At 51.2% G+C, this 247,507-nt stretch overlaps 2 long non-coding RNA genes across 4 annotated transcripts; one reads left to right on the top strand and one right to left on the bottom strand.

The window, feature by feature from the left end:
- Window positions 1–18,733: 18,733 nt before the first annotated feature.
- Window positions 18,734–173,554, top strand: LOC138849723 (uncharacterized). 3 transcript variants are annotated; one of them, XR_016234334.1, is made up of 6 exons: window positions 18,734–19,254; window positions 34,628–34,708; window positions 122,263–122,539; window positions 159,865–159,976; window positions 160,129–160,299; window positions 172,943–173,554. It is a non-coding gene; the product is annotated as an uncharacterized LOC138849723 (long non-coding RNA). The 3 variants fall into 3 exon arrangements; XR_016234333.1 differs by lacking the exon at window positions 18,734–19,254 and having other exon boundaries at window positions 34,157–34,708; window positions 172,943–173,025; window positions 173,272–173,554; XR_011388835.2 differs by lacking the exon at window positions 18,734–19,254 and having other exon boundaries at window positions 34,157–34,708.
- A 62,058-nt stretch (window positions 173,555–235,612) lies between these two features.
- LOC149126849 (uncharacterized) lies at window positions 235,613–243,369 on the bottom strand. The gene is made up of 3 exons (XR_016234350.1): window positions 242,080–243,369; window positions 241,442–241,618; window positions 235,613–236,438 (listed from the first exon to the last, which is right to left on the bottom strand). It is a non-coding gene; the product is annotated as an uncharacterized LOC149126849 (long non-coding RNA).
- Window positions 243,370–247,507: the final 4,138 nt, after the last annotated feature.

Here is a 247,507-nt window from a genome sequence, read left to right as displayed (position 1 = left end):
CTTGCTCCAGGGGGTCTCGGGGCTCAGGTGCAGCCGGCTGCGTGGGCGCCTCGTCCCGCGGGGGAGCGCAGGTTCTGTCTGCTCCTCGCAACCCACGCCCGGACCCCAGAGACTGACCCCCGGAAGCCTCGTGCTTCCTGGAACATCTTAGGATCTATTTAGCACGTTCGGGGCCTTTAGATCGCACACCTGCGTTTTGAGTTGGTCTGTCACGCCGCGGGGTGTGAACTTGCATGTTTTCAGGAGTTTAAATTGATCACTCACTGATTTCCTGGTTCCTCACGCCTTCGTTTTGATGAGTTCAGGGTTGCGTGTTTTCATATGCTTCCTCATTTTCAGGCAGCACGGTGTGTGCTCAGTTTAACGTGTTCATCAACTTTGTTCATCAGAATATTAAGTAGATATTTACATAATTTGAGAATAACAAAGAATGCGACAGTTATTCCAAGAACCGTGAGGGTTCCCTTAACAAAGCCTTGAAATATTCCCAAGGGCGACCGTGCGCCAGGCAGGTGTGCCGGGCAGGTGTGCCGGGGGTGACAGCTCTGCACACGGAACCAGCCACGCTGCGTCCCCTGTGGGTGTTCTCACCGTACTCACCACAGGCGATTTTGTCTTTCAGGATGTGTAGCACTTTTGGAAGCCGAATGTCATTTTTACGAGCCATTTTTAGGTGTTTCATGGTTTCTTCTGGTAAGGTTTCTAGGGCTTTTACAATTGTGTTTAATATGGTCGTTTAGTTTTATTTTTATTTTTTAATTAATTATTTAATTTTTTGACAAAGTTAGACAGTGAGAGACAGAGAGAAAGGTCTTCCTTCCGTTGGTTCACCCCCCAAATGGCCGCTACAGCTGGTGCACTGCGCCGATCCGAAGCCAGGAGCCAGGTGCCTCCTCCTGGTCTCCCATGGGGTGCAGGGTCCAAGCACTTGGGCCATCCTCCACTGCACTCCTGGGCCACAGCAGAGAGCTGGCCTGGAAGAGGGGCAACCGGGACAGAATCCGGCGCCCCGACCGGGACTAGAACCCGGGGTTCCGGCGCCGCACGCGGAGGATTAGCCTAGTGAGCCGTGGCACTGGCCTATTAGTCTTTCTAGTATAGATTGCCATAATTATTCTTTGGCTCTTAGGTTGCCAGTTGCAGCTTTTATTTCTCTTGTTGTGACATAGGAATTTCGGATTTGTTGTTCATGGTGACATCCCACCTGCTTAGAGCTTGTATACATTTATGTTTTATGGTGACTTTTTTTTTTGGACAGGCAGAGTGAACAGTGAGAGAGAGAGACAGAGAGGAAGGTCTTCCTTTTCTGTTGGTTCACCCCCAAAATGGCCGCTGCGGCCGGCGCACGGTGCTGATCCGAAGCCAGGAGGCAGGTGCTTCTCCTGGTCTCCCGGGTGGCCATAAATCATGACTGTGGTGTTTTCCTCAGAGCATATAATAAATCAACTTTCCCTGGTCTGCTACTCTAGCCGTCTTGTTGCGATACGTAGGGATGGTGATGTCTGGCTGGGACTACCCGTCTTAGATTCTTGTCCGTCTATCCATAGTGCATTCAGCTGGTGCTCCTGCCGGAGTCTCTTTGGAATGAGCATCGTCTTGTGCGCAGTAACCTTGTTTGTTGTTGAAATCTGTGGTAGGTGGATTTCCCAGGTTTCAGGTGGGCCTCCAGGTTCTTCTGCAGGTGTAAGAAGGCTTGTGAGGTGGGAGTTCTTCGTGCTATTCCAGTTGTAAACATCTGTCTGACTTCATCAGCTGCTTGATCCACTCAGCGTCACCCTTGTAGACAGGTGGTTTGTTTACCCATCATCGGTAGTTGTCCATCAGTTTTTTCATCAGCTTGTTGTTGGCTCTGGTATGGTGTTTGAATGGTGTCTAGATATTGTATGTTGTGTTTGTAGGTTATTTAGCAGGGCATCACGGTTCCAGGTGAGGTGGATGGGCGTGACTGCGTTATTTGATCAGTTCTTACCTTGGTAAGTGTCACTCCCCCTCTTCGTGGAGGAACGACACAGGACCCTGCGCTGTTCTTTCGTCTGCTCGGCCCTCCCCGGGTTTGTTGCTGGTTCTTCCCGGGTTGGCTGCCGACCCTTCCACCTCCGTGGAAGGGCGGTTCCCCCTGCCACTTTCCCCACTTCCACGGGGGAGCGGCACACCGCCGGCTGGCTCTCTCGGGGGCTGCACAGGTGTTCCCCTTAGATGTTCCCCTTAGATGTTCCTGGTGCATGCCGTCTCTCTCCTCCTTTATAGTCCTCTTCACCAATCTCAACTCTGCTACCCACACGCCGAGTACGCTGCCCTCCTCCAATCAGGAGCAGGTCCTGCTGTTTATTGGTTGAACTGGAGGCAGCTGTGTAGAAGCTGTTTCCTCCTCTCCCAGCGCCATATTGTGGGAAAGCAGATGCATAGAATAAGTCTTAATTCCAGTAACTTAGTCTAGTCCGAGTTGCTCCAAGTTGCTCCCCACAGGTAAGCGTAGTGAGTTCTGTTCTGAGTCCCTCAGTTTTTGCTGCATTTGCAATTTCTCCAATCCATTCAAAGATTCCTAGTAGTCGTTTTTGTGGTTTATTGAATTTTTTTTTGGTAAGATTGGGATATTTATAAATCCGTCTTTTTGGCAATAGTTTACATTTTCTTGTGGTATTGATGTTTTTATGAAAAAGTTACTTTTATTTTAGTTATTTGGGGATTTATAATGACTGTAAGAGGGATTTTTGGTTGGGAGGTATCATTGGTGCTTCTCTGATGGTTAAGTTACCAATACTGTCTTTCCAGGCATATCCCGCTTAGTAATGTGTGGATGTTAGTTTGTGCATACTGTTAAATTGTCCTCTTTCCACATGGTTTTTATGATCCTCTTAATGTACCATTTTCCGAAGGAAATTGGAAAAACGTAGATTTTTTGGTTGCGGATCTTTTGCCAGTTTCCAATTGGTAATGTGTGATTAAGAATAGGTTCTTCGGGGCTGGTGCTGTGGCGTGGAAGGCAAAGCCACCACCTGCAGTGCCGGCATCCCATTTGGGCACCGGTTCGAGTCCTGGCTGCCTCACTTCCGATCCAGCTCTCTGCTGTGGCCTGGGAAAGCAGGAGAAGATGGCCCGAGTGCTTGGGCCTCTGCACCCATGGAGGAAACCCAAAGGAAGCTCCTGGCTCCTTGATTTGGATCAGCACAGTTCCGGCCAGTGTGTCCATCTAGGGAGTGAACCAGCGGATGGAAGACCTCTCTCTCTCTGCCTCTGCCTCTCTGCAACTCTGCCTTTCAAATAAATAAATAAATAAATCTTTAATTAAAAAAAAGAGAATAGGTTCTTTAATCATTATGTCCATTTCCCGTAATGGGGTGCTAGTAATTGAAGAGTAAGGGAGGGTTGATAATTGCTGTGATAGGATGTTATGGAGTCTTTGTGCATATGTTGTTAAAAGTGGGCTGATTGTTGTCTGCCTGTGATAGGTGATATTGTACAGTCGTCAATGTTGGTGAACTGTTCTCTGGACACTTCGGTAGCTGTGAGTGTTTGGTTTGGATTTTTGGGATGGAATAATCAGTGATGTTCGTATTACATGCAGTATTGTGCCGAGTGCTGTTCTTGCAGCCCCTGGAAGTGGTGTTTGTTATTTTCACGTCCAGTGGTACATGCGGGTCGAGGACTGCTGTGTTTTGATTTTGTGAGTCATCGCAGACTAGGAATGCATAGTCAGGAGGCATGCATTCAGGGTTTGGTTTGTAGGTTGATCTGGCGCCATGGAAGGATAGTGAGTCAAGGATTGGAAATGTTCTTATTTAAGTGCCACTACCTTGTGATTTTTCATCTATTTTTTCCAGTAGTTTAGTGACATTAATGAATTTCTGTGATATTTAGTTGAGCAATGTGGACAAGATTGGTTCTGCAGAGTCCAGTTGAGTTAAAGGTGAAGTTAAGATTTTCCTCATTGAGTGTGTATTCTATTGTCATGTTTCTGTCTATAATTCTTTTTTTTCTGTATGTCTGTTTTGTTTTTTTGTTGTCAGTTGGACGGTTCTGTTGACCCATGTCCTTGATTCACTTCCCAAATGTGCATGCCATCTAAATTTGGCGCTGAAGGATGGTGATACTGTCATATTGATTTGTGGGATGCAGATGATGGTTATTTTTGCATTCCACTGCACTGGTTGAGTGATTCCTCTTGTATATCTTCAATCCCAGGTTTATGTAGTCCAACCAGGCAAGTGTTAGAAATATGTTTGCACTGGAGAGTGTTTTTAGTATTAAGCCCATAATGTATTCTTGTCTGTTTGAATCCTTGTGGAATGGTTTCTGTTAATACAAATGGGTATGTCCAATACCGCATTCCTAATCTGATAATTTTCCATGAATTTTCTACACTTGGTTGTGAGACATTCTTTATCATTGGGCCCATTGTTGAACTGGTGTGAGTTAGTATGTTTAGTTGTCCGAAGTATGGTAAATTAAGAAAGTCAACTACATGTGATCTAGTTGTATTTTCCTTACACTGTTCTTGAACGTGCTGTGGGCATTCCAGTGCGTACGGGAAAGGTACTGGTTTGATGGGTGCCTCAAATCTTGCATGCTTATATGGTGCATGTGGAGTTGATGCAGGCTGTTCTGTTGTGATGGAGGGTGCAGTGGAGGGTGTACTTGTTGATTCTTCCTCTTCATCTTCATAGCTGTAGTCCTCGTCTGATATCATGTCTGGCTGGTACCAGAACTGGTTCCGTGCTGAGAAGAATTTGAAGTTCATGGCATTTCTACAGTTAAATTATCCATTAAATGTTGTGCCCTCACTCGTATCTTTTTCTGTCACATCTCTGGTTATATTGAAAATGTATGTAGCGAGTCCTGTTTTTTCATTAATTGGTTGTATTTCTGCTACATCTTTTCCCAGTATTTGCTGGTAGTATGGATATATTGCTTTGGATACAGTGACTTGCCACCAGACTTCCAGTTCCTCGCATTTGTGTGGGTCAGCTGAATGCACTGATGGTCCTCCATTTGTGGTGTCAAAGTGTATGTAATGCCAAACACTGTATTTTTTATTAGCTTTATAATGTTCTCCGCATTGGTCTTCAATGTGAAGACAAAAAGCATATTTTGCATAGAAACTTCTCATGTTGTAAGAAATATTTTTGGCAAGCTGTTTGTGGTCAAAATATCCGGCTATTTGGGTGAAGTTTCTGTCCAAGTAAATCCATTCTGTTGGTTCAGCTGTGGGTTGGGGTAATACCAGTTGTAGCTGTGTTGGCGGTTGCATCTGCATTTGCACTAGATAGTTGCCAGGCGAGATGAAGAATGAGGAGGCTTATCAGGTTTCATTGTTCTGTTTTCTCATCCTGTTGGAAGTGGTTGTAGAGCTTGTCAACATGTGTTTCCATTAACTGTGCCAGAAGTTGGTACAGGAGAGTGAGCTCATGAATATTTAGTTCTGGGAGTAAGTCCTCAAGGCAGGCTATTAGTTGGTGTATGTTTTCTTGAACTAAATTTTCAGCATCAATACTGTTGTCAGTTATGATGTTGTCATCTGTTTCCATGCATTCCTGGGGGGTGAGACTAGGTGTACTATCTTCGTTATAGTTGGGGATAATGATTGTTTACCCAGCTGGTAGCTGGTCTGATTGGAATGGTGAGGTGGGGAACCCGTGTATGATGCATCCGGGTCCTGTAGGTCTACTGTGTATAGGAGAGGGTTAGCAGAGACTATGTTCCAGTTATTTGTATCCATCAGCGTTGTGCCGAGGTTTCAGTTAGGCACAGAGTCTATCATAACCAGCTTGTTTTGCGGGTCAGTATTGCTTCGCTCCTTGTCACCTTCTGCAGAAGGGATGGTGTCCTGTGAGGACGATTGCTGTGAGATCAGGCGGAGTGGGGGTGGGGGGGCAAAGATCACGAGTTTCATTAGCTCTGCGATTGATTGCAGGGGCTGACCCTACATGCAGGCGTCCCATAGTCAGAGGACGGGAGGTGTTTCAGTGCTGTCCGGATGGGTGTGCCGTCAGCTCCCAGGTCTGCATTGTCGGGTAGTTTTCAGGGTGTCTGTAAGGATGGTTAGGAGCTGGTTTTCAGTGCAGCAGCCAAGGGCGAGAATGTGATTAGGAGAGTAATAGTTACGTCTGCCGTTGAAGGGTCCAGGTTGATAGGGTTAAACAAATGTGGGTTAGTCCTTCTTGAGAGTTCTAACTGCCCATTATTGCCGGTGGTGCAGTAGGCATTTCCCGGTCCACTGGCAATAATTCCCTGTGGAGAGAACCTTTGCTTTCTTTTTAATGCTTTTTTAAAGTTCCCTTCTATGGTTTTATTCTAGTTTTGAGTCTTGTTGTGGTATCATTTCTAATAAGTGATTAGTGTTCTGTGTTATGCTTTCCCTGTGTGGGCTTTCTCTGTTTATCTTGGGCCTTAAATTTGATTTGTAAACTGCAATGTCTATGGAGTTTTCTGATTTTTTATTGTTAGATTGGAGTATTTTATTTTTTATTGATCCATTGAATCTTTGTATGTTACCGCTGGCTTGTGGGCTGTATGCCATGTGCTAGTTCCATGTTATGTAAAATTTTCTGCCCACCTTTTTACTGTAGATCCAGTAAAATGGGATCCTTGGTCACTCTCAATAACTGTGGGGATGCTGAAACGTGAATCTGTGTCCTCAGGTGTGAATGCCGGATGCTTGCGTTCTCTAGCGCTTCCTATCCTGTTCCTGTATCGACCATTGTGCAGGGCATTTATTTTGAAATTTAGGTGATGGTGCTATGAAGTCGATTTGTCATAGGTAGGTACATGTTCTAATTTTATAATTTGATGGTGGTTCTCTGTGTCTGAATCTAGGTTTTAAATTTGGACAGTCTTTATATATATATATATTATTTTATTTTGACAGGTAGAGTTACAGAAAGTGAGAGAGAGACAGACAGACAGACAGAGACAGACAGAGAGAAAGGTCTTCCTTCCGTTGGTTCACCCCCCAAATGGCCACCATGGCCAGTGCTGCGCCAATCCGAAGCCAGGAGCTAGGTGCTTCCTCCTGGTCTCCCAGGCGGGTGCAGGGCCCAAGTACTTGGGCCATCCTCCACTGCCTTCCTGGGCCACAGCAGAGAGCTGGACTGGAAGAAGAGCAACCAGGACAGAATCCGGCGCCCATATGGGATGCCAGCGCCGCAGGCAGAGGATTAACCAAGTGAGCCAAGGCACCGGCCCCAGTCGTTATATTTTTTAATAGCATCTTTGCACTGTTGCCACGTAATAAGTAAGTTTTTATCTATTTGTAGATTCCACGCGTTCCAATGTGTCCTAACCATTGGTGTAATTGAATAATTTCTCCTTTTGTTATTTTTAGTGGATCTGTGTTGACTATTTTCCATTTAGGTTCTCTTTTTAATTTTAGTGTATTCCTTATATTTTCCCTCTTCTTTAGTTATTTTTAACTTAGTTATGTCGATTTTCCAATGATTGGGGTCTGTCTTAATTTTAATGGCTGCTACCTGGGATATTGCACTAAGTTTATCTGCCACCTCATTATATTTTGTTTCATGGTCAGTTTTGTAAGAGTGGGCATCCACGTGGGTAATCATTATTCTAAGGTTTAAATCTGCTGTTTCAGTCCAGCTCTCTTTGGACCCGTGTGTTTTTGCCACTCATTGGCCAATTATTTTGTTTCCATTTACTAGGCCAGGTTGTGATTCCGTTGCGTGCACACCATGAATCACTAAAGATGTAAATAAGTTTTAGTCCCTCCTGCGTTGTTTTTTCTAGCCAGAGTGCAAGGATCTCTGCGTGCTGTGCCGAGTTGCCTATCCTCTCCTTTGTCAAGATCGGTCTGGTCTGTCCGAGGGTCTGTAGGCCGCAGCTTTCCAGCGCAGCTTCCCAGTGTCTGCCAAGGCTGAGCCATCTGTAAACCAGGCACTCGGAGCTGCTATGACCATGTCGGTCCCCGTGTCTCCTTGATTTTTCACATAATGGAATACAGACAAGCGTATCAGTTGAATCTATAGTGATTAAGTATTTAGGATTGTCCATAGTAGTTTTATTCATAATCTTGTCTACTTCTGGTAAATTTCCTGGTATGGTTGGTACATTTTTGTTTAAATTTCTAAAATCTACTGTAAGTCTATAATGACCATTTTTTTTTTTAATTGGCCATACCGGGCTATAAAATTGAAGGACTGGGTTTGTTCTGTTATTTCTTCTTTTGGAAGCTCTTCTATTTTAGCTGTTATTTCTTTATGTCCCCCCTTTAATGAGTATTGTTTAGTGAAGCTTGGTTTTAGTAATCAGTAATTCAATCGGTTGGATTTACTTACTAACAACTAAGGATTGTTTTCCTAGTTTTTAAAGGGGAATATCATCTTCAAATATTATTGGGATGCAATTCATTCCCAAAATATTACAAGGGACAAGTGCCAAGATTGCTTTTCCTGAAACATCTTCCCTATCAAAATTTTTAATTTTAATCGAGATTTCATATCCTTCTATGGTTTGTCCACTAATGCTCTCAATGTTTAATTTATTTTTACTTTTTGCCTCTATATCTCTAATTATAGTTACTGGCTTCCTGTATGTATTAAAAATTTAAATTTTTTTATAATCTACATTTTTAAAGTTTATCACTAGATTTATATATGATCTGTTATCTATATAATCACATTTTAACTGTATTCTCAGGATTTTTGTCTCCAATTGGGAATTTTGAATTTCTGTTTCCCCACCGAGGGTTTTATTGTTCCTGCCATCCCGTGGGTCCCATCTCTTTCCTTGGTAGGGGAGGCTGATACAATTTGGTGACCTCATGGGGATATTTTGTGATCTGGGGCCCACCGGACCTGCACCATTTCATAGGCTGCTCCTGGGCCCCTGTTGGAATATTTTGGTATATTTTCTATAAACTAATTAGTTGGAATTTTAGTTCCATTGAATGCTTTTGAATCTCTCCCCGTTAGGTTTTGCAAAGAAGGTGGCAGCTGAGTTTGGGTTGTAATGAATGACAAATTCCAGCCCTCCTTAAGGTCTCTAGCCTGGAGGAAGTAGCCAGCAATTTCCTGCATTACCCAGGCCCCCAGGAGGGCGGAGGCCACAGTGACATGGAGATGTTGTGGTCCGAACTTTAATGATCAAATTTTTAATGCTTTGACCTGCAGGTGCCATCCCTGGGGTGGTCGCCTCCTGAGACTATGTCAGCACGCTGATTTGCCTGCATCGTCTTCCAGCTTGGTCCAGGCTCCGTTTGATCTGGGCATTGAAGGAGGCTTGCTGCCAAGCTTCTGCTGCCTGGTTGAAAGTCAATTGTTCATTTGTTACAGGTTGTCCATTATCCGACAAAGTGTGCCATGTACTACCGGAGTTTCTGCTACTCTGGCTAAAATATTCATTTCTCATCCATTCACTATAACGCTATTGGTTCCTTCAATCCAGAGCTTGTATAAGAACTCGACGTCTCAAGTCCCCTTTTATGCAAAAGCTTGCCTATATATATATATATATATATATATATATATATATATATATATTTTGACAGGCAGAGTGGACAGTGAGAGAGAGACAGAGAGAAAGGTCTTCCTTTGTCTGTTGGTTCACCCTCCAATGGCCGCCGCAGCCGGCGCACCCCGCTGATCTGAAGCCAGGAGCCAGGTACTTCTCCTGGTCTCCCATGGGGTGCAGGGCCCAAGCACCTGGGCCATCCTCCACTGCACTCCCTGGCCACAGCAGAGGGCTGGCCTGGAAGAGGGGCAACCGGGACAGAATCCGGCGCCCCGACTGGGACTAGAACCCGGGGTGCTGGCGCCGCAAGGCAGAGGATTAGCCTAGTGAGCCGCGGCGCCGGCCGTACTTGCCTATATTTTTGAAGTTCAGCGTGCGTAAATTCTCTAGTTTCTGTGCTGACCCTTGTTCTTTGAGTCCTAATTTCCTTACTGGTTGTTACTGGTAAGCTGGACTTGGGTCTTCCGTCCTCTACAAATGGATTATTTTTTGAAAACAGGTTTGTTTTAGTGTTCTCTAGTACGCACCTAGCTAGTTCCTTTCCCTTCACTCCATCTGGGACAGTGTCTGCGACAGAATGCATAGCACTGTGGGGCCTTCTTGGGGGTTGCCCTTGCTAGGGTTGGTTCTGCTGTCTCCGGAGATTGTAACTGAATCGACATGGTCCCCTTTTTGCTCCTAGGAAATTTCTCAATAATTAATTCTACCTTACGCCAGGGGTATTGACTGTCAACTCCTCCTCCATCTTTTTCTCCCAGTTTTTCATTCTCTCCAGATCTTCTTCTTCTACAACTTGGGGAAAGGCAAGGGTGGCCTGAGCTGTCCAAGTGGCCAGTTCGCTTGGCACCATAACTCACCTTTTCCCCAAACACCATCTAGCGCTCCCACACAGCTCTAATCCGTATAGTGTACAGTTCCTGCTCTGCGTAATTATGTATCCATCTGGAGGCTGTTACTCCGGTGCTTCTCCCTAAGTAGACCCAACTTCAGGTGAGTACGGGTTCGCCCCTGCCAGAGCCATTTTTTTTTTTTTTTTTTTACAGGCAGAGTGGGCAGTGAGAGAGAGAGACAGAGAAAAAGGTCTTCCTTTTTGCCGTTGGTTCACCCTCCAATGGCCGCCGTGGCTGGCGCACCGTGCTGATCCGAAGGCAGAAGCAAGGTGCTTCCTCCTGGTCTCCCATGGGGTGCAGGGCCCAAGCACTTGGGCCATCCTCCACTGCACTCCCTGGCCACAGCAGAGAGCTGGCCTGGAAGAGGAGCAACCAGGACAGAATCCAGCGCCCCGACTGGGACTAGAACCCGGTGTGCCAGCGCCGCAAGGCGGAGGATTAGCCTAGTGAGCTGCGGCGCCGGCCCAGAGCCAATCTTACCACAGCTCTAGGCCACGGACGTCTTTGGAGGTGGCTATGCCAAGATACTCACCCTGAAGACTGCCTGGAGACGACTGCACCAGGATGTTTAATGTGCGTGTCCTGCCGACTGCACCAACTGTCGTGAGCCCAGTAACTGCATCCAGGCGGTGTTGGTTCCAGTGGGCATTTTCATTCACCCTTCCCAGTTCACACAGCACACGGGGCAGACCAGCCGCTCGAGGTTCCCAGCATGCCCTCGGTGCTCCTCGCTGCGGAGAGCACTCGGGCCCATAGTGGGTCCTGAAGCGAGGCTGAGTGTCCACGTGGGGTGCTCGGAGTCCCGGTGTCAGGTGAGCGCAGGGCGGCCGGGAGGCTGTCTCTCGCGGGAGGGCCTGAGTTAGCGGCTGGTCAGCCTGGGGGCCGGGTACCGCTCTCAGGAGAGTCTTTGCTTGCTGCCTGTCCAGCTTTATTTGCCTCACCGTGGTCTCAGGGGTCAAAAAGGTGCAGCCTGCTGCGTGGGTGCCTTGTCGGGTGGTCACAGCTCATCTGTGTGGGACGGAGCAGGCCAGGTTCTGGGTGCTCCTCTCAACACACTACGCCACAACACCGGCCCGAGTCCACGTCTTAAGTAACTTCTCCATGCTGGTGGCCTGGGTTCCATCAGGCAGATCTGGGCGATAAAGTGAGGACAAGACAAAGCCAGGTGTTCCAAAACCGTCCCCTCATACTGCCAAGGGCTGGCTGATGGCTGAGCCGAGCCTGCCATGATTGGGACCACTCCCGGATGGGGTCAGGTGGCCTTGGGAAGTGTCACAGATGTGCTAGGCAGAAGTGGCGGATTCTTTGATCTCAATAGTGAGTCAACTTTTACAAAACTACTTCACAACTCCAGAGTTGGTGGGCGGAGGTGGTGGTGTGGCACAGTAGGTCGAGCCTCCATCTGCCACCCCGGCATCCCGGGTGAGCATGGGCTCGTGTCCCGGCTGCTCTACTTCTGATCTAACTCACTGCTGATGTGCCTGGGAAAGCGGCAGAAAATGGCCCAAACACTTGGGCTCCTGCGCCCATGTGGGAGACCCAGAGGAGTAGTTCCAGGCTCTTGTCTTCTTCCAGCCCAACTCCAGCCATTTTGGCCATTTGTGTAGTGAACCAGTGGATGGAAGATCTCTCTCTTTCTTTCTCTGTTAACCCTACCTTTTAAAGAAATAAACCCTTAAAAATATATCCTGGCAGGGCTTGGAGAGGAGTTGGGCGTTTGGAGCAGAGGTTAAGACACAACTTGGGGGGCCGGTGCTGTGGTGTAGTGGGTAAAGCCACTGCCTCGAGTGCTGACAACCCATATGGGTGCTGGTTCAAGTCCTGGCTGCTCCACTTACAATCCAGCTCTCTCCTATGGCCTGGGAAAGCAGTAAAAGATGGCCCAAGTCCTTGTGACCCTGCATCACGTGGGAGACCTGGAGGAAGCTCCTGGCTTCAGATCAGCATAGCTCCGGCCATTGCAGCCAATTGGGGAGTGAACCAGAGGATAGAAGACCTCTCTCTCTCTCTCTCTCTTTGCCTCCCTTTCTCTCTCTGTGTAATTCTGACTTTCAAATAAATAAATAAATCTTTAAAAAAAAAAAAGACACAACTTGGGAGAGCCACATGCCATATCCCAGTGCCCACTCCTTTACTCCTGATCTGCAGTAGGCGTCCTAATGCTCACCCCGGGAGACAGCAGATGATGGCTCGAGTACTAGGGTCCCTGCTACCCACGTGGGGGACCCAGATGGAGAGCTGCTTCCTTTCTTCCACTGTGAGTGAGCAAATGGAAGATCTCTCACTGTTTGTCTCTCTGCCTTTCAAATAAAAAATGAAAATAAATACATGAAATTTAAAAACTCTTGCCAGTAAACATATTTGGATAGTGAAACCATTCATAATGCAGGCTTATAGCTACCAAGTTTCAGATATAGGGAAATTAGCTATTTCTGTCAAAGTATAATTTTAAAAATGTAGAAGAAGCATGTGTAAGAGATGTAGTTAATTCATTAATTAAGGGTCCGGCATTGTAGTGTAGTGGATAAAGCCACCATCTGTGACCAGCAACCCCTGTGGACACTGGTTTGAGTCCCAGTGGCTCCACTTCCTATCCAGCTTCCTGCTAATGAACCTGGGAAGGCAGTGGAAGATGGCCTAAGGAAGCTTGGGCCCCTGTCACCCCTGTGGGAGACCGGGTTGAAGCTCCCTGCTCATGGCTTCAGCCTGGCCCGGCCCCGGCCATTTGGCCATTTGGGGAGTGAAACAGCAGGTGGAAGATCCCTCTCCCTCCCCCTTGCTCTGCTGTAACTCTGACTTTCAAATAAATAAATAGATATTCAAAGATATTTATTAATTGCGGAACCATCAGGATGGTAAAGTAAAACTTGAAACACCTGTTTATATAATCAGTGTAAAAAAGCAATATCCAAATAGATTGTAAAGCAAGAACAAATCTGGTTAACGTTCTACAACCATACTCTCTGGAACAGTTGTTTTTTTTTTCAACTGGACAAATGATTTGCATCTCCACCTTTGGTCCATTAAACTCTCCAGGAGACCTTGCAAGGCAAACATGGCTTCCGTGGCCCTGTGGATGGGGGCCGGAGGGGAGGGCCCCTTCTCAGCCACAGGGAGCCACTGTGAGCTGGGTAGATTCTCCATCTGAGCATAAAAATCAGCGTCCAGGCTGAGGACGTCGGGTCCTGGGCTGAGGGCCGTGGCGAGCCATTGAAGGTGCGGTTGGCACCCCTGGCGCCCAGGTCTCCATGCAGTCACAGACTCCCAGCACGGCCTGGGCATGTGACACCCTGCTTAGGAGCACAGAAGACAGGAGTCCAGTCCAGGCCACCCAGAGCTGTCCTCCCTGCCGTGTTGGACGTCCAAGTCCTCCTGGCGTGTGTGACCACCTTGGAGGGGGTGTGTCCAGTCCGGTTGGAGCCGGTCTTGGAGTATTTCTTTCAGGAACCTGGTGTTGCCCAGTACAGAAGTTGGTGCTGTCCTGGATGTGGAGACTGCCAGAGTGTCCTGGTGGTCACAGGTGCCCGGGAGGTGGTCTCTGGCTACAACAGATCTTGGGGGGCAGGCTCGCTCTCTGTGTCTCCCTCTCTCTCTGTCACTCTTCCAGATAAGTAAATCAATCTTTAGAAAAGAAGAGGAAGAGAGACAGGAGCTTGCCTGTGCCTGCTCTGTCCCCACGTGAGGCCCTGCACCGTGCTGGGGCACGGCTTCCAGGCCCTCATCGAATGCCAGCCCCTTGGTCTTGGCCTTCAGTGTTAGTCGGCTGTTCATCTTTGCAGTGAAACACCCGGGATGAGATACTGACGCCCGGCAGTGGACTGTGTTTTTGGAGGAAGGGTCATGTGCTGAGTCAGGAAACAGAGAGAGAGAGAGAGAGAGAGAGAGAGAGAGAAGGCAGCCCAGACTCAGGGCTTTGTAACAACTCTCACAAGAGAGGAACACAAGTGACCTGTGGGCCTTCCGCTGTGCTCACGTCTGAACGCCATGGTTGGATGAAGTCTCTACTCTCTTAGTTCCGTTAGCCTGACTCTGGGGCTTGATGCCCTGCATGATTTTGAGGACAAGTCAACCAGGGCAGCTCCCCGGCTTCCGAAACGTGTGCTGTTATCACACTGTCCGTAGGCTGCCTGAGCTGCACCACAAACAGAGGATGCTGACGCCACTCAGAATTCTCCCCTGATCTCTCCCGTCTCAGACGGCCCCTTTTGTCTTCTGAAAGGAAGTCCAGATTGTTCTCCTGCCCGCCCGCCCCATCATTTCCCTCCGACCCCAGACTTGCACTTCCCATTTCGGATGAACTTGGGGTGCTCAGCTTCTCTGAGCCTCCACACTTTCGCCTTCTCTCCTCCTGGTCTCCTGCGGTCTCCCAGCTTCTCTGCTTCCTGAGACCTCGGTCACCACGTTCATGTCTGCTCAGGAATTTGTCTTCTCCCGCACTCAGGGGAACACGCTGGGAAGAAGTGACCCATCTCCCGGCACGCGGCTCGACACCGGGCACTCCGAACGTTTGCTGAATGGTGGATGAGCTATGGAAAGTTCCCATGCTTTCCACAGCGGGTAATAAGTTGTGGGTCAAGTGGTGCCTTTGTTAAGTTGTCAGGGGGTGTCGACATGAGTGTTTCTGAAGTGTTGGAAGGAATTTGACTGCTGCTGGGCTCCTGTGCTGAAGCTACCTGGGAAACCTGAATCCAAGGGAACTGTGGTTTCATTGAACCGTACATTTCTGGGCAGGGAGTCTATTACAGCTTCTATTAGTCATTACGGATTATGAGTCCATGTTCTATGCTCCGCATCATAGAGGTTTCCTGCTTTAGTTCAGTGACATTGCTTGAGAAAATTAAACCTGTGCTACTATTGTTCTTCTTTACAGAATTAACCGTCTGTGTCACCTTCCTACACAGTGTTACACGTTCACGTCAGAGATCTTAAAAATGATAAGTCTGAGACTTTTTTTTTTTTGACAGGCAGAGTTAGACAGAGAGAGAGAGAGACAGAGAGAAAGGTCTTCCTTCCGTTGGTTCACCCCCCAAATGGCTGCCACGGCTGGCACCGCGCTGATCCGAAGCCAAGAGCCAGGCACTTCCTCCCGGTCTCCCATGCAGGTGCAGGACCCAAGCACTTGGGCCATCCTCCACTGCCTTCCCGGGCCACAGCAGAGAGCTGGACTGGAAGAGGAGCAACCGGGACAGAATCCGGCGCCCCAACCGCCACCAGAACCCGGGGTGCCGGCGCCGCAGATGGAGGATTAGCCAAGTGAGCTGTGGTGCCGGCCAAGTCTGAGTCTTACCTGCGTCTGCATGTTCTTTCTCATTCGTCATTGATCTAATTTAGAGGAAAGACATTACAGAAGCCAACATCTGATTCTTCTACGAGCCCCTGCCCAGATCCCTCCCCCCTGGGAGATCTGTTCACTCACCCATGGCTGTTCCAGCCGCTCCCTGTGGTTGCGGCACAAGCTCACCCAACCTTGTGCCTGAAGATTATTTCGCAGCCAACCTTCAGCAGAGCGCCTCCCTCCCAGAGCCTCTGCGAGTGATTGGGACTGGGAGACGTCAGTGTGAGACAGGGCTGTTTGCCGGAGTCAGGGCGCTTCTTGTGTTCTCCAGCCCCTGACTTGCAACCTGCCCAAATGCGTAGAAACCAGCAGGAGGCCTGGCTCCAATAAAGTCCTCTGAGTGGAGTCCAGAGGCAGTGATGAGATACACATGAGGCCCAACACTGTGTCAGCGCATTCACTCAAGGGCGAGAGCGGTTGGAACGGTACGGGCAGCAGTCCACTTTGGGTTGGAGACGCCTGAGACGAGCTGCTTATGAAGGAAGGAGGGGTTAATTTAGCCCACAGTTTTGGAGGCTGGAGTCCAAATACTGTGGTGCGGGCTTTAGCTCTGACAAGGGGATCCGTGGCGGAAGGCACATGGTGACTGGTGAATCCAGAGTGAGGATCACACTGGGGGCGCAGGAAGCTGAGTGAGTGGGTGGGCCCAAACTCCAGCGGTTTTAACAACCCTCCCAAGGCCGGCGCCGCGGTTCACTAGGCTAATCCTCTGCCTGCGGCGCCGGCACACCGGGTTCTAGTCCCAGTTGGGTCACCGGATTCTGTCCCGGTTGCCTCTCTTCCAGGCCAGCTCTCTGCTGTGGCCAGGGAGTGCAGTGGAGGATGGCCCAAGTACTTGGGCCCTGCACCCCATGGGAGACCAGGAGAAGCACCTGGTTCCTGCCATCGGATCAGTGCGGTGCGCCGGCCGCAGCACACCAGCCGCGGCGGCCGTTGGAGGGTGAACCAACGGCAAAGGAAGACCTTTTTCTCTGTTTCTCTCTCACTGTCCACTCTGCCTGTCAAAAAAAATTAAAAAAAAGATCAGACTCTTAATTTCATGGACAATAATGTGATACTTACCGTGTGAGAATCACACGACTGCTTTGCATACAGTTTCAAAGTGTACACAGATTGGGGCACAGAGGTTAAACGCTGGGGTATGTCTGACAGCATTTTCAACTTCAGATAAACCACATGCAGAACTTACATTCAGATATGAGCCAATCTGAAAACTTGAATTCCCACAATATAAAAATGATGCTTTTGAGATGCATTTTTCACTAAACTAATAAACATTGAAAATAATGATTAAAAACTCAGAATTAGAATTTACAAACATCAACTAGGAAAATATATTGCCAGTCACTTTTCTTATAAAGGTCCCATTCATTACATTACAAAATAGTCTTTAACATAAAATTACCTTAATAACTGTACTACTTTAAGATCTGATAAACCTTACATTAAATTGACTATAGAATCCTCTTGGAAAAACTTTAGGGTTTTTAAAAATAATATGTAAGGGCCTGTAAACTTTCCATCCTACTAAAGCACAACAAAGTAGGTGACAGATATACAACTACACACAGGCTACAGAATCAAACTAATAATTTATTACCTTTTTTTTTTTTTAACAGGCAGAGTGGACAGTGAGAGAGAGAGACAGAGAGAAAGGTCTTCCTTTTGTTGTTGGTTCACCCTCCAATGGCCACCGTGGCCAGCGCGCTGCGGCTGGCGCACCGCGCTGATCCGAAGCCAGGAACCAGGTGCTTCTCCTGGTCTCCCATGGGATGCAGGGCCCAAGCACTTAGGCCATCCTCCACTGCACTCCCGGGCCACAGCAGAGAGCTGGCCTGGAAGAGGAGCAACCGGGACAGAATCCGGCGCCCCAACCGGGACTAGAACCCGGTGTGCCGGCGCCGCAAGGCAGAGGATTAGCCTAGTGAGCCGCGGCGCCGGCCTTATTACCTATTTTTAGAAAGTCACCATTACCAGAGCAAGCAGGAAACAATGTAAAACTATCCGACAGTTAAATGGTTCCCTTTCCATTCGGATCTTAAAAAGTTATAAAATCACCACACTCCGTTCGTGTCTCTTGGAGGCTTTTCAGGACAGGCTTTCAAAATGGTCAGCCCAGTTCGAACCCCGCTCAGGGCAAACAGACACACCCATCTAGATGCCCTGACGGTGGAACAAGCATGCATAATCAGACCCAGAATTTGTCTTTTAGGAATGCACTGAGCTTTTCTTTTACAATTGTAACTTAGAATTTTTTGGCAGAAATAAAATACACATACACACATACACACAACTGAGCACATTAAATGTCAGGAAACAGTAGGAAATGCAAACCTGTACGGTAAGTTGGTTTATTTATTTATTTATGATTTATTTATTTATTTGAAAGAGTTACACAGAGAGGAGAGGCAGAGAGAGAGAGAGAGAGAGAGAGAGAGAGAGGTCTTCCATCCGCTGGTTCACTCCCCAGTTGGCCGAAATGGCCGGAGCTGTGCCGATCTGAAGCCAGGAGCTAGGAGCTTCTTCAGGGTCTCCTATGTGGGTGCAGGGGCCCAAGCATTTGGGCCATCTTCTACTGCTTTCCCAGGCCATAGCAAGAGTTGGATGGGAAGTGGAGCAACTGGGTCTTGAACTGGCGCCCATATGGGATGCAGGCACTGCAGGCCAGGGCATTAACCCGCTGCACCACAGTGCCGGCCCCCAGCTGATTTATTTTGAAAAACTGAGTTTACTTCATCTTATTTTGGATTGACAGCTAGTGTTACCTAGAAGATGTTTGGTTCTTGCTTCTTGTGTGTGTAATTTTAAATAGCTTCTCATTGTGCCTCTAGCTTCCTTGGAGTCATTTTCTACTTAATCCTCTGTCAACAGATCTCTTGGATAAGATATTTGAGTTGAAAAAGCCTAAATAAAAAGTTCACTTTTGACCTTTTAATTTATGAAATTCCGCTAAAGATAAATCTAATTTTTAGGCAAGTCCACAAAAGTATTTTCATTTTTTTTTAAAGATTTTATTTATTTATTTGAGAGGTAGAATTGCAGACAGTGAGAGAGAGAGAGAGAGAGAGAGACAGAAAGGGAGGTCTTCCATCTTCTGGTTCACTCCCCAGATGGCTGCAACAGCCAGAGCTGAGCTGATCCGAAACCAGGAGCCAGGAGCTTCTTCCCAGTCTCTCAGGCAGGTGTAGGGGCCCAAGTGCTTGGGCCATCTTCTACTGCTTTCCCAGGCCATAGCAGAGAGCTGGATCGGAAGAGGAGCAGCCGAGACTTGAGCCGGAGCCTATATGGGATGCCGGCACCACAAGCGGAGGATTAACCCACTACGCCACAGCGCTGGCCCCTTTTCATTCTTAACACTCAAACATGTTCATGGGAATAAAAATCCTTTAAAAGTTTTGCATCTTAGAGTTTTATTTAGATTTTCCTGGACTGCAGCTTGATTTTCCAGGCATTTCACACATTCTTTCCTCTCTCTGCAGCATTCTCAAGCTACTTCTCTGTTTTTCATCCACCTGGTTTTCTTTTATGCCGTGGTCATCCGTCTCAGGCATCGGACATGAGGAGTCACAGGTGGGTCACCACCCCACTCTGCAGCAGTGGTCTGGGTCTGATACAGCTGCGTATCCCCGATGCAGGGTACCCTCTGCCGCTCCTTTGAGAGATGGGAGCTGGAACACACAGCGGAGACTCCGGGGTTTTCTCCATCTCCTGCCCTCCCCCATGTGTCCCCAGCAGACAGGGCTCTGCAACTGTTTCTGTGAGGTGGGTTTCTTGCTGGGTTCCGGGGGCTGCTTGAGGAGCCTGTGCAGGCAGGGGAGTCCTGAGACCCCTCACTTCCTGATAGAGATGATAGCTGCTGAGAGAGGAGCTCCCGGAACTGCACCAGGCTGAGCTGTCTGCGAGAGCTCCTCTCGTGGGGGTCTCCCGTCGTCCACTGTGGCCGCTGCCCTGCTGCTGTCCCTCTCCCAGATGGATCCGAATCCCCCACCACTCTGCTGGCCAGGATGTGCCTGTCACCAGGGTGACGACCGATCGTCCTGGACTACCTTCTCTTCAGTCAGGGCTGCCACTGGAGACCTGTGCACACCAGGCGGGGCCTGAAGCCACACTTCCTTCCTTCCGCACGTTGAGGATTCTCCTCCATGCCTCTGTGGTTCCCGATGAGGAGGGCTCAGTGCTTGCTAGCGTTTGTGGTGTTCCCCTTGACGACTTCCAAGATTCTCTTCTCCATCTTTGCTTTTCAGCAGTTTGATTTGGATGTGTGTAAGTTTGTCTTGCTGTGAGTTTGTCTTGCTTGGGTCCCAGTGAACTTCTTGAATTTGAGAATGTATGTCCTTCAGCGTATGTGAGCAGTTTGCAGTCATTAGTTCTGCACAGTTTTGTCTGTCTCTGTATCTCTCCTCTTCTTAGGGACCCCAGTGTTGTTACGATTGTCTCACAGGTTCCCATCGCCGTCCACCTATTTTAAATCCTTTTCCCCTTTGTTCTCTTTCCCACTGACCTGGCGTCAGGTGCACTGCCATTTCCTCTGCCCTCTGCTCTGCTGCTGAGCCCACCAGGTGCACTCTTTATTTCACGCATTCTACTTTCCAGTTCTCAGATCTCCGCTGGCTGTTGTTTGTAACCTTTTCCCTCTCTGTTGACAACTCGTATCTCTGCTCTCAGTTCAACAGGGCCACATTACCTCGTGGAGGGGAGTTATAACAGCTGCTTTACATTCCCGAGCACCATTGGCTTGATTTTACACTGCCGTGTGGGTTTGCAGTCTTTCATTTGATCCTGTGGATTTTCTCTGCCTTTGATGCACCTGCTTTGGGACTCCCGTATTATCTTCTGGGCTCCCCTGGCACTGCCCCCCCCCCCAGATACTTCCTATTTTGGGCATTCTTGCATTTGACAATATCATGTCAATGGTGTGTCTTGGGCCTCCAGCTAGGTTATTGGATCTTTAACAGTGTCTTTGATCATACTGAACAAATTGAATCAAGTTCAAGTAAGTGGATTAATTGATAAAAAATTCGCAAGTTCAATATAGCCAATATAATAATTTCCCTTTTTAAATTAAAGATTTATTTATTTGAAAGAGTTAGAGAGAGAGAGAGAGAGAGAGAGGGAGAGAGGGATCTTTCATTTGCTGGTTCACTCCCCAGATAGCTGCAACAGCTAGGGCTGGGCCAGGCTAAAGCCAGGAACCAGGAGATACCTCTGGGTCTCCCATGTGGCTGGCAGGGGCCCAAGCACTTGGGTCATCTTCCACTGCTTTTCTCAGGCCACTACCCAGGAGCTGGATTGGAAGTGGAGCAGCCAGGACATGAACTGATGCCTCTATGGAATGCCGGCATTGCAGGCGGTGACTCTACTCACTGTGCCACAACACTGGCCCCTCCATATAATACTTTCTTTATTTCAATGTGATTGTTTTCTTGAAGGAGTCCTTTTCATTCTAAGCATGTGTGGCATTTCATAGAGCCAACATTTAGTCCATATTTCATACTTTCCAACATTATAAGCCAAATTACAATTGCAGACAGCTCTCATAAATCTAATTAGATGCCTTGCAGACTCCATAGGTGCTCGGGCCAGGTGGAATTAACATAGTAGATGTTGCGATCAATCACAGGACGTTAAGACCAATAATTTACATGACTGGCATAAGATGTGTGCTCTTCCAATCCTCAGCCGTGTTCACCTGCTTTATTTAGTCTTGGCAACATTCAGCAAGTTTGGCAAACTGACAGTGTTCAGTCCTTCCTTCAGCGGGTATCCCCTAGTCATCTGCTGTGAGCCAGGCAGCTGGGTGCCCCAGTGCAGGGTGGGATCTGCTGTGGAGAGGCGGATCTCTGCTGATACAGAGGAAGGAGGGGGCTCTGCGTCTTGGAGTCACAGCGGCTCTTCAGCCGCAGTGTGGCACACAGTGCACACTTATCTCCGCGAGAGGTCAACCCGCTTTGCAGGTGAGGAAGTCGAAGTGCAGAGAGCCTGAAGGGCTTGCCTCAAGTCTCAGGAATTAGTGCACAGCTCTGACCTGAAGCTCAAGCTTCTTTCTTTCTTTCTTGAAAGATTTATTTATTTTACTTGAAAGGCAGAGTTACAGAGAGGCAGGAGCAGAGAGAGCGAGCGAGAGAATGAGAGAGAATCTTCTACCCACTGGTTCAGTCCCTCAATGGCTGCAAAGGCCAGGGTTAGGCCAGGGCTGGGCCAGGCCGAAGCCAGGAGCCAGGAGCTTCATCCAGATCTCCCACGTGGGTGCAGGGGCCCAGGCACTTGGGCCACTTTCCACTGCCTTCCCAGGTGCATTAGCAGGGAGCTGGATTGGAAGTGGAGCAGCCAGGGCTTGAACCGGTGCCCACAGGGGATTCCGGTGTTAGAGTAGGCGGCTTAATCTGCCACGCTACAGCAGCAGTCCCTAGGCAGTGGATCCTTAAGCTTCGTACTCAGCTTCATTCATTTTCTTTTCTTTTTTAAATTTTATTTATTTATTTGAGAGGTAGAGTTACAGAGAGAGAGAGATAGAGAGAAAGTCCTCCATCCACTGCTTCATTCCCCAGATGACTGCAACGGCCAGAGCTGGGCCGATGCGAAGGCGGGAGCCAGGAGCTTCTTCCGGGTCTCCCACCCAGGTGTGGGGCCCGAGCACTTGGGCCATCTTCCACTGCTCTCCCAGGCCACAGCACAGAGCTGGATCGGAAGTGGAACAGCTGGGACTCGAACCGGCAGCCATGTGGGATTCCAGCGCCACAGGAGGAGGCTTGCTTACTATGCCACAGCGCCAGCCAGCTTCATGCATTTTCAGGAGTCAGGACCAACTGTTCTGTTGCTGTCATCCTGTTTTTGCAATCATATTAAGCACTACTTGCTGACTGCAAACCCGCGTAAGGTAACAGTACATTTTGTCCTGGAAAACCGTTCCCTTTTAGTGACTTCATGTTGAAATGTTCGGCTATTGAGCACTGTCATTGAACCTTTACCCCTTAGGGTTTCTCAAGGAAATGTTTACTTTCTTTCTTTCTTTCTTTGAAGACACACAAACACTCGGAGTTGAAGTTTGCTCTCTGCCTCTCCAGGAGATGTTTATCGAGAGGCCTGTCCTGAGCGCCAAGGTCACGGGGATGAACCAGGCACAGGGAGCTTCAGTTCCATGGAGCCCACGTTTCAGTGAAGGGAGAACAAAACAGCGATGAGGAGACAAACACACAATTCCAGGCATTACATGTTATGTAGAAATTTTATATATATTAAAATTATATTTCATATATAATATGTATTTCAGGTATTACATATTATGTAGAAAATGCGCAGATTATTTAAGGTCTTGTAGGCTATATACAGCATTAGGATTTTATCCTTTCTTTAAGATTTATTTATTTATTTCCCTAATATTTATTTATTATATATTTGAAAGGCAGAGTTATAGACAGAGGGAGGGACAGGGAGAGAGAGAGACTTTCCATCCACTGGTTCACTCCCCCAGTGGGTTCACCAACCAGGACTGGGCCAGGCTGCAACCAGGAGCCTGGAACTCCCTCCCACGTGGGTGGCTGGGGCCCAAGCACTGGGCCATCTTCTGCTGCTTTCCCAGGTGCATTAGCAGGGAGCTGGATCAGAAGTGCAGCAGCCGGGACTCCAACACGTGCTCACATGGGATGCTAGCATTGCTGGTGGTGGCTTAACCAGAACACCAGCCTCTAGATTTTATCCTAAGAATAAAGGAAAGTTATTGAAAAATTTAAAGTGGAAAGCATGACGTAAATTCATTCATTGCACACCGGTTACCAAGTTAGCTCAGTCAGAGCAGCTGCACATGTAACAAGTTAACACGAGTGATTTCGGTACGGCAGTACTTCAGAAAGTTTGTGGAAAATGGAATTAAATGTCATTTATTTTGAGGAAAACTTTTTTATTTAAAAAGGTGTGCTTCAGTCCCTTTTCTGCTGCTAAAACAATATTACAGACTGAGTACACTATAAACAATAGAGATTTATTTGGCTCAGGTTTCGGCAGGCTGGGAAGTTCAAGAGCGTGGCACCAGCATCTGGCTAGGGCTTTTGTGCGGTGCCATCCCACTGCGGAAGGCAGGGGCAACAGAGCTCACGAGCTGGACGGGAAGCGGAGCCCCAGTCCCCGAGCAGGCCGGCTCAGGGCTCCCATGGCAGCGGCATGACCCCTTCCAGAGGGCGGTGCTCCCATGCCCAGTCCCCCATGGGAGGGCCCCCTCTGAAGTCACTTCCACCTCAGTTCTGGAGGAGATTCAAACCGTGGTGGTGGACAAGGGGGGGTCAGTGTCCAGGTCAGATGACCTTGAACCCAGGTGTGAGCAGTGCGCGTGGAGAAAAGAGGGGGACTCTGAACCTCAGAGGAGGGTTTCGGATCCCCCGGGAACGCACTTGCCTCCAGATAACGGTACGCACTTTCTTTGCCCTGCTATTGCTGTAACTCCTACTTCTGTTTCATCTTGCTTGTGTCGACTATAGTTTCTGAAGTATAAAATGCAATGATGGTAGAGGGCTTCATTTAGGATTTTAAAATAGGAGACTCATTTTCGTATTCATGTGTCACTCTGGCTCTGGAGTTTGGAATGGTGATGGATTTCATAGAATACTTTCTTGGTATTAATGAAAGGATTCCATTTATTTTACTGGTTCATTGAATAAAATGAACTCATTTCTTAACACTCTATTTTATGTCTCTGTGAATTTGACTTTCTAGGTACCTCGTTAAGCAAAATCACTCAGAGCTTGTCTTTTATTGAGTGGCTAACTTCACACAGCACGTCTTCAAGGTTCATCTATGTTGCACCATGTACCAGAATTCCCTTCCTTTTAAAGGATAAATCATACTCAGTTGTATCGCACCTGTTTGCCCGTCCATCCACTGACGACACTTGCGTGGCTATTGTGAAAAATACCGCTATGAACAGGAGTGGAAGTATCTGACTCCCAGCTCGCAGTTCTCTTACGCATACACCCCTCCAGTAGAGTTACTGGATCACGTGGTAAGCGTATTTTAAGCTTTCAAGGACCTGCCATAGTACTTTCCAGAGTGGCTGCGACATTTAACATTACACCAGCAGCGCACAGGGGGTGACTTTTCTGATTTTCCTTGTGATCTTTATTTCCTGATTTTGGGAGTAGCCGTCCAAACCACGTGAGATGGGTTGTACATAGCATCCTGAATCCATAGCACCAGGGCTGTGGGCAACACAGACGTGGCTTGTTTAACGATGAGAAGCCGTCGTTAGGTGGTTTTGTTACGTGAACACTGTGGCGTGCACTTCAGCAGGCTAAGCTGACGCGATGTCGGGGGGCGGTGAAGCGTCATGGGGCCGCTGCCGTGCACACGCGTGCTGCTTGTGGACGGAAATGTGCTTACGCGGCTCGGGGCTGCACAGAGAGGGATACGCAGCTCCGGGCTGCACAGAGAGAGAGATGTCCTTACGTGGCTCGGGGCTGCACAGCGAGGGATACGCAGCTCGGGGCTGCACAGAGAGGGAGATGTCCTTACGCGGCTCGGGGCTGCAGAGAGAGGGAATGTCCTTATGCGGCTCGGGGCTGCACAGAGAGGGAATGTCCTTACGCGGCTCAGGGCTGCACAGCTAGGGAGATGTCCTTACGCGGCTCGGGCTGCACAGCGAGGGAGATGTCCTTACGTGGCTCGGGGCTGCACAGCGAGGGATACGCGGCTCGGGGCTGCACAGCGAGGGAGATGTCCTTACGCGGCTCGGGGCTGCACAGCGAGGGAGATGTCCTTACGTGGCTCGGGGCTGCACAGCGAGGAAGATGTCCTTACTCAGCTCGGGGCTGCACAGAGAGGGAGATGTCCTTACTCAGCTCGGGGCTGCACAGCGAGGGAGATGTCCTTACTCAGCTCAGGGCTGCACAGCGAGGGAGATGTCCTTACACGGCTCGGGGCTGCACAGAGAGGGAGATGTCCTTACACGGCTCGGGGCTGCACAGAGAGGAAGATGTCCTTACACGGCTCGGGGCTGCACAGAGAGGGAGATGTCCTTACGCGGCTCGGGGCTGCACAGAGAGGGAATGTCCTTACTCAGCTCGGGGCTGCACAGAGAGGGAATGTCCTTACGCGGCTCGGGGCTGCACAGCGAGAAAGGAACGAGAACCCTGTGTGGTCAGAGGATACTCACCTACTGAAAATGCTTACGTGTTTAGTCTATGGTAGATCATTTACACTAAAAATCGGTTCCCTCTCATCCCTTTCCCTAAAGCCATCCAGTTCCAGCTCTCCAGAGACAAGCCCTCTGAACACTGCTGGTTGCCCTTCAGTGTTGTGAGTGTGAATGCAGTGATCCGAAGAACTCCGCTCAGTGACTCGGGAAGCTCCAACACCCTGTCTAGTTTTGAGACCTCCTAAAACCAGGTTATAAGCTGAGGTCAAAACTGTCTCCTGTTTCAATTATTTCCACTTGATGGAAGTATCATGTGTGGATTTAGGTCTCCCATTTTATTATTTGTGTTTTCCCCTCCGTTTTTCTTCTGTTCTCTCTTTCCTGTATTTTGCATTATTTGAATAGTATTTAAGTATTGCATCTTTATTTTGAGTTTAATATCTTTTTGTATTACTTTTGTAGTGGTGCTCTAGGGAATAAAAAAAATACAAACTTGACATTTCCAAGGAATTTGGAATCAATATTTGGGGCCAGTGCAGTGGTGTAGCAGGTAAAGCTGTTGCCTGCAGCGTTGGCATCCCATATGGGTGCCGGCTGGAGTACCAGCTGCTTCTCTTCTGATCCAGCTCCCTGCTAATGCGCCTGAGAAAGCAGTGGAAGGTGGTGCAAGTGTTTCGGCTCCTGCCACTACATGGAGCTCTGGTTCCCGGCTTCGGAACAGCCCGGCTCTGGCTGTTGCAGCCATTTGGAGAGTGAACCAGTGGATGGAAGATCTTCTCTCTGTCTCTCCCTCCCTCTCCCTGTAACTCTGCCTTTCGAATAAATAAATGAATCTAAAAAGGAAAAAAGAGTCAACATTTTACCATTTCAATTAAAATGCAGGAAACAAACCAATGTTATTTGCTTATGGTTTATGTTGCCTCTCTCTGTTTAGTTGTTTTATACATTATATTACATATTGTATATTGAGAGCATATAATAATTATACATTATGTTTCATTGTTTTATACAACTATAGACACTGAAAACTCCATCAGACAACGTTGGGGTCCTTTCTCTAGACGTATTTTAAGAACTTAAGAGTAATGTATTAGGTTAACCCAGACACTCACCTCTTCTGCTGTTCTTTCTGTGTTCCTGAAGTTCAAGTTTCCTTCTGGGGCTATCTTCCAGCCTGGAGAACTTGTTTAGTTGTTTTGTCTTAAGCAGATCCACTGGCCACGACTTCCTGGTTTTCCTTCATTAAAGCATGAGCTCATTTCCCAGAATTCTGAGTTTACAGTTCTTTTCTTCAGGCCTTTCCTCATGGTTTCTTTGTAATTTTGTTTTGAGCATTATTATTATTACTCATTTTAAAAAGTGTTTTTTATTCATTTGAAAGACAAAGTTACTGAAAGAGTGAGTGTGCACGGGAGAGATTTTCCTTCTGCTGGTTTTCTCCCCAGACGGCTGCAGCAGGAGCCCCGGGCGTCTTCCGGGTTTAACCTGCAGAGGTTTAACCTGCTACGCCACAATGACCGTCCTGAGTATTATTATTTTAATTATACATATTTTTTTTTTTTGGACAGGCAGAGTGGACAGTGAGAGAGAGAGACAGAGAGAAAGGTCTTCCTTTGCCATTGGTTCACCCTCCAATGGCCGCCACAGCCAGCGCGCTGCGGCCGGTGCACCTTGCTGATCCGAAGCCAGGAGCCAGGTGTTTCTCCTGGTCTCCCATGGGGTGCAGGGCCCAAGCACTTGGGCCATTCTCCACTGCACTCCCTGGCCACAGCAGAGAGCTGGACTGGAAGAGGGGTAACTGGGACAGAATCCATCGCCCCGACCGGGACTAGAACCCGGTGTGCCGGCGCCGCTAGGCGGAGGATTATCCTGTTGAGCCACGGCACCGGCCTTAATTATACATCTTTATGTGCAGTTATGGAGTACACCTTTATGGAGTACAAAGGGGTAAGTTGATTCCTGCGTACAGTGTGTCATGATCCAGTCAGGTGAGCTAGCACTTCCATCTCAAACATTAAAGTTTTTTGTTTTGTGATTAGCACTTCATAACTGAACATATTTGGGGGCACAGTGTGATAATTCATTACATCTGCACAATGGATAGTGACCGAACTAGGGTAATTGACATTTCTGTCTCTTTATCATTAGAGACTTGGAGCTTCCCTGTTCTAGCTAATCATAAAACGCAGGCTGTGTGAACTGCAGCGCCCCACCGCGCTGGAGACCAGGAGCTGTTTCCTTCTAACTGGCTTGTTGTCTTGATCCTGCCCGTCACCGCCTCCCAGACTCCAGGAATCACTGTCTGTCTGCTTTCACGTAGCTGGCGTAAGCCTTCACGTAGGAACGGAGCACGGAGGACTTGTGTTTCTGTGTCTCACTTGTTTTACCGGGCATCTGCCCGTCCATTTTGCTACACATGACCGGTGTCACTCTTTGTTAGGACTGAATACTGTTCCCTTGTGTAGGGACTGCACATTTTGGTTATAGGTGGGCATGCAGCTTGGCTCCATGTCTTGGGTAATTTGGATAATGCTGCAGTAAACACGGGAGGGTAAGAGGTCTCTTTGATGTGCTTGCCTCATTCCCCTTGGGTGTGTAGCCGGAGTAGGGCAGCAGCGGGGTCAGCTGACAGGCCTACTTGTTGTTTTCTGAGCTCCTCCATATTGTTCTTTATAGTGGTACACTAACTTACACCCCCGCCAACAGCAGAGGTCCCCTTCCCCCTCATCCTCTCCATATTTATTTTATTTTTGAAAACAGACGTTCTAGCTAGGATGAGATGCAGATGTCACTGATTTTCATTTCTCTTGCAGCTAATGATGTTGGACATTTTATTCCCCAGAAATTTAGTGGTTATTTGCCTATTCGAAGAATTTTATTTAAAAATGTGTTTTAAAATATTTAAGAGGTGTAGAGAGTGAGAGAGAGGCAGAGACTGAGATAGAAAGAGACAGAGAGTTACACAGAGAAAGAAAGAGACAGAAAGAGAGATCTTCCACCTGCTCACTCACTTCCCAGATGCCCGTGACAGCTGGCCCTGGATCAGGCCAAAGCTGGAAGCCAGGAACTTGATCCAGGTCTCCCACATGAGTGGCGGGGCCCCAACCCCCCGAGCCGTCACCTGCTGCCTTCCTTAGGAAGCTGGGATCAGAAGCAGAGCTGGGACTCACATCCAGGCACCGTGACATGGGGTGTGGGCATCCCAAGTGGCGCCTTAGCCACTGTGCCGAATGCTTATGTTCTGTGTATCAGTCCTTTGTCATGACAATAGTTTGCTCGTTTTTTTTATCTTGGAGGTTTACTCTTCATTATGCAGATGTTTTTCCTCTTCTGCACAGAAGCTTCCTAGTTTGACTTAATCTAATTTGCCTATTTTTGCTCCTGGGATCCTATTAAAAAATAAAACACCGATTGCCTATACGATGTCTTGGAGCGTTCCCTTGTTTGCTTCTAGTGGCTCCATGGTTTCAGGTGTTAGGTTTGGGTGAGCAGTGAGTGGGGGTGTCTACATATGGACACCCGGTTTTCCCATCACCTCCTATTAAAGAGGCTATTCCTTTCTCCGCTGTGTGTTTGTGGTGCCTTGGTCAAAAATCCGTTGGCTGTGGATGCGTGGATTTATTTCTGCTGTCTTCATTCTGTGCCATCGGTCCACCCATCTGTTTTTAGGCCGGTCCTATGCTGTTTTGGTTATGAGAGCCCTGTCCTGTGTCGTGAGACCAAGTATTGTGATGCCTCCAGCTTTGTTCTTTTGCTCAAGGTTGCCTTGACTGTTTAGGGTCTCTCGAGCTCACGTGAATTTTAGGATCACATTTTCTAGTTCTGTGAGTAATATCAGTGGCATTTTTATTGTGTTGAATCTGTAAACCGCTTTGGGGAGTACAGACATTTTAATAATATTAATTCTCCCAGTCCACGAACATGACTGGTGTTTTCCATTTTTTGGACATTCCATCTCTCTCATCAGTGTTTTGTAATTTTCATTGTAGTGGTCCTTGACTTCCTCAAATTTATTCTGAGTTTTTTTTGTAGTTATTATGAATGAGACTACTTTTATGATATTCTCAGCAAATTTATTATTACTGTATAAAAATGAGACTAATTTTTTGTATATGGATTTTGTATCCTGTAACTTTACTGAATTCATTGATCATTTCTAATAGGTGTCTATGCCTTTCTTCTTTTTACCCCTTCTGGGAGCCCCGCAATTTGAATATTTGTCCATTTGATGGTGTCCCAAAAGTCTGGGAGGTAGCCTCCATTCTTTTTAGTACCCCCCTCCCTTTTTCTTTTATCTAACTAGAATCTCTCTCAGGACCTGCCAGTTCAGATCGTCTTTCTTCTACTTGATTCCATGTGCTGTTGAAGCTTTCAAGATTTCAACTATATATATATATTTTTTTAACTTGAGTTGTCTATTTCCAAGATTTTGACTTGGTTCCTTTTCTTTCTTTCCTTCTTTTTTTTAAGATTTTATCTACTTATTTGAAAGGCAGAGCTACAGAGAGAAAGAGGGAGAGACAGAGAGAGAGGTCTTCCATCCGCTGGTTCACTCCCCAGATGGCTGCAACGGCAGGAGCTGAGCATTTGAAGTCAGGAGCCAGGAGCTTCTTCCAGGTCTCCCACACAGGTGCAGGGGCCCAAGAACTTGGACCATCTTTTACTGCTTTCCCAGGCCATAGCAGAGAACTGGATTGGAAGAGGAACAGCCAGGACTCAAACCAGCGCCCAAATGGGATGCCGGCGAAGTAGATGGAGGCTTAGTCCACTACACCACAGGACAGGCCCCAACTTGTTCCTTTTAAGGGTCTGTGTCGTCTCTTACTCAGTATCTCATTCATCCTAATTTCATTTAACTATGTGTCTCTGTTCTCTTGCATCTCATTGAGTTTCTTTATAATCATTCTCTTGAATTTTTTTGTCACTCATTTTGCCAATTTTCTTTTCTTGGAGTCTTTTGCTAACAAGTTATAGTGTTCCTTTGGAGGCATCATGCTTCCTTGCTTTTTCATATTTCATTTTTTTAAGATTTATTTATTTATTTGAGAGGTAGAGTTACAGACAGAGAGAGGGAGAGGCAGAGAGAGAGGTCTTCCAATCTGGTTCACTCCCTAGATGGCCGCAACAGCCAGAGATGGGCTGATCCGAAGCCAGGAGCCAGGAGCTTCTTCCGGGTCTCCCACGCAGGTGCAGGGGCCTGAGGACTTCGGCCATCTTCTACTGCTTTCCCAGGCGGTAGCAGAGAGCGGGATCAGAAGTAGAGCAGCCGGGACTTGAGCCGGCACCATATGGGATGGTGCGCTGCAGGCAGTGAACGGCTTAACCTAAGCCACAATCCAGGCTGAGCCAGAATCCAGCCTCTGGGGACAGCTTCTTCAAGACAGCAGCCCGTGCTCTGGGGACACCATGTGAGTTTCCTGTCAACAGCAGTTACAGCGTGCCGCACGTGGCTCCTCTCACCGGGCTGCAGGTCTGTGACGCACGTGGACTCCTCCTGGAGTCCAGTGGGAGGCATCGTGGGCCCTGCTGGGCTCTCCCGTCTCCCCTTCCCCTGCAGTGGGAATCCCCTCTGGCCCGGGGCTGGGGTGCGAGTGCTGTTCCCTTTGTTCCTCTCTCTGCACCGCCATCCCAGGTCTCCACGTCCTGCGGGGTGCTGGTGTTCTCCCTCGGGGGCCCGCCTGGCAATGCAGCCATTTGTTCATTGCTTCCGTTCTCCAGGGAGGGGAGGTGGACGCTGGCTGGGCCGCTGTACTCAGCCGCGGGAGAGTGGCCCTCACACCTCCTATGACAGAGCTGTGGTTATGCAAGTGGGCAATCCTCTGTTGGCAGCGCACTGTTCCTCTCTGGCTGCCTTCCGGGTTCTTTTTCATTATCTTTGCTTTTCAACTATTTTCTGACGGTGCATCTGGGCCTGGGTTTCTTGGTATTTGTCCTGCTGTGAGTTCACTCGGCTTTTTACACCTGCAGGTCGTATCCTTTGCCGCACTTGGGAAGTTGGCAGCCGTTGCTTTTTTTGAGGGTGTTTTCAGCATTTCACTCTTTTTCCTGCACGGCTGGACATCACAGCTTTTACTGCCATCCCACTGGACCCTCGGGTTCTATCAGGGTCTTCCCCAAAATGTTCTTTCTCTCTCTCAATCTGTCTTCAAGTTTGTTAGCTTTCCTCTAGCACATCATTTGTGGTGTGGAGCCCATCTAGGGAGTTTTCTTCTCTTACATTGGTTGTTGTATTTTTCAGATCTAAAACTTGTGTTTTGTCCTTTTGTGTGTCTTCTGTTTCTTTAGGGATATTCTGTATTTTGACTTGCAGGAGTGTCCATGGGGGCTGGCGTTGTGGCACCGTGGGTAAGCTGCTCGTGGAGTGCCTGGGGTTCAAGTCTCACCTCTTCTTCAGATTCAGCTTCCTGCTGGTGCAACCCTGGAGGCAGTAGACAGTGCCTCAAGTGCTTGGGTTCCTCCCACCCACGTGGGAGAGCAGGATGGAGTTCCTGGGTTCCTGGCTCCTGGCTTCAGCCTGGCCCAGCTCTGCCTGTTGTGGCCACTGGGGGAGTGAACCAGCAGATGGAATATTTCTCTCTCTCTCCTTCCCTATCTCTCTCTCTCTCCTTCCCTATCTCTCTCTCTCTCTCTCTCTCTCTCTCTCTCTCTCCCACTCCCACCCCCTCCTTCCCTCCCTGTCACCCTGCCTTTCCCATAAATTAAAAAAGATTTTTTTAAATAAAGAGTATTTATGACTACTCATGACCAGATAGTTCCAGCATTTGGGTCATGTCATCTCTTTGCATCTTTTGATTGTATTTTCCTGTGCACGTTTACACTGAGATTTCTATGGGACTTCATATGCTGAGCAGTGTGATGTTTGGCTCAATGCAGGTTTGGGGGTCCCACCAACCTTCTCTGGGTGCTGGTTCCTGAGTCGGTTCCGTCTTCAGGGCTTTCAGATCTGTCTCCTGTGTGCACCCCATCTGGGGCCTGGGGCCTGGGAGGAGCTGTCAGTTCACTTCCAAAGGTCTTTGGAACGCTACTTCGAATCGGAGCCACAGGCTCGGGCCAGGGGCTAGCTCGGGAGGTCCTTACCCTCTTTGTGGGGTTGCCCTGTGAAGCTTCTCTCTCTTTGGTAGCTGCAGCGTCTCTGGTTCCCTGAGGCTCCCTTTTATGGCTGTCCAGCCAGTGACGGCCACTCGGGGGACTGCACTGTAGCAGAGGGGAGAGGCAGCGTTGGATGCCCCCTCCCTGCAGCTGCAGCTCCCCTGCCCCTCTGTCATCGCTCCCCTGGCTTCCTGCTGCTGCCCTCTGTCACCACTCATGGACCCCGCAGCGGGCTTCTCCGAGGACTGGGACCCTGGGAATGGAGGACCTGAGCCGCCCTGCGCCTGGTGACTCGTTCGAACGTCCACGTCCTGGCAGAATCATCATTCCCTACGTCTCTCCCTTCTCTCTCCTTTAATCGTTAGCGTCATCTCGTGGCCCTCTTTGGGGGCTGTTCTCATGACAGGTGACATTTTATCACTTCCTGCTGGTTGCGGAGCCCGCTCAGGGGGGCAAGGCCACCTGTCTCAAGGGGGCTAGGGTGGCCGGCCCACTCACTGGCCGGATGGTTCATGGTAGCATCTGCCATGGAACTTGGGTGCCGGGAGAATGACCCAGTGTTCCATGTCGTGTAGATCCTTGCAGAGGCTTGAGAAAACAGACCTGTGTGCTCGTGAAGAGAAATGACAAAGCCTCAAGTCACGGATGGCGTTCTGAGACTTCCCCAGGCTCTGGTCCATGTGTGTCTGGGAGATTCAGCCCTGGGGTTTTAAGGAGAAGGTTGGAGGTCGAGGTAACAGTCCCTCCTGGTGTCTGTTTTCTCTGGGGGTTGAGTCCTAGCTGCTTCAGCAGTCCTTGAACTTGGGTTTCCAGGAATGGGTTGATGAGTAACGGACCTCCGCTGGGCTGGGGCGGTGACCCTCAGGGCATGTGTCCAGGAATGGTGTGTGCTCTCAGGAGTAGACACTGTGTAACCAAATTTTCGGCTTTAACGGAACAGGACGCTAAGGCCAACAAGTGCGGGAAGAACCTGTTGGTGGTCACGTTAGGTGGCACCTGTCCCTTCCCTGCTATGGGGACACCTGGCAAATCCCCACGTCCTGCGTCTCACTGGTGGCTTCAAAGCTACGGACGGAACCTCGAGATGAAATCACCCACCTCTGGAACTTTGGAAGCGGAACCAGAGTGGCCGTATCCTCATGGGTTTTGATCTAGTGTCATGTCCACGGCAGACACTAGACACAGGCATCCAGGGTGATGGAGCAGGTTCAAGAGAGCGTGTGTTTTGGCAGGTCAAAGAGTGTACACATGGTGGGGGGGTGGGGAGTTTGCTAAGAGGACTCATCCATCACCTGCCGGCTCCATGCAGCTGCAAAAAGCCAAGAGCGGCTCCCTGGGCTAAGGAATGGACACGAAGGCACTGGGGTCTGTGGAGAGTGCTGGCCTGAGGCTGGTGTGCATGTGGTCAGTCATTCGATGATTTCACCCCTACCGCATGCAAACTCCTGAAGACCCAGTGCTGAGCACAGCCAGACTGGCCCCCCACTCCTGGCCGCGTTTGGTGAAGGCCAGGAGGTAGACGTTGATGGGATGAGCACCCGGTGAAAGTGAGATCACGGTGGAGACCGAGGCCGCGGAGACAGGCGCCACAGAGCAGCTCTTGCAGCCGGGGGTCGAGTGGTGTCGGCTGCGTCCCATCTGTAAAGGCCTTGCGTCTGTGCGTTGCGGAATCCTGGAGGTGGAAGGGACTTGGGTCATCTCCTAACGCAGTATCCATCATTCCTCATGTAGGAAACACCTCACAGCATCCTGCCCTGGAGGTAGACTCGCTTCCAGACACGGAGCAGCATTGGATCCTGCGGTTCTCACGCGGTCAGTCTCCCTGTCTGTGAGCGCTGTGTCTGTGGACTCGGCCAACCCCGGTGCAAGACATCAGGAGAGGAGGCTGCGTCTGTGCACGGCACGTGCAGACTTGCCTTGTCGCGATTCCCTAAACCACGCGGCAGAGCAACCATTTCCGAAGCACTTACCTCGTGTTGGGTGCTCCAGGGAACTGGAGGGCTCTCTGAAGTACGTAGGTTATAGGCAGACACCCTGCCACTCTGTGGAAGGGACTTGGGTGTCCGTGGACTTGGCACCTACCGGGTCCTGGAAGCCATCCCCTGTGGATACCCTAGACAACTGGACATTGGTAAGGCTTTCTGGAGCACTGTTCTTTGCTGTTCCATGCAGTCCGAGCAGACAGCCGCGGGTATTCTTGAGCCCCAATCCACACCTCAGATATCTGAGACCAGAGTTAACGCAAATCCACACTCAGAAAGCTACCAGCTTTAAAACTGGGTTGTCACGACTGCGCAGGGCCACGAAGGACCTGGTGTACACACGGGACAAAGTGCGTTTGGGATCCAGCAGGCTCCCGTGCCCCCCTGTGTCCCGCACCCCAAATCCTGCCCTATGCAGTTGGTAGTGGTGTTTTAAAATCAGTTTTACACTATGGGGGTACTTGTGTTTGCAATTTAATTTTTTTAGGGGCAGGCAGAGAGAGAGAGAAAGGACAGAGAGCTCCCATACTCCAGTCCACATCCCAAATGGCTGCAACGGCCGGGGGCTGAAGCCAGGGGCAGGGACAAGGCAAACGGCTTCCCTTTGTTTTCGATGTTAGTAGATGTAACAGTGGTTTGACACACTGGAAGCCAAGAGGACACCAAAACAAAGTTAGTTATTCGTCGGTCTACCCCCCCCCCCCCCAAGGCCAGGAGTGCCAAGTCCCATGTGTCCCTCTGCTGCCACCTAGTGGGGACAGTGTGAATGCAACTGCACGGTCCACTGGAAGAGTTTTGAACCAAGCTGCCATTCTCTCTAATTCTCTAATTTGACTAAAATGAACATATTTTAACTCTCAACTCTTATGAATATCCTTTAAAAAGTCCATATGCTGTAGGGATAGTGTATCCTGACTTTTAAAAACCTAGAAACTCTGCCAGCAATTCAGAGTGCAAGTCTCTTTAACAATGCCGCTGTATTTATCCAAAAATGTCTCTGGTTCATGAGCACTTAAACTCCATTGTATCCCCTGGGTGCAGCCACCTGAAAGCTAGGGGCTGCCCAAGCACACCTACTGGGCGATCGATAGCTTTTTGTTAATTGCTTCTGGAAGGATTTTTTTAAAAAAAGATTTATTTATTTATTTGAAAGTCAGAGAAGAGACAGAGAGAAAGACCTTCCATTCTCTGGTTCACTCCCTAGATGTCCACAGCAGCCAGGGCTGGGCCAGGCTGAAGCCAGGAGCTTCATCCAGGTCTCCTACATGGTTGCAGGGACCCAAGCACTTGGTCCATCTGCTGCTGTGTTCCCAGGCTCATTAGCAGGGAGCTGGATGGGAAGTGGAGCAGCCAGGACTCTAATCGGTGTCCACATGGGATGCTGGTGCTTTACCTGCTAACCCACAATGTTGGCCCCCTGATGTCTGGTGATATTTCCAGTTGTGAGGAAGAGAGACAGAAGGGACATGGCATTCTGGCTGCTGATGGCAATGGAGGGGCAGGGGCTGGCCTGTCTCATGGGTGGCCTGGGTTGGGCTGCAGCTGTGTGGTGTGGTCTCTTCCCGCTGCTGTCCAAAATGCCACATGGTTGGAGGCCCTGATTCCTGCAGATGGGTGAGGTGGGCATTGGCGGGCTGAGAAGGGTCACAGCAAGCCCGAGGTGGGGGCATTTCATGCCACAGCTGCCCACCTGCTCCCCATTTTTCCTTCTGTACCACACGCGACCTGTCCCAGAAACCTTGCTGGAAGGAAGGCAGTAAGCAGGAGCCGACTTCAGGTCTTGGGGCAAAAGATCTGGACAATACTGCTGAAGATAAGCCCAGTGTGTTAGGAGAGAGAGAGAGAGAGAGAGATAGAGAGAGAGATAGAGATAGAGATAGAGATATATAGAGAGAGATAGAGAGAGAGAGATAGAGATAGAGAGAGATAGAGAGAGATAGAGATAGAGATAGAGAGAGATAGAGATAGAGATAGATAGAGAGAGATAGAGATATGTAGAGATGTAGATAGAGATACAGAGACAGAGAAGGACAGAGACAGAACTGTAGATACAGATGGTGTAGAGATAAAGGTAGAAATAAAGAGTGCACCTACGGGGTCGGCTGGTTCAATTGCAGAAGCTCGGCAGGTTCCGAGCCAGTAGGCGGGGACTCGGGAGAGCTGCAGTGTGATGTGGGAGCTGTCCTCCCCCAGGGGTGCTTCCTGTTCAGGAGAGCTCCATCTGTGCAAGTCAGGCCACCGCTGGCCGGTGAGGCCCGGCTGCATTGCGGAGGGCACCCTGCTCTCTCGGCCCACTGAGCACACGTTGGAAGGAAGGGAGGACTCGTGTGGTCATTTCTGCTGCTGCTCGTTCGTACTTGGAGGTGGGTGGGATGCAGGGTAGGAAGACCCTGGGAAGTCTCGGAAGACCTTCAAGTTGAACGTGACCCAGACTGAGCTGCCTCCATCCTGCTCCCTGTTGCTTCTCCCCTGACACACACTCAGCCACCAAGCCAGGAACCCCGTTCCCATCTCTGGCTGCCCTCTCCCCCTTCCCATGTTCAGCCATCAAGTCCTAAGGTCCCACCCTTGTGGAGCTCTTGCCTTGTCCCTGTGCCTCCTTGCGCCTGCCCAGTTCCTTAGCACTCACCGCCTGGAGCCCACAGTTGCTTCCTGATAGATCCCCCCTCTCCTGGCCAGTTCTCTCTCCACCAGGGGCCTTCTGCAACGCTGGTCTCATTGGTCAGCTCCCTGCTCACACCATCCCGAGGTGCTGCAGGCTGTCCCCACGAAGCTAAGCTGCAAAGTGGCCCCGGAAGTTCTGGGCTCTCCCTTGCCTCCCCTTCCTGCTTAGTTTTGACCCTCCCTGACGTGAGACCTTGGCTCCGGTCATACAGGACAGCTGTTTCTCCACCAAGCTGCAAAGACCTCCCCTTGCTCCCCGCTTTGCTGGGCATTCCTTGTTTTGTGATCAGCACTTCTGCCTCCCAATTATTTTTAAAAAGTGTTTATTCATTTATTTTCTTCTACTTAAAAGGCAGAGTCACACCCGCACACACACACACAGAGTTCAACATATATAAATACAGATGGATAGATGATAGAATGATTAGTCTTCCATCTGCTGATGCACTCCTCAAATGCCAGCAACAGCCAGGACTGGACCACGCCAAAGCTAGGAGCCAGAAACTCCATCTGGTTTTCCCACGGTGGGTGGCAGGGACCCAAGCACTTGGGCCATCATCTGCTGCCTCCAAGAGGCATTAGCAGGGAGCTGGATGGGAAGTGGAGCAGCTGGGACTTGAACTGGCACTCCAGTATGGGAAGTGTCTGTCCCCAGGGGCAGCCTAACTCACTGTGCCACAACATCCACCCCTTTCAACTCTTTTTTTTTTTTTTTTAAGATTTATTTATTTATTTGAAAGGCAGAGTTACAGAGAGGCAGAGAGAGAGAGAGGACTTCCATCCAATGGTTTACTTCCCAGATGGCTGCAACAGCCAGAGGTGTGCCAATCTGAAGCCAGGAGTTTCTTTCAGGTCTCCCACACAGGTACAAGGGCCCAAGCAATTGGGCAATTGGGCCATCCTCTACTGCTTTCCCAGGCCATAGCAGAGAGCTGGATCAGAAATGGAACAGCCGGGACTTGAACCGGTGCCCATATGGGTTGCTGGCGCTAGAGGCTGAGGCTTTAACCTGCTGCACCAGAGCGCTGGCCCCACCCCTTTCAACTCTTTAGGGGGCATTTTCTCTCTGCTACTGTTTGCAGGGTTGTGAGTGGGCCACTTGTAGGCACTGCCCTCCCCTTATGAAGAATAACCTCACGAGTCCACCCAAAGGATGGACTCAGACCTAGGAAAAGGATGGACTCAGACCCAGGAAGTGCACAGAGACTGACGCTTTAACGGTCTTGCAAGATCGGGTGTCTGGTGGCCAGTGTACCCGGGATGATTGACAGCAAGCTGTTTATGTCCTAGCATGCAGGTCCCTCCCCCAGCTCCTCCGTGGCCAGTACTGTGGCATTAGGATCTTCCTGCATTTGCTTCCCCTGTTTTGGCCACTCCTAACATCCTGTTTGCCTACGACTTTCCAGGTGCATGTAGCCTAGCTGTTGCACTAGTGGGCTACGTGTGACACCTGTAAACTGCTATGTTAGCTAGTTGTCTACTCAGCTAAATGCCTCACTTGGAAAATGAACCACATGTTCAATTCTCACGATGTCATCTCTATCTCTTTTTACAGTTTTGGGTCTCGTTTTCATTTTTATTTTGATGACCTTCAGGTATTTTGTGGAATGCCAGGGGGAAGGGAATGACCAGTAGAACTAAGCACAAGTCCCGGTCCAGCTGGACAGGAACAGGACACGGAGGTTCCTCTTTGCACAGTGCTGCCAGACATCAGCCCGGGGGTCTAAGGAGGGCTGAGTAGTTCCTGCCGTCAGGGTCACAGTAGCATTAAGAGGCTCCTGCAGGCCCACAGTTCTCCCACGGGCGTATTGAACTTGACCTACAGCATGGAGAGGCGGGAGAAATTGTCCGTGTTCCCATGGGGAAAGAGGGCGTTGCCCTAACGCCTGACCTTTGCGGCATGGGGGAACACAGCACCAGGCTTCTTCAAGTCTTGTCTCCTGGCCTCCTTGTCCCTGGCGTGGAGCCAGCATGCGTCGGGACCGTGTCCCATCCTGGGGAACGCAGCCACCTGTGCCTGAGGGGAGGCCTACACTGGAAAGCTGACTGCTCCGACCCAGGCGTTCCTGTCTGCACACCCATCTCAGTGTGTGTCCCAGCTGCTCCCTCCCACAGTCCATACGAATTTTTGAGGACTGAGCGAACTCGTAGTTAACTTGTTCAAGGTCAGGTTTAAGGGCTGTTTGGGTGATCCACACGCTTCCACTGGTCTTTCTTCCCCTCTTGGGGTCTTGCTTACCAGTCCCTGTGAGCAGTTCCTACGGTGGCCTCCGTGGTCAGGAGCACCTGGTAGGGCCCTTCCCAACTGGGGTGGAACTTGGCTGCCTTCCAGGTCCTGCGCGGTGGAAAGTGAGGAGCTGAGGGCCTGGGAGGCGGAGTCTGGGCGAGGGAGGAGGCGGAGTCTGGGCAAGGGAGGAGTCCTGTTAACCCGAGGGATGAGCTCTCTCCCGCCCTAGGCATTTCACAGCCCCTGCACACCCACCCTGTGCTGATGCAGCTGCCCACACACCTCGTCCCTAAGGACTGCATCACACAGAGCTTGGGGACCCCAGTGGCTCCCCTGACGTAATATGGAGATGATGAGCACAACATAGACTGGGCATCCTTCTAGAGCCTCACAAGTATTTTCAGTGGTTCACACCATTTGGCCCAAATAAAACACTCCATTTTTTTAAAAAAATATTTTATTTATTTATTTATTTGAGAGGTAGAGTTACAGATAGTGAGAGGGAGAAACAGAGAGAAAGGTTTTCCTTCCATTGGTTCACTCCCCAAATGGCCGCAATGGCTGGAGCTGCGCTGATCTGAAGCCGGGAGCCGGGTGCTTCTTCCCAGTCTCCCACATGGGTGCAGGGGCCCGAGGACTTGGGCCATCCTCTACTGCTTTCCCAGGCCACAGCAGAGAGCGGGATAGGAAGAGGAGCAGCTGGGACTAGAACCAGCACCCATATGGGATGCCGGCACTGCAGGCAGAGGATTAACCTACTGCGCCACAGCGCCAGCCCCCAAAACACCCCATTTGAGATTCAGTTTCCCCTAACAATCAAGACCCAATAACTGCAAAAGAAAAGCACATGCCACCTTTACCTAGGTTACTCACAAAAGCACAGCAAAACTTTAATTAGCTTGTGACATTAGCATCCGGAAACAAAGAGGTAGATCAGGTACTCCAGCTCTTCGGACCTCTAAGACCCACCTGGTCTCACGCAGCATTTAACTTCTGTACCCCTTTGATGACATTCCTTCAGTTTCTCTTTGTATCCTAACCTCTTGCACCAAGAATTCATTCTATGCTTACGGCTTTCTTACCCAAAAGTTGAAACCTGGAGGTCACAGGCAAACCTTAAGCCTGGAAGACGAAGCGTGTAAGCATCCTCTCTGGTAAGCTGGGCCTTCATGTTACTGTTCTCCGCTGCGGGCTGTCAGTCCCCTCTGTCTGGATTCTTTAATTCCAAAGCTCGAGTCGGAGCATACAGTTCACGTGAGGATCAAGCAATTCGCTCCCTCTGTGCTGGCTGTAAACCCGTTCCCCCTTACCTTTGTTTGTCCCTGGTCTCCTAATCCTACGCCTAAACTCACGATCAGGTCTCAGCCCAGCAGATCCAGCCCTGCTGCGGGTGTTTACAGAAATGAGCCCTGCGCGTTGTTGTCCCAGGTATTGGCTCCATCAGAAGCGGGAGGTGGGGGGTGGGGAATCATCCTTTCTTCTTCATCCTCTGGACAGGTCCTGTCTTCCTCCCCCGGGTGTCCTCTGACCGTTTCAGGAGCCCCTGTCTGCGTTTCCCTCCTAGCTGCCGTTGGCATTTGGGCTTTCCCCACCATTTCTTTTCTTTTTTTTTTTTAACTTTTATTTAATAAATATAAATTTCCAAAGTACAGTTTATGGATTACAATGGCTTCCCCCCCATAACTTCCCTCCCACTCGCACCCCTCCCCTTTCCCACTCCCTCTCCCCTTCCATTCACATCAAGATTCATTTTCAATTCTCTTTATATACAGAAGACTAATTTAGTATATATTAAGTAAAGATTTCATCAGTTTGCACCCACACAGAACATAAATTGTAAAATACTGTTTGAGTACTAGTTATAGCATTAATTCATATTGTACAACACATGAAGGACAGAGATCCTACATGAGGAGCAAGTGCACAGTGACTCCTGTTGTTGACTTAACAAATTGACACTCTTGTTTATGGCGTCAGTAATCACCCGAGGCTCTTGTCATGAGCTGACAAGGCTATGGAAGCCTCTTGAGTTCGCCGACTCCGATCTTATTTAGACAAGGCCATAGTCAAAGTGGAAGTTCTCTGCTCCCTTCAGAGAAAGTTACCTCCTTCTTTCCACTGGGATCTCACTCATAGAGATCTTTCATTTAGGTCTTTTTAAATTAAATTAAATTTTTTTTTTTTTTTTTTTTTTTTTTTTTTTTTTTTTTTTTTTTTGCCAGAGTGTCTTGGCTTTCCATGCCTAAAATACTCTCATGGGCTCTTCAGCCAGATCCGAATGCCTTAAGGGCTGACTCTGAGGAGTGAACCGGCTAATGGAAGATCTTCTCTATCGCTGTGTTTCTCTAACTCCGATTTTCAAAATAAATGAATAAATCTTTAAGAAAAAGTGAGAGAAACAAAAAAAGATGGAGAGACACAGAGATCTTCCATCTGTTGGTTCACTTCTCAAATGGCTGCAAAGCCTGGGGTTGGGCCAGGCCAGATCCAGGAGCCCAGAGCTGCATCCAGGTCTCCCATGTGGGCAGCAGGGCCCAAGCACTTGGCCATCTTCCTCTGCTTTCCCGGGTGCATTAGCAAGAAGCCGGATCAGAAGCAGAGCAGGATCTGACCTGGTGCTCTGATGTGGGTTCCAAATGTGGCAGGAGGCAGCTTGCTCACTGCCCCACAATGCCAGCCCCTTCTTTGTTTCTTCTTAATGCAGGAATGCAACAAGCACTTGTCACTTGTCACTCAGAGGCAGACCCGGCGAAGCCTTGCGCAGCACGCACAGGAGACCTGCCGGAACTCAGGATCTTGTGTTAAGTGCTTTGACATGACCATTTAGGGGCGTCTTTGGAAGCAGAAGAGGGGGGTTCTCTGTCAGGTTTGGGAGTCTGGAACCTTCTGGAAGCTTCTTGTAGAGGGTGAGAAGTGTGTGGATTTGGGTTTTTGACTGCACGCAGAATCTGACTGTCTCGGCCTACTGTCTGTTGCTATAACTGAACACCTGAGCCTGACTAAGATAGAAAGAAGAGAGGCCTATTGTAGCTCACGGTTCTGGAAGTCCGGGAACATGGCACTGGCCTCTGCCAGTTTCGGCCTCTTGACATAAACATGGGGAAGGCATCACATGGTGGGAGGTGCACAGGTGTGGCAAGCAGGCGCATGCAGAAGAGAGACTAAGGAGCCAGACCCTGGAGATGGCGAGCCCATGCCCAGAAGGCGGCATGAACCCGTTCCTGAGTCACAGGAGCCATGTGAGTGACAAAACCTCATCATTACAAGAGCAGATTACACTCTCAGCTGCATGGGGGGGGGGCACAGTAAGGCCTGGGACCCCCTACCATGTCCATGCCTCCCCATGTCCCTCAGGGTGGAGGACAACAGTCAAGGGGCGGGAGTAGAAGAATCAGGTGAAGTGGGATCCGGGGACCAAGAGAAAGTCAAACCAACAGCCTCCTTAAATTCTCATCTGAATTTTTTTTTTTTTTGATAGGCAGAGTGGACAGTGAGAGAGAGAGACAGAGAGAAAGGTCTTCCTTTGCCGTTGGTTCACCCTCCAATGGCCACCACGGCTGGCGTGCTGCGGCCAGTGCACTGCGCTGATCCGAAGGCAGGAGCCAGGTACTTCTCCTGGTCTCCCATGGGGTGCAGGGCCCAAGCACTTGGGCCATCCTCCACTGCACTCCCGGGCCACAGCAGAGAGCTGGACCGTAAGAGGGGCAACCGGGACAGAATCCAGTGCCTCGACCGGGACTAGAACCTGGTGTGCCGGCGCCACAAGGCGGAGGATTAGCCTAGTGAGCCGCGGCGCCGGCCCCTCATCTGAATTTAAGACAGGAATTAAAGGACCTACAAACCCCCATGGCCTCCCAAACAGCAAACATGTAGCATAAGGAAGCTCGGGTTCCCAGGTAGGAGAGGGGTGATTACGGGGGCAGCCATGGCCGTTCAGGAAACAGGGAGGCCTCCCGGGCAGGGGCTTGACCGGCCAATGCTGAGCAGCGCAGAGGCAGCCTCTGAGAGCCAACAGGGCAAGGAAGCGGAGGCTGCTCCCAGTCACTAAACGTCCCGCAGGCTCTAGAAATTCAACCAAGGAAGACACGCCCCCTGCTTTTCCACAGGGACTGGGCCGTCCAGCGAGGGACTTCTCTGGAGCAAGCCTTGGGAAACAGGAAGCGCTGGCCTGAAGTCACAAGGACACGGCAGGCGATCGATGGGCGGATGAGAAGTCACGTGGGGGACTCTGAAGGGGAGCACAGAAAGCTTTCGTGACAAGAGAAGAAAAACGAAGCATGGTTCCCACTGTAGGAGAGGCGGGTAAAGAGAGATGGGTCAGAACCCCACCAGAAAAGATGGGATCAAGTGTTAAGTCGTTCATCGACAGTCAGCGCAAGGGCTGATCAAGTCACTGTTTCTCAGTGTCCATTTCACTTCAACAGGTTTCCTTTTTGAGCTCAGTTAGTTGTCGCCGATCAGGGAGAACATGTGATATTTGTCCCTTTGGGACTGGCTTATTTCACTCAGCGTGATCCCGATACCTCCATTTTATTGCAAATGACCGGATTTCACTGTTTTTTTTTACTGCTGTATAGTATTCTATACTATATGGATATGCTTCAAGATACTTCTAAAAGTTCATGGAAAAGTGGAGTGAAAAAGGTTAAGTTAGGGGCTGGTATTGAGGCACAGCACCTTAAGCTACTGCTTGCACAGTGCTGACTGGAGCCTGGGCTGCTCCACTTCTGATCCAGCTCCCTGCTAATGCTCCTGGGAGAGCAGCAGAAGATGGTCCAGGTCCTAGGGCCCCTGCCACCCACAGGGGAGACTAGGATAGCGTTCCAGGCTCCTGGCTCTGGCCTGGCACAGCCTTGACAGTTGCAGCCATTTGTGGGAGTGCTTGGGAGAGGAGAGGTCCTGTGGCATGACAAGAAGCCAGAGTGAGACTACATTAACCGGGGCCAGCGCTGTGGCGTAGTAGACTAAGCCTCTGCCTGCAGCTCTGGCATCCCATATGGGTGCCGGTGTGTGTCCTGGCTGCTCCACTTCTTTCTTTTTTTTTCTTTCTAATGGTTTATTTATTTATTTGAAAGAGTTACACAGAGGGAGAAGGAGAGGCGGCGGGGGGTGGGGTCTTCCAACTGCTGATCACTCCCCAATTGGCCATAATGGCCGGAGCTGTGCCGATCTGAAGCCAGGAGCCAGGAGCTTCTTCCGGGTCTTCCCAAGTAGGTGCAAGGGCCCAAGGACTTGGGCCATCTTCCACTGCTTTCCCAGGCCATAGCAGAGAGCTGGATTGGAAGTGGAGCAGCCAGGACTCGAACTGGTGCCCATGTGGGATGCTGGCACTGCAGGCAGCAGCTTTACCTGCTATGCCACAGCACCAGCCCGGCTACTCCACTTCTGATCCAGCTCTCTGCTAATGGCCTGGGAAAGCAGTGGGAGATGGCCCAAGTCCTTGGGCCCCTGCACCTGTGTGGGAGACCCAGAGGGAGATCCTGGCTCCTGGCTTTGGGTTGGCCCATCTCTGGCTGTTGCGTCCATTTGGGAGTGAACCAGCAGATGGAAGACCTTTCTCTCTGTCTCTCCCTCTCTCTTGTCTGTAGCCCTACCTCTCAAATAAATGAATAAAATCTTTTTATTTAAAGACTGCATTAACCCGCCCCAAAGGCGGTGCCCCTGTGACCTGACAGCTTCCCATGGCCACCATCTTCCACATCGCCACATGGTCTGAGGGTGTGGTGGCTGCTGTCATTGCCACACACTAGATGCTGCTAGGCGGATAGATTTATAAATGTGTGATATTAGAGTGTATGGAGCATATTAAAACCATCGCGGGCAGTAGGCATACACACTAGACTTAAAGACCATCAGAGAAGGAGCTGTCAGACACGCGTTCCGACACCTGTGCCTTTGAGATCATGCGCTGGTGCCCCGGCCTCTAAGTAGGTCTTGTCACCTCTGACCCCAGATGCCTTTGGCCTCCGAGGACCGTGTCAGCCTCTCCCACTTACAGCTGTCCTTGACCTCCAACGACTTCTCTGCAGCCCAGCCTCCCCGGCCTCCTTGCTCTTCCCCAGCATTTGACCATCTTTTGCCTTTGTGTGTCCACTCTGAAAACTTGAACAGACGCGTGCGTCTCAGGGAGCTTCAGCTCGTGGGCTGCCCGGAAGCCAGCCAGACTCTCGCTGGTGGAAAGACCTTCTGATGATTTGTGGAAATTCTTTTGTTTTTTTAAAAAAAGATTTATTTATTTGAGAGGCAGAGTTACAGAGAGAGGGAAGGACACACAGAGAGAGAGAGAGAGAGAGAGAGAGGTCTTTCATCTGCTGGTTCACTCCCCAGATGGCCTCAATGGCCAGAGCTGAGCTGATCCAAAGCCAGGAGCTTCCTCCAGGTCTCCCACGCGGGTGCAGGGGCCCAAGCACTTGGGCCATCGTCCACTGCTTTCCCAGGCCGTAGCAGAGAGCTGAATCAGAAGAGGAGCAGCCAGGACGTGAACCGGTGCCCATACGGGATGCCAGCACCGCAGGCAGAGGCTTAGCCTGGTAGACCACGGCACCGGCCCTATAGGAATTCCTAGGGGAAGAGCAGAGGCCCAAGAGGAACTGGGAAACTGGGCACAAACCATGACAGCGAGACCCCTGAAAAGTAAGAGGCAAAAGCAGCTGGAAGGTGAAGCTTTGGGGGCCCCATCTGGGTGTGGGGAGTGCAAAGGGGAGGTGTGGGTGGCTGCAGGGGACAAACCCCAGTGACACTGTCATCCCAGTCCTTGACTGTCCCAAGACTGGTGCAGCCTGGGGCAAGTCAGGCCATGCCACATGCCACGAGGCCAGCCCCAGTTTTATAATCCAGGGTGAGCTCTCCTTTCCTGGGTGGAAGGCGCCCCAGGGGGAGCAAGAAAGCAGGAGGACCGATCTCCTCCTGGGCGACACTTCCAGCAGTTCCAGGCAGCCACTGGAGGGACCCGGAGGGCAGTGCCACAGCCTGGGCGACGCTCAAGTGTAAGCAGCCCCCTAACAAGTGAACCACTGGTGCCAGCCCGGCTGCAGAAGTGGCGGGGGGGGATGCTGGATCGTGGGTGACCCTCCAGGAAAGAAGTTGCTAGAGACAGAGCCTAAAGGTGTCTGCAGGGCTGGCGCCGCGGCTCACTAGGCTAATCCTCCACCTTGCGGCGCCAGCACACCGGGTTCTAGTCCCGGTCGGGCGCCAGATTCTGTCCCGGTTGCCCCTCTTCCAGGCCAGCCCTCTGCTGTGGCCCAGGAGTGCAGTGGAGGATGGCCCAAGTGCTTGGGCCCTGCACCCCATGGGAGACCAGGAGAAGTACCTGGCTCCTGGCTCCTGCCATCGGATCAGCGCAGCGCGCCGGCCGCGGCGGCCATTGGAGGGTGAACCAACGGCAAAGGAAGACCTTTCTCTCTGTCTCTCTCTCTCTCACTGTCCACTCTGCCTGTCAAAAAAAAAAAAAAAAAAAAGGTGTCCGCAGAGGCCTTCCAAAGGATGACCAGGTAGTGCAAGTGCCTCTTCCCCAGTCTGCCCTCGGCTGGACCGCGATCCGTCACCTCCGTGCAGCTCGGCCTGCAGGAAGCCCGCTCGCTCTGCACCCATCAAGTCTCCACACGGGGGCTCCGAGTGACCAAGTCCCCTCTAATCCTGTGTTCCAAGCCGGCCCCGAGGACATCTGCGGAATATATTTCCAGTGTACGTAAGGACCTATTTCAGAATTGTCCTCTGAGTGAAATACAGGCTTTATTTAGCTCTTGCAGTGCAGAGATGGGGTAGTGGCGTGGAAGGTACAGCGTGGGAGTGATACGAACCCGAGACGTGACAGATGGGAGCCGTGAAAGGCCCCTGCCCCCCGTCGGCCCATGAGCCTGCCTCTTCCTGGCTTCTTCTGTCAGGAGTGTGGAGCCCCTGAGACTAGTGTGCAAGGGGGGGTTCTGTGTCCACTCGGCCCTCTGGGACAAGCACCCTGGTCTCCAAACCCAAGGCCAGCGTGCTGCTACAGATGCTGTCAGAGTCACCAGGGGGACCCCTGCCCCTGGACGAGCGACCGAGAGAGAAACGCGGGTACCTAGGGTCCCTAAATGCTTGGACCAGCAGCCGACTCCATCTGTGAGCTTCTGGAGAGGCAGGCAGGGAGGGTGACTGGCTGCAGGGACAATAATCGCTCCCTGGCCTTGGTGATGGGCCCCAGTCGATAATTCTGAGCCCGTAGCGACAGCTCAGCACAATCAGCTTGTGGTGAATCAATCCTTTAGTGAATTTGGTCACTTGGAGAATTGCATTTTGAAGAATGGATTTTTTAGAAATGGACGAGAGCTCTGCAGTCTCTCAGCTTGGTAGACGGAGTTGGGTGGACAGCGCTGCCCTGAATGAGCGGGAGTTCAGCTGTGCTGTGGTGCAGCTGGGGCCCCCGTACCCTGCCATTTGTCCATAGCTCGGAGGCAGGGCTGGCTGGCTGCCTGCAGGAGTCAGTGAGCAAAATCAGCAGGCAAGAAGACTGCCCTTGGCAGTGCCACGGAGCCAGGCCGTTGGGGACAAGAAGACAGGACTGCGTTGCACCGCCGCTGGGAGTGGGAGGGGCAAGGCAGAGCGCCGCGCCTCCAAGCTGTGGCAGGTGGGGGTTTGCTGCTATCCAGGCGTGTTCCGTCCTTTGCCATCAAGGTCACTGCCGGGTAGGCCCGCCGGGCTTGTCCTGGCTCTGGTTGCTGTCTACACCCACCAGCTCCCCCTGTCTGGCCTTGGTGTAGATTCCCCCCGAGCCCAGGAGCTGTCACTGCTGCTGTTATTTAGACGCCATTCCCAGCTGCGGCTGCTCCCAAGACGCCCACGGCTCCTGCTGTTCCTCCTCGCATCCGGTGAGGTTCGGAGAGCTCCAGCTATTCCTCCGTTTGTGCAGCGGAGGAGTTGGGGACACGGCTCCGGAGCCTGCCCTGACCAGGGCAGGGAGACGGCTCTCTGTGTCTTCCCTCTCTTCCTCTGCTGTGGGAGTGATGGGGATAGACTCACATCATCCGCACATGACCCGCCGCCCCCTTTTACTTTGGTTTTGAAGCCACTTTATGGAGGAACAATTGACTGTTTCGATCCTGTGAGCGTGGGGGAGGTCTGGTGAGATCAGACAGGGATAGAGAAGGACAAGGCAGGGAAGTGTTGCAGTTCTGTGCTCAGGGTTCCTGGGAGGAAGGAGTCAGCGCAGGGCTGCGCCCGGGAAGCCCCGATCTGGGGGGAGGCAGCTGGCAGGGGAGACCCGTGGCAGGCGCCCTCACTGTGGTCCCTGCAGGAGCAGGATCGGGCGAGGCAGGGCCAGCAGGGTTAGGACCGGCTGCTTTGGATCCCTTCAGGGTTTGGCAGCTTGAGCTGCTTGGTACCTGGCCCTGGGGTGATGTGGGCAGGGGTGTGGTGGCCCTGAGTGCGAGGGCTCAGTGATGGTGTGGGGTGGAGTATGGACTGGGTTAGCTGCGGGAGGAGGGAGCTGGCTGGCTTCTAGCAGGTCTTCAAATCTGGATGCAGACAGCCATCAAAAGGAGTGCACCACATCCACGAGGGGTAGACTGCATGTGTCAAAGTCCGCAGTTTGAGATTACTCGGTCTTACTGTGGTCTCAAAATGTTCTTACCCAATGACTGGGGGCTGAGCACGTTTCACGGCCTATTTGCCGTTAGTCTGTCTACTTTGGTGATTTGTGTGTTCATGTCTTTGGGGTAATTTCGCCATTAATTTTCTTGAATCCTTATTGTGGAGTTGTAAATACAACCCTAAATCCATATTTTTTCCCAAATAAACATTCTATTTAAAGAATACAAACTTCATACATTTCATAAGTACAACTTTAGAAATATAGTGATTCTCCCTACTATACCCACCCTCCCACCCCTCCTCCTCCTCCCTCTCCCATTCCCAGTCCCATTCTCCATTAGGATTCATTTTCAATTAACTTTGCACACAAAAGACCAACTTTATACTAAGTAAAGACTTCAACAATTTGCACAAAATAAAAAAAAGAAAAACTGTTACTGTCAACAGTTGAGATGGGCTGTTCACATGTCCCCTAACTTCCCTGAGATCCTAAATCCATATTTAATCCTTACATTTAAACTTCTTGCTCCATATATATATATATATATATATATTAAAGATTTATTTATTTACCTGAAAGTCAGAGTTACAGAGAGGAGAGGCAGAGAGAGAGAGAGAGAGAGAGAGAGAGAGAGAGATCTTCCATCCGCTGGTTCACTCCCCAGTTGGCCGCAACAGCTGGAGCTGTGCTGTTCTGAAGCCAGGAGCCAGGAGCTGCTTCCGGGTCTCCCATGTGGGTGCAGGGGCCCAAGGACTTGGGCCATCTTCTACTGCTTTCCCAGGCCATAGCAGAGAGCTGGATTGAAAGTGGAGCAGCTGGGACTTGAACCGGTGCCCCTATAGGATGCCGGCACTGCAGGTGGCAGCTTTACCTGCTACACCACAGCGCCAGCCCCTCCATATATATATTTTGTAGATATTTTCCCACAATCTCTGTCTTACTTATCGGAAAGGCAGAGAGACAGAAAGAGAGGGAGAGATCTGTCATCTGCTGGTTTACTCCCCAAATGACCACAACAATAGAACTGGCCCAGGACAGAGTCAGGAGCCCGGAACTCCATCCAGGTCTCTGATGTGGGTGTCAGAGACTTGAGCCTCCACCTGCTGCCCACCAGGGTGCACGTTGGCAGGGAGTTGGGAGCATGAGTGGAGCCAGGGCTTGACAGGAGGCCTCCCAGTATGGAGTGTGAATGTCTCAGTGGCACCTTAGCCACTGTGTCGCATGTCCACCCCATGTATCCTACTTTTAAATGTTCATGTTCATTTCCGTTGGAAGGGTAACAACTTTAACTTTGGTAACATAACCTTTTTTTGTGCATTATGTGTTGAGCTCTTCATTTTGTATTTAAGACATCTTTGCCCAAACGAAGGCCAATATATTTTCTATTGTGCTTTCTTCTAGAAATTTTACACTTTTAACTCCTATATTTAGGTCTGTGACCTACTTTCAGTTAACTTTTGTATCTCATGTCAGGTAAATATCAAGATTGATTCCTTGAATGTAAATATCTAATTATTTTAACAAAATTCATTGAGAAGATTATTCTTTCCTTTATGAATTTCCTTTGTACTGCTGTCAAAAATCAATGGACTATAGTTATGTGCATCTATTTCTGAAGTCTTGTTCTAGTTATCATCTGTCTTTCAACAATTTTTAAAAAGATTTATTTATTTTATTTGAAAGAAAGAATTAGAGAAATTACAAAGAAAGGCAGAGAAAGAGAGAGAAAGCGAAGGAGAGAGATCGTCTCTTTGCTGACTCACTCCCCAAATGGCTGCAATGGCCCAGGCTGGGCCAGGTCAAAGCCGGGAACCTGGAATTCCATTCTGGACTCCCACGTTGAGCGCAGGGACCCAAGCACTTCTGTCTTCTGCCGTTTTCCCAGGAGCGTTAACAGGGAGCTGGGACTTGCTTTAAGGAATGCTGGCATCACAGGCGGTGGCTTAACCTTCTGTGCCATAGCGCTGTCTCCCCCCCGCCCCCATCTGTCTATCTTCATACTAAAACTATAACACCTTGATTGTTCTAGACTGGTCATAAGTCTTGAAATCAGGTAGAGTTAGTCTTATGGCCTTGTTCTTCCTTTTCAGAGCTGTTTGGATTATTCTACAGTGGATTCTTTGGCCTGTGCCAACAGCACCTTGTCTTAGTTACTGAGTTGACATGATAGGTCTTGACATGTATCAGGGTTAGTCCCCTTGGGTGTGCTCTTAACCACTCAGGACAAGGGTAGAGCTCGAGTCTCCTGAGCCAGGGGAGGGTCTAGGACAGCAGAGTGGGGTGTGCGGGAGGGAAGACCCAGCCTGCTTTTTTCTCATGGGGAGTTTTTGAGGGAAGGGTACTGCTGAGTTGGCTAAAAAGCCAACTTCCAAATGGAAAGAGCAGGTCAAATTCTGCCCCGGAGTTCTCAAACTCTGAATATTTCAGACCAAAGAGCACATTTGTTTTGGGAATGAGACTGAGTTGCATGGGGGAAAGATGAGGGGAGGTGCCCATGACTGAAATTCTTTCCCCTCAGCACGACAGGATTTGCACAGAGTTTATTGGCAGGCTCTGGAGTAGAATGAGCGAGCCAGTGTGGTTACTTCAGGGTGTCCGTGATCATGCATGTGTCTGTCAACTTTCCTTTAAGGACCACAAGCGCTATATGAATGCTGCGTTGCCCAGATGGCCGCCAGGCCTCCAGGACTTCTTGTGAAATGAATGCCGTTGAAGGCTTCAGATGGGTGCCCACGGCCTCTCCTCTGGCTCACCCATCCCCAAGTGCACACTGGGTGATAGCAAAGCCCATGTTCAGGTGCAGGTGGAGTGCAGACGGGGCCCCCAGAGTGCGTGCCCACAACCCCCACCATCCACATGAGGGCCGGTCCTGCACCAGGCTCGCTGACGCACAGGTATTTCCCCGACACACGTAAGCATCACTTGGGAATCAGACCCCGCAACCTCTGCAGGCAATCCAGTCTGTAGAGAAGTACTTTGTTTTTCTATGAAAATTTCTGTTTTGTGCATAAATACCTCATTCCATACATTTTCACATCTATACATTGTTCCTAAGGAGAGAGGAGGTATACTTCAGTGATTGTCTTTACAGAAACCATAGAATTTTATGGCAGGAAAGGAAATTTGTCATCATCCTATTTTTTTGTTTTGTTTTACGAATGAGACCACTGATGTAAGGAAATATGAGTAGCACCTGTCGCTGTAGACAGAGCAGAGACAGGCTCTGGAGTCCCTGTTGAGAGCTCTTTCCACTGAGGGGCCAGTACACAGCATGCATTCCCCAGTCCCTCACACACCTGTCCATGGCAGACATCCACAATCGATCCCAGCACAGTTTCCACCCAGCCCCACCATCGTCTTCCACCAGAGTCCTAGGCAGCCCTTCCCCTCAATAGGAGTGGGCACAGGTGTTTGAGTCAGATTTAGAGTGGAGTCTTGCCGCTGATTGCTGGGAGCTTAGACAAATCTCAGTCCTCCTGAGTCTCAGTTTCTTCATCTATAAAATGGGGACGAGAGCCAGTCCTACCTATCCCGCTGGTCCAAGCAGAGCCAGGTTGTGTCAAGCCATGTGGAGCAGTGGGCTTCTGTGAGTGAAGTCCTTGTGGCTGTGATTTTGGTGATGACCACGACAGTGACACTGACGATGACTTCCTTGTGCCACCTCTTTTGTCACATCTGCAGTGAAGTGGGTGACGCCAGCCTTTCACCCATTCTCCTGGGTGCACCAAACAAAGGAGCGGCTTGGCTCTTTATTATTATTATTTTTTTTGGCCAGAGTTAGACAGTGAGAGAGAGAGACAGAGAGAGAGAGTTATAGACAGTGAGAGAGAGATAGAGAGAAAGGTCTTCTCCCCTAATGGCTGCTACGGCCGGCGCGCTGTGCTGATCCGAAGCCAGGAGCCAGTCTCCCATCGGGTGCAGGGACCCAAGCACTTGGGCCATCCTCCACTGCCTTCCCAGGCCACAGCAGAGAGCTGGACTGGAAGAGGAGCAACCGGGACAGAATCCGGTGCCCCAACCGGGACTAGAACTCGGGGTGTTGGTGCCACAGGCGGAGGATTAGCCAAGTGAGCCATGGCGCCAGCCTGGCTCTTTATTCTATCTCTTCCCCAGCTCCTGGAAAGTGGACCCTGTGGTGCGCCTACCTGCTGGCCGAGGCTGCCTGCAGACCCTACCCTCCGTGTCAGTCTGAGACTGTGTCAGGGGCTGTACTGTGTCAGGTGTTGGAGTCCTAACCCCCATGACCTCAGTTTGTGGCATTACTTGAAATCAGGGTCATTGCAGGTGTCATCAACGGAGTTAAAATGAGGTCATAGTGAAGTAGGGTGGCCCCTCAGCCTACAGCACTGCGTCCTTGTAAGAAGGAGAGGTTGCCATGTGAAGTTGGAGTTACTCGGCCGGAAGCTGGAGACAGAGCTGCAGACAGACACACCCTGTCCTGGGACTTCCGGTCTCCAGAACCACAAGCCCACAGGTGCTGTTGTGTGAGCCACTCCGTTCATGGCGCTTTGTTAACGCAGCTCCCGGAACCGGCTCGGACTCGCAATGATCATGCGCCTTGGGCCCAGCTTCCAGAGGCCCCGTCCCAGTGGCCGTGCCCACCCCCACCCAAGGCAACCTAGTCTCTCTCACTGTCAGGAGGCCCCGTGTCTGGAGCCCTGGGGGAGTCCTCGGTTTCCCAGGTTGGCTTTCCCTGAAGTCCGTGAGTGCAGCGGCTGCGCGTCTGATCCTCCAGTGAGGCCCTGGTTTGCACCTGCACTGCGCCCGGCTGAGACGGTTCTCCCTGGCGGCGGGCTCTGCTTGGGCATCGGCAGCTGGAAGGTGGGGCCCCTGGCGTCTGGGTGAGGCTGCTCCGTGGCTCTGTCCACGCGCTGTGCCCACGCCTCCCATCCTGTGTGAGTCTGTTTTTCATGACTATGAGGAGACACCCGAGGCAGGCTAAGTTCAAGGAAGGAGGTTAGTTCGGTTCAGTGTCGGGGCCTGAGAGTCCAAGATCAGTCTGGCCTGGACGTTGGTGAGGGCCAGCAGCATCCTGGCAGGAGCGCCTGGGAGAGCAGGAGGTCAGATGCCAGGGGCCCCAGGGTGACTGGGGGTGGGACTTCTCCTACAGTCGCCCCCTCTTGGGAGAGCTCCAGGATCCCTTCTGAGGGCATCGACATCTCCTCGCGCCCCCACGAGACCCCGCCTCTTAAAGGTTCCGCCAGCTACTGCGTTACCACACTGAGGACCAAGCTCCCAACACAATATCGCTTGGGGGACACTCAGACCACAGCATGCACTAACCGCTTCAGGAGCCGGAACTGAGCCCAGGTGCCCGTGCTGCGTCCTGCTCGGCTGCATCACTGATCCCCGCTGCCAGGCAACCCCAGAGCTTCCTGAGGGCTGATTCCGGGGCCCAGCACCCCGCAGGGGCTCCCCCAGGAGACCCTGGCGGTGGGACGATGGAGACTGACTGATTCCGGGGCCCAGCACCCCGCGGGGGCTCCCCCAGGAGACCCTGGTGGTGGGACGATGGAGACTGACTGATTCCGGGGCCCAGCACCCCGCGGGGGCTCCCCCAGGAGACCCTGGCGGTGGGACGATGGAGACTGCGATGGATCAGATATTCTGCCCGACAGTTCATTGCATCCTTAATTGTTAGACACGTTCATCGTCGACTAGGGCCTGGGGAGATGGGGAGATGGGGAGTGGGGTGGGGCTTGGAGAGAGGATGGTGACAGGTGCAGGGGTCAGAGGGCTGGGAGGACTACCAGTTTATATTCTGGAGCACAGAAGGGTAACTCTGGCGGACCACCGTGAATTGAATATTTCAATGTATTTCCGGCATAACACATTTCCGAGGTGATAGATGTGCTAGTGACCCTGATCTGATTATGACACATTGTTTACATGTATTGACCTCTCACACAGTACCCCATAAATATGCATAATTACCATGTATGTCAATTTAAAATAAAATACATAGAAGGGCCGCCATTGTGGCACAGTGACCTAAGCTGCATATCTGAGCCCAGGTTCAAATCCCAGCTACTCCACTTCCTATCTGTGGGGAGCAACCTGGACTGGACTGAGTTACTGGAATTAAGACTTATTCTATGCATCTGCTCTCCCACAATATGGCGCTGAGAAGGGAGAGACGGCTTCTGCACAGCTGCCTCCAGTTCAACCAATAAACTGTAGGACCTGCTCCTGATTGGAGGAGAGCAGCGTACTCGGCGTGTGGGCAGCCGAGTTAGGATTGGCGGAGGAGGACTATAAAGGAGGAGAGAGACGGCATGCACCAGGAACATCTAAGGGGAACACCTGTGCAGCCCCCGAGAGAGCCGGCCGGCGGTGTGCCGCTCCCCTGCGGAAGTGGGGAATGTGGCAGGGGGAACCGCCCTTCCACGGAGGTGGAAGGGATGGTAGCCAACTCGGGAAGAACCAGCAGCAAACCCAGGGACGGCCGAGCAGACGAAAGAACAGCGCAGGGTCCTGTGTCGTTCCTCCACGAAGACGGGGAGCGACATAATGGTGCCGTGACTCGGATATGAAGCCTAGGCAGGGCTTAGTGTCGTTCCTCCACGAAGAGGGGGAGCGACACCTATCCAGCTTCCTGCTGATGCACCTGGGAAAGCGGCAGAAGATGGCCCAAGTGCTTGGGTCCCTGCCACACACGTGGGAGACCTGGATAGAGTTCCAGACTCTTGGTTTTGGCCTGTTCCAGCCAGCCATTTGGGGGAGTGAACCAGCCAATGGAAGATTCTCTCTCTCTCTCTATCTGTAACTCTGCTTTTCAAATCAGTCAATCTTTAAACATGTTTATGGTAGAAAAAGGAACAAAAAGAAATAAAAATAATAGCCTGTATTCCCATTGCTTAGAGACACACACACTGTTAGTATTTTTGGCTGAAATTCTTTTAGACTTTTTTCTCTCATTTCACTTTTCCTTTGTTACTTAGTTTGACTTTATCAAGCACAGAGATTTTAAGCTTGGGCGTCCTGAGGGCGTGTGTAGAGGGCGGCAGTCCCTCCTCTCCCAGCCCCAGTCCCCTCCCGACTGCCGAGCCAGGGAGCAGCACTTTGTCTGCTTTTAGCTGTCTGCTCCTTCTACACCTCACTTCCCAAGCCTGGACACTCTCCATTGATTCCCCTGGTAGTGAAGACTTAGCTTCGTCACAGTGTCTTGCTCCCCATTCTCCCGCCTGGGCACGCCGGCTGGCAGGGACGGCTCTCAGAATATGGGAGACACGTGTGGAGGCCGCCCTGATCCCGTCCTGCTTGCTGCCTCTCCTGAGAGTGACAGTGACTGATGTCGCTATTCACTTACTGTGATCCATGCTCATTCTTTGCACACACCCCACAGTGCGCTTGTCCCATCACCTGGTGTGGCGTCTCCACCCCCCACCCCAGCATCCCATCCAGGGGCCTCCCTCTCATCTCCCTGCTCACCCCTGGGGCTCCCTGACCAGCTGCTGGCCTGAGGACTTTTTCCCCTTTGCTCTAATTCCTGGAATTGCTGTGTGCTTTTCCTGTGCCGTGCTCCTGGGTTTCTCCGTCCTGCGTCTTTCCTCTGTTGTGTGTATTTGGGTTTATTTCTGCCGTATGTGGTTTGTTCTCTATTTGACCCAGCCATTTTCTGCTTCTGTTTCTCTTCCTTTCTTTTTTTTTTTAAATTTATTTGACAGTTAGAGTTATAGACAGTGAGAGAAAGAGAGACAGAGAGAAAGGTCTTCCTCCCATTGGTTCACCCCACAAATGGCTGCTACGGCCAGTGCTGTGCTGATCTGAAGCCAGGAGCCAGGTGCTTCCTCCTGGTCTCCCACACTGGTGCAGGGCCCAAGCACTTGGGCCATCCTCCACTGCACTCCCGGGCCACAGCAGAGAGTTGGCCTGGAAGAGGAGCAGCTGGGACTAGAACCCGGCGCCCGTATGTGATGCTGGCACTGCAGGTGGAGGATTAACCAAGTGAGCCACGGTGCTGGCCTCTCTCTTCCTTTCCTTTGGATGAGCCTATTTCCACACTTTTCTGTTTTCTGTCTGCTGTCTCCGCATCTTCCTTCAGTAGCAGCACCAGGCTTATAGGAAACTTAGGACAGGCCGGCACCGCAGCTCACTAGGCTAATCCTCCACCTTGCGGCGCCGGCATACCGGGTTCTAGTCCCGGTCGGGGCGCCAGATTCTGTCCTGGTTGCCCCTCTTCCAGGCCAGCTCTCTGCTGTGGCCAGGGAGTGCAGTGGAGGATGGCCCAAGTGCTTGGGCCCTGCACCCCATGGGAGACCAGGAGAAGCACCTGGCTCCTGCCTTCGGATCAGCGTGGTGCGCCGGCCGCAGTGCGCTGGCTGCGGCGGCCATTGGAGGGTGAACCAACGGCAAAGGAAGACCTTTCTCTCTGTCTCTCTCTCTCACTGTCCACTCTGCCTGTCAAAAAATAAAATAATAATAATAATAATAATAATAAAAGGAAACTCAGGACAGAGAAATGCTGATTAGTTCACTACTTCCCTGGGAGTCCTGGGACTTACGAATACACTTAACATATTTAACACTATCATCCCTGCCCCCGCACTCTTTTCTTACATTGGATTTTAATTCCAGGTGTAAGTTATGATTGAATCGTGTCCCCTACTCCTCACATTCATATTTGAAGCCCCATCCACTAATGTGACTGTATTTGGAGATACGACCTCTAAAAAGGTAATTAGGGAGCTGACACTGTGGCCTCATGGATAAAGCCACCACCCGCAGTGCCAGCATCCCCTGTGGGTGCAGATTGAGTCCCGGCTGCTCCACTTCTGATCCAGCTCCCTGCTAATGTGCCTTGGAAAGCAGCAAAAGGTCGTCTAAGCCCCTGGTCCCCTGCACCCATGTGGGAGACCTGGAAGAGCTCCTGGCTCCTGGCTTTGGCCTGGTGCATCCTTGGCTGTGTGGTCATGTGGAGCGTGAACCAGCAGTTGGGAGACCTCTCTCTCTGTCTCTCCTTTTCTGTCTGTAACTCTGCCTTTCAAATAAATAAACTAATAAATCTTCAAAAAATTTTAAAAAGTAAGTAAGGTAAAATGAGGTCATGAAGGTGGGGCCCTTATACAGCGGAACAGGCATCCTCATGAAAAGAGAGAGGTGTGCACACATGCAGAGGAAAACTATGTGAGGATGTGATCTCTAGAAGGCAGCCGCTGGGAGCCAGGCACAGAGGCCTCCGAGGAACCACACCCGCTGACCCCTTGACCTGGGACTTGCAGCGTCCAGAACATGGGAAAACACATTCCTGTTGTTTCTGCCCCCAGCCTGTGCCATTTTGTCATGATAGCCTTAACAGGGAAATGCGATGTATTATAAACCCTGAAGGACAAGACTGCTGCTGCTTTGTGTGGGCAGCATTCATGTTACGTATGTTTTTCTGTGTACATGTGTGTGTGTCCATCTTCCATTACTCCACATGATCACAACGGCTGGGACTGGGCCAGGCTGAAGCCAGGAGCCAGCAACTCCACCCAGGTCTTGCGCAGGGTTGGCAGGGGCCCAGAATTTGGGCCATTCTCCACTGCATTCTCTGGCATGTTAGTGAGATGGAACCCCTGCAACATAAGGGCAGCACCCGCCCTCTCTGTCTCCCTTAGCCCAAGGTGTCCTTGCCTGTCCTTTACCAAAAGAATTCACTGCAATGAGAGAGGTACAGCTGGCTCTACAAGGCTCTAATCACCACACTCAAGGAGTCCTGCGCCTCTCCAATAGATAAAACCTCGTTGGCCAGCACTGTCCAGAGGGGTTCGTTTAGGAGAATTCCAGGTCTAGGCAGGGAAACTGCAGGTCTGGGCAGAAGGTAACTACCACGTACTTGTAACCCCCAGACCATCTGGAGCCCACCCGGCCATCATAAAGTCCCTGAAGAGCACGGCATCGCTGACCAATCAGTGGAAAGTCACAGCACCACTGACAAGCCCATCATGAGCTTGCTCACAGCGTCAACTTGAGTGTAGCAAGAAGGACAGATGAAAACCTAAAGCATTTCTCCCCCCAGTCTGGGCAGAGGGGGACCCCAGCCTGTGGGTGACCGGCCCCTGGGTGCCCATAGGCGGGGGCTCCTTCACAAACAAGACGGTTCTCAGACTTCAGGGTGGACAGCAGAGCTGTGGTGCAGCAAAAACGGTTTTGATGCCAAGTACCATGGAGATAAATAAAGGTTTTTTTAAAATATTAATTTTAAGACAGAGTGACAGAGAGAGAGAGAGACGGAGGACAAGGGAGAGAGAGAGGGAGACTCTTCCACTGATTCACTCCCCAAATGGCCACAAAGCCAGGAGCCAGGTACTTCATCCGGGTCTCCCATGTGAGTGGCAAGGGACCAAGTACTTGCGCCACCTTCCTCTGCATTCCCAAGAGCCTTAGCAGGGAGCTGGATCGGAAGTGGAGCAGCCAGGACAGAAACCAGTGCTCCGATACGAGATGTCAGTGCCAAAGGCTGCGGGCCGGCTCCCGCTCTGATTCTTCATCTTCTTCTTTTCTTTCTTTTTTTTAAAAACTTTATTTATTTGAGAGGCAGAGTACAGACAGAAGGAGATGGAGAGAAAGGTCTTCCATCCACTGGTTCACTCCCGCAACGGCCAGAGCTGAGCTGATCTGAAGCCAGGAGCCAGGTGCTTTTTCCAGGTCTCCTACATGGGTGCAGGGGTCCAAGCACTTGGGCCATCTTCTACTGCTTTCCCAGGCCATAGCAGAGAGCTGGATGGGAAGTGGAACAGCTGGGACTCGAACCAGGTGCCAATACGGGATGCTGGCTCCACACACGGAGGCTTAGCCCATTACACCACCAGTTTCAAGATTGAACATTTTTTTTGTATGATTATTGGACACTGATTTCCTTCTCTGTGAATATGCCGTTTCTGCCTTTTGCTCATTTATCAATTGTCTCACTGCCTTTTTCTTATCAATTGAAAGGTTAAGTTAGTATATTATAGACACTAAGCTAGTTCTGTTGGGTCCTGATAACTTTACTAAATCTGCAGGTTGGTTTTTAGGTGTTATAATTCCTTTATCATGTATATGATTTATTATTTAAAATTATGGTAAAAACTCAAAACATTACCTTTTTCATGTAAACCATCTTTCTAATTATATGTGTATTTGGTATCTGAAAAAGATCACCTTATAAATGAGTGAGAAAAAATGGGTTATTCAATAAATGATGTTAGGACAAATGACTATCCATATGGCTAAGATAAAATTAGTTCCTTATCCCACACACTTCACAAAAATAAAGTACAGATGGATTAAAGACCTAGATGTAAAAGAAGAAAAATATATATTAAAAATCATGGGCAAATACATATATCTTTACAGCATCCACATATGGAATGGTTTAAGATGTGAAAATTGAGAATTCTGAAGGAAAAATACATATTAATTTGACTTTAAAAAATTTTTTTTGTTTATTTGAAAAGAGAGTTATAAAGAGGCAGAAAGAGAGAGAGAGAGCGAGAGCGAGAGAGAGGTCTTCCATCTGCTGGTTCACTCCCCAGATGGCCACAACGGCCGGAGCTGTGCCGATCTGAAACCAGGAGCCAGGAGCTTCCTCCGGTCTCCCACATGGGTGCAGGGGCCCAAGGACTTGGGCCGTCCTCCACTGCTGTCCCAAGCATTTAGCGCAGTGGAAACGAAGATGCCGACATCCCGAATCGGAACAGCTGCTGGGTTTGATACCTGGATCTGGCTCCTGATTCCAGCCTCCTGCTAGTGCAGACTGGGGGAGGCAGCAGGTGATGGCTCAAGTAAGCGGGTTCTTGCCACCCCTGTGGGAGATATGGACTGAGAGCCTGTCCCCTCTCTAGCCTGTTAAGTGGGCCTTTGGAAAGTGAACCAATCGGGGGAACTCTCTGTCTCTGTCTCTTTCCAACAGAAAAAGTAGCAACACACCTGGAAAAAACTCTGTGGTCCTGCTGCACACCAGTGTAACACACACAATGCTACTGAGCGGTAAGAGGATACTCTGAAAAGTTCATCGAAAAATAGCATTAAAGGAAAAGCGCATTGTGCTCCTGGAGGATTCCAGTTGCCATTATTTGATCTCGGGCCTGAGGACTTTTACAGAATAGAGAGGCTGGAATTCTGAGGATCTCCTGTGGGGGCAGCTCACAGGCAGAATCAAGGAGTTAGCCTCACAAACAGCCCGGCCCCTCCTCCCTCTGCGGGTTCAGGTTCTTTTTTATTTTTATTTATTTATTGTTTTGACAGGCAGAGTGGACAGTGAGAGAGAGAGACAGAGAGAAAGGTCTTCCTTTTGCCGTTGGTTCACCCTCCAATGGCCGCCACGGCTGGTGCACTGCATTGATCTGAAGGCAGGAGCCAGGTGCTTCTCCTGGTCTCCCATGGGGTGCAGGGCCCAAGCACTTGGGCCATCCTCCACTGCACTCCCGGGCCACAGCAGAGAGCTGGCCTGGAAGAGGGGCAACCGGGACAGAATCCGGTGCCCCGACCGGGACTAGAACCTGGTGTGCCGGAGCCGCAAGGTGGAGGATTAGCCTAGTGAGCCACGGCGCTGGCCTAGGTTCTTTTTTAATTTCCATTTTTTAGTGCATGATCACTCTCTGGTTTTATTTATTTATTTATTTTTTGTTTTTAGTTTATTTTAAAGGCAGAGAGACAGAGGTAGAGAAAGATCCTCCATCTGCTGGTTCATTCCTCAAATATTCGTAACAGCCAGGACTGGGCCAGACTGAAGCCAGGATCTGGGAACTCCATCTGTGTCTCCCACTTGGGTGGCAGGGATCCAAGTACTTGAGCCGTCACTACTGCCTCCCAAGGTGCACATTAGTGGGAAGCTGGAATCAGAGCGGAGCCAAGACTGGAACCTGAGCCTTTGATAGGGGATGCAGGCGTCCCCACCTGTGGTTTTAACCACTGCGCTGAATTACCCACCCTCTAAGGCGAGATGGTTCCAAGACATGCTTGCTGTCTCTCCCAAGGAAAACAGTTCCCAGCCCACTGTGTGGCTGTCTTAGCTGTTTCCCTCGTGCCAGACGGCTCGCTCCTGGTCTCGCTTCCCCGAATTTCCCAAACTGCCAGCCCTCAGATTCCTGCCTCGGGGCTTGCTCCTAGAGGAACTGAACTGAGGTGTGTGGGTGCACGTCCAGGCCCCGTGTTCTGTCCAGGCGTTCTGTGCATCTGTCTCTGAGCCATGTGACTCCTCGTGCTGTCCGTGCAGCAGGCTGGCTCAAGAACAGTGTCAGCAGCCCCCGTGTTGTCCGGAGCCCTGCCCTCCGTGGCCCCGTGTTGTCCGTGGCCCCGTGTTGTCCGGAGCCCTGCCCTCCGTGGCCCCGTGTTGTCCGTGGCCCCGTGTTGTCCGGAGCCCTGCCCTCCGTGGCCCCGTGTTGTCCGTGGCCCCGTGTTGTCCGGAGCCCTGCCCTCCGTGGCCCCGTGTTGTCCGTGGCCCTGCCCTCCGTGACGTGCTCCATCTGTCAGCTTGCTTTCTGCTTCCTCCTGACCCTCCTGGCTGCCTGGCTCCTCCCCTTACTAGCCGGCCCCGCGCCATTTCCTGGCGTGCCTGTAGGTTGGATCCACTTGAGAGCATTTGGATTTTCCTGCATGCTGCAGTCTCTGGCCTTGTTCATGTGTTACACAAACAAGTCCACCCAAACAGCTTAAAAAACAAACTGGAGAGGGAAAAGGTGCACATGATGGGTAGTTTTCTACAGGGCACCCTTGGAGTCCTTGGCTTTTCCTATCGTATCTTGAAGAGAAAGTTACCATTCCCCCATGCAAAACGGTAGAACCACGTGATGATTTCATAACTGACTTTGTTAATTTCATGCGTTCTCTACTTCTCTGCCAGGCTTTGAAATGCTTCTGTGCCCCCTTCCCCTCCACTGCTGGAGCTCCCTAAAGCAGTGTGACCCAGAACTTTCTGATCATTCTTCAGAGCGGAGCACTCAGGGACAGCGTGGAATGCCCAGGAGGGAGGAGGGCGCGGGCTCATCGTCCGTAGCGTCTTAGGAGGAATTACAGATGGAGCCAGAATCTAGTGTACCTCCCTTATTGGCGTATATTGTGATTTGTGCGTAATTCTTGTTACATAATTATGAATGAGTCATTCTCAACTAGTACTTCTGTTGTCTGCTTAGAGTCTTGGCCTTGTTTTCTTAAAAACACTGCTATTGTGATTATTGTGTGTAAATGCTAGCTAGCCCCACTGGGTGCTTTCCCCAGAAATAATAGTGAGGATTCTAAAGTCTATAGAGTAAGCAAAGCCAGGAGTCCAGCTCCCTCATGCGTTTCCTCTCTCCGCGTGTTTCATTTCTGTCTAACAGAACTGTGTCTATTACAAATCAGGCAGAAAATCTAGAAACAGCCAGTGACTGTACAACCACTGGAAGTGTTGCTGGTATCAGAGGAGGAGCGGGGTGCATACGGGTGGGGAAGATGAAGGGGGAAGAAGAATTACCCAAGTCAGCTGTGGACAAGACGTGAACACACAGGAATGTGCTTAGCCTTTGAGAACCCCAGCTCTGCCCATGTCACTCTCCGTTATTTCTTCCAGAACTCGGCCATGTGATCCTTTGCAGTGCTGAGTGTGGCTAAGTTAAGTTACAGTCCCTGAAGTATACGCTATGATTGCAGAGTGTCCCAAAGCTCAGAGAATTAGTGTTGCAAAAGAAAAAACGTATTCAATGACATTTGTTAGAGCACCGTAAGGGAGACCTTATTCAGGACCGTGGGGGTAGGACAGGGTTGGTACAGCTACAAGGCCTAGTGCAGTGGGGTCCTGTAGTGGGGAGAGCCATCGGGTTCAACTCCAAGTACAGGCAATTGGGAATTTATAGGCAAGGAGCAGCGTGGGATGAGTGAAAGGAAAATGACTCAGAGGGAGCCTCGGGGATGTGGGAGGTTCTGCTAAGCTGGCTGGTGTACCAGGATTCCCGGAGAAGGCAAATCAGGATCATCCGACAGGCCCCAGGGGTGGTGGAAGGGGAGGAGCCTGATCAGACCCCAAGAGTGATGAGGTGTGGAGTGTCTGGCTGAACCTGCTTGGCACAGTTCTCTTGCTAAAGCTGGATTTTATGAGGCAGTGCACAGAGGAGCCTAGGAGAAGGTTTGGAATTCCAACCACCGTTTGGCCAAGCCAAACGTCTATTCCAGTCTTCAGCCTCTTGTGTTAACTGGTGTTATTTTTTGGTAGGTGGTTATGTTGTTATTGATGGACATTAAACGTTGTTCTTGACACAGACACGGGTTTTACTTATTTTTACATCAATGTCTCCCAGGTTAGCTTCAGACATTTTGTTGTTGTTTCAGTTCTTGCCATTTTTGTCAAGAGTTACCCACCCACTCAGGCTGTTCTCCCACAGTCATTTCCAGTGGTTTTCCTTTGTGTCTGCTGTGTGGTTCCTGAGCACAGCAGTGGTACTGAAATCTAAAGCACAAACTGTCCAGCGTGGGCCAGATGTGTCGCTCGGAGCTCCCTCTCCTGTTCCTGGGGCCTTAAATCACACTGCTATCCCAAGGAAGGCCCCTGGCTCTAACTATGCGAGCCGTTATTTCTGGCAAGCCCCGGTGGCTTCAAGGCACTGTAATTATGGGGCAAAGGATTTCTTTTCCAGTGATTGAAAGGTGGCAGCAGAGACCAGGGAGTCACATACTTCGAGGGTCATGTCTGGTGCGCGTTTTCCTCTTAAAAGCCATGCTCCTTGCCCGGGCCTGCTTCCCTCCCGGAGGGCCAAGGGCACTTTCAGTTCACGGTTTTAAGGATGGGACTTGCATTCACCCGGGGATCTCTGCAGCGCTTGAAGGATCCCGTGGTGCTCTGCGGCTCGTCCCCAGCCTTCTGAGCCAGTCTCATCTGCCTCCCCGGGTTCCCAGGGCCACCAGGGGCCATCGCTGCGAAGTGCCAAGCTTGCTCCTTTCTTGCTGTCTTCCCCAGCATGAGGAAGGGGCTTTTCTGAGTTCCCACACCATGCTGTCCTGCTTCTAGAAATAGCACTCCCCGCTCTGCTTTGTAATTACCCGCTTGGCTCCCACGTCCCAGGCCACTCGGGCACTCTCCGCGGAGCCACATCTTCTCTAAGCCCTGGCTTAGCCTGCCCTTCCTCCTGGGTTCTCATCCCGCTTCACCTCTGCATCTTCAAGCGCTCTCGCTGCACGGGTTCGACTCTCCGCCCCCTCCCCTCTCACCAGCCTCAGAACCTACCGCACGCCTGGTAGACAGCGGGCCCTCAGTCCTGGGGTCATTTTATTATCGTTTTCCTGCCCCTTTGGGGTGATTTGGTGGAGGACAGACTTCCACTCCAAAGTGCTACGTGCAGCTCTTCCAGGGACCTTGGGCAGTTGGCACTCTTGGCAGAAGAGTTCCCACCACTGTCTGTTCTTTCATTTGTGCAGCCCTTCCCTGGGCGAGATTCCTGCAAGACACGTGTTCTCAACAGCTGCACTAGAGGATGCTTGCGGTCCCTCCTGGAACTGTCTCTTCATGCCAAGACCAAGTTCTAGACGGGAAGCCAGGTTCATGACAAACATCTTCAAGGTGTCCTTCCCCTAACCTTTGTGGTGCTAAGGGCTCGAGTCCAGCAGGTTGAATTCCCCTCACTGGTAAAACGTGCACATGTGGGGGTCGATGTTGTGGAGCCTCGGGTTGAGTTGCACTGGCATCCCATAGGAATACCGGTTTGAGTCCTGGTTGCTCTATTTCCTATCCAGCTTCCTGCTCATGTGCGTGGGAAAGGAGCAGAAGATGGCCCAAGTGCTTGAGCCCCTGCCACCCACATTGGAGACCCAGACAGAGTTCTTGCTCCTGGCTTCGGCCTGGCCCAGCCCTGGCTGTTGTGGCCAACTAGGGAGTGAATCAGTGGATGGAAGACCGACCGACCGATCTCTCTCTCTCTCTCTGTCACTCTGTCTTCCAAATAAAGAAATTTTGAAACACGCACACACACACACACATGCAGGAATAGAAGAAGAAACACCCAACCATTCTTTGTGTTTTCTGGATCTCAAAGTTGAAACTGGCCCTGGGGTGGGCGCTGTAGTGGGTAAAGCCTTTGCAGTCCCCGCATCCCATATGGTCTGGTTCGAGTCCAGGCTGCTCCACTTCTGATCCAGCTCTCTGCTAATCGTCTGGGAAAGCAGTAGAAGATGGCCCAAGTGCTTGGGCCCCTGCCACCCTTCTGGGAGATCTGGCTCCTGGCTTTGGATAGGCCCAGCTGTGGCCATTGTGGCCATTTGGGGAGTGAACCAGTGGATGAAAGACCTCTCTCTCTGCCTCTGCTTCTCTGTAACTCTGCCTTTCAAAAAATAAATCTTTTAAAAAAATTTATTGCAGCCAAATCGCTATGCAAACGTGTTTTAGCAATACCATGAAATAACGAGGGGGTAATGAAAGAGACGGGGTATAATAAATTAAACAGTCACAGTCGTTACTGGAATAAGAGTCCAGAAATGTCAGACAAACAAGGAAGAGGAGGAAGCAGTCAAAGAAAGCGAGTTACTTTGTATGAAAAACAGGACTTGGACTTTGAATGTTACAGACTTTGAATCTATCAGAGGTCTGTCCGTATTCGCTCCCTACAAGGATACTTCAGAACGTTCATGGGAAATGGAATTGAAAGATAAGCATAGAAGCATTTTGAAATCCACACGTAGTTTCCTCGTAACACATTTCTCATGAACTTTGTGAAGACCCCTTACGGGATGCTGCTCCCACATGTTGAGTTTCGGTTTAGAAACTTTTGTCTCTGGACTTGCTCAAGTGCTCTGGCCTCAGTGGCTCGAGGGACTTCGAGGGTGAAGCTTCACTCATGCAGTTTGCTGGGGTGGGGGCACTGGGATACCCCTGGGACACTGGGAGGGCGATAGCAATGCTGGCAGCTTTGGGGAGGCAGCGCAAGCTGCTGAGTCAGAGTTGAGCCTGTGAATCTTTTTTTTTTTTAAAGATCTATTTTATTTGAAGGGCAGAGTTAGAGAGAGAGAGAGAGAAAGAGAGAGAGGGGGAGAAAGGTTTTCTTCTATCTGCTGGTTCACTCCCCAAACAGCCACAATGGCTGGAGCTGGGCCAATCCGAAGCCAGGAGCCGGAAGCTTCTTCCAGGTCTCCCACGTTGGGACAGGGGCCCAAGCACTTGGGCCATCTTCCACTGCTTTCTCAGGCCATAAGCAGGGAGCAGGATTGGAAGTGGAGCAGCCGGGGCCCAAACCAGTGCCCGTATCATGCTGCAGAAGGCGGCCCTGCAGGTGGTGGCTTTACCCTCTACACCACAGTGCCGACCCCAAGCCTGTGAATCTTCACATCACTAAAGGATGCCCAAAGTAGGGACATCCCCTGTAGACCCTTGTTTGAGTGTAAATACTGGTGTTCAGAGTCATGGCTTTCCCCCAGGAGGACTCATGCAGATAGATAGACCATCCCAGCCTCTGAGCACTACAACCACCCTCTGGTTGTAGGACCATCCCCACACGTAGATTTTGAGTTCATAGACGGAAGTCACAAGTAGTATTTATCTTTGATCCCTCCATGTCTTGTATATCACATGTGTGTGATAGGTAGAAGCTTCATAAGTATATTTAATAATGAATCAGAGACAGGGAAAGGGTCTCTCCGCCACTGGGGGTGGTTTATTGAAAAGTTTGCAGCTCTGTGCAAAGAAAGTAGGCGGGCTGGCCGGCGCCGCGGCTCACTAGGCTAATTCTCCGCCTTGCAGCGTCGGCACACCGGGTTCTAGTCCCGGTCGGGGCACCAGATTCTGTCCCGGTTGCCCCTCTTCCAGGCCAGCTCTCTGCTGTGGCCAGGGAGTGCAGTGGAGGATGGCCCAAGTGCTTGGGCCCTGCACCCCATGGGAGACCAGGAGAAGCACCTGGATCCTGCCATCAGATCGGCGCGGTGCACTGGTTGCAGCGCGCCGGCCGCGGCGGCCATTGGAGGGTGAACCAACGGCAAAGGAAGACCTTTCTCTGTCTCTCTCTCTCACTGTCCACTCTGCCTGTCAAAAAAAAAAAAAAAAAAAAAAAAAAAAAAAAGAAAGAAAGAAAGAAAGAAAGAAAGAAAGAAAGAAAGAAAAAAAAGAAAGTAGGCGGGCTTAGAGATGGACATTTCCGCTTGGGAGCTGCGGTGATTTCTGAGAATCCTGAAATACAGCTGGGCACGTGCTATTTTTTAAAAAAGATTTATTTTATTTGAAAGGCAGAGAGCAAGAGTGAGTGCATGTGAGAGAGAGAGAGAGAGAGACAGACAGACAGACAGACAGACTTCTTCCACCTGCTGGTTCACTCCCCAAATGACCACAACAGCTGGGACTGGGCCAGGTCCAAGCCAGGAGCCAGGAGCTTCCTCTGGGTCTCCCACATGGGTGCAGGGGCCCAAATACTTGGGCCGTCTTCCACTGCTTTCCTAGGTGCATTATCAGGGAGCTGGACTGGAAGTGGAGCAGCCAGGACTTGAACCGGTGCCCATGTGGGATGCCAGCACTGCAGGTGGTGGCTTCACCTGCTACACCACAGAACCAGCCGCTAGGCATGTGCTTGCTTTCTTTCTTTCTTTCTTTCTTTCTTTCTTTCTTTCTTTCTTTCTTTCTTTTTTTTTTTTTAGTTCAAGGTAAACCAATTCCATGTATTTCATATATACAGATTTAGGAACACAGTGATACTTCCCACCCTCTTCTTCCTGTCCATGCGCCCACCCTTCCTCCTCCTTCCCTCTCTTAATTTTTATGATGATCTACTTTCAGCTTACTTTATAATCATAAGGTTAGCCCTAAACTATGTAAAGAGTTCAACAAATAGTAAGAAAAAAAAACTGTTCCTCCACAGAGGAGACAAGGGCTATAAACAGTCACTGGATCTCAAAAAATGTCAGTCTCACTCCTATACATTGCACTTTTGGGTGCTCTGTTAGTTACCACAGATCAGGGAAAACTTACGGTATTTGTCTTTTTAGGACTGGCTTATTTTCCTAAGTATAATGGTTTCAGTTACATTAATTTTGTTGCAAAAGACAGAGTTTCATTCTTCTTTACAGCCGAGTAGGATTCCATTTGTATACATATCATAATTCTTTATCCAGTCATCAGTTGATGGACATCTGGGTTGATTCCATATCTTAGCTGTTGTGAACTGAGCTGCCACAAACATGGGGGGCCAGCCAACTCTTTCACATGCTGATCTCATTTCCCTTGGGTAAATTCCCAGATGTGGGATGGCTGGGTCATATGGCATATGGCTTTCTGAGGTATCTTCATACTGCTTTCCACAATGGCTGTACTAGTTTATGTTTCCACCATCAGTGGATTAGGGTACATTTTCCCCCACATCCTTGCCAGCATTTCTTGTTTGCTGATTTCTGTGTGAGAGCCATTGTAATTGGGGTGAGGTGAAAACTCACTGTGGTTTTGATTCACATTTCCCTGATGGCTGGTGATCCTGAGCATTTTTTCATGTGTCTGTTGGCCATTTGCATTTCCTCTTTTGAAAATGCCTGTTCAAGTCCTTTGCCCACTTCTTTTTTTTTTTTTTTTTTTTTTTTTTTGACAGGCAGAGTGGACAGTGAGAGAGAGAGACAGAGAGAAAGGTCTTCCTTTTGCCGTTGGTTCACCCTCCAATGGCCGCCGCGGCTGGCGTGCTGCAGCCGGACCACCACGCCGATCTGATGGCAGGAGCCAGGTGCTTCTCCTGGTCTCCCATGGGGTGCAGGTCCCAAGCACTTGGGCCATCCTCCACTGCACTCCCTGGCCACAGCAGAGAGCTGGCCTGGAAGAGGGGCAATCGGGACAGAACCAGCGCCCCGACCGGGACTGGAACCCGGTGTGCCGGCGCTGCAAGGCGGAGGATTAGCCTAGTGAGCCGTGGCGCCGGCCTTGCCCACTTCTTAATTGGATTTTTTGTTTTGTTGTTGCTGAGTTAACCCTTTATCAGTTGCATAGTTTGCAAATGTTTCCTCCCATTCTGTCAGTTGCCTCTTCGCTTTGCTGGCAGTCTCTTTTGCAGTGCAGGAGCTTCTCAGCTTGATGCAATCTCATTTGCATATTTTGGCTTTGATTGCCTGTGGGCAAGTGCTTTTGCCTCCCACCTCTTCTGACAGTTTATTTCCAAATACCCCCAACTACCTGGTTGAACAAGAATGAGTTCATAGGGTCAAGAGTAGTTTTAAGGTGTATGCACATTTATCTTAAGGTTTAATTAATTTATTTATTTGAAAGACCCAATGATAGAGAGGGAGAGACAGAGAGATCTTGCATCTGCTGGCTCATTCTACAAGTGGCCACAGTGGCCCTTGCTGGTCCAGGTCGAAGCCAGGAGCCTGGGACTCCATCCAGGTCACCCACGTGGGTGTCAGGGTCCCACGTACTTGAGCCATCTTCTTAGCAGGGAGCTGGATCAGAGGTGGGACAGCCAGGACTCAACCAGTGCTCTTATATGGGATGCTAGTAGTTTAACACTGCACCACAATGCTGGCTCCAATGTATGCGTATGTTAAAAACACACATGACATCATTAGAAGTTAAGACAGCAATTACATATCTCCACCAGTCCCTGTTCACATTGGCAGTAAATTTACACCACACCTGTGAGGTTGCGTCTGATGAGTCCTAGTATAGTGGTGGACACATCCAGGTGGCCTGGGCGCCTCTCCTCACATGAACTCTGGCCCTCCAATCACAACTTCCTTTCCAATGTGCCAACATTCCTGGATTCTCTGAGGTTCTCCTTCCTTCCTTGAAGGCTGACAGCTATAAGGCGGTTCGTTTTTTTCCCTCCTGGAGATAATGAATAACCTTTTATTGAATCACTGTGACCCCTTGTGGGCCTGGCTGGGAATTGCAGCTCAACCTCTGATTGTTCTAACAGCCCTCCGGCTTGCTTTGGGGCTAGCGTCTCTTCAACCCCAAGGCTTGAAGTCGCTTCCTCTCCTCCAGCCTCACTTCCTGAAAAGCGAGTGACCTAGAAGAGCGGCAGGGTGGCAAGGAGAACCTGTTAAATTGCTGCTGCCTTCTCCGAAAGATAGCTTGTGTAGACACGGGGCTGGAGTGGGATGCCGCGTTAGCTTCCCCTGGAGTTGGCACAGCTCTTCCCAACCCCCTCCACGTCCCGCAGTGGCTTGTGGTGTCCCTTCGGAAAATGCACTTTTCTCCCCCAAGAGAGAGGTCTCCATGGAAACCAGGCCCAGAGGCAGTTTGTCAAACCGGGTGTGGCTGAAGCCACAAGAGGGGTGTGAGGAAGTGGTTGTCTCTGGACCTCTCGTTAGCCAGGAGGACAGACTCGCCCCCAGAGTTGTTCCTCAATGGGGGCATCACTGAACACCCCCTGTGTGCAAGGCACATGCAGAGTGCTGGGAAGGGTGGGGGTGGGCAGGTGGGACCCCCCCCCCAGCCTCCTGGGGGAGGTGATAGGCACACACACACACACACACACAGTGAGGCCACCCCCAGTCTCCTGGGGGAGGTGATAGGCACACACACACACACACACAGTGAGCCCCTCCAGCCTCCTGGGGGAGGTGATAGGCACACACACACACACACACACAGTGAGGCCACCCCAGCCTCTTGGGGAGGTGATAGGCACACACACACACACACACACACACAGTGAGGCCACCCCAGCCTCCTGGGGGAGGTGATAGGCACACACACACACACACACAGTGAGGCCACCCCAGCCTCCTGAGGGAGGTGATAGGCACACACACACACACACACACACAGTGAGGCCACCCCAGCCTCCTGGGGGAGGTGATAGGCACACACACACACACACAGTGAGGCCCCCCCAGCCTCCTGGGGGAGGTGATAGGCGCACACACACACACACACACACAGTGAGGCCCCCCCAGCCTCCTGGGGGGGGTGATAGGCACACACACACACACACAGTGAGGCCCCCCCAGCCTCCTGGGGGGGGTGATAGGCACACACACACACACACAGTGAGGCTGGGTCGGAGCCTGCAGTGAGTGGGCCCTGCAGGACCGGGGGGAGGCAGGCCCGCTCTTGCCCTCAGCCAATCCAGTGTCCTCCCGCAGCCCACAGGTACAGAGCGGCAGCCTGGGTCTCGACTCCTGTGGTGTGGGTGTGGGGTCGAGTTCTGAAATGCGAGAGAGGAAGGCAGGATTCTATGGTCCTGGTGATGGTCCAAGAGGACAGAGTGGGAGAGAGGGGTGAGGCGCGGCTCACGGGCACGTCCTGAGTACCACAGTGCCGGCCCCACCCCGCAGGTTCTGCTGGGCCTGGGCCGGGGCTGGGCCGGGGCTGGGCCGGGGCTGGGGCTGAGCTGGGGCTGGGCCGGGGCTGGGCCGGGCTGGGGCTGGGCCGGGCTGGGCTGGGCTGGCAAGCTTGACCACTGGGATTTTTTTTTTTTTTGACAGGCAGAGTGGACAGTGAGAGAGAGAGACAGAGAGAAAGGTCTTCCTTTGCCGTTGGTTCACCCTCCAATGGCCGCCGCGGCCGGCGCGCTGCGGCCGGCGCACCGCGCTGATCCGATGGCAGGAGCCAGTAGCCAGGTGCTTTTCCTGGTTTCCCATGGGGTGCAGGGCCCAAGCACCTGGGCCATCCTCCACTGCACTCCCTGGCCACAGCAGAGAGCTGGCCTGGAAGAGGGGCAACCGGGACAGAATCCGGCGCCCCGACCGGGACTAGAACCCGGTGTGCCGGCGCCGCTAGGCGGAGGATTAGCCTAGTGAGCCGCGGCGCCGGCCGACCACTGGGATTTTTAAACTGTGCAGCTGTGTTTGGAACCAGTGGAAGATCCTACTCCTAGCACCTTCCTCCTCCAGCTCCTGCAACACACACACACCACACACACACACACACACACACCACACATACACACACATACACACCACACATATACACACACACATACACACACACATACACACACCACACATACACACACACACACTCACACACATACACACACACATACACACCACACACTCACACACTCACACCACACACTCACACACTCACACACCACTCACACACACACACCACACACACTCACACACCACACACACACATACACACTCACACACCACACACACATACACCACACACACATACACACACATACACACCCCACACACATACACACCACACTCACACACACACCACCCAATACACACACCACACACTCACACACACCACACACACACACCACACACATACACCACACTCACACACACCACACACATACACACACACATACACCACACACACATACACACCACACACATACACACACACCACACACACATACACAGACACACACCACACTCACACACACACCACACAATACACACACCACACTCACACACACCACACACACCACACACACACATACCACACACATATACACCATACACATACACACACTCACACACACCACACACACCACACACACACACATACCACACACATATACACCACACACATACACACACACATACACACCACACACACTCACACATACACCCCACACACATACACACACACTCACATACCACACACATATACACCACACTCACACACACACCACACACACACATACACACCACACACACATACACACCACACACACCACACACACACATACACATACACACACCACTCACACACACACCACACACACACACCACACTCTCACACACCACACACATACACACACATACACCACACACATACACACACACCACACACACACATACGCACACCACACACACACACCACACTCACACACCACACTCACACACACCACACACATACACACACATACACCACACACATACACACACACCACACACACACATACACACACCACACACACACACCACACTCACACACACATACACACACCACACTCACACACACACCACACACATACGCACACACCACACACATACACATAGACACATATGCACACACCACACACACAGACACATACACACACCACACTCACACACACATACACACACCACACATACACACACATGCACATACACACACCACACACATACACACACCACACTCACACACACATACACACACCACACATACACACACATGCACATACACACACCACACACATACACACACCATACTCACATACACACTCCACACTCACACACACACATACGCACACACATACACATAAACACACCACACATACATACACAATACACACACCACACTCACACACACACCACACACATACACACACATACACATAAACATACACACACACTCACATACACACACACACACTCACACACACACACACACACGCCTGCTCTGGTACTTGTCATTATGCCAGGAAATAAAGCAGATGTAAACGGAGGGGCAGAGATTTCAGAACACTCTGCTTCGGCAGGCAGGGCATTTTCGTGTGATGTGCCAGCGAGGGGTGATGTGGCACCGCCACGATGGATTACGGGAAAGACCAATGAGCGGTCGCTGTGGTGTGCCTGTGACCCCAGCCAGCCGTGACCCTGGCTCTGTGCCAGCGCCAGCAAGGGATGACCCTGGTGTCCTGGCCGGCCGCGCTCGCCCGCGTCCCTGTGCCCCTTGGCTCTGCCCGCATCTTCTGTGTGCCTGCCTCTCCTCCCAGGCCTTTCCTCCTCAATCTCTGTCCAAAGCCAAGTGGGTGGCAGACCTCGGCACGTGTTCTGTTTTCCGACGATGGCTGACGTGGCCCCGGCAGTGAAGAATGGGCTCATTTTGTGTTTTCTGGTGTTAGAAGGAGGAACAGCACCACTCAGGAGCGCATCACCGTGACGCAGGGCGTTCTACAGGTTGTCCTCGGCTTCCTGGTAGCTTGCTGCAGTCCGTGAGGCCGCACTCCTGATGCTGGACGTGCGGAGAAAGTCCAGTCTCCCCTTCCTGTCCCTCGTCTTTGTTCAGGAAGCTTGGCCTGGCTGGACGCAGCAGGAGTCGGGGAGTCCCTGACCCGGGGGGAGAGAGGCGTTAGAGTCACTTGGTGTTGGGCTAAAGACACAAATAGGCTTTATTAAAGCAGTTCTCTCAAGAGAGTTGCTGGGCCAGCACTGTGGCTCACTTGGTTAATCCTCCGCCTGCGGCGCCGGCATCCCATATGGGCTCTGGGTTCTAGTCCCGGTTGCTCCTCTTCCAGGCCAGCTCTCTGCTGTGGCCCGGGAGTGCAGTGGAGGATGGCCCAAGTGCTTGGGTCCTGCACCCCATGGGAGACCAGGAGAAGTACCTGGCTCCTGTCATCAGATCAGCACAGCTCTGGCCATGGTGGACATTTGGGGAGTGAACCAATGGGAGGAAGATGTTTCTCTCTGTCTCTCTCTCACTGTCTATAACTCTACTTGTCAAATAAATAAATGAAAAAAGAGAGGTGCTTATTCTGTTTTTCTCTCTTTTGGCACTTTGAATGCCTTGTGCACATCTGCTTGTTATTATAAAACACTATAGAAAATCTGGAAAAATATAAAAGTCTTACAATTACACCACCTAGAGATACCACTCTTAACAGTTTGAATTTTTCTCTTAAATTTTCCTATTTGGATGTGTATTTTTTGCATATAATTCATGGCCAACAGTTTCTTATGTCCTTCGGTCATCTTTGAGAGCATGATTTTTAATGGCTGTGCAGTAGTCCATTATATGGATGCACCCTAATTTACTTAGGTTCTTTAACTGTTCCCCAATATTTTCACTATTGTAAATAGCACGGCAGTAAAGGTGACTGTATATAGACGTCACATGTCACTTTGCTCTTCTTTAGTGTTAATTTCTGGAAGTGGAATGTTCACACTAAAGAGTATTTTCGAGGCTCTTACTGCATATTTGTGTTGCAAAGACTTTTGACACATGTGCTCAGACTTTTCCCTATGAATCGTACGCCACCAGCGTATGAAATTCCAAACTTTTTTATATTGCGGTGAACTCTGAATATTTTTTTAAAACATCTTTGCCAGTCTGATAGACAACAAAGAACTGTCACTTTTTTTACCTGAATTTTCTAGATTTCTAGGATGGTTCCTGGTTTTATACACTATAGCCACTTGTCTCTCTGCCCCTGGTTATAATGGGTCAGAAGAGCCATTTGTTATGATTTCTAGTGTTACTTTTTTTTTTTTTTCCTAATTTGGTGTTAAGGGATCCGTCAAGAGTGGTCATAATCCAAGAGAGCTGGGCTCTTGGAGGAGAAGGGAAAGTTAGGACCCGGTGAGGCCTAAGGAGGAGTTGAAGCCTAGTTGTGTGCAAGAGAAGCTGCGTCTGACTGACAGGTCCCGAGAAGCCAGGAGGTTGGAGGCGAGGGGGCCATAAGGACCCCAGAGGTGACAGCTCAGTCAGCAGGTGGGGAGAGGAGGAGGGCAGGAGAGAGGAGAGAGAGAGGACAGACCCGTGCGGCCACACCTTCGATGACGTCCGCCGATGCTGTCTCTTGGGCTCTCTGGTGGGTTTAAAGACAACACTTGCAAAGCGGGGGCTTATTCCCACGCCTCCGGGGTTGGGAGGTTTGAGCACAGGCAGAAGCTGGGGAAGTCTCGGGGTTGGGGTGGAGAAAGAACAGGCGGGCTTCGCCGCAAACACCATGCAGGGAGAGGCGGCCATAGGAGACAAGCCAAAGGCAGTGGGCTACGACTGGGTTTCCAACCACGGACAAGGCAGCAACTACATAATATATACACGCACACACACACACACACACATATATATACACACATACACACACACATATATATTAGCAACTATATTAAAGAAAATTTCTGAGAGTATTCTCCAGATATCCACATGTCACAGTGCTCAAAGAGCGGCTTCACTTGTAATTTCTACGTCCTCCTCAAAATGATTTATTGAAGCAATATTTCCAATGAATACACATTTTACTGAGTTAATTTATGTGTGTATATATATCTTCGTCTAAGCATTTCAAGTGGTATTGTTAGGTAACAGGACCATTTCAAATACTGTGAAATAATGAACGGTCACCGAATTTTCCTTCACTCCATACTTGCTAAACTCTTCAACACAGCCTCGTGAAGTGGGTGTGGCCCATTGGCCAGGGACACAGAGCCAGGGTGACGCAGGTGGGACTGAGCGCAGGTCCCTCTGAAGAGAGTCCGCCTCTGAACCGCTGTGTGCTGTGTCTGTCCATCACCCAGGGGGTCGTGACACTGCTGGAAGCCTTGGAAACAGTACCGACGTCCAATCCCATAATCCAGACAGATTGCCCTGGAATCTCCGTAGCGGGGCCCAAGCATTCATGTCTTATGGAACATGCAGTCAAGGTCGAGAACCACTGCCTGCAGTTACCACCCTGCGTGGCTACGGAAGCAGTCCTGACTTATTAAGCTCTAATCTCCAGTGTTCTGTGCTGTTCACAGCCCATCCCGTGTGTTGAGACAAACCCCCTTTTCCAGTTCAATTCACTGTTCTCATTCTTAATCACACACACACCCTGCTTACCCCAACCTGTGTGTCGGGACAGGTCCCTTTCTTTTCTTCCAACTCAGCTCTGTTCTGCTAATCACACACAAGCTCGGGTCCCTCCTCTCACGAGCAGTAGTAGGGATTTCAGGCCCAGGTAGGGCTGTGTTTTCTGGGCGCCCAAGTCAAACGTGGAAGTGGAATGCCAGTCATCCAAAGGCGACTTGAGAAGCAGGACTTGGAAGCGCCTGAATCAGAAGTTTGGCAGAGTCTTCCACCCGGAGGGGAAAGACAGGAAGCGGCAGTCTGGGGATGAGGTGTCTGGAGATGGGACCGGATGGTTCGGAAAAGGGATTTTTAAAAGTACTTATTTATTTAAAAGACCGAAACGCACACACACACACACACACAGAAAGAGAAAGAGAAAGAGAAAGAGAAAGAGAAAGAGAAAGAGGTCTCCTATTCTTTAGTTCCCTCTCCAGAACACGCCCCCTGCCGCCCCCACTTTGGCCTGGGTCGGGCCAAAGTCAAGAGCCGGGAACTCCCATAGTCGCTCCTGGGGTGGCAGGGATGGAAGCAGCCAGCCGTCACCGCTGCCTCCAGGTGTGCGTTACCAGGAAGCCCGAACTGAGAGTGGGGCTTGCGCTCTAACCAGGCTCCGACGTGGCTGCAGGTGTCCCAAGTGGCCTCTTCACTGCTGACCCGAATGCCCCTCTGCACGAGGGGTTTTTGTAGCGTTGCTGGCATCAGACCTGGGTCCAAGGGCACCACACCTTAAATATGGAAGTCGCTAGGTGCTGGCCCGTGGATGTGTGTCGTCCGTCTTGCACCAACTAAAAACTTTTGAGCCCAAATCCAAAAGCTACAAGATTGCACACACAAACCGAGATTGTGGCTTTGCAGAATCCGAAGATTCGACCCCAGCAGGTCCTTGCGGGGACAGGGCTCCCGCCAGTGGCTATGGCGGTGCCTCCCCCTCTCCGTGGGGTCAGGACTCGAGCTCACCGCAGTCCCCACGGGGCTCTGGGCACTCACGGAGGTTCGGTGACTGCCAGAACTGACGTCCCTGGCGGTGGTGGCTTTTGACGCACCCCTTGGTGGCTAAGTGTTCATTTCCTGATATCTGTGGGCCTCCTTGCTTCCCTCCAGGTATTTTTCCACAAGATAGTATGAACGTCTGTTTCATTAGTGAACAGACTTGCGGCACAGCGCACAGCTCTTTCCCTGTGCCGTTCATAGGCGTGCTGCCTTCAGCCCCGGTGTGTTCCCTCCGCATGCAATCCCCTGTGTGATTAGTTGGTACTGAGTGTCCAAACCCCTTTCCGCTCAGAGTCTGAGCATGGCATGACCCCCTGCGTTGCACGTGGGACCCTCCCCCACCCCCACTCTGCGGCAGCAGACAAGGGAGGAGGCATCTCCATTCAGTCTGGGCACCAGCAGATCCGTGGGCTGCCTCCGCACCTGCTCTGCCCTTCCTAACCACCCTTTCTAAACTCCACAGGCAAATTCCTTGAAAAAGTCCAATGAACTTTTAACTATTCCTCTCAAGGATAGGGTTTGTTTTTCTTTAAAAATGTTATTTATTCCTTTATTTGAGAGGCAGAGAGAGAGAGCGAGTGAGCCCCCAAGCACCGCTCAAATGCTCACAATGGCCGAGGCTGGAACCACCGTGTAGGAGCCTAGTCCAGGTCTCCCTCGTGACTGGAAGGGACTCGGTCACTTGAGCTGTCACCCCTGCCTCCCAGGGTGTGCATTAGCAGGGACCTGGAGCTGAGTGTTGAAGCCAGACTCTGCTGTGGGCTGGGAGTGTCTTGATTGGCCTCTAAATTACAGCTGGGTTCAATGCCCACCGCAGGTGAGTTTTTGTTTTTGTTTGTTTTTATGCTTTCTGTGAGCTGGCCTAGCCTGTGTTCTTGAAGGTCCATTTCTCTAATTTCTTTTAAAAATTTGTTTATTTATTTATTTGAAAGGCAGAGTGATGGAGGAAAAAGGAGGGAGAGAGAGAGAGAGAGAGACTTCCAATTGCTGATTCACTCCCCAAATGGCCACAACAGACAGGGCTGGGCCAGACTGAAGCCAGGAGCCAGGAGATCCCTCTGGGTTTCCATGTGGTGGGGACTCACACGCATGTGCCATTAGCAGGAAGCTGGATTGGAATCGGAGCAGCCGGGACTCAGGCCAGGCACCCTGATGTGGAATGTGGGAGTCCCAAGCAGCAGCTTACCCCGCCGTGAAGCCAATACCCACCCCTAGCTTGTAGATTTTTTAAGGCAGAACTGATTTTTATCCAGTAGAGATGCAACATGATTTCTCCTCATTAGAAAAGATAACCATGGAGCCGGCATTGTGGCGTGGTGGGTAAAGCCACTGCCTGCAGTTTCGGCATCCCATATGGGTGCCAGTTTGAGATCTGGCTGCTGCTCCACTTCAGATCCAGCTCTCTGCTGTGGCCTGGGAAAGCAGTAGAAGATGGCCCAAGAGCTTGGGCCCCTGCACCCACGTGGGAGACCTGGAGGAAGCTCCTGGCTCCTGACTTCAGATTGACTCAGCTCTGGCCATTGTGGCCATTTGGGGAGTGAACCAGCAGATGGAAGATCTCTCTGTCTCTCTCTCTCTTTCTCTCTCTGCCTCTCTCTGCCTCTCTGTAGCTTTGCCTTTCAAATAAAAAATAAATAAATCTTAAATAAAAGACAAGATAAGCACAGGATAATGGTTCTGTTGCTCTGTGGGCTAGGAACTGGTATGGCTAACCTAGCAATCTTATCCCAGCATTACTTCTTCCAGTGCCTAGATATGTTCAAGTCTTTCCAAACCCTTTTGACTGAACCGACCATTTTTGTTGTTTCTTTCATGAACGAGTGAAGCAGATAGTTGAAACGTGTTCATTCTCTATTTCTCTGAGAATCAATTCTGACTTTAAAAAATTAAAAGCCGGCGCTGCAGCTCAATAGACTAATCATCCACCTACAGCATTGGCACCCCGGGTTCTAGTCCCGGTCGGGGCACCAGATTCTGTCCCGGTTTGCCCCTCTTCCAGTCCAGCTCTCTGCTGTGGCCCGGGAGGGCAGTGGAGGATGGCCCAAGTGCTTGGGCCCTGCACCCCATGGGAGACCAGGAGAAGCACCTGGCTCCTGGCTTCAGATCAGCGCGGTGCACTGGCCGTGGCGGCCATTGGAGGGTGAACCAATGGCAAAAGGAAGACCTTTCTCTCTGTCTCTCTCTCTCACTATCCACTCTGCCTGTCAAAAAAAAAAAAAATTAAAAAATTCAGCCTAGCGATTTTCTTTTTTGCCGCTTGGGCTGCCTGCATTCCACACTGGAGTGCCTGGGTTCGAGTCCCGGCTCTGCTCCCTGCTCCGGCTTCTGGGAGGCCGCAGTGATGGCTCCAGTACTGGGTCATGGGAGCCGTGGATCAAGTTCCTGGCTTTTGGGTTCAGCCAGGCCCAACTCCAGTCATGGTGGGCATTTGGGGAGTGACCTGGCAGATGGGAACTCTCTCAAAATAAATAATAAATACATAATTTTTTGGCTGGCGCCGCGGCTCACTAGGCTAATCCTCCGCCTTGTGGCGCCGGCACACCGGGTTCTAGTCCCGGTCGGGGTGCCGGATTCTGTCTCGGTTGCCCCTCTTCCAGGCCAGCTCTCTGCTGCGGCCAGGGAGTGCAGTGGAGGATGGCCCAAGTGCTTGGGCCCTGCACCCCATGGGAGACCAGGAGAAGTACCTGGCTCCTGCCATCGGATCAGCGCAGTGCGCCGGCCACAGCGCACCAGCCACAGTGGCCATTGGAGGGTGAACCAACGGCAAAGGAAGACCTGTCTCTCTGTCTGTCTCACTGTCCACTCTGCCTGTAAAAATAAATAAATAAATGAATAAATAAATAAATAAATAAATAAAAAATAATAAATACATAAATTTTTATAAATTAGACTCTGACCCTAGCCTCAACCCTAAAAGAGGTTTTGGTGGCCCGCGTCCCCTGTTCGCCTGAGGGCTGCCCCAGGGGATGCTTTGGAATGCTTTCGTAGTCCGTGCACAGGAGGAACACTTTGAGGGCGGGGAGGAGGATCAGTTAGTTCCAAGCCAGGGGACGGACAGCCAGATGGTCTTATCCATCGGAGCCTTTAACGATGGTTCTGTGCAGCACAAACACAGCCTGCATCCTGGCCACGGTGCTCACAGGTTCCCCTCTGCTGAGGGGAGGAGGCAGACCGTTCACTGACTTCTCTTTGGAACACACGTCTCTGGGGTTCTCTTTACCCATTTGACTATTTCTGTGCACCACAGCATCTGAGGGGAGCAGGTTCGTTTGGCCTATGCCACTAGATGGTTTCAACAAGCTGTCTAATGGAGACACTCCAAAAGGCTAGGGTTCAATTCATTCTTAAACATTCTTCTTTTAAAAGAGTTGAATGATTGCTGTGTTATCAAGAGAGTAGATTGCTTGATGTGGGTAAATCAGTATAAAGCTCTATTCCAGTACAGTGTTATTGTCTGTTTGGATACCTTTAAGTGTATCATAGAGGGAAGAATAAGTCATGTCTTCCAAGTATTGGGATAGGTTTGGAGGGTAAAACAGCAAAAGATTATCTGTCAAATGGTATATCAAAAAATGAGTGTTTTGCAAGCGATGTGGCCTTATATTTTCATACAGATGTTATCAGTGCGGTAGTTATAATGCAGCCTGAATGTCCCAAGTGTGTGTGTAGATAACAGATGTCACTATTCCTTTTACATCCAAGTAAAATGACTGGAGTCCACGTCTCACATTTGAGTCTAGTAAATTCAGGCCTCTCCTAGGTATTTCTGAGAATTCCCAGGGAGTATTTGTCCACTGCAAACTCCAGCTGTCAGAGTATTCTAGACCACTTTTAGGTTCTGTCCCTGGTCCTTTTTTTTTTTTTTAAAGATTTATTTATTTGAAAGCAGAGTTATACAGCGAGAAAGAGGGAGCCACGAGAGATCTTCCATCTGCTGGTTCACTCCTCAAATGGCCACAGCAGCTGGAGCTGGGCCGATCAGAAGCCAGGAGCCAGGAGCTTCTTCCAGGTTTCCAATGTGGGTGCAGGGGCCCAAGCACTTGGGCCATCTTCTACTGCTTTCCCAGGCCACAGCAGGGAGCTGGATTGGAAGTGGAGCAGCGAGGATTCAAACTTGCGCCCATACGTGGTGACAGCACTGACCCCTCCATATTCTTCATGCTATGCTTCTTTATTGCTTTCTGGTTTTCCCTGATTCAGTTCGCCCACCAGAATAAACACAGCTCTGCCTTTATTTCATAAGTGCTAAAACAAGCCTGACATTAGTTAAGCAGTCCCGGTCGGGGCGCTGGATTCTGTCCCAGTTGCCCCTCTTCCAGGCCAGCTCTCTGCTGTGGCCCGGGAAGGCAGTGGAGGATGGCCCAAGTGCTTGGGCCCTGCACCCCATGGGAGACCAGGAGAAGCACCTGGCTCCTGCCATCGGATCAGCGCGGTGCACCGGCCGCAGCGTGCCGGTCGCGGCGGCCATTGGAGGGTGAACCAACGACAAAGGAAGACCTTTCTCTCTGTCTCTCTCTCTCACTGTCCACTCTGCCTGTCAAAAAAAAAAAAAAAAAAAAAAAAAAAAAAAAAAAAAAGCTTGCTGAGCGATTGGAGACAACAGGGAGAAGTCAGATGGATACAAAACAAGAAACAGCTCTAGACTCTCCCTCCTCTAGCTCTCTTCCTGCGTCTCCCCCTGCGACTGAGCACCCTGGTCGCACCTTTCATAACCAACAGCGCCACCATTGGCTCCCTGGCAGATTGTCTCACCTAGCGAATGTGGAAGTTGGTGCTGTGGATTTGTGTGAGGAGGCAGATGCGTTGCCAAGGGCAGGGAAGGCCTGGAAGCTCGTTTTTAGGGTGTGTGACTCCACCTCCTCCTGCTTTGATTGTAGTGTGTTGACTGTGCCTCCAATAACCTTTCCATACTCCATCATGGAATCCAATGATTTGTGGACCGTTTTGATTATTTTATGTGCACAATCGTCATTTTCACGGGAGAATTTTACATTATTCTGTAAAACCTTTATATATATATATATTTTCTGGATTTATTGTATTGATTAAGACAACCGATACAAAGTTGAAGGGAGGAAAAGTAGTGGCTGCTTTTGATTCTGAAAGTCAGGGGGAAATGTTTGATATTTCAGCTCTAAGTGTGTATTTTGCTTTGAAAATTTATTTATTTGGAAAGCAGAGTCATGAGAGAGAGATCTTCTAGCCAATGGTTCACCTCCCAAATGCTCTCAACTGTTGGGTCTGGGCCAAGCCAAAGCCAGGAACCAGGAACTCCATCTGGGTCCCCCACGTGTATGGCAGCGGCCTACACTCATGGCTCATCCTCTGCTGCCCTCGCAGGCACATGAGCATGGAACTGGGTTGGAACTGGAGCAGCTGGGATTTGAACCTGTGCTCACAGGGATGCCGGTGTTGCAGATGACAGCTCAACACGCTGCACCACCATGCCGGCCTCCCTAAGTGTGTTGTTAACTGCGGGTGTGGATCTGTCCTTTATCAGAGGCAGTTTCTTTCTAGGTTAGTTAGCTGAGGGTGTTTTTAAATGATTATTATGAATGGGTAGAGTTTTATCAGATACATCTTTCAGTAGATCAAGAAAAGGTATGTATTTGTTCTTTATCTGTTAATGTGAATAATCAATGAATTGCATTCATTATTTTTGAGTGTTAAATCAATTTTTTTTAATGTATTAGGACCGATGTTGTGGCATAGTGAGTAAGGCTTCTGCCTGCAACACCAGCATCCCATATGGACACTGGCTCTTCTTTTTTTTTAAGATTTGTTTTATTTTTGAAGGCAGAGTTAGAGAGAGACAGAGACAGAGAGAGAGAGAGAGAACGAAGTCTTCCATCTGCTGGTTCACTCGCCAGTTGGCTCCAACAAGCTGGAACTATGCCAATCTGAAGCCAGGAGCCAGGAGCTGCTTCCGGGTCTCCCCACATGGGCGCAGGGGCCCAAGGACTTGGGCCATCTGCTTCTGCTTTCCCAGACCGTAGCAGAGAGCTGGATTGGAAGTGGAGCAGCCGGGACTGGAACCGGCGCCTAATTGGGATGCCGGCACTGCAGGTGGCGGCTTTACCTGCTACGCCACAGAACCAGCCCCTAAATCAATCTTTTTTAAAAAAGATTTATTAAGAGTGTCAATTGTTAGTTAAATCAACAACAGGAGCCACTGTGCACTTGCTCCCCATGTGGGACCTCCGTCCTTAATGAGTTGTACTATGAGAATTTACGGTAAAACTAGTCTTCAAACAGTACTTCATACTTTGTGTGTCTGTGTGGGTGCAAACTGTTGAAATCTTTACTTGGTATAGAATTGATCTTCTGTATCTAAAGATAATTAGAAATGAATTTTAATGAAGAATGGGATGGGAGAGGTAGTAGGAGGTGAGACAGGAGTGGGGGTGGGAGGGCAGGTATGGGGGGAAGAACCACTATAATCCAAAAGCTGTGCCTATGAAATTTATACTTATTAAATAAAAACTTTCTAAAAAAGATTTATTTAGTTATTTGAAAGGCAGAGTTATATCGAGAGAGACAGAGAAAGAGAGAGAGACAGACAGAGAGAGAGAGGTCTTCCATCCGCTGGTTCACTCCCCAAATGGCTGCAATGGCTGGAGCTGGGCCAATCAGAAGCCAGGAGCTTCTCCCAGGTCTCCCACGTGGTCGCAGGGGTCCAAGCACGTGGGCCATCTTCCACTGCTTTCCCAGGCCATTAGCAGGGAGCTGGATCGGAAATGGAGCGGCTGGAACATAAACCGGCACCCATATGGGAGGTGGCACTGCAAGCAGCAGCTTTACCCGCTGCGCCACAGTGCCGGCCTGTGAATCGTGCCGGCCCGTGAATGTCAAGTCAATCTTGTGTTCCTGGGATAAGCCACACGTTCTGGGCTTGATTTGTTACTATTTTGTTGTGAAGTTTTGCATCTTAGTCTGACAGAAATTGGCCTATAATTTTACTTTCTTATAATATCCTTGACAGATTATGGTATCAAGTCCTCGTAAAACAAGTTGGGAAGTGTTTCTGTGTTCTCAGCTTTGGGTTTGTAGAAGAGAGGTGTGATTTGTTTCTCAGTACATGGAAGGATTTACTGGTGATGCCAATGACGACCAGAGTTCTCTTTGTGGAAAGCCGTTTGAATTATGGATTCAATTATTTTGACACATATAGGACTATTTACACTTTTAATGTGTGTGTAACTATTGTAGAAAGCTGTGCTTTTCAAGGAATTCATCCATTTCATTTAGAAGTCGTCAAATGTACGGCATAAAATTGCTTCTTATCATTTTATTGTCTTATGTATGTATCTGTATTGTCTTTTCAGCATATGTTGAACTTGTTATTGGCAGTTTGTATTTGTCTTTCTTTTTTCTTGGTAAGCCTGGCTAAGGAGTTTGTGATCGTTGAGTCTTTTTTTTTTAATTTTATTTTTTGACAGGCAAAGTGGACAGTGAGAGAGACAGAGAGAAAGGTCTTCCTTTTGCCGTTGGTTCACCCTCCAATGGCCGCCGCAGCCGGCACACCGCGCTGATCCGAAGGCAGGAGCCAGGTGCTTCTCCTGGTCTCCCATGGGGTGCAGGGTCCAAGCACTTGGGCCATCCTCCACTGCACTCCCTGGCCACAGCAGAGAGCTGGCCTGGAAGAGGGGCAACTGGGACAGAATCTGGCGCCCCGACCGGGACTAGAACCCGGTGTGCCGGTGCCACAAGGCAGAGGATTAGCCTAGTGAGCCACGGCGCCGGCCCATTTAGTCTTTCTGAAGTCAGATTTTCACTGTGCTCATTTGCTTTCCACATCAGTGCTTTCTCTACTGTCTTGTTTTTGGTAAGATGTATTTATTTATGTACTTGAAAGGTAGAGTGACAGAGAGAGAGAGAGAGAGAGGGCGGGAGAGAGAGCGCACTTCCATCTTCCGGTTTACTCCACAGACAGCCAGGTCTGGGCAAGGATACAGCCAGGAGCTGGTGACCATCCTGCTCCCTGTGTGGGTGCAGGGACCACGCTGGGCCATCTTCCACTGCTCTCCCAGGCGCATCAGCAGGGAGCTGGATTGGAAGTGGAGCAGCCGAGACTCAAACAGGTGCTCAGGAGATGCTGGCGTGGCAAGCTGTGGCTACGTTGCCACACCACCATGCCAGCCCCCTCTTATCTTTATTACTGCCACCTTTTCCTTCTATTTGTGCTTAATTTGCTATTTTTCCTCTAGTTCCTTGAGACAGACGTTTGGATAATTGCGCTTTCAACCATGCGTCTTTCCTGTGTAGGCTAGGGCAGACCAGAGAGGGGCCACTTTGGTGCTTCTTCAACAAAGAGCTCTGCCCAGCAGCTGTGTGTGTGGTCCCCTGACAGCTTCCCGCTGTCTCCTCCCTCGGCGTCTGCCTTAGGCTTCAGGTCAAGGCTGAGTTTTTCTCGGAGAGGCCTCCTGGCCAGTGTCTGAGCAAAGCAGCGATGGCTGACTGCGTGCTGCTCCCTCTCGGGGTGCCCTGGCCTGAGCACGGTGGTGGGATGAAGGCCCAGCCACTTCAGTCCAACAGGGCCCTTCTAAAGGGCAGTCTTTGACTGCTGCCCTTTCTTGGGTGCAGGGTCTTGGAGTAATTCTGCATCGTGGTCTGTGTTCCCCCTGCTGGCTTTTGTCCAGTTGCATGCATGCTTTACAGGCTGTGAAGCAACAGTGAAGGAATTTTTTATTTTTTAAGAACTGAGGGAAGGGGCATGCAGAAATGGATCTGTTTCGTGAGGTCAACAGGCCCACGTGCACGGTGCAGGCTGGGGCTGACAGTAGGAGAAGCCGCACCAGAACAGGGCTCACTGATGGTGACTGGGCAGTGGCAAACAAAGCAGTGGACGCCAAGTGGCACTCCTCACCACCCGGAGCTGGGCGGTCATTGTCACAGAGTGGCCACCAAGGGGCGGGACCTGCAGGAAGTCAAGGCAGTTTCCATAGAACATGGCCTTTGTGGGCTCAAAAGAGCTGGCCCCCAGGAAAGATGTGTGTATATTCTGTGTGTGTATGTGTGTGTGTATGTGTGCACACATGTTTTTATTGGACAGAAAGCAAGAAGGACGCACAGGAGCCTCAGGGTGGTCACCCCCTAAAACAAATATGATCATTTGCCCAGTTTTGGGGGATTTTCTACTAACTTTTTTAGAAGTTAGATTTTTTTGTTTAATTCCATACTTTGTATGCAACCCTTTGAAATGTGTTGAGACTTGCTTTTTGGTCCATCTTGATCAATGTTCTGTGTGATTTTTTTCCCTAAGAAGTAAGCAAGTTGTAGTTTTATTTTATTTAATTTTTCTTATTTTTTAAAAGTATATATAGATACATATATTTACAGTATGTGACAATTTTATTGATATCTACTAATTGTACATCTTTATGGAGAGCACAGTGTGATAACTTGATACATGTGTGCAACGTGTAGTGACCTAATGTGATGGTTGATATCCATATAAGTAGGAAAGTGATTATTACAGTCAGGTAAATTCACATCATCATCTCACATGGTTGTGTGTGTGAGCGTGTTAAGAGGACCTAACATCAACACCCCTGGTAAATTTCCAAGATACAAGTCAATATTGCTAATTATAATCTTCATATTGTATACTGGCTATCCAGACTCATTCTGCCAAAAGAACGGCAAATGGGTACCTCTGGCCTGTGTTTCCCCCACTCACCCTGTTCCCAATGCCTGACACCGTCTGGTCTACTCTCGGGGTTTTGGGATTTTTATAAGTGAGACTATAATATTACTTTGTCTGGCTATTCACTTAGCATAAATTAATCTAGGTTCATCCATAAGTTGTAAGTGGCAGGATTTCCTTCTTTTAAGGGTGAATTTATATGTATTTACACACATACACACACACACACACACACGGGGCTCTGAAAAAGTTAGTGGAAAATAAACCTTATTGTTTAGTTCCATTTTTCACAGACTTTCTGAAGTTCCCAGTGTCTACCATCACTTCTGTATCTGTTCTGCTGTTGACAGGCACTTGGGCTGTTTCTGTGTTTTGGTTATTGGGAGTGAAGCTGAGATGAATGTGGGAGCGCAGATAAGGTGGTGACTTCGTCTGCTTTGGGTATATACCCAGAGGAGGAGTTGCTGGGTTCTCTGGTTACTCTATTTTAATTCCATTAAGAGCCTCCCCCCTATTTCCAGCACAGGCCATACCAATGTGTGTTCCCATTCACAGTGTACTGCAGGTTCTTTATCTGCATATCCTTGTGAATACCTTTTGTTTTTAAAGAGATTTATTTATTTGAAAAGCAGAGTTATAGAGATGCAGAGAGAGAGAGAGCAAGAGCGAGAGTGAGAGTGAGAGCAAGAGAGGTCTTCCATCCACTGATTCGCTCCTCAGACATCCGCAACTATCCGAGCTGGGCCAGGCTGAAGCCAGGAGCCAGGAGCCAGGAGCTTCTTCCCGGTCTCCCACATGGGTGTAGGGGCCCAAGGACTTGGCCATCTTCTACTGCTTTCCCAGGCATGTTAGCGGGGAGCTGGATTGGAAGAGTTGCAGCAGGGACTTGAACCGGTGCCCAAATGGGATGCCAACACTGCAGGAGGTAGCTTTACCTGCTGTGCCACAGCGCCAGGCCCACCTCTTGTCTTTTTGATGATGGTCATTCTAGCAGGTGTAAGGTCATATCTCGTTGTGGCTTTGTTTGCACTTCCCTGGTGTTAGTGATGCTGAACATATTTTCTATACTTGTTGGCTTTTTGTTGTTGTATTAAAATTCTATAAATTTTTTTTTTAATGTTTATGGAGTCAGGAACATAGGGAAACTGCCCACCCTACCCTCCCTCCCACCCACGCTCCCTGGTTGGCTGTTTTCCTGTTTTCTTCGGGAAAAAGTCTATTCAGGTCCTCTGTCCGGTTTGTAATCGGGCTGTTTACTTTTTTGCTATTGAGTTGTTGGAGTTTCTTATAATTTTTGATATTGGCCCCTTGTTGAATAAATAGTTGGAAAATATTTTCTCCCATTCTGCAGGCTGCCCTTGTACTTGTTGATTGTTCCTCTGCTAGTGGAAGCCATTTAATATTACGTAGTCTCACTGATTTAGTTTTGCTTTTGTTGCCTGTACTTTTAGTGCCCAAAAAGTCATTGCCAAAATCAGTGACAAAGAACTTTCCCTCTATTCCTATTCCTTCTATGGATTCAGGTCCTTACATTTCAGTCTTTTTTTTGAGTTGACTTTTGTGATGGTGTAAGATAAGAAGCCAGTTTATGTTTTCCAAAGGAGGAAAGGCAGGGACTGTCCTCTCGCGTTGTGTCTGTCTGGGGGCGTTGTCGAAGACTAGTTGACTGTATGTGCTTGGTTTTATCTCTGGAGCCTCTATTCTCCTCCACTGAATTCTGTGTTGGCTTTTAGGTGAGTTCCATAGTGTTTTATGACCATTACTTTGTATATAATTTGAGTCAGGAAGTGTTATCATCTCCAACTCCGTTTTTCTTCCTCAAGATTGCTTTGGCTGCTTAGACTCTTTTGCAGTTCCATATATATTTAAATTTTTTTCTATTTCTTTGAAAAATGTCTTTGGAATTTTGGTGGAGATTGTATCTAATTTGTGTCCCATATTGATTAATATTGGCATTTTAATATTAATTCTCCCAATTTGTGACTTTGGGATTTTTTTTTTGTTTAGTTGTGACTTTTTAATTTCTATCATCCATGTTTTACAGTTTTCTGAGTACAGCTCTTTTACCTTTCCCCCACTGAGAAGGTTTGTCCAATTAATCCATCATTTAAAGGCATTAGTATATACATTATTTTCTTGTATTTTGTTATTTTTGGTGGCGAACTCCTCATTTTTTTTAGAAGATTTATTTATTTATTTGAAAGAGTTACACAGAGAGAGAAGGAGAGGCAGAGAGAAAGAGAAAGGTTTTCCATCCACTGGTTCACTCCCCAATTGGCCGTAACGGCCAGAATTGGGCCGATCCGAAGCCAGGAGCCAGGGGCTTCTTCTGGGTCTCCCATGCGGGTGCAGGAGCCCAAGGCCTTGGGCCATCTTCTACTGCTTTCCCAGGCCATAGCAGAGAGCTGGATCAGAAGTGGAGCAGCTGGGTCTGAAACTGGAGCCCATACGGGATGCCAGCACTGCAGACCAGGGCTTTAACCTGCTGCACCACAGCACCGGCCCCTCCTCACTTTTTATTAGGGACTGATCTATGGAGATTCTCTGAGGCCTGGGTTGTAGCTGAGGATGTCCTGCCAGTCCCTTCGGGGCAGTGCCCACCTCCAGCTAACATTTCCTGCTGGAGGTTTTCAGCTTACGCGGAAAACAGGGCCACAAGTCCACGTGGCCTCTGGTTATTTGTTTCACTCCTTCCAGCCTGGGGATTGTTAATTTTCTCCTGTTCTATGGGGTCTCCCTGTGGATCAAGCCCCTCAGAGAATGCCTGGACTGTATGTGAGTCTCGTTGTTCCCACCTTGAGTCTGCTGTGGTCTTGACTTTGCCCCCACACCCACCGCAGTCTCACCGAAGTTCTCCGGGTGTGTGTTCTTCCAGAGTGCACTGGCTCAGCTCGCCTCGGAGATCGGCGAACATTCTAGCCGTACACACCTTAGTGTGCAAAAACAGTTTCATAGATCTCTGCTCTAGTGTTTGGGTTCTTCTATTTGGATGGTTGGTCGGGGTATCCAATGTAGTATCTTGCAGGAAAAAGAAATATCTAGCAATATATAATTTCCTTTTATAAACTTTTATCTTTTTAGTGCATACCTCTTCATTGAATGTGTTATAGTCTTGCGATATTTCATAAATAGCATATTTTATCTACGTGGGGTATGTTCTTTTCCGAATAGCTTGAATTTCCTACTTTCACTTTGCTGTCAGCTTTATTGTCCCCTCAATGAGCCTTTAGGAAGCTGTGCGGTCAGCCTGCTGTGATTAGATGTCATGAATGTGGCTTGATGCTCTTGGCTGCATAATCGCCTCAGGTTCCTTGCCTCTGGGTGGAGATTTAGGGGAGAGAAGGTGGAGATGGGAGGTGATTTATGGTCTTCTTTACACACAAAGTGAAGAGCCAAGCTCATTCTCCTCTGAGCTGGGCGTGTTTGGGAGAGACTGTCTCACAAAAAGCAATGGGGTCGTGCGCTAAGAAATGAGAACAGCATGAAGACGGAAGGGTTCTTCCAGCCAAATGAACGCAGTTCTGGGAGATAATTATAACAGAGCGGAGGAAGACGGCCTGTTCCCAGACCCACTGAGCGTCGGCCTGAGTCAGACTCAGCGGACAGCCCAGGAAGATCCACGCCCATCTGTCGCTCCCCCTCTTCGTGGAGGAACGACACAAGACCCTGGCTAGGCTTCATATCCGAGTCATGGCACCATTATGTCGCTCCCCCTCTTCGTGGAGGAACGACACAGGACCCTGCGCTGTTCTTTCGTCTGCTCGGCCCTCCCCGGGTTTGCTGCTGGTTCTTCCCGGGTTGGCTACTGACCCTTCCACCTCCGTGGAAGGGCAGTTCCCCCTGGCCACATTCCCCACTTCCGCAGGGGAGCGGCACACCGCCGGCCGGCTCTCTCGGGGGCTGCACAGGTGTTCCCCTTAGATGTTCCCCTTAGATGTTCCTCATGCATGCCGTCCCTCTCCTCCTTTATAGTCCTCCTCTGCCAATCCTAACTCGGCTGCCCACACACCGAGTACGCTGCTCTCCTCCAATCAGGAGCAAGTCCTACAGTTTATTGGCTGAACTGGAGGCAGCTGTGTAAAAGCTGTTTTCTCCTCTCCCAGCGCCACACTGTGGGAGAGCAGATGCATAGAATAAGTCTTAATTCCAGTAACTTAGTCCAGTCCGAATTGCTCCCCACACATCCACGCACATGCGTGTGCACACACACTTGCATGGCTGCGCACACACACACACACACACACACGTAAGCAAGTGGTTACCCAACCGGGGGAATTCTGGCAAGTGAGTCATTGGGTTTTGCTTTTGTTTTTTATCTCCCTAACTCTCAGGAAATTTGCATTCGTTGGAAAAACACTGGAAAGTCCAGAAAAATCATTGATCATGGATCGTGGCATTTCCCGGTAAAGCCGATGGCAGTTTTCTGAATGTTTCTCTCTTCCTTTGCACTTGTTAAATTGGCTTTTGAGAGCCATTGCGCCAGACTGCTCTTCTCCACTTCTAGTTCTGTGTTCTTTCCATCCCCGTGTTTCCAAGAAGTGCTTTAATCCCGGCCACGCGCTCTTTTGTGTGGGTGGTTCACAGTTGCCCTAATGTCCTCTTTTTGGTGTTGGAGATGTTGACAATTTTCCAGTCGTGCAAGGAAGCTCTGTTGTCTTCTGACTTGATCCTGGCAGCATAATTGAGAGTTACCTTCCAGACGGAGCGACCCCTCTGAGAGGTGCAAGTTCAACCTTCGGCCTGCCATCCCGCGTTCTCTGTGGGTTCTCCACCTCCCACTCCCACCCTTACGTGTGCCCCAGCGAGCTGTTGGAAGGACGTCTCCCAGCCCTGAGTGGAATGTGTGAGGAATATCAGTAAATTCAAAATACTCCTCATCGCATTGTCTGTCAGGTGTTCCTTAGTCTCCTGCTGTGTGCATGATGCATGAGCCAGGCACCGAGAGTCGCCTTGGCAGGGTACCGGAGTACTCGGATCTGCACTGTCCATGAGCTGCTGAGATACGGCTGCTGAGCTCTTAAAATGTGGTTCTTTCAACTGAGATACTCTGTTCAGTGTGGAACATGCAGCAAATTTCAAAGACCTGCTATAATAAAATTATGTAAATCACTGATGATATTCTTTATATTGATTATATGATGAAATGATACAACTTGGACTATATTGGTTTTTATTGAAAGTAATTGCAGTTTTTTCTATCTTCTTAAGAATCATTTTATTGATTTCAAAGGTGGAGTGACAGAGAGAGAGGGAGAGACCAAGAGAGAAAGAGAGAGATCTTCCATCTACGGCCGCAGCAGTCAGGGCTGGACCACACAGAAGACAGGAGCCTGGAGCTGCATCTGGGTCCTCCATGTGCGTGGCAGGGGCCCAAGCACTTGGGTCTTCTTCTGCTTCCTGTTTCCCAGGAGCATTAGCAGGGAGCTGGGTCTGAAGTGGAGCCAGCAGGACTGATCGGCGCTCATCCGGGATGCTGGCATCACAGGCAGCAGCGTAACCTGCTGAGCCGCAGTGCCGGCCTCTCCTTGTTAAAATGCGACTATCGGAAAGTTCCGCATCACATACGGGGCTTGTTGTGGTGGTGGGAGATCTGTGGGTCAGCTGACTTAGCGCTTCTTCTCTCTCCTACCCCACTTTAATCACTCCTTTGGCAACCTCCCCAAGGCTCCCTCGTGCCTGCTTCCTGCAGTCCGGAGCTGAGACCCCACAGGCCTCACTGCCATTTCAGCCGCTGGGCAGAGAACACACGGCACGCAGCAGAGCGCCTTGCCCAAGCAGCTGGAGAGGAGGAAGTCACAGCTGGCACGTCTGGATGCAGCCGGAGCTGGGATGCCGAGCCCGTTTATTTAGATTGAGCAGTTTTCTAGGCCTGCAGGGACGCTGCAGGCTCCCTGGCAACCCAAGGACTTGGAGAGAAAACGCGGAGTTCAGGGGGGTGGTGGGCAGCAGGCCCAGTTCCCCCCACAGCAGCGTGTCTGCGTCCAGGCCCGAGAACAGCACAAGGTCCCGAGGCTTGGAGCGGCTGCTCCTGCTCCCTGCACTGTCAGGACCGCAGGAGCAGCTGAAGTTATTTGCTGCTCTAAGTCCACTAGCAGAACGGTCAGGCTCCCGTCCAAGCCAGGGTTGTACCTGCCCTGAGTGATGTTGAGGGGCACCCCTGCACACCCAGAGACGTACGCTCTGCCACGTTGGTTTCGCCTCTTCCCTCTGAGGCTGATGGGGGCACCGTCTTTCCTGTGGTTGATGCCAGCTGAGTCTCTCCCAGGAAGGGGCGTGGCAGTTTCTTGGAAGCCGGAGCTGTCAGGCCACGGAATTCCGAGGAAATACAGCCTGGGATAGGAAACAGACACAGGGTATTCCCAGCCGTGCAGGAGACAAATGCTTCATGCCTCTTTGGCGGGGAGCTGAGCCCCGTGCGAGCCTCTGGGAGCGCTGACGAGTCAGGCAGGCGTGAGTCCGGGCAGCTGCTGTTCGTGGTTGGTGGGAAGGGCCGAGTGTCCCCGCCGCTCTCCCCACAGGGAGCTCGGGAGAGCAGGCAGAAGCGGGAGAAGGGATTTTGGAGGCTTCCCGAAGGTGATCTGAGCTGGCGCCGAAGGGCAGGGATGACGTGGCAGCCCTGCGGGGCTTCGCCGTCGGCGCTGCTGGCACTTGGAGCTGGACAGTTGCTTGCTTTTCTTTCTTTCTTTTTTCCTTTTCTCAGAGGAAAGGTTTGTTGACTCGTGAGAGTGGGCGTAGACTGCAGGAAGGCTGGCTCCCCAGAGCACACAACTGCTGGTTGTCTGCATCGCAGGAGGGTTACAATATCCCCGGCTTCTTCCCACAACGTGTGAACAGGACCCGGTCCGGTTGTGACAACCAAGACTATGCACAGGTGTTGGCAAACACCAAACCATTGCTGGGAAGAAATATGCGAAAGGATATTCTAGAAAGAGTGGACAACATGAGCAATGGGCAGGCCCTGCAGGTGACTCCATTTATCTGGATTGAAGGGCTGTGAGGACGCTCAGGTAGAGCAGTGGGAAGTTAGAAGGTAAGGTGTGTGTGTGTGTGTTCCAGGCACTCAGCACAGAGCCAGGCACATAGTAGGAGCTCAGTGCCGTTTGTTGAGTGGAAGGTAGTCTAGGGTCACTTTACAGAGGCACGGGAACACAGGAGCACAAGGGGAGGATGTGGGAAGGACGTGGGAGGTGCTGAGTTGGGGTTCGGGTTCTATACACAGCCAGGTAGAGGTATGCATGAATATGGTGGAATATGGCGGCTGAGCTCATGAGAAAGCCAGGGGGTGAGAAACGGGGGCCTCACCTGCACACAGGCCACCCAGGAGCCCCTGCCAAGTGTGGGTGCGAGGACAATGCGTGGTGGCGCCTGCATCGTGGGTGTGCAGCAGGACAGCGCTGGCCTGCCCTCTTTCCGTTTTGGCTTCATTGAGGTGTAATTCATCCACAGAGAAGCACACACGGTACACACCTTGCTGAGTCTGGACATGCATGTCCATTCAGGTACCAGTCCAGGATTATCCGTCATCATCCATGTCTTCTTCTTCCACAGTCACAGAACCGAGATTTTCAGTTGGGCACAGAATTGTCTAAAGCAAAGACTATATCGCGGCTTCTTTTGTCATCAGGGGTAGCAGTGGAACTAAGTTTTGGCCCCGAGATTTAGGAGTAAGTGTCATAATCACTTTCAGGAACCTGTCCTAATAGATACTTAGTGTTTTCTCTCGGTCTCCCCTTGGGATTCTAGTGTGAAGGGCTGGAGTAAATGCTCACCCCCGAGGATGAAGCAACAGAGGCTGCCAGGGGGCTGTGGCTCCAGACGCCTGGGTGGACGCACTACACCAGCCCTGGACACTACTCCCAGGCCGTGACAGGACGGGGAGGGGACTGCTGTCTTGTTTAGGCCACTGCTGTTGTTGTTGTTGTAAAAAGCTGTATCTCAACCGCCAGCTTGCAGAAGAGTGGACAGAGAAGAGTGGACAGAGAAGATGGTCAGAGAAGAGTGGACAGAGAAGATGGTCAGGGATAGTGGACAGAGAAGAGTGGACAGAGAAGATGGTCAGGGATAGTGGACAGAGAAGAGTGGACAGATAAGATTGACAGGGAAGAGTGGACAGAGAAGATGGACAGAGAAGATGGTCAGGGAAGAGTGGACAGAGAAAAGTGGATAGAGAAGAGTGGACAGAGAAGATGGAGAGGGAAGATGGACAGGGAAGATGGGCAGAGAAGAGTGGACAGAGAAGATGGGCAGAGAAGAGTGGACAGAGAAGATGGACAGAGAAGATGGTCAGGGAAGAGTGAACAGGGAAGATGGACAGAGAAGAGTGGACAGAGAAGATTGACAGGGAAGAGTGGACAGAGAAGATGGGCAGAGAAGAGTGGACAGAGAAGATGGTCAGGGAAGTGTGGACAGAGAAGATGGACAGAGAAGAGTGGACAGAGAAGATTGACAGGGAAGAGTGGACAGAGAAGATGGACAGAGAAGATAGTCAGGGAAGAGTGGACAGAGAAGATGGACAGAGAAGATGGACAGAGAAGAGTGGACAGGGAAGATGGGCAGAGAAGAGTGGACAGAGAAGATGGACAGGGAAGAGTGGACAGAGAAGATGGTCAGGGAAGAGTGAACAAAGAAGAGTGGACAGAGAAGAGTGGATAGAGAAGAGTGGACAGTGAAGATGGACAGGGACGAGTGGACAGAGCATTTGAACAGGGTGAAGGGTCAGTGCTTTGGAGGCCAGGAAGGGGCAGAGTTTCAGACAGGGAAGAAAACGAGACGCTGAATGTGACAGCTCAGAGGAGGCTGCAGGCAAACACGATCCCAGGTCAGCTGTAAAGCAGCTGTGAAGGGGCTCCTACAGCCTCACAAGCACCCAGCGCACCCAGGCCCTCACAGCATCACAAGCACCCAGGGCACCCAGGGCCCTCACAGCGTCACAAGCACCCAGGGCACCCAGCGCCCTCACAGTATCACAAGCACCCAGGGCACCCAGCGCCCTCACAGCATCACAAGCACCCAGCACACCCAGGACCCCTCACAGCGTCACAAGCACCCAGGGCACCCAGGGCCCTCACAGCCTCACAAGCACCCAGGTGCACCCTGGGACCTGGGAGGTGCCCGCCTTGTTCTGTTTTCTGTTGCCTCAATGAAATGCCGAGATCGGTCGTGTATAAAGAGGTCGACTGAGTTCACACACTTGGAAGCTGGGAGTCCAGTACTGCGTGGCCCCATAGGCTCCCATGGCCACATGGCGTCGTGGTGGAGGCCTTGGGAGAGGCAGGGAGCACAGGGCAGAGGAAGCTGGAGCATTTCGGGGCGCAGCCTTGTCCTTTGATTACTCACTCCTTTGGGAGCTAACCGGGCCCCTCCAGGGACTCCACGGATCCCTCCAGAGGGAGGCACCCAAATGACCTCACCATGTCCACCTCTGAGAGGTCCCCCACCTCCCCAGACCGCCACACAGGGCTCAGGCCTCCAACACACGAACCCCTGGGGGAGCAGACTCACTTTGCGGGTATAGACAGGATCAGCCACATGGGGGTTAGAGACGCATCATCGCGGGGCGGCGGGGGTGGGGGAGGTGAGGTCATGGAGATGACCCCAGAAGGGGTCCCTGCCAAGGGAGAAGAATGGCTGAGAGCAAGTGCACTTCCTGTTGCCCTCTTCTCAGCCAGCGCTCACCAGGCGTCAGGTCCCAGCCTCGAGTCACCTCCCTGCCCCCAGCCTCCTGTCACCTCCCTGCCCCCCCAGTCTCGCGTCACCTCCCTGCCCCCCAGCCTCCTGTCACCTCCCTGCCCCCAGCCTCCTGTCACCTCCCTGCCCCCAGCCTCCTGTCACCTCCCTGCCCCCCAGTGCCCCTCTGTAGTCAGAGCTTCCAAAGCTTTCCTGCCCTGTTGCCCCCAAGTTGTACCGGCACGGCAATCTATCCAGCGTCTGTTTTCCTTAGTGGCCTGTCGGGTTTGCTCACGACCAGGACCTGGGGGCCTGGCGAGGAGGGGAATGAATGAAGTTTCTCCCTGCAGGGAGGGCACACCCGTGCCCAGCGTTTCATTCATTTGTCCTTGGTGTGTACGGAGGGAGGGGTTTTTCATGGTGCTGCCTCTGACAAGTGCTGGGAACGAGGGGAATGTGCTATCTCTCCTCACCCCAGCCCTCTGCCCTGCAATGAGAGCTGTCCCCCGCCCCCACATGCCTTGGGCACTCCCTGCTCTGTGCCTGGGTTCCGACAGTGCCCCTTCCTGACTTCCCTGACCCTGCCTCCCAAATGCGACCCTGTGACAAGGCTCAGGTGAAATCCTGTCCTCTCTGGGCGGCCTTGGCCACCCTCTCCTGAGCGCCAGCGGCACCTGCTGCTGACCTGCCTTCGGAGGCCAGCACCTTCTTCTCGTGGCGTCGCTCACTCCGCTTTCTGAAGGCTTCCGTCGAGGCCTTGGCTAGCAGACCGCCTCGCACGGAGGCCACACCAGCTGGCAGCTGCTGGGACACCGATCGCGTCCCCTGCTGCAGTGCTGTCAGGGGTCTCATCCCCGACGGCCAGACAGACGCTGCAACACACAGGAAGCCTCACTGATTCCCTGTCTCAAAAAAGGGATAATAACTAGCACTGGCCAGTAACGTAGACTTTGGAGATGACTGTAAGTGAGATGCATGCCTTTGCATCAAGCTTTAAATAAACTCATCTATTTCAGTGCCTCTCTCTCTTTTTAAAGATTTATTTTATTTACTTGAAAGGCAGAGTTACACACACACACACACACACAGAGAGAGAGAGAGAGAGAGAGAGAGAGAGAGAAAGGGGAGGGGGATCTTCCATCTGCTGGTTCACTTCCCAAATGGCTGCAACAGCCAGGGCTGGGCCAGGCTGAAGCCAGGAGCCAGGAGCTTCTTCCGGTCTACCCACATGGGTGCAGGGGCCCAAGGACCTGGGCCATCTGCTTCTGCTTTCCCTGCATTAGCAGGGAGCTGGATGGGAAGTGGAGCAGCCAGGACTTGAACCGGCGCCCATATGGGATGCCGGCATTGCAGGTGGAGGCTTAGTCTACTGCGACACAGCACTGGTCCCAGATTGCCAGTTCTCTCTCTCTCTCTCTCTCTCTCTTTATTTATTTATTTGACAGGCAGATTTAGACAGTGAGAGAGACAGAGAGAAAGGTCTTCCTTCTGTTGGTTCACCCCCCAAATGGCTTCCTCCTGGTCTCCTACGCAGGTGCAGGGCCCAAGTACTTGGGCCATCCTCCACTGCCCTCCCGGGCCACAGCAGAGAGCTGGCCTGGAAGAGGGGCAACCGGGACAGAATCCGGCGCCCCGACCAGGACTAGAACCCCGTGTGCCGGCGCCGCAAGGTGGAGGATTAGCCAAGTGAGCTGTGGTGCCGGCAGCAGATTGCCAGTTCTTATTTAGGTTCCCCCATGTTTTTAACTGCTATGCTAATTTTAAGTGTGTTGTAAAAAGTTACGAGCTGCCAAGCCCATGCTGTTATCGCCAGCTTTCTGGTTAAAGCAGGCTGGTTCAGAACTGATTAATATTAGGACTTAGTGGAGAGGAAAATGAGTTCCTCCTGATAGCAAGAATAGCCCTAACACGGAGGGCACTGGGCCTCCCAACAGCACGCATGTGAGCAGGGGGCAGGAATGAACGTCTCTCCTTTAGCAGAACATAGACTAAGGAACTTCAGTACACTTGGTTGTCAAAGATAGGACGGATAATTCAAGAAGGCAACGTGGCGCCCTTCATATGGGAGAAGTTAGCAGGACCTCGCTTGCTAAGAAAACGACCAAACAAGCAAGAGTTTCCAAGATTGGAAGAAGGCTCCGCAAGGGTTTTGTTTCACGGGAGAAGCTGCTTTGAAATGGTTGGTGTGCTGTAGACAGTTGCATCTGCTCAGAGCAACAGGAGAGGAATTAAGCTGTGATGAGCAGCGGCTGGCCGTTTGCGTGTTCTCCCGTGATGTCTAAATCTCGTGACTGAAGCGTGGCTGCTCCAAGTGTGGATTCGGGAGCCGGAAGCACAGTTTGCATTTAGCCCCTGGCTCCGACGTGCACAGACTTCAATGTCTGTGCCCCAGTTCCCCTAACTGAGAAGTGGGAGTAGATTTAGTGCCCACCCAAGACAGATTTGAGGGACCCGGAAAATTAGCGCCTGGGGACCCTCACTGCCAGGCCTGCCCACGTGTGTGCTGCTGTTACTGCTATTTTTATTCTCAGAAGCCAGGGACAATCTTAAAGAATTCTGGTTCAGAATTTTTTTTTGACAGGCAGAGTGGACAGTGAGAGAGAGAGACAGAGAGAAAGGTCTTTCTTTTTCCGTTGTTTCACCCCCCCCAATGGCCGCTGTGGCTGGTACGCTGCACTGATCCGAAGCCAGGAGCCAGGTGCTTCTCCTGGTCTCCATGCGGGTGCAGGGCCCAAGCACCTGGGCCATCCTCCACTGCACTCCCTGGCCACAGCAGAGAGCTGGCCTGGAAGAGGGGCAACCGGGACAGAATCCGGTGCCCCGACTAGGACTAGAACCTGGGGTGCCGGCGCCAAAGGCGGAGGATTAGCCTAGTGAGCCACGGCACCGGGCAGTTCAGAATTTTGAAGAAAAGCAATTTAGAGCATGGACCCCAAATTTCATCACAAGTGTAGGCTCTGCTGGCAGCTGTGGACTTCAACAAGAAATTTGCATACCTGGCTCTCTGTCCCCGGGTTTGGGTCAGCCAACGACAGATGGGAGCAGGGTTCATTAAACCTGTGATGGTTGCGTGTGTACAGAACATAGAGAGTCTCCCCCTTGGTCCTTGCTCCCTAAACAAAGCAGAGTGCTAGCTATTGACGTAGCTTTTACATTGTATTACGTATTGTAAGTCATCTGGAGCTGGAGAGTGCGCAGGTCACATACCAGCACTACACCAGTGCAGAAGGGACTTGAACATCTGCGGAGTTTGGTGTCCTTGGTGGGCCGTCCTGTAACCAAACCCCTGAGGGCGTGGAGGGGCAGCTCATTTGTCTACAAAATGGGGTGATCGTCCTGGAGGTGTAGTGACTGAACACTGAAGGCCTGAGCGGTACTCAGCGTCGTCTTCACACACAGTGACATGCGGGGTATGAATTATGTTTCTTAATCACTACCTTGCTACTTTACAGTCTTTAAACATAATCGCAGAGGTGCTTCTCGGCTTAAATGTAGTGACTTGCATTCTTTTGGATACTTAGGCTTATCTGTTGTAAAATAAAGTATTGTTTTTCAAATATAAAATGAAATGTATGGGAAAGGGAGAGTGCTCTCCTATTCTCATTGCCAGCGCCCCGGCTCACTGGGCTAGTCCTCCACCTAGTGGCGCCGCGCCGGCACACCGGGTTCTAGTCCCGGTCGGGGCCCTGGATTCTGTCCCGGTTGCCCCCCTTCCAGGCCAGCTCTCTGCTGTGGCCCGGGAGGGCAGTGGAGGATGGCCCAAGTGCTTGGGCCCTGCACCCCATGGGAGACCAGGAGAAGCACCTGGCTCCTGCCATCGGATCAGTGTGGTGCGCTGGCCGCAGCGCGCTGGCCGCGGCGGCCATTGGAGGGTGAACCAACGGCAAAGGAAGACCTTTCTCTCTGTCTCTCTCTCTCACTGTCCACTCTGCCTGTAAAAAAAAATGTACTCAGCACTAGGCTAGCATAGTGGGTAAAGCCACCGCCTGCGCGTCCTTGGCTTCTGCGTCCAGCTTCCTGCTGCTGTGGACCTGGGAGGCAGCAGGAAAGCCTCAGGTGATTGGGCTCCTGCCATCCACTGGGAGACCTGGACTGAATTTTCCACTTCCGACTTTGGCCCCAAGGCCCAATCTCAGCCACAGCAGGCAAAAAGTTGGGGGAGTCACCTCGTGGAAGGGTGCTCTATTTCTCTGCCTCCCAAACAGATAAACTAAAAAAGGGAGAGGTGCTGAAATAAGGAAAATACGTGCAACATATTTAATAAATAAGGTCATAGCTTTAAAACAGCTATAAAATGTAAAATAGAAAAGTACATGTGTAGTGATTTTTAAGTCAAAAAGAAAAAATGAACAGTACCGGCCACAGTCCACAAATCACCAATTCAGTGGCAAAGAACTGTGATTGGCCATGGAGTTCATGAAAACTGGACGCAATCAAGGAAGAGCAGGTTGAAATGATGCCACTATCTTTTTTCCAGTAAAATGGCAAAGGATTTTTCTTTTATAAAAGATAACACTAAAGGTTGATGAAATTATAGGGAAAATGGACTCCTATGTTCGAGTGTGAAGTAAGGTAAGTTTTGTAGAAGAGTTTTGGCTCTGTGTGTGTGTGTGTGTGTGTGTGTATAATTGTACTTTCCATCTGACCTAATCCACTTCTGGGAATTTTTTCTTAGGAAGTAATTGAATAAAACAGAAAGGTGTGGATATAAGGATGTTCATGGCAGGAAATTTGGGAACAACCTGTGAACAAAATAGGAGTGGTTAAATAAAGTAGGGTGCATACTCATGGATATATTGTTAGGTAGGCATTGCGATATGAATTAGGATTGTGTTTGTCGACATGGAAGCAGGTTCCCAACTGAGAAAGACATCAGAGTGAAGTGGAAAGGTAGGAGCCCCAGCCCAAGGCTTACAGGGTGAGCAGCACGAAGCTGAGTGGTGAGCGCACCACGTCGAAGACCTGTCAGCTCTCAGGCTGGAAATAACCCTGGAGGGCGCAGGTCACTCACCCTGCAAATGCTGGAGTCCAAGTCCAGGAGGGAGAGAGCTGGAAGCCACACAACCAGTGAGCTGAACCAGAAGACCGAGTTTGGAGTGACAAAGTCCTCTTCATGGCTCCCATCCCTCTCGGACAGAGGCCCCCAGATGCTGTCTGGAAGGCATTCCCCACCCCAGCTGGGGTAAGGCTGTGCCCATACCACCAGGGGCTATGAACTCCAAGCACTTCGGCCATCACCCGCTGCTTTCCCAAGCACATTGGCAGGAAGTTGGATCAGAAGCAGAGAATCTGAGGCCTGGCTCAGCTCTCTGAAACAATGCGTGGCATCCCAAATGGTGCTTTAATCCTCTGAGCCGCGGCGATCCCTTCTCCCAAATATTTTAGATCCGGGTTGGTTGACCAGGTGCACATGGAGAGCTGACTGTGTCTGATAAACAGATGGCGAGGGTGGTGCGATGACACCAGGTCCAGGCTGTGTTCTGAGCGGCTGAGCGAGAGCAAGGGGGAAAGCAAGCATTTGCGTGCTGAGATGGCGACATTGCCAAAATGCGGACAGGACAAAGAGGGCAGGTCACTGGTGAGCCAGAGCCGATGCCATAGAAGAACGGCTGCGGGGTGGTCCAGGGGCTGCAGTGCTGAGCAGAGGGACAGTGGCGGTTGGCCTACTGCAATGGAGTGAGCTTCGAAAGAAAGTCATGTCGTGAGAGCCAAGGACAGTGTGAAGGGCAGCCAAGGACAGCACTTAGTGACCTCTGACCCCCTAGGAGCCTTTGGAGGAACCACACACCTGCTCTAACACCTACAATTTTCACCTTTAGATTACATAGCAGCAAAGGATGTAATTTCTAGGATGTTGCGGATACTGATTTTTCAAATAAAACAGTTCTATCTCTGCTTTAAATGTGTCCAGGCTAAATGCCACTCCTCCCCAACAGCTATCTGCACAGCTTTTCTTCAACAGGGATTTTTTTCCAGCATTCTTTCTAGAATGCTCTTCACAGAATTCTCGTGCCACTGTCCCATCTTAGAGTTCTGAGAGTCTTGAAAGCTTGCAAGTCTTCTATTGTTGGCCCTATCCTATTTCCCATAATAAACGTATTTACATAACCTGAAATAAGATTAAAACTATTTTTATGAACAGTAGGCTCTGAATATTAACCTCTTCTCTTTCTGTGGATTGAGTTATCATTGCGTTCTGTGAGTCATGGATTAAAACGGCATCCACGCGCGTGTATCCTTGGGTAAAGTTGGAGAAGGACCGTTGTGAACAGGAATTTTGGGAAGACGTGGTGAGACACAGGCATATTTGGAAGGAGACCGTTTCAGAAGAAGCACTGTGTGAGGCTGAAACATCAGTCCCAGTAACACGAGGCACCCACGCTGGGTGTGCGTCCTCTTCCTGGGCTTCGGCTTCGTGCAGGGTCTTGCCTTTCCCAGGGGGATGTTTGTGGAGATGGTGTGAGCAGAGGCTAGGGCTGGTCCACCCAGAAACCAGAGAGGCCGGAGCTGAGACTCTACACCCCTGGCGTGTACTTTGCCAGGCTGTCAGAGTTCACTTACAGAACATGAAGCTAAAAGCTCAGGTTCTAAAATTAGTTTTCTGAAGACCACGCATGCTCATTGTCTCCTTGAAAGCCTCTACACACGCTCAAGGATGCATGCTGCTGGCCTAGAGGTCAAAGGTTAAGGGAGTGAGCCACTCAGGTGTCAGCCACAGAATCCTAGATTTGGCGACCTCAGTGGCACAGCAAGTCTGGGGAGGGCCAGGTAATGGGATGGAGGGTGTGAGCTGGAGTTGACTTGTTGTGATGGCAACTTGGGTCCAAGGGGATGTGAGGGCAACCATTAAGGGCATTATGACTTCATAGTTATGCACATGGGCTTGCAGTAACACAGGTGACCTGGGTTGGGGTCCCGCCCAGCCCCTCACACTCGCCTATGTGATATGGGCACTCTTCTTGTCCTCCTTGTCCCTGGAGGGCTTTCTCTTCTTTATCTGTAAAAGAGGATGCCACAGGGCAGGTGCTGTGGCGCACTAGGTTAATCCTCCACCTGCGGCGCCGGCATCTCATATGGGCACCGGTTTCTAGTCCCGGTTGCTCCTCTTCCAGTCCAGCTCTCTGCTGTGACCTGGGGAGGCAGTGGAGGATGGCCCAAGTGTTTGGGCTCCTGCACCTGCATGGAAGACCAGGATGAAGCACCTGGTTCCTGGCTTCAGATCGGCGCAGAGCCAGCTGTTGCGGCCATTTGGAGAGTGAACCAATGGAAGGAAGACCTTTCTCTCTGTCTCTCCCTCTCGCTATAACTCTACCTGCAAATTAAAAAAAAAAAAAAAGATACCACAGTACTTCTTGCTGTGGTTTGAATGTGTGTCCCCTCGTTCATGCACCAGGAGTCTGGTCCTCGGTGTGGCAGGGTTCAGGTAGTGGGACCTTTAAGAGGCGGAGCTTAGCACACAGTAGTTAAGGCTTTGGAACTGTTGCCCTCAGAAGGAGGTGATGTAGTTCTCATAGGATGCTGCTTAGTTCTTGCAAGAGGGCTGCTATAAAAGAGCAAGCCTAACTCCTCTGGGCTCTCTGGCTTCTTTCTGGCCATGGGATTCTCTCTCTCTCTCTCTCTCTCTCTCTCTCTCTCTCTCTCCCCCTCTCATGCACTATCAGCGTTGTGACGCCATCCACGGGGCTGTGACACAGCCTTGGGGTGGTTCACTGGAGACGGAACACAGGGGCTGCCTGAGCTCTGACTGGCAGCCCCGGGTCGGTCATTCTCACAGCGGCAGGAAGAGACTAAGGCGTTACTTTGTAGCGTTATTCTGAGCTTCAGGAAGCAAATCCATGCTAAGGGCTCAGTGCATCGCCGGGGTTTTGTAACACTTGACAAGTAGTAGCTATTTGCATTAGGTGCCTGTCTTAGTGTGTTAGAGCTGTTCTGACAAATTATTCCTAACTAGGTGCCTTAACACAGCGGAAACTCGTCCTCTCTCAGTTCTGGAGGGCGGGAGTCTGACCCGAGGGTGTCAGCAGGGCTGCACTCCTTCCAGGGGCGCCAAGGAGAGTCCATTCCTTGCCTCTCCCAGCTTCTAGGGGCTCGTGGGTGCCCTGGCTTGCGGCCACAAGGCCTCCTCTTCTGTCTTTCGAATCTTCTAGGCCTTCCTGGTACAAGGACACTTGCCACTGGCTTTAGCACCCACCTGGGTAATGTGAGATGATCTCAATTTGACACCTGCCACTTAATCACATCTACAAAGCAACCCCCCCCCCCCCCGCCCGCCATAGGTCACATTCACGGGTTCCAGAGATGAGGATGAGGATGACATACCTTCCAGGGCAGCCCATGACCAAGTGTCCAGGGAATGTGCTGGAAGCATCCATAGGCCAGAAGAGGCAGAGAGGGGTGGGGCCAGAGGAAGAGGTTTGGGGATGACAGATGAGTAATGCTGGGAGGTGGCAAGGGCTGGCTTCACCTCCAGCCATGCTGGGCACGCAGCATCCACTCCTGGCCAAGGACGTCCACACAGGCACTGCTTACAGTCAGGGTGGAAGGAGGTGGGGAGGAGCACAAGCAACTGCATCTGTAGCGGGTTCCTGGAGGGAGGGCAGCGTATGCCAAGCTGAGATGGACCGGAGCAGGTGAGCAGGACAGGCTTCAGACCCGGCAAGAAAATGTCAGAGGTCAAGGCTGCCGTCTGGTGAACCAATAGCCGGCCTCTCCACCCCCTCGGCCAACTCCTACCCTCATCTTCTGCCCACCTCGCTGTTCCTCCCTCGCCTTGGGCTAACCTCAGACGCTCCCTACGCAAGTCTGCTCTTACAAGGTTTCATCTGCCCTGTGGTCCCCGTGAGCAGCGGCGTGGGCCTGGTTGGTATCCAGAGAATGCTTGAGCCTTTTCTATTTTTTTCTCTCCCTGATCTGGAATGTCATTATGCAATTCCTACAGAGGAGAGCCTGGCTTTCTTTTGTAGTTGATACTATATCTGTATCAATGCAGTTAAATATATCTTCCCAGCTCTTTAGACACTTTATCACACAGGCCCATTGTGCTAATGGAAGGATTTAAATCAGTCCTGAAGGGAGTGATTAAGGTTTACAGATAAGTGTGCTATCAATTGGGATAGGTTATCATAAGTAATTTGCATATGTAAAGACCACTGAGGAATATTCTGACTTCTCCCTTCTTGAATTAATATTTGAGAAGAAGAGAACAATGAAAGTGTTCTACAGAGGGACACGTGCAGAGTCCCAGGGTCTGTAGATGGCTTTGTGTTACGTTCTAAAGAGAAAGGAAGGAACGTAGCATTAGACAGGCCAGCAGGAGCAGAGAGGACGTTTGGGAAAAGAAAAATGGTCCATGATGTTGCTTCTTAACCCGTCTTGGGGGTTCGAGGGTGCTGACACAGGGGTTAGAGTGCGAGGACGAACACACAGGAGCACACGCACAAGAAACTCCGCCCGCCGCCCTGGAGACTGCTCACGGCTCGGCCTCCCTGAAGTCCACCCACGAGCTCCAGGGGGCAGGTGAGGGCCCCTGGACAGGACGTTCTCAGAGAGCTCTAAAAACAGCAGCTCGACAGGGCAGTGGAGAAGGTGGGTTCTACTGACAAGGACAGGGGCGTGTGTAGTGGGGGTGGGCGCTGTCAAGATTTTGCCAGGATGCACATGAGAGAACCGAAGGAGGTCTCTCAGCCATCGGCCCGTCAGCTTTTTGGGCTTTCAGTGGGCCCCTCTGCAGAGGGGGATGGCAGGGCGTGGTCTCCCCGCTTCCTAGGCGTGTGCTAACGCACGGAGCTCCTGCAAAGGAAGGTGTTTGGTAAGCCCTTCAGGTTACCAAAGGATAAAGTGCGCTTTAAGACAGTGAATTGCGTTGTGTTGTGATGGGTGTATCCACTTCCATTCCTCAGCTATGAGGCAGGGATGCTTCATGTGGCTTAGTACTGTTAGGACAAGAGATTGAGAAGGCCCAGACACATTGCAAAGTACACCAGGGCAATGGACTTACCATTTTTGAAATGAAAGGTAATTCTGCAGATAGAGTGTTACCTTTCAGTATGAATGGAGAGGTCTCCAGTGAGGTCAGGGAAAAGATGAGAAATATTAATTCTGAAAGCCCCTGAATTTTTCCAGATGGCAAATGAATTAGATTCTCTGTGAATTGTAGAATATTAAATTTTATAACCAAACTAAATTGATGTCTTATGCTTGGACCCAGTGCACGGCAGATCCAGAGGGAACGGCTTAGATTATCTTCACTATTGATTCATGAAAAAGCTTTTGGCAAATGGTCCCAGACGAGGAATCCAGCCAGGAACAGCATTTGTTAGACCAGATGGGTTGACTCACTGTTTGAATGGAAACATTCACCTGAAGGCTGTCGAGTGGTCTACGGCAAGGACGGAGGTCGTGTGTTTACTGTGCATCAGTGGGCAAGGCCTGATCCTCCAAAGCCTGTGAGCTTCTGGAGCACTTCAGTCCAGGGCTAAGTATTGCTTGTAAAGCTGCTGTTTTGAGAGGCAGGCTTACAGAGGGAGAGACAGAGACAGAGACAGAGAGAGTGAGAGATAGAGAGAGAGAGAGAGATTTTCCATCTGCTGGTTCATTCCCCGAATAGCTGCAATGGCCGGAGCTGGGCTGATCTGAAGCCAGGAGCCAGGAGCTTCTTCCAGGTCTCCCATGTGGGTGCAGGGACCCAAGCCCTTGGGCCGTCCTCCACTGCTTTCCCAGGCCATAGCAGGGAGCTGGATCGGAAGTGGAGCAGCTGGGACTGGAACCAGTGCCCATATGGGATACAGGTGCTGCAGGCAGAGGCTTAGCTTACTACGCCACAGCGCTGACCCAAGAGCTGCTGTTTTACGGACACTAATAAAAAGTCTATTTGGATGACAAAAAGCCATTTGGCAGAAGAGATGGGAAGTTGACCCATAGCTGCTTTGGGAGAAAGATGTTCTAGAGGTTGAGCAGGTGCTCCCGGCAAGGCACAGGTGAGCTCAGCCCTGCACAGGATTATTTACAGGCAGGATTTCCCTTGTTTGCGGACCACAGAGGCTTTGGTGTCTTAATGCCAACAGGTCGCTTCTTAAAAACGTGTTTGGGGTCAGAGTTGTGAGGATGGCGCTCTCCTCAACCATGCTTTGCTATTCCACACCTCTTATTCAAGGTGAGGTCAAAATGCCACCTCCCCAGGCCTCCCTGAACATCTTCCCCAGGCCTCAGTCCCATGTCCTGGCCTCTGTCACGTGGCCTTGTCACCGCTGCCGAGTCGCACATGGAGTCTGCCCCTTGCTGAGGGCACATGCACCCTGTGAGCACCCTGTCTTGTTCACTGGCGTGTCCTCTGACCCCTGTTTGCTGATGGATGAATTTGTGGAGTTTTCGGAATATTGAAGCAAATGCAATTTACTAACCAGTGTTTAGACTTCCAGATATTGTCTCCTCTTAATTCTTTTTCCAAAAAAGATTCACTAAAAAGGGAGCATGACAGAGAGAGTGAGCGAGAGGGATAGAGAGAGATTTTCCACCTGCTCGTTCACTTCCCAAATGGCTGCAACAGGCTGGACTGGCCCAGGCTGAAGCCAAGAGCCCAGAACCCCATCCGGGTCTCCCATGGGTGGCAGGAGCCCAAGCACTTGGGCCACCATCCACTGCTTTTCCAGAGACAGTAGCAGTGGGCTGGGTGGGAGGCGAGCAGAGCCGTGGGACTGGAACCAGCACTCTGATATGGGGTGCCGGCTCCGCAAGGGGCGGCTTAACCCTCCACAGCACAACACGGCCGGCCTGTCTTCACTGACGGGGCTTTTGGCGTCTCTTATTACATGTATCTCCCCGTTTGCATTGCTGCTGCCCTAATTCAGATTTTTCTTAACCAATAGACCCTTGCCTTGGCCTCTCAAATGTGCTGTCTGCCTGAGGTCTCCATCCGGCCCAGGCCTCTCTGTAGCTCCCTGCAAGATCAGTTTCCAATTTCTTCTTTGAAAAGCAAGCTGGCCGGCACCGTGGCTCACTAGGCTAATCCTCCGCCTTGTGGCGCCGGCACACCGGGTTCTAGTCCCAGTCGGGGCGCCAGATTCTGTCCCAGTTGCCCCTCTTCCAGGCCAGCTCTCTGCTGTGGCCCGGGAGTGCAGTGGAGGATGGCCCAAGTGCTTGGGCCCTGCACCCCATGGGAGACCAGGAGAAGCACCTGGCTCCTGCCTTCGGATCAGCGTGGTGTGCCGGCCACGGAGGCCACTGGAGGGTGAACCAACGGCAAAGGAAGACCTTTCTCTCTGTCTCTCTCTCTCACTGTCCACTCTGCCTGTCAAAAAAAAAATTAAAAAAAAAAAAAAGAAAAGCAAGCTGTTTGTTGGTCTGACATTCAAGTTCCCTCTTAGATGTGGGCCCTTCAGAAAGTTCATGGAAAAATGCAACGAAAGAATCAATTAATTTGGTGCAAAAAGTTTTGAAATCCATGCATACAAGGAGTCTTTAAAAATTTCACCAAAAATATGTATTATGAGAAAAGTGTGCATGGATTTCAGCATGTTTTGCACAGAAATAAATGTGTGTAGTCCCAGTTTCCGTGAACATTTTGAGGTTCCGTCGTCCCTGCCTCTCAGCCCTGTCTTCACGTGCCCTCTGAGTCCATCAAGTCCACGCACTCCTCCGTTTGGCAGACACAGCCTGCATTTTTCACGTCCAAACTTCGGCCCAAGTGATTTTCTTTACTTGCCCAAATACGAGCCGATTTCTAAGGTCCAAGTCAAATGTTCTCTCCTCCAAGGAGTTTCCTCTGGGTCACTAAAGTGAAAGTGAGCGCTACCTCTTTGAACCGTCCTGACACGGCCTTGGTCCCTTTCCCATGGTGTCAATGTCCGACCTTGTCCAGCAGTCCATGAGGTGAGAGCGAAACCCTGGTCATCTTTGCCTTCCATGGAGACTTAGCTCAGAGCCTTGTGACAGGAGGGGCCTGGTAAGAGGGGTAGAACGAGGGGCCGTTTCTGAATTCTTGTTTGGGTTCGATTTTATTTTGTGGCCTGAAAAGTGCAAAACCTGCTGGAATATATTAGTCATGACTGTTTCCAGGGGCACGGAATCTGTCTCTGATTTGAGGATGGATTGGCGATGGATTATGGCCTGGCTGGCAGACACAGGCCCAGACCGTCCCCGTTTGCAGCAGGTTTTCAAGGGCTTGACTTCACCAGGTCTCCCTAACCTCGGGAGGGGAGCAGGTGCCTGGCAGCTCCCTCCACGTCGCGGCGGAGCAGCTGCCTCGGAAGGAAGAACTTGCGAAAGGGGAACAGCAATGGTGCTCAGGTCTGGCGACTCCCGTTGGGGGGACCTTTCCCCTGTCCCCTTCTGTCCTCATTCCGGGGATGGCGGCCATGATGAATTCTCACTGCATCTCTCAGAATGGCTCCTGAAACTCCTGTGTTTCCAGAGGAGCTTGGCCCTGGGTGAGAAAGGTGGAGGAGGAACGAGGCAACTTTGCGTTCAAGACGCTGGACTGAGAACGGTGCTGACAAGTTGCAGGGTTTGGTTAGGTCGTGTTTGACACGGGCTACGCGTAGAACGGAGAGGACCCTTCCCTGGGAACTCCCTGCCTGATTCCTCCTTTCTCCAAGACTACGGAAGGCAGGTGCCATGGCTGGAAGGTGGTTTGCCCCTCAGACATTCCTGTTCTGGAGGCTTGGTCCCCAGTGTTGTTGGGCCTGATGGCAGGTACTGGGTCATGAGGGCAGCAGCTTCGGAAGGGACCGAAGGCTCCGTGAGGTGGGTTAGGTGTTGTGCCACCGGATTAGCTGTCGAGAACAGGCAATTACAAAGTGTTCAGCCACCTCAGCTTGCTCTCTGGTCCCCTCCCGTACCCTCTGATTTCCTTTGCTACACATAATGCCCTTGTCAGGAGTGATGCCAAGGCCATGCTGTTGGGCCTCCAACCCCGTGAGCCAAGATGCACCTCTTTCCTTTATAGAGTAACCAGCTGCAGGCACTTTGTGATAGCAACACCAACAGACCAAGTGCGTTCCCCGGCAGTGGGGGATAAAGGAAGGAATTCAGGTGTTAAATCTAGGGAGACCTGGGTTCAAATCCCAGCCTTTCCACTCGCTGGCCTTCTGGCTTTGAGGAAATTGCTTGTGTGAGCCTACACCCCCTTGTCTGTAAATGGAATGCCCCTGTAACCATGTCTCAGATACTATAAATCCCTTGTTTCATTCAGTTCTTCCCCAGGCCCTAAGAAGTAGGTATTATCCTATAATGTTTGCAAGTTTTCATTCCTTGGTCATTCTGCAAATAAGACACGGGTTCACAGCTGGCACTGTGGGCACATGGATTAAGCCACAACCTGCTGTGCCAGCATCCCATATGGTACAGGTCCTGGCTGCTCCACTTCCAATCCAGCTCCCTGTTAATGCATCTGGGAAAGCAGCAGAAGGTGGTCCAAGTCCCTAGGACCCTGCCAGCCCCTGCTGCCTATGTGGGAGACCTGGAAGCAGCTCATGGCTCTTGGCATTGTCCTGGCACACCTCTGGCCATTGCAGACATTTGGGGGCTGAGCCAGCTGGTGGAAGATCTCTCTCTCCTTCTCTCTCTCTCTCCAACTCTACTTTTCAAATAAATAAATACATCTTTCAAAAAAATAAGAAATAAAAGAAATGGGTTCAGAGAGACTAAAAGCCATCTGCAAGAAATTGCTAAGAAGATAGACGTTGACCAACTCACTCACCCTCTAAATACCAGCTTCCATCTGTAGAACACAGGAGGGAGACCTCCGCAGGGCCCCCACAATGCTCAGATAAGAACAGGTACTGGAAGTGTCAGGATGATATGAATGAGATTCCTGCTCGTGTCTTTTAATGTGTGTGTATAAGTAACTACATGCAGTTATGTGCATTTCTTTAAATCAGGTTTGAATGATCAGTCCTTTGTTAAATGGTGATGATCAGACAGTCAAGTGTTTTTCAGCACAGACATCCTCACCATTCAGAAAACGAGACGGGACCAGGCACCGCCCTCCACCCAGGGGCAGCAGATCTCATTGGCTGGGAGAGGCCCAAAGAAGGCGGGGCACAGCCTGTGAAGTCCTGCTGCTGCAAAAGCAAGCCCACAGATGATGACACGTCTCGTCAGCACAGTAGTGAGCTGTGTTACCTCTGGCGTTAATACTTACTGAGGTTAACCAAGGGAAAGAAGCGGGAGAAGAAAATGTCGTACGGGAGAACTGGTGCTTCTGGATAACCTCAAAACTATATCGAAGATGAATGTTTTATTTTTTAAATGATTTATTTAGTTAGTTTAAAAGTCAGTTACAGAGAGAGAGAGAGAGAGAGAGAGAGAGAGAGGGACACTGAGGCCAGGAGCCAGGAGCTTCATCCAGGTCTCCCTCTTGGGTGGCAGGGACCCACTTGGGCCATCTTCAGCTGTTCTCTCCAGGCCGTTACCAGGCAGCAGAAGTGGAGCAGCTGGGACAAGAACCAGTGCCCCTCTGGGGTGCCCGTGTTGCAGGCGGCAGCTTAGCCCTCTAAACCACGACACCGGCCCCGACGATGAGTGTTTTCATCTGAGACTTTCTTACTCCTCCTAACGACCACTGTAGCGTCAGCACCCTGGGTGGATGCTGGTAGCAGGGGATGAGAGGACATCATAGAGGGGAGAGGACTCGGGGGACCTGGAAGCGGGCGGAACCAGCTGGACAAGAGCAGAGGGCAGGCCTGGTTTTGAGTCTTCGCTGCGCCCCTGTTAGCTGTGTCACTCTCCCTGACGTGCTGCCCTCCTGGGACGCTGAGGCAGAGGCGGCTGGTCCTTTCCCTGCTGTTTCCTTTTCGAATGGGCGCACAGGAGGCGCTCGGGGCAGCCCAGGACCGATGCTAGCACGCCTGCCCTTACTGGGATGCTGGCATGTGCTTCCCTCCCCTCCCCCTCTCCCCCTCCCTCTCTCCCCTCCCCCTCTCCCCCTCCCCTCTCCCCCTCTCCCTCTCTCCCCGTCTCCGTCTCCCCCCTCCCTCTCTCCCCCCCCTCTTCCTCTCCCCCCCTCTCCTCCTCTCTCTCCCTCTCTCCCCCCTCCCTCCCCCTCTCTCCCTCTCTCTCTCCCTCTCTCCCCCCTCCCTCTCTCCCTCTCTCCTCTCTCCCCCTCTCCCCCTCCCCCTCTCTCCTCCTCTCTCTCCCTCTCTCCTCTCTCCCTCTCCCCCCTCCCTCTCTCCCTCTCTCCTCTTTCCCCCTCTCCCCCTCTCTCCTCCTCTCTCTCCCTCTCTCCTCTCTCCCTCTCCCCCCTCTCCCCCTCCCTCTCTCCCCCCTCCCCCTCTCTCCTCCTCTCTCTCCCTCTCTCCTCTCTCCCTCTCCCCCCTCTCTCCCTCTCTCCCCCTCTATCTCCCTCTCCCTCTCCCTCTCCCCCTCCCTCTCCCTCTCCCCCTCCCTCTCCCTCTCTCCCTCTCTCCCCCTCTCCTCTCTCCCTCTTCCTCCCCCTCCTCTCTCCCTCTCTCTCCCTCTTCCTCCCCATCCTCTCTCCCTCTCTACCCCTCTCCCTCCCCCCTCTCTCCCTCTCTCCCTCCCTCTCTCTCCCCCTTTCTCTCTCCCTCTCTCCCTCTTTCCCTCTCTCCCTCTCTCTCTCCCTCTCTCCCTCTTTCCCTCTCTCTCTTTCCCTCTCTCCCTCTCTCTCTCTCTCTCTCTCTCCCCCTCTATCTCTCCCTCTCCTTCTCCCTCTCTCTCTCTCTCTCTCTTTCTCTCTCTCTCTCCTTCTTCCTCTCCCTCCCTCTCCCACCACCAGAGGAAGGAGAAGGCTCCACGCCCTCAAGGGGTGCAGTACCACTGATGCAAGGGGCCAGGGTCAGGAAGCACCATGCATGGGCCTCACGCAGGGAGTGTCTGCGAATGGACCAGTATGTGAGTAACAGGGTCTCCATGTCTGCACCACGCCACGACTGTCTGGGCACGTCTGTTATCGCACCAAGAGTTCCTGTTAGTGACGCAGGTTCATTGTTCTAGTCTGCACCATGGGGGCAATCATGACTCCCACGTCAGGCGTTCTGGGGATCAGGAGGAGCGCCGTATGGGAAATGTGACAGGTCCTCACTGGCACCTGATGGACCAGCCTGCTCCCAGAGCTCCCAGCCATCGTGAGAGCCACGGTGCCCTTGTCACTGACTGCTCGACCCTGGGCTGGGCTCTGCAGCGGCAGGAGTCCTGGAGCTGCCACCGCTCATGTCCGGCTGACGTAACTCCCGCTTTCTCTTCTCCCTAACAGAGGCTGCAAGCAGGACTTGAGGCCAGTTGGCTCTAGCAAATTGCCATGGCACCTCTGGGGTTTCGTTAGGTTTATTCTAAATTTTTACTCCTGGAATCCTCCTCATCCCAATCCCCGCCCCCTAAGGATACACACTACTGTAGTTTGTCCTCTGTTGGGATTTTGGTTTGTTTGTCCGCATGTTGGGATTTGGTTCCCGGTGCAGCAGTGCTGCAAGTGGGGACCTTGGGTGGAGGACTGGGTCACCAGGTCTTGGGCTTCTGGAGGAATGAGTTGCTGTGGTCGTGGGTTCGTTACGAGGAGAGCGCCCTCTAGTGTGCTTGTTCTGTCTCGCCGTGTGCCACCTTCTGCCATGTAATGATGCAGCAAGACGGCCCCCTTTGTAAAACTTTGTCATACACGTTTCCTAGATTTCATGTGTGCATGTTCAGGAACTTAGTGGGGTTTCCCCACACCCTCCCGCCCCTTCTCCCCCTCCCTTTCGGATTCCCACTCTTAACCTTTACCATGATCTATTTGCAATAAACTTAATGATCATAGAGTTTACTTAAATTACTTTAAGTAATGGAGCTTTAAGTTTACTTAAAAATTACTTTTAAGTAATGGAGCTCGACAAATAGTATGAAGAAAAAGAGGGGCCAAGCCGGCGCCGCGGCTCACTAGGCTAATCCTCCGCCTTGCGGCGCCTGCACACCGGGTTCTAGTCCCAGTCGAGGCACCAGATTCTGTCCTGGTTGCCCCTCTTCCAGGCCAGCTCTCTGCTGTGGCCAGGGAGTGCAGTGGAGGATGGCCCAAGTGCTTGGGCCCTGCACCCCATGGGAGACCAGGAGAAGCACCTGGCTCCTGCCTTCGGATCGGCACGGTGCGCCTGCTGCAGTGCACTGGCCGCAGCGGCCATTGGAGGGTGAACCAACGGCAAAGGAAGACCTTTCTCTCTGTCTCTCTCTCTCTCACTGTCCACTCTGCCTGTCAAAAAGAAAAAAAAAAGAGGGGCCAGCACTATCATGTGGCGGGGAAAGCCACTGCCTGCAGTGCTGGCATCCCATATGGGCACCAGTTCGAGTCCTGGCAGCTCCACTTCCAATCCAGCTCTCTGGTGTGGTCTGGGAAAGCAGTGGAAGATGGCCCAGATTCTTGGGCCCCTGCACCCACGTGGGAGACCTGGAAGAAGCTCCTGGTTCCTGGCTTCAGATCAGCGCAGCTCCAGTTGTTGCAGCCAACTGAGGGGTGAGCCAGTAGATGGAAGACCTCTCTCTCTCTCTGCCTCTCCTCTCTCTGTGTAACTCTGACTTTCAAATAAATAAATAAATCTTAAAAAAAAGAAAAAGAAAAAAAAACACAACAAAACTAAACAAAATGCTGTTTTTCTATGGAAGAGACAAGGGCTATAAACAATCATCAAATCTCAAGATGTCTGTTTCAGTCCAATACATTACATTTCCTTTTCTTTTTTTTAAAGTTTTATTTATTTATTTGAAAGAGTTACACAGAGAGAGAAGGAGAGGCAGAGAGAGAGAGACAGAGAGAGAGAGGTCTTCATCCGCTGGTTCACTCCCCAACTGGCCACAGTTGCTGGAGCTGGGCCGATCCAAAGCTCAGAGCCAGGAGTTTCCTCTGGGTCTCCCACATGGGTGCAGGGGCCCAAGGGCTTGGGCCATCTTCCACTGCTTTCCCAGGCCTTAGCAGAGAGCTGGATCAGAAGTGGAACAGCCAGGACTCAAGCGGGTACCCGTATGGGATGCCAGCACTGCAGGTGGTAACGTTACTCGCTAAGTCAAAGCGCTGGCCCCATACATTTCAAGTATTCTATCAGTTGCATTGAATCGGGGGGAACATATGATATCTGTCTTTTTGAGATTGGCTTGTTTCACTAAATATAATGGATTCCAGTTGCAACCATCTTGTTGCGAAAGACAGGATTTCTTTTTTTTTTCATTTTTTTTACAGATGAGCAGTACTGCATAATGTATATACGTATCATAATTTCTTTATCCAGTCAACAGTTGATGGACATCTGGATTGGTTCCAGATCTTTGTTATTGTGAATTGTGCTACAGTGAACATGGGGTACAGATGAATTTTTCATAAGCTGATTTATTTATTAATTTATTTTTTGACAGGCAGAGTGGACAGTGAGAGAGAGAGAGAGAGAGACAGAGAGAAAGGTCTTCCTTTGCCTTTGGTTCACCCTCCAATGGCCGCCAGGGCTGGCGCGCTGCGGCCGGCACACTGTGCTGATCCAATGGCAGGAGCCAGGTGCTTCTCCTGGTCTCCCATGGGGTGCAGGGCCCAAGTACTTGGGCCATCCTCCACTGCACTCCCTGGCCACAGCAGAGAGCTGGCCTGGAAGAGGGGCAACCGGGACAGAATCTGGCGCCCTGACCGGGACTAGAACCCGGTGTGCAGGCGCCACAAGGCGGAGGATTAGCCTAGTGAGCCGCGGTGCCGGCTGATTTATTTTTGTTTGGGTAAACTCCCAGGAGTGGGATGGCTGGGTCGTATGGTGGGTCTGTATTCAGATCTCTGAGGTGTCTCCATACTGTCCTCCACAGTCTTGTCTTCCACAGTGGCTGGACCAGTTTACATTCCCACCAGCAGTGGACTGGGGCACCTTTTCCTAGACACCCTCACCAGCATTTGTCATTTGATGATTTCTGTATGAGAGTCGTTCTAACTGGAGTGAGGTGAAACCTCATTGTGGATTTGATTTGCATTTCCCTGATGGATAATGGTCCTGGGCATTTTCGCAAGTGTCTGTAGGCCATTTGAATTTCCTCTTCTGAAAATTGCCTGTTCAAGTCTTTTCCCCATTTCTTCACTGGAGCATTTGTTTTGTTGATGTTGAATTTCTTGAACTCTTTATAGATTCTGGATGTGAACCCTTTATCAGTTTTATTTCACTGATTTTTTATATTTTTGTTTTAATTTTGTTTATTCTGTAGTTTTTTTTTCAAGAAAATGTTTTCTTGAACAAGTTTTTTTTTACTTATTTTTTACTTTTTTTTTTATTTGACAGATAGAGTTATACAGTGAAAGAAAGAGACAGAGAGAAAGGTCTTCCTTCCATTGGTTCACTCCCCAAACAGCCACTACGAAGCCAGGAGCCAGGTGCTTCTTCCTGGTCTCCTAAGCACTTGGGCCATCCTCCACTGCCCTCCCGGGCCACAGCAGAGAGCTGGACTGGAAGAGGAGCAACCGGGACTAGAACCTGGTACCCATGTGGGATACCGTCACCGCAGGCGGAGTATTAACCAAGTGAGCCAGGGCGCCAGACCCTCTTCTCTAGTTTTTAATTATTTCTTTCCTTGTACTAATTTGGGTTTGGTTTGTTGTTTTTCTAGTTCTTTGAGATGCATTGATAGCTCATTTATTTGATACCTTTCCACTTTCTTCATGTAGGCATCCATTGCTATAAACTTCTCTCTTAGCTCTGCTTTTGCTGTGTCCCGTAAGTTTTAATATGATGTGTTGTCATCTTCATTTGTTTTGATTTCTCTTTTGACTTCTTCTGTGACCCACTGTTCAATCAAGAGCATGTTGTTCAGTTTCCATGTGTTTGTGTGTGATCTGCAACATGGCCCTTGGCAGAGCCAGGACATCTCTCTGGAGCTTTCTGCAAACGAAACATACCTCTTTTCTTTATACATTTATTCAGTTATAACAACAGAAAATGGATTAAGACACATATTTGTTGTGGAAAATTTGAAAGGAAGATTTTAAAGTGAAAATATCCACCCACTAAAGATGATCATTACTAATGTCTTGGTATATTTCTCCCCATATTTATTTTTTTTTTAAAAAAATAATTGTTTTCATTTTGTTAGAGAGAGAGAAAGAGAGAGAGATCTTCCCTATGCCGGTTACTTCAAATGGTCACAACAGCCGGGCTGGGCCAGGCTGAAACCAGGAGCCAGGGACTCCATTCAGGTCCCCATATGGGTGGCAGGGGCCCAAGTACTTGAGCCACCTTTTGCTGACCCCTAGAATGTACCTTATCAGGGAGTTGGATCAGAAGCAGAGGAGCTGGGACCCATGTCAGGAACTCGGAGAGAGGCCATGGGTGCCCCAAATGGTAACCTCCCCCCTGGTGCCCCAAACGGTAACTTCCCCGCTGGTGCCCCAAACGGTAACCTCCCCTCTGGTGCCCCAAACGGTAACCTCCCCCCTGCACCAAAACCTTGCTCCTCAGCCCCAGCTCCACATTTTTTTAAGGTAAATATGAGACGTTTTCAAAACGTCCAGAGGAAATTTGTATTACGAAGAAACTATTCATGGATTTCAAAATATTTATTCAAAATAAGCTTATCTTTTAATTCCATTTTCCATAAACTTTTGGAAAGACTTTTGCACACTTTCATCACAGTTGAGAACACAGTACACACAGGATTTGGTACCTTGCATTGTGTATTTTGCTTGCCATTATCATAAACAGTTCTTCAAAACACTGAAAACCCGTTATAGCCATTATTTTCAGTAGTTCTGTACTGTTCCACTGTATCTCATCATTTTCCTCACCGGTTCCTTATTGTTGGATGATTCGTTTCCAGGGCTCTGATCTTAATAAACGTTCTGCAGTGAGCGTATTTGTAAGCTTTGGGTGCTTCCCGGGCAGTGTGAGTTCCTGAAGGTCACCCAGGTTCGGCCTTGGGTAACAGGTAGAGGCCCATCACACTTGAAAGGCACAGTCTGGCTTCTGGAACGTAACAGCATGGGAAGGTCCAGTGTGGGCCACCAAGAGGTCCTGGGGGTGGCTGAGGGTCTTGGAGACCGCAGGAAGCCCTTTGCACTAAAGCTGTAGTGGTCATCGAAGGTGTCAGCTTGCCTGGATTCAGGGACACCCAGATAGCGGGTGAAGCACTATCGCCTCTGGGTATGCCTGAGAGGGCGCTTCTGCAAGAGACTGGCATTCGAATCTGTGGCCTGAACAAAGATCCACGGTCACTCAACGTGGGGCGGTGCCGACCAATCCCTTGAGGGCCCAGAGAGATCACAGAGGCAGAGGAAAGACACGGGCGTCCTGGGGTCATGGTGGCTTCCAGCAGGATTTTCAAGGATATCCCGAGGAGCCATGCGAAAGTTCGCAGCAGAGTTGGAACTCCTGCAGGGAGCCCCAGTGGGGCGATGCCTAACAGAGCTGGGGAGGGGAGCTGGAGAGGCGACTGCCAAGGGTCGTGCCCGGCATCGTGCACCACCTGCCTGGGAAACCGACTGACATCAGCGAGCAGTCTCGGAGAGCAGCCACGTGGGCAGAGACCAACAGAGACACGGAAGCATGGAGGCCTCCACTTGGGTTTCATAAGACATCTCAGACAACCTGGGGGCCCAGGCAGAGAGCTGTTGAGGGTGGGGGGGCGGAGCCGCTGCAGAGCACACGCACTAGAGTAACAGAGTGGAAATGGGAGGTCCGAGCTGCTGTGCAGAGTTCCCACCAGCACGAGGCCCAGTGGAGCTGCAGAGATGAGGTTTCAGTGTGCAAGGACTGGGCTGCAGCCAGCAAAGCCATGGGCAGGGCTCCCACGTGCCCTACACGGGGCTTCAGGAGCTCATGTTTGCCCCGCGGAGATTCGGTCTTGCCTCTGACCAACTAGCCTCGTTTCTGCTTCGCCGTCTCCTCAGTTTGGAATGGAGGTGCACGCCCTGTGCCTGCCCTGCTGTTGTGTGTGGAGCTGTGTACCTGGGGTATTTGGAGGCCTGCAGATGGAAGAACTGGCTTTGAGTCTCAAAGGAGACGTTGAACTTGGACTTTTGAGCAATGCTGGGACATTAAGACTTTGAGGGAATGGAATGAATGCATTTTGTATTTGGAGGTGGACATGAACCTGTGCAGGTCAGAGGTCAGGATGCTGTGGTTTGGATACGAGTTTGGGTGTTGAATGTCCTCTAAAGGCCCATAAGTTGAAGGTTTGGTCCCAAAAGTCTTACACTAATGGCACTAAGAGTGCGGACACTTAATCCAATGGTGGTGCATCGAGGTGGGAGCCTTCATTAGCTTGGATTAGGTTGTTAGGCCGGGGGCCTTTGAATCCTCATGCCTGTATAAGGAGAGGCACAGGACCTGCATGCTCCCAGCATCCTGCCGTGTGATGTTCTGTGCCCCGCAGGACCCTGCCGGCAAGGACTGCATCACCAGAGGCTGAGCCGGTGGGGTCCACCCAGTCTTGGGCTGTGAACCCTCGGGACTGGCCGATGACTCTCGCTCAACATTCGACGGCTTTGCCTTTGGCTGCCCAACATTTGTGTATCTTCTTTGATATACATCTGTATTTCACTTTTGACTGTTCAATTCCCTTTCGCAGTTAAACATTTCTATTGTCTTTTGACTGCTTAAGAATTGCTTCTGAATTCCAGGCCCTTATAATAGAGTCGTTTTGCAAACGTTTCCTCATTCTATGGGTTGTCTTCTCCCCTTCTTGACAAAGAATTTAATTTTGACAGAGCCTGAATTACCTGCTTTTTTATTGTTCATGCTTTTGTGCTAAGAAACGGCTGCCGAATCCAAGGTCACATGTCGCTCCCCGTCTTCGTGGAGGAACGACACAGGACCCTGCGTTGTTCTTTTGTCTGCTCGGCCCTTCCCGGGTTTGCTGCTGGTTCTTCCCAGGTTGGCTACCGACCCTTCCACCTCCGTGGAAGGGCGGGCCCCCTGCCACTTTCCCCACTTCCGCGGGGGAGCGGCACACCGCCGGCTGGCTCTCTCGGGGGCTGCTCAGATGTTCCCCTTAGATGTTCCCCTTAGATGTTCCTGGTGCATGTTGTCTCTCTCCTCCTTTGTAGTCCTCTTCCACCAATCCCAACTCTGCTACCCACACGCCGAGTACGCTGCTCTCCTCCAATCAGGAGCAGGTCCTGCTGTTTATTGGCTGAACTGGAGGCAGCTGTGTAGAAGCTGTTTACTCCTCTCTCAGCGCCATATTGTGGGAGAGCAGATGCATAGAATAAGTCTTAATTCCAGTAACTTAGTCTAGTCCGAGTTGCTCCCCACAGTCACAGAGATTTAATCCTGTTTTCTTTTTCTTCTTTTTAGAAAATATCTGTTTACTTGAAAGTTGGAGTTACAAAACAGACGGAGAGACAGAGACCCGTCTTCCAGCCACTAGTTTACAAATGGCTGCAATGGCTAGGGCTGGGCCAGGCCGGAACCAGGAGCCAAGAACTTCATCTGGGTCTGCCATGTGGGTGGCAGGAACCCAGAACACATGGGCCGTCTTCCGCTGCTTTCCCAGTCCGTTAGCAGGGAGCTGGATTGGAAGAGGAGCAGCTGGAACGCAAGCCAGCCTCCATCCAGGATGCCAGTGCCGTAGGTGAGCGCTGGCCCAATGCTGTTTTCTTCTAAGAATGCCATAGTCTTAGCTCTTACACTCGTACCTCTGATTCATTTTGAGTTAATTTTGTGCTATACAACCTACATTCTTTAGCCTGTGAATTTCCAGTTATCCCAACACTGTTTGTTGGAAACACTATTCTCACCCTACTGGATTATCTTGGCACCTTTGAGAAAAATCAGTTAACCATAGACACAGGTTTTTATTTCCGGACTCTCAGTGTCCATCTCTCCTTATGCCACTTACCACCCTCTCTAGATTTATGTAAATTTGCAACACATTTTGAAATTGTAAAGTCTCTTTCTTCCAACTTGGTTGTTTCTTGAGAGTCTTTGGCCATTCTTACATCTCTGTGTTTGTTGGTATACTTATTTGTCTATTTTGAAAATTTCTATTTATTTACTTGAGAGGCAGAGAGAGAGAAATAGATCTCCCATTTGCTGGTTTACTCCCCAAATGTGCACGGCAGGACCTGGGCTGGTTCTGGTAACTCAATCCGGGTCTCCCACATGTGTGGCTGAGGCATCACCGGGCCTCCCAGGGCCTGGAGCAGGAGCTGGAGTGGAGTATGGAACCAGGTACTCAGCTGTGGGATTCAGGTGTTGGAACCAGAGTTTCAGCTGCCAGGTCGGATGCTCCACCAAGCAGAAACCAGACATTCAAACAATCGCTCCACTTCCCGCAGGAAAACAAACAGGCCCAGGTTCTCTCCGGGGACCACAAACACCGATTTCCGGCCCTGCAAGTCCTCGTTCCCCTGGCTCTGTCTCTGCGCCTTCGTGACAGAAGTGTGAGCCAGGTGCTCAGGTTGGATCTCGCGGGCCTGTGTCTATAACGAGTCACACGGACTCTAATGACAAATGAGTTACTGACCGCCCTCCCCCTCCCCCCAGAATCTGGCACGGTGTTCCTGGCTTGTTTCTGTGAGTCCCCAAACGGGGAATCCCGTGTGCAAGAAGATGGTCTCTCCGTGGGTCACTGGCTCCCTCACACCTGCCCCACTGCCTCTCCTGCACCTGTGCCTCTCCTGCACCTGTGCCCCTCCCTCCCAGTCTTGTTTCTGTAGAACCATGAGGACCCCTCCTCATCGCAGTACCACAACCAGGCCAGGGCTGCTCCACGAGGGCCATGTGAGGTCTCCAGCGGGTACTTGTGTTTGCAGACACAAGGGGCCCGTCGTCTTGCGGGTCACTGAACAATCAGCCTCCCGTGGGCAATGTTTGAGGGCAGGCTTCACCTCCGGGTGACAAGGAGAGGAGATGGTGGGACGTCCCCTCCAGAAGCTGCCTCCCTGGGGAGTGAGGAGGAGAGTGTCCAGGATGTAGGGGGCGGGGGCTTCCAGCTCAAGCCCTGCCCACCTTCATGCCTGGTCTGGGTACAGCCCTGAGCCAGCCTGCTCTGCGTCAGCCTTCCTGGGTTGACTGGGGCTCCGGCCCCTCCGAGTGCGGTGCTGAGAGATCAGCCTTCCTGGAGCACCCTCCGAAACAGGCTGTGATGGGTGAAGCGTGTCGGGTTCTCTGCCCCCGCCCCCGCCCCCACGCCCCTCTCCTAAAGCCCAGGGGGTGGTGTGAATCCACTAAAATAATGCAAATCCAGGCCCCAGCGCCCAAGAGACTTTTCTCCCAGGATTTCAAAATAGCAAAGTTGATGACGAGTTCCAGTCTCTGGCAGAAGGGACATTTATTTTCCAAACACTTCCCCTAGCCTGGTGGACACGTGCTTGGGTCTTGTGATTTCAGGGGAGCCTGGGGTGGTCCCTTCTTCTTATGGAGGTAGGTGGCTCCGTGTGAGGCCAGACAGACCAAACAGAGCCAGGATTCCTTCTGTCTCCGCTCACCTGGTCAGGCACGTGGGAGCAAGGGACCACTTCTGTGTGGTGGGCTTGGCCTGACCTGGGGTGGGAGGTGAACACAGGGACACAGAGGGTGTGACAGTCCACCCTCCCCTGCCCAAAGTCTGGGCGTTTTACTCATTTCTCCCGCTTCCACCAAAAAATCAAAGCGTGTTGCATCACCCAGGCAAGGCCCTTCCTGTGCTGTTACCCAGAACCTCCAGGGGCTATTAGGAAGCTGTGCTAATCCTTCGGCCAGGCCAGCCACACCCCAGCCCCGGCCCACACTTCAGCGTCACATCCCATGCAGGCCCAGTGCTGTCACTCCCTTCTCTTTCCTCCTCAATGTCGCTGCAGCCCAGGTGCCGCGGCCAGGCGTCCTGACTAAGCTGTTCACCCCCGGCCATCTGGCCAGACGCGCTCTGCGTGACGGCGCCTGGCTGTCCACCTGCTTCCCGGCGGCACAGCGCGTGGGTCTGATGCACAACCTCGCAGGCCCAGAAGGAATCAGAGATGCCAAACTGGGTTACATAAGTGAGTTAGCAGGTGGCGGCGAGGTGCGTGCTGTCAGGAAGTGAGTCAGGAGCCTGGCGACATGCATCCTCGGTTCTCCTGTCGGTTTCTTTTCGACAAGCAGTTCTGGGATTCCTGGTGTGTTCTCGGAGTGGAGCAGGGGCTCTGTGAAGCAGGCCCTGAGGACACAAACACACACAAGACACAGTCACCAAACAGAGGGCTCCCCGTCCACGGGCCACTCAGACCGGAAGCAGGAAGCGCACAGACAGTGCCGATGCGTGCTACTCGCAGCCAGAGACCGGGTTCTTCCTGCGGAATCAGCAAAGGCTTCGGGGACGAAGACCCGACGTCCAAGGCCAGCTCTGCAGAACGAACTCGATTCTCCAGGTGCGCGAGAGCACAGAACGTCCTTCTTAGGAGAACTGGGGAGAGGGGCCTTTGGTGCCCCCTGGAACATCGGCTACGGGGCTCCAGCCCTGGACACATCTGCTCTGCCCTTTCTGATCCTGTGTGTGCGCAGCCCTCTGCCTCTGGGGCTTGTGGGTTGCAGCTCTAGGGGGGGAGGACAGGATTGACAAGTCACCCCCGAGGCCTGGGCCAGGCCCCAGAGCAGACGGGACCCCAGGGCTTGGGTGCTGAGTGAGAGGACTTTGTTATGCTGGAGCTGACAAGCTGCTGGCCAGGAGGGGATTCCCTCCCCCGACCCCCTGCCACCACCCAGGGACTTGTTTTGTGGAGCTCTTATGGAGTCTGGAAAGTGCGCATCTTTGTGGCAAAGCTGGCATCCCTGGATTCAAAGCCCTGCCGTGCACGGGGCCCAGGTTCCGGCTGCCTCCTAGAAGCCTGGACCCTGCTCCTCACCAGTCCCCTGTGCGTCCTGGGAGCTGGCCTGGGCTCCGCGGGCCGTTCAGCACGCCCCCTGGAGGCAACTGGGAGTCACTGCACTTAAGTGGGAGAGCCCAGTGGTAGTATCTGGATTGGTAAAATGGGGGGGAGGGGGGGGAATTGAACTTGAGAAGATGGCTGGGAAGCAGGAAGGCTGCCAGTGAGCGTTAGAGGGAGGGGGCAGAATCCCCCACCCACACACATGCACACCCTTTGAGTATGCAAAACTGCTTTCTCCTCTTACCACTCTGAGTTCTTTGGTTTGCTTTTTAAAGTTTGTTTATTTACTTTAAAACCAGAACAACAGAAATAGGGGTAGAGAAACAGATGATAGACAAACAGACAGACAGACAGACGTAGATAGATCTTCCACCTGCTGGCTTACTCACCAAATGCTCCCGACAGCCAGGCCGACGTCAGGAGCCAGGAACTCCATCCAGGTCTCCCACATGCGTGGCAGGGGGCCGTGCACTTGGGCCGTCATCTGTTCCCTCCCAGGATGCATAAGCAGGAAGCTGGATAGGAAACAGAGGAGCAGGGAGTCAAACCAGCACTGATATGGGATATGGGCGCCCCAAGAAGCGGATACGTTCGCTGCACCACAATGCCAACTCTATTCTCTGATTTCCTCACCTGGGCCCAGTGCTGTGGCACAGCAAGTTCAGTTACCTCCTGCAATGCTGGCATCCCATATAAGTGCGGGTTCGAGTCCCAGCTGCCCCACTTCTGATCCAGCTCCCTGCTAAGGGGCCTGGGAAAGCAGCAGAAGATGGCGCAAGGTGCTTGGCCCCTGTACCCACATGGGGGACCTGAATGAAGCTCTTGGCTCCTGCCTTGGGCCTGGTCTAGACCTGGCTGTTGCAGTCATTTGGGGAGTGAACCAGCAGATGGGAAGATTCTCTCTCTCTCTCTCTCTCCCTCCCTCCCTCTCCTCTCTCTCTCTGAAACTCTGCCTGCTAAATAAATAAAATAAATCTTTAAGGGAAAAAAAAAAGACTTCCTAATCCCATATATAATTATTCACTTTCAACTTTAAGATGATTTTCTCTTGAGAATGAGAGAGAAGTACAAATCCCATTCTTCCTAGGCCTGCTGTTCCCTTCTGCTCCCATCTTAGAGACTGATTGGGGTTGCGGCCCAAGGAGAACTTCCAGTCCTGGACCATTGATTTTCTGACTTCACGGTGGCCCTTGGAGGATTAGGCTGCATGCGTTTCAAGCTTCTCCAGGGCTCACCCCCCATAGAAGCGGTGAAATATTTTTCCACGCTCAGCAAACATCTATTAATGAACTGGAAGGGGGGGGGGAAGAATTGTTAGGGAATAAAACAAGAGGCAGCACCGCCCCTGACCCAGGCCCTGTGTGTTCCGCTGCAAATCCCTTTCCAAATTGTACCAGCTTGTACAGGAGGGAGAGGAGAGAAGCGCTGAATTCCATTGCCCCCTCCAGCACTGGCATGCAGGCCACAGGGGCTGAGCCAGTGGGAGCGGCTCTGGTCTCCGTGACTGCAGCAGTGGGGAAGGCTTGCACGGTGCCCGCCAGGTGCCAAGCAGGTGAACGCCGGTGGTAGCGTTTGTCTGGCAGTTAATGGAGCCGGTCCTTGTGTGTGTTGTTTGAGCTATTTCCATCCACAGGTGTCGTGTCATTTACAGATCTGCCACCTCATCGAGTGCCACTTTCCAACACGGCACTTTTGAGTGAGATGATGTTCTCTGCGAGCGTGTGGATGACGAGCGTCTGTCGGGGTCAAGAGGAAGGCGGGCAGCCTCCTGCTGCGTCTTTGCTCTCCCGGGCTCAGAGCAAGGTGGCTGCTGGCACTCGGGTTTCTGTACAGTGGTCTGGAGGTGAGCCAGTGGCAGGGCCCAGGACAGAGGTGAGCCAGTGGCAGGGCCCAGGACAGAGGTGAGCGAGTGGCAGGTACAGTGGTCCAGAGGTGAGCCAGTGGCAGGGCCCAGGACAGAGGTGAGCCAGTCACAGGTACAGTGGTCCAGAGGTGAGCCAGTCGCAGGTACAGTGGTCCAGAGGTGAGCCAGTCGCAGGTACAGTGGTCCAGAGGTGAGCGAGTGGCAGGGCCCAGGACAGAGGTGAGCCAGTGGCAGGGCCCAGGACAGAGGTGACCGAGTGGCAGGTACAGTGGTCCAGAGGTGAGCCAGTGGCAGGTGCAGTGGTCCAGAGGTGAGCCAGTCGCAGGTACAGTGGTCCAGAGGTGAGCCAGTCGCAGGTACAGTGGTCCAGAGGTGAGCGAGTGGCAGGGCCCAGGACAGAGGTGAGCCAGTGGCAGGGCCCAGGACAGAGGTGACCGAGTGGCAGGTACAGTGGTCCAGAGGTGAGCCAGTGGCAGGTGCAGTGGTCCAGAGGTGAGCCAGTCGCAGGTACAGTGGTCCAGAGGTGAGCGAGTGGCAGGGCCCAGGACAGAGGTGAGCGAGTGGCAGGGCCCAGGACAGAGGTGAGCCAGTGGCAGGGCCCAGGACAGAGGTGACCGAGTGGCAGGTACAGTGGTCCAGAGGTGAGCCAGTCGCAGGTACAGTGGTCCAGAGGTGAGCCAGTGGCAGGGCCCAGGACAGAGGTGAGCCAGTGGTAGGGCCCAGGACAGAGGTGAGCGAGTGGCAGGTGCAGTGGTCCAGAGGTGAGCCAGTGGCAGGTGCAGTGGTCCAGAGGTGAGCGAGTGGCAGGTGCAGTGGTCCAGAGGTGAGTGAGTGGCAGGGCCCAGGACAGAGGTGAGCGAGTGGCAGGGCCCAGGACAGAGGTGAGCCAGTGGCAGGGCCCAGGACAGAGGTGACCGAGTGGCAGGTACAGTGGTCCAGAGGTGAGCCAGTCGCAGGTACAGTGGTCCAGAGGTGAGCCAGTGGCAGGGCCCAGGACAGAGGTGAGCCAGTGGTAGGGCCCAGGACAGAGGTGAGCGAGTGGCAGGTGCAGTGGTCCAGAGGTGAGCCAGTGGCAGGTGCAGTGGTCCAGAGGTGAGCGAGTGGCAGGTGCAGTGGTCCAGAGGTGAGTGAGTGGCAGGGCCCAGGACAGAGGTGAGCGAGTGGCAGGTACAGTGGTCCAGAGGTGAGTGAGTGGCAGGTGCAGTGGTCCGGAGGTGAGCCAGTGGCAGGACCCAGGACAGAGGCACACTCATTCGTGCCTGGGGGTTCAGGAAGCAGGTGCTGAGAGAGGAGCTTATTGGTGCTCTGAAAGTGAGGACATGAGATGGAGGCAGGAAGGCAGCCAGCGAAGGGTGCAGTGTTGGGTCAGCTGCCTCTGCGGGAGCTTAGCCTTGCTAGGGAGCGTTGGGGCCAGCAGAGAATCCATGGCTCAGCGCGATGTCACTCAAAGGGTGAGGGCGCCAGCGCTCCTGGGTAAGGCCTGCTCCCAGGGAGCGTGGATACCCCAAAGCTTCTCCTAGCTGCTGAAAGAGGCAGGGCGGGCTTTGGTGGCCAGAGAGAGCACTCGAGTGACGGAGTGCAGTGCTGGCAGTTGGCCGGGGGCCCACCAGAGAGAGACGGATGAGGCACGATGGTGGGGGAGTGACAGGGCCTGCTAAGTACTCTTTGAGGGCTTTCTGAGTGCAGGATGTCCACAGAACCATGGCCGAGGTAGATTCTGTCTCTGTGGGCACAGAGCTTACAGCTTAGTGGAGGAGATGACCAAGCAGCCAGGCAGAGTCCAGAAGATGGGGAGGGGGTGGTGGTAGGAAGGAGGGCTGTGTCTGGGGCAGATGAGGCTCTCAGCTGGACTTGAGTCAGGGCTGGAAATGTCCGTGGGTGTGGAAGGAGAGGGAGCAGCAGGTGCAAGGCCCTGGGGAGAGTGAGTTTGCAGCAGGTTTCGAGGAACTACACAAATTTTGTGTGGGTGGGCTGCAGAGAACAAGGGAGGAATGGCGAGAAAGAGGGTGATTGAGGAATCACGAGGAGGAGCCTCGTGGAGAGGTCAAGAAGACGCCTGGGTGGTTCCTGGCAGTTCCTCCCCAAGACCAAGCCTACTTCCTGCCAGGATTTCAAGTCCTTAAGAGATTATCCCTAGCATTTCCCGTCCTCTTTAGATCTTGCACACAACCTTTCTCTTAGACAGATTCCCCCAAACTTGATACATTTTCAACCCAAAATCTAACCAAGGGGTGCTTGATTTTTCCTGTGGATGGATATAGAATTGGCAAATTAGTTCTGCTCTTGGATTCAGTGGCTGAATCTCATTCAGTGATGGTTCAAGTCCCTCGCCTTGAGATACTTAAGGTATGTGGTGTGTGTGTGTGTGTGTGTGTGTGTGTGTGAGGGTGTTGTCAAAGGTGGCTTCAATGGTCCTGACCTCAGATGCTTTGGCTCACTTGCGAATAGAAATTGACAAGAGGCCAAACAGCAACCCAGACGAGGTTTCCCGGGGAGACGGCACAGTGGGAAGATTCCTGCTAGTTTTCCCAGGGGAGCTGGCCAGGCACTTTTATTTCACTGGGGGAAGCATGGCTGCTCCCCTCGGCGAATGATGCTCCCCTCTGCGCTCAGCACACTGTTCTGTGCGGGTGCTGTTGGGTTTTTGCACACGACTTCCTCAAAATGGTGATGTTGCTCACTAGCGCCACCCCAGGACGGTCACAAATGGGTCACTTTGGGCTGTTCCAGGCTGTGCAGTTGGGGACGTCTCTAACTGGGCAGACAACAGGGGGTCTTTTGTGGGTTTGTGCGGGGGTGGGGAACATCCAGCCGTGGGCCATAGGAGGCCCACGAAATCATCTGGTCTGGTTCTGACAAGGCAACTGCATGCGGGACTCAGAATCCAATGAATCTATAGCAGGCCAGCTTTAGGTGGGAAGTCTTGTATGGCCCATGAAGGAGGTTGTGAATATTCAAATGACTCTGACTGTTAAAATGGTCCCCTCCCCGAGTTTTGCTTCTGATTGGTTTGGAGCTGGAGCTGGACGTGTGGGTTGCGAGGGCTTCATGTAGTAAGCCTCGCTTCTCTCCAGTCTCCATGCCTCTTACTCACACACTTCTTATCACGCGACAGTGAGAGGTAGGCTCTCCATTCCTCCCTGCTGAATTGGGGACGGGCTCTGACTTCTCCGGTGGGGCTACGTCATCAAAGCCAAGACTGTCCTTGGTTTCCCAGGCGTATTTGAATCCCTTTAAGGAGCTGAGGCTGCCACACTGTGAAAGCCCTGGTCATACACAGAGGTCGTGTTTAACAGTGCTGGCCAATAACCACAGCTGAATTTAGCTCCCCTTGATAGTGCAGACAGCCAAACAGGTGGCAGATGATTCCTGCCCCCAGCTGTCGAGTGCATCCCAATCATGGAGTCACCTCAGCCTTGGACCCTGCCAGCCATTGCAGGACAGAGACAAGCCACACCCACCAAATCCTTGACCCGCAGAACCTATGGGATGAGCGAGTTGCTTGTTTCAGACTGTGCATCTGGGGGCCATGCACCATGCAGAACTAGGTAACTCAGGGTGGGAGCACGGGTTTATGCCGAGTCACGTGGAGCGCAGTGGACACACCTGTCATGGACCACGTGGAAGGAAGAACACTGGAAAGAGACTTCTAACTGTCTGGGGTTCATGGAGAAGGCTTCTTGGGGAAGTTTGGACTTGAACTCAGCCCTGAAGGGTTGCTGCCTACCTCCTCCAGAAGGAACCGTGCCTGTCCTTTGGCAAAGCAATCACTCTGCTCCCATTCTTAGCCATCTGGCCTCCCAGGGTTTGATGCCCCAGCCCTGGGGTGAGGCGTGATGATGATGGGGTTGCAAAAGGATGTCTTAGACAGAGACACTTTGCCTCATGTCTGGGGCAACCGGAAGACACTGCGGGTGGTGGGAGACTGGAGACAACCTCCACACACACTTCATAGTTGGCCTCTAGCTGCTGGGGAGAGGGTGTGGGCACTGAGGGGAAGCCCCGAGGAAGGAGGAGACGCAGAGACAGAAGCAAGCAGGCAGGAAGGAGCTGGCCATTGTGAGGTCATCTGACTTGAGCCCGAGACCCTTCTTCAGCCCCCCTTGTTACATAAGCCCTTAGTCGAATTTCCTGGGCTGCAACAGGAGGAGCCCCACTGATGGCAGAGGGTGGGGTTTGGTATCTCTCATGGAGACCAAGGGAAGGGAAACATCTCTCAGAGTTTGTGTCACAGGCAGGGGGTGGGGGTAGAGGGGACAGGGTATGTGAAAAAGCGAGAAAGTTTCCCAAGTCAAAGACACATCATTGGTGCAATGTTTTCCCAAGTTCTGATGTTTTCCTTCGTCCTTCAATACGTGTGTATAAGCCCACTATATGCCAGGCACTGTGTGTATGTTGGGTCTAAGACATTGGAAAGAGAGTTGTGGGGTGGGCATTTGGGACAGCAGCTAAGACATTGCGTGGGATGCCTGCATCCTGTATCTGACTGCCTGGATTTGAGTCCGGGCTCTGATCTCAGTTCCAGCTTCCTCCTAGGAGGTGGCCCGTGGTACTCAAATAGTTGGGTCCCTGCCACTCCCATGGGAGACACGGATCCAGTTCTCAGCTCCTGGTTTAAGCCCAGCCTAGCCCCGCCGTTGCAGGCATCTTGGGCTAGGAGAGCTCTTTGTGTCTCTCTGCCTTTCAAATATAATGCAAATAAAAACTGGAAAAAAAAAAAAAAGAGTCGTGGTCCCTGCCTTTGTGGGACGTACAGCCCCCAGGCAGCAGCAGCCTTGATTGTCAGGGAGATGAAGTGGTGCAGGAGGAGAGGAAGAGGCCATGGGAGCTATAACCGGAGCTTCACCTCGCTGGGAGGAGGCAGACGGGAAGCCTGCCCTGAGAAGGCGACGTTTAAGCAGAAGCCTAAAAGATGAGCCAAGATTCACTTAGTCATCGGGAAGAGGCTCTGGGAATAGTCCATGTAGAGAGGAAAGCGCACATTCCACTGCTGGGTTCTTCTTTTTCCCTTTTGTATTTGTTTCATATACTTGAAAGGCAGAGAGAGAGAGAGAGAGAGAGAGAGAGAGATGGAGTGAGACAGAGAGAGGGAATACCTTCCATCTGCTGCTGGTTCATTCCCCAAATGCTAGGAATAGCCAAGGCTGGGCCAGCTGGAAGCCAGGAACCAACTCCATCTGACTCCCCCATGTGGGTGGCAGGGCCCCAGGTCCTTGAGCTGCCATCTGATGGCTCCCAGGAAGCACTGGCAGGAGGCTGGTTTCGGAGCGGAGTAGCCAGCCCTTGAACCGGCGCTCTGATGTGGGTTGTGGGTGTCCCAAGAGCTAAGTCATCCTGCTGGGCCACGTTCTCCAGCCCTGTAGGACTTCTCAGCGTCTTTAATGTGCAAATCTCCAGGGGGTGGGGGTGTTCCCCAGACTCTGGCACGGGGCTTGGATTGAAGAGCGTCTTACGGGAGAGTATTTAGACTTTGCGGAAAATGAAATTAAAGGAACGTTTGTTTTGGTGCGGCTTTTAGAATCCGGAGCAGGTGTTTAGCTTAGTAGTTAAGACACCTTGTCTCACATTGCAGTACCTGGGTTTGAGACTCAGATCTGTGGGGAGCAATCCGGACTAGACTGAGTTACTGGAATTAAGACTTATTCTATGCATCTGCTCTCCCACAATATGGCGCTGGGAGAGAAGTAAACAGCTTCTGCACAGCTGCCTCCAGTTCAACCAATAAACTGTAGGACTTGCTCCTGATTGGAGGAGAGCAGCGTACTCGGCGTGTGGGCAGCCGAGTTGGGATTGGCAGAGGAGGACTATAAAGGAGGAGAGAGACGGCATGCACCAGGAACATCTAAGGGGAACATCTAAGGGGAACGCCTGTGCAGCCCCCGAGAAAGCCGGCCGGCGGTGTGCCGCTCCCCTGCGGAAGTGGGGAATGTGGCCAGGGGGAACTGCCCTTCCACGGAGGTGGAAGGGATAGTAGCCAACCCGGGAAGAACCAGCAGCAAACCCGGGGAGGGCCGAGCAGACGAAAGAACAGCGCAGGGTCCTGTGTCGTTCCTCCACGAAGAGGGAGAGCGACAAGATCCAGTTCCTACTCCAGCTTTTTGCCAGTGTAGACACTGGGAGGCTGCGGTGATGGCTCCAATAACTGGGTTCTTGCCATGCTCATGGGAGACCTGGATGGAGTTCCCGGCTCCTGGCCCAGCCTGGCTGTTGTGGGCATTTAGGGAGTGAATTAGTGCTTGGGAGCTCTCTGTCTGTCTCTCTGTGTCTGTCTCTTTATCTCTGTCTCTTTGTGTCTCTCTGCCTCTCAAATAAATAAGGGGGGGCGGGTCTTCCTTCCATCTACTGGTTCACTCCCCAAATGGTCACAACGGCCGGAGCTGAACCCATCTGAAGCCAGAAGCCAGGAGCTTCTTCTGGTGTCCCACACACATGCAGGGGCCCAAGGGCTTGGGCCATCTTCTACTGCTGTCCCAGGCCATAACAGAGAGCTGGATCAGAAGTGGAGCAGCTGGGACGTGAACCGGTGCCTAAAAGGGGTGCCCCCACTACAGGCAGTGACTTTACCTAGTAGACTACAGCGGTGGCCCCAAGCAGCATTCTTTTTATTTGTATTTTTTGTATTTATTTTTCTCCCCCCAAAGAAACCTTTTATTTAGGTACTACAGACCTCATGCGTTTCATAAGTACAACTTTAGGAATATAGTGATTCTTCCCACCATACCCACTCTCCTACCCCTCTTCCTCCTCCCTCTCCCATTCTTAGTCCCATTCTCCACTAAGATCTATTTTTGACTAACTTTATACACTTTATACACAGAAGACCAACTCTAAGCAAAGAGTTCAACAATTTGCATGGAAAAAAAATAAAAAAAAATTATTCCTCAACAGTCGAGACAAGGGCTGTTCAAAGTCATTGTTCAAAGTTAATTTCACTGTTTTTTTAGAAACTTAATTAAAGAAGCACCCAAAAATGATACATCTTTTTTGAGCACTTAGACATAATTATAATATAACTCTTTGAGGACAGAGGTCCTGCATGGGGAATAAGTGCACAGTGACTCCTATTGTTAATTTAACAATTAGCACTCTTAAGTATGATGTCAGTGACTACCCAAGGCTCTTGACATGAGCTGCCTAGGCTATGGAAGCCTTTTGAATCCAGACTCCATCAGTGTTTAGACAAGGCCATAAGCAAAGTGGAAGTTCTCTCCTCCCTTCAGAGAAAAGTACATCCTTTTTTGATGGGCCCCTTCTTTCCACTGGGGTCCCTCTCACAGAGATCCTTCATGTAGGACATTTTTTGTCAGTATCTTGGTTTTCCATGCCTGAAATGCTCTTGTGGGCTTTTCAGCCAGACCAGAATGCCTTAAGGGCTGGTTCTGAGGTCATAGTGCTACATAAAGCAATTGTCATTCTATGAGTGCTATGTGGACTGCTTCTCATGTTGGAACATCCACTCCTTTTTAATTCTATTTATTATTATTACCAGACCCTTAACCCTATCCATATGATAACTTTAATGCATAAGATAGTATTTTTACTACCCAGCTTAAGGGGATTTGGGGTCCTATAGCAAGTTTTTAAACTGTACCCTTAGAAGTAAGTCTGTAGGAATATATGCAGAACTATACAGCTCTATGGTTACAAACGTTATACACTTCATAATTACAGCTTTAGGAGCATGGTGATTCTTCCCACCCACACTCCCACCCCTCTCCCTCCTCCATTGTTCCCACCCGGGCAGCATTCTTAATAGATGAACAACCGAGAGTGGAGAGGAGCAGGAGGAAGAAGCATTTAGAAGCCGTTCTCTGCCGTGATTACTGGTTTACTGGAAAACTCCAGGTCCCCACGCTCCTAAGCATTTGCCAGCTGGTGGTCAGCAGCACTGGTCAGTCCAGCAGGCAGAGAAGACAATCATCCTGGTAAACAGGAGCTCAGAGGTTTTGGACAGATTTTTATTGTTAATTATTTAATCATTTGAAATGTGGAGTGACAAGGAGAGAGTTAGGGAGAGAGAGAGAACTTCCATCTACTGGCTCACTCCCCAAATGGCCACAACAGCCAGGGCTGTGCCCACGCCCTGAGCATCTTCCAGGTCTCCCACACTGGTGCAGGGGCCCAAGTGCTTTGGCCATCTTCTGCTTTCCCAGGCCATAAGCAGGGAGCTGGGTCAGAAGAGGAGCAGCCAGGACATGAACCAGCACCTGCATGGGATGCTGGGACTGTAGGTGGAGACTCAGCCCACCACGCTACAGTGCCGGCCCCTTTGGATAGATATTTTTGTAAAAAGATGTATTTATTTATTTGAAAGGCAGAGTGACCAAGGGGGAGAGTTAGAGAGACAGAGAGAGAGAGAGAGAGAGAGACAGAGAGGGAAACTTTCATCCACTGGTTCATTCCCCAAATGGCCCGAACAACCAGATCTGGGCCAGGCTGAATCAGGAGCCTGGAACTCCACCTGCATCTCACATGTGGGCGACAGCCACCCTCTGCTGCTTTCCCAGGCACATTAGCAGGGAGTTGGATCAGAAGCAGAACAGCCAGGACCCGAACTGCTGCTCCAATAATGGGATGCCTGCACTACAGGAGGCAGCCTAACCCGCTGAGCCACACCACTGGCCCCTTGGTGCATTTTAATGGCCTGATATTATCATTATTACATATTATATATTATTATGTAATTGCCTGATATTATCCTTCTTGCCCTGACACTGACCCTGTAGAGTGCTGCCTGTAGTTTTGCTCACAGCGTCCACGTGAGTGACACCATCTACCTCAAACCTGTGTAGCCACATTTCATGAAGGGCAGAGAGTGGCAGAAATTTCCTTTCACATCGGTGTGTTGGAACAGATGAAAGGGGAAGTTATTTAAGGGAAAAATAACCCGCAGCACGCCATTAGTCAGCTTCTCGCTCTTCCGTTGTGTTTGACCTAACGCCCTGACGCGTCAGTGATGAGACGGGGCGCAGAGGGTCCTGGGAAACGCTCTGTTCCAGAGCGGCGGCTGCGATGACCCCGCTCCCCCACTCAGGTGATGCCTTAGTTCCCGAGGAACCGGCGGGCTCCACTCCACATCAGAGTCAGGCCTGCCCCGGGGGGTTCCCTCGCTATCCCCACGGGATGCCCATTGCAGCTTGAAAGAAGAATCTCTTAGGAACCCACGACCTGGAATTCTTCTTGTCATTCCCCAGTAATTACAGTTAAGTTGACTGCTCCCCCCGGACACGAACGCTCTGCCAGCGCGCCCTTTGAAGTCGAGTGAAAGGCCATGTGGATGAGTCACGGTCACCAGCATCCCAGCTCATGGCCAGCCAAGGAGGCCAGTGGGGCGCTGTTGGACTGGGAACGAGCACCCTCATTGATTCCAAGTCAGGTCATAATAGGCAGCTCCTGTGCGCCACAGCACTCAGCGTGGGGTGTAGGCGAGTGAGGGTGACAGACAGAACAGCCCACACCATGACTAATCAGACTGCAGCCAGGTCATTGGAGGCTGAGTTGGGGGGCGGGGCACTGGGAGGGAGGGCTGACTTGACTTGAAGACTGAGAAAGGCATGGAGAGGAGGAGACCCCTGACTTTGGAGAATGAGTAGGATTTTTAGAGCAGGACAAAGACAGGTAAGGGAGAGCACGTGAGCCAGTGGTCTTGTTAAAGGAGACAAAAACCAGGAAAAGGAGCTTCTACACCAAGCAATGGTGTGGCCCCAAGACAGGGCATTGGAAATGTTACACTCACTTCCTTATGGACGTGAGCTGGATGTGCCAGGCGCATGGGTGCTGGGTGCTGCCCTTGACGCTCAGCCTACCGAGGCCCTAGGTGGTGTTTCCGTCCTGTTACAAGGAGGCAGAGGATTTCAGTGCAGTTCAGCCACCATATCTGCAGATGCAACCAGCCGCGAATTGAAATCATTCAAAAAAGAAAACAAACACTGCACCTGGCCTGCACCTCTGTGGACGATTTGACCCCTCGTAGATGCTGCAGTCCCCAGCTGGGTCTGTGCAGCCCTCAGGCAAAGCTCACCCCTTCTAACCTGCAGCCCGGTGTGCGAGAATTTCCAAGCCAGCGCCGCCGTGGCTCACTAGGCTAATCCTCCGCCTTGCGGCGCCGGCACACTGGGTTCTAGTCCCGGTCGGGGCGCCGGATTCTGTCCCGGTTGCCCCTCTTCCAGGCCAGCTCTCTGCTGTGGCCCAGAAATGCAGTGGAGGATGGCCCAAGTGCTTGGCCCTGCACCCCATGGGAGACCAGGAGAAGCACCTGGCTCCTGCCTTTGGATCAGCGCGGTGCGCCGGCCGCGGCGGCCATTGGAGGGTGAACCAACGGCAAAAGGAAGACCTTTCTCTCTGTCTCTCTCTCTCACTGTCCACTCTGCCTGTCAAATAAATAAATAAAAAGAATTTCCAAACCAGGTGAATTTTTAAAAACTCAGATCCTCTGACGCCACCGTCAGAAATGTGGTTTGTTGAGCTCGCTTTTAAAGGCTTCCCAAGTGATTTTGTTGGGGGGGGGGGGGCATGAGCCTTGCAGGTGTTTTCTGCCCAAACCCGCGGCAGAAAGGATGCTGGATAGGGTGCACGAGACAGGAGTTCTAGGCCTGTGCCTGCTGCCAGCCAGGTATGTGGTGTACGTGAGTCTCGTGACCTCTTTGGGTTTCACTCCTTTCCTGGAGTGGAAGTTAGGGAACCTGCTGGTTGTGTTGGTCTCTGGGGGCTGAGGGCTGCAGCTTCTGGTAGTTTCTGGAAATCTTGCCTGCTCCTTGGCTTGTAGAAGCATCACCCTGACCTCCGCCTACATTTTCGCATGACCTGGGTGCACTCTTCATGAGGACAACCAGTCAGATGGGGTAATGGACTCACCCTCTACCAGTATGTCATCTTCATGACGCCTTTGGCAACCCTGTTTCCAAAGAAGGCGCCATGCTGTCTGAGTTTGTCATCAGCTGCTCTACCTGAATCTGACAGACTGGGCAGTTTATGAGGAATCAGAGTTAGTTCGCCTGCGGTTCCGGAGCCTAGGAAGTCCAAGAGCCTGGTGCCGGCATTTGACAAGAGCCTTCTTGTTGCACTGCTACGTGGTGGAGGAGGCCACAGGGTGAGACAGAACCAGAGTGAAGTGCAGATCCCTCTTCCTCTTCTTACAAAGCCACCAGGGCCATCATGGGGACCCCCACTCTCTTGACCTCACCTCATCCTAATCACCTCCCCACCTCCAGACACCGTTAGCAGCTGCACATTCAGTGTCTGCCACATGGATGTCTGGGGAGCACATTGGAAGCACAGCCCGGGGCTGGGGCTTCAACACGTGAATTTGGAGAAGACCCAGCTCAGCACATGGACAAGGTCAGTGAAAAGCACCACTAAGAGGCACCAGAGCCCTCGGACACGGAGTTAGATTTCTGCACCACCAGGAATGTTTGTCACCACGAACAAAATCCTTTCATGCTGGTGCGCTAGAACAGAGTTTATGAAAGAGATGCTTTCTGATTCCACAGAGGCCTGGGTCAGGAAGGACTCCGTAGTGCCCGGTGACATTGCTCTGGCGCAGCCCTGTCTCTGTTGCCCCCAGCGTGGGCTCCTTCCTCCACGGTGCCCCCACAACCCCCAGGAGCCAGCACCTGCAGGGCCCGCTGTACATCATCTCCCTCTCACCAAGCCTCACACAGGTGTGTTGTAGGCTCTTCGTGGGAAAATTTGGAAAAACGACACTAAAACGGGCCGTGTGCACACCTATGACTCAGCAGTTCCACTCCTAACCTATGACTCAGCAATTCCGCTCCTAGGAAGCTTTTCCCTAAAGAAATAATTCAGTGAGTGCCTAGAAATATATTTAGAAATATATCTGTTGGGGCTGGTGCTGTGGCACAGCGGGTTAAAGCCCTGGCCTGAAGCGCCGGCATCCCATATGGGCACCGGTTCTCATCCTGGCTGCTCCACTTCCGATCCAGCTCTCTGCTGTGGCCTGGGAAGGCAGTGGAGGATGGCCCAAGTCCTTGGGCCCCTGCACTTGCGTGGGAGACCAGGAGGAAGCATCTGGCTCCTGGATTCGGATCGGCGCAGCGCCAGCTGTGGCGGCCATTTGGGGGTGAACCAACGGAAGGAAGACCTTTCTCTCTGTCTCTCTCTCACTGTCTAACTCTGCCTGTCAGAAAAAAAAAATCAATTAGCTGTCTTAACTGTAACATGAAGGCTAAATAAATAAGAGAAATCTACAATGTAGAGTTTCAACATGTATGTGCTTCAACATGTAAGTGCACAAATATACCAGTAGACATCGCGGATATCAAAGGCTTCACCGTGAAGTTTCCATGCAGAAAGACCGACTTCCTGTGTGTGCCCAAGGAGCCCAGACCTCAGTAGCTGCATTGCCACTGCTGATGAGAGCTTCCAAAATGAACAAAGCGAGGTCCACATTTCTTTCAATTCCCCTGGGAAAAGTAGCATATGTTAAAAACATGGAAAAATTAATTGTGTCTAAACTTAAGTTTGGATCTGGGCTCAGATTATTCTTAGCAAGCTTTTCAAAGACATGAATGTCTGGTGCGTTGATTCAAAACTATGTGGGGTAACCTCCATCAGAGTGACTGGTGTGCATAATGTGGGACACCCAGCACTCATGGACCCTTACCCACCAAATGCCAGGAACCCTCCAGCCAAAAAAGCCCCCACAGACTTCCAAGTCAGTTTTTAAAAAGATTTATGTATTTATTTGAAGTGGGGAGAGAGAGAGAGAGAGAGAGAGAGAGAGAGAGAGGCCCATCCACTGGTTCACTTCCCAAAAATGGCCACAATGGCCGGAGCTGGGCTGGACTGAAGCCAGGAGCCAGGAGCTTCTTCTGGGTCCCCCATGTGGGTGCAGGGGCCCAAGTACTTGAGCTGGATCAGAAGTGGAGCAGCCAGAACTTGAACTGGTGTCCATATGGGATGCCGGTGCTGTAGGTAGCAGCATAACATGCTACACCACAGTGTCAGCCCCTCCAATTCAGTTTTTAAAAATTATTAGAGAGAGAGAGTTTCCATCCACTGATTCACTAGCCCCAAATGGCTACAATGGCTGGAGCTGGGCTGGACTGAAGCCAGGAGCCAGGAGCTTCTTCTGGGTCCCCCATGTGGGTGTGGGGTCCCAAGCACTTAGGCCATCTCCCACTGCTTTCCCAAGCCATAGCAGGGAGCTGGATCAGAAGTGGAGCAGCCAGAACTTGAACTGATGCCCATATGGGATGCCAGTGCTGTAGGTGGCAACTTAACCTGCTACACCACAGCGCTGGCCCCTCCAATTCAGTTTTCAAAAATTATTAGAGAGAGAGAGAGAAAGAGAAAGAGAGAGAGAAAGGTATTCCATCCATTGGTTCAATCCCCAAATGATTACAACAGCTGGAGCTGGGTCAGGATGAAGCCAGGAGCCAAGAGCTCCATCCAGGCCTCGCAGTGGCAGAGACCCAGGCACTCGAGCTGTCACTCAGGTGTCTCCTGGGGTGTACATCAGCAGGAAGCTGGAGTCAGGAGGAGCCTGGGACTTGAGTCCAGGCACTCTTATACGGGATGTGGACATCCTCATTGGAAGCTTAACCACTAGGCCAAGTAGCTGTCCCACCCCACTCTTGGTGTGGCACAGAATGGCTTCTCTGAGAGCCAGCTGCCATGATCTGTGCTTACTGGTAGGGAAAGAAGTCTATGAGACATGCTGTGAAGCACGACAGATGGTGAAATAAAACGAAGCCTTCAGTGTCAACATCTAGCAGGATTACATTTTTTAAAATTTATTTTCTTTATTTGAAAGGGAGAATTATGGAGAGAGAGAGAGAGAGAGAGAGAGAGAGAGCTGGGGCTGGGCCAGGCCAAAGCCAGATGCTTCCTCTGGGTCTCCCCCGTGACTGCAGGGTCCCAAGCACTTGGGCCATCCTCTGCTGCCCTCCCAGGCACATTAGCAGGGAGCTGGATCAGAAGTGGAACAGCTGGGACTCGAACCAGAGCCCATACGGGATGCCGGCATCAGAGGAGACGGCTTAAAAAGCTGTGCCACAGCGCCGGCCCCAATGATTACATTCTTGAAAAGTGGGAGAAAAGGACTGCACGGGTGAGAAGTGTGTGTGTGTGTGTGCTTGTGCACACAGGGGAAACCCGAATGCATGCACACAGTGCGTTAGCCACGGTTGTCTCTGGTGAGCGAGCCTGCAGGTCATGTTCACTTCCTAGTGTCTGTTTTTCTGTACTGATGAACTTTTTTATAATGACCATCAGAAAAACAAAACTCTGTCCATTTGGAAAGTAAATGAAAGGAGAAGGCAATAGAGCAAGTTTTTTTCAACACTGGCGGGACAGTAAGCCTGCGCCCTTGGGTTTTGCACCTGCAATTTCAACCAACTATGGATTGAAAATGTTGTGGGGGGGTGGATTGCATCTGCACTGAGCACGTGCAGAATTTTCCCCCTTGTCGTTATTCCTGCGTAACAGCCGTTTACATGGCATTTACATCGTATTAGGTAGTAAACGTAATCTAGAGATGATTCAAAGTATATGGAATGTGGGTGCGGGTCATATGCAGATACCATGGCATTTTATATAAGGGATTGGTGACATCTGTGGATTTTGGTTCCATGAGGGATCCTGGAACCTATCCTCCATGGATACAGAGGACCAGCCGTATTGACATTTGGGCCAGTAGTTCTCTTCTAGGACACAGTCTGGTGCTTTGTAGAGTGGGTACCAGAAAAGCCCTGGTCTCCACTGGATGCCAGGAACACTGCTCTCTGCCCAAGTTCTGAGGACCACAAACGTCTGTGGACATTGCCAGGAGGCTAAGTCATCCAGTCGAGTACCATTGCTACACAGGTTAAAAACTCAGGTCTGCACCTGCTGCCTGGGTTCTGATCCCAGCAGCACCACCTGGACCTGCGCAGGCCACTGAGTGAATCAGCGCCATAGACTCCTTGTCTGTACAATGGCTGATAGTATCTTACAGCGTGGCTGCAAAGTTAAATTTAACACGTACATTTAAGTGATTAGCATATAGGAAGATGCACAGTTAATGTGGGCTTTAAATATCAAAAGGAAAATGTGTAATCCTAGACAGGGGAAAGGAAATGTCATACTAGATAAACGTGTGTGGTGTGAAGGGGAAACTGGATGCAACAGGCCACCGTCCCCAGCGAATGTCCTCAATTTTCCAAACTGGGCCCCAGAAATTGCTCTTGCCAATTGCCTGATATATTAGTCAATGTTTTGTTGCTATAATGAAATGTCTGACAGTGCGTAGAAAGAATATTTTGGCTCATGGTTCTGCAGGTTCAAGTCCAAGATCAGGCAGCCCCAGTGGTTTGGCCTCTGAGGATCGCAGCAGTAATGGAAGCTGGGCGTGTGTGCCACAGTCTGAACATTTTGCTCTTTTTGAAATCTCTTCCACCAAATAAAATGACCCATCATTTTTCAGGGAGTTATTTTATTTATTTGAAAAACAGAGTTACAGAGAGAGAGAGAGAGAGAGATAGGGAGAGAGAGAGAAATCCTTTATCTACTGGTTCAGTCCCCAGTTGGCCACAATGGCCAGAGCCAGGATGATCTGAAGCCAGGAGTGAAGCCAGGAGCCAGGAGCTTCTTCCAGGTCTGCCACTTGGGTGCAAGGGCCCAAGCACTTGGGCCATCTTCTACTGCTTTCCCAGGCTCATTAGCAGGAAGCTGGATCAGAAGTAGAGCAGCCAGGACTCTTCACCCATGTGGGATGCTGGCATTGCAGGCTGCAGCTTAACCCATTACACCGCAATGGCGGCCCCTGATGCATCATTTTGAAGGTGGGCCTTCCACAAAGTTCCAGGGTGTGGACACAGTGAGGCCAGGCTCTTTATCATGGAATAACAAGAATGGCCTTGAGTGTAGGTCCCAATGGGATCTTCATTTCCAACTGAAATCTCAACAGTGTGGTCTTTACTGTCCATATTTCTATCGCATTCCGGGCTTCTTAAAAAGAATTTTATTTTATTTGAAAGGCAGAGTGATGGCAGGGTGGGGCAGGGAGGGGAAGAGAAATAGCTTCCATCTGTTGGTTTACTCCCTGAACGTCCACAATGGCCCGGGGCCGGGCCAGCCTGAAGGCAGGAGGCTAGAACTCCATCCAGGTCTCCCCCATTGGTGGCAGGGGCCCAGTCACTTGGGCCATATTCTGCTGCTTTCTCAGGGCCACTATCAGGGAGCAGCCCGGGATACCAGCAGGTGCTCATGTGGGATGCTGATGTCACAGGCAGCCGCTTAACCCTCTATGCCACAACGCTGCCCACCCCCTCTTCTGGTCTTCTAAGCTCTCTCTAGAATCACCTAGAATATTCCGCTTATAGCATTTTAGACTTTCTCTAGCCTGCTCCTCCAAGCTTTTCCAACTTCTAGTCAGCCAATTCCAAAGCCGCCTCCACCTCCTCCGGTAGAGTTACAGCTGTTCCACGGCGAATTCTTGGTACTGGTTTCTGTATTAGTCAGCTTCTCATTACTCTAATGAAATACCTGATGGAGCCTACTTAGGGAGAGAAAAGGTTTATTCGGCTCACGATTCTGGAGGCGCATGCCCAGGTCAGCCTTGCTTTGGCCTCTGTGGAGGGTGGCGGTGGTGGATCATAGAGTGTATGTGGAAGAGAGGCCACACGGGGAGCCAGGAAGGAGAGAGGAAGACCAGGTCCAGCTCGGATTGACCGCAAGCTGTCTTCCGGGAACAGCCTCTGAGATGCGCCCCGGTGACCTCAGGAGCTCCCACAAGCTTCGCATCCTGAACACCACAATTGGATCAAGTTTCCACCTTCTTCTTCTTCTCCTTCTTCTTCTTCTTCTTCTTCTTCTTCTTCTTCTTCTTCTTCTTCTTCTTCTTCTTCTTCTTCTTCTTCTTCTTCTTCTTCTTCTTCTTCTTCACAGGCAGAGTGGATAGTGAGAGAGAGAGAGAGAGAGAGAGAGAGAGAGAGAGAAAGGTCTTCCTTTTGCCGTTGGTTCACCCTCCAATGGCCGCCGCGGCTGGCGCGCTGTGGCCGGTGCACCACGCTGATCTGATGGCAGGAGCCAGGTACTTCTCCTGGTCTCCCATGGGGTGCAGGGCCCAAGCACTTGGGCCATCCTCCACTGCACTCCCGGGCCACAGCAGAGAGCTGGCCTGGAAGAGGAGCAACCGGGACAGAATCCGGTGCCCCGACCGGGACTAGAACCTGGTGTGCCGGCGCCGCAAGGCGGAGGATTAGCCTATTGAGTCATGGCGCCGGCCTAGTTTCCACCTTCTTAGCACAATCAGCCGAGGCTTTTGGAGTGTGAAGTCCCGTGTTCAGGAGACGAATCATGTTCAAGCCCCCACAGCCCCGATCTGATAATTACATGTTAATTACATGATAATTACACATCATCCACATGTACTGACACATCACACCGTGCCCTGTACCTGTACCATTATGACGTGTCAATTGAAAAGAACACCTGGTGATGCATGGTCCTGAACCTGCATTTGAAGTGCGTATTTCCTGCACTCCCAAGTCCCACGGGGAGGGAACCTGGGGGGCTTTGCCCTCATTCACCTGGTCCCCCAGAGGCTGCAAATACAACCATCCGGGCTCTGGCGCACGGGGACCGGGCAGGACGAAGCCATCCTGCCTGGATTGCACACTGCTTCGATGTTCTCTGGGTTTGGCAGGCGCTTAGAGTCCTTCTCTTGGTGTTGGGTGGAGTCATTTCTCAGTGAATCCTGGATGGCCAGCCCCTGACGCAGTTCCAGACTCAAGTGACGCCCTCTTCTCCAGGGAGCTGCCTCTGGAGCCTCCTGCAGCGCCCGGCCTGGGCTGCCCGACCCTGCAGGCAGCATCTGGGGACCGGCTCGCGTCTGAGCTGCAGGGAGCTGCTCCCTCTGGTAGCTGAAGCCAGTCCTCTGCTCCAGGACTCCGCACTGGTGGTCCCAGCGTGCAAGCTGTGTCTCCACAACCTGAACCCAGTGGATGCATCCTGAGCCCACCCAGGAGCCCCCGAAGCCCTGCTGCCTAGCCTAGGACTTGGAGGAGCAGTCTGCCCCTTCCCCTGCACAGTGGTGAGGGGCGAGGGGCTTGGGGGGACCACGGCACGCCATCATAGCTTCAGGGAGGGCAGTCCCCTGCAGGCCACCCCACCCTTGGCCTCTCTGCAGCGATTGGCTAATCCTGGCAGAATCGATTCCGCATCTCTGTAGGCTGCTGCTCAGCCTGAGTTGCATCTCTTAGGGTGTGGAGGGCAGAGGAAAGAATTCGCTGGGCCATCCCAGGGTCTCACCTCCTGGGTCACCTGCCGCACACACAAATGGGCTGCTCTGCACTTCTGAGGCGTTCCCAGCACACTCCGGGGCCTCTGCTCAGGTCCCAGCCAATACCCAGGCTCCGGGGAGGTTTGCATTTAACAATGACAGGCTCCTTAACCGAGCGGGAGGGATTTTTCTAGAAACTAGGCTGCCGCCGCCTCGCGGCTGCAGGGCTCCTTAGAAATCAGCGCTCAGCCTCAGGGGCCTCAGGCGACAATCATGGGGGAGCTGGGCCGTGCGCTGCTGCAGCAGCCTCGGACTGTCCCAGAATGCACTGAATAAAGAACACATTCAGGCGGACGGATTGGAGCCTGCAGGCCTGAAAGAGCCGTTTCAGCCCCCGGAGCCGCCAGCTGCTAGGCAGCAGACAGCTGTCCCCAGACAGGGACACTGTGGAGGGAACCTGGTGGAGACAGAGCTGGCACTTCAAGACGGGGCTTCTAGGTCAAGTTGCTGCAGAGGTTCTCAAAGGGGGTCCCTGGACCAGCAGCACGAGCTTCGCATCACTTGCAAACGAGAAATGCAGACTCATGGGCCTCCCATGACCTACTCAGCCAGAAAGCCGGGGTTCAGTCCCACACGCCCTCCACGTGAGTCTGACCCTACAAGATTCTGAGAAGGCTTTGCGGAGCCTCAGTGAACAGGGCCTGCACTCACCCTGGGAGTCGCTTTGGACGTGAGCCCCAGGACGGAGACGTGAGCTTGGCCCATCAGTGGGGTGTACCCACCAGGTGTGGTCCCGGAGCAGTGAGAAACTGGTTCACTGTGTGACCAGCTCCTCTCAGACTGCTCGTGGGCTGGGCAGGAAAAGGGCTCTCTGGTGCGCATGGAAGACGTCTGTCATTCTGGACCCAAACGACGCAGCTGGAGTGATCTGTTGGACTTGGCCTGGAAGAAGTGACATCCAGTCCAATCCCCACTATGGCTTCTAAGAGACTGGTAGCGTGCACAGGGTGGCCAGCCTGGACAAAGGGAGCACTCGCCTCGCAGACGGGACATTGCAGGATGCTGTGAGATTTCATCCTGCCACTCAGAATGGTGTGCAGTTTAAAACATATCAATTGTTCATTTCTGGACTTCTGCATTTAATATTTTCAGACTATGGTTGGCTGTGGATAACTGATGCCCCTTATATGGGGAACTACTGTGTACTTTTCTAGAATAAGAGGCAAAATTATACCTATGCTATCATATTAGTAAGATGGAGAAACACAAAATTAAGTCTAGACAAATTTACACTGAAAATGGTGAAAGCAGAGTATTTTGGAACCTTCCTCTCTCCTGTCACTTTGTTTCTTCTAATCTAGATAACGGTTGTTTGGACTTGACTTCTAGAACTAAAAAGACAATTGTGGTCTGAATTCAGGCATCACCCTTTGGGCCACAGCTGCCATTCCTCTTTCAATGGAGAAATACAGTTAGTTCCCTCTTAACGGTCCCATTTATGCTGAGACTACAACAGTCCTGGAAACAGAAGAGTACCTCAGTGTGTTCTGTTTCATTTTCTCTGCATTGTAATTTCCTTTTTTTCTTAAAGATTTAGTTATTTATTTGAAAGGCAGAGTTATATATAGATAGAGGCAGAGAGAGCAAAAAAGAGGTCTTCCATCCGCTGGTTCACTCCACATATGGCCACACCTGCTGGAGCTGGGCCTATCCGAAGCCAGGAGCCAGCAGCTTTTTCCGGGTCTCCCACACAGGTACAGGGACCCAAGGACCTAGGCCATCTTCCACTGCTTTTCCAGGCCATAGCAGGGAGCTGGATCAGAAGTGGGGCAGCCGGGACTCAAACCATCGCCCGTATGGGATGCCGGTACTGCAGGTGGTGGTTTTACCTGCTACACCACAGTGCTGGCCCCTCTGCGTTGTAATTTCTAGGTTGCTTCAAATATCCACTTAACCATCCCATCCCTCGATTAAAACATAGTTGTCAAGAGTTTAACAGGGCTGGGGCTCCTGGCTCCTGGCTCCTAGCTCCGGATTGGTGCAGCTCCTGCCGTTGCGGCCAACTGGGGAGTGAACCAGTGGATGGAAGACCTTTGTCTCACTCTCTGCCTCTCCTTCTCTCTGTGTGTAACTCTGACTTTCAAATAAATAAATAAATATTTTTAAAAAAAGTTTAATAGGACCTTCAAAACTCATTAAGCTTAAATCACTCACCCTCCAACCAGTTCCGTAAGACAGTTTCACTGGGTGACCCCAGGATAAAGGCACCCCACCCAGGCAGTGTTTCGTTTGCTCTGGGATTATCTTAAACAGGTAGAGTAGTCCCTGAAATAAGCCTTCTTCATAACGTGGTCGATCCACTTCCTATCCATTTCTCTATAAAAGTGGGCTGTTTGCCACATACACGTTCCCTGTGGGGCACGGTTCCCCGTGTGGCAATTACTGGTGGAGGTCTTACCTCTGCCAACGAGGCAGTCCTTCCTGGCATTTGTATTGTCCTAGAGATCCTGAAACTTTGGGCCCAAAGAGCCATGGAAATTTCCAGTGACGAAGCCTGTCCCGGCCCCATGGTGCCCTCTGAGGACAGGCACCCACGCCGCTTCTCCACACCCGCTTCCCCCTTCTTCAGCGTGAGATTTGGCCTTGTTAGTCGACCTCCTTTATTGAAAGAGTGCACTCTTCAGCCGCCGGTAGTGTTGGAACGAAGCGATCCAGACCTGAGTGCGGGTTCTACCACTCGCCGTGTGACGCTGCGTGCTCTAGAGCGTGGTAAAAGGCAAAACCCTTTCCTACGTGTCCACTCCGCCATGTAGCAGCACGAGAAGATCCTTCCTCGTTGCATTCGAGGCTCGCGTGGAAGCTGTGACCTTCCGTTCTTCCCAAATGCTGAGCTCACAAGGGAGAGAATGTGGGGGTGGCGCCGGGGAGGCTGGTCCTCAGGCTGGATCCCACAATGCCTTGCAGCCCACAAAGGATGTCCTCACCCTCTTAGTGGGACCGAGCTTACCCCGCTCTGGAGTAGACAGGGCATGGGACCCAGGCTTCCCAGCGGCAACTGCAGTGTGTCGCCAGAGTTTAGGCCTTGTCGCGTTGCATTCCACGCTGCATTGATGGGCATTTGCACTTTCTTGTCTTGCGATTTTGGTAAACTGGAGTGGGCCACCAGGTCTGCGCAGACTTGGAACCAGGCAATGGAGAATGCGGCAGAAAAAACAGCCTGGAGAGACGACTTTCTGGGTGAACAACAGGCAACCTCAGCAAATAGGACCCGGCAGCCATGGCTCACCAGCCAGTGACGGAAACCCCTCTGACTCCAGGTGGCCACGGTGCTGTCCCAGGAGCCCAGGCCAGCCCAGGCCAGCCCAGGCCAGCAGTCCCCATCAGTGCCACAGTGGGACACTGCAGGCCCCAGCAGGCACACCCACCATGGCCGTCATCTCCCGCAGCACTTTGAGGCTTTGGGGCATGCAGAGCCCCCTTTGGGGGGATGTGGCTGTCACCAGTAGGCTGCTCAGCGGAAGGGGCAAGATTTTTCTGGGCAAAGCTGGTCTAATGAGTGTTTCTTCTGTATTTTTCTTCCAAAAGTTTGTGGAAAGCATGTAGCGTGGAAGAACACACTCTCCACACGCTCGTTTCATTTTTTTCTTTGCACCAAAGTCACATGGATTTCAATTGTACCAAAGTCAGCTTTTCTTTTATTTCCATCTTCTGTGAACTTTTTGAAGTGCCCTCATATATAAACACTAGCATTGACCCTTCTTTGTCTTGGAATATTTTGTCTCAATTGCATTTATTTTCGGATATTTTCATTTTTTTAAAAAAAGATTATTTTCTTAAAAGTTTATTTGGAAGATAGAGAGACAGAGACAGTGAACTCTCCCGTCTACCAGTTCACTCCTTAGATGCCCCCAGCGCTCAGGGCTGCATCAGGCCAAGCCAGGAGCCAGAAACACCATCCAGGTCTCCCACATGGCTGGTGGGGGTCCAGCTCCTTGAGCTGTCAACCCCACTTCCCAGACTACGTGCATGGTAGCAGGAGGCTGGAGTTGGGGGAGGAGCTTGGACTTGAACCCATATACTCTGAGATGAGAGGTTGGTGATGAGGGGTGGGTGTCCCAAGTGGCAACTTAGCAGCTGGGCCAAACACCCGTCCCAAGATCTCTTCACTCTTAACACAACTGTATGAGCTCACAGAGGGCCCTGGTGTCTACACAGCTCAGATTCCACCACAGCCGCGGCTGAAAGGTCACTGTGGGACACCTACTACACAGAGAAGGCAGAAGAGAACCCAGAATTACCCCCACTGCCAGGAAGGGCCCCGTGACCGACACCGCCCACCTCTTCTCAGCGTAAAGTCCCCCTGGTTGATGTCATATCTTATGTGCCACTGTGGTGCTGGGAAGGGGTCAAGACTGGAGACTATTACGAGATGGGAGAGTTTTATTTTTTATTGCGTGAGCCTTGCTCAAAACGTGTGTCCAATCAGGTGTCACGGTCTCAATGAAGCCCATCAGAGTGTTGCAAACTTTTGTCTTCTTTTACAAAGTATTTAGTTGAAAGAGAAAGAGAGAGAGAAAGCTTTCATCTGCTGGTTCACTCCCCACATGGTGCAGCCAAGAGCCCGGAACTCCATCCGGGTCTCCCACGTGGATGCAGGGGCCCCAGCTGCTTTCCCAGGCGCATTAGCAGGAAGCTGGATCAGAAGTGGAGCAGCTGGGACTCGAACCAGCGCCCACATGGGATGCCGGCACTGCAGCTTGCAGGTTAACCCGCTGTGCTACAAAGCCAGCCCCTCCCAACCTGCGTCTTCTTTCCTGCCACTCTGGGATCTTAATGAGTACTTATTTCACCATTAGAATTTGTGAACACAAATGAATACTTTTTGGTATAAATAAAATTTAAGAAACTTGAGGTCCTGGAATTGAGAACACGGGCAAAGACACGCAGCGTGGGGGCCTGGAGGGGTTTGTTTTGGGCAGGCATGGAGAGAGCTTTGCAAGGGAAGAAAGTGCACTGGCCGAGGGGAGCACACCACTCCCACAACCTTGGCCGGGAGCTCCTGTCCCCATGGCTTCCAGGTCACCAGCAGGCCCAGAGGAGTGAGGGCAGGCTCAGGCTGCCTGGATCTGGGCCAGCGATTATGCTGACGAGCTGCGCCTGGCTGTTGCACTGGGCTGCTCTTGACTTTGCCCTTGACACAGTAGCGCCTGCCGGCGTTCCCACAGTGCGGCTGAGGCACTGGCATCCAGGAAGGCTGTGCACCACTGGTAATCTCATCTCCACTCAAATAAATCAGCCCTCGCCAGGGCCCGGTGATGAAGGGCTGGAGGGGGAACGGCAGTGACCTTAGCCGGGTGCGCCCCGTGCTTTCTGGCGTTATGAATAGCTCAGTCCCCAGAGGGGAGACTTCGCAAGTTCACCCTTCGCAGCTACACCCTGGCTTACGACGGGAAAGCTATTCTGAGTAACAATGATTTCCTTCTCCCCGGAGCCCCACGATGAGAAAGCGATCCTTCCTACTTAGGCCTCCGTGTTCCATCAACAGAGTTCTGAGTTCTGGAAAGAAAAATAAATTGCTTTCTAAAGGGCAGTGGGATTTTTGTTGCGTGCGCGGATCATGCAGCCTTGCACTCCAGGCTAGTTTTTCTTGACCTCTGTGAGGATTGCATGCCCCAAAGACATGGCAGGCCATGAACTCTTGGGGGAAAAAAAAAAAAAAAGCCAATGACCTTCCAGACAGGCTGTGAAATTCTGCAAGGAGTCTCAGAAAACCTCGATACTTGGAACACAGGGTGCTGCTCCTCCGCACGCGGAGGAGCCGCACCAGACCGGGCGCTTGTTGTTCCCTTTTTTTACAAGTCCTTTCTATAGTAAAGTAAGAATAAGTAAACAGCAAACTCCCAAAGCAAGAATGAGTAGAGAGAAATGAGAAAGAACGAAGTAACGAACTTCCCCGCGAACTCTCCAACGCACTCTCCAACCAACCCACACCACCATGCCGTCTCTCTCCTCCTATATAGTCCTCTCCACCAATCCCAACTCGGCTGCCCACACGCCGAGCACGCCGCTCTCCTCCAATCAGGAGCAGCTCCTGCAGCTTGTCAAGTTGGTGAGAGGCAGCTGGGTAGAAGCTGTTTACTTCTCTCCCAGCGCCATATTGTGGGAGAGCAGATGCATAGAATAAATCTTAATTCCAGTAACAGTATAGTCCGAATTGCTCCCCACAGATCCCCCTTTCTTTTTATTTTTTGGCGTTGATACGCGCCTGTGTAAAGTTCAGTGTGATCTTCATGCTATTGACTCTTGTTTGTCGTGCTACTTCAGAGTTTGTTGAAAAATGTCCCGTATTCCAAAGATCCCAAGGATTGGTTATTCATTGTTTTCTTCCTCAAATGGAGTTTTCTTCTTCTAGATCTTCTGCTGGCAGGTTTATCAACCGAATTCTTCTCTCAGGGGTCCATATTGGTTGTGCCGCACCCTGTGGAAAAAAACAAACGGCGCCTCGTACTCTTCTGAGTAAGGGGAACGGGCCTTTCCATTGGTTGTCCTGTAAATCCTTCCACATTACCCACTGTATTGATTCCTTATCAACTGATTGAGTATGCATTTCTGCAGGTGTTTTACCGTTCTTTTTCTTGTTCAAAAAATTAATTGTATAAAGAGCTAGGGCCAAGACATCCTTGTTGGATGTGGCCATTTCCCCTATTCCCCCTTTTTGTTTAATTATTAAATTTTTTAAATATAAGTGAGCGCGTTCTACCACAGCTTGCCCTTGTGGATTGTATGGAATACCGGTAATATGGGAGATTCCGAATTCTTTCAAAAATGCAGCAAAACGCTTTGATGTATATGCTGGGCCGTTATCCGTTTTGATCACATGAGGAACTCCCCAGGCTGCAAAAGCCTGCAAGCAGTGTTGGATTACTTGTTGTACTCCTTCTTTATTCATGGCTGTGGCCATAATTACACCTGAGTATGTATCTACAGTGACGTGAACACAGCTTTGTCGCCCAAAAGAGGGGATATGTGTAACGTCCATCTGCCAGATATGTCCTGGTTTAAGGCCACGGGGATTGGCTCCCGCAGGAATCTTTGGAACTATGGTAACAACGCACTTTTCACAGGATCTAATGATATCTTCTGCTTGCTTGCGGGGAATATTAAATTTAAAACTTAAAGTGTGGGTGTTAACATGCCATTTAGAGTGATATTCTTTAGCTTGTTCCAAAGCGGTGCATGCAAGCAAGAATCTTGAATAGTGATCTGCCATCATGTTTCCTCGAGTAAGTGGGCCAGGTAAATTAGAATGAGCTCTTATGTGGCCTATGTAAATAGCATGCTCTCTTTGATTTAATAACCCCTGAATTTCACTTAGATAAGAATAGACTGAGGAGGATTTAAGAATAAGGCACTGTGTAGCGAGCATCTGAACTGCATTCACCACATATGCACTATCAGACAAAATATTCATGGGTGCACTCTCTCTGCGTAATACTGTTGCGATAATAGCTAATTCTGCATGTTGTGGAGAAGGGGATGCTGTTAAAACGAAATATCGTTGATTGTTAAATATAGCTGCTCCTGTTCCGCCTTTAGCTCCATCCGTAAATACAGTAACTGCCCCTTGAATTGGATCCCTTCGCACCTTCTGCACCCGTTTGATTGAAACCTGTGTGCAGAAGTTAACAAATGGATGGCGAGGGTAGTGATTGTCAATCTCTATTTGTAGAATGAGAACTATGTATGCCCATTGCCAGCATTCCCTTGTAAAGGCTTCTACTGCCTCTTGAGCAAAGGGAACTACACATCGCTTTGGAGTCTTCCCTGCCATTTCTGTCGCCTTTTTTATTGCTGTTAATATTAAATCGGCCACCGCAATGCCTTGGGTGTATAGTACACGCGGTGCATGTGAATGTGGGTATACAAACAACAAGGGTCCTCCTTGCCAAATGACTGCGAAGGGATACAGCTGTTCCATAAAAATTAATATTTCTAGGGCTTGTTGTGGATCACATCTTTCCATCTGCATTGCTTTAATTTGTTTTTCAATTTTCTGTAACGCCAAGCGGGCTTCTATTGTCAATCTACGAGGGGAATCAAGCTGGGCATCTCCTTCTAAAATATTGAATAATGGCATCATATCTTCGGTAGTTAATTTACAATAGGGCCTCAACCAATTTAAATTGCCACATAATTTTTGGAAGTCATTAAGGGTCTGTAACCCATCTATTGCAATTTCAAATTCTAATGGGGTTACCTTTTCAGAAGTTACTTTAAGTCCTAAGTACTGTACTACTTCCCCTTTTTGTATCTTCTCTGGCGCTACTTGTAACCCAACTTTTTCCAAATATAATAGCAGCAGCTTATATGCTTCCATTAGGTGACTTTCACTTTCAGCCGTTATTAACAAGTCATCCATGTAGTGTAAAATTTGTACTTTTGGGCACTGTTGTCGAACCGGCACTACTGCATGGTCAACATATAGCTGGCATATGGCAGGACTGTTAGTCATTCCTTGGGGAAGCACCTTCCATTCATATCTTTTGTCGGGACCTTGATGATTAATGGAAGGTACGGTGAAAGCAAACCTCTGAGTGTCTTGTTCATGTAGAGGTATGCTAAAAAAGCAGTCTTTCAGATCGAGTACTATTAGTGGCCAATGCTTTGGGATCATAGTAGGAACCGGGAGTCCGGGTTGCAATGCCCCCATGGGTTGCATCTGCTGATTAACAGCCCGTAAATCATGCAACAACCGGTATTTCCCTGATTTTTTCTTTATCACGAATATTGGCGTATTCCATGGGGAGGTTGATGGTTGCAAATGGCCTGCCTCTAATTGTTGTGATACTATATCATTTACCGCAGCCAACTTTTCCTGGGTAAGGGGCCACTGTGGTATCCACTTTGGCTTGTTGTCCAGCCATGACAATGGCAGCGGCTGCATCTCAGTGGCCCCCACGAAAAACCCGTGTCCTGTCTTTTAAAATCGCCTATGGGCTGGGCTAGGTCCCTTCTGCCTTCTCTGGAGCCTAATCCTCTCTCCTGATATCCCTTTTTATACATAATACGCCGTCCTGTAGAACTCTCCAATTGATCCTCATTTGTTAACGTCAGTCCCAATTGTTCTAAAATGTCTCTTCCCCATAATGTGATGGGGAGTGCACTAACATAAGGTTGCACATTTCCCTTGTTCCCTTCTTGATCCTGCCAATGAAGCACCTGAGCACTCCTTGATGGTGTCATGGCCGCACCTAGGCCTACTAAAGTATTATCTCCTGGCTGAAGGGGCCATGACTTCGGCCAATCATTTTCCGAAATTATACTTACATCCGCACCTGTGTCTAGCAGGCCCTGAATTGACTTTCCTCTAATGGTTAAGGTCCACAGAGGTCGATCTGCTAGAGATAGGGACAAGGCTGCAAATTTCTCCCCTTGGGGTCCATTAACATCCTGCGCTCCAATCATGATCAGTATTTGAGCCACAGGTTCTTCTGGTTTGATTTGAATAATACCCTTTGTAGATTGTATTAGCACTTTTAGCTTATCAAAAGGTAATTGAATGACTCCGGTGATGACCATTAGGCCTCTCAAAGCATTTGTTTCTTTTCCTACGATTATTCCAAGTCCGTTATGCTCCGCTGAAATTGTTTCTGCCCTCACCTCTATGGCTTGTGGCCCCATTTGAGGTGTCAGTACCGAATATTCGGTGGCTCGTAACTCTGCGCGGTAAATATTTGGTTTTGGGACCGTGGCACCCACCGATTGTTTTGGCCCCGGGGTGCAGGGGCCCACATTCCGTTTTTTTGCTGTTGACCATATACACCTGATCTTCTTATGGGGCCCGGCTCATTTGGCATCCTCTGGGGATTGCCTGCGCTGTTTATTTTAAAGTAACATTCACTGACCCAATGATTTCCTCTTCTACAGCGTGGGCAAAGGCCTGGTCTTCTCGAGTTCCCTATGCCCTGCCGATCTCGGGCTGGAAATCTGGCCCTACATTCCCTCATTAGATGCCCTTCTCGACCACATCTAAAGCATATACGTCCCCTCATGTTCTGTCTAAATTGTCGGGTTACTGCTACTGCAGCATGTGATCCAGAAACTACATCATCCATGACATCCCTACAGATTTTCAAAAAGGTAGGGATGTCCTTATGCTGCCATGGTCTAAGAGCTTCCCGACATGTTTTATTGGCCTGTTCATACGCCAATCTTTTGACTAAGGGCATTGCTTCTTCCACGGTTTCGAAAATGTTTCCTGCTGCTTCCATTAATCGGTTCACGAAATCAGCGTAAGGTTCGGTAGGGCCCTGTACTATCTTAGTTAGGCTGTGTCTTACTTCTCCTTTTCTGGGTATCACCTTCCAGGCTCTTCTTGCTATCTCTCTCACCTGTAAGAGGACAGCTGTTGGTAATCGGGCCTGCTCATCGGGACAGGCAAATCGCCCTTCTCCATTTAACATTTCCTCATCCCATGCTTGATTCCCTGTTTGATAGTTCTGCTTTGAATATTCTCGCGCAAATTCTTTATAGGCAGCTAGCCACAAGAGGAAGTCACCCCCGCCTAATACCGCCTTTACTAAGTTTCTCCAATCCTCAGGTATTAGGCCTTGCTGCCCGATGTTATCAAGGATTGCCTGAGTGTAACTTGCATGGGGCCCATACAATTGTACTGATTGCTGCAACTCTTTAAGTAATTTATGGTCAAGAGGCGTCCATCCCCTGTTTCCCTGTGGATCCTGAATTACAGGAAACACCTGGCCTGGTTCCTGGTACTGCTCCCAAGCAGGTTTTCTATAAACAGCTCCCCTTTGCTTGTTTTCGGTTCTTGGCCTTTCTAGCTCCTCCTGCATACCTACTCCCTCCATCACTCCTTCTTCCTCCCACTCTTCTTCAATCTCATGGGGAAAAAAGGGGCTTTTCTTTACAGGAGGAAACTTTGGTAGTACCAATGGGCGATACCGGGGTGGTGATTCATCCTTTGTGGTTGAATTTGCCAGCCTTGTATGGCCAGGCATCTCTCTCGGGGGCGAGGTTCCCTCCTCAGCTTCCTTCTCCCCCCCATAAGCTTCCTGGCTCTCTAAATCCTTCTTTGATTTTCTTCTCACTTGTTCGTTACAATAGTTGCTCGCCTGGCTGCCCTGCCATAGTTCTTCCTGCATTTCACTCCCCTCATTAAGCAACAACTCGATCCCTTCCGTGGGGTTCTGAAGCACCTGATCAACGAGTTGCCACAGCTTCAGCACTTCTATCGGTTCCCCAGCCTCGCGCATTTTCCGTCCCACCTGCCTCCACTGCTGTGGAAACCAGGGGGACGTCTCTACGATTGCTCTTACGAATGCATGAATTTTCCTCCCCCCTCGTTTCCCTTGCTTAGAGGAAAAGCTGCGACGAGGTGGGGAGTAGGAAGAGAGAGAGAGAGAAACCATATTTAGCCCATAGATGATCTTTAGGGAGAAACAGAGGATGGTGCCCAGGAGGAGGAAGAGGTAGCCAGTGGGCAAAGAGTAGCCAAAGAACTCCATTGTCTGTACCGTCTGTGACATGTTGGAGCAGTGAGCGTAATGGAAGACTGAGTCTCCCAGACGTTCCCAGTTAATACCTCCTTCCTAGCTTCTAATTTTCTTCCCCCGCGGCTTTTTTCCTAGGTTCTGACTAGCTTTTCACCGGCACTTTTTCCGTCCGGCCTTCCCCTAGGCTCTTTGCTAGTCTCTCTCTCCAGTAATTTCCCACTTCTTCCCGTTTCTTCCCTCCTAAGTTTTTTATCCGTCCTAGGTTTCCTATCCGAGTCACGGCACCACTTGCTGCTCCTCCGCACGCGGAGGAGCCGCACCAGACCGGGCGCTTGTTGTTCCCTTTTTTTACAAGTCCTTTCTATAGTAAAGTAAGAATAAGTAAACAGCAAACTCCCAAAGCAAGAATGAGTAGAGAGAAATGAGAAAGAACGAAGTAACGAACTTCCCCGCGAACTCTCCAACGCACTCTCCAACCAACCCACACCACCATGCCGTCTCTCTCCTCCTATATAGTCCTCTCCACCAATCCCAACTCGGCTGCCCACACGCCGAGCACGCCGCTCTCCTCCAATCAGGAGCAGCTCCTGCAGCTTGTCAAGTTGGTGAGAGGCAGCTGGGTAGAAGCTGTTTACTTCTCTCCCAGCGCCATATTGTGGGAGAGCAGATGCATAGAATAAATCTTAATTCCAGTAACAGTATAGTCCGAATTGCTCCCCACACAGGGCAATTGCCATCAGTGGCTCTTGGATCCAGGCCTTACTGTATTCCGGATGCTCCACACTGTTATTTCTCTGTGTGCCTTCCCCGCCCCACCCCTGCAACCCCACCTGGGCTGTCCTGGGCCAGAAGGGCTGAGCTGGACTCTAAAGCCCCATTGCCCCCTGGATGGAGCCCTACTGCCATCCCAGGCTTTGGAGCTGTACCCGGTTCCCAGGGATTTGGGAATGGGGTGAACAGGAAGCACGCGTTTAGTTGTAGCTCCAGCGCGCCTTGATGAAGACTCGCACCTGCTCGGCCCCTCTGCTCAGGGACTCAGTCTCCCCGTCGCTCCTCATCAGGGGGTGAGCCCAGGCCTGTGCCCCGGTTTCCTCTCTGTAGAACACGAGGGCGAGACCAGATCCTTGGCCCCCAGACCACGGTGTCTGTAGGAGTCACCTGGACAGCCTACTTACAATACAAGGACTGCTGGAAGCCCCCAGGAATTCTGATGTTTGTCCAAAGCTCCTTGATGGTGTTGATTCTGGTGGTCTGCAACCACAGTTGGGAAAACAGCGGACCAGATGGAAGTCTTTGGGGCTAGAGAGTTCGTGATGGACCCCAGCCGAGGCACGGACTTGGCATTCTCTATGATTGGTGTGAGTGTTCCGTTTACTATCACGTACAGAAAGCATGTTTTAATTAGTGGGTGTTTACAGTCCCTTTGCCACAATTCTGTTTGGAAACAGAGACTACCTTTTTTTAAAATATTTATTTATTTATTTTTTTATTTGAGAGTCAGAGTTACACATAGAGAGGAGAGGCAGAGAGAGAGAGAGAGAGAGAGAGAGAGAGAGAGAGGTCTTTCATCCGATTGTTCACTCCCCAGCTGGCCACAATGGCCGGAACTGTGCCGATCTGAAGCCAGGAGCCAGGAGCTTCCTCCAGATCTCCCATGTGGGTACAGGGGCCCAAGGACTTGGGCCATCTTCTACCGCTATCCCAGGCCTCAGCAGAGAGCTGGATCAGAAGTGGGGCAGCCAAGACTCGAACCCGAGCCCATACGGGATGCCTGCGCTTTAGGCCAGGGCTTTAACCTGCTGCGCCACAGCACCGGCCCGAGACTAACCTAAGGCGAGTTCCTTAGGGCCGAGGAAGGTCACACAGAGGAAACAGGTGAGGAGCACTGTGAAGACACGACCTTGAAGAGCCACCGTGCAGTCCCCACCCACTCCTGTTTTATTCCAGCCTTCCTTGATTAGACGGGGCAGGCAGTAAAGGGGCAGCTGCCGCCCTACGTAGAAGCAGACAGGGAGCTGGACTCGGGACCTGCTGGATATGCAGTCTCGTGTCGTTGGGAAACCCACCCTGTGCTCTGAACCGGATTTGGTCCCAAGCTCTTGTAGACATTTAAGCTCCAGGCATCCCTGTGGAACTGGAGGGTAGAATCTAAATCCAAGGGCGGGGTCGGGGAGGTGGGCTGGTGGGAGGGCTTTTGGCGACTGGGGGCGGGCCTCAGAAGGCAGTTCTCACGACGGGATTGGGTGTGGAGCCGAGTGGGCCCAGCCTGTCTCTTTGCTCCCTGGTTCCCTGGCTCCTTCCTCTGCCTGTACTCCATGGTCTGCCACTGCCACTCTCGTCAGAGGCCAAACCCGTGGGCCTGCCTGATCTTGGACCTGAACCTCCGAACCTTCCCGTCATAAAGTGAGCTTCCTCCGGTATTCCACTGTAGTGACACAAAGCTAACAAACCCCATTTCTTTGGCTTTTTCAGATTTTTATCAGAAAGGGAGGCACTGTCGGCAGCTTCTACCTTGCACTGACAGCATCCAACTTTGGAGCCAAAGACTTGATGAAAACAAAAAGCCTCTGATCACTGGGAACAGGTGAGGATCCCGGCTTGAGTCCCAGTGCAGCTGGGATTCCCAGGGGAGACATCTGTGGACCTTTGACCTGCCAGGTCAAGTACGTCTACAGCGACGGCTCAGGAGCCTCGTGCCACTCACCCATTTGGCAGATGCTCACTGGGCATCTCTAGGTCCTAGGCGTGGACGCCGTGCGGGACAAGTGCCGTGACCTGAGGGACCGTGGTGCTGTGGCTGCGGAGAGCAGGAGGAGCTGGCTGAGGAGCCGACCCCTGGTTGTAGGAGACAAGCAGGTGGAGAGGGCTGGAACAGCGAGCTCTGAGCCACACGGCAGGGAGCAGGGGGTGAGTGCCGGCTAGTGAAAAATGGCGTTCGGGGGGGAAACAGCGATTCCTAGCTCCCTTTGGACAAAGGGAGAGGCCGTGACCTGTCCGTGGGGATGGAGGCTGTTCCCAGAGGTAGCTGCTGAGCTGTGCTGCCTGGCGTGTGGCCTAATGTGCTGCTGGTTACTGAATTCTGCAATGGAAAATTTTAAGCACGTGCTGTTTTATTAAGAAGTTTCTATTAAATTTTCCTTTGACTTGCATTTCCAAATAATAAGCCGAGCACGCTTGGTTTAATTTTCAAGTTGATAAAGCTTCCTTTTCTGTTGCTAATTTAAGTCACTTACAGTGAATTTTGATTAATCCGGGATAGGAAGTTTTGTCTTTCTTAATTGAAAACATTTTTGAATCAACAGAACACTGCACTAAATGATTCAGAAAATGACCAGGCTAGAGCTAGGAAAGTCTTTTCCTTGTTTTTATTTTAAAAAGAGCTTTCAAAGGATTCATTTTTCCAAATTCTTACAGTAATGTCACTGAAGAGAGTTACAACTGATTTATCTCTTCTGATGAAAAATGAAAGTCTTCCTGGCTTCTTGTTGTCCACAAGCACAACTCCAGTGATGGTCACAGCCTGTGTTTGTACAGGGCCAACAGGTTGTTGTTACAGGCACTTTACCTTATCTGAACTTCCCAGCATCCTCTACCTGGGGAGGTGGTGAGGGGGTGATCCTGGAAAATGATGCAACAAAACTGACCTCCTCTCACACCGTAACATCAGCTGCGATGTGCAGTCACCTTAAACCTCAGGTGTTGACTAACGAATGTTGTGTCAGTCGGGAGAGGAATGAAATCCAGAGTTCTCATAAGGGCCTACTTGCCAGTGCCTGTCTCTTCCTCCCCTGCTGCCAGACCCGCCCACCCAGCCCAGAACACACACACAGCTCGCCCCTGCCCGGGGGCCTTTGCTCTCCCCTCTGCCTGGCGTGTTTTTGTGCCAGGAATCCTCATGGCAGTGTAGCACAGCCTTCCCTACCCTCAGCACCCGCACCGGAGCGGTACGTGTGTTCCCGTTACGTGTGTTGCGCCTACGTTGGCGGCATCAGCATCTCCCAGAGTCCACAGATGGCACTGGAGTTTGCACTTGGTGGTGTGTGTCCCGTGAGCTTGTCAAAGGCGTGAGCTGCACCCACCACACACGGTGGGTTCCCTGAACAATCCGTACAGAGTGGTTCTCCCTAGACTTCCCCTTGTTCTACCTTTCATCCCTTCTTCCCCCAACCCCTTGCCATTGTTGGTCTTTTTCATGGTCTACATAGCTGTGCCTTTTAAAGAAGCCATAGAGCTGGAATCATGCAGCCTATAGCCTTGTCAGATGGACCTCTTTAAACACTTATCAATGTGCATTTAAGTTTCCTTCATGGCTTTTCATGGGTTGAAATCTCATTTCTTTTTAGTGCTGAATACTATTCCATTGTCAGAATGTACCACGATTTATTTATCCATTCACCTATCGAGGGATGTGTTGATTGCTTCCAAGTTTGGGGGTATATGACACATTTGCTGTTTATTTTGTGATATGTGTGTGTATGTTTCTCCATTCTGCTATCATGGACCTATTTGCTTATTCATATCCCTTTTGACTATAGAGTACTAACTGCACATTACAAGGTTCAATAAAGAATCAATGCACAAAGTAAAAAGTAATATAGAGCAAAACCTCTAATGCTGTAAGTCTCTTGGCCTAAGAACTCAACCTGTCCAGTCTTGGTGGCAAGCTCAGGGCCTACAGAGGCCATGATATTTAGCGGCCAAGTGTGCAGATGGGATTTCTGCTTAAAGCAGTCGCAGTGAGTGAAGACAAAAGACAGATCAGTGACAGAAGAGAAAAGGAGGGAGTGTCTGAACTGAAGGACCAATACCTTGGGTAGTCAGGGCCTTTGTGGGAACAAGTGAAAGGGAACAACCACAGCAGTGATAACAGAAGGGTGAAAGGTATGAACAGGCAATTTACATAACAGGAATTGCGAAAGGCTAGCAAGTATGCAGCAGGCTTAAAACTGCCTCGAATCAGGAAAATGCAAAGAAATCTACAACAAGGTGTCAATTTACAAGGTCCAACTTGGAAAAACTAAAAGGTAGGCTGATAGGGGCCTTGTCCAGGGCTGGTGGCAGTGGATGGTGGATGGACCATGGGTTTGTGTATCTGTTTTACCCCAGCAGGAGCAAAGATAGGCATATTTGCTGCATGGAGAGGAGTTGAAGCAACCTGCAAGGGGTGGGGAAGGGCGGTGCAGGTAGGGGAAAGGATGTGGGGAGCTCACCACTGGGTCCTGAGCTGTGCAGGACCACATGTGCATGCATAGACCTTGGGTCAATCTTTTTTTTTTAAGATTTATTTATTTATTTATTTGAAAGGTAGAGTTACACAGAGAGAGGAGAGGTAGAGAGAGAGAGAGAGAGAGAGAGAGAGAGAGGGGTCTTCCATCCACTGGTTTACTCCCCAGTTGACTGCAACGGCCGCTGCGCCACAGCACCGGCCCCGGGGCCAATCTTAAAGTAGTGTTTTGTGGGAAAGAAAAAAGTAAGAAAAAGATTGAGCTCTGTGTTACAAGTTTTATTAAAAATATAGCATACCTGGCCCATCTGATATTCAATGCTGATTAATTTTAACATGTCCTTCCTCTATAACCAAAATTATTTTAAGTACTAATCAAGAAATGAGGCCAGCACCATGGCTCACTTGGCTAATCCTCCGCCTGCAGCGTCAGCACCCCAGGTTCTCTTCAAGTCCAGCTCTCTGCTGTGGCCCAGGAGTGCAGTGGAGGATGGCCCAAGTGCTTGGATCCCTACACCCGCATGAGAGACCAGGAGGAAGTACCCGGCTCCTGGCTTCGCATCTGCACAGCGCGGCGGTAGCAGCCATTTGGGGAGTGAACCAACGGAAGGAAGATCTTTCTCTCTGTCTCTCTCTCACTGTCTATAACTCTCTCTCTGTCTCTCTCTCTCTCACTGTCTAACTCTACCTGGCAAAAAAAAAAAAAAAAAATCAAGAAATGAAATGAATAATATTGGCCAGAGGATGAACAGACACTAAAATATTTCTTTTACTGAATTTTGTATAATTATGCCAACAAAAACAAAATATTCTATTTCAAAGAGGAGATATTAATAGATTAACATTTTAGTTAATTTTTAGATGAAAACACCTGCATATTAATCTGTTATGGTAATAAACAGCAACACAACAGTTTCTAGTTTTTTTGGAGTTTGTTTTCAGGTTTTTAAGTCTTTATTTTTTTCCACTTTCTTGTTTTGAGCTTTGGCGTCTAAAATTTTCAATGGCTTCATCCAAATAACAGTGTTAGATTTGTCAATCAACCTTCACTCATGGAAAAACAATGATTTTCCTTCTGAAAATTTCCCATGAAACAGTAGGTATTCACAGATAAGAAAGGTCTTAAGCATGAGGATAAATTTGGCAATGAATCATAAACATTCCATTTTGCAATAATATGTTCCAGAGAATTCGAAGGCAAATGAAAACAACAAGTGGTCACGAGGCATGGCGAGACAGAAGTAGCTCACTTTCTGTTCTTCATATTTATGATCACTGTGCTATTCTAGTTGAATCAAACTGAACCTTTATGGATCTCCTTGCAAAAGCAATGTGTGTATTACATCCGTGTGTGTGTCAGGGGCCAACTAGGATAGCTAAGAGTTCTACAAGTCAACCTCAGTGTAGAATAAAATGCCTACTACCCAAGGATAGGCAATAGAAATGTTAACTGGAAGCTCACCTACACGTTATTGAATGTAACGCACACGCCTTTATTGCCTGCATCTGGGGCAGGTTGCTACCTCGACTCCTGTCTAGCTTCATGCTGTGGGTAAAGAAAAAATAATCCTCATAGGAAGTGGGAGGGGAGGGGTGGTGAGGAGGCCAGGTGGAGGGCGCCAGGGCCAGGCAGACGGGAGAGGGTCAGTGGGGCCAGGTTGATTCAGCCCAAGCATCCTCACTCCATGCCAGGACAGGGCGTGGGCCCCTGTCAGGGAGTGCCAACTTTGGCCTAGGCGCTGTTCTTTGGACCCTTTAAGTCAGCAGGTAGAAGACAGCGCCCACAGTAGAAAACGGTGGGCAAAGGATAAAGACGGGCTTTTCAGCAGAGAAATTCCCCAAAGCCAGCATATATATAATATGTTGAAAATCATCAGTAATCAGAGGTGCAAAGTAAATCTACAACACGGAGCAGGTGTTCAGCCTAGCTGTTAAGACTTTGGTGTGCCTGCACCCCACAGCGGAACAGCTGGGTTTGACACCCAGCTGTGGCTCTGACTCCAGCTTCCTGTCAGCAAGACCCTGGGACGCAGTAGTGATGATTCGAGGAGCTGACTTCCTGTCGCTCACTTGGGAGACCTGGATTCAGTTCCAGGCTCTCAGCTTTGTTCCCTACCAGAGAGAGGTTGCTGAAGGCATTTGGGGTGTGAAGCAGCAGATGAGAGCTGTCTCCCGCTTTCTCTCTGTGTGTCTCTGGGTGTGTGCCTCTCTCTCAAGACAAAACAAACCATGATGTCACTTTACAAGATGAGAGCTGAACAAGTTGGGGGCAGGGGGGATGGGGCCTTGAGGGTAAGTGAGCTCCGTCCAGGGCCAGTGGTGGCGCTGGTGCGTTTTCAGGGTAATGGACAAAAGCCAGCAAGGCAGGACCCGGTCTCCCCCTGCTTTACAGATAGGTGAGGCACACGGGCATTGTGCAGGGACAAACAGAAGGAAACACAGAGAAGTGGTTGCCCCTGGAGTGAGAAGGGGGTGTTATGGGGCGCAGGCCACCGAGAAGGAGCCCGAGGCGCCTGGCGTGGACCACAGGGCGACAGCCTGGCAAGGGGAGTGTTTCGCTCAGGCTGAGGGCAGGGCAGGGGAGAGGAAGAGGGAGGAAGGAAGGAGATGGGCAGGAGACAGGGAGGGAGGTGGTGCGTGCAGAGACGGTAGGGAAGGTGAGGAAGTGAGGGAGGAAGGGGAGTGGTAGGGAGAGGTGGGAGGGACAGAGGTGGGGGCCGGTAATGAAGGGCGGGAATGTCTTCACTCTCAGCCGGGTGCCTGATTGGACTCCAGCGGCTGGCTCGGTTCCGATCGGTTGATTAGCTTCTCTGTGCCCCAGCTTCCCTGCCTACAGCACAGAGTGGCACTGGCACCCACCTGGCGGGCAGTATGCAAAGCGCCCGCACCAGCGCTGCCTCCTGAGCCTGGGCTGCGGTAATGAATTGCCATGAGCTGATTGGCTTAAGCAACAGACGTATCCTCCCCACGATTCTAGAGTCTGGGAATTCCCAGGTGCGATGGGGCTTTCTGTCTTCTCACTGTGTCCTCACAAGGGAGGGAGGCAGAGAGAGAGAGAGAGAGTGGTGGGTACTATGATTCCCATATTACATCTGAGGAACTCAGAGTGGTGGTGGCATGGGACAGAAACACGAGTGCTGTCCCTCGGAGCTGCTGCCCTTGACCGGTGGGGCCAACTTCCCAACTGATATTGATCTTGGGATTTGGGAATTTCCAAAATTATGTTACACTTAGAATAATCCCAGCATCCTCTGTCCTCTTCACTTACACTTACAGCTATTTAAAAATTTGTCCCATCAGGGGCCAGTGCCGTGGCGCAGTGGGTTATTCCTGCGCCCTGCAGTGCTGGCATCCCATATGGGCACTGGTTCTAGTCCCGGCTGCTCCACTTCTGACCCAGCTCTCTGCTATGGCCTGGGAAAGCAGTAGAAGATGGCCCAAGTGCTTGGTCCCTGGCACCCACATGGGAGACCAGGAAGACGCTCCTGGCTTCGGATCGGCACAGCTCTGGCCATAGCGGCCAGAGTGAACCAAAGGACGAAGACCTTTCTCTCTGTCTCTCCTTCTCACTGTCTGTAACTCTATCTCTCAGATAAATAAATTAAATCATTTAAAAATTTAAAAAATAAAAACTTGTCCCATCAATGAAAAACGTTTAGCTTGGCTGTACCATAACAAAGAAGCCCTGTGCCATCCAAGTGAGATGTGGCACATGTGTAACCATGTTTTAAAAAACTGAAGTTAATCTTAATGACATATTTTATTTGTATCAATATATTCATAATGTTACCATTGGAATATCTAATTCATAGACAGACTATTGGTGAGATATTTTGCGTCTTTTTATTCATGCCCATTCTACAAAATCCAGCACATTTCAGTTTGGACTAGCCTTGTTTCAAGTCATCAGCAGGCACGCATGGCTGGGTCACGGCTAGACAGCCAGTGGAGAATGTCCGAGTGTGGGGAAACGCCTGCCACACGGGGCCGTGTTTCAAAGTTGTAACACCTGGTCCCTAGCAACAGCCACAGCAGCAGACAAAAATCACTTCTGAAATTGCCAAAGAACTAATTTTGCTGCTAAAACGTGTACATTGGTACATTTCTCATAGGATGCGTATAAGGTATACAATATGTGCAGACTTGCCAGTACCTATTTTTTTAAAGATTTATTTTATTTTATTTTTTTATTTATTTTTTGACAGGCAGAGTGGACAGTGAGAGAGAGAGACAGAGATAAAGGTCTTCCTTTTCCGTTGGTTCATCCCCCAATGGCCGCTGCAGCCGGCGCACTGTGGCCGGCGGATTTATTTTATTTATTTGGAAGACAGAGTTACAGACAGAGGTAGAGACAGAGAGAGAGGTCTTCCATCTGCTGGTTCACTCCCCAAATGGCTGCAACAGCCAGAGATGTGCCGATCTGAAGCCAGGAGCCAGGAAACTCTACCGGGTTTCCCACGTGGGTGCAGAGGTCCAAGGACTTGGGCCATCTTCTACTGCTTTCCCAGGCCATAGCAGAGAGCTGGATCGGAAGAGGAGCAGCAGGAAACAGAACCAGCGCCCATATGGGATGCTGGTGCTTCAGGCCAAGGCTTTAACCCGCTGTGCCACAGCTCTGGCCCCTCGCGGTATCTATTTTATGTGCCAGAGTGACTCACCCTTCACAGCGGACAAGCCGTGAACACACACCACAGGCTGCAGCCACGCACAGCTCTGACTGATGTGACCAGGGACCTCTTGGCCCCGTCCCACTACTGGAAACATCAACCTTAACCTTCACGGCCTCAAGTCACTCCTTGCCGTCCACGGATGCCCTACAACAAGCAGCCACTCAGAGCAGTAGCTGGTTATGTTTCATCAAAGGAGAATTATACGTCTTCCAGTTTTCCCAAGTTCTTGACTGATTTTTCTTGGGGTTTGGAAGGATGTGCACATTTCCTTCTGAGTGCTGAGAAGGAGTTCCTTCATGTAAGCCCCACTCTCATCCTCCGGCTTTGCTCTTCGACAGCTCCAACAGAGACCAGGAACCCTGGTGGTCACACACAGGTGCACACAACTTGGGGCACCGACCTGACTTCATCTTCTGCATCCTCAATATGTTGAAAGTTTTTCTTTTCCTTCAATGCAGCCTCGGGACGCTATCCCGAGTGCCCTGCTTCTATTTTAAATTTAACGGCCTGGACACTAGCTGATAATTTAAATGGGAAGGGAATAGAGCAAGTTGTCCTAGTAACAAACACTGAATGCTGGGAAATTAGATCAGTGAGTAACTGCCGTTGTCTTGACCTTGCTGCGTGGAGACAAAGGCACTAAATCGCGTAGAGACATCACTCGTCTCTGAACACCGTTGTCTTATCCTGAGACATCTTGTACGGCTCATCGTGCAGCAAAACACTGTTCAGAAGATGGATTCCAGTGGCTGGCATCGTTGTGCAGAGGGAGAAGCCACATCCTGCAGTGCTGGCATCCCATATGAGTGCTGGTTCGAGCCCTGACTGCCCCACTTCCCATCCAGCTCCCTGCTAATGCACCTGGGAAAGCAGCAGAAGATGGCCCCCAAGTACTTGTGCCCCTGCCATCCACGTGGGAGACCCGGATGGAGTTCCAGCCCTGGCCATTGTGGCCATTTGGGGAGTGGACCAGTGGATGGAAGTCTCTCTCCCTCTCTCTCTTTCTCTCTGTAACTGCCTTTCAAATAAATAAATAAAATTTTTAAAGCCAAATGTATTCCAAAATAGTTATTTTATGTGATGGACTATGAGTTTGATACTAAAAACCAAATAACTCCAATCAAGGTTCTCTTATAAAATTCTTATCCATTAAGATCCTGACCTAAGGGATCAATAAAAAATTTGCAGGCCATTGGGAGAAAATGATGGTAAATTTGGAAATATAAGTTCAGTGATCTTTTAAAATAGGGCCAAGGCCTCTTCTTTTTGTATGATAGGCTGATTGACATTTTTTACTATTGTTCTTAAATAAATCATGTCCATAATGTATTTTTCATGATTATCCCAGTATCTTTCAAGTGAAGCTAGAACTTTGAGCAGTTTCAAAACAGTATGAGGGCAGAAATAAAGATTTATTTAAGATACTCTTCTCATTTCTTATGGTTGTCCTGACTGTACCTAATTTTTTTAAAAAAAAATTCAAATGATCATACAGTAAAATTAACCTTTTTTGGTTTGAGTTCTGTAATATAAATATACATATATAATATAAATTGTTATATATGAGATATGATATATATATATGATACAAGTAAAACATTGAGAATTGTATTATATAGATCTGTTTTTGGGAAAATTGTCATCCCTGCTATATTGAGTCATCCAATCAATGATCATGGTGTGCCTCTCCTTTTATTTGATATTTTAATAGATATTATTTGATTTCTTCTTTCTCTTTTGTAGTTTTCGGCGAACAGCTCTTGCACATTTTGCTAGATTTATACTCGATCATTTCATCTTTTGTGAGCTATTGTACATATTGTATTTTTAAAATTTTTATCTTGAATTACAGATTAGTAGTGTATAAAAATGATTGATTTTTTTGCCCACGCCTATTCGTCTACAAAAATATTTTGAGTGACTTGACTTTGCAGAGTACTTCCAAAGCATTCTACTTCATATTCATGGAAGTGACGACTCTCTGAACATGAATTTTGTTGGCTTGTGCAGTATATAATTAAGTTGTGGAATTACAATAATATGCACAAGTGGCAGGAACAGGTTCAGGAACAGACTCGGTCGCTTGGGGTTCACACAAATCTGTGAGCAGAAGCACGGCACCCTGCGATGCAAGGACACGGCTCGCCCGGGCATGAGCGGAGTAAGTGGGGAGCCAGTGACTCCGAGCGCTAGCTGTGTGAAGAGCACGTAAGGGAGTTCCACTGAAATATCTACATTAAAGAAAGAAGAAGGAGACAGGACGGCCCAGTGTCTATGACCGCGTTTGGTCCTGAAACTAATGAGACATCTTGAGAGCCTAAGAAACAGGTTTCACACTCAGTGCAGGATTTCCACTGATAAAGCCTACAGAGAAAGCAAGGGAGCTCCTGCAGCCATGTTTTTAAAGATATTTAATGATGGGGAAAGAGCTTCATTATAATAGCAAGTGAAAAAATGAGGATAAAAATGATCCAAATACACAAAAATATATTTATTTATTTATAGGAAAAGGTGAAAAACATGTCAAAATGTTTGAAATCGTTATCTAAGACAATTGAGATTATGGTTGGGGTTTCTCTTTTTCACATTTTTTAAATGGCATGTACATTCAGAAGAAAGGTTACAGTCAGGAGAAAGGTTAGTTTTTCAAAGAGGAGGAATTCTTTTACTTTATTTGCCTCATTCGAAGGTCTGACAATAATACTCTCATTGTTCTCTTGGGTCGTAATAAAAAGCTATTAAAAGGTTTTGGCATTTCCTACCAATTTCCTCTGCCTTTTAAGAACCCAAGCAAGCTGAGGTGATTTCTGCCATTTGGTAAATTACATTAATGATTATGACAGCCATAATTACACAGCCTTTGCAAAGCTATTTAATAGAATCATTCCTAGGGAGATCTTAAGGAATCGCAAGTGGAGGTCAGGGCCAACTTCACATTTGTCCCCTTCACAGACATCCACTGTTCATTTCAGCCAAGGTCATGAATCTCAGCTGGAGTGCAAACTGAAACCATTAAATAGGGTTATTTCACTCTTTTTCCTCATCACCTTGCATGGGTGAACCCTAGCGTTTGTTGATTGGTATCAGAGTTATCCACATAAAATTCCAGGTCAACTGTATGGCATTGAAAAGAAGCTGCTGTGGCCAGCGCTGTGGCGTAGTGGGTAAAGCTGCTGCCTGCAGTGCCGGCATCCCAGATGGGTGCTGGTTCAAGTCCCAGCTGCTCCACTTCCGATCCAGCTCTCTGCTATGGCCTGGGACAGCAGTAGAAGATGGACCAAGTGCTTGGGCCCCTGCACCTGGAAGAAGCTCCTGGCTCCTGGCTTCGAATTGGCACAGCTCCGCCCATTGTGGCCAATTGGGAAATGAACCAGCGGATGGAAGATCCCCCTCCCCCCACCTTGCCTTCTCTCTCTGTGTAACTCTGACTTTCAAATAAATAAATAAATGATTTTTTTTTTTTGACAGGCAGAGTGGACAGTGAGAGAGAGAGAGACAGAGAGAAAGGTCTTCCTTTGCCGTTGGTTCACCCTCCTATGGCCGCCGCGGCCAGCGCGCCACGCTGATCCAATGGCAAGAACCAGGTGCTTCTCCTGGTCTCCCATGGGGTGCAGGGCCCAAGCACTTGGGCCATCCTCCACTGCACTCCCTGGCCACAGCAGAGAGCTGGCCTGGAAGAGGGGCAACCGGGACAGAATCCGGTGCCCCGACCGGGACTAGAACCCCGTGTGCCGGCGCCGCTAGGCGGAGGATTAGCCTAGTGAGCCGCGGCGCAGGCCTATAAATGATTTTTTTTTTTTTTTTAAAGAAGCTGCACAATACCGCCCGGCTTCTCCTGGCTGCTGCCTCTTTTCCTGTCAGTTTCTTTGGGTGATGGTTCTTAACTTGCCCTGGGTCAACCAATGCAGACTGGAAAATTCTCTACATTCAGTTCCTTCTCCCAAATCTGGCACCCAACCCATTGAGGCTGCAACAGACAAGCCCTTCACATTGGTCTCCAGGGGTGGTCCTGGCGCACATCTCCATCTTCTCTCCCCTTCACTAGGCCAGTAGCCTCTGAACCAGTCTCCCTCCCTCCAGTCATCTTCCAAGCTAAAACCCCAGAGCCATTTTCCTGAGAACAAATCTGCTCACGTCCTGAACATCGCTTAAACACTGTCCGTGATGAAGTCTCTTTCCTGTGGCTAGGAATGTGAAAGGACTATAAAGGTTGTCAGAACCAAAATGGAGTCTCTCATGTCAACCCTAATGAAAATAAGTAAATGAAGCAGGGAGGTTATGAAGAAAGGATCCTCACATCCGATTGTGGAACAGTAACCATCCCAAGACTGCCAGAACTACGTCACACAGAGACTTCCGCAAACTTAACACAAAACACTTCTACAAGGTCAGGATCGACTTCCGCCCAGCAGCGGTCTGTTCAGCCTTGGACCAGTGTCAATCTGCTTATTAGTCATGGTGGTCAAAGATGATCGTCCCAAAATATACAATGTAATCCTCCATGGCCTTGCCTTTATAAACTTCTCTTGGCCTCTACCCTTCGACGTGCCTGCCGCCTCCTGCGGCACAGTTTTTCCCATTGCCCTGCTGTCCCTCTGCCTTCTGAACAAGGAGAGGTGGCAGGGCTATGTGTCAACGAGAAAGGCCAGGTTCCAGGAGCTGCTGGTGCCTCCCAGGAGTCCCTTTCCCTAGAGCCCTAGACCGGGACCCTGGATGGTGACCTGGACCAAGTCTGTGTGACCGCATTGGAGGAGGGAAGCTCCGGGAAGGCTGGCGGGTGACGAGGGAAGGGTAGAGGGAGGTCCGTGCTTTGACCACGGTTCTCAGACGTCACTGTGCGTCACAGTCACCTGGGGAGCTGGAAGGAAGCCCCTCGGCCTGGCCCGCTCAGTTCTGTTCCATCAGAATCTCTCAGGCAGGACGAGCACCCACACTCTTTACTCCCTCCCGGCTGAGGGCAGTGTGCCGCAGCTTTGCGAGCCGGGGTTCTAGAAGATTTGAGTTTGCCACGAAGGTTTCTTGGTGGACCGTGGGGGTACTGACCTTTCATCGGTTAAGTGTAAAATGACCGGTGGCCGTTGTTTGGGATTAAGCTCTTGAACTAGGTTCTAGCAGACTGGCCTGAAAACAGAGTCGCTCACGCTCAGTGTGCTAATGCACCAATCTGAACCTGCACTGCTCATCTGACCCTCTGAGAAGTCGTGACCAGAGAGAGAACAGCCAAATTTCCCAAGCAACGCGGATCCAGTGAGTAGGACAGCAGCATTGCTGAACCTCCGTCCTTTCCCCCAGAGAACCCGGGTGCTAACCAGTCCGTTATTTTTCTACTGTTCTGTCTCTCTGTGCCCATCTTACGGTAACTTTTTTTTAAAATTTCTTCAGGCTTTCTCTGTATAAAACCAACCTCCTCGGCTCAGTGCATCCAAACACTTACTCTATTCTGTGAAATGAAGTGTTGCCCGGTACTAGAGTTGAAAATCAAGCTGGTTAAGACCTTTAAATGGCTGTAATTTTGCTCCTTGACATCCCTGAGGGGTGGGATCCGCAGACAAAGCTCCGCCCCTGTCCTAGAACCTTCGGTGACTCTTTCTAAAGGACTCTCATTGTTCCTCTCCCCATGCAGCGGAAGCGTTCTCACCCAGCGTCTCCTCTATAGCCAGCAGGTTTCTAAGAACACATGGAACCCTGTGAAGCAAGTGCACCAGGCCGAGGACCTGCCCTTCTCCCAGGAAGCAGAAGGTGAGGACGGTCCCGCGCAAGGCGCTGCCTCTCTGCACTCCAAACCTCAACCCCTAGTTTCCTGAGGCTGACCTGTGCCATCTCTGATCACTTCCTTCCGGCCGGAGGCACAGCTGCCTGCCTCGTCGCCCTCCCTTCCTTCTGGGCTTCTGCTGGGGTGGGGTGGTGGAGCAGGCAAGAGTTCGAGGATAGAAAATCAGGCTGGGGCCTGTGCTGTGGCACAGCAGGTTAATCCTCCGCCTGCAGTGCCGGCATCCCATATGGGCGCTGGTTCTGGTCCCGGCTGCTCCTCTTCAGATCCAGCTCTCTGCTGTGGCCTGGGATGACAGTGGAGATGGCCCAAGTGCTTGGGCCCCTGCACCTACATGGGAGACCTGGAAGACGCTCCTGGATCCTGGGTTCGGATTGGTGCAGCTCCAGCGGTTGCGGCCCATTGGGGAGTGAGCCAGTGGATGGAAGACCTCTCTTTCTGTCTCTCTCACTGTCTGTAACTTTACCTCTCAAATAAATAAATAAAATTAAAAAAAAATTAGGTTGACCAGCTGCTCCAAATAGCCCAGGGGTGCATTTCTGAGTAAGTCGCTGCCTCTACACCACAGGCAAGGTGCAGGTGAGGGGTTAGGTGGCCACTGTGATCAACGTCTTTACAATCTCAGCACCTGCAGCCCCCAGGGGCCGAGGCAGGGGGTGCTCTGTCTTCTTTGGAGAACACGGAATAGCAGAAACTTCGCCTACATCCTGGAAAGCGATCATCCGGGACTCGGGGTTGCGTCTGGGAGCCCAGCCTGCCCAGGCAGCCCATTTACACAGCGCTGCTGCCCATGAGAACCCAGCCTTCTCCTACCAGGGGCCCCGTCCTGTCCCTGCAGCTCATGGCCGCTGAAGGAGCAAGCTCATGAGCACGTGCACACACAGGTGCACAAACCCGTAGTTGAACCGCACAGGCTTTGCTCTTTTTGGCTGGAGTGAAGTCCAGGTCCTGAAAATACAAAAGGGTTCCATTTCTAGACCACCCTGATGCTGGAAGTGGCACCGTGGGAGGCCGGGATGTGATCTTACACTGAGTGCATCTGCTGTGGATGAAATGTTTCTAATTTTTCTATGGAAAAGGCAGTAGTCACACACATTTCTCAAAAAGTTATGTTTGACTTTCTGACATAATGAGAAGCACACACACACACAGTGTCTCTTGCCCTAGTTCCTGACATAGAGCCCCTCAACATTGCACCTCTAGTTCTATTACCAGGTCTCTAACTTCAGCTCCTAAAACAGGGGTCCTGATTTCTTAGAAATTCCTAAGGGTTAGGAGCATCTACACAGTTTTTGCTGGGCTCCTGCATGGGGGTGGGATGGTCATCAGAAAGACCGAGCCGTGAGTGGACACTTGGAGCTTTCAGTTCCACCCTATCCTTTGGAGAGAGGACAGGAGCAAGAGGCTGAATTAAAACTGGTCTTGCTTCCATGATGGAGCCTCCATAAAAATCCCTAACATGATGGGCTCCGGAGAGCTTCCGGGTGGTTGAACGCACCTGCATGCTTCGCAGGGTGATGCATCCCAGCTCCGCGGGGACAAAAACTCCTGAGCTTGGGACCCTGCCAGACCTTGCCCTTGACTTCCTTTGACTGTTCATCTGTAGTCTTTGAAGAATCCTTTATAATGAACCACTAAATGTAGATCCTTCCCTGACTTTTGTGAGCTATTCAAGCAAATAATTGAACTGAGGAAGGGGTTGTGTGAAACTTCAGTTTGTAGCCAAGTCAGACGGAGGTTGTTGGGTAGCCTGGAGATGATCACCAATCATTGGCATCTGAAGTAGTGGGGAGGGGAGGGCAGACTTGAGGGAGTGAGCTCTTAGCTTGAGGGTTCTGTGCTAACCCCAGACAGGCAGTGACAGAACCGAATTGCGCTACAGGACACCCAGGTTGTGTCTACAGAGAATTGGCTGGTGTGGAACAAACACCCAGGCCTTTGATCCCAGAGATGTGCTGGGTTGAACGTGAGTGTTGGAAAGGAAACAGGCGTTTTCCTTACAGGCTCACATGTGACACACCATGTTTCTTGAATAAAACAACATTAAGTTGGCGCTGTCTGGGAAGATCTGGAACATACTACGCTTTGGAGCCAGGTTTTGTGTGCCATCAAAACAGTACACTCGTTAGGAAGTGGAGAGAATGGGAGGTGATGTTCTGTGGGACACAGGGACACTAGCAAACAAGGGCAGTAGGGAGGACCTCACTCGAGCCGTTTGTGGACAGCTGACCTTGACTTCCATGTATCTGACTGGGTGGGGACAGCTCCTTGCTTGGGGGCCACCAAATGAACCTCAAGGAAGTTGGACCCAAAGCGTTTAGGCCACATCAAGGAAGCATGGACCCAAAGCGTTTAGGCCACATCAAGGAAGCATGGACCCAAAGTGTTTAGGCCACATCAAGGAAGCATGGACCCAAAGCATTTAGGCCACATCAAGGCATTGGGGAGGTTGTGGGCTGCCCTGGGAGAGCCTTTTCCCACCCTGGGACAGAAGGGCACCAGGCTACCTTCTGAGTCTTAGTGACAGGTAACTTTCATGAGGATCGGGACGGTGTTGTGCCCACGGAGAGGCGACAAATATACTTGTGGGAAGAAAGCAGAATAAACAAGGAAGGGTGAAAGAAGAGGAGAAGGGGTAGTTCTAAGAGCTCAGATAAAAATTTGGGTCAGCTCAAAGGAGAAGTGCAATAAAATATCCATTACAGAGCCGCCCTACAAGAAATCCTGAAGGGAATCTCATGTTAGAAGGTTCATGAAAACACACGACGGCACACAACTCTAACAGAGCAGATTCGCGAAAGAGAAAGAGAATCCAACCTTATCCTGACAGAAACTGCCAAAGCACAAAGATAAATAATGAGAAGCAGAAATAGACAAAGAGCATATAAAACAATCGATAAGCAGCTGTCAAAATGACAGGACTTAGTTCTTACCTATAAATAGTAACCTTGAAATAAATGGGATGATTTCCCCAATTAAAGGACTCTGGTTTGCTGAACGGATAAAAAAAGAAGGCCCAAGTGTATGTTGACTAAAAGGAACTCACTTCACAGGCAAAGACACACATAGACTTAAAGTGACGACTTGGCAAAACATATAACATGGAATTGGAAACAGAGAAATGAGGTGGAGTAGCAAGAATCACATCAGATAAAATAGATGTGAAATCAAAAACTGTAAAAAGAGACAAGGGCATTATGTATTGATACGAGGACTGACTCAGCAAGATTTAACAATCATAAATACATAAGCACCCAACGCCATCCAAATATACACAAAACAAACGTTATTAGACGTAAGGGGAGAGAGAGATTCCAGTGTAAGAGTAGGGGGCGACTTCGACACCCCACTGTACAGAGCACACGGACCTAGCCGACGTTTACAGAACTCTTCTCCCAACAGCTACAGAACACACATTCTTATCAGCGCGCGGAACGTTTTCTGGGACAGACGATATACTGGGCCACAAATGAAATCTCAGTTAATTTTTATAAACTGCAGGCATACTTTTATCTTCTCAGACCACAAAGGAATAAAACTGTAAATCAACAATAAGAAGAACAGAAAATTTAAAAACACATGGAAATTGAACAACATGCTTCTGAATGAATGTTGGATCATTGCCGAAACTAAGGATGCCATAAAAATTTCTTGAAACAAAAGAAAATGAAAACAACATGCATAATCTATGGGATACAGCGAAAGCAGTATTAAGAGAGAAGTTTATAACAATAAGTTAATACATTAGAAAAATGGAAAGATCTCAAATAAACAATTTAATGGAGCCCTTCAAGGATTTAGAAAACCAAAAACAAACCAGACTCAAAATTAGCAAGAGGTGAAAAATAAATAAAATTCAAATAAATGAAATTGAAACTATGAAAATACAAAAGATCAACAGAACTAAAAGTTGACTTTTTTTTTAAGCAAGATTTATTATAGTCAAAATCCTCCAGCCAGAGTGGCATGGAGGGGGGCTTCCAAGAGAGGAAAAAAACCCCAAAGCTGACTTTTTGAAAATATAAACAAAGTAGACAAACCTTTAGCCAGACTAACAAAGAAAAAGGAAAACACTCAAATAAATAAAATTAGAGGTAAAAAAGGAGACATTACCACTGATTTCATAGAAATACAAAGAATCATAAGAAACTACTGTGAAAAACCAGACACTGACAAATTGGAAAACTTCAAAGAAATGGGTAAATTCCTGGATATATACAACTTTCCAAGATTATATAAAAAGATGTAAACTCATGGCAAATAACAAGATTGAAACAGTAATTTAAAAATGAAGAGTTTCCCACAAGTAAAAAGTGGAGGATCTCATGAATTTACAACTGAACTCTGCAAAACATTTCAAGAGGAATTAACTCTAATACTTTTGAAACTATTCCAAAATATGAAAAAGATGAAACTCTTCCATCACTCTAATACCAAAACCAAACAAAGATGCAACACAATAAGAAAACTACAGAGCAACAGCCTCTATATTGATATGTAGGTGCAAAAAACTTTCCACAAAATACTAGCAAACTGAATGCAACACTGAATGAAATGTACCACAAAGACCCTACATCATGATCAAGGGAGGTTTATCCCAGGATGCAAGTATTGTTCTACACTCACAAGTCACTAAACATCATAAATCACATCAACAGGATGACAAACAAAATATGATCATTCAATAGACGTATAAAAAGCATCTATTTAATAAGATTCAACAGCCTTTCATGATAAAAACTCGCAATAAATTAGGTATAGAAAGAAAATACCTCAAAATCGTAAAGGTTATATGACAAGCCAACAGTCAATATAGAACTAAATGGGGAGGGGCCGGCGCTGTGGCGGCTGGGAGGGGTAGAGACAGAGTTTGGGTAATGGGTACCAAGTCAGAGTTAGATTGAAGGGAAACTTCTGAGTAGTACCCAGGATAACGGTGAGAATGTAATTCACAATAACCTGGTATAGAGTATATGAACAAACAGAATAAGGAAGCTTCAATCTCCATTATAGAGCGATGTTGAGGAAGGGCAGAAGTTAATTACCCTGTTTCGATCAGCAGGCATTGTGTGTACATGTATTGAAATACCACACTGTAGTCCATAAATATGTACAATTATTGTTAAGAAAAATAAGCTATTCAAAAATGGCAAAAAAAAAAAAAAATCCTCCGTAGGGACCAAGAGCACTAAAGACCCCACAGCCGGCCCTCCGACTCTCTCCTCCCTCATCTGAGGTGAGCATTCCACCTCAGGGGCCCTGGGGGTCAGCACCAGAGAGAGCTGACACAATGACGTGTAGTGATGTTGCGAGCTCCGGATGTGTTTCCCCAACAATCCCGCGAGATCAACTCTACCCCATTGGAAGCCCGAGACACCGCCACTCAGTAAGCCAATGAGCAGTATGTGAGTTTCAACCCATGGCGGTTTACAGCTCTCTTTCTTCACTGTCCTATTTTGATTATTTTATTGTTGTGATATTTATCTGGCAATTTAGAAGATTGCAAACCTCATGACAAAGAAGCCTGGTTGGTCAAGTTGGTTCTGTGCGATTTGGGACTTACCCAGACTCAGCTCACGGTTAACAGAAATAACCGAGGCATAGTTAGACCCAGTTATCCAAACCCCAAAACCATCAACATTAAAGGCACTGGAGTATTTCAAAGTTCAGATCTTCCATTAGTAAAACAGGACAGAGAAGTGTGACAGCACCATGGCAACTTTCCAAGAGCAAATATTTTTATTAGTGGGGAATATTGGCCTTTTGGATCACTTCAGCTCTTTGAGGAAGAACTGTATAAAATGGACCTTATGTTGTGATATTGAACAGCTGGCCTAAAGTGTATTTGAAACCAGTGTTTTAAAATAACCCATATGAGGGGCCGGCACTGTGGCATAGTGGGTAAAGCCACCGCCTGCAGTGCCGGCATCCCATATGGGTGCTGGTTCGAGTCCCAGCTGCTCCACTTCTGATCCAGCTCTCTGCTGTGGCCTGGGAAAGCAGAACAAAGTCCTCGGGCCCCTGCACCCACGTGGGAGACCCAGAAGAAGCTCCTGGCTCCTGGCTTCGGATCTGCGCAGCGCTGGCCATTGTGGCCAATTGGAGAGTAAACCAGTGGATGGGAGACCTCTCTCTGCCTCTCTATAATTCTGCCTTTCAAATAAAAAAATCTTAAAAAAAAAAAAAAAAGAACCCATAGGATGAGAACCGACGCAATTCTAAAGGGAAAGAAACGTGAGGGGACTGTCTGGCTTTGAGCTTGGAACAGCAGGCAGATCTTGTCTGCTCTGGTTGGTTTTCTGCGTTAGGATACTACACAAATGAGTCAGAGGCGTCTACACTGGGAGGGAAAGTGGTTCATTGGAAGAGTTTCAGCAATCACGGATTCTTCCAGGGGCCTGCCTGAGAGTGATTTTCTTCCAGTGGAGAGGAGAGGAGTCCAGACTTGTTTGGGAATATGATTCCACCGGTTCTCAGATAGTTCTTTTTGATAGTCAGAGTTAGACAGTGAGAGAGACAGAGAGACAGGTCTTCCTTTCCATTGGTTCGCCCCCCAAATGGCTGCTATGGCCGGCGTTGCGCTGACCCGAAGCCAGGAACCAGGTGCTTCTCCTGGTCTCCCATGCAGGTGCAGGGCCCGAGGACTTGGGCCATCCTCCACTGCCCTCCCAGGCCACAGCAGAGAGCTGGCCTGGATTAGCCTCCTGAGCCGCGGCGCCGGCCTTCCGTGAACTTTTTGAGTTCCCTTCTATGTGGAATTCATTCTTTACTCCTGTTGTTTCCTAACTCAGGCTAAAATGGACTCTGGTGAGAATAATTAAGAGTGAGTCGTTTAACCGTTCCCAGAAGAGCGCCTGTTTATTAGGCAGGCTGTTAAATGAGTGGGATCTCCCAGAGGGTCGTTGCCCCCTCCCCACTCTGACACACACATCCACTCACAAGTTCAGACTACCATGGTCTTCTGCCATCTTCTTGCTGCTGCCTTGCAACCCTCATAAAACAGTTTATTGGGCAGAATTTCTCTGGAATCAGTGCTGGGCTGAGAACTGACTGCACGTGAATCATGATAATGTGTCTCACTGTTTATGTAGCAATGAAGATTATCAAGACGAATGGAGAGGAGCCAACGGCCCTCTTTATTCATCACAGAGCCGCTCAGCCCTGTTATTTCTCATGCCGAGAGATTTATTGGTAATTATCGCAGCAAATAAGGAGTCTTGAAGGCAGTTCAAAGTTTCAGGAATTGAGATGCCTCTGAAGCAGAGGGAACTAGATATGACATCAGCTCCATACAGAACGAGGTGGAAACATGTAAAAGACTCATAAGGACTTAGAAGAACAGTAATCGCTCTGTGTTGATGAACTCAGCCAGAGTGCAGCTTCTTCCCGCCAGCACCCACTTCCAGGGGCGTGTATCGGCGCATGTACAGAAAGTGTGTCTGGGCTTGTTTTTTACTTGCTTGTTTGTTTACGTAAAAGCCAAGTGCATGTGCACATCTACCACTCGTATGTGGGGCTTTCAAGGTCAATTGCTTTTTAGTTTCTCCATCAGTCTAAAGGTTTGCAAAGAATCAATGTGGAGGTTTTGAGTTCAGGGAGGTTTTTGTTGTTGTTGTTTTAACACTGTTATCAGATCAATAGGCGGATAAGGGACCGCGTTTGCTGCTGATGATGAGGTGTCTGATGCAGCCGCCCGCCAGACAGCTGGCTCAGAACCGAACAGACGCTAGCATGACTCCCACAGCAGACCCGCAGACAACGCGGTGCAAAGACGGCGTTCTTGGCCTTTGCTATAAGCACTCAATGAATAGAAGTTTAATACTGGTCCATTATGTGACCTGAATGGCCAAGGTAGGAATTTTGGTGTGTCACTTCTGCAGGCCATAATGAGTGGTTTGTAACAAAAGGTTGTTGGGTCGAAGTAAAAAAAAAGACGAAACGTCTCAGAACAGATATCGGGATGAGTTACATGGCTTCTAGTTTGAGATTGAAAAGTCATTGTCTTGCTTGCTCTCTCGCTTTGTGGTCTAAATATGACCCACTTCAAAGAGTAAAGACACAAAGCAAGAGGACTGCTCAAAGTCTTCCACTAGGGCAGCTGATTGATTGCCAGATTGCGGGAATGTGTGTGTGTGCTTTGCACAGTCAACTAAACTTGGCATTGAGAAACACAGACCAGAGTCGAGACACTGCGTATTTCAAGGCTCGGGTGTCCAGCTGGCTGCCTATGACTTTCTTTGGAGGCAGGAAGCCGCTTGCGTGGGGAGGTGACCGAGTTGACTGCGCAGTTTGGAAGTCTATTTGAGAATTTATCAGAAAGGCAACGGGCAAACCCGTGTTGTCTGAAAAACTCCCCCACACGGTGGCTGCAGAGACCCAGCAGGAAGTCATCTCCCCTGATCTGATCATCTCGCGTTCTTTCCTCCAAGAATAGAAATTTCAGAAAAACTGGCAGTGTGGGGCATGGGTGTGAGTGCTGGAGGAGCAGGATGCTAGTCTTGGCTCTGTCCCTAACGCACTCTGACAGCAGACCAATCCCTGGCTGTGCCTGGCTGGCCCAGAGAAGCTGTAAGTTCTGCTGTGCTCGGAGCCTTCAGTATCCTTACCAACTAATTATTTCAGCCAGACGTTCTGCTGAAAGCCCCGGTGGTCACTGCTGGAGAGAGAGAGGGAGAGGGAGAATCCCTCACCTGCCGGCTTGTTCCCGCGGAGGCTGGGCCAGGCCCCAGCCTGGGGCCAGAACTCACTCTTAGTGTCCATATAAGCGGCAGGGGCCCTTGTACTGGAGCCTCCCCGGGTGCACACGAGCAGGAAGCTGGAGAGAAGCAGAGCGGGGACTTGAACCCAGATCTCCGGCATGGGAGGCAGGGCTCCGGGCAGCGACCTAACAGCTGCACCACCACGCCTCCCCGACAGCCTCCCTTCCACGCCCTCTAGACGGCGAGGTCGCTGGAAACTGGAAGGATGGTGAACTTCACAGCCCTGTGGGGACCACAGGAACTGTTCAGCCTCGTGCTTCTCGGGGCTTTTCCCCCTAGTGCTTGGGAGTTCCCTTTCAACCAGGCTTAGAGGATGAGTCAACCCGAGGCTCCCGGGGACTCCGCCCTCTGGGGCTCCCATTTCTTTCGTGCAGCTGCCTCTTCCCTGAGCGTCTGCGTGGCCTCTCTCCATCTCCGCGCTCGGGGACACTTCTGGGTTCTGTTGCGCCCCGCGCCCTGCACCGCAGCTGATGGCTCAGCCCAAGGGCTCACTTGGCCAGCTTCTGTTCTCCTTGGGGTCCCAGTCCTGTGCTGCCTGTCGTTCGATAGCTGAAGCCAACTGTTTAATAGATTTTGTTTTCCAGTTTTCTAATTATTTATGGTAGGAGAGCAATTATAAGCTTTGATAGAACCAAGGAAATATGAGCTCAGAGGAAAAATAATGACTTATTTAAAGAGTGCAAATACCATAAAGTCACAAAATAAACTGAAAAAATTACACCAGGCAAATAAGAATTAATTGACCAAACAGAGGAAAAAATTGGATAAGCTCAAAAATGTCTTCAAGTAACCAAGAAATGATATTCCAACCATGAAGGTGGAATAATGATTGAAGCAAAAGAACCAACTGAAGTTACTGGGATTGAAAAATAAAATATTTGGCTGCGCCCAGAAGTGTTGCAGACCAAATGTTCTGGAAAACAGGAAAAGATCCAGGTGTTGGAGAAATTCAGTCTTTTTTAAAAAGACTTTTTAGTTTGTCTTCCTTTTTTTTTTTATTTGAAAGGCAGAGAGTGAGAGAGAGAGAGAGGATAGAGAGGGAAAGAGAGACTATCTGTCTGCTGGTTTATTCCTGAAATGCCCGCAGTAGCTGGGGCTGGGTTAGGCTGAAGCCAGGAGCCAGGAACTCAATCCAGGGCTCCCACATGGGGGGCAGAGACCCAAGGACTTGAGCCATCTGTTGCCTCCCAGGGTGCCCATTAGAGGGAAGCTGGATCAGAAGTGGAGTGGATGGAACTGGGCCCAGGCACATCACAATGGCACGTTGCCTCCCAAACAGTGACTTCAACAGCTGCACTCACTCCTGGCCCAACTGTAAAATGTTTTAAAGTACAACACTGAATCCCTAAACAGGTAAGTCTGACCTACACTCCGCCCGCCTCAGAGAGACAAGCGTGGCCAGTAAGGGTGGAGAGAAGGTGGCCTCCATTAGGCTGTAACCTCAGGACGCAGGGATTATGATGTTTTATTCCTGATGGAGCGCAGCCCCTGGCACAAAGCACGGAACAGAAACTGCGGAGAACCTCGGAGGACGCCCACAGAGCTCACGGAAACCTTGTTATGAAAACACATATTACGCATGGATGCCAAGATTATTTGTATCGAAATAAGTTTATCTTTTAATTCCACTTCCATGAACTTTCTGAAGTGCCTTCACACATGTTGAGTGCATGGGTGAGTGAGCGATTGCAGTTCTGGGGGGACGGTGAGTCCAAGGACCCAGAACTTAGGTTGTGAACAGCTTGGCCGGCAGAGGGTGGTGGTGGAGGCCTCCGCCCCTCCGGAAAGCTTGGGGCGTCAACCACTGCCTTCTGGAGGGGCTGTAGTCTTAGGGAAGGGTTGGCTTCAACACAAACTAACAAAACAAAAAGCCAGTTGCCTGAGACAGCGGAGTCATTTAGGAAATAATTATCTCCAGTTTCAGGCTCAGAGGGGAATTCCCCAGCAAAAATCCCCTGGGGGAAAAAAAAAACTAGTAATAAATGGAATTTGTAACCACTGGGCTTTCCTCATGTAGATATGGGATTGAACATACACTTTGTGAGTGGTCAGAGAACATTAATCTACAATTAAAAAAATCCTTCAAACAACTCCAAGTTGTAAGAATCTAGGAATTCGGCCGGCGCCACGGCTCACTAGGCTAATCCTCCGCCTTGCGGCGCCGGCACACCAGGTTCTAGTCCCGGTCGGGGCGCCAGATTCTGTCCCGGTTGCCCCTCTTCCAGGCCAGCTCTCTGCTGTGGCCAGGGAGTGCAGTGGAGGCTGGCCCAGGTGCTTGGGCCCTGCACCCCATGGGAGACCAGGAGAAGCACCTGGCTCCTGGCTTCAGATCAGCGCGGTGCGCCGACTGCAGTGCGCCGGCCGCGGCGGCCATTGGAGGGTGAACCAACGGCAAAGGAAGACCTTTCTCTCTGTCTCTCTCTCTCTCACTGTCCACTCTGCCTGTCAAAAAATTTAAAAAAAAAAAAGAATCTAGGAATTCCAGTAGAATCAAACACAGATTCTCTTTGGTGAAAACCACTTTTTTTAAAAAATTATTATTTGACAGGTAGAGTTATAGACCATGAGAGAGAGAGACAGAGAGAAAGGTCTTTCTTCTGTTGGTTCATCCCCCAAATGGCCGCTACGGCTGGCGCTGTGCCGATCCGAAGCCAGGAGCCAGGTGCCTCCTCCTGGTCTCCCATGGGGTGCAGGGCCCAAGCACTTGGGCCATCCTCCACTGCCCTCCCGGGCCACAGCAGAGAGCTGGACTGGAAGAGGGGCAACCAGGACTAGAACCCAGTGCCCATATGGGATGCTGGTGCCGCAGGTGGAGGATTAACCAAGTGAGCCACAGCACTGACCGAAATCCATTCTGAGTCAGGCCTTTTAAAGCTCCTGTGGTTTAAATGCAGCCGAGAAGGCCCACACTTTAAATATCCATGGGTGCAACAAGACCGTGCGGACGCGGCCTCCTTGCCTGAGACCTGAGGAACTACTTGAGATAGAGTCCTGGGGTTATCTGAAACCAAATAAGTACGAATCATCTACTTAAAAAGGAAAACTTGCATCAAAAATGAATGAGAAAAAAATACACCTTAAGTAAAGTCGGATAGATTAAGAAGCAACCACAGATTCCAAACATGACAAACAGCTTCAAATTCAAATTGTCTATGCAGCTAAACAGGTGTCAGGGTAAAAGAAAGATACTGTCATCATATGAGTCTATGCTTTTTAATATACAGTGCAAATGTTCTGTGAAGACATATCTCAACAAAGAAATAAATTCATGGGAAAGTAACAGAATATAGGAAGAAAGACTCAATAAATAAGAAAACGCCTTGGGGCCAGCATGGGAGACCAGGAGGAAGCACCTGGCTCCTGGCTTCGGATTGGCGTAGCTCTGGCTGTAGCAGCCATTTGGGGGGTGAACCAACGGAAGGAAGACCTTTATCTCTGTCTCTCTCACTGTCTAACTCTATCTGTCAAAAAATTAATAAAAATTAAAAAAAAAGAAAACGCCTCTTGTTTTGGGATGTGATTGATTAAATCATATATTATTAGAATTAATTTCATCTGGGGTTTTGTTCTCAGTTTTATGTGACTACTAGAAAAATGCAACAGGGCCAAATGAAAAGAGACGGGCAATCACTATGTCCACATGGTTTTATAGAGAATCTACAGACTGAGATAAACTATCAGCACCCTTAGTTCAGCAAGGCAGTTCAATATAACATCAATTTACAAACCACACACTTACATCAGATCTAGACAACAGAAAATCTTCTAGAAAATGAAACACATTTGGCAACAGCAACAGAAGTGATCAAATATTTAGAAATTAACCTAATGAAGGAGGTAACACAAATTCAATGAAAAAATATTTTAAATTTTATTAACAGATGTTTTGGGAGACCCAAATATACAGAGAGTTACAGCAAATCCTAGCAGTAGGCTGCGATGGCTTTGGCCCGGGTGGACGTGGTCATGAGAAATAGTTTGATTCTGGACATATGACAGTGGAGCTGCCTGAGGGGCTGTACTTGAGGGGGAGACAGAGATTTTTGTCCTGAACAACAGAGTCAGTTGGGAAGGAAAGACTGGAAGTTCGTTCACGGACATGCTCATCTGAGATGCCTGTGGCGCACCGAGGTGGAACCATGAGACTGCAGGCGAATCTGTGAGTGTGGCGTTCAGGAAAGAGGCAGAGGCAGGCCCACGGACACGGGGCAGCAGGGCCTTGAGACTGAGCTCCTGGAGTGGGCGGATACACACAGAGAAGGACTCACGGGTGGAGCCTTGGAGCTGTCCCACGTGGGAGGGGACCAGAGAGAGCAACGCCAGGGCAAGTGTTTCCTGGATGACGACGCAATCGGTCATTTCAGAGGATCGGTCAGGCAGGACAAGGACAGAAAATGGACCTTGGATATGGCAACCGGGAGGCTGTTGGTGACTTGAAAAGAAACTCTGTGACATGTGCAGCAGCCTATCTGCACCCCCACTTTGATGCCTCACTCACCTGCTCATTTGCTGCAACGCTTCTCCAGACCCCTTCTCTCCTCCCTGCTTCCAGTGTCTCCTTTGACCCCATTCCAACCATGGCTTTGACCCAGCCAATTTATGTGGGAAGCAGAGCTGATAGACTTTGCTAATGTAAGGCATTTCTTTTTCAAGTCACCAAGCCTTGAAGTCTCCGGTCCCCCACTGGTAACTCCTCGCACTCTCCCGCGCTCACTGAGCTGGGCGGCGCCACGATGGCCTCTCTCTCCTACACCAACCGCGCTCCCTCGACCTCCACACTGAGATACACGTTTGTCTCCTGGACGTCTCCGCGTCTGTCACCAGTGGGCATTTCAAACTCAAACCAAGCAAAGCCAAGCCTTGCATCCCCCTCTCCAAGCTGCCCCCTCCAAATGTCTCTGGCCCCATCCAAGGGCGCCGTTATGAAAGCGATCTCCCTGCTCGGCCTGACCGCTCCCCGTCCACCCCACTTTAATTCCACAGCAAACCTGGTCAGCTCTGCTCTCAAGGTGGATCAGGATGCGACCGCTCGTGGATGTGTCCCTCACTGCCTCGCGCACCCACGCTGCGTCCTCGCTCACCTCACCCGTGGCTTACTGCCTCCCTGCTTCCGTTCCTGTGCCTTCCTGTTCTCCCAGTATCAGTTAAAATGCACAACTCATGTCACTTCACTGTGCTGCTCCAAACCCGCCAGCGCACTCCTAGCAGCCTTGAAGGAAGACTCAGCATCATCACCCTGGCATAGAGGTCCTACCTGGTGCGGCCCCTGACCCAGTTCCCCGCCCCACGCTCTGGGCCCTCTGTCCCTGCGGCTCCTCCGGGGCGTCTGTTTGCCCATCCACGGCTTGCTGCTCCCCCATCCAGCTCTGCTCAAATGGCTCATCCTGGAGAGAGGTTTCCTGGCCTTTTAACCTATCCTCCTAGCACCTTCCATGAGCTCTCTTTCTGTTTGTCTTGCTTCATTTTCCTTTTGAGCGTTTGTTGCTAATGCCCTGTGAGTCTTTCTATGTGTGTGTAATTGTTTTGGTCAAACTCCTTCACTAACGCATAAACCCCATGAGACCAGAGTCATCTGGTATCGTCTTCAGCACTGCATCCCTGGTTCTTGCACGATTAGATGGATGGATGAGTGAATGCATAAATGAGGGAACAGAGCAGTGTGGGCAGATCCGATAAACACCGTGTCCCGTGGAAAAGTAAGAAACAATGAGAAGTGCAGCCTAATGCTCCGTGTGCGAATTTTAAGTGGAGCTTCAAGGAAATTCAACGGGATAAAGAATTTCTTTTTTTATTTTAATTTTTTAAATTTATTTGACAGGTAGAATTATAGAGAGTGAGAGAGAGAGAGAGACAGAGAGAAAGGTCTTCCTTCCGTTAGTTCACCCCCCAAATGGCCGCTACGGCCAGCGCACCGCGCTGATCCAAAGCCAGGAGCCAGGTGCTTCCCCTGGTCTCCCATGGGGTGCAGGGCCCAAGCACTTGGGCCATCCTCCACTGCACTCCCTGGCCACAGCAGAGAGCTGGCCTGGAAGAGGAGCAACCGGGAACCGGGACTAGAACAAGATGCCCATATGGGATGCCAGTGCCCTCAGGCAGAGGATTAACCAAGTGAACCACGGTGCCGGCCAAGAAATTTTTTCAACAAATGGTGCTGGTGCTGGAACAACTTGATAAGTATATGAAAAGAGAAAATGGGCCTTAGCCCTTTTACTAAACATAAAATTAACAATGGGTAGGTCATAGATTTACATAGAAAAATTAAAACTATCCATCTTCTAGGAGAAGATACAGCAACATATCTTCATGAACTTAGGAAAATGCAGGCCAAGCTTTCTTGGCAAGTACAAACAAAGCATCCAACCATAAGGCAAATGAATAATCCCTGACATTATAAGGAAGTTTCATTAAGATTAAAAATGCCTAGCTCATCAAAAGACACTTAAGTAAGGAAAAAAATGCAAGTCAAACACTGGGAGAAATATTTATAGTATACAAATAAAAGTCTATAAGGGCTTTTAAAAATCAACAATAAAAATATAAGTAATGCAAGTTTTAAATGAGCCACAGATCTAGAGTCTTTACAAGATAAGACATACAAACGACCAATAACCACATGAAGAAACTCAATATGATTAAGCCAGAGTCACAGAGAAAATGGCAATTAAAATAGAATAAATTATTCTTTTTAAGAATAGGTATTTGAAAGGAAGAGCAACAGAGAAAGAGGGAGAGATGGAAAGACAGAGCTCTTCCATCGGCTGGTTCACTCCCTAAATGGCTGCAACAGCTGCAGCAGGGCCGGGCGGAAGCCAGGAGCCTGGACCTGTCTCTGGGTCTTCCCATGGGTGCAGGGACCAAAGCGCCTGGGCCATTGTCTGCTGCTTTCCCAGGAGTGTGAGCAGGGAGCTGGATTGGAACTCAATGGTTGCTCCAACACAAGATGCCAGTACTGACAGCAGTGGCCTAACTGACCACGCCACAGCTCTGGCCCCTACAATGAGATATTCTTATAAACCCTCCCAGAATAGAATTTTCATGCTTCCCTGGTGGCAACATCCTATGGTAAAGACACTTGGGGGGCCGGCGCTGTGGTGTAGCAGGTAAAGCTGCTGCCTGCTGTGCTGGCATCCCATGTGGGTGCCGGTTCTAGTCCTGGCTGCTTCACTTCCGATCCAGCTCTCTGCTATGGCCTGGGAAAGCAGTGGAGGATGGCCCAAGTCCTTGGGCCCCTGCACTTGCGAGCGAGACCTGGTGCAATGGAACACTGCCCAGCAGGAAACTACGGAACTGTATGCATGGTCTCAGGAACATCGTGCTGAGTGAAGGAGGCCAGGTATAAAGGGCTGCGTGACTGTACTTCTACAGCATACTAACCTAACATAGAGTGATAGAAACATGATCCACCGCTGCCTTGGGAGAGTGCGGCTGGGCAGATGACGTATTCTGCATCTTGGGAGTGGTGGCTACGTGGTGTACGTATGAGACAGGCTACGCATCGCTTGTCAAACACGCTGAACTGTGCAACCAAGATCCGTGCATTTTGTGAGAGAAGCTTATAGCTACAAGGGCACTTACTTAACAAGCAACCCTATATGTTTTTCAAGAGTCATTACTCTTCTAAGGACATGGATTAAACACTGGAAATGGGAGAGAGGAAGCTATGAGAATAGGGTATAACCACCTTATAAAATAATAAAAGGAGAACGAAGCTCGGGAATGGATGAAAACCCTACACCTTGAAATAAGGACAGCGACCAGATATAAAATTCCCTCCAGAGAAGGAAAAGGAAGGCAGGCTGCAGAAAGGGAGATAAGAAGGCGGGGAAGAAGCCAGGCAGGTGAGGCGGGGAGTGGAAAGGAGGTGAATAGGGAAGACAGGTCCCAGGAAGGAGGGAGGAGACGGGGGCGGGGGGAGAGAGAGAGAATATTAACTGAAAACTAACCTTGTATTTGACTGTTTTTCCACTCTGTGTGTCCTCTTCCCATAGCCAGATCATAAGCTCTTGGGAGCGGGGGACTCTGTTTTAGGGTCCTAAGCCCTTGCACCTGTCAGTGGGCAGGCCCTGCTGCCTGCCTGGTTTACAGGCATCGAGAGACTGTGCAGCCAAATGTCAGGTGTGCATTTTGTAGCACAGTCAGCCCTTTCACTGGGACTCCAGGGAGGCAAGCCCTGGTGGCATTTTATAGGAAACTCTACTTGACTTCATCAAGCAGGGTTCACACAGAGAGCAGGTGGTCCTTTAATTATTGGGCAGGGCCTCCGAGAGGTCCCCGTCCGACTGCCCACAGGTGCACGATGCCGATGTCCTGATTTGAAACACACGAGGTGGGCTTGTTTCTCCCGCCGACTCATCACACTGACCTGGCTCCCGCCCAGGCTGTCTGTCACGCAGGCCTGCTGGGGCACTGTGCCGGCATGACCACACACAGTTGTCCTTTGAATCTGGCAACCTGTGCTCCCACTCGGGACCCACGAATCAGCTTTCTGTCCCCTGCCTCAGCTCTAGCCACTGAGGGAGCCCCTTCCTGCGGCACCCTGGGCTGGGTGCTGGTTGCTGGGTGCTGGGTGCTGGGTGCGGGGGGATGGAGCTCGGGTCTTGCATAGAAGACAGAAACAAAGAACTCTGATACAAGGCAGCAGTGCTAAGAGACACACAGGGTAGCCAGATCCGCGTTCTGGGTTCTGCTGTGGCCCAGCTGTGGCCCCGGGGATGACAGCCTGGAGGTGACGCCGAGCTGAATCTCAAAGCTCACGTCTTTCCTCGTCCAACAGTGCAGCTCCAGCCTCAGTTGTTCTTCCTCCCCAGATGTCCTGGATTCCCCGGCAGCAAGATCAGGCAAGGATCAGCTGTGCTTCCGGAAGCTTCTACCCCTGGCTGCCAGCCATGCACAGCCATCACAGGGACTTTAGCGACGGGGGAGAGAGTTGTTCCCCAAATACTCCAAACCTCATATCCAGAACAGATGAACCACGGGACTGAAAGGCCCAGGGTCAAGTTCAAGTCCCACTTCCTCCCAGCTGGGTGAGTCAGCCCGAATTTCCCCATCTCTGACAGGTCAGGAGCACCCTTCTCAGAAGAGGGCCCTGCGGATTCCAGAGGTGACGTTGCCACAGCTCGCAGCTGTGAGAGTGGCTGAGGCGGTGGAGTTGACCCCATTGTCCTGGCGTCTGTTACTCCGTGGGTGTTCACTCTGGGCACCGCAGACCCCAGGGGCGCACTGGCCGGGCCTGCTGGCACTCACAGGGTGTGGGGAGGGAGCTGGCCTGCACAGCTTTGTGCAGGCGGTGTTTTCGTCTCTTAAGCATCTGTGCAGACATAATTTATGAAGCCAATTTCTCTTTTTATTCTATCTGCAAATTACATTCTTATCACGCTGGCGAGGTGAATGTATTCCTAAATATAATCAGAGATTACCAGGAATCAAAAAGTATAAGTGTTGTCACCTATGGAGAGGGAATTTATTATGTTTGTCTTACAGTGATCCAGATAAATGTAATGAGAAAGAGAGAACAAATGATATTACGGGTCCCAGACTTCCATCTCAGCCACCCACTACCTGGGTACTTACTTACATCAACCTCACCGTAACACATCTGAATGGAAAGTCTTTCTTTTTTAAAAAAATTATTTCCTTACTTGAAAGTCAGAGTTACAGACAGAGAGGGAGAGACAGAGACAGAGAGACAGAGAGACAGAGAGATCTTCCATCTGCTGGTTTACTCTCCAAATGGCTGCAACAGCCCCGGCTGGGCCAGGCTAAAGCCAAGAGCCAGGAGTTTCTTCCAGGTTTCTCACGTGGGTGGCAGGGGTCCAAGTACTTGATTTATCTTCCTCTGCTTCTCCCAGGCACATCAGCAGGGAGCCAGATTGAAAGTGGAGCAGCTGGGACTCGAACTGGCGCCAGTACAGGATGCCTACATTGCAGGCAGTGGCTTTACTTGCTAGGCCACAGTGCCAGCCCCTGGAAAGTCTTTCTGAAACCCTGATTCTAGGATTCTAAAAATATTAGAACACTCTAGATATTTCAGTGCTTGGTTATTCATCAAAAATCAACTCCCTCAAAGCCAATTCATCGTCATAAAGACCAACTCGTCATATTTCCCAACGGCTAAAACCTGCGCCCCTCTCGTCTGCTTTTGACACTTGGGGATTCGTGGCAGATTGCGAGCAGGGCCCAGGAGAGCCACGTGAGGCAGAACCCTTGCTTTCTCCTTCGTTCTTGGGTCTCCTCCTCTGTCTGTCTACAGAATCAATTATTCCAAAACTTAGGAGCTCAACATTACCAACGTCGGTTGTCTCACGGGCTTCCTGGGGTCAGGGGGTCTGGGGGGGACTGCTCGGTGGTTCTGGCCGAGATCACCTGTGAAGTTCTGGTTGAGACAGCTGTGGCTGGAGCACCTGCTTCCCAGCCGGCCTGGCTGTCTCACAGGTGCACCTCTCTCTCCCCAGGGCTTCCTGAGCTCCCTCACCGGATGGCGTCTGGGCAGCCTGGAGTTATTGCCACTCTAGGAGTCACTGCCACACCATCGTCTCGGTTGCTTGGCCATCCCCAGCTAGTGGGGGGCAAGGGCTGCCCCGAAGAGGGGACCCCGGAAGCAGGACCACCTGGAGGCTGCCCCCTCTGCCACTCAGACTCCTCCGCCCTCCACCTCCCTTCCGTCTGCTTCTCACAGCCGCTGTGTCCCCTCCGCCCGGGGAGCCAGCTGAGGGCCTTGTGCTCTCTCTTGTGCTTGCTCTCCTGACCCCTCTGCCTTCACCCCAAGCCCAGGGCCTCTTCCCCATCCTGCGCCCCTCCATCTGCAGCGCCAGCAAACTGAGGCAGCCAGCGGAACTCCTTAAATACACGCTGCTCAGCGGAAACGGAAGAGACATTGCCCAATCCGTGCAGCTGATCCAAATGTAGTGCTAGAAATTTTATAAAAAGCTAAAACAAATTTTTTAAAAAGATTTATTTATTATTTATTTGCAAGGCAGTTACAAAGTGGGGGGGGGGAGGGAGGGAGAGAGAGAGAGAGAGAGAATTTTCCATCCACTGGTTCACTCCCCAAATGGTCACAGCTGGGCTGTGCCAGGCCAAAGCCAGGAGCCAGGAACACCATCTGGTCTCCCACGTGGGTGCAGGGGCCCAAGCACTTGGTCCGTCTTCTGGTGCTCTCCAAGGCGCATTAGCAGGAACTGGATCGGAAGTGGAGCAGCTGGGACTTGAGCCTGCACACTGATATGGGATGGCTGCATTGCAGGTGGTGGCTAACACACTGCACCACAGTGCCAGCCCCATTTTCTTCCCTCCTTCCCTCCCTCCCTCCTTCCTTCCTTCCTTTTTCTTTTGTTTTCTTTTTCTTTTTTATAAGTCAGTACATTCAGTAAAACTGGGAAAAGTGTCCTGAAAAGGCTAAAACGTTGGCAAGCTGGAAAGTGGCTTTAAGAGGACTAGAAAGAAATCAGGAACAATCGAAAAACTTCCCGAGCAAAGCACTGCCGTTGTGACAGCCTGCGTGAGAGCTCTGCATGCAGGAGCTCTGAGAGCGGCCAGGAAGACTCGTCCAGACGACAACCGTCTTCCACGTGGGTGACTTGGGGAAATCAGGCCACGGCATTCCGAGAGGACATGGTTTCCCAGGCTGGCTTTCAGAGAACTGGCCTGCGTGGGCAGCCTTGGCTGTGCAGTCTGTGTCCGCGCCCAGGCACCCTCTTCAAGCTCCTGTCCGGGGAAGCAGGAACTGGCCAGGGTCAGGTTCAGAGCCTCCATCCCCGCCCCTCTCCACCAGGGCCGCTGCGGCTCCCTTCTCGCCCTGACCTCAGCTCTCAGACCGAGACTCTGCCTCTTAGATGGTTTCCAGTCCCCAGATACGGCAGTTTAGCCTGCCTGAGTTCCACTAATAATGTCGGAGCAGCTTGACTTCTCCTGCCAGCCCTGTTACATTTGCATTCCACACAGGCCACACAAAAGGGGCAGAGTGAGAATTCAAACCTTGGTCTGACTCCAGATCATATCTGCCCATCGGAACGCTCTCTCTCCTCTCTCCTCCCTCCTTCCTGAGGTCATGGAACAGAGACAGACAGACAGAGTTCACTCCCCAGATGCCTGCAATGGCTCACTCTTGGCTGGACCCAGAGCCAGGAGCCGAGAACTCAGTCCAGGTCCCCCAGTTACGCGAGCAGGAGTCTGGAGTCAGGAGCAGACCCGGGACTCAAACCCAGGTACTCTGCAGCGGCAGGTGCTGTCTTACACCCTCAGGCCAAACGCTCGCTCCCCTTCTACTCCCTGACTCGCTTCTCCCCCAGTGCCTTCAGTCACATTTCAGCCATGGGATTCTGAATCCACAGCCCCCGGGAGGGGCTCCGAGATGGCTGGTGGGGACTTGGGGTCAGGCTGGGGGTGGGGTGCCTGTCAGTGAGCTTTGTGCACGCAGCGCACCATGCCTGCAGGTCCCTGCTGCCCGTGGAGCCCTCGGGGGCCACCCGGGCACCCAGTGAACCACAGGCCCGCTCGGGAGGCCCTCGGCTCAGGCCAGCCTGGGTGCAGAATAAATCAGCTGGGCTCTGGCTTCCCGTTCCGCTGTCACCTACGTTCCCGGGCTGATGGAGTCATCATGTCAGCTGCAATCTGGAGAGGAAAGAATAGATCCAGGCAAAGAACTTTCCAGCCATGAGAGGGAGAAAGGGGAAAACCCTCTTCCGTCTGCTCTCCGTTCTCCAGCTCTTTGCCTCTGTCTTCCCGTCTCTCCTTCTCTTTACAGCTCTCTTTAGCTCCTGCTCCCTCACTCTGACTCTCTTTCTCTGTGTCTTGGCCCCTCCCAAGTAGGTTTTCCTTTGAGGTCAGGAACCGGTCAAGCTTTCTGAGCTTTGCCTGGCATCAGGGTCACCATAGGCGTAGCTGAAGAAAGGGAGGGGGGTCAGCACCGCGGCTCACTAGGCTAATCCTCTGTCTGCAGCGCTGACACCCCGGGTTCTAGTCCTGGTTGGGGCGCTGGTTCAGTCCCGGTTGCTCCTCTTCCAGTCCAGCTCTCTGCTGTGGCCCGGGAATGCAGTGGAGGATGGTCCAAGTCCTTGGGCCCTGCACCTGCATGGGAGACCAGGAGGAAGCACCTGGCTCCTGGCTTTGGATTGGCGCAGTGCTGGCCGTAATGGCCATTTGGGGGTTGAACCAACGGAAAGAAGACCTTTGTTTCTGTCTCCTACTGTCTAACTCTGCCTGCAGTGCGCCGGCCGTAGCGGCCATTTGGGGGGTGAACCAACGGAAGGAAGACCTTTCTCTCTGTCTCTCTCTCACTGTCTAACTCTGCCTGTAAAAAAAAGGGGGGGAGGGGGGTCCGAGCCTTGACAGAAATGGCACAATTTGGTTTTTGGGGGACAGACCCATCTCACACACCAGTAGAATTTAATGACTTTTTTTAAAAAAACAGTAAAAGACTATTTATTTGAAAGGTAGAATCACAGAGACAGAGGGAGAGAGACAGAGAGAGAGAGAGATCAATGTTACATCTGTTGGTTCACTCCCCAGATGGTCACAATGGCCAAGGTTGGGCCAGGCTGAAGCCAGGAGCCTGGAACTCCATCCGGGTCTCCCATGTGAGCTGCAGGGGTCCAAGTATCCAGACCATCTCCTGCGGCTCTCCCAGGCGCATTAGCAGGGAGCTGGATTGGAGGTGGAGCAGCCAGCCCTGGAAGTGTTCTGACATAGGATACTGGCATCACAGGTGGCAGCTTAGCCACAACACGGCCCCCGATTGAGGCGTTTGAATTCGAGCTCCGTGTTGCGCTGGCCCCAGGGGAGTCTGGAGCAGAGAGTGGGGGCTGTGAGAGTGAGGTTGAAAGGTAGAGGCGCTCACCTGCGGGCTTGCCTGCTTGGTGAAAACCGTGAGCTGTGGCTTTGGTTTTCCAGCAGGCTTGGCTGCTCCCCAGCACGTGAGAGCTGACCCCACCGCAGGGCAGCGTGGATTGCCACAGGCCCTGGGTGGCGGGCACCCACAGCTGTTCTCTGTTGATTGCATTGAGGGGGCAGGGGAAGCCCAGGCTTCCTGTGGAAGTGTCTCGGGCAGCCCTGACGGCCATGCAGGTCTCTGCAGCCAGGCAGCACCAGAGGGGCATTCGCTCCATGCTGGTCTTGTGCACTGGCTGGCGGGGGAGCCATGGACGTCGACAGGAAGGAGAAAGGGGCTGTCCCACAAGGATCCTTTGAATGGGCGTGACAGGTGCAGACTGGGACAGCTGGACCAGACCAACGCCCGGCCTCTACGACAGAATATGAGCGCTCGATTTCATGGAAAACACGTCGTTTAGAAGTATTTTTCCTATTCACGAACATTTACTTCCCTGTCGAAGTACAACGGCCTTCCTTATAATACTCTGACAGCGCGTTCCAAATCACGGGAGGTAATTCTGAGTAAGGCACTCGCCGAATTTCTGCTCTGCGGCTGGTTTCTAGAATCTGCCCCCTGCTGCCATGGAAACAGTTCCTTTCCTCCTGAAGTGACGCTGAGTGTTTTCCTTACTTCTCAAATGCCCACAACCACCACGGCTGGGCCAGGCCAAAATCGGGAGCCTGGAACTTCATCCCAGTCTCTCCACGGGTGACAGGAGCTCCAGCACTTGAGCCGTCTCCTGCTGCTTCCCAGGGTGCACAGTCAGGAAGCCGGAACTGGAAGGGGAGCTGGGATCTGAACCCACGCACTCCTATACAGGATGTGAGTGTCCCAGTGCTGAGACAAACACCCGCTCCTTTCCTGTCTCTGTCGTATTTTCCCAGGTTAGAACGGCTGCCTAGCTCATTGTCCCCATTCTGCACAATCGAGAAATGTCGCTGGCACGTCCGCTTTACGGCGACGCATTTCAGGTGACGGCTGCAGCTGGGGCTGACTAAGGAGCAGGCAGAGTGCTGGACGGAATCGCAGAAGAGGATGCAATCTATCAAGGGTGAAATGGAATGAGCAGGGCCAGTGCCGTGGCTCATTAGGCTAATCCTCTGCCTGAAGCGCCGGCACCCCGGGTTCTAGTCCCGATCGGGGCACCGGATTCTGTCTGGGTTTCTCCTCTTCTGGTCCAGCTCTCTGCTGTGGCCCAGGAAGGCAGTGGAGGATGGCCCAAGTGCTTGGGCCCTGCACCCGCATGGGAGACCAGGAGGAAGCACCTGGCTCCTGGCTTCGGATCAGCGCAGCACACTGGCTGTAGTGGCCGTTTGGGGGTTGAATCAACGGAAAGAAGACCTTTCTGTCTGTTTCTCTCTCTCTCTCACTGTCTAACTCTGCCTGTCAAAAAAAAAAAATGGAATGAGCAAGACATGGCTTTGAAACTCAGTGGCCTGGGCTAGCCTGCGGGCCAATGCCGGCCCTGCGCAGATCTCTGTTTCGATGCCTCTCTCCCTCCGAGCCTCAGATGCTGGCCTGCCTTGTTTGCCTGATTCCTGAAGTGATATGCAGTGTCTGATGTCTACAGGTCCCTAGGGCTCGTTACAAAATACAGTGCTGGTCTCCATATGGTAAGAAGTTGTCAAGTGCCCTTGCAAGGTCTGGTCTTGCAGAAACATGGGGGTCTTGGCTGTAGCTAGCTCCTGGCCAGAATTCCAGGCCAACAAGCGGAGGAAAAGGGCAGCTTCTTTCTTTCACCATTGGAGAGTGCAAGTAAAACCCTCCTTCCACCTGCGTGGAGGACCGTGCGCCAGCCCAGGCATGGGCATTCGACTTGGAGCTCCTCTCTGATGTGTCCATTGGCATGAGGAAGTTAATTTAATTTGTCAGGAAGCTACATCAATGCTGCTGATGTGGTGACAGAATACGCCACTACAGAAGCCACTCTGCAAAGACGAACAAGGTTTCCTGCCAACCCTCAGGACTTGTCTCAAGAGGGAACTAAAGCTTGGGCGTGGGAAGACACAATGCATGAAATGGCAGGTGCCACAAGACGGCGCAGAGGGTGGCGGGACTCAACGGAAAAACACACGACCAAGGGAAGGTTTGAAAGAGCTTTTGCCTTGAAGTCTGCGGGACTTCCACTGGGCTGAGGGACCAGGTAATGGATGACCCTGCATGACAAACTGCGGAGCGTGGGCCTATCTGATAGGGTAAAAGAAGGGATGCTAAACGTGACTTGTGCCCTGTCTCCCACTCCTGTGCCTCCCCCACCTACTACACAAAGCCAAGGAAATCTCAGAACTCGAATGCGGCGCGTTTTTCCTGAGGAACGGCCTCAGAATCCAGATACTTCTCCATGAGCCAAAGCAGAAAGACCAGGAGTCTCGGGGCAATCCTGGGGGTGCATGCTCAGGGCTCTCTGCAGAGAGCACGCTTGACGGGTGGCACCCCCTGGCAGCCGCACCTCCGGGCCCACCACGCCATCCCCACCTGGCCACCTGCTCCCAGCTGCTCCCAGCCAATGAGTCACTGTGGCAGCGGTGCCAGACCTGAGTCATTCTTTCCCTTGGCGGATTCCTCGTAGGAGCAGCTTCTGCCCGAGGACTCCCTCTCCATCTGGATGGGACTTGCTCAGGACCGCTGCGGGGGCCGGGACTCCTCCTGCCCAGTTCTCCCCTTCCTCTCCTGCTCCCCTACCTTCACAGGGTCTCTGCCCCGTAATCTCTCGCATCTTGAATTATATCCTGCTGTTCACTTCTCAGGGGGCAAAAGTCCATTACCCATCCACTGAGCTGCATGGAAGTGGACACCTTTTTGCCATTTCTGTTCTTGAATATGGGAAACCGTGACCAGTGGCCAGGCAGGGGGATGACCAGCTTGGCAGTGCGGGCGAAGTGCATTTGACCAGAATCAGGCAAGCCAGTTCGGGGAGACTGCAGTAATTCAGACAGCAAAGGGCAGAGCCAGGCCACTGGACCGGGGGGTGGGTATGAATGACGCTGCGTCATTGACCTCAGGTGACTGCCTGTGTCACTTCCGCCTCTCCTCGCAGCACGGAGAACAATGACAAAGAGTGAGGTTTCCAGGAAGGAGCAGCGATGTGGCAGTCAGGACGCACCCACTCACCACGCACCCCAGGAAGTGACTGCGACTCTCATCTCAGCTTCCGTTGCCTGGAAATGGGCAGAGTGGGTGCGACAAACTGATTCTGAAATCCACTCCTGTTAGCATGTGCCCCATCTGTTAGCTTGCGGTGAAATTTACCATAAAGTCGCCTGTCTGACCATTCCTAAGTGGACGGTGTGTGTGTTTGGCTGTGCATCCATCACCACCATCCACCCCCAGAACATTTTCATCTTCTCAAATGAAGCTCACATTAAAAACTAACTCGTGCCGGTGCCGTGGCTCACTAGGCTAATCCTCCACCTTGCAGCACCGGCACCCCGGGTTCTAGTCCCGGTCGGGGCGCCGGATTCTGTCCTGGTTGCCCCTCTTCCAGGCCAGCTCTCTGCTGTGGCCCGGGAGGGCAGTGGAGGATGGCCCAAGTGCTTGGGCCCTGCACCCCATGGGAGACCAGGAGAAGTACCTGGCTCCTGCCATCAGATCAGCGCGGTGCGCTGGCCACAGTGCGCTAGCCGTGGCGGCCATTGGAGGGTGAACCAACTGCAAAAGGAAGACCTTTCTCTCTGTCTGTCTCTCTCTCACTGTCCACTCTGCCTGTCAAAACAAAACAAAACAAAACAACTAGCTCACCATTCTTCCTCCCTCGGCCCCAGGCAATCCTCATTCAATTTCCGGTCTCCATGATTTTGACAACTCTGGCTGCCTCCTATGATGGAAGTATGCAGTGCTTACCTTTCTGTGACCGGCTAACTTTACTTGTTACGATGTCCTCCAGGCTTGTCCACGTGGTGGCACGTGTCAGATTTCTCTGCTCTTTAGGACTGAGTCCGATTCCATGGCAAGGGCATAGCGCATTCCCACACAGTGACATCATCGATGGACACTTGGGTTGCTTCCACTCTGGGCTATTGTGACTAATGCTGCTGAGAATACAGCATTAAATCCTGGACGTGGGACTGCTGGATCGTACGGCGACCCTCGGTGAAGCAGTGCCTTGCCAAATTCCCCAGCAGAGAACCCATCCTGTGAGTGAGGTCAGGAGCGGGGGCCTCCCAGCACTGCCCGGTGTATCACAAATTTGACATTCTGCATCATGTGGTGTCCTCGTTCTAATACAAAAATGACGTTTTAAATTACACTCCGTTTCAAGGAAAATCTTACTCTTCAGAACCTAGAAAGGTTGCAGGGTGAGCCCCAGTTACCCTGTCGCTTCCTCAGGCTCTGCTGTGGCGACAGCTCCCAGACAGACAAGCTCCCGGGAGGGGGCTCCCTTCTAGGTCCCGTCTGCTCTAACGTTCTCCAACTCAGAGGAGCAGCCTCTTAGGGGAATCTTCAATATCAGCCAGAAGAGAGCAGGACTCTCGCTCCCGATCCAGGAGGAAGGAGGAGTTCAGGGGTTTGTGTGTGCACCGGAGGCTGGCGGTGGAGAGGGCAGCGTGTCCTCGGCGGTCATGTCCTCAGGGCAGGCTCTGGTGGGACTGGCACAAGAGCAGTGCTACGTCAGGAGAGGCTGAGCCCTCCCTGGGCTTGCTCCCCAGCGTCTGCATGTCTGGGTCTTTCTAGAAGCTTGTCCAGGCTACGGCGCCTCCCTATGTGCCCATAACAGAAGTAGTTAGCACCGGGACATGCGTTCCATGGAGAATGAATGGGACTGCCCAGTGTCCACTCGGGTGGATCTCATGTGGTCTGGATCTAGGGATCCAGGGGTCCTCCTCTGGGGTTGCCCATCGGCAGGGGGGAAGCCTCTGCAAAGGCACTGTGCAGTCTGTTCATGAGTCTGTAGCCATCAAGCTGGGAAGATGCCCTGAGACCATCTATGTGGGTGACTAGGAAAGCTAAACGGGATTTGAAAACCCTGCAACTCGAACTCCCCAGCACTGCAGCTCCAGCTGCCATCTGGCTGAGCCCTTGGCTGGAACTAGCTGCGGACTGGCTTGCTTTGCCTTCCTTTGATCTCCCCTGGCAGCCTGCGGTAGAGTGCCAACAGGTAGAGAAGAAGGCAAGGAGAAAGTACGACAGACAGGAAAGAAAATCCTACGGGGCACAGTGGGTTAAGCCTCTGCCTGCGGCGTCGGCGGCAGCCCATGTGGGCACTGGTTCAAGTCCCGGCTGCTCCACTTTCTATCCAGCTCCCTGCTGATGGCCTGGGAAAGCAGCAGAAGATGGTCCAAGTGCTTGGACCCCTGCACCCGTGTGGGAGAACCGGAGGAAGCTCCCGGCTCCTGGCTTTGGATCAGCCCAGCTCTGGCCATTGCAGCCATTTAGGGAGTGAACCAATGGATGAAAGACTCCTCTCTGTCTGTAGCCTTGCCTCTCAAATATATAAATGACTCCTTAAAAAAAGAAAAGAAAATCCTCCCATTGGAGCCAATAGTCCTTGGGCAAGTGAACAGTCTGTTTAACATGAACAGACTTCTGAATGAGACTCGAAGTCCAGTGCCCATCACATGAACTCCGTGTTACAGCACTTGCACGTCCTCGTAGGACGTGAGGGGGAGCAAAAGGTGAGCCCTCTCACAGTATTTGCCCACACGTGCACTCACGCCAGGATCCCCCTTCCAGGCCCCCTTCAGGAATGAAGGACATATTTCCCCCAGACAAGCAAGCGTCCCCAGCGGGCAGTCTCCAGCTGCCAGCTCTCTTCAGGAAACAGCACAGCTACAGAAAGCTGCCCAAGCCCAGGGCCCCTGTCTGAGGCAGGACGCACCTCCAAGATGGCACAGAAGATAAATGACAAGTGGAGAGGGCGCAGGGGCACTGACAGAAATGGCCTTGGGGTCGTGGCAGACAACACCAAGATGGTAGCTGCAAGGTAGGTGGTGTGAACCAGAAACCTGAGGGAACCATAGACAGCAGGCAGTGGGAGAGGAGACCAGGCACTGGCCGATGCCCCCACACCTGCTGGCCAGGGGATATCTCTAGTGAAGCCAGGAAGGGCAATTTTCCAGAGAATAAGAACTGATATGAGTGGTAGATGAGATCGATAGATAGAGACAGAGAGAGAGAGATAGATAGATATATAAAGACAGAGATCGATCAATAGATAGATAGATAAAGATAGAAAGATAGAGAGATAGGTAGAGATGGATAGGTAGTGATAGATAGATATTGATAGAGATAGATAGATAGATAGAGATAGGTAGATATAGACAGAGATAGATATAGATAGGTAGATATAGATAGAGATAGGTAGATATAGATAGATATGGATAGAGTAGATAGAGATAGATATAGATAGGTAGATATAGATTGATATAGATAGAGACAGAGATAGAGAGAGGTAGGTAGATATAGATAGATAGATCTAGATGATAGATAGGTCTAGATGATAGATAGATATAGATAGATGATAGACAGGTGAGGGAGGTGATAGCATGGGAATTGGCTGATGTGACCATGAAGGTGAAGTCCCACAAGAAGTCCCAAAGCTGGCTGCTCTGGGAAGCCCGTGGCATAGCTTAGTCCAGGTCCAGAGCCTGAGTACCTGGTGCGCATGCTGGGGAGGTCCTGGAGTCTAAAGGCCATAGAACCTAGAATTTTGATTTCTGAGAGCAGGAGATGGGTGCCCCAAGTGTAGAGGAGAGAGCAAATTCACCTTTCCTCCACTTTTTTGTTCTGCTGGGATCCTCAACCAATTACTTACCCTACTATTGAAGCACCGATCTCTTCTAGAAAGACCCTCTTGGACCCACCCAGAGGTCACGAGTGCCAGCCACCCCCGCACCCCTCACAAGTCAACACCTGAAGTTAAACATCACCCGCCCTTCTCTAGGGCCGTGGTACCCGTGAGACCTGGAATGTGTGTGCAGGCCCACAGAGACGGCAGCAAAAACACTCAGTTAACAAAAATAATCCCAGACTTGCTGAGAAGCCTTGAACCCACAGAGGCGTTTCCTCACTGCCTAAGAAATCACCGACTTCGTCGTTGCACACCTGAGGCCGTGACACTGAACTTCATGCCTGCTCACGGTGACGTTGGCCTTGTGAATGATCCCCTTCCGCTTTCTGTTTTACGGAATGCCTGGTACTGTGGAGAGACAAGGCTGGCAGTAGCCTCTTGAATGGGGGCTCGCTTCCACCTGGGAGAGGGAGCAAGCTGGGAATCGGATGCAGCTTAGTAATCCACCCAGCAAGATTCTATCCACAACGCTGTGGCAGCCAAGGAGGTACCTTGCTCAAGTCTCCCACCAGGGATCCACCATGGCGGCCATGCTAGGCTGCATTTTCCCAGGATGCCCAGAGAGGGCGCTGGAGTCCGGGGCCTCAGGGACTCCCCAGTGGCCCAGCTGGGACTCTCGGGACGGCTGTGGCTCCTGACCAAGCCTGCTTCCCTCGCTTCTTTCCAGGGTCAGACCTGCCTTGCAATTAGAAGCCCCCCGCTCCCCTGTGATAAACATCTCCTCCAATCAATCCTCGCACGTCTACTGTGCTCTTGCCATCTGCTTCTCAGGGGACTCGAACTGACAGAGGGAATGAAGACATTTCTGTTCTTTGGAAAGAAATAAGGTCAGAGGCACGAGGCTGTAGACTCGTCAGACACGGGATTCTGAGTGTCAGCGTGCCCTCTCTTGTTTGAATCTGTCCTAGTCCAAGCTCTCTGCACTTGGGCTTGGGTTCTGAGGTTAGCAGATCCGGGACAAAAGCTTCCATTGGACTTTGTGACACTTTGTGGTATCCCTCCACCAGAGTTGGGGAATTCCCTCCACCTTCGCCATGGAGCCCAGCCTGGGCTCTGTAAGGTCTCCAGGTACTCTCACTGTGGACTCCCCCCACCCCAGGCCCAGGGCCACGGTGCTGCTGGACAGAACAACGCCTCCTGCAGGAGGTACTTGGTAGAGCAGTGTTGGAGAGGCACCTGCAACATTAAAATCAATTGAACTCTTGAATTCAGTTGTTGTCTTATTTTCTCTAACTGTGCGCCTCTGGGTTGTGAAACACCAGATTCTACTCGGTGTAGGTGTCACAACCGTGACCAGACCATAAGATCCCTATCTGCATCCACCTCCGGGGACATAGTATTGATTAACGGTACCCTGGTCTCGTGACCAGCTGCAGACCTAACTGGGGGAGGTGCTGGGGTGCTCTCTCTCCTTCCTGTCCCCTACCCCATTTCTCTACTGGGCCCACTTCCCACTCATGACAGGTTCTTTCTGTTTGTGGCAACTCATGTTCTCGTGTGTGTGTGTGTGTGTGTGTGTGCGTGCGCTTACCTTCTGAATAAAGGTTATCTTATATATGGAAAAAAACAGATACCTTGGTTAGGGGCTGGCATTGTGGCATAGCGGGTAAAGCCGCTGCCTGATATGCTGGCATCCCATATGGGCACCGGTTTGAGTCCCAGATGCTGCACTTTTGATCCAGATCCCTGTTAATGTGCCTAAGAAGGCAGCAGAAGATGGCCCTGCACCCATGTGGAAGCCCCAGAAGAAGCTCCTGGCTCCTGGCTTGGGATGAGCCCAGCTCGGGCAGTTGCAGCCATTTGGGGAGTGAACCAGTGGACAGAAATTCTCTCTCTCTCTCTCTCTCTCTTTCCCTCTCCCCGCCCCCAACTCTGCCTTTCAAATAAATAAAATCAATCTTTAAAAAAAAAGATACCTTGGTTAGTTATTGATGATTATATATAAATTCTCTGACTTTCATTTCAGACCTAGTCTCCTAACTCTTTTATGGTCCCACGTCCAAGGGCACTGTATCAACCCTGTTGAATGAAGATTGTATTTGCGACAGCCACTGATCCCTGTGAGGAGATCAAGGATGATCCAGCAATTTGCAGACACAAGACACAGCTTCCTCAGGTCATTCTTACATGCCAGACACAGGGATGGTGAGAGTGAAGGGGTTGGGTGGGAGGGAGGACACACAATGATGAATAAGACGCTGTCTCTACTGTGGGCTCACAGCTTGGTGGGAGAGACAGAGCCACACACAGAGGTCCACTTCAGTCGGGGAAGAGCCACGAAGGGCGGGGCCACAGAGCTCCGACCCCTCGGGAAGGGGGTGACTCACGCAACCCTGAGGGCTCGGGGACTCTTTGGGGAGGAGTTGTAATCCAACTGGACCTTGAAGGCTGAGCAGGTGTCCCGCCCGCTGACACCAGGATGTAGGGGGTGGATAGACAAGGAGAGGAGAGGAGGGTTTTCAAGGGCAGTGAGGCCAGCAAAGGCTGGCCTTCTCACTGTGAGAAAGCAGGGCTTGGGGGAGGTGGCCTGCCCAGCGCAGTAAAGCAGCTGAGCCCGGATCCGCAAGACCCTTTGACGTTGTCCCTGGAACGGAGACTTAGCTCGGGAGCTGGGGTTTCCCAGGGAGTTTCTTATTTTGCATCCCAATAATGCCGTATTAAACAGAAAGAGATCACTTGTTGGTTTTTTTCCACTCTTTGCCTGTGTTCACTCAAAGACATGAAGTTTAGAGGGATGGCCAATGGCCCTGTGACTTCCAGCATAGAGATGAGACCCACATCCTGCTCCTGGCCGAGAACACGCTGCACGGAACACAGGGTCCCGACTGAAAGAGACCAGTGTTCTCACTCACCGCCGGGAAGCTGTGTGCTTTCTGCATTTCCCATCTGTGGCAGAAGGGCCATTCTACAAGGCAGCATCCCTGCGCTCTGCTCCTACCCGCACGGAGGCAGTGAGGCCCTCCAGGTCCCGCCCCCACTGCTCGCAAGACCCCAGGTGGGCAGCGACTCCGTGTGCTCCTGGTAGCCTGTCCTCATTTGTCAGGGCCCTTGGGCCTGCCTGAGATCACACCGGCACGTGCTGTGCGCTGCCAGCCCCCAAGCACCCCTGCAGGGTGGTCCTCAGTGGGGTGGAATCGTCCTCAGTGCCGGGGTGCAGGGGGCGAGGAGTCTGGCAGGGTCAGATGAAAGGCTTGGCGGCAGCGAGCACACTTTGTGAGCAGAACAGCTCAACTTTCAGCGCCAGCAACGAGCTCACGGTTTGCTTCTGCACGCCTTGTGATGAGCAGGTGCCCAGAGCAGATTGGCCCCATGGTGGAGGTCGACTGGGGGGCACACGGAGCGGGAGGGAGGGAGCAGGTTCAAGGGCTCAGGATTCTGCCTGAAAGCAGGGTGGGCAGGCCAGGAAGGTGGTGCCACAGAGGGTAGGAGCCTGGAGTCTGAGAACTGCTTTAGCGAGGTGGCGGGGGGAGAAGCCCGGATCACAGGTCTCTGTCACCGTGTGGAGAGGCAGACCTCAGCGAGGGGGGGTCAGCGCATCAGTGCCTACTTTATCCCCTTGGAAATGTGCACGTGTCCAGGTGCGCCAGCCGCTTCTCCGAGACCACCTCCACGTGTGTTTTGAATCCACCTGGCCGCACCCACATCTCACCCACCACACTGTTAGGAAAGTTCGCTGGCCTCCAAACCCTCTGGATGGGGCCCCAGCCCCGTTGCAGGCCACCAGCAGGAGCATTCTGGGGCTATCCCCGGGAGCATGGGCAGCCCAGGACAGGCCTGAGGCGGTGGGCAGCTGCTCACTGGCTCAGCGTTTGTGGGGTGCTGAGCCATCCTGGATGCAGGGTGGGAGGGGAGTGGCGGGAAGTGCACTGTGTGCAGCCGCCTGGCGGCAGAGTCTGCACTGGGGAGCCCTCGCCTTGGTCAGGAATGCATGCACGTGGGACTGGTCCTTTGTGTGCATGTGGGACTGGTCCTCTGCCGTGCATGGGCCTGGAGAGGCGCAAGGGGCCAGGCAGGTGGCCAGCTGGAGGCAGAGGAGTGCCTAGGGAGGGAGACAGGTGAAGGGAATTGCAGCTCCTCCTGGCTCTTCCTGTTGGTTCTGGTCTTCCCTTTAATCAGGCCTGAATCCTCTTGTTGCCACAGCGTCAAGCCGAAGCCCTCAGCCTGGCTTGGTAGGGGTCGCCACGTTGGGCCCCACCACAAACACCCAGGACAGTCCTGGCCCAGAGGAGGAGGCCTCTCGGGCTGCACATCTTGCAGACTCTCCGAGGCACGTCCTTGGCTGCGAGCTGGCCAGCCCTCTCCTCCCCTCCGTGTCCTGAGCCCCAGGCTCAAGTCCCTCTGTCCCCTGAGCCCCACACACAGCAGCCCACAGAGGTCTCTCCCATCCTGTACGCAGGTCAAAGGAAAAGGGGGTGCTGGGACCTGCATGTCTGAGTTCAGACTCCAAATCCTTCTCTGGCTAACTGTGTGGTCTTGGCAGGACAAAGACTCCTCTACCCTTAGACGGCTTTTCTAACGATGGGCTCAGGTTCATGGGGGACAGCAAACAATGTCTCTGTGCTGGGCACGCCCCTTCTGCTCTCACCCCTCTTACTCTAATTTATCTCTTCTTTATAACCCATTATATCTATATCTATATATAGGCATATATATAGATACACACACATATATGTATATGTATACACACATATGTAATATTCATGTTTGAGATTCTTTTGTTACGTATTGTTATGCATATGTTGTGACTCCCTAATTGAATTGATTATATATTTTTCATTCAGTCTTTGAAAGAATTTTCTTTTTTTTTAAATTTATTTATTTTTGACAGGCAGGGTGCACAGTGAGAGAGAGAGACAGAGAGAAAGGTCTTCCTTTACCGTTGGTTCACCCTCCAATGGCCGCCGTGGCCGGTGCACCGTGTTGATCCCAAGTCAGGAGCCAAGTGCTTCTCCTGGTCTCCCATGGGGTGCAGGGCCCAAGCACTTGGGCCATCCTCCACTGCACTCCCTGGCCACAGCAGAGAGCTGGCCTGGAAGAGGGGCAACCGGGACAGAATCCGGCGCCCCGACCGGGACTAGAACCCAGTGTGCCGGCACTGCAAGGTGGAGGATTAGCCCATTGAGCCGCAGTGCCGGCCAAAAGAATTTTCAACAGAGAGTCTGTTATGTTCCACATCTTGTGGCAGGCAGTAGACGTCAAAGGGAAAAAGTTTCCCAACAGGAAACCTTGTCTTACACTCTTTGTAAAGCCACCATAAATATATTTTAGAGATAAGCAGAAAAAAATAAACCAAATGATTATTCACATGGTGATGGGCATAATAAGTGCTAAATAAATATTTACTGAGTCCTTAACTTTAGAGGTTTAGAGGAAAGGTGTGAAATGCTTTTGTGATATTTTGTTTTTTATTTCCGAGCTTAGCGTGTTCTGGGTGTGACCAAATGGGAAAGTCTGGACCTTCACAACAGAAAAAATTGGAAGTAATTGCTCATGACCCTGAAGAAGGTGTGACAGCATTCTGTAAAAGCTGTTAGCCTCAGGTGTCGTGTGAGTGTGTGTGTGTTCTGCAATTGTAAGTGTGCATCAATGAGGGGACAAGAATCAATTTACAAAAAGTTGAACTACACGCAAAATTGCAGTCACAACTCCCTAAGTCAGGCTTGCCTGCTAATACCCTAGCCTGGCCATCCATCCCGGGGCTTACACTGATGAGGGAAGTACTGGTTTTGTGATGGGTACAGGAACGGTTCAACCCACTGTCCATGAATCAGTGCCAATGCTGAAGGCTTTCCCAGGTCTTTCAACGCCCAGCTGCTCTCTGGAAAGGGGCTCCAGTCGCCACAGCAATGGCCTTCTTGCTTCGTTCCTCCCTGACGGGGTCCCACGCTCCCCCTCTTTCTGCACGGATGGTCACACGGCTCCGCCAAAGCGGGATGGCCCTGCCGGTAAGCTGTCAGCATCGACAGATTTACCAGCTATCTGCTGGGTGCAAGTCGAGTGACTGTGGGATATGTGTTGCGGGGGAGCTCGTGGGTCTGGATGCCCAGTTCTCTTCCTAGAGGCTGTCCCCACCACACCCTGGTCCCCGCTTGTGGCCTGTGCTCATCACCCCCTCCTGCAGCCGAGGCCGTCTCCTGGTGAGCATGTACTTTCATTGCGTCCGCTGCCCGGGTCCCCAGCAGCCGAGAGCTCACCCGCTCAGAACCTCCAGCAGGTGCTGCCACTGTTAGCTGCACTAGCGGCAAGGAAGCTCGGCCTTTCCCTGGCAACTACAGGCTACAAAAGACTTCTCGGGCAGCACCTCCCTTAGCCACATCTCACCCTTTACTGGCTCCACCGCCCTCAGGATCCAGGGCTTTCACTGGTGTGGCCGGCCAGCCCTCTCCCTGTGGCCCATCTCCGCCTCCCCACCCCACCCCCCACTTCCTGCGCCTATAAAATCCAGCTGCTCGTAGCTGTCAGCCCACACCACCCTGCCCTCATCCTCCATGTTGATGCTGCTTGCCTTTGACTCAATGTCCGCCCCCTTTGCCTTGCTCTCCTCCTCCCTCCGCCAGCTGCTGCCCGCCCCTCCCGAGCTGTGCTCGCTCCCCTCCTGAGCTCACGGTGAGCGTCCCTCTTACAGCAGTAAATGATCACAGCACAACACTGGCCCGTGTAGCCATTTTGAAACAACCGTTCAGGAGCATCAGGTCCAGCCACGTTGCTGTGTAAGCAGCACCATCATCCACCCAGAACGTTCCCATCAGCCCACACGGAATCCTGGCACCTGTTCGTGTCGGTCTGCCGGGGTTTCCGTAACACAGTGCCACAGATCGGCGGTTTCAGCAATGGCAGTGGATTTCCTCACGGCTCTGGAGGCTGGGCGTTCAACAAGATGCTCCAAGGAGTCCTCTCGGCCTGGTTAGCAGCTGGCCAATGTCCCACTGCGTCCTCTCATGTCCTTTCTTCTGTGTGTGTGTGGGGGGGGGCACAGAGAATGTTCTGGAGTGTTCTGGAATCTGCCCCTTTTATGAGGATACCAGTGATCCTGTATTAGGGCTCCAGCCTTATGGCCACATTTGACTTTAATTATCTCCCTAAATCCCTGTATTCAAATATACTCGTGTTAGAGGTTAGGACTTCAATGAATTGAGGCAGTGGGTGAGGGGAAACCATGCAATCCATTAAAGATGAGCCCACCCTTCCCCTATCTCAGACCCCGGCAACCCCATTCTGCTTTCTCCTCTATATCTGGTGTAAGTGGAATCACTTGGTGTCTGTCATTTCGTGACTGGATTATTTCATTTAATGTGGAATCTTCAAGGTCCATCCACGCTGTAGCATGTTACTGAATTTCTTTCTTATTTAAGGTGAAGAATATTCCTTTGTAGGGGTAGATCCCATGTCATTTATCCACACATCCATCGATGAGACGGCAGTGTCTGACAGCTGTCTGTGTGTCTCTTCCCTGAGGTTGGACACTTTGCTGTTACTCCCTGCATCCCACATGCCAAACACTACCTGGTATAACACAGTTCCAGTTAATGTTGAATGAATGAATCGATCAACTGGTATACTAGTCACCATGATTGCCACCAGAATTAGGTAGGTTCTAGACTACTGCCATTTTATAGATAAAAACTTGGACTTGGAAAGGTAAAAAGGGCTTTTAAGTGTTCTCAGTTGCCTTGCTCATCTTCCACTTACAGGATAAGGAGTCATCCTGCATCATCTGACCCCAGATACCTTGCCCTATTTTACAAATCAATTATATGGAGGCCAGGGCTGTGGCATAAGTAGGTTAAGCCTCCTCCTGCAAGACCAGCATCCCATGTGGGTGCTGCTCCACTTCCTATCCAGCTCCCTGTTAATGTGCCTGGGAAAGCAGTGGAAGATGATCCAAGTGCTTGGGCCCCTGCTCCCACGTGGGACACCTGGAAGAAGCTCCTGGCTTCAGATGGGCCCAGCTCTGGCCGTAGCGGCCATTTGGGGAGTGAACCAACGGTAGGAAGACCTTTCTCTCTGTTTCTGTCTCTCTGTTTCTCTGTGTGTGTATCTATAACTCTGTCTCTCAAATAAATAAATAAATCTTTTAAAAATTAATTATATGATTTCATTTCTATGATGGTAGCTGAACTTCCAGAACAGGAAACAGTACAGCTCTCAGAAGCTTGCAGAACCAAAACCAGGGACATTCTGGGCTTAGGTAGGAAATAGTCAAAGCTTAGAATTCTTCATGGTGCAAAATCCTAATAATTGTCCTCAGCCAAGGGCTACTTAGCCCCTTGGGGGACACTGGAACCATCTAGAGACGTTTCTGGTCATGACTGGGGGACAGATGCTTCTGGTACCTAGTGGAGAGAGACCATGGCTGCTGCTGGACAACCTACACTGCACAGGACAGAAAAAAAAATGGCCCAGCCCAGATGTCAGCAGGGCAGAGTCTGAGAAACACTGTCCTACAAGGAGTCATGGGGAGCTAAGGAACCTCAGCAGGGAGGGGGCAGAGAGGACTGTGCCAACTCCTCGGAGTGCCCAGAGGGCCAGCGTCTGCAGGACACTGGAAGAAAGGCTCAGTATAGGCATGGAGTGATTTGTTGAGAGGCTTGCTGGGTCCTGGAGTCTGGAGGACTTAATATATGAGTTCTACCTCTGACTTCTTCAGTACTCCGTGTCTGTTGCCTCCAGGGATGAAATACAAAAATGACTTATGTAGACTATGCCAATACAGACATGTGTCTGCAAATAACACTGCATGAAAATAAGTTGTAAAATGCCACAAATATACGAGTCCACCTTTGTTCAAATGTATGATAATGTATACAAAGATCAAAAAATGATACAGTTTACATTGTGATCTTCATTAAGTTTTAACTTTTAACATGTTTTATATAAATATTCACTTAGAGTTTTGAAAATTGTGAGTATAATCCTTCTTTCAGATTTACAGCTGCTATTTCTTGAACTTTTATACCCAGCCCAACACAGTATGGGGTTCTTTTGTGTTTCATTGCATTAAACTCAAAGTAGCTCACTCAGGTAGGCACTGCTGCACCTGCTTTACAGGTGAGAAACTGGAAGTTCATCAGTTAAGTAACTGACCAAGATTCCAAGCCGGCAAATGCTGGAACCGCGATGTTCACCACCAGTGCTGGGTCTCTCTTAGGGTCCACTGGATCCATTGCACTGCCTGTAGAACTTGCTGACCTAATGCTGTGGCCAGCAGAGGCCTGCTTTGTGGCTCACTGGCTTAAGCAACTGCTTGCAATGCCAGCATCCCATATGAGTGCTGGTTCAAGTCCCGGCTGTTCCACTTCCAATCCAGTTCCCTGCTAATGTAGCCAGGAAAGCAGTAGAGGATGGCCCAAGTGCTTGGTCTCCTGCCACCCATGTAGGAGGCTCAGATGGAGTTCCAGGCTCCTGGTTTTGGCTTGGTTCAGCCCCGAATGTGTGGCCATTTGGGGAGTGAACCAGCAGATGGAAGATCTCTCTCTCTCTCTCTCTCTCTCTCTCTCTGTAACTCTGCCTTTCAAATAAATAAATAAATCTTTTTAGAAAAATAGTGTGGCCAGCTATATAAACAAGTTATACTGAGTTCCTGATCAGATTCAGTAAATTACTATTTTCCTATATTAATCAGAACTTCTCAGAGAACCTGAACCAACAGTATTCAAAAGGACTTCCAAAATGTTGTGCGACAAAATCAATTTTTCTTTCTTTCCTTCATTTTCTTTCTTTCAGAGGCAGAAAGAAGAAGAGTCAGACAGAGAGCTCCTATCTACTGGTTCGCTCTCCAAGTGCCTGTACCAACCAAAACCAGGAACCTGATTCAGGTCCTCTTGGCAAGGACCCAACTGCTTGAGCCATCTCCTGCTGCATCCCAGGGTCTGCATTAACAGCAAACTGAAGTCAAGAACAAGGTTGGGCTCTGAACCCAGGTTTTCCAATATGGGAGGTAAGTGCCCAGCTGGCATCCTAACTGGCAGACTAAATGTCGTTCATACAGCAGTAATATTTTACCAGCCATCTGGGTATCTCTCATCCAAGTCAAATTGACATGTGGGGCCAGTGCTGTGGCACAACAGTTTAAGCCATCTGTTGCAGTGCCGGCATTTCATACGGACGCTGGTTCAAGTCCTAGCGGCTCCACTTCCCATCTAGCTCACTACTAATATGCCTGGAGAGAAGCAGAAGATGGCCCAAGTGCTTGGGAACCTGTCACTTATATGGGAGACGCTGATAAAGCTTCTTGCATGCTGACTTCACCCTGGCCCAGCCCTGGCTGTTAAAGCCATTTGGGGAGTGAAACAGCAGATGGAAGACCTCTCTCTTCCTCTTTTCCTTCTTCCCTCCATCTCTCACTCCTTGTCTCATTGTAACTCTGCCTTTCAAATAAATAAATCTTTAAAAAATTTAACTGGGGCCGGAGCTATGGCTCACTTGGTTAATCCTCTGCCTGCGGCACTGGCATCCCATATGGGCACCAGGTTCTAGTCCTGGTTGCTCCTTTTCCAGTCCAGCTCTCTGCTGTGGCCAGGGAGTGCAGTGGAGGATGGCCCAAGTGCTTGGGCCCTGCACCCGCATGGGAGACCAGGAGAAGTACCTGGCTCCTGCCATCGGATCAGCGCAGCACGCTGGCCGTAACGGCCATTTGGGGGGTGAACCAACGGAACGAAGACCTTTCTCTCTGTCTCTCTCTCTCACTGTCTATAACTCTACCTGTCAAATAAAAAACAATTTAACCATCAATCCCTGTCCTGAAATTTGGCAACGACGTAAATTGTTGATGCTCTCTCTCAGCTTCTGTGGCCATGGCACTCTCTCTAGATCTCAACATTTTCAACAGGAGGATTTATGCTTCCTACGCTGATGTTATGGCATACTTTAGCTCTCAATTTCATAAAAGAATGAAGCAATTCCAAATGGTGTTTAGATCAATGTTCACAAAACAGAGTAAGTAGTTGTATATGTTCTAAAAAATGATTTTCAACTACAAATCATCCAAGTTGTCTAACAGCAAGTCATGTAAAAATGGATTTTTTTTTTGACAGGCAGAGTGGACAGTGAGAGAGACAGACAGAGAGAAAGGTCTTCCTTTGCCGCTGGTTCACCCTCCAATGGCCGCTGCACCGCGCTGATCTGAAGGCAGGAGCCAGGTGCTTTTCCTGGTCTCCCATGGGGTGCAGGGCCCAAGGACTTGGGCCATCCTCCACTGCACTCCCTGGCCACAGCAGAGAGCTGGCCTGGAAGAGGGGCCACCAGGACAGAATCCGGCGCCCTGACCGGGACTAGAACCCGGTGTGCCGGCGCCGCAGGTGGAGGATTAGCCTATTGAGCTGTAGCGCCGGCCAAAAACGGATTATTTAAAAATTTTCAGGGAGTGATAAAAATTCACCCCTCTTCTCATTTTTCATTGGCGGCCTTATATTTTGGGGGTTTTGACATGCCGATGACACAGTGCTGTCATTATATGAGATTCTGTAAAGTTAGGGCACAGACCTCATTGATTTCCCATGGCCAGGGGATGTGCCTTCCTTCCTGGGAGCCTGGCAAGCACGCGAACTGAATTTGCTCTGCGGTTGTGGTCTCAGGTCTGGGACCCTGGAAGCAGAGCCCGAGCAGGGGTGAGGGAAGAGCTGAGCAGGGGTGTGACGCTCACCCAGAGTGGGCATCCACTGAGCACAAACCTCTCCTGGTCTCGTTTCCCACTCCGGGAGGGGTGTCACCCTTCTGTACGTTCCCCCACCAGCCAGACTGCCATGGGTCTGGACTGACCATGCCCTGCTGGCATCGGGGGGCGGGGGACCAAGAGCAATCAGCAGGCAAATCCACAGCACCCAAAGAAAGTGGGGGAGGGGAGGGAGGAGATGAGTGCGTGGAGCCAGGGAGGGGAGTCAGTGGGGCACCGGAATCTCCATGGGCGCTCTCTGCTCTCTTTCTGAGATCAAGCGTCTCTAAGAAATACCGCATTGTAAGAATCGCGAGGACAGGGAGAACTGAATAAACACAGGTAAGCATGGCGTTCTCCCAGCTTCCGTACTACCTGCTCCTGCTGGGATTCTCGTTCTGTCTTCCTCCTCGTCCCAGATCTGGATGCAAACAGCGTTTCAGAGTTTATCTCGGCGCAAACACCCCAGACCCAGGACTCCGAGGCTCTGGAAGCATCACCACCATTCTGGGAACTGCTCAGAGAAACGAGACTGGCTCGGTATGGCCCCTTTCAGCGGTGGTGTTTGGGACCCTTGTCAATCAACCCAGACTCTGGTTCCTTCGGCGTGCAGAAGAAACCAGCAGGGGTAGGGAGGGGAGCTAACGGCTCCGCTCCTTGCCCCCGCTTTTCCAACAAGCGCAGTGAAAGGGGAAGCTTAATCCTGTCAGGCTGGTGGGTAGAGTATCCAGGCTCACCTGCGCCTTTTCTGACTAGCAGAGAACCATCGTCCTCCTTGGCTGCCGCCCGATCGAATGCAGTCACACGCCGCCCAGCAGCCCTTGGGTCAGCAGCTACCGGCTTGGTCAACAGCGGACCACAGCTACGGCGGTGATCCCTGAGAGGCTGATGTTGCCCAGCGCCATCACGGCTGTGGCGAGGTCATGGCACAACGCATTCCTCACGTGTCGCGGTGCCATGGGTGCGACCAGGTCGGCTGCACGGCCACTCGTATGAAAGCCCGGTGAGGCACGCCCATGGTAGCGGGGAAGAAATGACTGTGCCACTGGCTCAGCTGCCACTGTGCCGTCCTTTAGTCTTTCCACTAGTATTTTAAGGACTATTCGGTCTACTGCCTTATGCCGGCAGCGGCCTGGGCCACTTCGTGTTTAGCAAGTCTCTCGATCGCATCAAGAGGTCAAGCTGGGGGAGAAGCCTGCCCCGAGTCCCTTTGTGGACTGCTGCGACCTTCCCACGGTGACACATTTCTCTGCATGTGGACCCCCCTCGGCGTTAGGGGATGCACCAGCGCGGTAAGGCCTGGGTAGAACCAGAAGGTGCCTTTGGCGGTCCCCATAGCAACCAGCACCCTGGCTCCTTGCTGAGATGGAGCGTGTTCAGTTAACTACTGTGCCACAAAGCTCTGCTTACACCAGAACGTTACTTCTTAAAACACATTTAAACAGAGTTTGACAAACATGTTATTCAGAGCCGTAAAGCAGTTCCGCCACAGCGCTTCGTAAACAGACAGACGCGGTTTATGATAACAGCCCTTAATCTGCCTCACCCTCATCGTTGTCGTCATCACCCTAACAGCGTGATGCATGGCACGTGGATCTACGCAGATGCGTGTACTCAAGATGTAAAACCATTCAGAGAAAATGACACCGCGCACAGCGCCTTCGTGGGTAAAGGTTTGAACGATGCGTGCGTAACGAACTTGTCTATTTCCCACGTGTGTCGCTGCTGTCTTTCTAATCTGATTCCCAAACAGTCGGGTGCTTTTTGCCAGGTAACGGGTCTCCCTTATCTGTCCTGCTGCTCTAGGGCCATCTGCAAATGCCACTTGGACTTCATCCTCAGCTCCCACAGTGCTGCTTACGATATGCCAATCCGAGACAGCTCATGGCTGACCCACTGGTGGCAGCTGAGGTCCACCACGGCTGCCCAGCAGAGAGAAACTTCTGTGCTCTCGGCCACGCATTTTGTGGAACACTGTATTCGTTTGCACGATCTGTGGTTCCTGCTGCCAAGGGTGCCCGTGGGAGACGCCATGCAGGAACAGAGCCCAAGCGGTTGCTTTCGGGTTTAGCGAGGCAGGGGCTGAGCTAATTTGCAACCACCGTCTAGAGGATGTGCCCCCAAATCCTGGAATCCTGCTCCCGCGCCTGTGGGATCATCAATACAACTCACAGAGATGGATGATGACAGTGGTCTAGCGAAAGGCAAGAGACGCTGCGTACGGTCCAGGTCCGACAGCCAAGGAGATCGGATTCCTGTGGGGACTCCAATACGGAGCCAATGAGCACGTGTGCCCAAGGCCACACTCGCCCCCTGGGGTTCAGCTTGCCTGGAAGCCGCCAAGACAAGGAGAGCCTGGCTGTGCTGGGGACTTGCCCGCGGGGACGCTGGGAGCAGCCAGGAGAAGCCCTTCCCTCCGATGCTTGGTAAATGAGCACCCGGGGGGAGTCTATCCCCCTAGGCTGGGAAATCTCCATAGCAACACATCTCCATTCTCTGATCTTTCTGGGTCCCAAACCTCCAATGCAGGCCTTTTAGCAGAACTGTGGGAGGGGAGATGGTCTTGACCTTGCCCTCTCTCCTCCATCCTTACCTCCTGCCCACTCCCACCTCAAACACACTAGCACACCCACGGACAGCTACAAGTGCCCGTGGACTTCAGAGGAGGAAAACGCCTTCCATGCCCCGGTCTCCAGGGCAGGCATCTTTACCCCAAGGGTCTTCATCTGATAGAGAAAGAGAACCAGCAGACAGGTTTGTAAACACAGCAGCCCTTTAAGGCAGCCTGGAGTGTAAGTTCTTTCCAGAACAATGACCCTGGGTCTGTGAGAAGTGGAGATTCCGCTATGCATCTGCCCCAAACCTTGGCTTCCTAAGCAGCGAGCCCTGCATTCCAGCCCTTGCACAGGCAAGCTACACAATCCTTGCAGAGCTGGTGGGAATGCTGACAGCAGAGGTGTAGGGCCTTGGGTCTCCATGGAGTGGCAGGATCCAGCCAACCCCAGGGACACACCCAGGCCCAGGAGGAGAGAACAGTGAAGGGGGCCATCCCAGAAGTCACCGCGGATACAAAGAGAAGCACTTAGGCCAAGGGGTCTCGGACTTAGCATGGATGAGCTGGAAGATTTGTTGACACACCAACTGCAGGACCGACCCCGGAGTTTCAGAATCAGCAGGTCTGAGGGATCTGGGTTTCTAGCAAGTTCCCAGGACACACGGAGGAAGCAGCTGCCACCCCTAGAGCTTGGGGGACCGTGGGACGGGGTGGAGTGGCTGGAGCCTGGAGCCTCAGGAGGGGCTGCAGCCAAGGCGGGAATCCTCCGGGTCTCCTCCTCCCGTCCTCTGATCTCCGGCCGCTCTCGCCCAGGAGCTGGGGAATGTGGATCTGGGCGAACAGAGCAGGAGGAGGAGGGGTGGCTGTGAGTGCACAGTAGCCCTGACCAGCACCCCTCTTGCAAGGCACCTGTGTGTCTTTCTCTGGTCACGGAGCCCAGGGAAACAATCAGTCACAGCAGAGCTGAGAAGTCAAAGTTGGTTCCATCAACTCTAGCACCAGGGCCATCGTCTCGTACAGCTGTGCGCATTAGTCAGGGCTCTGCAGACAAACAGAGCTACCAGGAGAGAGACGGACAGGTAGCAATGGGTGGAGAGAGGGGGATTTATTATGGGAATTGGCTCACATGACCATAGAGCCCGCAGGGTCCCGGCCTGCCACCTGTAACCTGGAGAACCAGGAACGCCCGTGCTGTGCTGCTGTGCGGACTTCAAGGCCTGAGCACCACTGCTTGAGGTCCCAACCTCTTCTAGAAATACTCACAGGCCCAGAAACAGTGCTTGACTGGCTACCTGGGTGACCCTCATCCCAGACAGCGAGCACCTAAAATTCACCATCTACCTGTGACAGCTCTGTACTCTCCTGCTTAGAGGTCCCTCCGCACTGCCTTGCCTTCCTGCACGCCCCATCTGCCTTCTTTCCCCACGCAGGGCACGGCCACCGTTCAACCTCCAGGTCTCCATCTGGTGGATGCTCCTCGCTGGACTCAGGTGACCGACCCTTTACATGACCACAAGGCTCGGCGTAACGGTGACTCTCAACTCTGCCACCTTCAGTGCGTGTCCATGTCTCTGCTTTGCTGGGGAGGAAGCGGGCTCAGAGTGGGTTGCTGGCTTGCCTGAGGCCACCCAGTGCGCTAGCATGAGCTCCAAACTGGAAGTCAAAGCTCCCGAGTCCCGGCCCAGCGATGAGTCCTATCGCACCATGTGGCTGTTTGTGGCTATGAAAAGATCCATGTCGGGAGAGAGTTCCCTCAAGCTTTGCTGAGATGAGCTGGGTGCTGGCACCTGGCATGCGCCTTACCTGGGCAGCCTGCTGCCGGTCACCTGAGTAGAGGAGCAAGTCTCCGGGGAGAGGCCTCGGAGAGAAGTGGGAGGAGGCAGCCTCTCCCCTCGGACTGCTCGTGCCCAGATCACAACATGCCACAGTCGTGTCTGTGCTGTAATCTGCCACAAGTCGTGGACAATCTTTCTCAGTTGGCCTAAGTGCTTCTCTTTGTATCCGCGGTGACTTCTGGGATGGCCCCCTTCACTGTTCTCTCCCCATGGGCCTGGGTGTGTCCCGGGGGTTGGCTGGATTCTGCCACTCCATGGAGACCCAAGGCCTTACACCTCTGCTGTCAGCATCCCCACCAGCTCTGCAAATTGCCTAACTTTGAAGCAGTTGCCAGTTTTCTGGGTTTCTGTGTCAGTCCAAGCCAACAACAGGAGGTCACTGGACTCAGAACTGGGAGGAGACGCAGAGGCTCACGGGTGCATGTATCCAGGATGTAAAACACAACCTCTCTCTCTGCCTCCGCCTCCAGATAAAGGCCGTCGAGTTGTACCGATGGTGAGATTCCATCAGGCTTTACCATGCGTGACGCCCGCCTCGACAGAGGAAGACTGACGCCCTGGTGGACGAGGACAGCTTGGACGCTCTTTGTCAAGTTATGCTTAGCAACAAGCGGCTCAGGCCTCACGAGCTCCAAGTGCAGAGGCCAAGGGCATGGCACTGCATGGGCCCCAGTCCTCACATTGATACCGACCTTAGGCATTTACTTACCCGCTGTGTGCCTTGGTTCTTCCATTTAACAGACAGGAACACCCATACGAGGGAGCTTCAAACAGTGCATGTAACATGGGATTAAAAGGTTCATTTTGCTTCAAAAATTTCAAAATCTGGGCACAATCTTTCCAGACTATGTATTTTCCATGAACTTTTTGAATACCCTCCCATAATATGGACCTCTGAGGTGGTTTTGAGGATTACTATTTAGAAGATGTAAAGCATTTAGAATTAATGCCCAGTAAATGTTAATTATTCTGACCCCTCTATTTCACAGGTCAGAGGTGCACCTGCTAACAGGTGGCGAAGGCAGTTCAGAGGCGAGCTTTGCACTTGGGCCTTCCTCAGGTGTGGGGGATCAGCAAAGAACACGCAGGGGGACAGACTCTCATTCCAGGAAAGGGGTTGGGGACATTCAGTTCAAGCTCCTACCGGATGGGAGAACCCTTCACCTCCACCGAGGTCTGCCTGCACACCTCCAGAAACACGAACTCCGTGACTCCCCAGGCTGCTGGCTCCACCTCCAGCCCTCTCTATTTGTGGACTGGTTTCCGTCCCCCTGCAGAATCACAACCAAGTCTCCCAGCAACACAGAGAAGCTGGAACCCCATGGGAGAGAAGTTCCCTTCCCCAGTGGGAGAAGCCCGTTGGCATTCTGGGCTTAGGGCCACAGTCCCCAAGTCTGTTAGCCAACCCCAGTGCCAGGTGCTGGCTCGCTGACCCTTCCGGAAGCTGGGCAACCTAGCGTTTGGTCTTGGTACCTGGAACACTGGATGGTCCCTTGGGCACCAGGGGTCAGGGGGAGCCTTGTGTCCCTCACTCTGCTCACCACTGGGAGTCGCACAGAGCAGGCCCAAGTGGCCAGCCCTGCTGGATGGAGTAGGTCTCCAAAACACAAAAGCATTAAAAACCAACTCTAACCAGAGGTAAGGTGGTAGGAGATGTCTTTAAGAGATCTTGAAATATGTGAAGACCCTGCCTTGACTCACAACAGACATTTCCTCCGTAGGCTGAATATCCCAACAGCTTCTACAGAGAACAGTAGAGAGCACGGGATGAGTTCAGCTCAGGCATCAGAAGGACTTCAGATCCTTGGACCCCCCCCTCCCCCGCCTTGAGAACACGGTGGCCTGGGGCCTGGCTTCTGAGAGCCCATGTCCTTGAACAGAAAGTGGGGAGATCTATACCTCAGAGGGCTGCTGGGACAATGCAAGACATGTGTTAGGATAATGTTTGGCACCCAGTAAATACTCAAAAAAAAAAAAAATCCTAATCCCATCGTGCTCACACTGTATCCTCAGATACAAATGACTTCACCCCTACATGTCACCGTGCACGACAGGTTAGGCACTCACCTAACTGTGCCAGTTCTCCCAGAGTTTGCTTTCTATACCCCTAGCGAACACTTACTGTAGTAACGCATAAACCAACAGGTGCCAGAACGAATGAACAAACTCACGCTCTCACAGCTTGCCTTACATCCCACGTGCAATGTCAGATTTAAAACAAAAACTCCCCCTGAGCCGACACATGCATGCCTGGCCTTAACGACGCCAGTTCCGACAGCCGCATTCCGCGTCGGAGTGTCTGCGTTCGATCCCTGGCTCCGGCTCCCAATTCCAGCCTCCTGCCAGTGCACACCCTGGAAGGCAAACAGGCGCTGGCTCAGGTGGATGCGCCCCTGTCACCCTCGTGGGAGACCTGGATTGAGAGCCCAGCTGCTGGCGTGGGCCTGGACCAGCCCTGGCCTTAGTGCACACTTGAGCAGTGAGCAGGGCACGGGAGCTCTCTCTGTTGCTCGCTCGCTCGCTCTCCCTCCCTCCCTCCCAAGCAATACAATAAAGGGAAAACAGTCTTACCTTGCGGGTGAACCACAAAAGAGTTGAGAAGTGCACTCTCAGCTGCTCGTCCTTCTCAGAGCACAGAGAACGGGAGCCCCGAGCTCTAGAACGGGAGCCCTGAGCTCTAGAACGGGAGCCCTGAGCTCTAGAACGGGAGCCCCGAGCTCTAGAGGGAGCCCCCCGTGCTCAGCAAACCACGGCGCTTTCTCAGAGACGCCTGAGAAGTGGAAGGAAGAGGAGGCTGCAGCAAGGGTCCTGTACCCAGCGCAGGCTGCCAGGAACCCGGGAGCTGCTGCCAGCCACGCGCCACAGACACGGAGCGTGCGGCCACCGCGCTCCTCCGGTGGTCTGTCCTTGCTCCCAGGGGGTGGATGGACCAGGGGCTCGGAACTGGAGGGTGGCTTTGGGGGGCCCAGCACTGCACTCCCAGAGGGTCTCTTTCAGTCATTCTTCTTGTAGCTGTAAAGCAAATCTGAATACGGCACTCACCCGGGGGCAGGGTTCAGAGACCTGAAGCAATGCTCACTCCAATACCTGGGAATAGGGCTCAGAACGGAAGCCAGGGGAGTTTACTCTTGTCTGCAGGACCCATTCAGTCCTGTTCCGTGAGCACTCGCTGCACGCCCACCACGTCCCCAGCGCCGGGCTCAAGCCTTGCAGGTCCCCTCCTGCATTAGAGCCACAGGCGCTGATCTGGGGCCGCTCTCTGGTCCCCGGGCTCATCAGCGACCCAGGACCCCTGTCCTGACCACCTGCTGCTCCCGCCTCCGTGGCGTGGCGTTCCCTAGGCTGTCGCTCAGATGGCGTCATCAAATGGTGCCTGCCACCTACTTAATTCAGCACCCTCCCGGCTCTCCCGCAGGCTTCGTTTTGGCTGTGCCTGGGGACGATGCGGCAGATGGCTCGCGGTGAGTGGCTCGGTCTCAGGCCAGCTGCTGCTCTCCGGGAAGCTGCATGAACCCCGCTCTAGGGCTCTGGCCAGGCTCCGATGCTCGCCACAGCCCTGGGGATGACGCCCTCTCAGGGCTCCTGTGAGCCGGGGCACTTGTCCTCAGGCAGCCCGGCTGCTGTCGGCATGGCCAGTAGCCCCGGGTCCTCACCCAGTCACAAGGACAAACAGGAGCCCCCAGACCCTGCCTCACCAGCCCCTCCCCTCCATTCCGCTGATGTCAGCCCTTGCTCCCCTCTTCTCACTCCCCGCCCTTCCCTATGCTGACCCCATTCATCCCTTGTCTTCAGTTGCTGCAGCCTGATCGTCCCCCAGCCGTGCCTGCAACCCCTTCTCCTGGCTCCAGATCTGGGGATGCACTGCCCAAGCCACTGCAGCCACCTCGCCGCCACAGCGCTCCCCACGGCTCTCTTCCCAAAAGCCCGGACCTTGCTCGTCTAAGCCAGGACACCTGTGTCCCCAGTGCCTTCTCCTCGGAGGCAGCCCCATAGCCAGCTGGTCACCACGTCCGGCTGAGCAGCCTGCGCATTTGCATCTCTCCTTTGACACTGGCTGCAGTGACTCTCTGTACGATTTTTCTGGGCTTAGTCTCAGCACTGTTACGGAACCCAAGTCCAGCGATTGAAAACAAGAGACTCCAGTAACTCCAAAAGCAAGGATTTGGGGAAAAGCAGGGGAGGGAAGTTTACTCTGGCTGCCAGCCACCAGGGGAGGTGGAGGCTGGTGCCTGGGCATCCAGCCTCTCCAGGAATGGAAAGGAGACCAGCGCCTACGGGGGCAGGTACAGATTTAGCTGTGTGACCACAATCGCATGGAGGCTACGCAGGGGAGGCAGCCTCCTGGTCACCCAGGGCCACGTGGGGGAGCCTTCTTTGATGGGAAGCTTGGCTGTTTGGGCTCAGCGCTCATACATTTCTCCCTTGTCTCAGGGCCAGGTCCCTCTGCTTCTTGCAACCATGGAACCTTCCACAGACCCAGAAGGGAATAAAATTACTTATCAAGGAGTGGGCAGGCACGGCCTGTGTTACAGCACCCTTGCCCCAGCCCATTCTCTTAACACACACACTGCCAGAGAGAGATTTAATAAAAAGATTTATTCATTTATTTGAAAGGCAATTACAGAGAGAGAGGGAGACATGGGGACACAGAAATCTTCCATCTGCTAGTTCACTCCCAGATGGCCTCAACGGCCGGGGCTGGGCCAGGAACTTCAGCCAGGTCTCCCGTGTGGGTGGCAGGAGTCCAAGTCCTGGAGTCAGCTTCCGCTGCTTTCCTAGGTGCCGAGCAGGGAGCTGGATCAGAAGCAGAGCAGCCAGCATTGGCTTAATCTGCTGCACCACAATGCCAGTCCTAGAGGGTGATTTTTGGGGACTGGCACTGTAGCACCAGCATCCCATATGGGCACTGGTTCGAGTCCCCACTGCTCTACTTCTGATCCAGCTCCCTGCTAACGAGCCTGGGAAAGCAGTGAAGATGACCCAAGTGCTTGGGCCCTTGCACCCATGTGGGAGACCTGGAAAAAGCTCCTGGCTCCTGGCTCCAGATCATCCCAGTTCTGCCCATTGTGGCCATTTGAGTGCCCCTTGCTAGGGTCCCAGAGGCTGTCCTGTCGGGCAGCCCAGTGTCCACAGCCCGGAAGCCTCTGTGTCCCCACACCACCCTTGTCTTTGCGCAGCTCGCCCCATGTTGGCAGCCTCCCAGGGAGTCAGGAATCCCACAAGCCCGGGGAAGACAAGGATCTCAGGGTGGGGATGTAAGGGTCTCCCTGACAGGAAAGAAGTAGGGGGCCCCCGACCCGTCCATCGGTCCAGGACCCAACCCTCTTGAGGCAAGGCCACCCAGGAAACACAAGTCCGTTGTCCCCAAATTCGCATTCTTTATTCCCGGTTGGCTTCTATAGTGATGACCACTCACTGGCCCCACACCCACTCACAGAGCAAACCCAAATGAGACCCCTACTGGGGGGTGACGGCCTTGTGCCCGAGTCCTTTCATTCCCACCGGAACCCCCCTGCCACCATGAAGACCCGATCCGGAACCTCTTCCATGCTTGGCCCCCATCCCCCCAACATGCTCCAGTAGGGCTCAAACAGGTCTCCCCACGGCGTCTGCTATGGCGCTGCTTCTGAAAGCCCCGCCCCTCCCCATGGGCCGGCACCCACGCATCCCAATGTGACACAGGTGCAACTCTGCCTCCAGCGGTCTCCTCCTCAGTAGAACCAGAAAAGGAGCTCCCTCCGCTGAGAGTGGGAGCCACTCTGAACTTCATACAGAAAACCATTTCGTGAAGACAAGGTGGAAGGGTGAAGGCAGGCGTCCACCCACAGCCAGAACACGCTGTCATTGTGTACATTTTTTTTTTTTCTCCCAAGGAAGTCCCTGTGTTCACTTATACAGTTGCTACAACCCATGCTCACTCTGCACGGATCCCAGCAATGAGGAGCCACAATTGCTCAAGTCTGCTCAGTGTAATTCGATGACTTCCTGGTCATTTGTCCAGGACATCAGCAAGGAGCAGACACCCGGCTCTTACTATCCCAGAGGCAGCCTCTTAGGATACCCACTTTGGATACTCAAAGAGGCAAACTCCTGGCCCAGTGCTGTCAGATAGAATGAGGATACTCGAGGGAAATCTGAGAGATTTACCGGGGGAAGAAACGTGGGAGAAGGAGGTGTGAACTCAGGGTGGGCTGTGGCCCCTCCTGCAGGATGCCACACAGGGCAGGGTCTCCAAGGGACCCAGGAGGGGGATCTGGAAAATGACACCCCTTCCCCTCATCTCTGAGTCAGCCAATGGAGCGCGCTGTTTTATACCAAGCCAACCACGGTGCAGAAGCCCTACTACCCAGCCGGTTGGAATACGGACGGGGCAAATCGTCTGTTTATTTTAGGAAGCTGCTGGCTTCCCACCTTCCTGAGCTAAGGAAACATCGATAAAGACCCACTCACTGGACGACTGAGGCAAGGGGACGTTGCTTAGGACCCACCAGTGAGGACTGGTCTCTGGGGGTTTCCTGGGATGGTAGCGATTGGCCTGGCACTTCCACAGTGCCTGGTCCAGAGGCAGCCTGAGAAATGGGAGTATAAACGTGAAGTGTCTGAGAAGGCACAGCCCATCCATCTGTCTGGCTAGTGTGTTTTAAAAGTGTACACCCTGGGGACCAGCATTGTGGCGTAGCGGGTAAGACTGCTGTCAGTGACGCCAGCGTCCTGGATGAGCGCTGGTTCTGGTCCTGGCTGCTCTGCTACCAATCCAGCTCTCTGCTAATGCACCTGGGAAAACTATGGACGACGGCCCCCATGCTTGGCTCCCTGCCACCCATGTGGGAGACCTGGGTGGAGCTGCAGGCTCCTGCTTTGGCCTGGGACAACCCTGTCCTTTGTGGCCATTTGGGATGTGAACCAGTGGATGGAAGATTCTCTCTCTCTCTCTCAAATAGATGCATTTTTTTTTTTTTTTACAGGCAGAGTGGACAGTGAGAGAGAGAGACAGAGAGAAAGGTCTTCCTTTGCTGTTGGTTCACCCTCCAATGGCCGCCACAGCCGGCACACCGCGCTGATCCAATGGCAGGAGCCAGGTGCTTCTCCTGGTCTCCCATGGGGTGCAGGGCCCAAGCACTTGGGCCATCCTCCACTGCACTCCCTGGCCACAGCAGAGAGCTGGCCTGGAAGAGGGGCAACCGGGACAGAATCCGGCGCCCCAACCGGAACTAGAACCCGGTGTGCCGGCGCTGCAAGGCAGAGGATTAGCCTAGTGAGCCACGGCGCCGGCCCAAATAGATGCATCTTAAAAACAGCAAAGTAAAAGTGTGCAAAGGAGGGTACGAGGAGCAGGTGCATCGGCACAAGTAACTCCAGCTGGGTGTAGCCTGGAGCAGACTCCCTGTGTCCTGGTTTGCAGTCTTCTACGTTTTCAAAGCCACTGGTCCTCCCAGAGATGAAACCATTACTGTGCCAGGGAGACTGAGGGTCAGAGAGAACGTGAGTCACACGCCCTGAAACCCACATCCTGGTCTTCTGCCTTGGAATGCGCAGCTTTCACCCAAACCAGACGCGCTCTTCAGAGCATAAGGCAAAAAGCAGCCATGGCCAACTACCTGTCGTGCATCAGTTTCTCCCCGCGTGCTCCTCTCTCGGTGCAGCCTGGCCACGGCGAGCTCACGCTTTTTACGGAGGAGGAACCATGCTTAGTGTTTAGTAACTGACCCACGTCAAGTAGGTTGAAAACACACTTCTGCCGGATCCAAACCCACTGTCGTCTCTGCGGGTCTTTCGTATCAGATAGGAGAAAAGAAAGATCCGAGAGGTGAAGGGACTTTCAGGGTGGCACAGCCGGTGTCAGAGAGGCAGAGCCCAGAGTCCAAGTGCGCCAGGGCGCGGGCATGGAGCTGGGCTGTGGGCTCATCACCGCCGCCCTGGAATCCAACAGGACCGTAACGACGGCCTGCCTGGTGCTCTCCAAGCAGCCCTACCGCTGTGTAGGGGAGGCCTGGGCCCTCGAAACGCACCCAAGAATGGCCACAAAGCCCGTGGCCTGACTCAGCCCTATGCACAGACCTAACCAATCCCCAGGCACTAAGGCATCCGAGCGGCCTCACGAAGGCAGCCCTCTGTGGGCCCGCTGCCTCCGTGGGAGCCGAGCGCCGTGGCTGCGGAATCACCAAGCCCACTGAGCCCCGCACTGCCTGCACCCAGCCCAGCCGGGCCTCTCATCAAAAGAGCGAGGCACAGTCGTAGGAGAGCGGCCTGTGTCGCTGAAGCACAAAGCCCACGGGCAGGCAGAGAATAAAGGAGATGCAGAGGCTATTTCTAGGTTTCCACCGGAAGTCCTTTCAGCGGTGACAAAGGGGACAGAGACAGAGACGGGCGTGCGGCAGATGATCTCCAAGCAGAGCAGAGCTGAGGGAGGCTGTCGGCAACAGCGAGCAGGGGCCGCGACCCCCAGGGGTGACTTTGCTTCCTGATGGGGCTGTTTGGGAGGGATTCTGGGAGGAGCCACGCTTACTCGTCATGGATGCTGGCTCTGCTCTAAGACGTGGGAGGATCTACAATTGAAGAGGATATTTCACAGGGCCACAAGGAGGGGCTTGGTGGCTAACATCTCTCTGTCCATACACATTTGTATGAGGGCTAATTAGTGGCCTTGGGGTGGAGGAAGAGAAGGAAAGGAGATGTTTAAGCCTCTTGGAGGTCAAGGATTGCAGAGCCCAAGGCAGAATGCTGTTAAGAAAGCACTTTGGACCTTTGTGAACAGTTGTGCAGGTTGTGCACTGAACATCGTTGGGGGCATCATTTCCCTTTTTTAAATATTTTATTTATTTATTTGAGAGGCAGAGTTACAGAGAAGGAGAGACAGAGAGAGGTCTTCCATCTACTGGTTCACTCCCCAGATGGCTGCAATGTTTGGGGCTGTGCCGATCCAAAGCCAGGAGCCAGGAGCTTCTTCCTGGTCTCCCATGTGGATGCAGGGGCCCAAGGACTTGGGCCATCTTCCACTGCTTTCCCAGGCCACAGCAGAGAGCTGGATTGGAAGAGGAGCAGCCGGGACTAGAACCGGTGCCCATATGGGATGCCAGCGCTGCAAGTGGGGGATTAACCTACTGCACCACGGTGCCAGCCCCATCATTTACTTTTAATCATTTTTTAGATCTGTGTGGTTCAAACCTTGCAAATTCTATATGATGGTCCTGAGAGTCTAGACTAGAGAGTCATGCACGCACACAGGTCCAAAGCACCAAAAGTCGGAGACGAGATTCCGGCATACTGATCATACTGGAATCCACCCTGGCCCAGCCATGCTGGTGCACTAACCCATGACGGTGGCTTCAGTCTACTTGGCCTTACAGAGCCCTGGCAACAAGCACTATTCTAAGTCAGAGCACCGGCAATTTTGGCATGGATACACCACACTCACCCCCGAGATTCACAGAGGACAAGCAGTGACTTCTGGGGGTCTGGGTAAAGCCAACGACTGGGCAATCGGATGAGGTCCTGGAGCCAGCAGGAGCCACGCCGCTGGACATCAGTGGAGAGAGGTGGATCCTGTCAGGGGCCCCTCGAGTCTTGCCAGGGGGTGGGTCCACTGCTGTCTGGGAAGAGAACTCAGGGTCTTTGTGGAGTGTGCCCCCTAGGATGGCTATGGCCAACGTCAGGAAGAGACCAACACTGCCCTTTATGGAAGTTATGTTCCGGAAACTCGGCTCAGCTAACAGGATATCCGTTACACTAGGACACTGACACATCCCAGGGTTCTTGAGAAAATCCACATACATCAAAAGGGTGGGCGAGAACCAAATGAGCAAAGATCAAAGAGAACTATGGCCTTGGCTGTCCAGAGTCACACAGGGTGAGAGGGAGAGAGGACATTTTCTGAGATTCGCCTGGAGAGAGAGGGGTGTGCACTGTGTTAATGCCCAAGGGCAGAAGACTGTAGGGATCACCGTGGTGGGAGGGTCCTGGGAGCCGGGAATCACTGGCGTTCCGTTCCCCACGGTCACACCCCGCTTTAGGGACGGCTGCGCCTTCTCCAGACGTCCTCAGTGTCACTGCCGTCAGCTGGTGCTCTGCTCTTGTTGGAACAGCACTTACACATGATGTCATCCTGGGGGACCCTGAGTGAGGTCTTGTGAGAAGGCTGATGGGAAAGAACACAACTGCCCCTCCCCCAGCTCCGGCTGCCCATCTGCTGGAGTGACAGCTCCGCCTGCTGTTGTCCCGCCTTTGACTGAGAGTCCAGGCACCATCGACATGCACTCGAGCCTCCAGGGCTGTGAGTTCAATCAATGTCTTTTCTTTCAGCCTCAGGTACCTCATTATAGTAACAGAAAACGGACCGCGACACACCCACCTCCTGGTTTCGTTTTAATGGGGGTTGGGGAGTAACAGGTATTTGGGAACAAAATAAGCTGGGATGTATGTAGCAGACCCGACACTAAGTGACCTCTGAAATCAAGAGTGAAATTTAAAAAATAACAATAGCGGAGGGTAGCCAGAACACATCACTCCCAGGAGGTCTGTGTTTCCCAGGAGCCCCTGGGGACAGTGGGTCTGAACCAAAAAAACGGAAAATGAGGGAGACCAACGTGTGGTCCATGTCGGAGTCATAAGAATTCATTTGCGGTGAAGGAAAAGTCTTCGGTGTAGTTTAAGAAATGCTAGATGACCAGGGCTATCCACTCCTGCCTAAATGATTTAATTGAGGATTGATTTGGCACAGCTTTGTTACACGATTTTCCTTTTGTTGTCTCCATTCATTGGCTCCCGGCCAAACAAAGTCATTGGCAGGGCTTCAAGCCTCTCCTGTAGCACACATCATCTGTGGACTTAGCAAACACCTCTCACGTGTTCTGTGTGCTGCTGCTTTCCATACTGCTATAATGGGATCCGTAAAATAAAAATCTCATAAAAACCATGACTGGAAGTCATTGACCACTTTCGTCACATTTCCTCAATCAATCCATGTGGAATAAATCCAGATCCTATGTAGGCGTAGCAGGTAAAGCCACCGCCTGCAGTGCTGGCATCCCATGTGGGCGCCGGTTTGAGCCCCAGCTGCTCCACCTCAAATCCAGCTCTCTGCTATGGCCTGGGGAAGCAGCAGAAGATGGCCCAGATCTGTGGGCCCCTGCACCCGCGTGGGAGACCCGGAAGAAGCTCCTGGCTCCTGGCTTTGGATCGGCGCAGCACCAAACATTGCAGCCATCTGGAGAGTAAACCAGCAGATGGAAGTCCTCCTTTTGTTTCACAGCTTAGGCAAAAAGTCTCCAACTTGTCTCCATTCAGTACGATGTTAGTTGTTGGCTTGCTACATATGGCCTTTCCTATGGTGAGATATCTTCCTTCTGTATCTAGTTCGGACAGAGGTTTTATCATGTCGGATTTTATCAAACATCTTTTGTGTATCTAGTGAGGTGATTGTATGCTTTTTGTCGTTCATTCTGCAGGTGTGCTGTATCACATTTATTGATCATATTCTATCCTGTTTATTGACTATATCACATTTGTTGTATGTTGAGCCATCCTCGCATCACTGGGATGAATCCCATTGATCATAGAGAATGCTCTTTTTAATGTGCTGTTGGATTTTAATTTTTAATATTTTATTGAGGGTTTTTGCACCTGTGGTTATCAAAGATATTGACCTGTAGCTTTCTTTTTGTTGTTGTGTCTTTCTCTGGTTTTGGTATCAAAGTAATCACGGCTTCCTGGGATGAATTTGGAAAAATAAAATTCCCTCCTCTTCTATTTAGGAAGTAATTTAAGAAGGATCAGGGTTAATTTTTGGTGGAATTCCACAGTGAAGTCATCTGGTCCTGCAGTTCTCCCTGATGTGAGGTTTGTTCTTTCATAATTTTTTTACTGATTGAATCTTGCTACTCATTATTTGTCTATTCTATTATTATTCTATTTCCTAATGACTCAGCCTGGGAAAGACAGACACATCCAAGAGTGTTCCCATTTATTTTAGGTCATCAAATGTATTGTCTTACAGTTGTTCATAGTAATCTCTAAGAATCCTTTCTGTTCTGCAGTGTTAGTAATATCTCCATTTTTATCTCAAATTCTATGTATTTGAAAACTCTTTTTTTCTTGGTTAGATAACAAAGGGCTTACCAATTTTTTTAAAGAGCCATATTTTTCATTTCATTGATTGTTTAAAAATTGCTGTCATTTATTTTTGCTCTGACTTTTATTATTTCTTTCCTCCCACCAATTTTAGATTTGATTTGTTCTTGTTTTTCTAGTTCCTTGAGGTGCATTGATAAGTTGGCTATTTCAATTTCTTTTGATGCAGACATTAAATTTCTGTAAGTTTCCCCCTTGGTGCCAATTTTTCTATGACCTGTAGGTTTTGTTACAGCGTGTTTCCATTTTCATTTGTTTCAAGAAATTTTAAAATGTCTCCCTTGATTCCTTGATTTTTTTAAAAGATTTATTTTATTTATTTGAAAGACAGAGTTACAGAGAGAGGTAGAGACAGAGAGAGAGGCTTCTGTCCTCTGGGTCCCTTCCCAGATAGCCGCAATGCCTGGAGCTGCACCGATCCGAAGCCAGGAGCCGGGAGCTTCTTCTGGGTCTGCCATGCGGGTGCAGGGGCCCAAGCACTTGGCCCATCTTGTACTGCTTTCCCAGGCCACAGCAGAGAGCTGGATAGGAAGAGGAGCAGCCAGGACTTGAACTGGCGCCCATATGGGATGCAGGCACTTCAGGCCAGAGCTTTAACCTGTTGAGCCACAGCGTCAGCCTCTGATTCATTGATTTTTAAAGCATAAGTTGTTTAACTTCCAGGCCTTGTGTGCTTCCCGAAGCTTTTCCTTGTTACTGACACCCAGTTGTGCTGCACTGTGCTCAGAAAGGACAGGTGACGGGGCTTCCGTTCATTACGTGTGCCGAGGTTGTGCCGCGTCCTCCCATGGGCTCTATCCCGGCTGGCGTTCCCAGTGCCGCTGGGAGGCGGGGGCGCCCCAGCCGCAGGTGCAAAGTTCCCTTCAGTTCTGTGTGCTCCACATGGATCTTGGCGGAATTTAACCCTTCTGTTCCTGTGTTGGTTTTCTGTCTGGATGCTCTCTCCACTTCTCAAAGTGCTGTGCCCAAATTCCCTACTTTTCTTGTATTGGAGTTTGTCTCTCCCTTTAGGTTTATTAATATTTTCTTTATGTATCTGGTGTTCCAATACTGGATGCATACATATATTTATTTATTTTTATTTTGACAGGCAGATTTAGACAGTGAGAGAGAGAGACAGAGAGAAAGGTCTTCCTTCCGTTGGTTCACCCCCAAAATGGCCGCTATGGCTGGCGCACTGCACCGATCCGAAGCCAGGAGCCAGGTGCTTCCTCCTGGTCTCCCATGCGGGTGCAAGGCCCAAGCACTTGGGCCATCCTCCACTGCCCTCCCAGGCCACAGCACAGAGCTGGACTGGAAGAGGAGCAACCGGAACAGAATCTGGCACCCCGACTGGGACTAGAACCCGGGATGCTGGCACTGCAGGTGGAGGATTAGCCTAGTGAGCCGCGGCGCCGGCCACATACATATATTTCTAAGTGTCATTTCCTTCTGCTGTGCTGAGCACTTTATTATTATTACGACCTAAAACTCTCAAAAGATGAGTTTTTGTTCAAAGGTATACTCACTTTTTTTTTTTGAAGATTTATTTATTTATTTGAAAGTCAGAGTTACACAGAGAGAAGAGAGGCAGAGAGAGAGAGAGAGAGAGAGAGAGAGAGGTCTTCCATCCGCTGGTTCACTCCCCAGTTGGCTGCAACAGCCGGAGCTGCGCGCCAATCTGAAGCCAGGAGCCAGGAGCCTCCCCCAGGTCTCCCACACGGGTGCAGGGGCCCAAGGACTTGGGCCATCCTCCACTGCTATCCCAGGCCACAGCAGAGAGCTGGATTGGAAGTGCAGCAGTGGGTCTTGAACCGGCGCCCATATGGGGTGCCGGCGCTTCAGGCCAGGGTGTTAACCCGCTGCGCCACAGCGCCAGCCCCTACTCACTTTTTAAAAAGAGCAAGCTCGCTTTCAAAACAAAATGATAGCCCAATAAAACTACTGAAAATTACATAGGACTGACATAAAAAGTGAAAAGAGGCAGAAAGGGAGAAAATGTCCTCTACACCAATGCAAATGTGACTTTCAGCAGGCACTGCGAAATCCCTGGGGCCGACAGAGAAGATGGTCAGACGGAGGAGAGGCCACTGGCAGCAGCGGACAGTCCTCACGGGGAAGGAGAGAGTGACATACTGAGAACAGCCCTCTGCTCCCAGCTCGCACAGCAGCCCCAACTCCCGAGATCTGTGCTGAGCTAACAACGGTGCACCAGGGAGGTTTGTATATATTAAAGCAGAGAGAGCTGTATGGCCTAGAGAGTAAATAGTCTGCCTTGAGAAGACGTGTCCCCAGCCAAAGGCGAGGAACCGGCAGCCCCCCCATCAGAGGCTGTCCACGCCTTCCGCCAGGTGACGTGAGTTACCAACGATGAACGACTGGTGACTCACGGCGCTTCACACGCGGGAGAGCTTGACAGGAGCCCATAGACCCACGCGCCGCACCTCACGTACAGAGGAGACGCTTACACACGGTCGCACTTTCAGAAAGACCAGTACCAAGAAGAGGGTCAAACAGAGACACACTCATCCATAAGGATAAACTCTATCCCCTCCACGGGTACCCCGACAGCTTCCTAATGCCGACTAGATGCCGGCAAAATGGGGCCCGGCTTAGGTTGCTTTCTTTTCTGTAGGCTCCTCTAAGTATTTCCTCGTCGGTACAAAAGTAACAAACATGGAGCTTGTTCTCTGGAGACCAGGCTTCTCCGCCACGTCTGGATTCTTCAGCTTGAGGCATCACATCGGACGGTCTCCGTGAAAACAAGGCAGCCTAGACCGGGTGACTGCAGGCTGAGCTGCGAATGGTGAAGGAGCCGAGCCTCTGGCTAACAACACGAGGACGGAGCCAGGGCTCTGGGCAGACACACCCGGGCACTGACAGCACTGGAAAGCGATAATTTTCACTGCACTAAAATGAGGAATTTCTGATGGACAAATGTCTCTACTGGGGAGAGACTGAACATGCAAACCACAGAACAGTAGAAAAGTAGAAGAGATTTGTGATACGTTTATCTAACAAAAGGCTTGTGACCAGAATATATAAAGATTTACTGCAGATCAATAAGAAAAAGACAGAGAAACCAGATTTAACAGTAATAAAAAAGGAGGTGAACAATAACAGCTACTTCTTCAGAGATGATGTCCAAATGGCCAATATATGTCTGAAAAGGCACCGGCCGTATTGTTTATCAGGGAAATGCAAACTAAAAAACTCTAATGAAATTCTACTGCACACCTGCTAGAAGAGCTAGCATGATAAGACAAACTAGACTGACTGTGGATAAAGATCTACGTCACTGGAACCCAGCACAGTGCTGGTGACAGTGTCAGCTGTTCAATTTCTTTAGAAACATCCCTTCCATGTCTTAGTCTGCTTGGGCTGCGGACACAAATGACCACAGGCTGCTGTCTTATAAATCCCAGAAATATGTTAAGGTTTCAACACACAAATTTCAGTAGGACACAAACATCCAGTCGACAGCAGGCAGTATCTACTAAACTTGAGTACTAGCATACCTATGACTCAGCAGTTCTACTCTTGGGTTTGCTTTACATATGTGCTCAAAATATCTCTACAGGAACGTTCAGAGAGGCATTCATTGAGCTGAATATGAATCTTTTTCACTATAGCCCCAAACAGGAAGCAAAGTCGATATCCATCAAGAGGAGAACAGATGACAAATCACGTCATAGTCACACGGTGGAATATTACACAGCAATGAAACATAACAGACTGCTGGTGCTATGACACGGAGCAGTCTCTCAAATATAACATTGAACCAGGGAAACCAGACACGGAAGAGCACATAGTACAGAATTTCATTAGGGGATGGTGCTGTGGAGTAGTAGGCTAAGCCTCTGCCCGTGGTGCCAGCATCCCATACAGGTGCTGGTTCAAGTCCCAGCTGCTCCTCTTCCAAACCAGCTCCCTGCTAATGGCCTGGGAAAGCAGCTAAGGATGGCCCAAGTGTTTGGGTCCCTATATCCATGTGGGAGACCTGGAAGAAGCTTCTGGCTTCTGACTAGCCCGCCTGCAGCCACTGTGGCCATTTGGGGAGTGAACCAGCAAGTGGAAGAGCTCTCTCTGTCTCTCCCTCTCTTTGTCTGTAATTCTACCTCTCAAATAAATAAATAAATCTTTTTAAAAAAGAATTTCATTTATAATAAGTTCTCTTTTTTTGACAGGCAGAGTTAGACAGTGAGAGAGAGAGACAGAGAGAAAGGTCTTCCTTCCATTGGTTCACCCCCAAATGGCCGCTATGGCCAGCGCACTGTGCTGATCCGATGGCAGGAGCCAGGTACTTCTCCTGGTCTCCCATGGGGTGCAGGGCCCAAGCACCTGGGCCATCCTCCACTGCCTTCCCGGGCCACAGCAGAGAGCTGGCCTGAAAGAGGTTCTTACAATCAAGCTTACTTCTATGGTGGCATTTTGAGAGTCGATGGATAGTGGTTGGGAAATGTCTACAGAGATTTCCTAAGAAATTGATAATATTTGGTTTTCTGATCTGGGTTGGCTCACACAAGAATGCTGCTTTTCATTGAATTACATGTTTCAGATTATGTGCTTTCCTGTAACAGATTTACTTCCATCAAAAATGACTGAACAGGAGGCCATTGGAGGGTGAACCAACGGCAAAGGAAGACCTTTCTCTCTGTCTCTCTCTCTCACTGTCCACTCTGCCTGTCAAAAAATAAATAAAAAAAAAATGACTGAACGGTACTCTTAAAGAGGGTGAGGTGGGTGTTTGGGCAGTGGTGAAGACACTGCTGGGAGACCCACATCTCGTATCCGGGTACCTGGCTTTGAGTCTCGGCTCTGCTCCCAGGACCGGCTTCCTGCCAGATGCATATCCTGAGAGGTAGCATTTGATGGCTCAAGGACTTGGGTCCCTGCTACCTACTTGAGAAACTTGGATGGAATTTCTGGCTCTTGGCTTTAGCCTGGCCCAGCTGTTGTGGGCATTTGAGCCGTGAACCTACAGATGTAAGATCTCTCTCTCTCTCTCTCTCTCTCTATGCCTTTTACTGAAAGAACAAGACTTGCTGCCACCTTGAATCACAGACATCTGGGCCTTAGAACCAGGAGGTACCGCCAAAGCTGTTCCATACTATGTCATGATGGCAGTGTCCCCCGATGTTCTACATGAACTTGTACTGAGTTCCCAAATCAGCAGTTTTTAAGCTCAAATTAGTTTCTTACATGTGCACCATCTGTCCTGAAAAATAAATATTTTCTAATAAAAATGATCACAGTTTAAATAATGGATTTTCACTCCATAAACGAGTGCTATTAGAAAAAAATATGGCACTCCATTGGAGCACAGTGAGCTCCATAATTAGGTTAATTTTGTTCCAGATGGTGACATCAAGCAAATAGATTTGAAAACTTGAGGGATGCTCCCTCCATCTGTGCCTGGAGGCCCCTGGAGAAAAGGTTCCTCCAAGGAAGGTGCACAGGGCCCATTGTCACCTACTGCAGCCAAGCGCCGCCAGCCACTGTGTTCTTCACGTCCATGGAGCAGGGCTGCCCTCTGAGGGGTGGGACCGGAGCACAGCTGCGCCTGCCCACATCCCAGCCCTGCGGCTGGCTGGCCTCAACAGAGCACGCTCCAGCGCACTCGCAGTGTTTGCAGGAAGTCCAACCGGAAGCTCCTGTAAGCGCTCATGCGAAGGCCTCCCACTCGTCCGTCCATGCACCTCTTCACCCAACACACGTTCCTTCAACGTCTTCATGCCTGAGCCTCTGTCCTTGCTTCTACCGCAGGAAGAAGCTCTCGGTTTCGTGGAGAACACCTTGCATCTTCAGAGGTGTCAGCATCTACTCTGAAGAGACAGCGTCACATGTGAATAGCCCTGGAGGTAGCTGGTGGGACAAGGACACAGAGTGCACCTCTCTGCACCTTTCACCTAGGGGTTCCAGCCTCCCCCCAGTCCTGCCTTGTGTCTGCTCTCAGAACACTCAATCTGGGAGGGAACAACGCGGGAGGAGCAGAACGAGGAGGCTTAACTTCATGCTTCACTTGGAGCAGTGGGGGTAGTCTATCTACCCTCCTGCCAAGGATAATGGACACCCTTGTAAGCCATGTTTCTAACCAGCTCTCTTCTGGTAAAGAAAGTGTGGCTGACACTGTTTGCTTGTCCAACACTTGTGTCCTCTACCTGTTTCTCCTTGGGAGTAGTTTTTATTTTCTTTCTTTTTTTTTTGGCAGGCAGAGTGGACAGTGAGAGAGACAGAGAGAAAGGTCTTCCTTTGCCGTTGGTTCACCCTCCAATGGCCGCCGCGGCCGGCGCGCTGCAGCTGGCACACCGTGTTGATCTGAAGCCAGGAGCCAGGTGCTTCTCCTGGTCTCCCATGGGGTGCAGGGCCCAAGCACTTGGGCCATCCTCCACTGCACTCCCTGGCCACAGCAGAGAGCTGGCCTGGAAGAGGGGCAACCAGGACAGAATCCGGCGCCCCGACCGGGACTAGAACCCGGTGTGCCGGCGCCGCTAGGCGGAGGATTAGCCTAGTGAGCCACGGCGCCGGCCTCTTGATTTTCTTATGGCATCTCCTCGTCTATGCCTATATTTCAGCGAAGGCCCTTATTTATGGGTTTGAAAGGTAGAATGAGAGAGAAAGAGGGAAAGGAAAGACACACAGAGAGAGGTCTTCCATCTACTGTTTCGCTCCCCAAATGGCCACAACAGCTGGGGCTGGGGCTGGGCTGACCCGAAGCCAGGAGTCAGGAGCTTCTTCCGGGTCTCCCACGTGGATGCAGGGGCCATCTGCCACGCCTTCCCTAGGCACATCACCAAGAAGCTACATCATAAGCAGAGCAGCCGGGACTCGAACTGGCGTGCATATGGGATGCCGGTGCTGCAGATGGCGGCTTCACCCATTGCACCACACTGCCGGCCCCTCAGGGGGCAGATTTTAAGAGGTCAAAGCCATTGGTGATCTTTGCCCTCTCCTTTTTGGGAGTGCCTGATCTAGGCCTGGGTTTACAACAAGCAAACTCCAGCCTGGCTCCCAAGAGAGGCACTGCTGGGGACTTCTGGGAAAGCTCAACGTCTTAGACAGAGACTGGCCTGTGGCTCTATGATGGGCCATCTTGTTGCCAGCCTGGGAGTGACTAAGAAAGCATCTGATCTGTTCTGACATTGTAGGGTTAATGTGGGAAGGTGGGGAGCCAGAGGGAGGGGCTAAGGCTTGACAGCCCAGCCCACGTGTGCAGCAGTGTAGGCGCTGATTGACAGCTCAGGAGGACTCTGGCAGAGCGACCCACTGTGGGACAGCAGCTGCAACCGGTCCCTGCATGATAGCACAGCTTGGTCCCTGTGACCATCCTGCCTCCACCACCCGACACTCCTTCCCTGTGCCATACACAATCCCCTCTTCTGTGCACCACCAAGCTTCGGTGCCCCAGAAACTGCAGGTTCTGAATGTCACAAATGTAGAGCCAGCACCCCTGGAAGTACCCAGTAGGGTAGCAGACTCTGTCTCCTCCCTTCCTCCTTGACCTTTAGGTCATTATAATAAAATTACCAAGGGGGGTACTGCTGATCCCATCATGCACCTGACACCATGTTACTTCTAATATTTCCAAAACAGGGCACAGAAATGGGGGATACTCAAGACCCGCCCCCAAACTCCACCCCCAATTAAGTCCCACCCTGGACGTCACCCTCCATGCCCCCTGATAGTATAAAAAGACAGCCTGAACATGGCTGAGCGGTGTTTTTTCCTTTGTGAGTTTTTTTTCCTTGTTTGGGGTCTTTCGTGTTTTGGCTGTTTGTCCATTCTCCTTCTCTGTCGAGCTTGCTTGCACTTTTCCTTAGCTTTGATTAAATGACAGGGGCTGGCACTGTGGCACAGCAGGCTAAGCCTCTGCCTGCGACACTGCCGCCATCCCATACTGGAGCCCTGGTTTGAGTCCTGGCCACTCCACTTCCAGTCCAGCTCCCTGATAACATGCCTGGGAAAGCAGCAGAGGATGGCCCAAGTGCTTGGACCCCCGACACCCAAGTGAGAGACCTGGGTGGAGTTCCTGGCTCCTGGCTTCAGTATGGTCCAGTCTTGGCCATTGCAACTACTTAGAGAGTGAGCAGTGGATGGAAGTTCCATCTCTATCTCACCCACCCCAGTCCTGACTCTGCCTTTCAAATATTTAAAAATTTAAAATCTTTAAAAAATAAAAAAAGGGTAAACACACATCTACTACTGCTTGAATGTGCTCCCAAATCTCCTGTGTGTGTTGGAAATGCAATCCTCAGATTCCTACATTAATGGCATTTGGAGATGGGGCCATGGGGAGGTGCCCGGGTGAGGAAGGCCCTGCCCTTGTGAATGGCTGGTTCTGTTCATGGAGTGAGGAGTTGCTGAGGCAATGGCCTTGTTACCCAGGCGAGCTCTGGGCCACGGATGGAGCCCACCGTGTTATAACCCAGCAAGGGGGCCCTCCCCAGGGGGCTCTGGGCCGTGGATGGTGCCCACCGTGTTATAACCCAGCAAGGGGGCCTTCCCCAGGCGGGCTCTGGGCCGCGGATGGTGCCCACCATGTTATAACCCAGCAAGGGGGCCCTCCCAAGGCGGGCTCTGGGCTGCGGATGGAGCCCACCGTGTTATAACCCAGCAAGCCCCCCTCCCCGCCCCGGTGCTGTCTCCATGCTCTTGGATTTCCCAGCTTCCTTAATTATTAGAAATAAACTTTTTTCTTTATAAATTATCTAATCTCGGGTACTAAGCCACAGAATGCAAACTAAAACAAATCTGTTTTAAAAGAGGTTCAGGGGGCTGGCTTGTGGCACAGCGGGTAAAGCCTCCACCTGCAATGCCGATATACCATATGGATGCTGGTTTGTGTCCCGGTTGCTCCACTTCCAACCCAGCTCCCTGTTAATGTGGCTGGAAACAGTGGAAGACGACCCCAGTGCTTGGGCCCCTGCCTCCATGTGGTGACCCAGCTGAAGCTCCTGGCTCCTGGCTTCTAGCCTGGCACAGCCCTGGCGATTGGCAGCCATCTGGGGAGTGAACCAGCAGGTGGAAGAGCACGTTCTCTCGCTCTCTCTCGCTCTCTCGCTCTCTCTGTCATTCTGACTTTCAAAAAAATAAATACAACTTTAAAATAAAAGTCTACAGACACATACAGTAACCGACTGTTCAGATTGCTTGCATTAGTTCCAGTTCATGAGTCTTCCCCCTTGAAAGTGAACTGCAATGACTCTCAGCGGTGGGCAGAGCCACGGGGCCACATCCCAACTTCAGCTAAAGAAAACGGTTGCTGGGAAGTCGTCCAGACATCTGACTCAGCAAGGCTGAGGGTCCTGCAGTCCATTTTTCTTAAAGATTTGTTTATTTGAAAAGCAATACATTTGGCTCACTTCCCAAATGTCTGCAACAGCCAGATCTGGGCCACCCTGCCAGGCTGAAGCCCGGAGCCTGGAACCCCACCCAGGTCTCACACGGATGGCAGAGATGTGAGTTCTTGGACCACTTTCCACTGTACCTTAGCAGAGAGCGGGACTGTAAGTGGAACAGCCAGGACTCACATCGTTTTCCTCTGATTTTTTTCCCAGTTCTTTCTTATAAAGGCAGGAAGAGGCTGGCTTGCTTGTCCCTAAACAGAATTCTTGTTCCTTAATTTTTGTGAGCTTCTGGCTTCTGGCAAGCCACGTTCAGAAACCCGGATTTTGCAAGAGGCTGGCCAAAAGGATTAGCGAGTATGCACCGACAGCAGGTATGTGAGAGGCAGCGTGTCCTGCCTCTGGATGCAAAGCTCAGCTGGATGGACTTGCTAAAGTCCCATCCCACTCGGCCAGACGGAGGCCGAGCCACACGACAGAGCTCACGTTTAGCACACGTCTCATCCGCACGACAGCTCAGGCAGCTCAATCTGGTTAGACTCCTGCTACGTATGGAGGAAGAGCCAGGGCACCAGGATCAGGCAGCTAAGAATGCGCAGAGGCAAGATTTCCATGCCATACCTTTCCTCTGCCCCAGGCTGCACCTAGAGAAAGGACCAGCATGGGTCCTGGTGCCTTAGATGATGTTCCCCCAAATGGGTCCTTGGATCACCTCTGTCAAGAACCCCTAGGGGACCTGTTTAAAAATATAGATTGCAGGCCCGTGTTCTGGTGCGGCAGGAGAAGCCGCCAACTGCGATGCCAGCACCCCACATGGGTGCCTGTTCAAATCCTGAATGCTCCACTTCCGATCCAGCTCCCTACTAATGTGCCCAAGTGCTTGGACCCTTGCAGCCATGTGGGAGACCTGGAAGAAGCTCTTAGCCCTGGCTGCTGTAGCCGTCTGGGGAGTAAACCAATGAATGGAAGATCGCTGTCTCTCTCTGTCTCTCACCGTCTCCCTCAGTAACTCTGCCTTTCAAATAAATAATTTTTTTAAATAAATGGGCAAAAATCAACCTAGGTAAGACCTCGAAAGTGCCTCTGGCCCCCGCCACCCTCTCCTCGCCCATTAGGCTGCAGGCACACATCAAGAACCAGAGCCTGCAGAAGAATGAGGTGACAGCTGCGAGCTGCCTTGGACCCGAATTTCCCCTTCTCATCCCTCCTCCTGCAATGCTTCCCCTCCAGGAGCGTGCCCGTGTGCCGTTCTGGTTGCACAAAGCCCCTGCCGTGCCCCGACCTTCCCGTCTGCCAGGAACCTGTGCCATGTGGCACACTCAGGATTAGTGGCATCCACCGATTCTTCTGAGCCAGTGCACTGTGCCATGCAGTCCACCGTGGGATGCCCCTCCCCCAGGCGTGCTCCAGATCAGACTGGAACGTTGCACATGCGTGTTGCCCAGATCAGACTGGAACCTTGCACACGCGTGTTTCATGCTCACCGTCCACTTCAGGAGGCAGCTCTGACTCTCATTCTGCAGACGAGACTCGCCCAGCCACGGCAGAGCGCTAGCGCGAGGGTGTCCCCTCCAGTCTGACGCCAACGCCCACGCTGTCTCAGCGAGTGTTCTGTGTGCTCCTACCCCTCTTTGCTCGGCCATGCCCCCTGGCAGGGTGCCCTGTGGATAAACAGCGCTGGTGAATGCTTGCTGAGTGAGACCGGCCATCCCAGAGCGTCAAGGAAAGCAAAATGGGCGTCTGCAGGGACTGACGCTGGCATGGCTTTCTAAAGGGGGATTTGTGCTTTGAAGGGGAGGATTAGAAGCACTAATAAATGACTAACTGGTGCAAGGCGGAGCGGCTTCCTGTCGGCTTTTCCCGCCCTCTTTAATGACCAGCTGAAGGACCGGGCCCAGCTGCTCTCATGGCACAGAATGGGTCGTCTCCCTCGACTCTCACACCAGCTGGATGTTCCTCCCACCTGCACAGTGCCCCGCGGGATGTTCCTCTGACATCTCGCTTCTTCTGCTTTCTCAGCTGAGCATACTCCGGGCTCTTGTTGGGGGCAGAATGCAACACGCAAATCTGGCCCAGATGGGATCCTGCACCCGTTCCCATCCCGAGGAGCCCCGGGGCTCACCCTTTGCGAAGAACAAGGGCTGTGCCCCTTCCCTCCCGGCCTCAGCACCGGCACCTGCCCCACAGCCTCTTCCTGGAGCGCGCCTCCTTCCACGGCAGCCAGACAGGAAGGGAAGGGCCTTCTGCAAGTCGGTCCAGGTAGGATCTCCTCCTGGGTCAGGGTCATGGGCACCCAACAGCTCACTCATCGCACGGTGCTGACCGTGCATAACTTGAGGGCCACTCAGCAGAAGCTCCGGGCTTGCCTTTCCGTTTGTTTGTGCACTCATCCCATCAGCCCCGGCGCTGACTCATTCGCTGTCCATTCCACGAGTCTCTGTGCCATGCTCTTACTCGGGCCTCCCCGCCCCCGCCTGCGCAGGCACCTCAGTCCAGCACGTGTGCTGCAGCTGGCAGGAGGGCGTCTGTCCGTTCTGTTCTCTAAATTTAGTTCCCCGAGTTTGGCTTCTTTCCTTCTCGGTCTTTGCCCTTCATTGATGGGCTTCAAGAACCCGCTGGAATTAGGTTCCAAGGGGGGAGGTGGCGCTGAGCAACGTCTCTGAGTGAGCGCCTGTCTCTTCCTGCGCTGGTGCTGCCCGAGTAGCCTCGGTGTGCGTGCCGGGCAGGCGGCGGGACAGCTTGCAACGCCTTTTGGCTGGAGGCAGGAGCCCTGGGCCCTGGGCCCTGGGCCGGGGGGTTTGGCTGCCTCCCCTGCCACTCGCTGACTCACTTGGAATTCTCCACTGAGTTTGGAGACCCGTGAGCATGTGAGAAACCACGTCACTGTGTTCTCCCGTCCCTGCGGGTGTGAACACTGGTTCTCTAGGGTTCTTTCCAGGGGAAAAAACAGTAGCACCCAGGGCTGCCTGGCAGGACTGAAACACACTCAGAAATGCCTGCAGCCGTGTCTGTGATGGCTGCGTGACTCGCGCCAGCTGCTTACCTTCTCTGGGCTTTGTGTTTCTCATAAGCCCCAACAGCACCGCTGTGTGTGTGTGTGTGTGTGCACACATGTGAGCACATGAGCACCTTGGCTCATCTCTCTTCGCTCACAACGGTTTCCCAAACTGCTGAGTGAGGCCACAACACCACACCATGGCTAGTGTTGCAGTGTTGCACTTGGGGAGCCCAGGTCACCATGGTTTCCTGTCTTCCGGAACATTCGTTAGGAGGAAGTCCAGCGTCTGTTGTCAGGTCCAGCTGCTGCTTCCTGGGGGGACAAGTCCTGCAGCTCACGCCGGCTGCATGACATCAGCGCCCTTGGCCCTGCTCCTCCAGGGACGGCACCTGTAGGAAAAGCTCACGCAGTCATCTTCTCACTCTGCTCCACTGCACGGGGGGGAGAAAAGGGGGTTGGGTGTTGATACTCAGCCACCGCCAAATACGAGGCGCTCAGAAATCTCTACGCAAAATGACACCCCCTCTCCAGGGAGAATTGCCGTTCCAGACAAGACTCTCGACTTTCCAGCTGAGCTCACGCACCACGACCTCGCCGCGGAGAGCCAAGGCAGGTGTGAGTGGGACCAGAAAGGCAAAGGAAGGCTGAAATGTTGGACCGGGCAGATCGGGTGTCTCGGCGCAGTGAGGCTTACGCCTGAGTGAGCGCCGGTGAGCGGGACGCCGACGTGGCACACACAGCCCTTGCAGGAAGCTCAGATAAGGTTTCACTGCTCCGCTTCCGGTGGGGCCCGCGGAGGGATGGGGGGCAGCACGTGCCAGGCTCCCGGGAGCTTTTCCAAGGCCCTGCACTCACGCAGTCTTCTCCAGACCCATCCATGGAGACCTCAGCATGCCCTCTTGCTGCAGAGTTCTTGTGCTTTTTTTTTTTTTTTTTTAAGATTTATTTATTTATTTGAAAGGTAAAGTTACAGAGAGCCAGAGAGAGAGAGAGAGAGAGAGGTCTTCGAACCGCTGGTTCACTCCCCAGATGGCTGCAACAGCCAGAGCTGCACAGATCCGAAGCCAGGAGCCAGGAGCATCCTCTGGGTCTCCCACGTGGGTGCAGGGGCCCAAGGACTTGGGCCATATTATTTATAACATATAAATACAGACATAAAGTCCAGATATTAAAACCTTCAAATTAGTGCACAAGCATTGCACACTTTGGGAACACTCCCTGTGAGATCCTTTAGCCCAAAGGTTATTCATTTCTATAGGTTCTTATACCCTTTGAGGAATTAAGGCAAGCTCTGGACCCTCTTTTGGAAAATTGTGTACACAGGAGAGTATATATATATATGTGTGTGTGTGTGTGTGTGTGTGTATAATTTTACTTACAATTTTGGAGGTTTTATAGAATTGTTAAGTAACTGGTAGATACAATGCAATATAATGCAAACAGTAAATGGTTGTAATCCATTGCCTCTATTAGCTTACACCCTGTAAAAAAGAATAAAGTGGGGCCGGCACTGTGGCGTAGCTGGTAAAACCACTGCCTGTAGTGCCGGCATCCCATAGGGGCTCTGGTTCGAGTCCTGGCTGCTCCTCTTCTGATCCAGCTCTCTGCTATGACCTGGGAAAGCAGTGGAAGATGGCCCAGATCCTTGGGCCCCTGCACCCATGTGGGAGACCCAGAAGAAGCTCCTGGCTCCTGGCTTTGGATCAGCTCAGCTCCGCCATTGCAGCCATTTGGGGAGTGAACCAGTGGATGGGAAGATACACATTCTCTCTCTCTCTCTCTCTCCCTCTTTTTTTCTCTCTCTCTCCCTGTCTTTCAAATAAATAGATACGCAAGTCTGATAAAAAGAAATCGTGTACCATACAAGACGGTTTAAAGGTTGTGATGAAAGACCAATAAACTGTATACAAAATTCAATTGCATGTACCTTATCAGGTAGAGCAGATTTGCATTAACCAAATCAGCCTGAGTACTTCAAAGGCTACAGTCCGCGGCCCTAGTGTAGTGGCGCAGCAGGTGAACTTCTGCCTGAGATGCCAGCATCCCACATTGGAGCGCTGGTTCAAAACCCATGTACTCTGCCTCCGACCCACTCTCCTGCTAATGCCCCTGGGAAAGCAGCAGAAGATGGCCCAAGTGCTTGGGCCCCTGCACCCACGTGGGAGACCCGGATGAAGCCCCTGGCTCCTGGCTTCAACAGACCAGCCCTGGCCAATGCAGCCACTGGGGGAGTGAACCAGCAAATAGAGGCCCTCTCTCACCCCCTCTCTGTTACTCTTCATTTCAAAAACATAAAATAAATAGTTTTAAAAGACTATACACCAGGGCCGGCACTGTGGCATAGTGGGTAAAGCCGCCACCTGCAGTGCCAGCATCCTATATGGACACTGGTTCAAGTCCCTGCTGTTCCACTTCCAATCTGGCTCTCCACTATGTACTGAGAAAGCAGTAGAAGATGGCCCAAGCGCTTGGGCTTCTGCACTCACGTGGGAGACCCAGAAGAAGCTCCTGGCTCCTGGCTTCGGATCGGCGCAGCTCCGGCTATTGTGGCCAATTAGGGAGTGAACCAGAGGATGGAAGACCTCTCTCTCTCTCTCTCTCTCTGCCTCTCCTTCTCTCTGTGTAACACTGACTTTCAAATAAATAAATAAATCTTAAAAAAAGACTATACACTGATATCCTTAGAAGGCATTTTTCACAATGTTAACGTATCTATTATTAATACGTATAGCCTACTGAGAACCTCTGCATATCTACTTAATACAGAGTAAAAATCAACGATGTATGACAAGACCAGGGTTGTCAGGAGTGACATCGCTAGAAGGGTGACATTTAAATGGAGGCCTGGGAGTGATCTGACAAGAATTTCAATAGATGGAAAGGTATAATATTAATGTGTTAGGAAATGCAACCAATGGAGATGAGCCAGCAATAAATGTTGCACCTCTCTGGAATCAAGAATCACTGGCATTTATAAAAATTCGAGAGCACATCCAATGCACGGGTGATGAGTCTATTTGCAGACTACTTTGTCCTGCCTTCCCTCAGAACTCTGGATAAAGAAATGTGGAGGCTGGTGCTGTGGCGTAGAAAGTTAATACGCCGCCTGCGGCACTGGCATCCCACACGGGCGCCTGTTCCAGTCCCGGCTGCTTCACTCCTGATCCAGCTCTTTGTTATGGCCCCGGAAAGCAGTGGAAGATGGCTCGAGTCCTTGGGCTCCTGCACCTTTGAGGGAGACCTGGAGGAGGCTCCTGGCTCCTGGCTTCGGATTGACCCGGCTCCGGCTGTCGCGGCCATTTGTCAAGTGAATCAGTGGCTGGAGAACTCTGTCTGTTTCTCCCTCTCCCCCTCTCTGTAACTCTGCCTTTCAAATAAATAAATAAATAAATCTTTTAAAAAAATAAAAAGAAATGTGTTCCGTCTTCCCAAGGAAACCTGATCCGAGATGTGGTGTGGGCGCGGTGGCCTTTCTGAACGGCAACAGATGGGGAAGAAGCGCCAGGCGGACGTGGATGCCAGCCCCACCCGGCTCTGGGAAAGAGGGTCGTGTTGTGTAGTCTTAGGGAGCAGATGCCCAGGCCAGGAGAGCCACACAGGGAGATGTCCAGTTTGCTGAAGCTGGTGCTAAACTAATGCAGCCTTAATGTGATGTGTACAGAGTAACCTTACAGAAGTTACTTCTTGAGTGGATGGAAATTAGATTCATAAGGAATTCCAGAAGTTAAACTCCCAACCTCCCTACACAATGGGAAGTAGCGTTATGTGGCTGGATGCCTCTCTCTTTTTTTTTTTTTAATTGAAAATTTATTACGTATATGTAGACCAGGTGCTTTTGAAAGTTAGATCTGCTGGGAGCCAGCACTGTGGCGTAGCGGGTAAAACCACTGCCTGCAGCGCCAGCATCCCATATGGGCACCGGTTCACATCCCAGCTGCTCCACTTCTGATCCAGCTCTCTGCTGTGGTCTGGGATAGCAGTAGAGGATGGCCCAAGACTTTGGGCCCCTGCACCCACGTGGGAGACCTGGAGGAAGCTCCCGGCTCCTGGTTTCAGATCAGCGCAGCTCCAGCCATTGCATCCAGTTGGGGAGTGAACCAGTGGATGGACGACCTCTCTCTCTCTCTCTTTCTGTCTCTCTCTCTCTGTGTCTCTCTCTCTCTGTCTCTCTCTCTCTCTTTCTCTGTCTCTCCTTCTCTCTGTGTGTAACTTTGACTTTCAAATAAATAAATAATTCATTTTTTAAAAAAAAAAGAAAGATCTGCTTTAAGCTAGAAGGTTTTCTGTTTGTTTGCTTGTTTTCAGATAAAATCTGATTTAAGACATTTTGAAAAGGATACTCAGCCCCATTAGACAAATTGGCAGAGCTGGATGGGGAGAGGAAACAGGAGCCTCTTACAATGTCCACAGCCTTGCCCCTCGAGGCGTGGTCCCTGGGAACACATGAACAATGCAGCTTCCCAGGCCTCCCTCACCCTCCTCCTGAGTCGGAATCTTGTTGCCCACGGCCCCAGGCTTGAAGAGGTGCCGTGCTTGTACATGGAAAAGATGA

Source organism: Oryctolagus cuniculus, chromosome 5 (genome assembly GCF_051225735.1).
Source record: "Oryctolagus cuniculus isolate XC-2025 breed Fujian yellow rabbit chromosome 5, ASM5122573v1, whole genome shotgun sequence".
Lineage (NCBI taxonomy): Eukaryota > Metazoa > Chordata > Mammalia > Lagomorpha > Leporidae > Oryctolagus > Oryctolagus cuniculus.
Note: the sequence above shows the minus strand (reverse complement) of the source record. Positions and strands in the feature narration are given on the sequence as shown.